Source organism: Polypterus senegalus, chromosome 9 (assembly GCF_016835505.1).
Source record: "Polypterus senegalus isolate Bchr_013 chromosome 9, ASM1683550v1, whole genome shotgun sequence".
Classification (NCBI taxonomy): Eukaryota; Metazoa; Chordata; class Cladistia; order Polypteriformes; family Polypteridae; genus Polypterus; species Polypterus senegalus.
The window spans coordinates 48,851,339-49,139,696 of NC_053162.1; the positions used below are offsets into that span (position 1 = coordinate 48,851,339).

The 288,358-nt window shown below is 37.5% G+C and overlaps 2 protein-coding genes across 8 annotated transcripts; both read right to left on the reverse strand.

Annotated features, from left to right (window-relative positions):
- Positions 1 to 17,405: 17,405 nt before the first annotated feature.
- On the reverse strand, positions 17,406 to 145,941 carry bean1 (brain expressed, associated with NEDD4, 1). 7 transcript variants are annotated; one of them, XM_039763106.1, is made up of 8 exons: positions 145,274 to 145,941; positions 127,826 to 127,900; positions 122,923 to 123,057; positions 61,594 to 61,803; positions 55,139 to 55,280; positions 23,419 to 24,114; positions 21,425 to 21,588; positions 17,406 to 19,517 (listed from the first exon to the last, which is right to left on the reverse strand). In XM_039763106.1, exons 1-6 carry the CDS (start codon positions 145,299 to 145,301, stop codon positions 23,778 to 23,780), a joined length of 927 nt encoding a protein of 308 aa, XP_039619040.1. In that variant the 5' UTR covers positions 145,302 to 145,941; the 3' UTR covers positions 17,406 to 19,517; positions 21,425 to 21,588; positions 23,419 to 23,777. The 7 variants fall into 7 exon arrangements, with proteins under 7 accessions (XP_039619040.1, XP_039619042.1, XP_039619041.1 ...); XM_039763108.1 differs by having other exon boundaries at positions 17,406 to 21,588; positions 61,594 to 61,800; XM_039763107.1 differs by lacking the exon at positions 21,425 to 21,588.
- Positions 145,942 to 194,417: 48,476 nt separating this feature from the next.
- On the reverse strand, positions 194,418 to 246,966 carry cdh5 (cadherin 5). Its single transcript, XM_039763111.1, has 12 exons — positions 246,725 to 246,966; positions 226,570 to 226,777; positions 223,968 to 224,265; positions 219,570 to 219,686; positions 216,932 to 217,099; positions 212,990 to 213,171; positions 212,252 to 212,499; positions 209,875 to 210,014; positions 204,093 to 204,214; positions 199,072 to 199,180; positions 198,267 to 198,500; positions 194,418 to 195,878 (listed from the first exon to the last, which is right to left on the reverse strand). Exons 2-12 carry the CDS (start codon positions 226,747 to 226,749, stop codon positions 195,382 to 195,384), a joined length of 2,295 nt encoding a protein of 764 aa, XP_039619045.1. The 5' UTR covers positions 226,750 to 226,777; positions 246,725 to 246,966; the 3' UTR covers positions 194,418 to 195,381.
- Positions 246,967 to 288,358: the final 41,392 nt, after the last annotated feature.

Sequence of the window (288,358 nt, forward strand, 5' to 3'; positions counted from 1 at the left end):
GAATCATCCACAGAGCAGTTAGTTCTGTGGCCGCAGGTCAGTTGTGCACAACGATCCTCAAACAGAAACATTGTAATTTTTTTTCTTTCTTTGAACTTTCCTTGTACTGTTTTTTTTTTGCTGTTTTTGTTTTTTGTGGTTTTCAGTGATACCTTTTGTTTATTGCTCGTCAAAATCTGAAAAACATCCACTAGAATTTAACTCATTGTCACCCTCCTGTAGAAACGACAGACGTGAAAAAACAATAACATTTCATATTAGAAACGAAAAAAACTTTTAATTTTTGCAGCTCTCAATTGCGGCAAAAAGAAAAAAGAAATTGCCAGTGAATTCGGAATTTTGCCATCGACACTGTCAAGTTTCTTGAAAGACTGAGCAGCAAAAGAAGAAAAATCTCGAGTTGCAAACAAATGTGAACTGCTGCATTTGAAGACGTCGAAAAAGCTGTTTTTATGTGGTTCAGTGATGCTCATTCAAGAAACATTCCTATTAATGTGGCACTCATTCAAGAAAATGTGAGGTTTCTAAACTCTCTTGGGACCTCCCTCACCTGGACAACATGCTGAAGAGCATCCTGAAGTGCGATCACTGCGTCTGTGGGAGACAGTTTATCCATTGCCAGAGCAACAGCAGGCTCGCAGCTCTGCTGCGGCTCTTCACCAAAGCATACAGAAAAGTTTTTGATGGGTGATGCAAGGAACATTGTAAATGCAGGTAACAGTATTACTGGGCCACTAACCTAGCCACAACCCTGCCTGACTGCTGTGTCTGTGTATAGGAGGGTGGAAGATCACACTACAATAAATAACCCTGCTGTTCCTGTTTCAAGCTGAATAAAGTTGGTTTTGCTAAAGTACTGAAACTCAGCCTCGTGTTTTGGGGTGTAAGACAGGGACATATAGCGGAGCCCCGATCTTTTAGGATTTGCTTCTGTGGCGCTTCACAGACATGGCAATCACACTTTGGGACGCACTTCAGTGTGTCGTTCCCGTTGGGTGGGGGGGATCCCAAAAGAGTTCAGAAACCTCACAATATGAAGAAGAAGAAAAGGATGATTCAGCTTCTGATTGATAACTGTGCTGCCCACCACATGCTTCCACATTTAGATAATTGAATTCCTCCCACACAATTGCACAGAAGTGCTTCAACCACTGGGTTTGGGCATCATTTGCACCCTGAAAGTGTATTACCGCAAGGAAATGCTGAGAAAAATTCTCATCAGCATAACTTGTAGGCAGGAGGAGATTAAAATTAATGTGAAAGAAGCTAAAACGCCTGGACGCAAGTTAAAGAAATCACTGCAGTGACAAATACAGAATCTAATTACTACAAAATTTTCATTACAACAGAATATTGTTTTGGGCCCTGGCAGTTCGTTGTAATGGAATTTTATCTGTATTTCACACAACATGTTTAAAAAGTAAAGCAAGGTCAGATTTGAATGTTAGATGCTTAATAATCGCCATTCTTTTATTTATTTATTTAATATTGTTTAGTTAGAATTATAGTTGAACCAGTAGGTGTTTCAGAGGTAGATGTTTTACTTCTTTCTTTGTTCTCCTTAAAGAGTTCATAAGAAAAGTTAGTAATGAAAGATTTTGTCATGAATTAACTATTTTGGCTTTGGTGATAACTGTGATTATTTTCCATAAGAACAAAAATCTCAACTATTCAGTGCAAAATAAGGCCAGTGAAATGCAGCTTTATGTTCTGTGAAGTATTCTCATCAAGCATATGAATTTCCAGCACTGTTTCAATCCTGCAGGTTCGTTATTCACCAGGAGAGGGCATGGAGGTCAAAGCAGATCCAGTAGTGTATTATCAACACACAAACAGAAAATGAAGGCATTTCTGTGAAACAAATGTGTATATACTGCCACCCTTCAGTCTTTCATTACAAGTACAAAAATATTACAAATGAAGTTATAGGCTGAAGCAAAAGACATTTTGACTTTCAAATGGCTGGTATACAGCTACTTTATCATTCACAAATTTGCTTTGAATAAGGCAAATATGGAGGCATCTCTGGATTTGTCCATTGAAGTTTGGAAGCAGGTGGTTATCTGCTTCACTTCTTCCATTCTGTGGTGTTGATATAGACTCTGCCAGTGGTCAACAGCCTTAATGGGTTGTGTTGCTCTCTATCCACTTTTCTGTCTCTCCTTTCTGGAGTAAATACATTATGTCTCTCTATTATAATAAAAAAAAATAATACAAGACGTGACTTTCTCAGAGAGATGCTTTCACGTTCCTGTGAGATGACACTTTTTGCCAAGAGATTTAACCATGCCTGGGGACAGAAATAAAAGACAAAGAGTAGATGACAAAGTGGAACGTGTAAAGAATTCAAAAATGTTGCTGCGGTACACATGCAGAGCAGGTTAGAGATAATGGAAGTATGAAAATTCGAAAGTCTCAAAAAATGATAGTAAAGATCGCATTAGCGCAAACAAACAGAACAGTGAAAGGAGATCGAATATATTGTTTGGATTTAAACTTTAAGTCGGAGGATTGTAGATCGTCAAATTCGTGTTGCCATCAGGGAAATGTTGCGTTTTTTCCCAATGAAGAGGCGTATCCATGAGAATTAACAGATTTGTTGTTTGGTGAAATTGAAATCTACATACGCAAGCGGCAGAGACGTGAAGTGGCTGGTGCGTAGTGCAGGCTGGGGGGTTGACGAGTGAAGCGAGCAGGGGGTGAAGCCCTCTAGTTTCCATCTAATTAAACTTTTTCCTCGAGTTACTGTGTGTGCCACTATGGCAACTGTAACATTGCTCTGAGGTGAATATATGTTCACAAATGTTTTAGTCTTTAATTTTTACAAACAAGAACGTCTTATACTGTAGAGATGTTGTAGTTATTTAGGCTTAAATGAATTTTTATATTAGACAGACCACCTTGGAAACATCATAACATAAGAAACGTTTTGATGAGAACAGGCCATTCAGCCAAGACCCTCCCAGTGTTTCTGAAATTTTGAGTGTTTATAATTAAATATCTCCAAAGTGCTCCTTTCAACTAAACTTCTTGCTGGTAATATTACTTAGTTGATAATAATAATAGTTTGGACTTTAAGCCAAAAATGTTTTGGTTTGCTCTCTGGATTTCACATGAATGCTATGTAAATTAAAAGAAGCCATCTGACTTTGGTCTAATTTTGAAAAAATATATAAACAATTGTGCTATGGCTCGATACCTTGGGATAGTTTTCACTTTAGGAAAGGGTACAACATAAAATATGAATGGATTTGAATTATCAATAAATTGCGTGGAATACTGGGGTGCGTACAGCTGTCCTAACCCGACACAGACAGGCAGAGACACAAATTGCCACACAATACACGTTTATTTACAGCTGGGAAGCATTTCCTCTTCGCTCCCCAAAGCACAGTACAGTACATCCAGCACAACAACACAGTCCTTTCATTAGCTGCCAATTCCCAGTCCTTCCGCCTCCACTCTTCCCTTGCAAGCTTCGTCCTTCTTCCTCCCGACTCTGGCTCCCCAAATGGAGTGAGACGGCTCCTTTTGCGATGGCCTTGGGAGTATTCCAGGTGGCTCATTAATCGGACCTGGAATCACTCCCAGGTGTGGTGAGAGCCAAATGTAGGGCTCTGTAGCTCCCCCTGGCGGCCCCCCATGGAACCCAACAGACCTGTGCCAAACTCCAACTCCCAACATGCCCTGCGGGAATCAGTGGTGCCACAGCCATCCAGGAGAGTGGCCCTCTAGTGTATTGGGGAAGGTATTGTGCTGCCAACACTCTCTCCCCTGGTCTTTCCATGCAGTTTGTGTCCCGGCCAGGTAATGGCCATGGCCGCTTGTCATAACTGGTAATCAATCTAGGATGTCTGCTTTGATTACTAAGTGCAAAATAAAATATTTGGAGGCAAGTACCGTCACTCACCTCGGAATGTGTTGCCATTGTCCTGCAGTTAAGGGGTTCTTCAAATGATATTACAGATGTGTAGATCAAGTAGAGCTGATAGAAGATTGCATGTAGTGTGCAATTTAATGCAGAATGTTATGAATATCATAAATAAAATACTTGCATCCTAATGGATACAATATCTGCAAACAAAAGATACTCCACCTCTGACCAGCATCTAGCAGAATGGCCTTTTTTGTGAAATGCATGCTTGCCTATTCAGGAGAGCAGAAGCTGCCAACTCATTCATTCACTGTTGCAGTGCTAATGCTCACTTATACAGCAGCTGAACTGACACCATGTGGGACATTGTCATTGCTCTATTTAAGCTAATTCAGAACTTAAGAGCAGATAATTTTTTTATTTATTTTAGAATAGAGTTCTAAAAAAGTTGGACTTGTCCAAAGGAATAGTTGAAGTGCCAACTGGGTGACCCGAAACAAAAAAATAAATGCATGATTGCACAGCACAAAAGCAGGCACTCAATGGCTGTCTCAAAAACTTAAATCAACTAATGTAAAGGTTGCTCTCTGAGCAGGTCCAATCGGGAGCTCTGTCCTGCAGCAGGCTTGGGTCTAGATTACGATGTCTCCTTCTGGGAATGTCCTTTTTTTACAAATCTCCTACTGGAAGGGGTGGGTGCGTCTTTGAGCACCGTGGGCGGGTCATGTGCCCGCATTGGCCGTGTTCTCGGAGCTGTGGAGGGAAGAGACAAAACATCAACAGTGCCCCGTCTCATCCCAGAGCAGTATTGCATCTCTTAGCTGAGCCATGAAGGTGATCCACAGGTGCCCATGCATGACACAGGCTAAACATGACATCATTAATGCCACCCTGCCTTAGAGATCAGCGCTGCAGATCAAGTTAGTTAGGAGCACAGACGGTAGAAGTAGGACATGCTGAGGGAAAAGCTTGAAATTGACCTTCATCTGAATTTATGGTTTTTTTTTTTAAGATAACAATGCAGATTCTTGTGAGATCAAAATGAACAAGTGTTAAATGTGGAGGAAGATATGGGCAGGGGCAGCCAAGAGCTTAAAACCAGAAGCCCATCCTAGCACTAAGGCCTACTTAGAATTTAAACTAGCTGTGCTAGCGAGAATTTGAGGTTGTTGTTCATCCACTGAGGGATGAAGGAAAAATGAATTTGCAGCCCTATTTATACACCATGTCTGATGACATAAAGCCCTAAACGTTGTGATCACATGATTAAGGGGTACAAGACATTGGCTAAGTAGAACTTTCTCAATATTAACTGTATTCAAAAATAAACAATTGGTACTGATCTCTGATGATTGAAAACTCAAAAAAAACCAAAAAGACTTGTATGACAATGTATACGATGACCATTTTAGCATAATTTTCACATAAACTCAGTAATGGAATCTCAACCACCCCCCCAAATTTGAGACTTTCTGGGGATCTGAAGGGTTAGTTGGGTGGTCTTTTACACAGTGTTTCATCTCTGGGTCAATCCTGAAGCTTTGTTTGCTTTTATGACACTTTCAAGCCCATTAGTTTTACCACAATGTTTAAAAGGGTTCTTCAAACTTCAAACTTATTTGTGAATATTCTTGTTTTTAATTAAGAAAAAAAGTGTCTGTCTTTAGGCAAGGATTACCAAATGGAATTATTTTCTACGCATATTCTGAGGAATTACACTTGTTTGTTGTAAGAATAAAAGGAGTGTCTAAAAATGTAGTTTGTCTGATTGACGATGGGGCGCCATGACTTGTACTGCTTATCCCACAGTTAGCTAAGCTGTCTTTCTGTTTTCCAGTGGTGTGTTTTGTAAGAAGCTGGTTGTGTTGTCGACATGCCCCTGTTTCGGTAAAAGTCTTATGGAGACTCCCTTCTCATTTGCAGGGTGAGGTGTTGTTTCATTGATTAGTTGGCTGCCTATTAATACTGTTACAAATTTCTCATATGCATTGTTGAACATCTTTAGTATAAAAGAAAATTAATTTAGTTTGCAACTTGTTTTATCTAGATTTCTCTGTTAGAAGAAATACCTTTTAACATTCAAGGAAAATGTATTCTTAAATTACTCCCTTTTGTGCCCTGTGTTCTTACTGAAAGACTGATTTTGTAAGTAAGAGCCGATATTCACCTGATCATAATTTTAAACACATTCATTGTGTTGCCTCTTACTTTCTGTTTGTTAAAGATGAACAGGTTCAGCTTCTTCAGTCATTCTTTAAAATTCAACCCTTGTAGTTCTGGAATGAGGTCACTTTTTGGACCTTTTCCCCAGTATTGTTATATCATTTCTGTAATATGGCAGTCACAACTGCACACTTATTAGTGTTTGTATTGTATTAGCCTGAGAACAGCTTCTCTGTAGCCTACTTGCCATTAGCTTCTTAATCAGGTCTGTTCTCAGTTTAGCTGATGATCATGCATTGTCTAAGATTTCACAATTTAAGGTTAACAACCTAGCTATAATCCTCTTAAGGCAAAAATGTATATATATTTGGATATTTGTGTGTTTTACATGCATTAACATTAAATTCCTTTGACAGCCCATAGCTTTTTGGTCTGTTTTGACTTTATATCTTGTGTTACCCTCTGCCAAAGTTAAGAGGATCATATTTGTAGTTGTGATATTAGAATGGTTAAGCTTTAACATTAGTTTGACTGACGTTAGCATCTTGGGATGTTGACATACTGTAAACTGTTTAGAATGCAGAGCCATTCTCAAGAGATTGAACAAATTACCTTGTCATTTTAAGCAGAAAAGCCTCTGGAGCAATTGCTTCCACCAAATAACTGACGTAGTTGATTCCATTGATACTATGTGAAAGAAAATTAGGAGTGCAAGTAAAGTAAAGAAATGTCCACACAAGTCCAAGGAATCAGACTAATTTTAGTAAGTTTTTTGATCTCCTGGGGTATAAATGGTGTGTACGCACAAAAATGTTACGTAAGAACTTTTCCACGTTCGAATCGCAATGTATAAAACCTAAACTTGGCGTAAAGCCACACACATTTTCACGGTAGCTCCAACCCTGGCATATGCAAGTTCTCCGCTCGGTTTTGCAGACTGGTGGCACCCAGCGTCAAAGCAGTGCTACTGTTCCTGTGTGGTTACCCTTTCTTTTTTAGATCCACATCCCTGATGCGGCTTTATAAATACGCTGAAATTAACCGCATATTGTTTATTAGTTTAATGCGTCTGATTGTAATTAACACAGAATGGTCAAACTATTCTAAATACCATAACTGCTTTAGCGTTGTTATTCTCACTGCACCTTCTTCCTCTTCTTCTTTCAGCTGCTCCCTTTAAGGACTGCCACAATGGAACATCTTTTTTTATATTACTCTCACTGCACCACTTGGAGTATTTATATCACTGTATCTGAGTGTAAATCACAGCAGCAGCTGTTCGGAAAGAGAATTATCGGTATACAGCATCAGGCACACGCTACTTCAGCCACGGCAAAACAATTTAAAGCCTTTCTTGTACGGACCTCGCGGTTCAGAAAGAGTTTCATCCCAAGAACTCGAAACGCACTCAATCAGTCCATCAAGTGCTCCTTGTAGAACTGTTTGTACTTATAAGTACAATCACCTCACTGTAAACTTGTGATACAGTTATAATATTGCACAACCTGAGCCATTTTATAAACAGCGTATTTACATATGATGACAATATCATTTTTAAGATGAAATGCAGCAAAATCTGTTTATTACATTAGACAAATAAAACTTTAACTTCATTTAAATAATATATATTGTTAATAATTAAACATGTGAGGACACGGTGCAGCAGCACTAGCCTGGCACACTGGGTCTTCCGTTGTACTGTGCAAAACTAACTGCGATCTTTAATAGTACAGCAGAGATCTAAATTGTGTTGCTGCCATTTTTATTGTCACATTTTTGACAGGATGGATCACTAAGTTAAACTGCAGGTAATACGTATTTTCACGTACATACGAGATAAGGGTTATCCCATCATTTTTTTCTTTGTGTTATGTTAATTGATGGTTTAATATTTTCCCAGTGTGGATGTGAAGATGAGTAGGGCATGTCATAGATTGGCTCCAAATCTAGACTCGGTTCCTGGATTCTACCCAGTGCTGCTGGGATAAGATCTGGCCTTCGACTGACTGAACTGTAATAAGTAAGTCTGAGAATGTTGATATTATGCTTTTTCATTCAGCCACCTGTGGAGAACATTAGGTATGCTACTGTACACAGATACATTTATTTGGCCAACGCCTTTATCCAAAGTGATTTAAAACATTTGAGATACAATTGATTACATTTCCTTTCTTTTTCCAATTGGAGCACAGGCAGTTGAAGTGACTTGCTCAGCGTCACACAGTGTCAGTGACAGGTTTTTGAACCCACAATCTCAGAAGTTTGAAGTCCAAAGCCTTAACCACTGCACCACACTGCCTGCTAACCCTAACCCTGACCTGATCTGATCCACCTCCATCCTTAACAAGCTTGATGACTTAATTGCACTCTCACATGTGTACAGGAACACATTACTATGCAGAAGATCTGCATACTGCACACTCACATAAATGAAACTGGGACCAACTTTTAAAAAATATTGTACAACTTGAATTAGATCCAATATGATGAGCTCCTAATTTTGTTAGACTGACCACACATCAACAACAGAATTTATTTATATAGTCCATTTCCCTAAAGAGTATCCTGAAGTGCTGTGGAAATAGAAAAGAAAAATTACAATTAAACAAATAAATAAAATGTAGAAATGGAAGAATCCCTAACTGAGGTGAGCATAAATAACTTCATGGAATTTGAAGTCTTTGATGATCATAGTAATCATAATGCTGAAAGGTCAGTATCAAATTTGCTAACATATGCAATGATCAGATATGCAGAGGGGAGAAGACGCAAGTAAGCCAGTTGACCTTTTTGTTCTACTGTACTGAGTTTTTACTTATTAGCCAAATAGGATGATCAGTTTGAGAACATTTTATGTACAGAATGATGATACAGAGAAAACAAAGTCAAAAAAGGTTATTAATAGCTAAAATTAAAGAAGAAATCTGTTAATTATTTCTTTAATATGTTTACAACAGATACAATATGAATAACTGATTAAAAGAGCAAATTAAAAACTGTTGTTTTTACAGTTTCTAAAATGTTCAACAGTACTAGCCTGATGTACACTATATAGCCAAACGTTTGTGGACAAGTGGCTTTTTGTGCATCCCATTCCAAAACCAAAGACATTGGTATGGAGTTGACCTCACCGTTGTTGCTATAAGAGGCGCCACTCTTCTGGGAAGGTTTTCTTCGAGATTTTGGAGTGTGTCTGTGAGAACTTGAGCCCATTCAGCCATTTGTGATGTCAGGCACAGATGTTAAATGACAGGACATTGGCTCACCAATAGTGCTTTGTTTCAAACCAAAGGTGTTCAGTCAGGTTGAGGACAGGACCAGGGCTCTGTGCAGGCCACTAGTATTCCTTCACACCAGATTCATCAAATCATGTCTTTATGGACCACAGTCATGCTGGTACCTTTCCCAGACTGTTGCCACAAAGTTGGAAGTGCTCTAAACTGTCTTTGCATGCTACAATATTAACAATACCCTTTAATGGAACCAAGGGGCCTAACCCAAACCCTTATCTCCATTCTCTCTCCTCCACTAAACTTTACAGTAGGTGCTGTAGTCTGGAATGTAGCGTTCTCCTGGCATTTATCCACCAGAGTTCAGTAAAGTGACGTGTGAATTATCACCCCAGATATCGTGTATCCACTGCTTCAGAGTCCTTGCTTTACACCAATCCAGCTAACACATGGCATTGTGCATTATGATCTTAAGCTTGTATGCAGCTGTTCAGCCATGGAAACCCATTTCATGAAGGTCTTGCTGCACAGTTCTTGTGTCGATGTTGATTCCAGAGGCAGTTTGATAGGTGATTTTTTATGCGCTTTGCGTTTCAGCACTTGGTGTCCCACTCTGGGAGTTTGCATGGACTACCACTTTGTGGCTGAGCTGCTGCTGCTCCTGGACGCTTCCACTTCACAATAACAGCACTTACAGCTGATTGGGATCTTCATATACTGACTTGTGGCAAAGGTGGCTTCCTATGACAGTGCCATGTTTGAAGTCACTGAACTCCTCAGTATGACCCATTCCATCCCTGATGTGTGTCAATGGAGACTGCATGGCTATGTGCTTTACTTTATACTCTTATTAACAAAAGGTGCGACTGAAACACCTGAACTCAATAATATAGTGGGCTGTCAATACTTATATATATAGACATATAGATAGATAGATAGATAGATAGATACTTTATTAATCCCAAGAGGAAATTCACAAATATATATATACATATAGTGCATTTTTATAGATCAAATACTCCAGAACATCAGTTCTGTGTGCTTAACGCTCAGAAAACTGAGTAAGCTAGTTTTTGAAGACCTGAAGTAGTGATTAGGAATATAAAGGGACAGAATTCCAAAACACAGAAAGGTGGGAGAGTATTTAGAGAATTACAGGCAATTAAGAGTATTTTATAATCCCTCCTAAAAGACACAGAGTCAATGTAATGGTGCTAATACAGTTAGAGTGGGTTCTGTTTGTCTGTTTTTGGTTAAGATTCTAGCTGCTACATTTTAAACACGCTGCAGTTAGTTCATTTTGTTCTTGGTAGTCCTGATAAGAGTTTATTACAAAAATGTAGGTGTTGAAAAACAAACAAATGTGTTAATTTTTCAGCATCTTGCATTAGAAGACTTAACTTGTGTTATGCATCTGAAATACGGTAACAAACTCCAATCTTACTAGTTTGGTTAAGAAGTGATTTAAAATTTAACTCCAAGAACATATTTACTTCTGGTTCCATTTATAAGGATAGATGATCAAGTTTTTTTCTCACAGTTTTTACAGGAACCAATAACTAGAGTTTCTGATTTTTTGTGTGTGCTTTGTTTAAAGAGATTGCTGCTTATCCATTCTGTAATGGTGGTAAGATACTCAGTCAGGTGCTGAGAGCCATGGCAGTATTAGACAGGTTTAGCTGTGTGTAGTTCACATAGTCTTTAAATGATCTGGCCTAAAGTGAAAATAATAAAGGGCCAAGAATTGATCACTGAGCTACGCCATATTTAATAGCATGTATTTCTGATGTATTGTCCCCAGCACTCACAAAGAACCTTCTCCCCATTATATGCAACTAGCTGTGCTACCCATCTAAGACGAGTTGAAATCTTAATAACCAACACAGACCTCAGCGTTAATGTTTGCGGTGCACCATGCAATACACGCCTCTTTTATATGCCATTTCATGTGGGATTTGTAAAAGCTGTGTTAATGTTTGTGATGCACCATTTATTGGAATGACAAATGCAATGCATTTTATTACTAAAAATATTTGTGATATGCCCTTTTTTAATGACAGAGACCTAGAAACTGCAAGGACACACAGACAGACACTTATCCTTTTATTAAGGTAGGTTTTACAGAATGGTGCCTAGTGGTTTGGACTATTGCTCACTGCTCCTGAACCTGTGTTGAATTTCCTGCCTGCGTTACACTTTCTTCTGTATGTTTGTCCTGATGTGTTTTCTCTGGGTACCCTGGTTTGCTAATGCCTCCCACTAATGTACAATTCATCGCTACAATCCTGTTTTGACTGTGTGTATAAGCAAGTACCATACGCATTCATGATCCTGCAGGCAGAAATGTGACTTTAGAAAATGGGTGAGTGAATACTGTAGATATAAAAAGAGACCGGGAGACAGATATACCTGTACTTAGAGTATATATTTATTATTATTATACAGCCCTATACTGGATTAAGCAGATTCACAAAGTGAATGCATGCATTGAGATAACATGACCTTCTCAAACCCACTTAATCCAATTTCGGGTCACCCAGCAGCTCAAGACCATCCCAGAAACAAAGAATTTGGTACCTTCTAGGAGGCCCCTCTGTGCAGGTTTTAACTTTCGTCGGTCTGACTTTGTCCTCTTTCATGACCCCAGCCTCTTGTTCTTATCCTTTTGACTGTTGACTCAATGTGGCCTCTGTTATGAGGTGTCTTTAACTTCTTTCAAAAGCCACTTCTAGTTAAAATCCCAGAGTCTATTCCAGGGTTAGCGGTCGTCCTTCTTTGGCTGCAAAGATAACAGGTAGCAGTTTTAGGTGTTCTTGCTAACTTGAGCTTTACATGATTTGATCTTTCAGCTTCTGGGTTAGTTGTTTATAAAAGTCAACAATGCCATACATCTTCCACTCTGTTAGTGGCATATTCCTAATTAATTGGTAATTTTTCAACAAATTATTGTGTGTGAATGTTGGTATATTTTATCGTTATGCTGGTGACATCATCTTATCTTCATTTTGGGCCTTATGACATGCCTTGCTAGGTACTTGATGTGCATTTGAATGTCACGATGGCAACTCTAAAGAAAAGAAAATGATGGCAGTGCACAATTTGCAGTGTCTAATATTTAAAGAAAGTAAGGTAATGATGTAACAAGACTCCAGCGCGCATACAAAGAAACCATTTAGCAATTCTGGCTTTGTTTGGATTTTGTTTTTAGCATAGCCCCTTGGACTTGAGTTCTGCTCTTTGCTAATAATCCTAAATATTCTTCTGAAAACCCTGAAAAGCAAGACCTTTTTGATATGTACCACTCAATTCTTGAGAAGGCCTCACAGAACCTGACTTTAGTTCTTCTTGACCATGACTCAGTAACAGACTAACTGGTCAACTCTAATATTCTGGTGCCATTTGTTTGCCCCTGACAACAGAGTTCAGGCCTTCTGCCAAACGTCCATGGCCATTTTTCAGTCTACATATACAGTATACTAGACAAGGCATGTTCAGTACCTACTGGTAGCCTTCCCTCCTGCATTGTTTCAGAACCATTGCGTGTTTCTGTCGAGGCCGTGGCTTGTTCTCTTCTATGGTGGTGTCCTTGCTCTTTGGTATTCTGGAATACCTAGTCCAAGCACAGGGCTTACTGCCACCTTGACACTTTGCCGCTCTGGTATTTGATGTTTCTATTTGTCTTAGGCCCTTATTGGGTCCTTCTCTATAGATGAGTACATGAAGTGTTAGGTTATGGATAATTGAGTGGGGAATCACAAAAACTTGGTAAAATCTTATTAAATGTCGGAATAAGAAATGCCTAAAAATTCTAAGGTACTGGCTTTATAAAAATGTATGAAATGCACGCTGCCAACATGATCTTCATGAGAATGCAAATTATGGTTTTTGAATGAGACATTCATTAAATTTAAGGAGCTCAGAACTTAAACAGCACTAAAATCAGGCCCAAGCGGAATAAGGAAAAGACTGACAAAATAAAGTCTACATTGTATATGTCTTATACTTATCTACCTATCCATAAATCCTGAGTGCATGTAATGGCTTCCAGGCTGCTCTACAAGTACATGAAACAACAAGTGTATGACAACTGGTCACAGTTTTAAGAACGGTTACTTAGTTAAATTGAAGACACTGAATTCATTTTTAGTTATGACCACTGCACCCTTCCTTTACTAAAAGCCAATGCACTGGACGCAATTTGGCTCCCTCCGATACGCTCCACAAGAATTTAGTCAGTGGGCAAGGAGGGCAATTAAAAGAGCTGTCGCAGCGGTAACCATCTGCTCATTCCATTTGATTAACATTTAAAAATGGGAAAGGCGTGGGGTACGGCTGGCTGCCAGTGTGAGTTCACTCTCTGTAACAGTCTTGATTAAAAATGTTCACAAAGCTCCTCACCTTCATGCCCTTGACACAGCTGAGCCCACTCATCTTTTAGTTGGTCTGTTATGTAATCTATTAACTGTGTCGAACCAAAGAACTGTGCCGACTCTCTCACATTTGGTTTAATTATTTTTTTTGCAATTATTGCATCTTGAATGCATCCGAGTTGTGGAGGATTCAAGTCAAATGTTACTTTTGTCATTATTGTCTGAATGGCTCTGGCTGGAAAACAGTGGACAAAGCACCCACCAGGAGGACTAAAAGAAGCATCATGAGAGGAAGAGGACAGCCTGCTGAAACAGACTGTCTGGGAAGAAAGGGACAAGGTAGTCAGCCTTGTCTACGATGCAGTTTCAGACATTTTCCTATTTTGCACTATTACTGTTGTAATGTTTTTAAAGGATTGCTTCTCTAAACAATGTGTTATTGTCCTTTCTCATGTTAGGGTCTGTTTTCAGTCATACTGTTATGTGTGGCTCCAGCCAGCCATGAATTTTATATTACTAGTAAAGCTTTATTAGCATGACAATAAATGTTGTGTTTCTAAAGCAAAAAGGACAGTAAACAGTTCTGTGCACATGTAAGGATAAATTAAATTAAAAAACAAATGAATAATTGCAACATGGAGGCACAGTGATTAGTGTGGTAGCTGTAACAGTTTCAGAGTCCCAACTAAGTTTTCGTCTCCCTGTGGAGTTTGCATGTTCTCTCATGTGTTCCTGGTCTTTCTTCCTTGCATTACTGTTTCTTCCCATTTAGCAAAGGTGCGGGTCATATTGATTGGTATAGTCCAGGGGTGGCGAACTCCAGACCTCGAGTGCCGCAGTAGCTGCAGGTTTTCATTCTTACCATCTTCTTAATTAGTGACCAGTTTTTGCTGCTGATTACTTTTTTTTTTAATTAACGTGACTCAGGCCTCATAGTTTTTTCTTTTTCTTTAATTAGCAGCCAAACAATAATGAGACACAAAACAAGCCACCCCATGACCAGCTCCCCATGCCCATTATATAATATCTGAAATTAAAGAGAGGTGATGGTCTTGGTAAGGTTGATCTCTCAGGTCACCCAAACATTTTGACGGTGCTCTTAGAAAGAACAGAAAAGCAACAGTTTTCGAAAAGTGTGCTGTGGCAGAATGAGAGCAGCAACAAGCCATGAAATTAAATAACGGGTTTAATTAACAGCAAGAATTGGCTTCTCATTAAGAAAGTGATTGGAGTGAAATTGGTTGGAGTTTGGAGCCCCAGTTTAGCTGGTCATCTGTTAGCTCATTTCACATCTCATTTCTGCTTGGCTCTCATTTAATGAAGAAAGGAATCAATTCAGAGGGCTGAACTCTTCTAACAGGGCTATTAAAGTGATGGGGAAAAAGTTAATTAGCAGTGAAAACTGGTCACTGATTAGGAAAAGGGTTAGAATGAAAACCTGTAGCCACTGCGGCACTTCAGGCCTGGAGCTCGCCAACTCTGGTATAGGCTAACTCAGGGGTCCTCAATCACGGTCCTGGAGGGCCACAGGTTTTTATTCCAACCAACTTCCATTTTTCATTGGACTCTTTGCCTATTTAAGTGAGTCGTTATTTCCCAGTTTCAGTGTTTTGTGGTCAATGTAGAAATTACAAACTAAGTTTTGTAGATTTTTATTAAAATGTAATAAGCAGTTGTATGGGGAATATGTAGGCTTTTTTAAGTCGTTAACAGTATTTTCAGCCTAATTTTCATTCTGCTTTTCCAGGTGTTTTGGTTATTTAATTGATTATTTACTAAATAGCAACTCTGACACTGAAATCGTTGCTGCTTTCATCATCCAGGGTGTCTGCTCTGCTTGTTGTTAATTATCACTATTAGGGTTAAATGAAGAGAGCAAACTACACAGGGAAAGGGGAAAATAATAAGAAAACCAACAAAAGAGAGTTATGCATGTATAACTTTAGAAAAAAACAGAAATATTTCTAAATATCTTATAAATGCAAAAACCATACTGTTTTGTTTTTCTGAATGCAGAATAAGAGAAGAGTAAAAAAGACCAGCCAATTAAATGAGATCAGCTGTTATCGATTATTATCACCGACTGTGAGTCTGGTTGGAACAAATACCTGCAGCCACAGGGGGTCTCCAGGACCAAATTTGGGAACCACTGGTATAGTCTAACTCGGGGGTCCTCAATCACGGTCTTGGAGGGCCGCAGTGGCTGCAGGTTTTTGCTCCAACCCAATTGCTTAATAAGAAGCTCTTATTGCTCAAGTAACATTTCTGCTTCACTTTAGTTGTCTCGCTTTAAGATTGAGATTTTGAACCCTTATTGCTTATTTTAGTGTTAAACAGCTGTACTCTTGGTTTTTAATTGCTCCTAATTAGCAATAAGATACAAATGACAAAAGAGACCACCATTTCTCCATTTATCTTGTTTCCATTTACACCTGTATTTTACTTATCATGCACTATTGGGCTTAAAATAAATACTTGGAAGGAAAGTGAAGAGAAAAAAGTGAAGCAGTGAGAATAACACGTCCATTTTAGCCTTGAAATCATTTGGATGATATTGTTAGAAAGGGGATGAAAATCTAGGATATGAGAATGACTTGACATGGCAGAGTTAAAGCACTAACAAGCCATGAAATTAAATAATTGACAAGGATTGGTTTTTAATTAAGCAACCAGGTTAGAACAAAAACATGCAGCCACTGCGGCCCTCCAGGACTGTGATTGAGGACCCCTGGTCTAACTTGTCCATCTTTCATTGTGCGAGTGACTGTGGCCTTTAATACAATGGTCTCTCATCAAGGGGGTTGCTTCTTGCTTTATGCTGGACACATCTGAGATGGGGTCCAGACTCCTGTACCCTTGAACTGGAGAAAGTGCTGTTCAGTAAAAACAGCAAAATAAATGAAATTGAAGCTGCTGCCAGGAGCAGTGCTGTGCCCAGGGTATTTCTCTGTAGGGGTTAGAAGGCATGTGCCCAATGTGCCTCAGTGTATGGAAGGGACATGCATACTGCACAGTCATGTACGTTTGGTCATTTTATTACTTTAATAATAGGGTTTATGTGGGGCATTATAAACATAAAAATGAGTGGCTCTCATATATATATGCTTACGTTCACTTTTTCTGATTTGTAAATTCCAAAAGATTTTTTCCCTGTTTAAAACTTTGAAGTGTCTTTATCCATGAATCCCTCTTAACCCAGGTCTGCACTATCCCACCAGCACTGGGCACAAGACAGGAGCCAGCCTCAGACAGGACACTATTCCATCAAAATGCAAAGTAGTTTAAATGAATGACAAACATAAAGCACAAAACAACAACTTAACAATTTTTATCAAGCTAACAAGCCTCAGATTCCTTCTCACCTGGCTAGCAGTTTCAAACATATATGACTCCAGAGCTGTAAAGTTAGTGCTAAAAGTTTACGAGAGACACACCGGCATCGCAAAGAAAAACAAGAATAAATCTTGAGCTTAAGAACTTCACTTGGTGCTTTGGCAGCCCACCTCTCTCTTGTAGAACAATGCAATGTGAAAACTTCCAAGGGGGTGAATCCTTTTTAAAAGGCACCGTATTTAAGTGCTTGACTAAATGCAACTGCCTAATAACCTGATATAAGGAACTTTTAAAATTAAACTATTTGTAACACGTTATCACAAAATGTACCTTTCAGAATTGTTTTGTTCTTTTCACATATTGAATAAGCACTAGGCCATGTATTTTGTTATCTAATTTTTCTGCTACAAATGATAAAGAAAGATGTTCCAGAGATTCACGTTCTTATTTTTTTATTTTTTTAGAGTATAAGAAAGGAAATAAATTTCTAATACAAACATGAAAATACATATACGTTTTTGTTACAGTAATTGAGCAATAAAGACAGTAACTGACAACAGAAGCGGATATAGAATTTGGAGAGCAAGTGTCATGCCCTTAAGTCATTGATGTTCTCAAAAGTGTTTCAAAGTCAAAGTGTAAAAACTGCTTCTGAACTGCTTGCTTAATTGTAATCAGAGAGCTGTTTTGGATCATTTTTGGTGGAAATCTCTGTCGTCATTATTTTTGGAATTAAAGACTGAACCAAACAGGCTTCATACCAACACTGAGTCTGATTGCAGTGCACAACAATATCATTTACAGTTCAATTTACTGCTGAAGGACTTCATTTATCTAAGATCAGCCACACAACATTTCCCTTCTTTATTACAAATATCTCAACAATTAGTCTCCATAAAAAAAATATTTCAAGCAGACAAAAAGATTTGAAATTACTCCAATGAACAGGATAATTAGAAAAAGACAGACCTTTGAACGATAACAAAATATTTATTTTAAAACTGAGATTCATACCTAAAGTAATGACCACACTGGAATTACCAAATAGAGCGTGACAGTACTGAAATGTGCAGCATTGTCAATGGGAGTTCCACGTGACTCACATCTCATACCAGAATGAAAACTGACACAATCTTCCTCACTTATGTGCACATTGCTCCGTGTGAAAAAATGGCTCACAAGAACACTTTATTTTGTCAGGTGCCTGAATTTCTCATGGAAAATCTTTGCAGCTGATTCATGCATGACTTCAACATGCATGGTGAGAAATGCGAGTGATGGGTTAAGCACTTTAAATACAGGAACACAGATACAATACAATACAATACAATTCTCACCGATTAGCCCTGTAGTGGTCAACCACAAACTGCCTCTGCTTAAGCAGCAATGAAAGACATCAGGTTATCAAAGAGAATCAAAAATGGCAATCATGGAAATGGCAGCAAGGACAGGATATTAACAACAACAAGGGGATCTTCAAACATTAAAATTGGGAAGTGGAAGTGGATTTTATAGAGATGTAAACACAAATACGCACAGTAGATTTGATTCACAGCCAGACACTTCCAATTTATACTTTTATTGAACAATAAAAATTATTATGTTCATTACTTTTGGCATGACTTTTATAAATAAGAATTCTTGGTAAAAGGATGCATGATTTGCAGTACTGTATGTATATAACAGATAACATATGTCTTTAAAATATTGTGTAGTATACTAGTGATGATGCTGGATTACAATAAATTGCTATGATCTTGACAGTTCTGAAATACAGTGTTAGTTATACTGTAGATTTCTTTTCTACAGTTTGTGTAATTCTCACTTAATCACAAATTCTTTTTAATGTAAACAGAGCTATGAATTTTCAAATTCAGGGTAACGTTTCCATTACATTAACCACCATAATTGTAAAGGCACTGCATCATTGCCTTATTGCATATTAATAAAGATATACTTTAATAACTGATGTAATAATAACTACACACTAGCTAAGCTTACATTGTGTAAACTCTCTGTGTGTAATAACGTCTGTCCACCTCTTTTTCATTACAGCGTCTATTCTGGTAGCTTGTTAAGAAACACCCTGGGTCAGGATGCAGGTCCACTGTAGGGCAGGATGATGTCTGCACCCATAATCACTCATGCTGGGATGTTCACATAACATAACACACAAGCTTTTCAGACATCAGCCATGTTAAAACTTTGATTGAACAGAATATTTTAAATTTGCATGAATGAAAAATCTATCAATATTCTGTTGGAACTGTTTACGAGTAAACAAAACTTATAGTTTAAAAATGTTTTTTTATCAAGCAGCTCACCAGAGATCAGTGCTTACAAAATTAGCCTTCTTGGAATTTGGTTTGGTGGTTACAAGCAATTTTAAGTTACAGAGAGAAAGAAAAATATTGTAAAACATGAAAAATGTGAAGGCAAAAAAAAAAAAAACCTTTACATGTTCAGTTTTCGGTTGATTTCATACTTCGTTCTCAGTGTATCAACGTTGGATTAGCTGGTAAAGTCTTCATCCTGTTACGTTGTGTCCTACAAATGTTAATTGAGGTTTGCATTAACATACATTTCACTTCATTGCTGCAAATGTTATTATTTATTGCAGAATTGCTGAAACCATGGCAAACGTATTTAAGAAATGGTAAGTGCCGGCTGGCTCTTCATGAACATAAAATAATTTGCCATATTGTCAGACAGTAAACTTTTTTTCTCATTGTAATCTTAAACACATTTATTTATTGTACTGTTTGACTTTCTAAAATGTCACTATTTAATGAGATTCATTAGTTTTAGTTTACATACTCCTAATAAGAAACAATTCTGTGTGGCTCTGAAACCATACTGAGGAAAGCATTTTTTAGGGCAGTGCTAAGTGAATGTTTGCTATAAAATCAAAGGGGGTTAATCAAATTCCTTCTGTAACTTTTAAAATTTGTATTTAGCTTTTCATATATTGAGCTAGTATCAATGTAAACTACTTGCTATTTTATTATTTCTATTTTATTTTTATCAAAACAAATTCTGCCTAGCTCCATTAATACAAACAATTATTTGTGTAACCTTTGGTGCTTGAAATAACACAATATATATAAATGCTCTACTACCAGATAGAATCAACAGCTGCAAATACACAGTAACAGACAGACGGTGGCATAACAACATTAAACAGTGTCATTAGAGCTGCTGCTTTTAAGAGAACACCAAATCGGCTCTTCTGCTTGTTTACAGCATTTTAACATTTCTTTTAAGCAGTTTTCTGTGGTGTCCAAAGACATGTTTTAATGCCTGCTTTATGCTAACTAAGCAAGCTGTAACCTACAATACTGGTTTTATTGCGTGCGGGTGGATACCATTTAATTCTCTTCTACACAAATACTCAATAAAAAGTATATTATCAATGAAATAGAAAGTATTTTTCAGTGGTTGCACATTTACTTAACTACTGACATTAGTGCATTGTCTACTGTACGTGACAACCAGTAAATAACGCACAATGTTTAGAAAGCAGGCCTCTTAATATGTAACCAACAGTTCTTTAGCCTGGTCATTTATTTCATTTAAATCTGAAATGCATTCACACAATTTTTCTAAAAGCACATGACATGATAATATATATATAAAATGGGATTTCAGACAAAACTGATATATAAATCCCACAGAACTGCTTCCTCTGGCTCGGAGAGTTTACTAAATTCTTAAATTGCAACCGAACTGCCACAAATCATGGTAATTCTCTCCCAACAAGAAGAATTTCTGATTCTTCCGTTAGTATGTGTTTCATCAGTAAAGACAATTGTTAATAATGCACAGTACATTTGTGGGATGATAACTTACATTATTAGGAAAACCAATGCAGGGTGAAACTCTAAATGTTAATATTGATTCATTTTGTTCTAAAGAAAAAAGCAAAAAACTAAACTGTTTGACTGCTTGATTGTATAGATATTTTAATCTGTGAAAATGAAATCTCATTCTTTTTAATCATTTTAATCAATAAAGCTGTTTAAATTTATGTCAGCCAATCAGATGTTGATAAAGAAAATACTAGTCAGTCAAATACTGATTTTTTACAGGAAATTAATGCATTTTAGAAATAATCAAAAAAGAAAATGATTTCTTTACTAATGTTTGAAAGCTTATTAGCACAAGCATTGTATAAATATATCACAAGTAATCAATTTAGTGTTATGTTGTATTCTTGACACAAAATGCTTGATTAGATTTACTTAACATAAAAGTAACGTTATCTTATACACAAAAACAAAGCTGATTTAAAAAAAAAAAAAGCTGAAGATTTGGCTGCCCTGTTAATTTCTTGTTTAAACCTGTTATTTTTACAAATAAAACTAGGCATTCTCCATCTTCTATAACGCTACTCCTTATTGTCACTAATCCACAACAAAACTGATAGATGAAGAATGAATGAAATAGCTACATACCCGAATGTGCTGCCAGCACAACAGAAGTGTGCATCAAAGTGCACCATGATACACATGACTGAGAATCTCCGAGCTTTGTCTTTCTTTTGTGGTTGTGGACTATTCTGAATTGAGAGGCACAAATCCCCACCAACAATGTAAGAATCTAGGAAGTCACAGGCCTGCTGAATAAAAGCAGTCATTTATATATAAAAATATTACTTTTCAATCTGTATGATACAGAAACTTTGCTAGCTACAGAGGATTGTTATGATTAAAACCGTCTCCCATAAGCTTACCATGACAGACTCTACCGTTTGCTTTTGGCCCCAAAGTCTTCTGCATATTAGCAGAAATGGTTGCTTGGTGATGAAGAAACAGGGTGTGAGAAATGAATACAACATTTACCAAAACAATAAAGAAGGCTTACATTTCTTAAAATCCTGCACTGTACAGTACAACCTACAAACGTGTAACCAATAATCAATATGTGGAATAAAGTGAAAAGACTGAGCATAGCTTAATCTTTCTTTGCTGAAAACAGCTTTGAATAAAATTCTGTTCTAACTGCATATTCTATGTTACTGCACTACTATTGTACTGTGTTGGACAGTGATGCCTGAAGATTGCATACCTACATTAAATGTAATATGTACAGCTATCCAATTAATATGTATAGTGTTTAAAAGCTGGGGTGAAATAGGGTGGTTTCAAAATGATAACAATGACACTTTTGCTTAATGATCTCACACAGACATCCTTCAATTATTTATTAAACAAGGGAATTACCTATCTTAATGTAATACTACTGGTGTGTGGCTGATATATTCATACAAAGAAATCCCTACCTGGCTATGTGATGCTGTGCACAACAATTATTAGTAGTTCAATTAAATTAAAATATATGTTAATACTGTATATTACGTGTTCACAGAGACATAAATCTCTTGACAGCGACATTCACGTCTGTGGTCACTCTTTCTATGAAGTCAGTAGACAGATTGGGGGGGTCATAAGGTTGCTGGAAAGGGGTGTGTGACGCTCCCGATGTCTTTGCAAGAGAACAAAGTGCTTCCTGTTTTGCTATATGGCTGCAAGACATGGATGATATCCAGTGACCTGAGATGAAGACTGGACTCCTTCAGCACTGTGTCTCTTTGGAGAATCCTTCGGTACTGCAGATATTCATTGTGTTGAATGACAGGTTGCTCACATAGTCCCAAAAGAGGCAAATTACCTGCATTGTGAGGGAGCATCAGTTATGGCACTATGGCCATGTGCAGCGATTCCCTGAGGGTGATCCGGCTCGCAGGATCCTCATTGTTGAGGACCTGAGCGGCTGGACCAGGCCAAAGGGATGCCCACCTAACACCTGGCTGCAGCAGATAGATGGTCATTTCCAGAGGGTGGGACTGGACCATATATCTGCCTGGGGGATTGCCAACCAGGATCCCGAGCTGTTTTGCCGCGTGGTGGCTGCGTCAACATGCTGTACCAGTGCAATTTCCCCAATGTGACCCTGATACTGGTGTTCACAGAGAATAATCTGTACAAAACTAAGTGACTCAGTTTAGTGACATGACTCCTCCACCAATATTTTTATGTGCTTTCAGATTTGAAAACTTATCAAAGAAAACTGCACAGATGCTACGTTTACTAAATAATTATAGGGATTCCAAAGAACATGGGATAAATGTTTTAAAAAAAATACTTGAATTGAACTACAGTTGGAATTACTGTGAGACTTGTAAAATATTGATCTGATAAAAACCCATAAAGCAAAGGTCACATAATGCACAGCTGGAACCATTTATGGGTTATTTAGTTCCCATTTGTTAACAGTCATAGATCCTCATGCATTTTCTATTTTAAATTTGTCAGTTTCAATTCTTTGCCTTATAACAAGAATTGTAGCTCAGCCCTTCCCCAACTAGCCTACACAATGATCATTTCAATGTATAAATGTCCATTATCAATGAAGTTCAATGTTTTATTGGCAGTGACCAACCACTTACTAAGAACTGGGCATCTAGCTTGTAACTCCAAAACTGAACCAATTTTTCCAGATATGTTCTTGATGATAAACTGTCATAAAAAGTCAGTATACTCCTTCATTTCACTGTGTTTTTCCAGTGAGAGACAAACATCTGATGAATAATTTTGCAAGTACAGTCTACTGAAATTTAATGGAAGCAGGGTTTCACAGGTGAAAGGATCCATTGCTTGAGTTATAGGGTTTAATGTTATTCACTTATCTCTTCTCTTAACCTTCTGTAAGTAAAACAGAGAAAATACTCCTACAATAGCAGTAATAAAAAACAAAGTGAATAACCTTGCCTTGGAACACTGAAAAAGGTCCTGATGCCGATAGTGCTTATAAAAGTCTATGAAAAATAGGTTGTGGCTGATGGCAATCTGTGTCTGTGTGCTTTAGTAAGTCCAGTGGGATAAGGGGAATGGGAAGATTCTGTTCACAGACAACAGCCTCGTATGGGGGTGCATTCTCCAAGGGATGTGCTGAAAATGAAATAGAAGAGATGGCCTGCTGTCCGTTCTCCCGCATCCTGATTGGATTTCTGGAAGTACTTCCCACAACCCAGGAAGCTTCAGCCATCAGATCCTCTTGACACGGGTCAGTTACTGAATAGGGGGGAGGATCATCTGTTGGGATGTATATTTGTGTTGCACCAGGCCCCACACATTCTTCATAGCTGAAAGTAGAAAGACAAAAATTTATTTAAATATATTATTATTACTGTATTTTAATATTACATACTTAAAGCTAAATAATAAGCATTTGCCTAGTAATGAACCTTATGCAGTAAGAGTAATATTAAGTAGTGAACAGTATGTCAAAAAATGTAATTTGACAAATTTGTGTAAATAGAAAATAAATCAGTTAAGAAAATATTCTGACATACATCAACTAAATGATAAACTCATGCATGTTGAAACAATTATTTAGGTTAAATTTTGGATTCAGCCTGGAAAACACATTAATGATGTCAGCAGCAGCAGTAGTAATTAAAGCAGTTAATAAATAACAAACAGCGCTCTGGCAATGGCAACAATCACACTGAGTCAGCAACAGCTGGGTAAGAATGTTCAGGCAAAAAGGCACAAATATAAAATGTGTTAGGTGTAAATTGAGCAACACAAAACTGAAATTATTCCACAGATGTATTCTGAGACAGTGGGAAAACCTGCACTTACTGTATATCTGACTATTTTAAAAAGCTTTTTGAAAAGTTGTATATCACATTGGACTTTTAATTACTGTTCCAAGAAAAGATGTGAAAATAATGCAAATGTGATCTTATTTTCACTCCAAATAATGCTATGACAGTTGGTTCTAGCAGGTTTGCTTATCCAGTCGACACTCAAGAACGTTTTATGAAAACGACTCCGGACACCAGAGTTAATAAGTGGCCAAGTACACCAACTTAAAAGTAATGGTTTTCACATTTACCCTGAGCAGAGCCGGAATTTACTGGAACACACACTGAACAAGTTATCCAATCTATGGTGCAGGGATGTTAGCCCGTGTTAACATTGCTTGTATGAAAAGCTCCACAGAATAAGATGGCAGCCTTGCACTGTACTGCACTGTACATAACACTAAAGTTGCATGCATCAAACCATAGATGACTGAAAAAAATGCAAACCACTAGCCAAATTCTAAAACTTCACATGAAAACTACTCAGACATATTATGGGCAGATTCACTGTCTGCTCTGCTGTCAGTTCCATGTTTTTTGAGTGTTATGCCTCATTAAAAGTGATTCTTCACTAGCATGTAATTTGACTTTAATAGCCAACTGATCCATCAGATCAGGCAGTTTTAATTACATTACAGGGACAGGTGATTAAATGTAGTGTACATATATACAGCTCACAAGGTGATGTATGCAAAAACATTTGTGCAATGTCTACACAACGTAATGCAGCGAGAAATAAACAGTCTCTAAAATATGAGACAAGTATGAATTTTGAAAAGTAAATTCAGATGCCTAATTTGGAGCTCATCCATCTTATCACAGAAATGCTCAGTTGCAGTAAGCTCTTGTGACTGCGGAGATGACTGCATTAAGATCCACTCACTGTCACAATCTGGGAACAATTCCAGAACTGTCCTAGCCTTGTGGCATGGAGCAGTTCCCCACTAAAAAAGTCAATTTATCGATTTGCACAATGCTGGAAAAAATTTAATTGACTGGCAATGATACTGAGTCATCATATTGCATGCATAATCGATTTGCCCAACTTAAACTAAACCAGTTCCGCTTCATGTATAAGATGAGGTGGACAGTACATTTACTCAGTTTCCAAAATATACTATCACAAGCTCGGCAACCTCCAAACTTTCTCTTGTACTCTCTCTTCTCTGGTAACACTATTTCCCTTTTGATTAAGCCTAATCAACAAGTCTTTTGATTGAGGTAAACTTTACACCCCAGATTTAGATTACTACCAAGGAAATCCACAGAATCATCTTTGACATCAGAAACATTCTCTGGACGGTCTGGAGCTATCTCCTCAAAGTACTCTCCCCAGTATCTATGTATTCCTGTCCTATTTAAAGGGCCAGGTACTCTTAAATGCTTCCACTGCTTGATGCCCTATATAATATGAAGCAGAGAGTGTCAAATTTTATACATTAGAACCGTCTTCTGACATCTGCTACTTTGTAGTAGTTCTCCAAGCTGTTCACCAGTCCCCCATGAGCTTTATATTTCAAAGCACATGTGATCATTATTTCTGGGGCATCACTGGTATAGCATTTAGCCCTATGGTGACTGGGTACTTACAAATGGAACTTGGAGAGACTCTCCAGTTATCACTAGCGACCCCCTGTTGTGTTTTCCTACACTCAAAGTCTTTCTGAATGTATACTGAATTTTAATAAGTTTGACTAGCTAGTGTATTTTTGTTCTGAGTACCTATTGACCATTTTACGTGCCATTAAATATTGTGGGATTTTTCTGTGTAGGATGGACTGCTGTTTCGTTCTTTCAGCTCCCCATCCCGATGCAATAATATGTCTGTGGATTAATACAAACTGAAAGACAGTTTATAAACAGAAGGGGTACTCAAAGGTTGGTCCTGAACCCAGAACAATGCCCCTGAAGGCAAAATTAACAAAAATATTTTTTATTAAGGAAATCAATAATACAAAAGAAGATGAAAACATAAAGAGGTAATAAAGTATAAAAATAGGGATACACTTACAAACACCTAACTTCCCTTTAGGCCTTACTAAGCAATTAAGTGTTTTCTAACTAAGTAAATGCACATACCCAGTGATATACTCTGAAGGAATACATTCCATTTTTACCTTCCTCACCTCTTAGCTCTGGTCTCACTCCCTTCTTACTTCCAGCTGAATGTTTGCCTTTCCCTTCTTCTCAGCTTTATACTTAACAGTGTAAAAGGGTAAGGAGAGGAAACGAGTGGGTGTGTCCTGGGAATCACTCCTATGGTCAGAACTATAGAAATTCTGGTTCCGGAGTGCTAGAACTCCCCCTAGCGGCCCCAGATGTACCTGCAGCTCCAGTCCTGTTATATAGGGCCAGTTGGACTACTTCTCCCTACCATGAATCAATTTTGTGAAGCTGCAATTATGACCTTGACCAGACCTCCTTCTACAACAGGTAATAATGAGTTGTAAATCTTAATCAGAAAGATGCCATGTTCCACTGAAGCATTTACATACATCATCATATCACTGCTTTCTTTTTTAAAATATTTTAAGGAGCCATGCTTGAACCTTAAACATGTGCTTAAGTGTCAGTGTTGTGATAAAGGTAACTGCATCATATTTTTGTTGAAGCCTGTGAGCAGAAGTGCTTATAATTCGTTTTCTAAATTTGTTAACTTCACATGAAATTGCTTTGATTGGCGTCTATCCAGGAAGTATGTATGCCACTAGTGAAATGCAGACTGTTCATCTTTATAGCTGATTAAACCTGAAATGAAGGGCTTAATTGTTAATAAATTGAGACATGTTTGTCTGTGGATGAGCTATTTTTGTCTTTATTAGAAAATTCTAAAGAAGATTTACTTTGTTCACCATATACAGTGCAAAGTAGCATTTATTCTACTCATGTAAAAAATATTGAGAAGTGACATTTTCTTCAATGAAATTATGCTTCTTGAATTTCTCACATGCACATCAGTTTTATATTAAAAAACAAATTGCTCTTACTACCATTATAGCTTTTTGAAAAATGCATTTGTCCCTAAACAAGATACCAAAAAAGTCAAAACTCACAAAAAAAAAAAAAAAAAAAGACGTCCCCCACTAACAAAAATACCACCCACAGAGGTAAAGTTAAAATCTTACATCATTTCTGAGACTACATCAGAGGGGCAAATGAACTTGGAGAAAGGACCCTTCAGATCTGCAGTTAAATTATTTTTCACATGCTGAGCTTCACATCTATATCAACATCACAGCTGGAGGAATTATAGGTTGGAGAATATAAATTAATATAAATATGGAACAGGTGGCCAGCTGTGCTTTCTGCATGAAAATGAACAGAACCAGGCAAGTTATATGATTTTAAAGCTGACTATCTGATGCAAGCATTCACATTCAAAGTAACTCAACTTTGATCAAATTTGGCCTTTTTTAATGCCAACACAATAGCAGTACTCAGGTTGGCTGGAGTAAGGTAAAAATAATAATATTGATTTAATTAGTCATCTACAAGTAATCACCTGGGCAAGTACCAAGCCTATTTTAAAACTAAAGGGAAAAATCCTACATTCTGCTGCTTTGTTAGCTGAGCTGTTGTTTAAGACACATAATACATACAACCTAAAAGTAATAGCCATTAGTCAGATATTCATGGCCACCTTCAAGTATTTGCTACACTCCTTTTGCTCTCAGTTAGTGTATTTTTCTTATTTCTAATTGCTTCAAAATAACCAGGAATTTATATTTAGGAGGTTAAACAGATGTCTTTTTATTGTGCAGGAGAGATAAAGATGTTGTTTAAATGGTTTATACAGACATAAGCAAGGACAGGTTGATCCAGCTGTTGTTTTGACCAGGTAACAGGTATGCAAACAATAAAAGAAAACACACCTTCGCTTTATTGAAGAATAAAAAAAAGTTGTGCCACAATTTTCATGGGAAAAAAAAGGTGGAAAAGTACAAGGAACTAGTTTCTCCCTTCCTACATAGTACTTGGGAGCAACATGTCTTTAAAAATCTATTCCCTACGCTCTCATTTGGGAACCATACCCCCCAAAAACCCAGAGAACATGGCAGTGGTCTCTGATGAACTTGTGAAGAGGTTCCACCAGGACATCGCTCAAATGGAGAAACGTTATAAAGGAAAGCAGAGTGACTTTGTGTCAAGCCAATGTCAAATTATGCAATTGTTAGGCTTTGGGTTTGCCAGACTTGCTGACTGTAGTTGCTAATTTTGTTGTCAGACTATGTCAATTAACAACTGTAAATTGATGGGCATGTCAAATTTACCGACTAAACACTGACCTCTCAGCAACTGCGAGCTGCCAGATGAAGCCCACGGTGTACAAAAGGTTAACAGATATGCAAATTCAGCTGTAATTTCTATGCTTTTTTTCCAATTTGTAGTGGCACGTAAACCACAAGACATCAGACAGACAAGCCACTCTTCTGTTTGTGAGGTCCAAAACACCTGCGTTCCTCTTTCCTCGTCACTGCTTTCAGATGAGCATTCATTGGTTGTCAGCTCACAGGCACACAGAGCTTGCCCCTATGACTAAAGACAAAATCAAACGATTTTGTGGGAACGAGTTGTGGACTAATTGGAGTGAGTTGCTGGGCATGTCACATTACGTGAATGGCTTCACTGGAGACCACTCTGACTTGCTACAATTATGTAAATGAAGACTACGACTGGAAATCTCTGGGAATGTGGCCTTTAGTAGACAGCTGTTGGTTATTCCACTGTGAAACACCATCAAAGGATTATAGGATGCAAAAGACTTCCAAATGACTGCTTTTTGTAATAAAATAATTATTTGTGTAATTTATATTTTTTAAATCTAAATAATTTATTTTAAAAATGTTTTTCTCTAAAATGGTGTTTATTTCATTTTTAATCTTCATCTCTCAAAAAACGAAATGAAATGAAAAATGAAATAGAGCAATTCGTTGACAGAGATGGATTCAACAGCTTCAAATCGATGAAGAACTCCTTAAAGAGTTTGACGGGAGAAAAAAAGTAAAACATACCAATGTAATCATATATTCTAGTTAGTCTTAACATTGTGCAGCCAGTGACTTGCTCAGGAAAGTATCATGCTCAGTGGTGTATACTTACTGTACATGCGTCATCATATCAGTCTAACATGTCAGAAATAATGTTGATATTAGTGGTGGCCTGGTACTAAAATGTTGACTTTGGCATCAATACCAGCTTTTTCAGTACCGGTAGCAAAACGGCTCAGAAGCGAATAACAGATACCTTCAAAACCTCTGTCTTACTCCAGCCATTGCAATCCACCACACACCACTTTCTTCTTAGTAGCTGTGAGATCCAGATTGTGTCAAAGCAATGGGGGGTTTTGTTGATTTCCTAGTGAAGTCCTGAATGCGTCAAAGCAAAAGTGGTGTTTTTTTGGTGGTGGGGTCTCCCAATTACGTCAAAGCCTGTAGTTTCCTGCATATCTGTACCTTTTTAAAATTTGTGTTTTACTGTACTGTACAGTACAACCTTAGTTAATATTAGACAAAATATCAACACATTTTATTTCACTGGCCAGGGTCAATGCCTGATTTATTAAGCATTTTTAATATTTACCTAATATGTAATTATGCAAGATCTAATAGTGTAAGTCAAGGTCAAGAAAATGTATTTTGAATAGGAAGTATAATCATGTTTGTAAAACTGTTGTTTAGTTATATAAAATTAATGAATTTTAATGAATTAATGAATGAATAATGAATGAAGGTCTTAATGACCTAAAATTGTAAGCAATATTAGTTTTATCAATAATTATAATAAACTATACTGAAATCATAAAAAATGTTGCAACCATTTAAAAATGGGAAAATGAAAGTTGGATTTTGTAACGTTACTGACCCTTTTGATTTACTTTATTCTGTTTGCACACATTTGTGTGTGTCTGTTACAAAAGCTAAATAGCTCTGTATGATTTTGGCAGGTCTTATTGGAATGAATAATAAGGTTCTTTTGTTGTCGTGGCAACGTCTGGGTCTAGTTTGGCTTGCTGTCATTCATAAATTATTGCCTTTGCTTCATATAGAGCAATATGCATACGTCTACATTCCCTTGTGTAGAGGGCTGGGTAGCAGATGCTGCTGTACAATATTCTCTGACTGGTAGCATTGCATTTGGGTAGAATGAGCAACAGTTTACATATGCATTTTCTTCCATTAAGTATTTCTGTCCCTAATTAGATTCCTATCTTTTTTAATAAAATATGAAGAAAAGATAAAACAAAATTAATTCTCTTTAAAAGAAAACCAACATTACTGAGCATCCAGCAAATGGATAAGAATGAAAACAAGTAAACCAAAGATCCAATAAATGATTTTTACAAATGTTTTTCTTTTTTTATCAAATCTTTATTGCAATGCAAGAATCAATATTTTGAACATAAACACATGCAATTTTTAAATATATTAAAATAATAACCCCATGCCGAGTGACAGTTACCCTTAACACAACCCAAACCTGCTGCATTTAAAACTGAAAACCGCAACAAAGAAAAGAACGAAGCCTGTGTGGAGTGACAAGTGAAAAATGTTAATCAAGATGTTCCTTTTGCATGTATTGCAAATATAAATGGGCTTTACAATTACCAAATAATTAGTTGGTTTCCCAATTTACCTTGAAACAGCCTGAATTAAAAGTGTAATTAACTCATCATATTGTCAAAAGTGCTCCTGGATGTCCCACAGTTGTTTCTTTTCAGTTAGTGATGGTGCTCTGCTGCTCAACAGCCTTGTCTAACAGATGTTGGAATTCGTGATGGCTTTTGAATTATGTTAGATTCACTATCCTGTTTTAGGAACTATTCTAAGTAGGCCGACCAGATTTATATAGTTCCAAAACAGGACACAACTCATTAATCCAGCAAGTGTAGTTAATTCATTCTTTAAATATATATATGAACTCAGATGTATATTTCATCGAAGAGCAGTGTGGGTATTCCTTGGAGTTTTATGCATGTTGTAAAAATGTGTATTAAAACGCCATCCTTATTCTACTCCTTTTGTAGTATGTACAGACAAGAACAAAAGAAATCTGAAAAATAAGATGAGACCATGTGTAATACTACATTTTTTTTTATGTCACTATATCTGGACAATACTGTTTTAATCACATGTGCATGTTAAATTTGGCACACAGGGGCTCAGCAGTTAGAATTGCTAGCCAAGCATTGCATTAAATAGCCAAAGACAACTGGAGGCTTGTATAGTCAGCTTAAACACAGGTTAGGGTATTTCTGTCCTCTATCAGCACAAATCTTCTTTCCTTATTGGGAGAATGAGAATCGGCATGTAAGCATTATGATATTTCTGTATTTTGTGGAGGAGGAATTCAGCACTTGTTTGGAGACAGAGAAGACCAGCAAATGAAGCAAGACATTATAAAGGCTTGGACAACAGCCAGACCCTTAGAGGCGGAATCGACAAAGCTCGAAGAAAAACCTCCCAGCGTGGTGACGTGAAAATGGCTGACTGTGTTGATCCAGATTTCCCACCTGGATTAAGTCTGTCCATGCGCCTCTCCGTCTGTAACCGCGTTAACTGTCAGTAAATGTAAGCTAAAAGATATTGTTTCTCATGTGATTCTTGTACCGCCGTAATCACGATAGTATATTATGATATTGTTTAATTATTTAATATGCCAAACACCATGCAGTTCATCAAGCCCATTTGTTTAGCTAATAGCTACGCTCTCCAAATATTTTCATCTAGATACTGTTTAAAGGTTGTCAAGGTTTCCGCTTCAACTACATGTCTCAGGTGTCTGTTCCAGTCCCAGGTCAGTTTTAAATACACTTCCCCTTAGTTTCCATTGATGCCCTCAAGTATATGATCCACCCTTAAGCCAAAAGAATGTTGCTGGATCCATTTTGTCAGTGACTTTGAGGATTTTAAAGACCTGGTTTAGATCCCCTGCAGTCTTCTCTGCTCGAGACTAAATAGGTTTAATTCAATGAGTCTGTCAGAGTAGAACATGTCCTAAAGTTCTGGGATGCATCTGGATGCCGTCCTCTGCACAGCTTCAAGTGTTTCTATGTCTTTCTTGAACCGTGGAGACCAGTTACACCTCTGCCATGATGAGCTACAACTGATTAGCAGTGATAGATACAATAAAATATTCAAGTTTGCTCTTCTTTTATGACGTTACCCAGTGTGTGGCATAAAAAAAATATCACCATTTCAGTACCACCAAATGCATACATTCTTGACCCTCAGACAGACAGGTATTTGTAACCAAATGATATTTAGTATATCCTAGTTCTTCTTTCAGTATGAATCATCGGGATCCTGGATCTGCAGTCTTACAGTGTATAGTGATTGTGCTACCAACTGGACTGAAAATGCACTTTATCTTTTACTGGCAGAATTGCCGTTCTGTTGGGGTATGAGCAGCAATTTCAATTCATGACATTTTGATGTATTCCTTTTGACACCACTGTTATACTTTGCTTTAATTTGGTGACTGTAACTTATCTGTTAATTCCATTAAATCTGTTAGTTTTGTAAATTATGTCATTTTTACCATTTACCAGGTATGCCTGCCTGGAAACCCCAGCATCATTATCAGGACTTCTAAGTCTCACTGCCCACATTCACCCTCTGATCTACAATACCTGTATTTCATTGTACTATGCACACATGACATAAACTTTACTGTCACTGGCAAAAAGCCACTTGGGGCCCTGCCGCTGTACACTTCATGTCCTTCCACAAGGGGGCTGTTTGTGAACCTAATGCTTACAAGTCTTTAAGCAGCAGCTTATGTAGCTGAGCTACTGGAAAATCCCTCCATTGAAGTGACAAAGCAAGCTTCAGGCATCTGCTATCACTGCAAGGGTGTCATACAACATAGCAGCAAATTCTCAGTTTCTCTCCCTTTCTCTCATTTTCCAACCTTGTTGCTCCTTCACTACACTCAACCCTGAGCGATTTCAGATAAACCCCCTCCACAATGTTACTGATGAGAAATCGCTAAGGGTTCTGTCTCTTTCTGTTTCATGTTCTCACATGGTGAGGCTGGCAATGAATGTAAATGGTAAATGGCCTGTATTTGATATAGCGCCTACTAGAGTTCAAGAACCCCCCTAGGCGCTTCACAACACAACAGTCATTCACCCATTCACACACACATTCACACGCTGGTGATGATAAGCTACTTTGTAGCCACAGCTGCCCTGGGGCGCATTGACAGAGGCGAGGCTGCCGAACACTGGCGCCACCAATCCTTCCGACCACCACCAGCAGGCAAGGTAGGGTAAGTGTCTTGCCCAAGGACACAACAGCTGCATTCTCATGCCGGGAGCCAGGATCGAACCTGCGACCCTCCGATTGCTGGACAACCCGCTCTACCAACTGAACTGAAACCAAGGCCATTTGAGTCATACCTTATTCAGCTGATATTTGGCTTATTCAGGAAACTTTCTACGCCTAAGTAAAGAAATGGGACTATGACTTCTACTGAAACTTTGAGGATATCATATAATACAGCATCAGGCTCTCCTTCTCCCTCTCTCGTCAGCCTTGCTACCCCCTTCACTATACTCTCACACCCCAAAGATAGCATACATGTATTAGGTTAATGAAATTGGCCCTCTGTGTGTGTGTGTATGTGCATGTGATTTTGCCCTGCAGTCGACTAGTGTTGAACCCAGGGCTTCTTCCTGCCCTACACCCAGTATTGTCAGTGTAGGTTCCTGGCACTGCAGCGTTTTGCCTGGATTGAGAGGGTTTGAAAATGAATATATGGATAAATGTGAAAGACTGAGTTGTTTGTTCTTATATCTGTTGGTTAGGAAGGCTACTCTGTGCTAATTTCAGTTTATTCAAATATCTCTGCACAACTCTAAGAATTGAAAGAAATATTAATTCATAATTGAGACATATGCAGATGTGACTGGTACTTTAAACTCCTTAACTGACATATATGCACTACTAGAGCGTTGTTTAGATTCCTAAATATACTTTACTCACATTTTCACATATATGGTATTAGAACACTTTGCTCATGAAAGAAAACATACAGTATGTTAATTGAAGGCGGATACTATATTAATCAAGAAACATGATTTAAAATTATACTGCAAGGGAAGGAAAAGGTGAGGACACAGGCAATGCTGGAAGTGAACAACAAGAAACCAAAAGCAGAAGATCTAAACTACATGTTTTCACCCATTATAAGAGAAAAAGGGCAAACATGTGTCTTGTGTATTTGTATTTCAGCAGAATTATAAAAATATATTTTTTTATAAAACAGCCACCATAACCTGGAACCTAGCATCTGTCAACTCTGCTGTCTTGTCACTCATTCACAATGAATGTGATTTAACATTCATTGAATATTTTCAGAACAAACCTGGAGACAGCTGGGAGAACCATTGAACTACGTGTGGAAGGGAGAAGTATCTGTGCTCTGGCTTCTTTGAGTGATGTACTGTATATGGGAAGTTACACAAGCCTTAAAAATCAAGCTAACTGCAGTCTTCTTTCTTCAGTCCTTGAGTATTTTTCTATTACCATGGGGCTGGTGGATGGAAGATTGTATTTTTTATATACAGTAAACAATTTCTAATTGAACATGTATCTCTGTACAGCTGCAAATATATGAACATACAGTCAATTCAGGAAGTATTCAGACCTCTTCACTATCTGCATACTTTACTGTATTGTAGATTTAACTTCAAAAGGATATATTTGCCATTTGTGCCCATCAATCTACTGTACACTCAACAACCCATGATTACAAAATTAAAACATGTTTTCATAAAGGTTTGCAGATTTATTAAAAATAAAAAAACTGAAATCTCTCATTTCTATAATTATTCAGATTCTTTGTTGTGGCTTTTCAAATTATTATCTGGTGCATCCTGTTTTCTTCAATTATCCTTGAGATGTGTCTAAAACTTGATTGGAGTCGACCTGTGGCAAGCTAAGATGATTTCACATAAATTAGAAAGACATACACCTGTGTATATGATTCACACTGCATGCCAGGCCAAAAACCAAACCATGGAGTCCAAGGAAAACTTTTTAGACCTCTGGATTAAAATTCTAGTGAGGCATAGATTAGGGCAAGGATATAAAACATTTTTAAAGCTTAGAGTGTTCCTAGTGGCCTTAATAAATATGAAATGAAAGACGTGTGGAACCATCAGGACACTTCCACTCTTCTTAGAGTTAGTGTAAATTGATATGTATTGATTCACTGTAATTGTCGTGTATATGCAATCCAAGCTTGTTTTACAACTACAATGTCCTGGGAGACACCATTGGAACACATACAGTGTCAAAACAAATATAGCCAAAGGTTTGCATTGACTTGATGATCATTATACTGTAATAAAGAAGACCTTGAAGCTAATCACATTTTATTTATGCACATCTTGTATCGGGTGGCATGGTGGCTCAGTGGTAGCGCTGCTGCCTCAAATTTAGGAGTCTTGAGTTCGCTTCCCGGGTCCTCCCTGCATGGAGTTTGCATGTTCTCCCCGTGTTTGCTTGAGTTTCCTCCCACAGTCCAAAGACATGCATGTTAAGTGTATTGCCAATTCTATATTGTGCTTGGTGTGTGGGTGTGTGTGCCCTGCTCTGGCGCTCTGCCCGGGGTTTGTTTCCTGCCTTGCGCCCTGTGTTGGCTGGGATTGGCTCCAGCAGACCCTGTGACCCTGTAGTTAGGATATAGTGGGTTGGATAATGGATGGATGGACAACTTGTATCTGAAAATCAAATCCGTATTCATTTTTCCCATCTGATATTGTGGCTGCACTTGTTTCACAGACCTTTGCATATTGTGAATGAGCCACAGTCTACCCAGCAATGTATTAGGTAAAGTTTACGTCATAGTGAGTCATATTCTAGAACCACCTATCCCTTTCATTAAAATTAATCTGAAAATGGAGTGCCTCATAAACATAACCTTACATATCTGATTAGAAAAATCTTTTTTAATGCAGCTTCCATTCCCTTATATTTCATAATCATCCCAATGTCCTTGGCATCAGTCATTGTAATTATTAATGCCTTTACTTATAATTGTATATTTCCATTATTTAATATTTCTGACAAAAAGTGTGTTTATTGTGTGGGACTTATGTTCTTCACTCAGTCTTAATTAACTTTTTTTCAATACAAAAAATAATGGGATAATATTGTAAAATCCTATCCATACAAATTTACTGCTTTAATCAACGCAAAAGATGCTTCTTCCAAGTATTAGTTAAAGGGTGTGCATGCTTCTGTAAGCAAGGAACAAAACAGTTTTAAGTATTTTTTATAAAAATTAACAATTTGTATTTAATTTATATATTGTTGATTAGAAAATCATATTAAAAGTGAGATTTTATTAAAAATTTTACTTGATTTTAGTCTTTAACAAATAATATTTCATAGCGGCATGTACACTTTTGACATCCACTACTGTCAGTGACAATAGGATAACCATAACCATTGCCGAAATGCAATACTTAAAAACAGAAGGGGACAGTTCCATAAAAAAATGGTTTCAAATGGTGTCGTTCAGCACGACAGGACAAGATGCGCATCTTTTATTATGCATGTCATTGTAGTGATGCGGGTTTGCTCCACACTCCCACTTGCTTTAGGTAGCCTCTTGAACCCACTAATGCCTATAACATACCTGAGGGATGAGCGTGGCAAATGAGGACACTCAGTCAAAGCAGGGCGTGGGTGCAAAAGTGAACAAAAGTGATGGCTTTTACTAAAACCATCAAAAACAGTGTCCAAATAGTGCAGTGCTCAAAATGTTCAATGAATAAATAATCCTTTAAAATAGTGAAAGCTCATAATGTTAAAATCCAGAATAAAACTAACCACACAAAGTGATGTTCCCTCTGGCAAGACAACTCCCACTTCATCTCCTGAGCTCTCCCAATGCTTGCTCAGCTGGCAGAGACTCAAGGGCCATGGTCCTCACCACCTGGCCCCCATCTTAGCTGCCTCCAAGTGGCGCCAGCCAAACTGCTCAGGGTCGGTTATCCTCCCGCTTCCCTTCTCGCACCCCTGGTGCACTTCAGCTCCCTGGCAAGGACTCCACTATGCTTGCACCCACTTTTTTACAAATGTTCAGTGCGGCAAGATGCCCCTTGATCGCCGATCCTTCTTGGGAGCAACAACCGTGCTCTCTTTCCACACTAGCTGGCTGGCTTGTCCTGCCAATCCACCTAGTGCTGATCTCATAACTTTCTTTCTGTTCTTTCATTCTTTTTTTTGATCCCCTTCTGTCCCATGTAGGTTGCTTTATCCTATGCTGCCTAAATGGGTATGAGTGTGAGAAGCTGCTCCCTCTACGGCAGTCAGCCAGTTCCTGCTTTAACTGTAGTGAGAAACACACTCACGCAGACCGTGCGCCCGATTGGAGCTTGCAACTTCTCGAGGCTCAATTATTTATTTAAAATTGGCCACTACTTTCTAAGCCGCGGACCCGCTACACCACGGTCACTGTTTTGGTCTTCCTACTGTCTAATCCACTGACTCTTTATCCCAATCGAATGGCCCTGATTTGTAGATTAACTGTCTAGAAATCAAGGTCTCCCAGGAGTTATGAAAGGAAGAGCACTCAAAATCAAAATGCATGCTTTGTTATAAAGTGGTCACTATAATCTCCCCTGTAAAGACACAACAATATATCGAAGAAAGTTTATCTAGTTTATCAGAAACACATTTATACTAAAATATGTATAATATATATACTTTATATATCTGTCATATATAGTAAATGTGAAACTATTATGTAAGCCTAAAATCTGGTATTACTGTACAAAAATGAAAAGAATTGTAACTACTGTTAAAGTCCAAACATAAACAACAGTTAATTGAATTAAGTTAACGTATGTCACTGACCCAGAGACACAAACAAATTACTAGTAGAAAATAACACCAGCAAGCTTTTAGCTGGAAAAACAGATACTACTGATTGTTTTTGGCATTTCCTGAGGAAACACACCACTGACAAAACTAATTACTTCTCTGATTATTAAATTAAGACAGGAAATGGAGTCAGCTAACAAGCAAATTATGAAAAAGATGTTGAAACCTGTTTATGTCTTACATCTAGATCTCACTTACATTTGACATAATTAGGACAGTTTCAAACTAAGTGAAATTACATTTCAGGAGCCATAACCAGCAAATAAGAAACCTGTAACAAAGCAAAACTAACAAGGGCATAATTTAAAAGGAAAAAACTTGAAGGTCTAAGGATGAAAAGTGTGTGGAAAATAGGCAAATAGGATAGCAAACATTATTTGGTAAAATAAGCACGTACATTATTTTGAAGTTTATTTGAGGCTTATTTTGATTACATTCATGAACAACACCTTACCCTTTCTGAAGGCACTATCTTTGAAAACAAGGTGGCTAGAAACTGAAAACACAGTTTTCCTGTTAGTCTGTTTATTCTCTAATTATGAGCTCTGTAATACAGATTGGACCCACATAGCAACTGACAATTTGCTAGATGAATTGTAAGATAACTTCAGCTTCCCTTATCTTACATTGCCATTTTCCATCTTTCAGGCATGAGACACTCTGCTTCAGATCAGTGGACAAGGTAATTCCTGCAGGCCTAACGCATTTCACATGGAAGTATGAAGTGGGTGTTTTTGAATGCCAATGTTTGATGTTACAGTGTGCACTGTACCCTGCAGGAACACATAAACATGAAGGAAACTATTGCAGCATCTTTACGTAGGATAATCTATACTTCTGAGCAAAGTACAATAATTATTCTGCAGATTTCAAAATCTGTAAGTGAAGTATAGCATCCCAGTGGCCTCGCCAAGGAATAACTAATTTATGTGTGATGATAAGCACCACACTTTTTCAGCCACATTCCAGCACAATTTCCACTATGTTTAGGGCCATTATACTTTTTTATTCACATCAAATAATGCAAAAGACTGCTGATATGTTGTGGAGTGGAGTGTTATGTTATAAAATGTTTATTAAATTATATGTATGTCTTTATTTGTAGAACTAGCATTTTCTTATCATTTGTAAAGAGGAAGGAAAATGGACAAACCTGTTTTTTTCTCTCTCCTCCAAAAATTTAGGAATTCTGGTTTTTATGACTGAATTGCTGGTCATCTGTGACAGAGGGGGCTAGTTTTATTACTTAATGACTTGCATTTCTTTTCATGGTGGTTTGTTTGAAGGATGTTGATAGAAATCTAAATTATGAGGTGGGGGGCTGTGCCTGAGCTATTCCATTGGTGAATGGCACAGAAAGGTGTGTATTATTCAGGAGCTACACAGGAAAAAATAAAGAGGGAGGCTTATAAAGATATGCTGTCTCTGTCATGTTGCATAGTCATGAAAGAAGAACAGATGTAACCTGAAGAAAGCAGGCTGCCTGAGCCTGTGCAGATGATGATCTGACCAGGAAGAATTGAATGAAACTATAAATTATTGCGCCATCTGAAACCACACATCTAGTATTATCAAGTTGTAAGGTCTTGGTTTACAAAGCCACATGCTATTTGCTTGTACAGTATGGCACTAGTTATAATAAAATGTATTGCCTATAATACATACCGTATATACTCACATATAAGTTGGGTCTTGAAACCCGAAAAATCTATTTTTTTTTTTTTATATCTTCTTGCCTCCTCCAATCTCACATCAGTTTCTCAGACGCACTGAATTTTGTTGCAGCAGCGAAGTCCCTAATTTCTTTCGCTAGTTAAAACCAGCTTCATATTTTCTTCTGATCAAACGCTCTATTGTAGATAATGGATGCTCTTACGATGAAGGTGTATGAGGGTGTTAGATAAAAAAACACAAATCAGTGCAAACGTTGCTTTGGAATAGTTTGGGTATTACTGTGTGGTCATGTAGGTGCAATAGAGAGAGAGACAGAGGTGTTAGGAGCACGCGCTGGTACAGGGCATTGGCACACCCACATAGAAATAAAAAATACTGTGTGCTCCGTGGTTACTCTCTCAGGTGGGTGTTAGCATATCATAATCCCTTGTACCAATAGAGTGAGTTTTCCACATTCGACTTATATGATCGACATTATAAAATACCAGAAATTATACGGTTAAATCAAGTCCCGACTTATCTGTGGGAGAACTTATCCATGACAAGTAGTTAAAAGTGTAGCTCTTTCTCCTGCCTGTCCTTTCATTCTGTCTAATTGCATAAGGTTACAGATAAAGAAGGGTGGAAGTGTTTAACTGAAGTAGTGTATCTGACCAGAGAATGGTAACTGTATGGAATTTAATGCATTTTGGTTAAGTCTACACAATAAAGAATATAAAGGGGAAAATAGGGTCACAATAGGATTCTATACGACAAAACTTGTATTTAGCAAAGTGTTCTCTTTTAACTTAATATACTATAAACTTACACATCTTTTCTCGATGTTGGTTTTCAATTATCCATCAATAATGTGAATGTTACCCAAGCATAGGATTACCAGATCATGTACACATCAACAATCATTCAAATAAGGAATGCTAATTAACCCAAAATACATGTTTGGGTTTGTTAGAAAAAAAAAACACAATACCCTGGAAAAAAACGCTAACACAATGAGAATGTGCAGATTCCAAGTAGCCATTGATTAGGCTAGTATTTGAACCCAGTTCTTTGAAGTTGTGAGGCAGCAGCACTATTCTCTTTGGCTACTGAAGATTTTAGAAATAATCTCCGTACTTAGGAGTATTCTCACAGTTTTCTTAACAGGCCCAAGCAATTCATAGCTCTGAAGACAACTAATCCAAAACTACGATACAAAAGACGATTACTGGCACTGGATACAAAAGAAAACAAAAAAAGACATGATTGCTGTAGGTAGGAGATACATAAAAACATTCTTATGCAGTCTTCTCAGGCCAATTGTTGGTCACTCTCTATCTCTCTCAATGATAGCACAGCAATGTGGTTTAGACAGATGGGTCAGCATTATATTTCACATTTCATACTTAGCGTAGAGGGCTACTAAAACCATATTTAGAGTTTCCAGTATTTGAATCTCTGAATATTTACTCTGATGCTTAGTTAAAGTGTCTAATATGAAGTATAATGTATGATACATGTGATCTTCAGTGAAAGGATTATTTATTCATGGCAACAGAGCTCTCAACTTTAAACTTTTCATTTCACAGTAAATCCAAAGAGATAAATTAATATAAAAGCTCTGTGTTCTTCTTGCATAAATGGCTTCAGAGTATTCATAATTGATCTTTTACATCTGGCAAGCCATCACAGTTAAACAATCTTTTATATACACTCTGCTCTGCTTTAGAAAATCGCATAGCTGGTAGCAAAATCACCAATCAAAAAAGCCTTTCCCAGTCACTAACTAGTCTGCAGAACTTGAAATGCAGAAAAATATTTTTCATAATTTATCAGTTTTAGATATGTGGCTGGTGTGTCATGGAAAGTAATTTCAACCTCCTTAGAATCTCCACTTAAATCTGTGGAATATGCTCAGACATCATAATGAAACTGTCACAAGAATGAAAATAATACCGTGACACTGTGAAACAAGCCATGAAGGGTGAGTGTGTGCTGTTATCTCCCATTTCAGGTCATACTTGTCAATATTTTGTGGCCCTTGTGTAAAATCAAAGTGACAGATGCTGGAGCAGATGTCAACTTCATTACACTGCCATTAAATCTTCTGGAGGGCCATTGCGTGGAAGCAAATGCTGCACATTTAAGTCAACTTCGGGACAAGTTGACCTAATTTTCAGAGCAAACCACTGAGCTTGTCATAAAGCCTGGACGAATAATTTGTCTCAAAGTTATGTAACCAGGGAACTGCATGAATTACACAAAGACAAAGAAACATCTGTCTCAACATGCTGAATCTAGCGTGTTCCGTTTTCCTTAAATATAATTGTGCAATGAATAAAACAAATATAACACAGCAGAGTATGCTGTCATTTAACTCTAAGGCACTTTTGGCTGAAATGTTCACAAGGCAAGCAACATGGTGGGTGGCACAGAAGTTGGTGCTGCTGCCTCACTCTTCTAATATATGCTAACTGACAGGAAAGACGAGCCCTGGCAGCAACATGAGCACCCTCAACTCGATGCCATTTCAGTATCCAACGTGGATAAGTTAAGTCCCTCTAATCAACATGAGATCTGAGCTAGCAACACTGATGATGCTCCTCCACTGGACTATTCAGTGCTGGTAAATCTACAGCCAAATGTATTTGTAAAATGAATAAATGTAACTTTTATTTATATATATAAATATTGGCATATTTTGTCATAAGGCTGTTTTCATAAATTAAACAGATGAACTATTCTAAGAAAAAGATAACACATATTTTGCTTTAGATCACATTCTCTAGTAAACAAAGGTAGCTTTCAGAATAATTTTGTCTCGTGTAGGTAAAAAAGCAAAGTACATAATGACTCAAACTAAAAGATATTTAGGACCACCTGCATTTGATGTGCAATTTGCTGGTTTGGAAAGCTTTATTTGTTCTAAGCATAAGTCTCTTACTTAACTTAAGATTACATTTCATTGTGCTCCACATAAATTCACAGTGAATATGTTTAACTTTTTATTCGGAATGAAAAATCGACCTTTGGTTAGACTTCATCGTCATTTATCACTTTTTAATCTGACAATGGGGCAACACAGAGACTCTATGGCTAGTGCTGCTATCTCATAGATTTAGTGTCCTGGATTTAAATCCTAGACATACACGCATTGTTTATGTGGAATTTGCAAGTTCTAAATAAGTTTGTGTGGGTTTTAGAATGGGTACCCCAGTTTTCTTCTCATATTCCTAAAGTTGTGTGTGCTAGCAAAGTTAACAGATGATTCTGAATTGGCCTTGTGTGTGTGTGTGTGTGTGTGTGTGTGTGTGTGTGTGTGTGTGTGTGTGAGTGCGGGTTGAGCTTTCAAAAAAGTGGTACCTATCGAGGGCTGGTTTCTATCTTGTATTCAATACTGTTGAGATTCACTATGGACCACACAACAATGGATTAAGTATGCTTCAAACTGTTATTATACTTTTGGTGAAACTATATCTATCCTCTCCACTAATTAATTCTTGTCGAAATATAAACACTAGTCAGAAAGATGACTAAAATTAAATTTCCTCCCATTAAGCAACAATTAATTTTATAATTTGAATGTTTAAACTGGGGCATCCTCAAGGTGACAACAGTAAGGGTTGCTACCTCACAACTCGTGACTTTTTAACCAGTTGCCAGTCTGGCCGCTGTCTCTCAGGGATTGGCATATTCTCGTCATGTCTGTGTGAGTCTTCACTGGGTTGTCCTGTTGATCTAAGACTGATGTATACCAAACAGTTACGCAGCTAAATGATCACTTGAATAAACATGCTATTCTTGATGAGTTTCATTTGGGTTTTAGAACAAATCACAGTACAGAAACTGCACTGGTTAAAGTAGTAAATGACTTGTGTGTTAATGCAGACAGAGGTACTTTATCTGTTCTCATCATCTTTGATCTGAGTGCAGCATTTGATACCATTGATCAGAATATTCTTATAAATCGCCTTAGTCAGTGGGAGGGCCTCTCTGGCAGTGACTTAAATCAGAGGCCATTACACATGATATTCTATAATGATCTATTCTGAGTCCGTTGCTCTTTTCTATCTGCATGCTTCCATTAGGTCAGATTATACAAGGCATTATGTGAGCTACCACAGCTATGCCGATGACACAAAACTGTATTTATCAATAGCACCTGATGACCCCAAATCTCTTGGTTCATTGACACAATATCTTACTTGTGTTTCTGAGTGGATGAGTAGTAATTTTCTCAAACTAAATAAGGATAAAACAGAAATCTGGATATATTGAGGGTATTAGAAATAAACTTGATCCATTAGGCTTAGAAGTCAAGACAGAGGTAAAGAATTTAGGGGTAATTATTGACTTGGACCTACATTTTAAATCACATATTAATCAAATTACTAGGACATTTTTTCACTTAAGAAATATAGCAAAAGTTAGATCTGAAGCTGAAAAATTAGTTCACACTTTTGTCTTTAGTTGACTAGATTACTGTAATGCACTCCTCTCAGGACTACCCAAAAAAAACATCAATCGATTGCAACTCGTGCAGAATGTAGCTGCCAGAATCTTAACCTAGGGAAAAGAAAATCTGAGCACATCTCTTCCAGTTTTAATGTCACTACACTGGTTACCCGTGCCATTTAGAATTGACTTTAAAATACTGCTTATGGTTTACAAAGACTTAAATAATCTCGCTCCATCATATTATTTCAGAATGCCTTTCACCTTACATTCCAAATCGTAACTTTAGATCTTCAAATGAGAGTATGCACTGTGACAAATCGGGGGCGCTATCGCTCCCTTGAACCCTTGTCCAAGACGCCAGACACCAGAATAAAGTCCAAAAGTTGACTTTATTTATCTTCCACAGTGCACAAAGCACCCTCTCTTCCACTATACTCATTAAATTACAAATCACAAATACAATAATCAATCCTCCACAGTCCTTTTATACTTTCTGACCCAGAAGTGTTCCCAATCCCCAGTCCATGTGATTCTTTATCACTTCCGGGTCAGGTACAAGTCCTTTTCTTCACCCCGGAAGTATGTCACTGCTGTTGTCGCTCCTCCTATGACACACTTCCGGGTTATAGGGCACATATGACTCTTTTGTCCTCCCTGCAGCTCCCTCTTGCGGCCCCTGTGGTATCCAGCTGGGCTGTGTATAAAAACTACATTGTCCATGATTCCCTGCTGGTCTTCGGGGCACTTCTATACTGCAGGGAGGGCTCCATCTGGAGGCCTGGGGGTACTGGCCAAGATGACAAGCCGGCAATATACCACAGCACCTAAAATCTGGAATAGCTTTCCAATAGAAATTCGTCAGGCTAATACAGTCGGCGCACTTTTAAAATCTTCTAAAAATCCATTACTTTAACATACATGTCTTTCTCATAGTGTGACGGTGCGGGTCCTGCTCCATGCTTCCTCTTTCAATTTTGGGAACCTCTTGAGCCCAACACTGTTGGACAAATCACACATGGAGCAAGGGGAAAGTGTAAAGTGTGCAAGTGCTCTCTCTTGTTCCTTCACTTTCTTTTCCCTTCTCTCTCTTTTTTTTTTCTCCTCCACCCTCGCAATTCTCCTTTTCATAATGGGGACGTGGCACAGGTCTAGTGATTAGAAGCTCCCTGTATCAATTATGGCCACAGACGACCGCACACCTGTGCACCTAAGTGCGGAAATGCCCGCACTGCATCACGCCCGGGAACCGCTCCTGCCATGCTAACATGCCCTCCCTCTCCTTAAGCTAAGAGTGCGCCAATTATTTATTAAAAAACTGGCCATCCGTTTTGAGCCGTAGACCCACTATATTACACATAGCTATATTTTAGTGAAACCCTGATATACTGTATATGCATTGAATTATCATTTTTATCATGGCCCCACAATCCATACTAAGCCCTACTTTTTCTGCTGTTCTTTTTCCTGTTTTCTGTGGTGGCAGATCAAGGCACCATGCAGTCCCTACATTGATGGATTAATGGGAAAGATGTCCACATAACCATTATCATCTAATTCCTCCACGTGAGGCCTGAAAATCATGAGGACTGATTTACATAATTTATGTTAGGCAGAATGCCCAGTGGGGGCTGGACGGTCTTGTGGCCTCCGAACCCCTGCAGTCTTTGTTTTTTTATTTTCTCTAGCCCTCTGGGTTTTTTTTTTTCTGTCCTGCTGGCCATCGGACCTTATTTAGTATTGCCTAATCTTATTTTTATTATTATAAACTTTTCTTTCTTCATCTTGTAAAGCACTTTGAGCTACAACATTTGCATGAAAATGTGCTATATTAAATACCACATTGTACCACAAACTTATTTGAGGCTTGCAGTTAAATAAGTCATGTAATAAGCATTTAATACTGAAACCTCTACTATGGCAGCTACATGCTAGCTTCACACACAGGTCTGTAGGAATATACTGGAGAATAAATGGGCAATTGTAAGAAAATATTCAATTACAGAGCACATTTTGCTATAACTAAAGTAACTTGCATATGTTAGTTTTTGCATAGTGATAGATTGTTTATAACCTAAAAAAATCTTCAAAACTAAAAAAACAAAAAAAAGCAAAAAAAGCTAAACAAAAACAAACAAAAGATGATTTATCTACAAATTATGTATTTCATCTTTATATTTTAAAGAATATAAACTGTGCTTTTTTTTAGTAAAACTACACTATTTTTTTCATAATATTATTGTCCATGTACTCTCTGAGAAAATCAGAAAACATTTTGAACTCATCCTGCAGTATTCATGAAAATTTAGTTTTTCACTGTTGGGCTGGATCAATAGTGATGAGCCAAAAATATAAGAAGATACAAGACATTAACATATCTTTTGTTAATCTGACGTTTTCTGCTCAACTTAAAATTTATGTAAATCAATTTAAATTCTAGGATTACAGCCTTGGCCTGGTGCACGTGCTTACATATTTGCAAACTGCTGTTGCCACTAGGATAGTCTCATTTGTCCAACTCTGTGTGTTGCTACCCTGAGCAACACCTGACAAACGGATGTAATAATAATAATAATAATAATAATAATAATAATAATAATAATAATAATAATAATACATTTTACTAGAGTAAAGTTAAGATAAATTATATACTAAATAGTGTTATGTATACCTTGCTACTGAATATTTTTTATAATTCCCTATTTATCATTGAACAGTGGATAACTGATCTTTCTGACTTGCAACCAAAATAGTTTTTGCATAATGAAAGATTGTTTACTGCCTAATACAAAGGCAATACTAAAAACATGAAAAAACAAAACAAAGAAACAAACAAACACATGATGATTTATCTAGGAATGATGAATTTCATTTTTATATTATAAATTAAACAAACTATCCTTTTTTGTATAGTAAAAGTACACTCTAGTTTTCCTTTCATAATTATTGGTCCATGTAATATCTGTGAAAACCACCTAGAAATGATAAGGCAGTTAATTTTAACATAGCATTTTTGGAAAAGCAATGGCTTGAGTGATTTTAGTAAATCGCTTTTAATCCAATGATGCCCTTGCACAAATGCAGCTGCTCCTTAAGATGGCATTGGCAAATTGAAGGCATTAATCAGTATTAATTGCTTCCTAAAAAATGGCATGCATGAGTCTAAAGATAAACACTTCTAATCAAATAATTCCTTTTAGTCTATGCCCTCCAGAACAAAAGCTGTGCTACAGTTATCTAATTAGTGGTCTGCCAGAGAACTGTGCACCTCTTCCAACACTCATAAGAAAAAGATATCAGAGAAACTGAACAGTGTATGGATAGGCTAATTGAAAGCACTGACTTGAAAAGATGTTTGTGTTTTGAAAATCGTTTCCATTTCTCTCTTAATATAACGAGAGGGACTGAACCAGATTCCTCAGCATCAATTTGGATCAAAAAGACAAGGTTAAGCTGAGCTTTCAACTTTGTAAATTGTATGAAAAAAACATGGATAAGCTTGGCCAGACAGAACCTTTTTGTCTTTTAATAGCATTTCAACTGTTCAGAAAGCGCAGGTTCAGAATCTTTTTTTTTCTTATCCACACTTTAACAGCTGAATAAACCTGCTTTTCTCTTTGCAGCCTGCATTTAACATCCTCCTTGACCTCCTTTTGAGGCATGGCAGTGCAATTTAGTGATGATTATCTAAGGTGCTATGTCTTGATTAAGGTCAGATGTGTAGCGGCAGAGTAATCTTTTTGTAGCTTTACATGGCACCTGTATCTTACAGAAGCATCTATGATTTTCAGCATTATAAATTACAGTCTTCTTGTAAATATGTGGATCATAAACAGGAGTCTTAGCACATTGATCTTCTTTGTGTGTTTCTGGAGAAAAGGTGACAAAAGACATCTTGTAAAAAGCACTCAGATCTAACTCTCTGCATAACATTTTTTTTTACACTGCACAATTGTCCTTTTTACAGTTAGTCAAATATGTACCTTTTTATTTTCAGAGGTCTGAAAAATTAAAAAGCCCTAATAATAAATTTGATTAATTTTGTAATTGAAATCATTCTTGTGAATCTGTATAAGTGAGAAAGCAAATATCCCTTTACTAAGCTCATACAGTTCTATTTTAGGGAGCAGGGCAGCATCAAAGGCAAGGTAGAATTGAACTCAAGAGTGGATGGCAGTCCACTGCAAACCACACTAACTCATAGTGGGCTAATTTGAGCCTGAAATTAAACAACCTCAAATATTTTTAGAATGCGGAAGGAATATTGGGAGTAACATTTGGAAAAAAAACACACAGACTTGGACAGAATATGCAAACTCTGCATCCATTCAGCAATCCCATGCATTAATACATTTTATGTATTATTATTATTATAATTAATTTTTTACCAAGGTTAAAACAAGTCATTTATCTTTAACTATTGATTCCTTGGCAAAATAAAGCAGAATGACTTACCAAAGGCATGATGTGCACCAACCATTGTTCTGGTGAGAAGTCATCTGCTGCAGCTGACTAACCAATGGTAAATTCTTAATCACCATAAAGACATGGAAGTTGGGGTCAATAAAAGAACTTTATAAACTGTGCTTAAATAGGGCAGTAGGCCACCATACAGAGGCAGAGCAGCCTTAGTGTGCTTTGACGTAGATTTCACAAATGTCTGTTACTGTGCTGTGGAGTTGCCACTCTGTAACTCCATTATAAATTTAGTTACTTAGTGTTACTTGCTGGGGGCATTACTGTCAGGATGAATATAATCATACAGGATTGCTTTATGTTTATTCTAGCCCGGGGAATCAGTGGGCCTTAATGTAGCCCACACTAAAACGGAGCCACCAGAAACCTTAGTGAGAAGTAAACATTTTATTATTAAGTGAAATATACAAAAATGCTATATTAATCAATTACTCAGTGACCCTACTCTGTTGGGCTCTAGAGCAAGGCCCTTAACTTGCAATTGCTCCATCCTGTGTATGACATTACTCTGCACCTAGTCCTGAAGGTAGGCCCTCCAATCTGCAGGGAAAACATGGGGGTTGGTGGCAAAACTGGCACTCCAGCCACCATAAACAAACCTTACACTGTTCCATTACATGGCTGCACTTGGGTATTAACCTGGGATCCTGAGGTAGTTTGTCATGTGGTGTGTGTGGCAACACACTGTATCAGTGCATGCTTCTAACCTCCTCCTCCTCTTATCTCATAATCTGTGTTTCATTACACAAAGCTGCTTGCCACATTCTAATGTTGTTTTTTTTTTTTTTGATTACGTTGCCAAGTATAATATGATGGGCAACTACAGCTTTTGTTTTATTTCTTTATTTTCTCTTTTTTGAGGGGCTAAATTCATAAACTCATGGTTTCTGCTAGAAAGTGAAGAGATACAGTGTGATTGTAGGCAAATATAGGCCATACAATAATTTGGTAAAGTTCAAGGTCATATGTCACATGGTTTCAGTTTTTAGTACAGCATACAAAGGTCTGAAATGTGGTAAGACTGTGAAGGATAATGTAAAAACCACCTTAACAGCATTTCCTTAGGATCATTTTATTCAGCTGATCTGAAACTTTGCAGGCATAGAGAAGAGGCGACACAACCAAACTACTGTATAAAACCTGGTAAAGGTGTACATTTATTTTGAGTTTTAATAGCCTTTTATTTATTATACCCAATAATCTTCTGATTTAATAAAATGCTCATCTACTTCCTTCTCTATTATCATACCATTTACAATTGTGCATTCAAGAAAATAGCATCACAGTGTGCTCAGTTTGTGGAGGACTGGTGCCCTCTCCAGGAGCCTCATGTATAACGCCGTGCGTAGAACTCACACTATAACATGGCATAAGCACAAAAGCGGGAATGTGCGTACGCAGAGAAAAATCTAGATGCATAAATATGTGCGTTCACCAATTTCCATGTTCTTCCGCTACACAAATCCTGATCAGTGTGAAAAGTAACGCACGTGCACGCGGCTGCTGCCCCACCCCAACTCCTCCCAGAATTATGCCTCTTTGAATATGCAAATCAATATAAATAGCCCTTAAGCTCAGTGTTCTGTGAAAAGGCAATGGCAAAAGCACGAAGGTGTGGTGTAGCGGGTCCACAGCTCCTGTCAAAGGGCCACTTTTAAAATAAATAATCACCGCGCTCGCGGCTTGGTGGTGGGGGAGTGTGGTGGTTGTGTGTCTGAAGAAGTTCTCGGGTGAGAAATCGTCCACATCCGTGATTGTTCCTGGGGCTGCTGATTTGCCACAGCTGCCATGCCCTCTAGTTAAATAGAAGCGCGACTCGGTTAGAGGGGAGAAAGAAAAAGAGAAAAGAATGTAAAGGAAAGAAAAGAACGGAGGTTCCAGGAGAAAGGAGAAAGCAGGAGGCTGTGGATAGAGAGAGAGAGAGCCGGTGCAGGAGTGCGAGCGAGTGCAGGCTCGCGTTGCAGCTGAACAGTGAGCCTGGGTGTTGGGCCGACACCTGGGGAATAGTAGTAGTGGTCACTCCCGCTGAGTAATCATGGAGCGGGATTGACCAGAAGGCGGAAGACTCTCCGCGTAAGGCCGTGGAAGGCAGTGGGAGTCAGGACTTGGGGAGTGTATTCCCCAGCGTGGGCACCCTGGTCGCTGTGGATTCCAATTCGCTGTCAGGAGGAGCCTACCAGAGCCAGGGATCGGATAGGCGACCTGAACAGCTGAAGTAGGCAGAGTGAAGGTCAGCTGCAAGTAGGGCGACTCCCCTGTTGAAAAGCCCAGACGGGGAAGGCAGAGGAGCCACCAGGTAAAAAGTCACTGGGCTTGTTTTTGTTTTTAAAAGACTGCTTCCTATAGTATTTTAACCTTGTTGTTTTTAAAGGATTGTTTTTCACTGCCCTTTATTTATTTTGAACACTTTGTTTTTGTTGTTGTTTTAAATAAAAGCACTTGACACTTTTGCACCATCCCCTTGTTATGTTGTTGCCTCACTGCTTAGCTCATCGGTAACATTACCGACGGTGTAGGGTTGAAGTGCTCCCAGACAGAAGATGGGAGCATACATCAAACCTGCATCGTCACAAAGGGAAAACATAATTTCAGTGAATACCAAGTGGAGCCAAGGAAAAACGTACTATTTGTTGGTTTAATCAGTGGTATAAACAACAAAAGGAAGTTGATCGAGTGACACAGCGTGTCAGAGAAACTCGAAAGCTCAAGTTCACAAAGTCACACAGTGCCCGAAATAAAAAAGAAGTTGTCAGATATCAAAGTCGCCATGAAAAGGCGAGTCATAGCCCACCGTCTCAGTGTCATATGAAAGATTATTAGCGTACAGAGAAAAAAAAGGCACACAGTGGGGAAAAAAGCACGAAATGTCAACTTTAATCTCTAAATTTCCACTTTAATCACACAGTTTATTTTGTCATCAAAGTAGAACATCATAAACTTCATCTTAAAATTGTTTAATTTACTAGTTTCTCAAATTCCATCGTAACTAAAGTAGCATGTTAAATGCTTTGTTTTGTATTTGATCTTCTATGTGCTCTATGTGCGTGAATCACTATGTGCTTCTGGGCTTTCTCTTCCTCCGACAGGACATAGAATCCATGTTTACAGTGAGGTGATTGTACTTATAAGTACAAACAGTTCTACAAGGAGCACTTGATGGACTGATTGAGTGCGCCTATAGTTCTTGGGATGAAACTGTTTCTGAACCGCAAGGAAAGGCTCTGAAGCGTTTGACGTATGAGTGCAGTTCAATAGACAGCATGGCTGAGGCAGCGTGTGCTTGATGCTGTATCCCGATAATTCTTTTTCCGATCAGCTGCTGTACAGCTGTGATTCACTCTCAGATACAGTGATATAAATACTCCCGAGTGGTGCAGTGAGAGTAATATGGAAAAAGATGATCCGCTGTGGCAACCCCTAACAGGAGCAGCTGAAAGAAGAAGAAGGTGCAGTGAGAGTAACAATGCTAAAGCAGCTATGGTATTTGGAATAGTTTGACCATTCTGTGGACCAATATATTTTTACAGGTTAATTACAATCAGATGCAGTCAACTAATAAACAATATGCGGTTAATTTCAGTGTATTTATAAATCCGTGTCAGGGATGTGGATCTGAAAAAGAAAGGGTAACCACACAGGAAGAGTAGCACTGCTTTGACGCTGGGTGCCGCCAGTCTGCAATACCGAGTGCAGAACTTGCGTACGACAGGGTATGAGCTACCGTGGAAATGTGTGTGGCTTTACGCGAAGTTTAAGTTTTATACATCGCAATTCAAATGTGGAAACATTCTTACGCAACATTTTTCTGCGTACGCACCCTTTATACATGAGGCTCCAGGACTGTTTCCTGCCTTGCCCCCAGTGCTGTCAGAATAGGCTCCATACCTCCCACAACTTTGAATTGGATTAAGCCGGTTTGAGAATATTATGTTGTGTGTAGAGTGTTTCTAATTAATATCATGTAGTTTGTAATAAACTGTTTCTGTTGTAAATGAAAAGACAAAGCTGCTCATTGATGCTGATAACCCACAGATACTTTAACTCCTTTAGAACTTTCCTAAACATCAGGCCTACACTTCTTATTCTATTAGTGGTAAATCTGTATGGGGTAGGCATTAAATAATACAATAGAATGCCACATTGCACTTGAATGCAATGCTTGCATCGAGAAACTTATTTCATTTGTTTTATTAACATACATAACAGGCAGTTTAATGGCACTGCTCAACAACTAAAAACAATAAACTATAAAATGTAAACTGGATAAATTATCTTGAGAAAACAAAAGTCATTTATTACTACAATATAGCATATCAGAGTATAAGGTGCACAAAACAAAAAGAAAGTTTGTCATCTTTTATGGGCTTGCACTAGTGTCCACCTACATATGAGTTGTGTCATAGTCCTCTCTTCAGTTTTGAATCTAAAGAATATTCCATGTACTAATTCAGTGATGATTCTGGATTATTTGATAACTGTGAACTAATTTAGTGCAGAACAATCGCCAACTTTTCATCTCACCATAAAAATTCCACTTCAATTTTCAAGAATATCGGTCTAAATTTTACCCACAATGTAGAAACAAGTTAATGGGTCAACATTAAAGTGTTCTGATGAGTGTATTATGTATGTGTGTGTGCCAGTACAATCAGCAACACACTGTTACTACTAGTTTGGCTTGGGTAACCTGTGACCCTGAACAAGACAATGGTATGGAAATGGATGCTTGAATAGTTTAGTACAATTAAAAATAATCTACATTGACAGTGACTAATATTAAATTGAAATGTTCCCAGCAAAATATATTTTTTTATTCTGACATTAACTGCACTTTTAAATATCTTCCAGACTATCTTCCAGCTCTTTTTTGTTTATGATAATCCATAAATGTTACAACTGTACCTGTAAACTACACTTGAAACAAATAAAAACAGATTTTGCTGTTTAGTTGTTTGCCTTTATTTATTTTAGATATTGAAAATGTATGCAGGAATTAACTAAATTGATGTGTATCAACTAAACCATGTAATAGCTTTCCTAATCCTAGATTATTTTTTTCCTGGTGAATGGAGTTATTCTGATATACGTGTATATATTTTTAAATTTCATAATTAATTAAAGCATTTCTATAAATTCCTGGACCACCAGTCAAAAAACATATATATCTTTGCAAGTTTTTCCCCTCTCCACATTAACATTTGACTGATTCAATTTTTCAACAAAGCACTTGCATGTCTTCAAATGTAGTACATTTGACAGCATTGTATCTTAGTGCAAACTGTGATCCCTGTAAGTGCTATGGTGAGCACTTGCCCGGCTGGGAACAATAATGGAAGGACAGTATGAGAAGAGGCATAACCCGGCCGGGATGAGTCTGGATTGCTAAACTAGTCAAGGGGAAAGAATAATGAATGGATGGACTGGTGGAGGTTGTTTATCAACAATGGTTCCTCCCCCAGTACAACAGCAATGGCAGTGCTCCACTGGAGAGGACCCATTGGAATCCCACAAGGATCCATGGGATTCTTAGTCCTGAGGGACAACCCTGTAGTGTCCTTGAGTGCTGTCAGAAGGTAGGGAGACCTGGAAGTGCTTCCACTGGGGTATGCCCTGGCACCGGAAGTACACCCGAGTCCAGCATAAAAGGAAGCTGCCCAGCCTCCTTAAGGCAAAGCTCAGCTGGAGAATGAAAAGGAGTATTGTTAATTGGAGATTGTTGTGTGGACTATAAAAAAGTATTTGTGGAATAAGAAAACATTTATTTTGCACCCAGGACTGCTTTGGTGTAGTTGTGTCTGGGGTTTGGGGCTTAGTGGGGCCCTGTCTTTCACACCCCTTATTTAAAGGGTCACAGTGTAGTGCAGCATTTATTGTAAAACAACAACACTTGGAGAATTGTCACTTTGAGTAAAATTGTTTAAAGTAATAAGACAAAAGCATTTGTATGAAATAAGATAGCATTTACCTAATAAAGAATATTCACTGTTGTTTCCTAGTAACATTTTAAGCACTATGGAAATCTACAATTTACTCACTGTGGTGGAGAGTCGGGGTAGATCACATTGACTTGAGACAGTGTCTCCATGTATGAGTCAAAGTCAAATGCTGGTGGAAATTCATCAATGCAACTTGACCTCAGATCCCTAATGGAGCCTCCATAGGAAAAGCCATCTGGAGCTGTTGAAAATTCAAATATATTAATTAGAGAATGCAACTGGATAGAGCGCTGTACAGTAAAGTAGCCATTTTCACAACAGCGGTTTAGAATAAATCACTATCACTATGGCATTGTAGCCACAAGTAGCCATGATACAAACAGTTATTAAGCGCTATAGATCACCAAGAGGGGACTCTTGAATTTCAAAAAAGACATAATCATAAGGGATTTTTATTCTCGATCACTCTTCATTTGACAAATTTTTCTGAAAACTGGAGTTATGGGGCAAAAACAGCAAAACCATTCTTCACTGCTAATTGTCACATGACAAAATGACAGCAGAACATAAATAACTGAAAAACACACCGAGTGAAATACAGAGAAATATTTAGGGTCTCTGTCAGCAAAAACAAAAAAAATTATTTAATTGAAATTGAAATCAGTAAAACAGAAGTCAAAAATCAATAGAATTCTCAGAGTTCATGATTGCAACTCATCTGCAGTGTAGATCTGCTCATAAATTATGTACACCAAAATCAGACAGAAACACAGGGACACGCATTCACACGTAAAACTGTGTTAAGGGAGGTCAAAGCCTTTAAAATCCATCACAAACTCCAAGTTGAAATTTAGCACCCTTAATAATATGTGTTCCCTATACTACTCAAACAAGTCAACACAGGTGTACTGTATGTTTACTAAATTCCCTAGGATCAGTTAACTTGCATATTAGGCAAACAAATAAAAACCATCAGAATCAGAGAGGTGCATAACATAAATAAAACCTTGAGAAAACAAGGCACATTTTAAGCATATCTTTCTCTACCAATTATTAACAGTTGTCCATTTCTCATTTGTACTTCTCGTTTATTTTGCATGCTTTAAATATTGTTTGTAACAAGAGTGAATTCAATCTCAAACGTAAAATCTTATGACTTTGAATCTTTTCCTTATACAAACCTTATGTAAAAATGATGCAGGCCTTTTTAACGCTCCCTGACCCATATCTGGTCTTTGAGAAGTGTAGGTGGTGCAGTTCAGGTTTATTGTCGTGTATGGAGTACAATGAAATCCTTACTTGTATGTCTCCTCAGATCATCTTACTACACTATAACACCAACATAAGACACACACACAAAAACTCTTATATTAAACAAGTTTTCCAATTTAATCACAAATGTAAAGGGGAAGAAAAGTAGATATAATATTGCATAGTTACATAAAAAATATGTACACATATGAGTAACCTTTTAAGAGAAAATATCAAACTCGGCGAAAAAACATTTTTGGTTTTGAATTTAAATAATTGTGTAAATGCCCCCAAGTAGAGCACCCTATTACATTTAATTGTGTGTCCTTTTTTCTTTCTTTTCCTATTATGTTCAGACACAGAAATGAGATAAACCCAGTGACATGGTTATTAAAGCCATAGAAATCATCTTGGTCAGTTTTCTTGTTTCTCCCTCTATACTTACAACAGTACCAGAAACTCTGTCTGGATTACACAAATTATGCTCCCTTAGTGTTTTATTAGTTTTTGATAAAACAGATTCTCAAGGAATCTATACTTTTAACTTTTTTAATTAAAATCTTCTGGCTATGAATGAAGATTTTGTTGATAACTTCTAGTTTAGCAGTCTTCCTGTAACTTAGATGACTCTTTTTTGGTGTTACCAACTTTGGCTATGTGCAGGGCCGAATTAAGGTGGGTGTTATTGATGCTGCAGCATTAGGCCCATTCCTGAAATAGGCCAAGATGAAAACAGGTGAGAATTTTCTGGAAGCTGAACAGTTTTCCTTTGCTAAATTAAACTCAAAATAATTCTTAGAATGAAATTTGGAGTGACTTTCGGAGTTACTTATTATACAATTACTATTGTTCTTTGCGCTGTGACGTAACTATACCATCGTTGTGTTTATTGTTAACTGAAGATTTCAAGTTAATGCTATCAATTTTACGTTAAACAGTTTACTTAGTAATTTAGCTGTGTTTTTTGCAATATCTTGGGGATTCTTGCCACTTTATTATTGTTCGGTAAGTGCCATGTATCAAATTTTTCACCTTGAAAGTTAGTTGTACAGTAAAAATCGGTGACTATTTAAATGGTTATCTGTAAAGGTAAAACTAAAAGCCGGCCTGCAGGCCCGGCATGGATGTTTAGAATTTTTTAAATCCTCAACAGGATTCTGGTCTATTATGAAATTTAAATCGTGGACACATTTTTACCCTCAAGAGCCTGAACTGAGTCACATTGACCCAAAGTCTATGCAAATTCATTTTTTCTTAAGAGAATTGTGAAATTTTGTGTATTTCATTGTTAGGTTTTCTGCATTAAGTGCACTTTTCAGACAATTGGTATTGATTGTTGATGTTACATAGTTTGATGTTAATCTCGAGTTGTTACGATACTACGTCATTATTATTATTCATGTTCAATAAAGGCTGGCTGGTTGCGTCGCAAGCAATTAAGGCTCCTTGGTCGGTCTGAGTGTGCATGTACAGTAAGTGTCGAATGCACATGCACCAATGCTGAGAAAAAAATAGGACTTTTTTCGCTGCAGCATCAGGCTCAATTTCGTCTTAATCTGGCCCTGGCTATGTGTGATTTTTCGTTCGTAAACGTCTTAAAAGAAAACTCTGTCAATTGATCAATGCATTTGGTCTGTCATAACTTTTATTAAGGATGCTGGCAGTCTTAAAGCACTCCACATTTACCGTGCATTTTTATCATATACCAAAAAATGGTGCTGTGGAGAACGCTACACTGATTCATGCTTGTATACAGTATATATTGCACATTTTCAATGTTCTTTATCTGCAGTAACAATATATATAGGAAAATGTAAACGGATGCACTGTTTTTGTAAACTATAAGGCAAAACTTACAAAGAAAAATACTACATTTAACCATAAAACGAGCAATGATTAAATGTAATGGAGACATGTGATTGTTAGCCACTGATGCTTATAAAAAATGGGTTCTGGGCTCAACTTGTGTGGGGAGCATTTGACTATATTTCCTGTTAATACTAGTTTTAAAACTGTCATACAATGGAGGGGTGCCGTGGAAATAAACCTTCATTCTGGGTTCTTGTTAACTCAACTGCTCTGTTTTTGAATATAGAGGTTTTTGCCCTTTGATTACCTGTCTATTATTTGGATTTTCCCTTTTGTTTAATGGCTACAAAAGGTATACATTCTGATCAGTGTGAACCAGACATCAGCCACCAACAAGCTTGCTAGGTAGAACTACTGGATAATCAGAAGACCTTTCAAATATTTAGATGAATGACAACATTTTGAAGAAAAAAAAAGGCTGTTAATCTTGTGAATTGAAAATGCACAAAGAAATTTGGGAAGCTGTCTACAAAGAAACTGTTTATAGTTTAATCCAGTTATATATTTTAAAGCAGCCTTCAGAGTCAGTGTACATTTCCTACATTTTTATTTTGGTTCACTGTGATAAAAATTAAACATTATTTATTTTCATTTATTAGTACTCAATGTGTATGGCTTAACTCATATGACCTACTGTATGTCATGTAAAGTATGTTACGCAAAGCAGGAAACAAGTTCAGAGAGATCATCTTCTCCACCCCATTCTCATGAAGCCTCCCTGACATCCTGCTTTCCTGTCCAACAGCCCCTAACACAGAGCTTTCCATTAACACAGTACATAACTTGATTTAATATTATAAATAAATACAGTATGTTCACTTTCTTTGGGGCAAGGGTAGCTTAAATATAAATAGCAATATACTGTACAGATAGGAGAAGACATGATGCAGCAGAATGTGGAAAAGATTAGCAGAAGAAATGAAGCTCCAAAACACAGCAACTTGAAGCCATATTACAACAGGGGCTTTCAAATGTGCAAGCAGGTAATGGCAGGAGTTTTAACAGGCTAAGTCAGGGTAGGTCCTCTAAGGTGAAAGAACTAAAGTGAAAGCTGCTTGTGTATATTTTACTATTTACTATTTTCTAGATGAGTAAGTCACACTTTTAACAGGACAGTTCTGGCAAATGGCAGTGTTATTAAGCAGCTGGCAGGGCAGCTTAGGTATAATGTGTGGGCATTAGGTATAATGAGTCCCAAGGGAATGTCTGGATAAACAAACTTGGTACTTTTAAAGGACATTTCTGACCTAGGAAGTGATTCCTGGGACTGCACCAGAAACTTGATAATAGGGTTTTAATGTAGCTCCTAAACAATGAGCAGGAGACCAACAAACTTTTATATGTATGTAGTATTTAGACATTTGTTATTATCTGCCTTTTTTACAGCTAACTATAGTAAGTCTGTTTTTATAAAAATAAAATGATTATTTAAAAATGCAACTGATAATAAGTCATATTTAGAAATTGCACAGGTAATTACAATTTAAATAAATGAAACAAAAAACCTTCTAGATACAGTCATTTCACATTAGATGCCTGGATATTGTATGGTAAAACCTTTAAACATGTATTGCACAAAAAATGGCAAATTACTTTATCACTATCATATATCTTTATGACTGCCATATATCTTTTATTTGTTTGACTATTTATGGATCTAAAATCACAACTTTTAAGAACCTTTTCAGTATTTTTGATGATATTTGTATTGCTATTCATTTTAACTGCATCATCCGACATGCAGTTCCACATTAATTTAGGAATAGCTTCTGGCATGACAAGAGCATTTTATGCTGCCTGTGTCCTCATCCTAAGTTATTGGCTCTTTTGGAACATATTACACTACCTAAAGGAGCTGGGTGTACCTTATATAGGATGATGTAGGCCACCTCTATTATATTTATGTAAAAAAAGAAATAGAAAGAAAAAAGAAGCATCTTGAAAATCTTCCACTTTTATTTCTTAACCAGCTGTTCCTGCTCACAGCAATAAAACCAGGCACCATGCCACAAAGAATTAAGTTGGGTCTAGTGGTTCCCACATGATTGGCACTGGAATTTAGGCCTCTACTTGCAACAACACCATCTCCTAGTGAACAACAGCTGGCAGGCGATTCACAATGATGTCTTGTCATGTGCAAGAGGGATTCAAACAAACAGCCTATGTGCTGACTTTAAAATACAAAGGCTTAAAGCCAAACTTTAAAAGATAATCTTAAATGGAAGAGTTTCCACTTTGCAAAAAAATTCACAATAAATTATATGCATGAATAAATAATAGTTGGGCATACAGTAAATTGCTATGGCATTTTTTAAATAATTATATCGTACAGCATTTGACTCAGTTTACTGACCTGCCCTGTGGGACGTCCTGAGACTTTGCAGGTTCCCCTCAAAGTTGCTGGATATCATAGCCGGCCTGTACACTGGTACTGTGAATGCTATACAGAGTGGAGGCAGAACCTGTGTGTTTTTCCTCAATTGATTCTAGGGTTCTTCAGGGGTGTGTTCTTGCTCCTACTCTGTTCAGTGCTTGCATACACTGGGTGTTGGGTAGGGTCATGGGGTCCAGAGGCTCTGATTGGGGCTCTCGAGATACTGAGTGTCTGGGATTGCAAGTGTCCTAGATAAAAGCCAAGATCCAGCCCTTTAATGACCTCTTGGCCATCAGCAGTGTGTCTGTCTGCACAGAGAGTGTCAACCTTGTTGAGAGGTTTACTTACCTCGGTAGCAACATTCATGTCTCTGGTGATTCTTCAAATGAAGTCAGTAGATGGATTGGGAGAGCATGGGGGGGTCATGAGGTCGCTAGAATGGGGTGTGTGAATGCTTTTGATATCTCTGCAAAAGGACAAACGTCCAAATGTTTAGAGTCCTGTTGCTTCCTGTTTGTCTATATGGTTGCAAGACATGGACGCCATCCAGTGACCTGAGACAAAAACTGGACTTGTTTGGTACTGTGTCTCAACAGAGAATCCTTGGGTACCGTTGGTTTGACTTTGTGTCACATGAGCGATTGTTCGCAGAGTCCTGAATGAGGTTCATTACCTGCATTGTGAGGGAGCATCATTGATGGCATTATGGCCATGTAGTAGGATTCTGCAAGGGTGATCCAGCTCACAGGATCCTCATTGTTAAGGACCTGAGCAACTGATCCAGGCCAAACGGACACCCATGTGACACCTTGCTGCGGCTGATAGACGGTCATTTTCTGAGGGTGAGACTAGACCACGTGTCTGCCTGGGGTTTGCCAACTGAGATCCCGAGCTGTTTTGTCCTATAGTGGATGCGGCAACTCGCTGTACCAGTGCATGATCCCCAACATGACCTGACCTGATATTACATCATATTGACGGTGAACAGGCAACTGATTGATTTTAATACCCGCCATTCAAAAGACTTTCCATGAAAGATGCACTACTGTAATGGACTCACCATAGCTGGCTTCGGTACGCAGATGTGGATTGCGAAGGCGGCCATCCTTCCTCAAACTGCCCACAATAATGGTAACACAAGACAGGAAGAGTACCAGGCCGATGACGATACCTGCCACCACCAAAGGCGATACCAGCAGGCTAGCCTCGTTGCCACCTTCTCTGAAGTCTGTGTACTCATTGACAGGGTTGGTGTGGTTTGAGCTCACTTCTTATTAGAGAGAAAGAAAGTGAAAAGAAAATCAACCATTAAGTATTGGAAGACATATATATATATATATATACTTTAGAATATAGTACAGCAGCTGCTCACTTGTATACTTATAATTAAAAACTTTTTTTATAAAAATTTTTTTAACAGTTTATATTTATTCAATAATTAATTACCTAACCCAGCCAAATCCCATCAAAACTGGAAACAACGCATGGGTCAATGCTGGATGGGATTCTATTCCTTCAAAAACACACTCATTCAAGCTTCCACACTCACTCAATGCAGGCAGATTTACAGCCACAAATCAATCTAATCTGTACAACTTTTCATCAATTTTATAGGCAAATGAAAATTACAAACTAAATGTAATATGCTATAGCAGAAACCTCATTTAAACTTAATTGTTATCATATATTAATATGTTATAATTTTGGTCATCTATTGTACTAGCCAATCTGAATGTTTGTTATAGAGTATAACTAATCTAGAAAATTGGTATAGATTTTGTTGCACGAAAACTAATTCTCCGATTTGTTATATTTGAAATGTTAAGTTAAATTATTTTACACCTTCTTGCAGGAGCAATATGCTGATACATTATGATGTTTTGCAGAAACTGGTTATTTCAAAATAGTTACTGCCTGCATTGCCTACTTTATTTACTGTCATGGGAATAAGCCAGGTTGAGGGGGAACCTACACAACTGCTAACGGAAGAGAATTTCTTCTGGTTGCAGATGAATGGTTTGCAATGTGCAATATATTGTGAGCAAGAGGTGGCAGAAGTATGTCAGTAAAGGATAGGAAGGCATAAGGTAGAACTTTTTCTTAATTTATTTTATTTTAACTTTAACTTCCAGTATTAGTAGACATACATTTACCAAAACAATATACTCTGCTTTATATTGTTGGAAAAATATGAGATTAACTAAATTATGTATTTTAATAATAATTACAAAATAAAATAAGAAAAAACAAGTCTCTCGTTAAAGTGTTTTGCCCACCCTGATATCATTATAGATACTTATTTTACTAAGGTTGTTTAAACTGTTGTGTATGTTGTTCTGTTCTTACAAGTTAATGTTAAATTCAGTTTATCTTTGTGTAGCACTGTATCAAGTTCATAAGTAAAACACAGTTACAACTGGTAAATGCAAACTGCTTTCAAAAACAAGCAAAACAGAGATTAAATAGAATTATAAAAACACCTGTAGTAAACTGGCACCTTCTTTCAGAATTCTCCCCAAGATAATCAATTTTATCGCTTATTTATCATGGTTGTTGGGAAGCTAGTGCCAATCACAGCAGTAACAGCTATGAACAGATGCCGACTTCTCAGCGGATGCTCGAAACACACACAGATACAGACAGAGACATACACACACAAGGTAAATGAAGTATTGACTGCATATTTATAAACTGTAAGACAGAACCACACCATACCCAAAAGATACATTAACTCTGATTCAAACTTTGGATTCAAGTGCTGTGAAAAAACAAAAATAATAACCCCTTCTGGAAGGGGTACACACAGCAGTGCATTAATTATTACTAGCCATGCACTCTAAGTCTCAAATGCCAACTGTATAGGTTTATACATTAAGAAACCTTTTCCCTTTAAAGCACTTTTGTCCTTAAATGCCTATCTAGTGATGAATATTGAATGTAGCCCTTTGTAAATATTTTATGACAAGAAGGAATATTTCTTTCATCTTTTTCAAATCAAAACTGAAATTAAATTAACCTTTTCAATATTTCTTATAAAGTCTGAAACATTCTGCCAAATATGGATGAAGCCAAAAACATAATGAACATGTAAATGATATTAAGGCCTACTTCAGCTCAAAATGAATTTCCATAATGAAGCTAATAAGTATTCCTGTTGTTCTTAATTGCAGTTAATCTTTTAATCCTAAGTGACTGTTTTGTAGCCCTCCAGGGTAAGCCTATAATGTTAACTCCAGGGATAAACTGGCATTATGTACTTTCATGTCATTAGCCAGAGTAAACATTTTTATTGCAGGAATATCTCTAAAACATGTTTTTCTCTTGAAATGCTGAAGGTTTTAAAAAGCTTTCTAAATCTAAGGTTCATGTTTTTAGTTTCATTGTAATTGAGGGAAAAGCTCCCATTTCTAATGTTATATCACTTTTAGTGAAGAACTGTATTATGCTGATTTTGTTCCTTTTGACACTAACAACATTGCATTTATCTTTATTTTTTATAATGGTTAAAATGGTATACTTTTACACAATAACAATAAATAACTGAAATCATGAAACATCTCTCTCTCTTACAATCTATGAAATTTATGGATTAAATTCTAAATAATGTTGCAGTTTTTAGACTTAAAGTTTGCAAAAATTTAAGTCTCAAATAAAAGCAGGGAGCCTCACAAACATATTACAACAAAATAGCCAAGAAGGTGAGAATTATGAAAGTAATTAAAAATATAGTCTGACTAGATTAGAAATATGCATGTTGGTTCATGCTCGGCCCAGGTTTTCAGCTTTAGCTTTAATTCATCTCAAATACTGATCATTCTGTTCTGGAAGACCTCAAAAAGACTTTGGTTTAGGGTGCAATAAATATACAACATTTGAGGACAGTTGATAGAACTGTACTTGAAAAATAAACAGTAAGCTTGTTTATGATGAAGACATGTCAGCATTGTAAACACAAGAGAATGATATGAAGTTGTGTAGCAAGACTTTATTTTAGTGTTTCACAATTTATGAATGCACGGCTCTCCAGACTCCATGCATTGATTAATGATAGATTACAACTTTATCAACTAACTCCAACTTAGCCGTAACCACTTTTAATCAATAATCATGAAACCAAAGGATAACTTAAGATGACTTTCTTGGGTTCGTATCACTTGCAAACACCTACCACATTTCAAGTGCCTCACTGGCTGATATATTTTTATCCTCAGACATAGGCTCTAAAATTACTAAATTACTGAAGCTTTTAAAAATCACAATTAGATAGAAGACAGTCACAACAGGGTGACATTGAAAACTAAATCAATTTTGAGACAGAATTGTTTGTGAATGTGAAGACCTTAGTGAGCATTAAGGCTATTAAGCCAAAAGGGTAAAAAACAAATTTAAAAGGATAGGTGATTACATTAGATTAGATTAGATTAAATAAACTTCATTAATCCCATGGGGAAATTAAAATGCATAGCAGCAGACACATATACAACAATAAAAAATGCATCCAATCAATCAATTGATAAATAAAAATAAACTTAACAAGTATTTCAGGTGGAAGAATTAAATTGTCTGATAGCAGTGGTGTTATAAGCCTAAGCCTGTGACTGAAAGTTCTCCAACAGAGTGCCCCCTAGAGAGGATGGAGGGAATTTTTCAAGATGGCATTCAATTTTGCCACCATCCTCTTTTGCACAACAGCTTCCGGTGTGTCTAGGATTGGGACTGTGATGGAGCAGGCTTTCCTGATAAGTTTATTCAGGCATTGTGTGTCTTTTGTGCTCAAATTGATTCCCCAGGTGACAGCAGTGTGGAACACCACACTGACTTCTAATGACTTGACTATGGATTATCAGTGTCACCAAAATAGATACAATGGCAAACAGAAAAAGAACAAAAACAAGGTAGACATTATCTGCAAAAGTGGAGTAGGAAATCTGATGCAAAGGTCAAAAAGGCTAAAGAATCAAGTAAAGCTAACATGTGTATGAAGGACTCAATTCAAGTATTTTTAGTTTTATCAGTTTTATTATGTTACACACATAATGCATATCAGTGTTGACAAACCAAACTGTGGAAGGTCCATTTTCAAAATTTAAATTATGTCAGGCGGCACGGTGGCACAGTAGTAGTGCTGCTGCCTCACAGTTAGGAGACCTGGGTAATAAATATTCACTTTCCACTTTTGGACAATTTGAACTTTGTTGTGTCTCTCACTCGCCATTGATTCTCCCTCAGTTACAAACTATTAGAAGGTGTCACTCTTTTACTGTTCTGAAAAACAACGTGATGGTCCATCCTTTGCTGATGCCATGCAGTGTAACTTCAAGGCCGTCGGTCGATGTCTTGTGAGGAGGACGTTCGCACGTGTTGTCAAAAATCATGCAGAAGAAGAAGTACCTCCGGTTTCAGACAACGAAAATGCGTCTGTTTTGTTGTTTTTGAGCTATTACACTTTCATTATTTGAATCACAAATAAATCCAGAAAAGTGTGTGTAATTTTAACTTTATGACTGCTATTTGTTATCACAGAATTACAAAATACCTTATTTTCTCTCATTTTATTCTTTAATCAAAAATCAAAATCTGAAAATTCCATTCATTTTCGTTTTTTCGTTTTTGCTTCTAAAATGAAATTTCAAATACCAAAAAGTACACGGACCATCCGTACTCTCTATTGTAAATTTGGCAATGTAAACCCACAGGCAAATCTGTTAATAACTGACATTAAGGTGACACAATTTGTTTATTTTCCATTCACTGACTACAAAATCATGCACAATATGGCAGTTATTTATTTTAAAGTAAACTTGGCTTGTAAAAAATCACTAACAAAACTCAGAACTTGATGATCAAATATTTTAATACATAACTCTGATTTGAAGAAGAACGCCCTGAATTCTGATCTGAGTTTGAGCACATGAATCAGAGAAGAGCCCCATAGACAGCAGTTTTGGATGAATTAGGTCAATCATCAAGTTAAAAAAAATGATAACCATTAGAATATTCTGAAAAATCACCGTTTTTATTTGCATTGATAAGTGAAATGTAGTTGGTTTCAAGATGGCATAGGTGGAAAAGCTGCTTTCTGTAAAATGTGCAAACACATACACTGGCTTGCAATATGTGTTAAATAACATGAATTACGGAGCTCACTAGATAATGATATAGAAATCAATTCACTTTTTAACACAAAGCCTCCTCATCAGAAACATTTTCCTGCTCTTGCTGTCTGTTGTTAGCTTTTTTTAAGGTGAATAAGCACTTCTGATCAGTGATTCAACATTTTCTTGTATTATTTTTGTCCTTTTAACTTTTTCGCGTCTGGTTTTGATTTCTGCCTTGTACCTGATACTGTCAGATTAGGATTATGAATGAATAGAAGAATGGACAATATTATTTGTTAAAAAGAAATATATTTATAGCCAGTAGTCATTTTTGCAAAAGAATTTGTCTCTGCATTCAGAGTCTAATGCAAATACAGAGTTGTGGTTTGAGGCCATTTTAAATTAAGTTTGAATGATTTTTAATAACCTAATTGTATATAACATGCCATTATAAAGGTGTTTTATTTAAGTTGCTCAAACGTTAGCATCACGAGCTTTAATATATCTGTTTCATGATGAATGATGAAATTGTTTGTACCCAGTTTAAATATGCTACATTATTAAATGCAGTGTGTCTTATAATGCATACAAATTTTAGATTATTATATACAAACAGTCTATTATATGGCAAATAGTACTGCTCACAGGGTGATGTAACTTAAAATGTTTGTGCACACTTTACAGGGAACACTGCTGCGGACTGTGCTTTCTTATTCACTAAATGTAGGCAGGCAGTGTGGCACAGTGGTTTAGACTTGGGACTTTAATCCCTAAGGTTATGGGTTCACATCCTACTACTACCACCTTAGGACCATGAGCAAGTCACTTCACCCGCCTTTGTTCTAATTGGAAACACAAAAGAAATCTCAAAATGTTGCAAGTTGCCTTTGATAAAGATATCAGATAAATAATAACAGTAAATGGCTATGTAGCCTAATGAGTATAATGTTTGTCTGCTGCTTAGATAAGGCATAATTTTGAACATGGCCAAATAATTGGTTATAAATGGAAAGGTCCTGCCTGGGAGTGCTATGAGTATTACAGTGACAGTAACAAGGAATGTAACTAATGACATGGTGGTCTGGTTTGCAGAACAAAAAAGAGAAGATCCTTATGAATTTAAGAGCACTCATAAACAGCTTTTATAAAGATATTTATAGAGATGGTCAGGACCATGAAACACTGACAAAACACAAATCCACCAAAGAATTTAAAATTAAGTAACCTTAGTCAATAAAGTTCAACTTTGCCTCTGTAGAAAGCTACTGTCTGATCACCTCGGTTAATCAAATACAAAAAGAGAGAAAGTGTGCTGCTATAACTACTTATTAAATGTCTAGGAGTTTGTATGCATTACCTGCCTTCAAAAGGTGAAGTACTTAATCCATAGTTTAAAATACCCAGTGCTGCCAAAGTGCCTGCTCTTTGAACACACTCTACTGCAATGAGAGTGAGACACATTTAAAAAAAATGTTCAGAAGACACAGTAATTCTCTGTATAAATGGCCTGAGCAAAAAGGGCCACACTGACCTTTTTATGGACATATTTCTACAAATATTCCTAGCACCAAGGGAGACACAGCATGCATTTTGTGATTTTAATCATATGCCATTTTTTTCAGGCAAAACATAAACTTAACTCAAATGAGTCTCTGGAAATAGAAACTAACTAAGGTAAGACACCAAAAATATAAGCTAAAATAGAAATGATGAAAGCCTAATAAAACCAAGCTAAAACTAAACTGAAATTGAAATGACATGTTAAAATAGTGAAGAAATAAAAAATAATTTTAAAAAATTGATCTAAAATAATCTTGATTCTGACAATGACATTTAGGGTTTTTTTCTGTTGTAGTGTGGTTGTCATCATTTGTGTTATCGTTGCACATCCATGGTATGTTGTTTACTGTTGCAATGACTGTTGCCAGTTTCATTACATGAAAGTCAAATTTAATCATTCAATACAAAACAGATATACTGAAGCTTGTGATGCTAAAGTTTGAGCAATTTAAAGAAAACACCTTTATAATGGCATGTTATATATAATTAGGTTATTAAAAATGATTCAGAATGAATTTAAAATGGCCTCAAATCACAACTCTGTATTTGCATTAGAGTCTGAATGCAGAGACAAATTCTTTTACAAAAATGACTACTGGCTATTAATGTATTTCTTTTTAACAAATAATATCCCCCATTCTTCCATTCATTCATAATCCTAATCCTAATCCTAATATGCTCTGCCTATTTAAAATAGCTGCTTGCAGCTTTGGGTATCTAATCTTTTGGACTCATTACAAATAGAAAATAGTTAGGGGCAATTAATAGAAGTTAGTAGACTTTATTACCTTTGTGTTCTGGTTTTGTTTCTCTTCCCCCTACCTGTTTATGGGCTAAGATTTTGATAGCTGCTTATGGCTACTTTTATTCCTATTCATTTTCAGTTTAAGTTTCCCTCTAAACATCTCTGTCACAGAGCACCCTTAAGACCAGGCATACACGTTGTGATATTTAAAAACTGTGGTTAAGCAAGCACTCACGCTGCCAGACTGTCACTAATCCTATATAGTATGTGCTCAAACTATACACACATGCTCGGTTTGATTGACAAGATATGACATGGGTGCACAGACTATGCATGAATTTGGCTCCAACAGACAGTTTTACCCATTAACATTTTGTAGTAAAGGTTTATCTATGGCCACAGGCTTATCAAAATGTCAACAAAGAAAAGAGCTGCTTACTTACAATTGCTATACTTTGGCTTGAAACTATAAGGAAAATACTTTTCTAACTGGACACATTGATAGTTGGGACGGGACAAACAATATAGTCTGTCTATTTTATGGAGAGTGTTGGAAGCACATCTATTTTATTTTACTTATTGTTGTCTGTGTTTATTTTAGGTTATTCCAGTAAATGTTTCCCAAAATTTAGTTACATGTGTATTGCTATATGACAGTTAGTGTTTTGAAATCAGTAAAGTGAAAATGAGCTTTTCAATGGCAATACCCAACATACAATATCTGGCTACTATACTGGGACATACATGAGATACAATACCAATCATTTGTTTTTAATGTTGCATACATACACTCACAGCCTTTGTTGCACAATGAATTTTTTGAAATCTGATGGTGACTTCAGACTGCTCACACTACAAGACTGTTGACTGATATTTCTGACATGACAGAAATTCTTCCAATCGTACAGCAGCCCAAATGTAAAATTCAGTTGGGCGTTGCAACCCCTTTCATACTGCACACAAAATGATGGCAGATGAAGCTAAATTTCATGTTGAACCAGAAAAATAGGTCAGCAACCGCAAATAGGGTCTAAAATCATGCTAAAATTGCAAACTGTATACCCATCTTAACAGAACATAAAAAGAGAGATCATTGTGACTGTGATCATGGGATAATCTACAAAATTCTTAATAACTTACTTGACCTTATTAACTCGATACTGCTCCTTGAAATGATCTGCTAGCTGTCTTTTTAAAAAGAGATGTTCTACACTTTCTAGAAATGAACTGAATAATAATTTTGTACTTACAAGGGCCACCAGAGAGACCACATAGTTTTATTGTTGGTGACATTTTTAAGAATAGTACCGCAGCTCCTGTTCAAGAGATAGTTCCCTGCAAAGAATATGGCTCTGTGTTGTAATATGTTGCCATCACCATGCTTCACCATAGGGATGGTATTAGATAAGTGATAAACATAGCCTGGTCTTCACTAGTGTAACGGATGGCCGGGGTCCATGCCTGGCCGGAATGTCCCTTCACCACATCTGCCAAGGAGACAAGGGTGGGAAGCCCAGTATCTACCCCTGGACGCTAGATGGCAGCCTCTCTGGGCTGCAGTGGTGCCTCGAACTCCCCCAGGGCTGCATGGGGGTTGGAGTTCTGTGCAGGTCTGTGGGGTTCTGCAGGCGCTGCCAGGGGGTGCTGCAGCAGGAGCTGCTGGCCCCTTTTGGGCAATGGTTTCACCTTACCCGGAAGTGCAGGTGGATGTCGCCAATAAAGCACCTGGAACACTTCCAGGTACTCAATAAAAGGGAGCCAGAGACCACTACTCAGCTGCCAGAGTCAGGTGGAAGGAGGACAAAGCTTGCTGAGTAGGAGTGGTGGTGGTTTTGAAAGAGAGAAGAAGAGAGTGCTTTTGTGTTGTTACTGTGCTTGGGACTGTGTTGTATCTGTGGGTACGAAGAAGGCATAGCCTACAGACGAAGAAAAATAAAAGTTTATTTATTTTACACGTGCCTCCGTGTCCAGTCTGTGTCCGGTCGGGCGTTATATAGCGTCCTTCTTACACAAAAAATAGTTCTTAGAGTTCTGCCCAAACAGTTAAATTTCTGTCTCCTCAAACCAGAGTCCTTTAAATGCCATTTGGGAAAGTATAGGGCTATCATATGCCTTCTAGTCAAGAGTGGTTTCCGTCTAATCACTTTACTATAACACCTGATTGATGGAGTGCTGCCAAAATGTTCATCAATCTAACAGAGGTCTTCTGAAGCTTTGTTAGAGTGATAATTACTCTTCTTGCCCAGTTGTTCAGGCTGGCTGGATGGGCAAATCTAAGATGAGTTCTGGTAGTTCCAAAATTCTTCCATTTCACAATTACTCCTGGGAACACTGAAAGCTTTAGAAATGGTTTCATATGATTGTCCTGATCTATGCCTCACCACAATTTGATCTTAGTTTTTAACAGCGAGGTCCTAGGACTTCTTGGCATGGTTTTTGTCCTAAACATGTAGTGTGAATTGTGGGACCATATATACCAGGTGTGTGACTTATCATTTCGAAAGTCACACACCTGTGTATATATTGTCCCACAAATCAGTTTGCCACTGGTCAAGTCCAGTCAAGTTCTACACACATATCTCAAGGATAAGTAAAGCAAACTTAATGCACCTTACCACAATTTGATGTCCTGAGTTCTGAATACTCAAACAAATAAGACATTTCAAATTCTGATTTTTAATAAATTTGCACGCCTTTCTGAAAACATGCTTTCACTTGATCATTATGGGTTATTCAGTGTAGACTGATGGGCAAAATGGCAAATTTATCCACTGAAAATTAAATCTACAACACAATAAAGTATGCAAAAAGTGAAAGGCTTTGAATACTTTCTGAATCCACTGCATGTGTGTGAACCTGGTATTGTTAACAGAGTTTTTCTTGATGTATTTGATAAAATATTTTCAAGTTCATTTACTCTCTCTTTAGTTTAGCACAGAAGAATCTAGAATACATAAAGAAATCAAGAATTGACAAGGAGATAAGAACACGTCAGAATTCAAACACAGGACCCTGGAGCAGTAAGGCTGCAATGCTTACTCGTGTCTCATCTGAGTTATGTTCTATGTGGAAAGTGCATTTTCTCTCTATGATCTTGTGTATTTTTCTGTGAGCTCTGGATTTTTTTCATGTTATGAACTCATACATATAGGCTAATTAGACGCTTCTTTGGTAAGGATCAGTGGGCTAATATGTAAGATTGCACCCATTAGCATCCTTCAAGGTGCCTTGTATTTTCTGTTGCAGGATGGACTCACTGCAATGACCTGACTAAAGCAAGAAAGAAAATGGACATAATAGCATATATGCATTAAGCATTGTACTGTTATGGAAGTAATATTGCTGACATTAATTAAATAATATTTTGTATACTTTTAAAATACACCTAAAACTGTATAGAAGTAAGAGGTGTATAATGCAAATGAATTGTTACCAGGTATTTAAAAAATGAAAGGTTACTCAGCACAAAAATGAAAGTTATATTCTAAGTACAGTCACAGTAAAACTAGAAAATAATGACAATAGATAAACACAATATTGGCAGTTGACTAGCTAGCTATGAAGAAAAATTGAAGCCAAAGGCTACTCCAAAAATATTGCTAGCGTGTTCTTTTTTTCAATAAACCTCCAATGAAAAATAAAAACTGCGGACAACGTTTTCCCTTGCCCGGACGCGGGTCACCGGGGCCCCCCTCTGGAGCCAGGCCTGGAGGTGGGGCTCGATGGCGGCGCCTGGTGGCGGGCCTGCACCCATGGGGCTCGGCGGGCACAGCCGAAGAGGTAACGTGGGTCCTCCTCCCCATGGGCTCACCACCTATGGGAGGGGCCAAGGAGGTTGGGTGCAATGTGAGTTGGGTGGTGGCGGCGGGACCTTGGCGGTCTGATCCTCGGCTACAGAAACTGGCTCTTGGGACGTGGAATGTCACCTCTCTGAAGGGGAAGGAGCCTGAGCTAGTGCGCGAGGTGAGAGGTTCCGGCTAGATATAGTCGGACTCACCTCGACGCACAGCTTGGACTCTGGAACCAATCTCCTTGAGAGGGGCTGGACTCTCTACCACTCTGGAGTTGCCCCGGTGAGGCGCCGAGCAGGTGTGGGCATACTTATTGCCCCGACTGGAGCCTGTGCATTGGGGTTTACCCGGTGGGCGAGAGGGTGGCCTCCCTCCGCCGGGTGGGGAAGGGTCCTGACTGTTGTTTGTGCGTATCGCCCGAACAGCAGTTTGGAGTATCCACCCTTTTGGAGTCTCTGGAGGGTTGCTAGAGGGCATACCTTCTGGGGATTCCCTCGTTTTGCTGGGAGACTTCAATGCTCCGTGGGCAATGACAGTGAGACCTGGAAGGGCGTGATTGGGAGGAATGGCCCCGATCTGAACCCGGCGGTGTTTTGTTATTGGACTTCTGTGCTCGTCACGGATTGTCCATAACGAACACCATGTTCAAGCATAAGGGTGTTCATATGTGCACTTGGCACCAGGACACCCTAGGCCTCAGGTCGATGATCGACTTTGTGGTCGTGTCGTGGACTTGCGCCATATGTCTTGGACACTTTCGGGTGAAGAGAGGCGGAGCTGTCAACTGATCACCACCTGGTGGTGAGTTGGCCGATGGTGGGGAAGATGCGGTCAGACCTGGTAGGCCCAAGCGTGTTGTGAGGGTCTGCTGGGAGCGGCTGGCAGAGTCCCCTGTCAGAAGTAGCTTCAACTCCCACCTCCGGCAGAACTTCAACCCGTCCCGAGGGAGGTGGGGACATTGAGTCGAATGGGCCATGTTCCGTGCCTCTATTGTTGAGGCGGCTGACGAGCTGTGGCGCAAGGTGGTGGTGCCTGTCGTGGCGGCAATCCCGAACCCGTTGGTGGACACGGCGGTGAGGGATGCCGTCAAGCTGAAGAAGGAGTCCTATAGGACTTTTTGTCCTGTGGGTCTCTGGAGGCAGCTGATAGGTACCGGCAGGCCAAGCGAGCAGCGGCCGGTTGTTGCTGAGGCAAAACTTCGGGCATGGGAGGAGTTTGAGAGGCCATGGAGAGCGACTTTGGACGGCCGAGGAGATTCTGGTCCACCGTCCGGCGTCTCAGGAGGGAAGCAGTGCAGTGTCAACACCGTATATGGTGGGGATGGTGCGCTGCTGACCTCGACTTCGGGCGTTGTGGGTGGTGGGAGGAGTACTTGAAGACCTCCTCAATCCCACTAACATGCCTTCCAATGAGGAAGCAGAGCCTGGGGACTCTGAGGTGGGCTCTCCCATCTCTGGGACTGAAGTCACCGAGGTGGTCAAAAAACTCCTTGGTGGCAGGGCCCGGGGTGGATGAGATCGCCGGAGTTCCTTAAGGCTCTGGATGTTGTAGGACTGTCTTGGTTGACACGTCTCTGCAACATCGCATGGACATCGGGACAGTGCCTCTGGATTGGCAGACCGGGGTGGTGGTCCCCTCTTTAAAAGGGGACGGAGGGTGTGTTCCAACTATAGAGGGATCACACTCCTCAGCCTCCCTGGAAAAGTCTATTCGGGGTTCTGGAGAGGAGGGTCCGTCGGATAGTGAACCTCGGATTCAGGAGGAACAGTGTGGTTTTAGTCCTGGTCCTCGGAACAGTGGACCAGCTCTTCACCCTTAGCAGAGTCCTGGAGGGTGCATGGGAGTTTGCCCGACCGGTCTACATGTGTTTTGTGGACTTGGAAAGGCATTCGACCGTGTCCCTCGGGAATCCTGTGGGGGTGCTCGGGAGTATGGGGTACGGACCCCTGATAAGAGCTGTTGGTCTCTGTACAACCGGTGTCAGAGCTTGGTCCGCATTGCGGCAGTAAGTCGAGCCCGTTTCCAGTGAGAGTTGGACTCCGCCAGGGCTGCCCTTTGTCACCGATTCTGTTCATAACTTTTATGGACAGAATTTCTAAGCGCAACCAGGGTGTTGAAGGGGTCGGTTTGGTGGACTCAGGATTGGGTCACTGCTTTTGCAGATGATGTTGTCCTGTTTGCTTCATCAGGCCGTGATCTTCAGCTCTCTCTGGATCGGTTCGCAGCTGAGTGTGAAGCGGCTGGGATGAGAATCAGCACCTCCAAATCCGAGAGCATGGTCCTCAGCCGGAAAAGGGTGGAGTGCCCTCTCAGGGTTGGGGGAGAGATCCTGCCCCAAGTGGAGGAGTTCAAGTATCTCGGGGTCTTGTTCACGAGTGAGGGAAGAATGGAGCGTGAGATCGACAGGCGGATCGGTGCGGCATCCGCAGTGATGCGGGCTCTGCATCGGTCTGTCGTGGTGAAAAAGGAGCTGAGCCGTAAGGCAAAGCTCTCAATTTACCAGTCGATCTACCTTCCTACCCTCACCTATGGTCATGAGCTATGGGTAGTGACGAAAGAGCGAGATCGCGAATACAAGCGGCTGAAATGAGTTTCCTCCGCAGGGTGTCTGGGCTTTCCCTTAAAGATAGGGCGAGAAGCTCAGTCATCCGGGAGGGGCTCAGAGTAGAGCTGCTGCTCCTCCGCATCGAGAGGAGTCAGATGAGGTGGCTCGGGCATCTGATCAGGATGCCTCCTGGACGCCTCCCTGGTGAGGTGTTCCAGGCACGTCCAACGGGAGGAGGCCCGGGGAAGACCCAGGACACGCTGGAGGGACTATGTCTCCGGCTGGCCTGGGAGCATGGGATTCTCCGGAAGAGCTGGAAGAAGTGGCCGGGGAGAGGGAAGTCTGGGCCTCTCTGCTTAAGCTGCTGCCCCCGTGACCCGACCTCGGATAAGCGGAAGAGAATGGATGGATGGATGGATGGTTCTTTTTTTCCACAGCACCAAATATTATTTGTTTCAGATCGTTTTACTTGTTGACCATACTCTATGGACACTACAGCATATATAATATTAATTGATGAAGTGATGGTAAAAATGTTGCAATGTAAAAAACAAATAACATTGTATACTGAATTTTAGTCAATAGTTTACAAATATTATAAGTTGGTTTATCATAAAATAACAGCATTTTAATTCAACACTGTAGACCAAACTGATTATCTGTAGTTCACTAAAATGCATGCAGATATAGTATATTGTTGTGAATTTTATTGTTTACACCATCTTCTTCTTCTTTCGGCTGCTCCAACATGCAGTGGTAATATGTCATGTGTTTAGAGGAATGTCTGTCAATGAGCAAAGAAATAGGAAGCAACTAATTAGACAGGTATATAGCAGCATTTCCTGCTATAATTCATTTTAACTTTGAACATAAGGGTGCTGTGTTTTTTTTAGATGAAAAAGATGCCAGCTAGGTTTAGGCCACCTGCTTCTTTGCTCACAACACAACTGACAACTCTCTACTTGCTTTAATTATTATTAGACAGCCATTAAAAGAATATTATTTACTTCTGTGTACTAGGTTAATGTGTGACTTTAAACTGACCTCTGTGAGTGTGTCTTGTGATAGGATGGTGCCCTGCCCAGAGCTGGTCTCCATCCTTCAGCCAGTACTACTGGAATAAACTCAAGCTCCCAGCAATTCTGAAATGGTTAAGTAGGTTAAAAGATGGTAAGTCTTGCTGTTGCCAGACTTATAATATATACATGTGGAGACAACCATAAGTGAATTGTGCTTAAAAGTGGGTAGGAACAATTAGACGGCTCACTGAGTGTCACATTTCTAAACCAATCCAATGCCTCATGAGGTCAGCACTCAAATTAAGGGTGGTGATTTTTAACTACAAAGTTCAGTGGTGCTCTTGTTCACCTGGTTCGACAGAGAGCAAGCTTCTGTTTAAGATAAACTACATTTGAAAAATCTCGTAAAAAACCCTATCAGACATATAAATATGTGTCACATGTGCAGAGAGCACATTTAAAAATAAACATAACCTGATTTAAGGGAAAACCCTTTCTGTAGCATCAGATTATACTTTGCTATTCAATGACATCAATGGACGATTCGTAAGTGTCAATGATATGTTGTTGTAGATGCTGTGTGTTGTTCAGCATCATGACGATAATGTAGGAGTCAATATAAGCTTGAAAGAATTGGCAGCTACATTCGTGAAAATCTGAAGTAAATGGTATATCACACTCTGTCAAAAGGCTGCTGTTAAAAGAACAGATAATGAACAGCCCCAGCCGAATCAACAAATATGACTAACAACACACAGATGAAGCTGTACAACATCCCTTCTGACTGCACGTCAAACAATAACTAAAGGAAGTTAACATCACCGGCAAACTGGAAGTGCAAACATGCCATGACAAAATAGCTGCAGTGTTTTAACACATTGTATATCCCTTGACAACAATGCTTACCTAAACTCTATTTGCTGTTGTTACATCATATAGTGGTGCAACAGTTACAGTTACAAATTAATTATTAAGCTTCAGTTACCTTGTTCAACAAACTTCCTGAATGGATTACAGCTATTTCAGCTTTTTATTTTCTCTCAGCTTCAAGTATTTTGTTCAGTATCTTTTGCTCTCTCCCTGAAAGCCTGGCAGCAGTTTAAAATGCACAGACTGGAGAAACTAAGGACGAGTGTTTTGAGAAGAAGCCTCTGTAGGTATAGCCTTTGCAGCGCAAGATTTTGCTGCTATTCACTACACACTTTTTAACGGGTTGTCCCCAGACACGTATTCTCATTTGAAAATCACATCAGGTCCCATGAGAGCACAAGTCAGTTAGATATTAGCATGCTAAACCTGCTTATGTATTAATTACATTGCCTTTGAGTTTGACCCAAAAAGAAAACAGTGCAAAGGTTCCAAAAATTACTTATACACAGATAAGGATTTAGCTTCTTTCTGAAATATAAGAACAAATAACTTTTTTTTTCCTATTTTGCACAAATTTAGGAATTTCCAATCCAAAGTTCTTAATCAATTTTAATCCTGAAGAGAAATTTTTATTTTGGTTTTCTCTTAAAAATATACATTTGAGTTTTGTAACTTTGAAAAAGATTTGGTATAGGAATTTGAATTTTTGCTTAGTTTTTTTAATGTACTCCTAACAGTAGTTTGCTATCTTAAGCTATCTGTATTAATGCTACCAATTTGTAGAATTATAACACATATGTTCCTACTCTAAAAAGGCCAAATAAACTTAAAAAACTAAATATTTTTTCATATAAATTTTTACAGATCATTTTTTATTATCATGGTATCTTAAAACTTACAGTGCTCAAATTTACTTTTATGTTATTTGGTTTTATTGCCTTCAACTCAAGTTAGGCTGTTTATTTACATTTTTCTTTCCAATTCAGGAGTTGAATGTTTTGATAGATACTCTCCACATGAACATACTGTTCCATGCTAAGTCACATAATATAAAAACAGCATGCATACGTTCTCTCTCCCAGTTTAATGGCCATTTTATACATTTAAGTGGCAAAAATAAAAATTAACAATCCTGGTATGAGTTTTTCACAGCACGCTCTTGACAGGATTAAAATTAAAAGTTGATTTGATACGGTTCTTTCACCAGTGGGAATTAAAATTAATTGCCATTTTTTTTTATATCAAAGAGCACCTTACAGATAATGACATTAATACTAATACTTATTCATTAATCATTACACACCTCCACTTCTGACAGGAGAATATACATATACATTTATATGTAAATGTATCCAAAAATAACTGTAATGACGCTTCACTCCTGTTTGGTTCTGTTTTACAGCCAAGTACAACATGTAACTTTTACAGTGCAAAATAATAGTGTTTGTTGGATACAACTTGAACTGATTAGTTAAGCTTAAAATTAGATCAAACCAGAATATCTTGAAGAGAACAATTGCCAAAAAGATAATACATAGGTTTTGTGCTTTTTTGTCCACTTAGGTGGAGACAGCATGCTAACATGAACAGGAAACATCAAATTGACAGAGTGTTCAGTGTAAAATAAATATTTTTATTTCATTGAAAAAGGCTGAAGTATTCATGAATTGACACTATCTATAGTCACAGGCACCCTTTTTTATATCTATTATTGTTTTAAATGACATAAACATGTCTACCGCTGGGCAAATCTATGCATGAAGTGACTCCCTGATTCCCTTTAGACGCCCTGTATCTGCCATATGTTCTGTCCTTTCTAAGCGTAGATGATCTGATTGAACTCTACATCTACCTAATTAAAGGCTGTGGCATGATACATATTTCAAACCAAGGTGGACAAACTGTTCACACCTGTATGGTCTTCATCATCAAAGCACAGATTTACTTTCTTAGACTGTCTTTTTTCTTGGTGCAGAAAGAACTGTTTGTAACTTCACATCAGCAAAACAAAAGAACTGGCTATTGACTTTTGCCACATTAAAAAGCCTCCACACCTGGTCATGTTCAGGATGTGGATATGGAGGTGATGCACTACCACAAGTACTTGAACGTCCACATCAATGACAGGGTGGACTGGTCTCGCAACACAGAGGAACTAGAAGATGATTTAATTCATTTGCAGACAGGGTTGAAGCAGTTGGGTTTTTGCATCCCAAAGTAGTAGTGGGTTGCAAAGTTTCCTGCTTCACTCACAATCTTGCCACAACATGCTGCTGCTCTCCATGATTCAATATTAGAAAAGTTAGTTCAGAAAATGAAATAATGAAAGAATTAATAGAATTAACACTTCTGGACAACATGGGCAATGCTCCATCTAAGGTGTGCACAAAGGAAAGAGTCAAGAAATCAACACATCTGTTACATCTGTCAAAGAGTTACAAAAATCAGATGACACAACAGCTCACAGGGAAATCATTTAAAAATGAACATTTAAGAAAACCAGTTAGTTTTATGCCTGCTCCTTGTGAATGTTAGTAGTGCACAATGTGTGGAAACAGGAAGAGCATCAGATCTTACAAATTGAGAATTGTAGTGGAATGTTTTTGTGCACAACTCTGTGATTTTTCTGTTTTTTTTTTTAATTCTTTTTTTTGTAGATTTTCAGACTTGATTTGTAGATTGGACTTTGTTGATTGGGTTGCCTTTTACGCAAACCCTGCTGTTTTGTCTTCTATTTTGCTCTTGTTTTCCTTTTTGGAAATAAATCTTCTTATTTTCAAAGACCCAGTGTTTTTATGCTTTTCTGTTTCTATAGTATTTAGTGTTTGTATGTATTATACTATACACAGACCACAGCATGCTCAGATGAGATCAGGCCTTTTCTTTGATTTCATACTCCCTTCAGTTCAGCACTGGATTCTTATTTTGAATAAATACATATCTGCTGGGTTTTTCTCTAGTTGCTTGTGTGTTCCTTTGGGATACTGATAACTACAAATTGTCTCTGAACAGCAGATTATGAGTTTGAGTTTGTACATTAGTGTGCTTTGTGAGTGACTGGTGTTAATCCAGGGTTGGTTTCCACTTGATGCAAAGTGCTGCCCTAACAGTTATTGACTCCTGTCGCAAGGCAAGCCCTCAACTGCAGTCACTGATTTCAGAAACTATTAGTACTAGATCTTGATTGTTTTTCAAATGAAAGAGTATAAACATTTAGGCAACAAGCTTTACAGGCTGTAAGTTGGGTCACTCAAGTGACCCTGCTCAAAAGGAATATGGTAATCCTCATAATAAAGTATAAACATGTAGATAATTGTATTATATATATGTTTGAATTGTATCTTATGGTTTTGCCATGACTGTCTGAAGGAGAGACCATGTTAGTCTTATAATCATCAAACCAGTAAAATATACTTAAATTCTTGAATCTCATCTTTTTAATTAGGAGGCTACATACTGAAAGGTCAAGATGACACACAGAGATGGACTGTGTTCAGGACTAACAGGACAATTCTCTTTCTGTACGCTGTACTGATCAGTCACAAAGTATGTTTCAGAATAAGAGAGAGAAAGGAAAAAGAGAGAAAAAGAGGCCTTGTTGTGATTGGATGAGAGGATCACAACCTGAAGGACTAAAATCTACAGGATGGACCAGGAAATTAAGTTACCAAAGGGGGCAAAAACAATGAATAGTCATCTAACAAGCCAATATCAAAGTCAGATCTCAGAGAAATGATCGTCAAAACCCAAAACATTAAAATAAAAATTGAAAGTGAAAAATCAAAGCCAACATACTCCTTACTCCCTGCTATCCAAAACCTTGTTACGAGCATTACTGCAACAGCATCTTAAATATTTTCTGCAATTATGTCAAACACAGCATCAATATTTATTACGTACAAGGCAGCTAGCACTATTACTAATAACAAAAGCTCACAGAAAGGATATGGCCCAGGAAAATACTAAAAAATAACACCCATATGAATAAAAAAAAAAATTGGCAAAACTATTCTTGATAAAAAAAATACTAATTACCGGCTGCAGTGCACCTTTATGATCACCTGATCCAGCTAAATCCTGGGGCTTCCCCCACTAACCTAACCTAACTATCTAACTGAAACAAACCAGAGTGAAGTACAAGATACAGATGGGGACAGAGATGGAGAAAATGTATTAAAATAAAAAAGGAGACAGGTGGGGCTGAAACAAGAGGGAAAAAATGGAATCCAATAAAGGGCAGCAACATGTAAGAAAATTTGTGATTTAAATGGCCTTTATTACAGCAAGGGACTGCAGCAGGATCATAGTGTAGGAGCGGCCAGTGTTACAATGAGTAACTGTAATTGTATGCAAGCCAAGAACACATAAAACAATATTTTGTTAATTACCGTAGTACGTACAATGGTGAAGGCTAAGTTGAAAGTTTAGGAACATGGTCTCACGTTAAAGAAGACAGTGTCATAGTTAAAAGATTTCTCTTTCATTGTATTTCCTCTAGTTTAATGATCTTAACTGTCCATCAATTCATGTTCTAAACCCACTTTATCCTGAGCAGGATCTCAGGGAAGTTGGACCCTACCTCAGCAAGCACAGGACTCAAGGCAGTAATCCTCATAATAAAGAATAAACATGTACAGTAGATGCTTTTATTATCTATCTGTCTGAATTGAATTTGATGGTTTTGCATTCGCTGTCAGAAGAAAAGACCATGTTAGTCTTATAATTATCAATCCTGTAAAATATACTTTTTGAATCACTTTCTTAAAAACAAATAACATTCCAAACAAATAAGTTAGGGCAGCATGGTACTGCAGTGGTAGCGCTGCTGCCTCGCAGTAAGGAGACCTGTGTTCGCTTCCTAAGTCCTCCCTGCGTGGAGTTTGCATGCTCCCCCCTTGTCGGCGTGGGTATCCTTCAAGGGCTACGGTTTCCTCCCACAGTCCAAAGACATGCAGGTTAGATGTATTGGGGCTTCTAAATTGTCCCTAGTGTGTGTGTGCCCTGCGGTGGGCTGGCGCCCTGCCTGGGGATTTGTTCCTGTCTTGTGCCCTGTGCTGGCTGGGATTGGCTACAGCAGATCCCTGCAACCCTGTGTTAGGATATAGCAGGTTGGATAATGACTGACTGACAAATAAGTCAACTTTTACAAGACTTGGTTAAAAAAAATCAACCCCACCCATGAGAAAGAGACCTAGGCCAGCAGAGTAAAAGTTTAAGTTAGTAAAAATAAGTAAATAGATAAATTAATAAAAATAGAGTAAAAAAAGAAAGAGGGGAGAGAATCTACTTCCTCAATTAAAATGCTTATTCTAAAATGTTATTAATTAGTTCCTGCCAGGTTTTGTACAGATCCTCTGAGTGAGAATTTTATTTTTTCCAATTTTAAATAGTATATAACATCAGTTACCCACGACTTAAAATAGGAGAGTTAGGACTCTTCCAGTTGAACAAGATAAGTCTACGTGCCAATAGTGTAGGCGATCACAGTTTGTTTGTCCTTCTCCACTTTAAGCCCATCTGGAAGAACACCAAACACAGCTGTTAATGGGTTAGGAGGGATTGTGATACTAAGGCTGTCTGAAAGGCATTTAAAGATTTTGGTCCAGAATGATGTTAATTTGCTGCAGGCCCAAAACATGTGGCTCAGTGAGGTTGGAACTTGACTGCAATGTTTACAGGTTGGATTTTGCCCTGGAAACATTTTGGACAATTTTAAATGAGACAGATGTGCCCGATATATAAGTTGAATAATTCTATGCTTTGCACATATGGAGCTTCAGTGAATTATGTGCATTGCTATCTTCCACTCTGAGATGTTGAGTGAAAGATCCTTTTCCCACTGTACTCTTGGATCTTTGAAAGGGAAGGACTATAAAATGGTTTTGTATATTACAGAGATGCTTTCTGAGTCATCAAGATTGATCAATATTTTTTCTGGCATAGAGGTAGGTGGGAGGTGAGGAAAACTGGTCAGGTTTTGTTTAATAAAGTTTCTAAATTGGAGGTAGTAAAAGAAATGTGTTGCTGGAAAGTAAAATTTGGAGTGTAATTGTTCATAGGATGCAAAGATGTTGTCTGTATATAGATTTCTAAGTCATTTAATCCTAAATGTTTTCCAGACATTAAAAACTGTGTACGTTTGAGAGGGTGGAAAAAGGTGGTTCTCGTGCAGAGGTGCCACAGATAAAAGCTTCTCTAACTTAAAATACTTCATACATTGGTTCCATATTCTGAGTGAGTAAAGCACAATTGGGTTGTTAGTATACTGACGATGACTTATACTTATTGGGGTACAAAGCAAGGAATATAAAGAAGTACTGCAGGATTTAATTTCTGTTGTGGATCAAGCCTGTGTATGTTCATCTGTTTGTATCCATGTCCAGGTTTCTGTAGCTTGTATATCTGCTGTCCTGTATAAAATTGAAAATTAGGTAGAGCCATGCCACCTTCCACATTAGGTTTTTGTAGGGTAGGCCTTTGGATACATGGATGTTTTGAATTCCAAATAAATGAGATTATGGTTGAATCTAATTTCTTAAAAAATGATTAATTAATATACTGTATATTGGAATGTTTTAAAATAAAAAAGAAGCTTAGGAAGGATATTCATCTTAACAAAGTTAATTCTTCCAGCTAAAGCGAGAAGGGTAGGGTAGACCCATCTATGTAAGTCTTGCTTAATTTGTTCCATACAGAAGGCAAAATTATGTTGATAAAGAGCTTTATGTTTACTTGTGATGTTTACCTCTAGGTATTTAAACTGATCTGCAATGATAAAAGGGAAGGTATCCATTCTAATATTGTGTGCTTGAAAATTCATTGGAAAGAACACACTTTAATTCAAAATAATTCTGAGACCAGAAATCTTTTGAAATTCTGTTAGTGCTGTTAGGACTGCAGGCTCGGTATTATGTGGATCTGATACTGTATATACAGTACCATATTATCTGCATATAGAGAAATTACCTTTTCAAGCTCTTCTCTGATAATCCCCTTTATCACATAAGCATTCCGACAGTGAAATGCCAGTGGCTCAATGGCGATTGCAAAAAGCAGTGATGACAAGGGACATCCTTGTCTGGTACCACATAATAAATCCAGTTTGGTCTTGTGATATTATTGAAGGAGAATTCCTTTCTTTAATTATAAGTCAAGCTGCATACTGAAAGGTCAGGCTGACACACAGAGATGGACTGTGTACAGGACTAACAAAGTTTAAGTCCGAATTAAAGAGAGGAGTGTTGCTGGCTCACAGTAAGGAAACCAGGGTTCATATCCTGGGTCCTCCCTGTGTCAGAAGGGGACCTTTTTTCAATTTCCTGGGTTATCCTGTAGCTGATTATTGTGATGGCTGTCTACAGGATATCGGTATTTACTGCGGATGTCTGTATTTACCTGACTTGGCAATTAACATGTTTGACAATATTGGTTTCTAAACAGCAGATCTGTACTCAATGGTTGGTAACAATAAATTTTGTTAACTTGTGTTTTCATTATTTGTTAAACCCAGGAAATTTAGATGTGCCATTGTTTAATCTGATGGTCCAGAACTGATAATTGCAGTGACTGAAGGAGATTTAAACTTTGGCCAGGAAAAGGCAAAAAAAGGGACGGTCCACTGAGAACGCTGCCAAGAACACTCGGACAGAGCACAGAGGCTCGTAGGCAGACAAGTGTACCTGGCTGGCATGACGTGAAGCACAAGGACGGCAACACTTACTTCCAGGGATGAAGAGACAGCTCCACAAGGAGACGCCAGTTGTGGGTCCAGTGAGAGAGGGAAGCCGCATGAAAGGACCGAGCAAAGCTGGCAGACAAGAAATAAGGAGTGCCTAGGTCACAGCAACACAAGGAGCCCAGAGTGGAAAAAAAGAACGACGAATAGATGCTGACAGGGATTCCACGACTTTGACAAAACTTCTGTTGGGAAACGAGTGTCCGGTGAACAGACTGCATCTGTGGACAGTTGAACAATTAAGTGTTGGGTAACACAGAGAACAAACTGGACTCTGCACCACTAAAGGTTGTATCCTCCAATTCTGTTTCTGACAGACTTTTAGAGTGTGGACTGTGTTTTCCTTTTAAAAAAAGGAAATTCGTTCTTGACACTGTTAGATTTTGTTTATGTTCATTTATCTTTTTCATGTACTTATTATTGTCTGGTGTAATAGAAGTTACTGTTGCTTTTTCCTGAAATTACTGTTGTGTTTTTCATTGTGTGTTTACTCACTGCCCAATTTAAAGAACCCTGTGTGCTATTATTGGTAAATTTCAGGAGTTCCCAGTCTCTTAATAAAACTGGGTAGCGTAGTTGGATATTTAAATGGTGTCTAAGTTAGGTTACCTGTAAGTGTGACCAGACACCTGTCACATAATGTCTGCGTAGTTTTCCTCCAGGTGCTCTGTTTTCCCCACAGTGTCCAAAGACATGCAGGTTATGTGAACCGGCAACACTAAATTAACCCTACTGTGTGGCTGGGGCATGTGTGTTCTACGTGCAATAGACTGATACCATGTCCAGGGTTTGTTCCTGCCTTATGTTCTATGCCAGCTTGAACAGGCTCCACCACCCCCCACAATCCTGGTTTGGATTAACTGGATTTGAAAATGACATGACAATAAGTAGAAATTTAATTAGGACTAAAAGCTAACTCTTTTATGCGTCAGACCCGGACATATTCTTAATTTTTTGTCAGGCTTCAGCCAAGTGCACCATCTGCAAAGCTACATAGCAGAGTTGGTGAGATGCAGAAGGACAAATCGACTGTGGGACAGAGACAGTTGGGGAGCAACCTGTGCTTTATGTCTGGATGTATACTATACGACTTTAGTTTCAAATCAATAAGGAATGTTATTTTACATGCAGTGAATGGAATGGAAGGATGATTGGTGCCCAGCCAATCAAAATGGGTCATTCTGCAAAGAAATTCAGTACCAATGATGGATCCCAGCCCATCCTTGTTGATATACAGTATCTGCCCTTAACTGATGATGGTTGTATTTTTGATTCTTTGAGTTTTCAACTAAAATCTGTTATATAAATAAACACAGACGCTGCTTGATAGTTTGAATTGCACCATTGCAATGTGATGGAATACTTGCTTGCTATCAAGTAAAAAAAAAACATGGCAAAAAGCCAAACGTTTTGGGAAATGTAATTATTTCATGGTGGAAGGAGAGAAATTGTTGTAGTAGCTAATTCATTCCATGAAAAGTGCATATTAAGATACTTCAAGAAATTATTTCAGTATATTGCACACACACATGATATCTGGAGCACAAGGTATAGTATGCACAAGTCAAGTCAAGTCAAGTTGGGGAGTGTGCACTGGTACAGTGTGTTGCCGCACCCACTACACAACGAAACAACTCAGGATCCCAGTTGGCAACCCCTCAGGCAGACAATGCAGTCCAGTCCCACCCTCAGGAAATTACCCTCTATCTGCCGCAGCCAGGTGTTACGTGGGCGACCCCTTGGCCTGGTCCAGCCACTTGGGTCCCCAACAATGAGGATCTTACGTGCCGGATTGCCCTCTGGGAAAAGCGCTACATGGCCATAGTGCCATAACTGAGGTTCCCTCACAATGCAAGTAATGTGCCTCATTCGGGATTCCATGAGCAACCGCTCATTCGACACAAAGTCAAACCAACGGATTTTCCAGAGAGGCACAGTACCAAAGGAGTCCAGTCTTTGTCTCAGGTCACTGGATAGTGTCCATGTCTCGCAACCATATAGCAAGACAGAAAGCACCAGGACACTAAAGACTTGGACCTTCGTCCTTTTGCATAGATATCGACAGTGCCACACACCCCTTTGCAGCGACCTCATGACCCCCCGTGCTCTCCCAATACGTCTACTGACTTCATAGGAAGAGTCACCAGAGACATGAATGTCACTACCAACGTAAGCAAACCTCTCTACAAGGTCGACATTCTCTACGCAGACAGACACACTGCTGATGGCTGTGCCCAAGAGGTCATTAAAGGCCTGGATCATGGTTTTTATCCAGGACACTCGCAAGCCCAGACACTCAGACTCCCTGCTCAGTCTCTCGGGCCCCCCGATCAGAGCCTCCATTTACTCAGCGAAGATCACAGCATCGTCAGCAAAGTCAAGATCCATGAATCTTTCTTCACCAACAGATGCCCCACAGCCGCTGGACCCCACGACTTTGCCCAACACCCATTCCATACAAACAATGAACAGAGTAGGAGCAAGAACACACCCCTGATGAACCCCAGAATCAACTGGGAAAAACATAGAGGTTCTGCCTCCACTTTGCACAGCACTCACAGTACCTGCGTATAGGCCGGCCATGATATCCAGCAACCTCGAGGGGATCCCACGAACCCTCAGGATGTCCCACAGGGCAGCTCGATCAACTGAGTTGAACACTTTACAAAAATCGACAAAGGCTGCAAAGAAACTCTAGCAATATTCGCATTTGCACTCCATGAGAACCCTTAGTACCAGGATGGTAGACCTCTTAGGCGTAAAACCAGACTGTTCCAGTCGCTGGTAGGTGAGCAAGTGATCATGGATCCTATTGAGGATGACCCTAGCAAGGACCTTACCCGGCACCCAGAGCAGTATTATGCCCCTGTAGTTGCCACAATCCAGGCAATCATCCTTCCCTTTCCAGATAGGGATGACAAGTCCCATTTTCTAGTCAGTTGGGATGATGCCAGTCTCCCAAATGGAAGCAAATATTGCTTGCAATGCCAGGGGTACAGTCTTACCACCAGCCTGGAGAAGTTCACCCCGGATACCACAGATCCCTTCAGTCTTTCCTTCCCTCAGCTGGTTCACCACCTGTGCAATCTCATTGAGATTGGGTGGTCCACAAATAATTGGAGGATCGGCCTCAAGAACCGTGGACCCAGAGATATCCAACGTCCTAGCCGGAGGATCAGCTTTGAACAACTGCTCAAAGTAGCCAGCCCAGCGGGTCACAACTGCAGTGTCTTCTGTAAGGACCGGTCCATCAGCCGCCCTGACTGCGACTATCCGAGGAACAGATTCAGATGTGCATAATGCTTTGATTCCTCTGTAAGCAGGATGTGGGTCACTAGACCACAGATGGTGTGTCACTTGCTCACAGATTCCTCTAACAAACACCTCTTTATCTGCCCTCATAGCCGTCGCAGCCGTCCTTCTTAGTTCCTGGTACAGACCAGGGTTACCATTGAGCCGTGCGCTGCGACTCCTCTCGATGATATCATGAGTATATAGTGTGCACACAGCTTTAAATTCTGCTATTTATCACTTTCAGCTGTTTAAGATAAGATTCCTTTGTTATCATTGCATAACACATACAATGAGATTTCAGTACACTACCTGAAACAATGCTCAAAACTATTAAAACCTTTTAAAAACCACACATCTAATATTTCACCCATAACTCAATTGTCAGCATATGCAAAAAATAGTTTTTTTAAACATTGCACAAGTTAAGAAAATAAATAAATAATAATGATGAATATGATATTTCACAATTTTGTCTATAAGATATGTGTTTTCAGTATATAATTTAGTGTAGTAATCACTTGGGAGTAGAAACTGTTCATCAGTCTTGTGGTCCGCACTCTAATTGACCTATATCTCTTCCCTGTGGGGAGAAGTTGAAAGAGTTCATGTGCTGGGTGATACAAGTACTTTGTGATGCTGGATGTCTTCCGCAGACACCAAGAGGTGTAGCTGTCTTCCAAGGTAGGCAAAGTTGTGTTGGTAATTTTCTCTGCTGTTTTTATGATTCTTCATGGAGCCTTTTTGTCAACTGCTCAGCTGTTGACATACCACATGAGTATCCCATGAGTCAAGACGCTCTCAATGGAAAAAAGATAGAAAGACACCAGAGGCTTTTGTGACAGGTCAACCTTTCTGAGATTTCTCAGGAAGTAATGTCGCTTTTTGAAAGCAGTGAGTTTTTATTGTCCATGTCCATGAACTTAAAACTAGAGACACTCTCCACTCTGTCACTGTTTATATACAGTGGCCAATGGTCACCCTGCTTTTTCTTGAAATCAATAATCAGTTTTTTTGGTGTTAAGCATCAGATTTATCCTCTTTGCACCAGTCTGTCTGTCTCTGTACCTCTTCCAGTAGGCAGACTCGTCTCTATCAGTGATCAGCCCTTCTATTGTTGTACTGTATAGTGTTGTGGGCTGGTACGCAGTCATATGTATACAAAGAGTAAAACAAAGGGTTCAACACACAGTCTTGCGGTGATCCTATGCTAAGACCTGTAAGACCTTTAACATTTGAAAGAGAGATAGCTGCCAGAGATATCAGTGACACTAGAGTATAAAGACAGCCATTTCTATGTCTAGTAATAGGATGGCACTGATTAAACTGTTAGCAGCCTGGCATTGTTTATCTATATATAATAACCTATTGGAATTTTAAGGGACATGATTGGTGCTGTAGGCCACGTCATTGTGAGCTGTACCAGGGCACAAGATAAGGGCTAATACAAGGCCGTCTTTTTTCTAGTATTTTTTGTATTATTGTTTGACTTTTCTCTTCCTAGTGAGGAGGTGGATTCAGCTTGCATTTACATATGCACAAATAATTATTTTAATTTGTACTGAAAATATAAGACATTATGAGACAGTGGAAACAATCAAGAATGATTTAAGCACATTTATGTTAGGTATAATGCCCATTTGGCCTTGGAACTCTTTGATATCATTCCTGTTGTAGAATGTCTGCTCACAAGAATAAGTGGACCCAAAAATAATCAAAATTCCAAACACTACTATTTTGAGTTGGCAATAATAGTGTGGAATGCTGTTCCAAGTTTCAAAAATGATTTCATCGTCCTTTCGACAGACCACAAATCATTGCTTTTCAAGTCTGTTAGTTGTAGGTTAAACTGAGCTCTGTCAACTCTTGGAAACTGTGAAAAATGTATTCAATTGACATTTGCCACAAATGGTTTTGTCAAAGAGAAAAAAGTGGACTTCTCATCTCTGAAATCTTTGAAGCAACCAATAAATGAATCATGCATTTTTGTAATTGTTGACAGAAAGAACTTGCTATCAATGACACTTCCACTAGTTTCCATATAGTTTTGAAATGGAACAGATTTCTCTTTTCAAGTCTTCTGAAAACAAAAGTAGTTCTGTTTGAAGAAAGTAACAAAGTCTTAATTTTTACCTGTCATTACCGGGGGCTCCATCTATAGTGATAAATACCATTTTATTGATGTCAATTTCTGCAACAGTTGAAAATTCCAAAATTGCTGCAGAGATATCTTGCCTTAAGTTTGTTCTTTAAGAGATATCAAAGCCAGGAATTCTTCATGGAGACATTTATTGGAAACATACCATCCCAGAAGGCTAATCTGTACGATTTCTTTCATGTAATGACTCGTCCCATGCCAAAGAAAATATAGATGGTGATTTTATATCATTAATCTGTTGATCGGTCTCATTCTTTCCTATCTTAACAATTCTGTCGTTAACAGTTTTTGCAGATAATGGAGTATCTTTACATTTTTTCCATAATATCTTCTTTATTTTTGAAGTCAGAGTAGAGATGTTTGGCCAAATTTGAAAAGCACTTTTTTACATATTCTCCATCTGTAAAAGGATTTCTGTGGTTTGCAATCTAATGAGAAACAACAAAACTTGCTGATTGTTGTATATATTGCTTTAATTCTGTCCCGCTTTATTCTTTCTTTTACAAATGAATATTTTTTTGCAAATGCATCGTGCTTTGTTGAAAAGTGACATTTGAAATTTTATTTTTTTTTGTTATTGGATAACTTTTCATTGCAAATTAGACATGTTAGTCTAATTTGAGTCTATTGAGTTTTGGGTCTCAGTTTTAAAACACTTGGACATGTAACAGTGCAAAGGTGACTAATATTACAACATTGTTCAGTTCCGTAGTTATAGTCTTCACCCTAAACCTTTTCTTGAGGAATAGTTCGTTGGCCTCTGCAGTCATCTGCCCTTCACTCTCCACTTCACCATTTTAATTGTGCTGACTGAGCAGTGCAAAATGTACTAACCACTACAAACTCAGCTGGCTATAATATGTATATAGGAGAAAACATAATAATGTTTATGAAGACCTGGGAAGGTAGGGTGATGATTAACCACAAAAAGAATCCCAATAAAGGTTGAAGCATATATTCAATCTCGGGTACTGAAGAAAATTCTGGACGTAATCACGTCAAACAGAATGCCTTGGAGGAAAATGCAGATGATGCAGTTAAGAGGTTAAATGCAAAAGAGAAGCGCAATGGACTGCCTGATTCACATATAGTTAAAGAAATATCTAAATGAAAAATAATAATTATAACCCATAAATAAATTATTTATCTTTATGAAAGTATTATCAATAATATGTTGAGACATGAAAATGTGAATGTGTCTATAGTTCTGGGAAGAGCCGCAGCCATATAGTCAAAGAGCCACATGTGGTTCGCAAACAGCATGTTGCCAACCCCTGGGCTAGGACAAGAACCAATGCTTCAGGGAGAATGCACTCCTGCAGAATACAGCACCTCATAAATCGACATGTTTATCGGATGAGCAAGAATTTAAACAGCCATGCTTATTTCAGGAATGATGAATAGTTGCTTGGTGAAACATCAAGATCTAAGTAAATGAAAGATAAACAGGTTAATAGTTTTCAGTTTGTTACATAGCACCTGAGCACCTAAGCAGAGAAATGTTCTAAATGGTAGGGGTGGGATGGGATTGAAGGTCTTACAGATAGCTAGTGTTTAAGTTTCTGTGATCGAGATTATGTTGGGAAATCCAACTGGCATATAAATCAAGAGCAAACATCTAGAATGATCTGTTCTCTACATCGGAAAGTACAAGCCTGACACAACACAAGCATGGTAATATTCTATTTTTACTTTTTTGTTCTATATTATTTACTTAATTTATTTTTTTAGCCTTCTTTATTTCAATATATAGTTGGGGTAGGGCACATCCTATTTCTAAAGTACATAAAAAACAAGACTGGGGTCATCTTTGTATGGGATACAGTTCACTGTTTGATTTCTTATTAATTTGGAAACTAATGGGTAATAATTACAGACATCAAAAATCTACTGAGGCATGAATTAAGAAAATCATAATGCAAAATAAATTTCTTGTCCTTGCACAAATTTGGAAACAAAAGACGAGATCACCAAAACAAAAGTAAACCCTTCTGCTCCTACTGTTATATAACCCAGATCTTCATATTCTCTAGTGTTGTTCCCTTTCGGCACTTTATAAAAATAGTATTTAAAAGTGCCCTCACCAGTTGGCTCTTGACAGTTTTGAACACAAATAACCAATTCCTTCTATACAAAAGGAAATATTTCAGCTAACTAGTACTGATTCTGAAGCAAACCATATGCTACCAGCCTTACTATATAAACAATTTACTGATCAACTATACTTTAAAGCAAGTGATGTTTTACAATGTGAGTGTGCTTTGGTTCAATGATTTGTTAGGGCAGTTTAGAATAAAATGCATTAAGTTTTCAGTAACCCACTGGAGGATCACTGGAAACCAAAACCTCTTCAGTTGGCATCTGGTGTAATGTTGGGACTTTATGTCACAGGAGGACACATTCATTTATACAAGGTCATCTTAGAGTAGCCATATCAGCTCAACAGCATGTATTTTAGATATTGAAGGGGATACAGGGATGAGAGAGTAAGCCAGATTACACCTGAGTGTGGCACACATCCAAGTTGGAGGCACAGAGAAGTCAGTTTTATTTAATAAATAAGTAAAAGGTTATTTTATTATTCCTATCTGTAATATTACAAAATAAATTAAATAAAATAAGAATAGCAATCTGCGGTGGGCTGGCGCCCTGCCCGGGGTTTGTTTCCTACCTTGTGCCCTGTGTTGGCTGGAATTGGCTCCAGCAGACCCCCGTGACCCTGTAGTTAGGATATAGTGGGTTGGATAATGAATGGATGGATGGAAGAATAGCAATGTACAGCAAAGGCAAATGTATCTTAAATATTAGAGAGAAGCAGATTAAAAAAAAAAAAAAAACACCAGACTTTGCAATATTTAAAAAAATATAGAGAGGCAGACCAGAGGCTTTCATTAAGGCAGAATGCACAATGTTGGAGAAAAATGCCTCTGTCTAGCTCCTTCTTTTATTTGTCTCATGATCTGATCAATTCACTACCCTTTGAAAGGAGGTTCCTAAGGTAATTTACAGGCAAAACAGTGGAGTGGTCAGAGTCCTGGTCAGCACCTACAGGTGTACTTGAAGAAAATCCATGTAAAGAGCAGAAAATGTGCAAACTCCAGACAGATAATGAATAGGCCATGATTAAAGTCAAGATCATACCTAAATGTAATCGAAGGTGAGCAATGATGGTCATGGAGAGTCCCAATTACAGTGTTTTCGTGTTCCTTTTCCAAATCAGCTGCAAACAAAGCTCTTATTATTTAAGTAACAACCACTTGCACACCATTTTCATTTTTTAGGCTTGCCATATGTTCTGACTTGCACAGTGGTTAAATGATGCATAAAACAATTTGACAGCCATTAAATCAGCTCATTCACATATGTGTTTTAAAATTTAACAAATCAATTCGCAACCTGTCATTTCATGTGACAACATTTTTGCTAGGTATGTATGTGGTAAACTACAATTTAAGTACATATGGTAAACTATATGTTACTTTTACCTTCATGTGACTGTAATCACTGCTATCTTAATGCTGCTTTTCAAAAACAAGTAATGGACAGTGAGATTTTGGGATACCTAAATTAACACTCCAATCAGCACACCAATGCAGGTCTTTGTGTCATTCTGTGCATTTTTGGGGTGTCTTGTGCATTCTTATCTATCTCACTTCTCTGGTGTAACTGGTTTACTTGTTACTCAGAAACGATATAATTTGAGAATGGCTTCTTAAAATGTTGCAGGTCCATAGTAATTTTGCAAAAATATACAGCTAAATATCCTTTCCAATCAATTTAACATTCGGATGACTCAGTATCTCAAGGTCAGTCCTGAAGCACCAGCTGATGTGGCCTGCAAGTGCTCTATCCAAACAGGCAGCTGACTGAGTATCTAAACACATCAGATGACCTTTTCTAAATTTATCTTATACCCTTAAATCAATAAGTACAAGTGTGGCTCACTGCAATGACAAGATAGCTGACTTTCAGATAAGACGTTTAAAATCAAGCTGCAGACAAAAATATTTTTTCATCTATAGCATTCACAAAGGGGGATTATACTGTACTGTATTTGCATAATAAAAATTAAAAAGAACGATTTTTTAATACTGGAACAATGTGAGGTATTTTTTTGTGATCAACAAGTAATAATGACTCTTGAGAAGCAAAAATCTCTTATGTTTACAGAAAGTACTCTTCATTTGCGTTTTTTATTTGGGCTATGCACAAACACAACAAAGCACTTCTGTCATATATTGGTCCTTCTGAAAGGGTGGGACTGTAGTCATAAAACAGTCAGTAGAAGAAATAATTCCCTTTTGGCCACTGGAGCATACCATTTTAGGTGCTATATGCCATTTCAGGAAAAGAGGTAGTCTACCGGTAAGCTACTTGAGCAGCTGAAAAAGAGGGCTATTTTCAGTTTGTAGCTGAACTGTATACTCTGAATGAAGAGCAGAGAAAACCCTTTAGGAGTTCTCAATGGTGCAGTCTCACAAGAGGACTTTAACAAGTAAAGCAGCACACAAAACTCTAGCAGTACCCAAGAGAAATCCATTAATATGAGTCAAGGCATATCACTGCCATTTAATAATAATAATAATAATAACTCTTCACATTTATATACAGTAGTACTTTTCTCACTACTCGAAGTGTAGGGACGATCTGGGAAGTGAACCCACAATCTCCTTACTGCAAATCAGCAGCGCTACCACTGCACCACCTGCATTTGGCAGGGTATGCAGAGTATGCGTTGTTCTTAACTGAGCATGGCTGCTTGCTGCTACCTTTTCAATTCAAATGGTAACACCATGCACAGAGCAGCTACAAGCATAAGTCATTAAGCATTCAGTGACAAATTAAACTGGGTTGGAGAGGACCAAATGTGAATTTACTGATGATGGGTCATCACTGTATGAGACAGTGAGACAGATCACAACTGTTTTCTTTTAAAAAGGTGCAAAATCACTTTAAGCCAAAATCCTAGGGGTAATTCTTCACATAATTTTTTGTGCCCAGAACAAAATACTAGGTCAGGCACTTGAAGCTAAAACCTTAAAAACTTTTAAAAAGGTTTCTGGATATGATATTGAGACAATTTAACTATTATCTCACCAAGTGAGCCTCACAAGCTGAATGATTTCCACTTGTCTGTCAAATGTCTTATGTATAGTACACATTAAGGAGGCAGAGCCATTCTCTGTAAAGACACATTACTAGAAGAAACAGTAAAGAGGGTAGGCAAGGGGACATTGGTCAGCAATCTTCAGTGATTATGTTGGTGGACAATCATGGAATACACAAAGTTCAAATCACTATTTGCCTCAATGTTATCAAATTTATAGACAATTCATTTCAATTGACTTTCATTTAATTTATTCTTACAAACCTCACATCCTCATATAAATTCAATGCAGTATAAACCATTATAAATAAACCATTGCTCAATTAAATTGTAAAATTAAAAAAATCACAAAACATAAGTTGAACACAAAAACATCAAAAAATATGTTGTGTGTGTACAAAAATGAAATTATACTTACTGCAATTCTTTTACACTAGTAAATTTATTGATGAACACTATGAAATAAAAATGATGAAAAATATTAAATTCGAAGGTCATCAATTGATAATAGGAAGTATTAAAACACACTATGTCTGTAATGCCACAGTGGAGAACCTCTGATTGAAGTTGAGTCTCATATTCAAAGGGGACAATGTGGATTCTTGTTGAAGGTGCTGCAAGAGTATGGAATTCCAGGACTGCTGTTGTATGTCATTCAGTCGCTGTAATTGTGGAGCAAGAGTTGTGTTTGCATCTTGGTATTAGATCAGGAACATTCAATGTAGGAACTGGACTCTGCCAAGTGTATGCCTTGTTTCCTATCCTGTTCAGGATTATCAAGGATGGGATATCAAGGAGCTACTTTGGCTTGGACAGTATCCAGTTTGAGAATGTAAGACTTTCACCCCTTTAGTTTGCATTCCTTATTAGTCTGTTATTGCTGACACATTGAAATTGCACCTGATTGTGACATTGAGATAAAAATTACCATCTCCAAGTCTGAGCTCTTTGTTCTATCCTGGAAAGAATTGGCATGTTTCCTGTAGGTAAGGGTTGAGTAGCTACCTTACGTGGGCTGTTATTCACAAGTAAGGACTAAGGTGATCACTTAATTTAACTGTGGATCACCGCAGTGGCATGAGTTTTACTAAAATTCTACTGGTCTGTTATGGTGAAGCAGGAGTTACTGTAAGTTCACAAACAAAACAGCCAATTTACAAATCAGTCTACATTCCTTTCTAATTTATGGTCATGACCTCTGTTAGTGACTGAAAGAATGAGACCCCAAGCACAAGCAGCCAGAATGAGGACTTATCATGCAAGGTTGTTGGGCTTGAAGGACAAAATCTGCTGCTCCATATTGAGAAGAACCAGCTGACATATTCTCGGCATAGTTAGGATATCCTCATGTCAAATCTCACAGGAGGTGTAGAAAACACTGCCCACTGGAGTAAAACTTTGGCAGACTCTAAACATACAAGAGGGAGTATATCTATCAACTAGCCTTTGAGTGGGTGGGTATTTCCCAAGAAATAATAGAGGAAGATGCTGGGGAAGCAGAGGCCTGGCCAGACCAGCTCAGCATGTTGTGACTGTGCCTTTCAGCAGAAAACTGGAATGATAATGATTATGATGAAAAACCAGTTACATTTTTATAGTTCCTTGCACAATGAACACAACCCCATATTGGTTTAAATATGAAGTATAATTATTTACAAATGTTTGTAGAGTAAACAGGTGAAGAGGCTTTCATTTGTTTCATCCATTTTTAAAAGGCATTCATGTAAATATACACTGTGGAAGACCAGAGCAAATCTTGGCACCAAAAGGATTAAACCACACTTCCATGATGTGAGTCCAATGTAGGGCACACATAGTTACATTCACACTCACTCACACTGGGCCAATTTAGACTGCCATCCAACTTAACCTGTATGAGTTTGGGATGTGGGAGAAAAACCTGAACACACCCAGAAAAATCCAATGCAAAAACAGGGAAGACTTCATGCAGAACATATTTTGATAAATGATAATTATGTCAAAGTGAAATGATGAAGGGCCAATGAACAGTTAAATGTGGTGGTTCCAGAAATAGGGTGTTGTAATTCTGCTCCTTGCTACTTTGTAATGCACAGAGATAAACTGATGTATTATTTTGTATTTCCACCAACAGTCAAATGACATGCACAATGCGGATTTGATTGATGAGTCTAAAAATTTATCCTGTAGCAGTGTATGAATGTAAGTACCTGAGCGTACCCACAGACTTGTTTTCTGTCTAGTGTTGGTAATTGCCTTTAGTCCACCTAGACATAAGCTTTTGGACTGTTTGACCCTACCATTTCAATTAAGTGAGTTCAGAAGTATATGGAGAAAAGGAGTCACTTTCATGCTCAGTGGTGTTACATGATAATCACAGAAAACACTGCACACAAAAATGGACCTTTACTAAATTTTCAAAGTGCATACATAGAATACAAGTTTATAAAGTACAAGTTCCTGGACTGATAAATGAAGACCTAATAAATCATTAAATACTAAAATATTTTCTACATAGGAACACATTATATGCTTAAAAATATGAATTAATGATCACGTTTAATTGAAATGCAGGTATATTAGCATAGCTCACCTACATTCCAAATATCTAAAGTCAAGGTTATACATGCTTAATAAAATATAATTTTAAAATCCATTTATCTCTCCAACCCACTCAATTTCAAGCAGCACCGAGCACAAGAAAGGCACTCTCTCTAGATGGGATGCTACTCCATCATAAAGCGCATTTAAACAGACATCCACGCTCACATTCTCAGCCAATTTAGAGTTTTGCATTTGGGCAAACACTCATGTCTTTAGCATATGGGAGGAACCCACAATAAGGGGAGAACATCCATATGGACATGAACAGAAAAACTGTTTGTGTAGAGTAAATAGTCAAACCTGGGTTCCTGAACTTGTGAGGTAAAAGTGCTAAACAGTAAGTCTCCATGTTGCCCATTGGTAGAATGTTTGCACTTGAAATGTACACTCAAATTATTTTCAACATTTATAAGTATCACTGTATGTAAAACCGATACAGAATTATACATTGCTACTTATAAATTTAAAAAGTTCAGCAACTTTTTACATGAGGACTGCAAGTGGCACTCCAAATATCACCTGAGTGAGTACACTGTACTGTAGCAAAGAATCTTCAGTAGGATATTTGCAAAATGTCCCCTTATCTTTCAATCACTGCCTTATGCAGTTGGCATGAATCTTCTACTGTAGAGGAGCTAATGCTCCTACTTACACCAATGTAGAGAAGTGATTTTTCTATGAAGGGTCCTCATCCTGAAGCTCAACTGACTCAAAATACTGCAGCTTGGCAACACCAATTTACAGATTTCTAGATGAAAATAAACTGGCCTCTATAGTAAACCCAGAAAACATGCACATTCTCCTAAGCACTAAAGAGGTTTAGGTGCATTGAAAAGAGATTATGCTACATGTTAAAATCATCAGAATCCACTGTGACACTTAAAGAAGGTCTTAATAATAAAGCTCAGTAGCAAAGGGAAACCCTGAAGCAATGATATGAATAATTCATATATAATAACAACAGACAGAATTACAGTAGTTAAAGCCATGCAGGGCACACCAATGGCACTACTGTAGATTTTTCCTTTAATAGGTTTTAAAGGATTTATAAGAGAAGACTTGTCTAGAATTAAATTCTACTTGGAAATGCCAACACAAATATGAGTTTATCCTGTCAGCCTAAAATTCTTGATGAGTATATAAAAAAGATACATTTCTTAGCATGTCCTTCAAAGACAGGGTTAAGGACGGACTATAATTATATCTTTTAAAACTAGCACATCTCTTTTTATAAACAGACCTTGTATAGAATCAGCATGCATTATAGGGCATTGGTGAGAAATGCAAAAAAGCAAGAAAATAAATTATGGTATTTTGTCTAATATTTAAAACATGTTCACTAACAACTTATGACAGAATTTATTAAATGACTAATTAAGAATAGATTATTAATCTATAATAATTCATATTTTAGGTGAAAGATAATCAAAAGCCCTGGGGGAAATAAGGCATTGGAAGATCTTCAATATAGAAAAACATAAAGAACTAACACAAGAGGTAGAAATTACAAAGCCACTTTTGGGACTTAGGGGCAATCATGATTGAAAAAAAAGCACAGCAAACTAATGTATAAGAAAAGCTTAGATACCTAAGCTTTGTTCAGTCTTAGAGTTTACAAGTCTGTGTATTAATTAAGCTTCATGACTAGTAAAGAGTCGTAAAGTTTCTTGGGTTGTCAAATCCTTTCTTTGGCCAAGAAAAAAATTCTGATTTACTGAACATTTACATATATCAAGAGCAAACGTTCTTAAGAATTCAATACATCTTCATTTATTAGTCCCAACTCTATTTTCCTTGAGGAATTCTGCAAAACCCCAAAAAATAAGTTAAAGCCTGTATTCCAATGTGATGCAGTATACTAATAAAATAAAAAAGAGTAGCTTTGTACACATAAGTGTTTTCACTACATTTATTTAAGTCTAATTTGCTATTACATTCCAAATTTTTGTAAAGAATAATCACATTATTTAGATTGCTCTTTAAATGACAAAGTGGCATAGCAATGGATGTTACTGTCAAACAATTATGTTTTTATAGCATTTTTAAAAATACAGTAATTTGACACTGTATTAAAAAAAATCCTGCACCAGATATGAAATGGTGATACTGATGCAAATATAACATCGCCGCAAGCATCAAAACATGGGTAAGCTTCCTTTTAGAATAAATAGAATTATATTTTATTTGTATGGAGGTAAAGCTGCAAAAAGTATAACAGGTCAAAATTTGACCTCAAAACTTTGCTATTACTCATTTTCCAATCATACCTCTGTGATGCCAAAAGAGAATATTACATTAAGCTCTCTAACATCTGATCACTATAACCACAAAAAGTAAACACTTTTTTTAAAAATAACAATTTCAATCATTTATTAGAAATCAATAGTTTCAAAGCATACAGTATGGTTGGTTGAAGTATTTAGAAACTAATGTTGATCATATCAATCCAACCTGTTTGTTATTAATAACAGATTGTGCCTGACCAGTGAGTGCTTACCAATAGTACTACTTGGTTTAGAAGGTTTAAATATGGGGATTTCATATGTGGGACATCCTGAGACTTCACGGGATCCCTACAAGGTTGCTGGATATCACGGCTAGCCTGTACACTGGTACTATAAGTGCTGTGCAGAGTGGTGGCAGAACCTCTGAGTTTTTCCCAGTTGAAAAAAGTGGGTTCGTCAGGGATGTGTTTTTGCTTCTACTCTGTTCAGTGCTGGCATGGACTGGGTGTTGGGCAAGGTTGTACGGTCCAGAGGCTGTGGGGCATCTGTTGGTGAAGAAAGATTCACTGATCTTGACTTTGCTGATGATGCTGTGATCTTCGCAGAGTCAATGGAGGCTCTGATTGGGGCTCTCGAGAGACAGAGCTAGGAGCCTGACAGTTTGCGAGTGTCCTAGATAAAAAACAAGATCCAGGTCTTTAATAACCTCATAGGTACAGCCCATCAGCAGTGTGTCTGTCTGCGGAGAGAGTATTGACCTTGTCAAGAGGTTTACTTACCTCGGCAGTGACATTTATGTCTCTGGTGACTCTTCCTATGAAGTCAGTAGACGAATTGGGAGAACATTGTACGTCATGAGGTCGCTGGAAAGGGGTGTGTGGCACTCCCGATATCTATGCAAAAGGACGAAGGTCCAAGTCTTTAGAGCCCTGATGCTTCCTGTCTTGCTATATGGTTGCGAGACATGGACGTTATCCAGTGACCTAAGACGAAGACTGGACTACTTTGGTACCATGTCTCTTCGGAGAATCCTTGGGTACCGCTGGTTTGACATTGTGTCAAATGAGCGGTTGCTCATGGAGTCCCGAATGAGGCACATTACGTGCATTGTGAGGTAGCGTCAGTTACAGCACTATGTTCATTTGGCACGATTCCCCAAGGGTGATTGGCTTGCAGGATCCTCATTGTTGAAGACCTGAGTGGCTGGACCATGCCAAGGGGATGCCCATGTAACACTTGGCTGCAGCAGATAGAGGGTCATTTCCAGAGGGAGCAGTTTTGTTGTGTGGTGGGTGTGGCAACACACTGTACCAATGAATGCTCCCCAACCTGACCCAATTTCATGAGTGATAAAAACATTTGTACATATTATGATTAAGTAAGCACTGAAAGATGTACACATAATGGATATTAAATGGTGATTATGCTATTTGACAGTTGACTAATTTACTGTATAATTGATTTGGATAATGTGGTTTACTGCTATGTGTTACACAAATTTACAAAGTGTATCTAATCTCATCTAAAAACATGAATAAAAGTTTTATTTCTCTTATTATCAACTGCCTGCTAAAATTTATGTTGTATGATATACTATAATTTTTTTGTTGAGTGCTTGAGGAGCCAACATACCGAACTGCAGCTCCTGCGCCCAGACAATTGCTAGACACTTCTGGGCCAATCAAGGAATAAAATCCATTATATATGCCCTGGGTCTGCCTCAAGACATCTCACTGGATCGTTCGGTGCATTCCATGTTGGAGATGCTTGAGGGTGTCGTAATATCTTAACCAGCTGGTCTTAAATCAGATAAGTAGTAGTGCTGTGCTCTTCAAAGATGAGAATGCCCAGAAACCATGACTAGGAAACTCATTTTAGACACATGCGATTTCAAGCCCATTCTTTTAGCTGCAACAGCATATATTATTAAGAAATATGTATTTTATGTGATATTTATATATTATTACACGTTACTAGCAGCAGCACCCAGTGTTGTCCAGGTAAACAATTTAAAGATTTGGTTCTTTCTGTCTACTAGTGGCTTTTATCTGTTCTGGTGTTTTATTTGCTCTGTACCTCAGGAACACAGGTTTGCCACCAGGTGGCACTGTCCTTAAAACTCACTGTAGTAGAAAGCAAGAACATTTTAGTAAAATACCATAATTATAACATTTTGACAGGTTAAACAACAGCTGGCTTTAAATAATTATAGCAACATCAATACAACTTAAAAGTTAACTGTATACAGTACTATACAGTCAGGCAGTCATTATCCAACCCACTTAGTACCAAATATGGTTTCAAGGGGTGCTGGAGCCTATTCCAGCTAGCATAGGCAGTAATGCAGGAAAAAAAAACCTGGACAGGGTGCCAGTCCATTGCAGGGCACAATACTATGCAGTATATCCATAATTCTCTTGAAAGACAAAGTTCCTCTCCTGGGTTATGGCTTTATTGTATACCCACAGCTGCTTTCCACAGCAATTAGCAGATTCTATTAGAAAGACACAGCTACTAATTACAAAGAAAATAGCTTTCCTTCCAAAAGGCACTGAGAGAATTCGCATGACATCTGCCATTTCAGTACCACCACCTGCAACGTCTTTAATTGTTTTCAGTAACATGGGAATCTGAGATAAACTAACACTAATGTCTGCATTCCAATATAACAGAAATTCCAGTAAGGACACACTTTTACTCGTAGAATACATTTTATTATTTATATCTGAATTTAATTGTACAACTGTAACTTCCTACCATGTCTTGCCAAAGATGAATATGAAGCCACTGCTGAGGTTCAAGTTTAATATTGTTGTCAGTATGTATATGGTCGGTGCTCTGTAGCTTATACAGTAGATTCAGAAATATTCAGACCACTTCACATTTTTCTATGTTGCAGCCTTATGCTAAAATAATTTATATTAATTTTTCAAGTTTTTCCAAATTATTAAAAATAAAAAACTGAAATTTCACATTGACACAAGTATTGAAACCATTTGTTATGACACTTGAAATTTGGCTCAGAATCATCCCAATGGCAATGTGTATTAGTGCAAAATGAAGCCATAAGGCCAAGGAAATTGCCTGTAGAACTGAGAGACAGGACTGTCTCAAGGCACAGATCTATGGAAGCTGACAAAAGATTTCCTCTAACACTGAAGGTTCCCAATAGCACAGTTCCTCACTAATTCTTAAAGTTCTCAAAGTTATTTCTTCACAGACATGGTGTATATGCATTTTCCCCACAAAACTGTGTTTAAACGTGAAGTGCTTTACATAACCTTAAAATATCTTGCCTGCACCATGCTTTTACATTGGAAGATATGGGGAACACAGGATTAACTTCAAAACTTACCAAATACATCCATTTTTCAAGACAAGACAGAGTTTAGTATTGATCTGCATCTTGTGATTACATACGCATTGTCAAATAGTTTATAAATGTCATTGTTTAAAAAAAAAACACCAATATTATAACATACAGCCATTTTAAAAGAAGATTAAGCCATTTGTATTAGCTTAGTACTTAGTACTTGTGGGGTGGTCTCCACATGAAAGATCAAATCACAGTGTAGAAAATGTATTCTTACCATGGAAAAAATAGTACCGGGTATATGCAAAATTTCCAGATCCCTTTTGTTGTCATAAACATGCATCAGAAACACAGAAGGCACAGAACAAAAATTGATGTATTTCATGAGTTTTTAAGCTTTTACTCCATGCCCCATACCCTACATCTGCTGGACCTGCTCTGATTTAGTCATTCCAAGACAATTGGATCTTGAATGGTTATTTGTCCTGTTGGTCTGCTGAAGCCTTCCCTGCAGTTGTACTCATAACACAGTGGAGTAACTTAATCCATAATGTCTGGCAGCATGATACATGACTTGTCTGCCCATTCCATTTGAAGACTTATTCATTGAACAGAAAACTGAACAGGTTTGACCTTTGTCTTGCTCTGATCTTAGCTATAAATTAACATTAGACAAGGCATTGTTCCATGGGCACCTTGCTGGGTAAAAACGCACCAAATGAGCTTTTGTGTGTTTGGAAAGTTGTAGGTCTTTATTGCACAAGGAAGTAAGGACATATTTGTTGTGCCTACTGCAGGGTGCCAGGGAAAGTGAATTTTGAAAAAAAATGTAAAGTTACTGATCATTTTCATCACCTCCACTCCAATGTAGATGGCAATGTGTGAATTGGCTCTTGCTTCTTGAAGTTTTTTTTACCAGATTCTTATTTTATTGTCATTATAGGAGAGATTTTGACCCTGGTATCTCTGTAAACCATCTCATCATTGCTGGGGATCACTCCTATGATATTAATGTCAACAGCAAATTTACTGATGAAGTCAGAGCTGTGTTTGAACACATAATTATACATTCATATACTTGATTCACTTGAGTTGCAGTATTATTAGCTGATGTTGGTCTATTGCAAAAACATGTGTTACAGTAAAACCTTTTCCAATAAAAGTATGACAAAATCCCTCTGAGTAAGAATACCTGATACAGTTAACTGTTTGACTGTTTTTAGAAGTTGTAAATATACAGATCTATCAGCAGCGGGAGACACTTGCACCTTTCTTTGAAGAATCCCTTCTTAACACTAGAATTACCAAAGCCTACGAAAAAACTCTGTCAGTGTCTTTTGTCTTGTAAATGTGTCAATAAGCAGCAAGCAGCCTGCTATCACATTCCCCCACTGCCGCACAGTTTTCTCAGCTCAAGTCTGTTTACCTGCATGTCAGTTGCTTAGAGTTGTATAGATTGAGAAGTCAAGCAAAATGACACCTTTTATTAATAACTAGCAAAATACCCGCACTTCGCAGCGGCAAAGTACTGCCTTAAAAATTTTTATTATGAAGAAAAGTAAACCTTTTTAAACTGAGGTAAAATATACTAATAATTATTTGTTAAGGATCTCTTTGTATACCACGTTGTCACATCGTTAAAACAGAAATGTTTTTCATGTTTTAGTAATAATTGATAAAATGTACCTCCACCTTATCGTGGTGGAGGGGTTTGCGTGTCCCAATGATCCTAGGAGCTCTGTTGTCCGGGGCTTTATGCCCCTAGTAAGGCCACCCAAGGCGAACTGGTCTTAGGTGAGGGATGAGACAAAGAGCGGTTCAACTAAACTTCCTATGAAGAATAAAAAATTTGGACGGCGTTTTCCCTCGCCCGGACGCAGGTCACCGGGGACCCCCTCTGGATCCACACCTGGAGGTGGGGCTCAATGGCGAGCACCAGGGGCCTCATGCATAAATGGTGCATATGCACAGAAATGTTGCGTAAGAATATTTCCATGTTCAAATCACGATGTAAAAAACCTACAGTTGGCGTAAAGCCACGCACTTTTCCATGGTACCTCATACCATGTCGTACGAAAGTTCTCCGCTCGGTTTTGCAGACTGGCGGCACCCAGCATCAAAGCAGTGCTACTGTTCCTGTGTGGTTATCCTTTATTTTCCTGACACGGCTTTATAAATACACTGAAATTAGTCACATATTGTTTATTAGTATAATGCATCTGATTGTAAGTAACAATATAATGGTCCAGGGAATAGCCATAGTATTCCAAATGCCATAACTGCTTTAGTGTTCTTACACTCACCTCACCTTTTTTTTTTTTTCAGCTGCTTCCGTTAAGGGTTGCTACAGCGGATCATTTTTTTCCATATTACTCTCACTGCACCACTCAGAGTATTTATATCACTGTATCTGAGTGGGGAATCACAGCAGCAGCTGATCGCAAAGAGAAATATCGGTATACAGCATCAAGCCCACCCTACCTCAGCCATGGCAAAACGTTTCAAAGCCTTTCCTGTACGGACCTCACGTTTCAGAAACAGTTTCATTCCAAGAACTTTGAACAGTCAATCAGTCCATCAAGTGCTCCTTGTAGAACTGTTTGTACTTATAAGTACCATTACCCCACTGTAAACTTGCACTACAGTTATAATATTGCACAACCTGCGCCACTTTATAAAGCGTGTATTTACATATGATGACAATATCATTTTTAAGATGAAATGCAACAAAATATTTTGATTATATTATATAGATAAAACTTTAACTTCATTTAAATAATCTGTATTATTAATAATTAAAACACGTGAGGACACGGTTCTGCAGTGCTAGCTAGTTCACGGATTGATACTACCTTGTGCTGTATTCTTTCTGGGGCTGACGTGACACTGGAAGGATAGATGGATAAAATAATTAAATTTGTACTACAAAGATATTTTAATGTTCCTTAAACGTTTTCAAGAATCGTCGTTGTAAGCTTACAGATGGCTTTACAGAGCTGATTGTGTGGCGATTGGGTATGTGGAGAAAGAAAAGTAAGGACAGGAATTGGAGATTAGTACATTTGAAAGAGACAGTACTGCTACTATAATTTCATTGAAGGTCACGCACAATCACGCACCGTATTCCCCTGTTTAATAACATGCTTTAACTCCAGTCATCATGAAAAAGATATCACGTATAGATCTCAGTATTTTAATTATTCAGAGAGCTGTAATATCACGAATGTAATGAATTCTGTGTCCTGTCGGAGAAAGAGAAAGCGGAAGCACGTAGTGATTCACACACATAGAGCACATGAAAGATCAAATACAAAACAAAGCATTTAACATGCTACTTTAGTTACGATGTGATTTGAGAAACTGGTTAATTATTTTAAGATGAAGTTTATGATGTTCTGCTTTAATGACAAAATAAACTACGTAATTAAAGTGGAAATTTCGAGATTGAAGTTGACATTTCATGCTTTTTTCCTACTGTGTGCCTTTTTTTTCTCTGTACCCTAATAAGCTTTCATATGACACTCAGACGATTTTGATATGAGACAGCTTCTTCTTTATTTTGGGCACTGGGTTTATACCACTGTTTAAACCAACAAATAGTACGTTTTTCCTTGCCTCCACTTGGTATTTGCTGAAATTCTTCCATTTTCCCTCTTGCTTTTTCCATTGTCTTTTCACAGAAGGCTGAGCTTAAGGGGCGATTTATATTGATTTGCAAATTCATACAGGTGTAATTCTGGGAAGAGTTGGGGCGGGGCAGAAGGCGCGTGCACAAGCGTTACTTTTCACGCTGACTGGGATTTATGGAACGGAAGAACGTGGAAGTTGGGAGTACGCACAGATTCCTGCATCTAGATTTTTCTGTGCGTAAGCACATTTCGGGTTTTGTGCTTACATCATGTTATAGTGTGAATTCTATGCACGGCATTATGCATGAGGCCCCTGGGGCCAGGCCTGCACCCATGGGGCTTCGATGGTGGGGGAGGATGCTGGTCAGGCCTGGTAGGCCCAAATGTGTTGTGAGGGTTTGCTGGGAATGTCTAGCAGAGTCTCCTGTCAGAAGTAGCTTCAACTCCCACCTCCGGCAGAACTTCGACCACGTCCCGAGGGAGGTGGGGGACACTGAGTCCAAATGAGCCACGTTCTGTGCCTCTATTGTTGAGGCGGCTTACCGGAGCAGTGGCCGTAAGCTGGTCGGTGCCTGTTGTGGCGGCAATCCCCAAACCTGTTGGTGAACACCAGCGGTGAGGGACAGTACCGCTGCTCCCTATACGCAGAGTACGCAGTCTGCGTAGGGCACCAACTCCCAGGGGGGCACCATCCCAGCTGCTCAAAAAAATCATTTTTATATATTATAATACATTAATATTAATAATATACATATACAAATAAACAAAAATATAAACGTATATATTGCATTTTAAGGTGAACGCAGAGTAGGCTAAGCACACGTGATGACGCGCGCGCCCTCATGTATTTACTTTTATTTGAATAAAGTTCTATTTTGGCCCCTATAGTAGTTGTTTTTTTTTATTATTTTATTTTTACTTCCGTAATATTTGGGGGAGGGGGCACAAAAGTAAATTTCTGCTTAGGGCACCCATTTGGCCAGCAGCGGCCCTGGTGAGGGATGCTGTCAAGCTGAAGAAGAAGTCCTACCGGACCCTTTTGTCCTGTGGGACTCTGGAGGCAGCTAATAGGTACCAGCAGGCCAAGCGGAATGCGGCTTCGGTGGTTGCTGAGGGAAAAACTTGGGCATCGGAGGAGTTTGGGGAGGCCATGGAGAACGACTTTTGGATGGCTTTGAGGAGATTCTGGTCCACCGTCCAGCGTCTCAGGAGGGGGAAGCAGTACAGTGTCAACATTATATATGGTGGGGATGGTGCGCTGTTGACCTCGATTCGGGATGTTGTGGGTCGGTGGGGGGAGTACGAAGACCTCCTCAATTCCACTAACATGTCTTCCAATGAGGAAGCAGAGCATGGGGATTGGGAGGTGGGCACCCCCATCTCTGGAACTGAGGTCACCGAGGTGGTCAAAAAACTCCTTGGTGGCAGTGCCCCGGGGGTGGATGAGATATGCCCGGAGTTCCTCAAGGCTCTGGATGTTGTAGGACTGTCTTGGTTGACACGTCTCTGCAACATTGCATCGGGGACAGTGACCCTGGATTGGCAGACAGGGGTGGTGGTCCCCCCCGGAGGGTGTGTTCCAAAGACAGAGGGATCACACTCCTCAGCCTCCCTGGAAAAGTCTATTCGGGGGTTCTGAAGAGAAGGGTCCGTCGGATAGTCAAACCTCGGATTCAGGAGGAACAGTGTGGTTTTCATCCTGGTTGTGGAACAGTGGACCAGCTCTACATCCTTAGCAGGGTCCTTGAGGGTGCATGGGAGTTTGCCCAACCAGTCTACATGTGTTTTGTGGACTTGGAAAAGGCGTTCAACCATGTCCCTTGGGGAATCCTGTGGGGGGTGCTCCGGGAGTATGGGGTACCGGACCCCATGATAAGGGCTGTTCGGTTCCTGTACAACCGGTGTCAGAACTTGGTCTGCATGATTGGCAGTAAGTCAAACCCGTTTCCAGTGAGAGATGGACTCGGCCAGGGCTGCCCTTTGTCACCGATTCTGTTCATAACTTTTATGGACACAATTTCTAGGTGCAGCCAGGGTGTTGAGAGGGTCCGGTTTGGTGGACTCAGGATTGGGTCACTGCTTTTTGCAGATGATGTTGTCCTGTTTGCTTCATCATGCCGTAATCTTCAGCTGTCTCTGAATCGGTTCGCAGCTGAGTGTGAAGCGGCTGGGATAGGAATCAGCACCTCCAAATCTGAGACCATGATCCTCAGCCAGAAAAGGATGGAGTGCCCTCTCAGGGTTGGGAGCGAGATCCTGGCCCAAGTGGAGGAATTCAAGTATCTCGGGGTCTTGTTCACAAGTGAGGGAAGAATGGAGCGTGAGATCGACAGGCGGATCGGTGTGCCGTCCACAATGATTCGGGCTCTGCATCGGTCTGTCTGGGTGAAAAAGGAGCTGAGCCGTAAGGCAAATCTTTTAATTTACCAGTCGATCTACGTTCCTACCCTCACCTATGGTCATGAGCTATGGGTAGTGACCGAAAGAACGAGATTGCGAATACAAGTGGCTGAAATGAGTTTCCTCCACAGGGTGTCTGGGCTTTTCCTTAAAGATAGGGTGAGAAGCTCAGTCATCCCGGAAGTGGTCAGAGTAGAGCCGCTGCTCCTCTGCATCGTGAGGAGTCAGATTAGGTGGCTCGGGCATCTAATCAGGATGCCTCCTGGACACCTCCCTGGTGAGGTGTTCTGGGCACGTCCAACCGGGATGAGACCCCTGGGAAGTCCCAGGACACGCTGGAGGGACTATGTCTCCCGGCTGGCCTGGGAACACCTCGGGATTCCCCCGGAAGAGCTAGAAGAATTGGCCGGGGAAAAGGAAGCCTGGGCATCTCTGCTCAAGCTGCTGCCCCCACGACCCGACCTCGGATAAGCGGAAGAGGATGGATGGATGGATGGACAAAATGTAGACATGAAGTGTATAATGTGTGAAGTCCAAATATCAAATACACACTTTCACAAAAACATACAAATATAACAGAACAAGTGCGCTTCTATTCAAGAACATAACTTCAGAAAAAGAACCCGCTTCAGGATGTGACATTGTTAACAACTGTTAACTTTTAATTAAAATGGGTTTGAGCCCGGATGACTCTGTTTTGAGAAGTATGCTGCTCTTATTCTTAATATTTTAGAATAAAAACATACATTTGATTTGAGTCTGTAACAGCCAATGTAAATTTATGATACTTATAAAGGTTAGCTTTCTTTTTTTATTCAGTTTTTCTCTCTCAGTCACGTTTACACTTCCCCTAATCTGACACTGCTATTTTTCACATAAAGACATCCGATAACAGAGGTGAACTCAGATGAGGATGAGCGTTCTACATCAGAGAAAGAATGCACGTTGCACTTTTGCTGTCACTGTACTTTGTATATGTACATGGGAAGCTATGCAGTCTACTTGTGACTTTACACTGTAGGTAGATAAATAAATAAATCAAGGTAAATATGTAAATAGCATTTGATCTGGTATTTATATACAAAGTACAGCGATGGCAGCTCCCACCTGCAGCAATAGACTCTTTAGTACGCGAGCGACTCTACACTCTAGTGGTTAGATGTGGACAGTGTATGTGCCCTATAAAGAAGTCTGACTGCATTCTCTTACCATTGCTTACGAACTGAAGTGTCAGCGTGCACTTTTCGTGGCATTACACATGTATTTTTTCAGCATGCCCGTGTCGATCAAACACAGGAAGCTCTACAGTCTACTTGTGACTTTACGCTGTGGGAAGTAAATACATAAATCAAGGTAAATAGGTGAATAACATTCGATCTAATTAGCTGCATCACAGAAACACAAAATGTTATTTGTTTCCCATTGACAATACTGAGGAGCACATCTGAAATGTATTTGAAAACCTAAATTCTGTACCTTGCGTATTCATTTTATGACATACTTTTATGTTCAGTGATGCAAATTCCGTATTGCTAATGTACTGAACTATTCTATTTTTATTTTTTGAATGAGTTCAAATATATTAGCATAATTCATACAGTGGCGGTTTTCATTAAAGATCATTTAATAAATTAATAAAATGTAATTTTAAAGATCAGTTCTGTACATTTTCTTTTCATATGTTTTTAATATATTTGTCTTTCTTTGTCAATTTTTGAGGATCTTGACTAGTTATGTAGACATAATAAATTGGCAAATATATTATTTTTTGCTTCATGCAGTATTATTTTTCCATAGCTACAAGAAAGCTCAGATGAAAAAAGAAAAAAATTGACATTGCACTGGGTAATCACACCCAAAAACCTATTATTAAACAAAAATACAACCAATCATGAAAGTTATGCCCATCATTAATAGTAATTTATTTGAGAAGCTGACTCCTTTCTTGTTACCTTGTGGCACAAGGTTGGAAATAATCTTGGATGAGTCACCAGTCTATCACAGGGTACATTTACTCATACTGGGCCAATTCAGAGTCCACAGTTCAACTATTATGCCTGTTTTGTGGAATTCAAAGTGAAATCAGAGCTCCTAGAGAAAATCCACATGTAAATGTGCAAAACCTGCAAAATGCCACATAGGTAGTACATGAGTAAGTGTTTAATCCCAGTACTCAGAACGTACAAAGAGTATGTATGCACTGGAGAAAGAGAAGTAATGCTGGCCCGTTTCCATTGTTTGTAGGTGTTAAGTTGGTTTTACAATAGTGAGATGTGACACTTAAGTTTCAGGGTGACACACAGAACGACAAGATAGAAATAGAAATATAAACACTTATTTATATTCAAACAATATTTTAAATGTGAAAAGATACTAAATTTAATTATTGATTGACAACCCTATATAAGGGCTAATATGAACTGCTCAAAAAAATTAAAGGTACACTTTGAAAACACATCAGACCTCAATGGGAGAAAAATCATGCTGGATATCCATACTGATATAGACTGGGTAATGTGTTAGGAACAAAAGGATGCCACATCGTTTGATGGAAATGAAAATTATTAACCTACAGAGGGCTGAATTCAAAGACACCCGGAAAATCAAAGTAAAAAAATGAATTGGAAGGCTAGTTCATTTTGCCAAAATTTCATTGCAAGAACTGAAAATGGTACTCAGTAGTTTGTATGACCCCCTAGTGCTTGTATGCAAGCCTGGCAATATCGAGCCATGCTCCTAATGAGACGACAGATGGTGTCCTGGGAGCATCACTGAACCTCCTGGACAGTCTGAGGTGCAACCTGGCCGCGTCAGATGGACTGAAACATAATGTCCTAGAGGTGTTCTATTGGATGTAGGTCAGGCGAGCGTGGGGGCCAGTCAATGGTATCAATTCCTTCATTCTCTAGGAACTGCCTGCGTACTCTCGCAACATGATGCCTGGCATTGTCGTGCACCAGGAGGAACCCAGGACCCATTGCACCAGCATGTGGTCTGACAATGGGTCCAAGCATTTCACCCCAATACCTAATGGCAGTCAATGTGCTGTTGCCTAGCCTGTAGAGGTCTTTGCGTCCCTCCATGGATATGCCTCCCCATCACCATCACTGACCCAGCCCCAAACCAGTCATGCTGAACAATGTTACAGGCAGCATAACGTCCTCCATGACTTCTCCAGACCCTTTCATGTCTGTCACATGTGCGCAGAGTGAACCTGCTCTCATCTGTGAAAAGCACAGGGCACCAGTGGTATTCTGGTATTCTATGGCAATTGCCAATCAAGTTCCATGGTGCCGGACAGTGAGCACAGGGCCCACTAAAGGATGTCTGGCACTTAGGCCACCCTCATGAAGTCTGTTTCTGATTGTTTGGTCAGAGACGTTCACATCAGTGGCCTGCTAAAGGTCACTTTTTAGGAGTCTGGCAGTGCTCATCTTGTTCCTCCTTGCCCAAAGGAGCAGACACCGGTCCTGCTGATGGGTTAAGGACCTTCTACGGCCCTGTCCAGCTCTCCTAGTGTAACTGCCTGTCTCCTGGAATTTCCTCTGTGCCCTTGAGACTGTGCTGGGAGACACAGCAACATTTTCTGGCAATGGCACATATTGATGTGCCATCCAGGAGAAGTTGAACTACCTGTGCAACCGCTGTAGGGTCCAAGTATCACCTCCAGTAGTGACATTGACTGTAGCTAAATGCAAAACTATTGAAAAAACAGTCAGAAAAGCTGAAGAGGGAAAAATGTCAGTGGCCTCCACTTGTTAAACCATTACTGTTTTGGGGGTCGTCTCACTGTTGCCCCTCTAGTGCACCTGCTGTTAATTTCATTAACACCAAAGCAGCTGAAACTGATTTACAACCCCCTCTGCTACTTAACTGACCAGATCAATATCCCAGAAGTTTCACTGACTTAATGCTATACTCTGATTAAAAAGCATTCCTTCAATTTTTTGAGCAGTATATAAGGGCTTATCTCACAAGTGTTGCGAAATTGTACTTAGGAACTGGAGTAATAGTCTCAGCAAAATAATTGTGTAGGAGCATGTCAGAAATGTCAGCTCATTAAGAACAATGAAGGACAGATGAAGGAATGCAGTAATAGAGTATGTTTAATATGTGGGAAATTTAGGCTCAGTGAATCCACCCTGATCTGACTTATTTTCAGGTTATTGTGGAATGGTTTTGCCCAACATTTCCATATGAGTTTCCCCAGAGCTCTATTCAAATCTTTGAACATTAATAATCTTAGCTTTATCGTTACCTATTTTCCTATAGTATCACTGTTATACTGAAGAACCTTACTTAAGTGTATCCTATTTTTCTTTTCTGAAATTTAGGATTCCAACTTGACTATTGAATTATTACTGCACCAGCATGCACTAAAATTCCTAAATACTTTGAACACTTCTTGGGAGCATATTCACAAAAAAAGATCAATTTTAAGTCTCATTTTCCAACACATACATCAGGTCACATTGTCACAACTACCTGCTAAAGTAATTTTGATGCAGCTAAACAAGATGAATAATAAAAAAACTTGTCAGTTTCACCTATCTAGCCTCCATGGCTTCTTCCAACTAACTTTGAAAACCATAAAGGGTCTAAAGAACTGTAGGCATAATGATGACTGGAAACATGTCAGAAACATAAATTATGGTGTTTAAAGAAAAGAAAACAATAAAACACAAGAACTACTATGAAAGCAAGTTGAAATATTTTTCTTTCTGGAGGCTATCTACTGCAAACCATGGCCCTGGAAGTTGGATCAAAGAGAACAGAGGAAAGTATGACAAAAACAGAGCATACAGATCCTTCATACTTACTGCAATATGTCTTTATAATACCTCATTATGACTTCTCCTTTAGCTAAGTTAGAATGTTTTCTTCTTAGTAATCCTTGCGTGTATTTGAGGCAGGTTGCTATTGTTTCTTATATTTCCATGTTTCTTGATCTCTGTAAAAGCTAAATTTCCCCTTGAGACAAAATACTGTCTATCTATTTTTTAACCAACTTATCCAATTTAAGGGTTCACGAGGTGCATATCCTGACAGTAATGGGGACAAGGAGAGAACCAATCCTAGATAGAGCTTCATTTCATTACAGGACAAAGTCAAACACACCCACTTACTCATACCATTCAAATTTAGATTTGCTATGCACTTTCTGTCTGTGCTCTTTAAGTTAGGATGATTGTAGCAAAATGAGTCTAGAAAAAAGACAGAAGTTCTGCAATTGACAGCTGCTGTGGTCTACAATATGGTATCATTCCAGCTATACTTTTGTAATGAAAAAATGACAAGATGGTCTTCAAACATTTTTCTCTGGATACTGTTTTCATGTTATAATATATAGTGTATTGCACAGTTACCTATATTTTTTGAGCTTATATAAAATCATCGAGCATTTTTTGCAGTTTTCACTGATATCTGTAAGATCAGTTTTAAATACTAGTTCATAGTTTGCCATATCAGGACCAATGAACATATCAGAATATTTCTTTATGAGCACATTGGAATATTTCTTTACAAGTTCTTTAACAGAAATTCAGGTGTTCATCATAGCAATTGCCCATTGCAATGGATTCAAGTAAGAGAGAAAGTCTGGACAAAGCAACACCCATTGTTCCTGCCACCAGGCAGAATATGCTATGCAGTAGAGCAAACTGTTACTCACACTGGCAATGAGGCTGTTAGCATAGTCCCACTGTCAGTCTATATGAAGATAACTCAAAACAGTATATATACATCCTATTTGAATCTAACCATCACTGGTGGCTGCCAAGCAGCTTTCACAGGAGCAGCTCTTTAATTTAGTAGTGGCACTGATTAAACTCCCTTCGTTTTAGCAGTGCTATCTTGAAATCTGAACAATACAATTTCTACTTGGAAAATGTATCCATCCAGCTACTCATTTATGGTTCCTTTTAATTAAACAATGCCTGATTTTTATGCTTGTACTACATATAAGACTATAGACTTGTATTGATTTTAGTTACAAAAAGAATCTTTATATTATACTGAAGTGTACATGAGTGAAGTGTATTCTGGGAAAATTGAAAGGTAAATGCAGGGCCTTAGAATGTTTTGTATAGCCAGAAAGTTTGCAGATTATTTTAGCTTGTAATTCCCATAGGAATCAACCCTAGTATGTGTGAAAACATTCCTATGTTTTGAGAAACTGTAAAAGTGTTAGTTGCTCTGTTAGCAGATGTGTATGTTTAATTTGGGCGAGAGGGGAGAGAGATGGTGAATGCCTTTTTTTCCGAAAAGTTCAGTTTTTCAGTTCAGTGTTCAGTTGTGCATTTGTTGCCTTTCTAATAGTTTTGAGAGAAGCTATGGACATTTAAGTATAATTCACTATATGCTTAGCTACTAGGCACCTGCACCAGAACCAGTTGTTTTCAATTTTTGATTAAGAGTATATAATCAATAACTAAAGGACTGGACGATCAGGGAACCGTCATTTGGGACTGAATAAAGACTGCACCAACCCACCCAGGTTCCGTAATTCTTTGTATTGCTTATATTTGCTGCAATCGATTATTATACAAACAAATATAATTTTTAAGTAAAAGGTTAAACTCTATGTCTATGTTGGATTATTAATTACTTGCATACAGTAGCTGAGTGCTGAATGATCATTCCTTGTCTAGCTAGATTACAACATCAGAGAATTGTATGACTGACTGTTGAAATGTGGATAAAAATGTCCTGTGAGGGACTGGATTCCTGTCCGGAATTTGTTCCATCTAGAAAAAAAATGCATTCAGAAAATATATGGATAGATGGATGGATTTAATGGATGAATGTATGAATGCTAAATAACTCAAATAAATTGGCTATAGTGTAGTTCCATTTTAAATTGTACAATGCAAGTTTCCAAGAAAAATATTGGTTCTCAATAAATTATAATGGAATGTTTGCAATGGATTCTCGTGTATGCAATTGATGGCACAAGTGCAAGAGTGGATTTTCTTCCCCCACATTTAATTCAATTTTTTGTATGCAGGATGGGCACGATTTTCTGCAGTGATTGTCATATTTCCACTGTTCAGATTTGGAAATCATATGTCCATTAGTCTACTTGATAAGAATATGTTTTACATTTAATTTCAGGTACAACTGTACTTATTGCACAAGTGGTAGCACTTTACATCCTGCCTACTTTTTAAGGTTTCTACAGTGGCAGTCATAGATGAACTAGTGCCCTAGGTAAGTCATGAAATGCTGCTCTACATCACACTGCAATCTTAGACCATTAAAGACAGTTGGGCAAGAGTGATTACATTTAGATTTCTTTTAAAGAAACACTGCTACTTGTTATAAATGTATTTAAGACATTACCTTCTTTTAAACATTAAATAATGAGTTAAATACAGCAATATTCACATAGTAAGGTAGGAAGAGCTATGCTCCATACCTACCTAATACTGAACAGTTTTTTTTTTATTAAATCCAGACGGCCATTTATTTTCTGAGTAGGGTTTAATATTTCAAAGCATGAAGTGTAATTCTTCAAGTTGTAGCTGCTATCTAAATGGATAATTTACACTACCTTTAAAAATGTTCAGCACACTTCATAATCTATGACTCTACAATTTGTATTTATCCCTGTACTTTATACCAAAAATACCTTGAATGGAGCCAAAAAGAAAATCGGTTGATATCCTGTATAATTAATGTCCATGATGTTTACGTTACTTAGGGGCATTTTTCTCTTTATGATTGTAGCAATACAGAGACTAGAACAAGGCAGGCTTACAGTATAATGTTGTGTTGCTCCAACTATACTTTTGCAGTAAAAAATACAAGGTGGTCTTCAAACAATGTGGACTGTAAACAAGCATTCAGGTACTTGAAGCTTCTAAAATGTTACCTGAGGCTCTTAGTGACATTTACATAAAGTTGTATATCTTGTGAATTATAGATTGGAGTGAAGGCAAATATTTCAATAAAAAAGTTTGAAATTTCTCTATAAAGAACTGATTAATAGCCAATACAATCAAAGCTTACACTTCACAATTGTACCAGTAAGTAACCAGTAAGTTTCTTTAATTCAATTTTATATTCATTAAATATTTGTCAGATTTTACTCAGTTCACCAGCTAGTCTGTACTTAGCATATTCCACACTGAAATAATTTCACTTAAAATGTTTTATGAAAACTATTATTTCCATTACAAGAATCACGCAAAGTATAGTAAGAAAAGATGCAAAAATAATAAACCAAAAGATGTTTATTGATGTATTGTGGCCAATAAAAATAATCTTTATTCTGCTGCTCATATTGTAACTTTGTAACCGCTGTATTACTGAGAACAAATCTTAATAAAAGGTATTAAAAAAGAAATTTGGCATCACTTTAGGATCACGTGAAATTATATAACAGTTTTTCATGTTCTTTGCTATGTTGACGCTGAACCAGCTGTATTTGTTTGAATTAGTGAAATAAGATAAAAATATACAAACATCATAGTACAGTTTACTTTATTTTAAACATTAAACAGTACTCTAGAAAAAATGCTGATGACAACATTTGATAATATAATGCTAAGTGAAAGGCAAAGTAGTGCATAATAAAACAGGGTTTTCCTGGATGAGAACAAAAAAGACTACTGAATATAAAACTCACCCATCTATGTAGTTTTCCATCTAAATAATTTATTTTTATTATACTAGACAGTAACATGCAGTATTGTAGGGCATTTAACTTCCTACAAGTGAATATATAAATATATATGATAATAATCCATAGACGAATACAAATATGCACAAGTGCAAAAACAGTTGACTTCAATGGCTATTATCTGAATTTACTATCTGACTCTAATAATTACCCTTTATTCAGTTTTAATGATTTAGACATCATAATGTTACCCATTTTTTTGCACACTGTTCTTATATCATTCTTCATCGGTCTGCTCTTTTTTTTGATCTCCTCTACCGCCATCACTCAATTATTGTCCACTTTTCTGTCTGCTGGCATGAACCATCTCTGACTGTTTTCTTTCATCACATGTACTATTACCTACACACTGCTTAATTCTCTCACTACTGCCTTTTGTCTTTCACTGTTTTGATGAAACTGCTGAAATATTATCTGTTTTTTTTTATTATGTGGTGTAGACTAAGACTCTTCAAAGAAAAATCACAAAACTGCAATCTGACAGTTTATATTTGATACAACAGGGATTTCACATTTCTTACTAGACTATTTGAAATTACTGTAAAAGTCCCAAAAGCAAAATGATCAATACTGCATGGCACATTAACATGTAGCCCCATGAATGGTAAGGAAGTATGTTCTTGCTTTAGCAGAAGCAATTTAGTCAAATAAAGCCAGTGGGAAGTACCAATGCACAATTTGTTTTGCTAGTTCACTTATTTGCGTGTGTGATGGAGAGAAGATATGTTGTATTCATCGGATTAACATATTTTTGTAGATACATGGTCAGACAGACTCCTTCAAGTTGACACACTAGGGATTTAAGCAAAAATATCTAATTTTCAAGTAATTCCGTGAGCAAAGCAAGAAAGCCTAGAAACCCTTCTGTATGTAACCAAGAGAGTGATGCTGACAAATGTAAAAAAAATAAAAAGTTGATGCAGTGATTATTACAACAGACAGGTGTGTCATGAAGCTCAAATCAGTTTTGCCAGCCACATCTCAAACATATGCATTTCAGGGTGGCTAGCCACTCTGTATTGGTCCTGTATGAGAGTTACAGTAAAATGTAATGTTAAGAGTCAGGCTTTGCCTCTCCACAACTCTGAACTGAATTAAACAGGTTAAAGAAATACATGGATGGATTCGACCAAGCATCAGCCACAGTGAAAGTACTTCATTTTAGACTTCAGTCTATAAGAAACCATGAAGTTGCCAGTTATAAGGTCACCTGCTTTTTTTTTTAAGTTAGTCATTTCCAGTTTTGTTTCATGGTGCTCATGCTCAGTACTATACTGTATACAATTCAGCTCCCCTCACATCAGTACTTTTATGGCATTTAGTAACTAGTATATTCAGTGAAATATCAGTATTTCTTTGTTTATTTGTGTTGCATTTGCTGAAGAATATACAGCAATATATCCTGTTAAAAGTCTTAAGATCGTTCTCCTTGAAACATGAAGTAATTTTGTAGTTTTTGTGACAAATGCACTTGCAGTTTGTTTAAGAACTCACATATCAAAGTGTTAATTGTCAGACCTATTTTATAGTTAACACATGATGCTAATCAGCACTGAATCTAGTATGAATCACATTTGTAATTATGATTTAGTTACTTCAAAGTTACAATCCATTTTTATGCAGTGTTTCCAACTATTATGTACAGCTCCCATATGGTATACAGTAATGCTAAAAACTATGTTGTAGTTTGAGAGTTAATCCCTCTAAGCAATCTAAATGCCCTCCATATTTAGAAAGTATTTTTTGCTTATAGCAAAGAAAGTGTTAATAACACAAGCTGCAACTGCAACAACACACATCACCCATTCCATATTTTAGCAAGAAGTAGAGGGACTTAAATGTATTTTAGCTTGCTGATTATGACTTTTTTTCCCTTACTCCTCCAATGCCAGTTGCTGTCAGTGAAGACTTCAAGGACATGGTCTTATGACTCATTTCTCCTCTATCTTACATTGAATGAGGACTTTTAAAGCTACTGCTGCACATAAAAAAGTGAGACTTGCTCACTATTGTGTACATCTCACGTTAGCAGGTGCTAGCTGTACTGTTATGCTATTGTATAAGGCTCAAAAGTAAAAGCATAATCTTTAAAATATCAAAAGAATGCAGGAAAATTATATAAATCCCACCAGCATCAAGCAAAACACAGAAACAAGATACATGCACATACACATCCACACACTCTCTTTACTTCATATGTTTTTAAAATACTAACATTCACAAGTAATGGCTCAAACCACTCTTCATCTGCTCATTTATCATTTCAAAATTTGTTGTAATGTGATGTATCATGACCATGTAATCACCCATATGAAACGTGTGAATGGACCTCAAGTCCACAAGCACTGATTACCCAGTAGATGTCAACAAACACATTCAGCTGCCTTCAGCATTTCCAGCACCATCACCATTCCAGTTGGGTACATTTACATCTCCTTCTACAACATATTTACTACCTGTTTGTCCAAGATATTACAGTGAGTTTTTTATGATTTTCATATGCATATATATGTTATCATTATTATTATTATCATTACCTTGTTATCATTATGCAATTTATTCTACCTATTAAACAACAAAGCATCTGGGGAACAATCTGAACTACAAACCGGATTCCAAAAAAGTTGGGACACTAAACAAATTGTGAATAAAAACTAAATGCAATGATGTGGAGATGGCAAATGTCAATATTTTATTTGTAATAGAACGTAGATGACAGATCAAATGTTTAATCCGAGTAAATGTATCATTTTAAAGGAAAAATATGTTGATTCAAAGTTTCACGGTGCCAACAAATCCCAAAAAGTTGGGACAAGTAGCAATAAGAGGCTGGAAAAAGTAAATTTGAGCATAACGAAGAGCTGGAAGACCAATAAACACTAATTAGGTCAATTGGCAACATGATTGGGTATAAAAAGAGCTTCTCAGAGTGGCAGTGTCTCTCAGAAGCCAAGATGGGTAGAGGATCGCCAATTCCCACAATGTTGCGCAGAAAGATAGTGGAGCAATATCAGAAAGGTGTTACCCAGCGAAAAATTGCAAAGACTTTGCATCTATCATCATCAACTGTGCATAACATCATCCGAAGATTCAGAGAATCTGGAACAATCTCTGTGCGTAAGGGTCAAGGCCGTAAAACCATACTGGATGCCCGTGATCTCCGGCCCTTAAACGACACTGCACCACAAACAGGAATGCTACTGTATAGGAAATCACAGAATTGGCTCAGGAATACTTCCAGAAACCATTGTCAGTGAACACAATCCAGCGTGCCATCCGCCGTTGCCAGCTGAAACTCTACAGTGCAAAGAAGAAGCCATTTCTAAGCAAGATCCACAAGCTCAGGTGTTGTCACTGGGCCAGGGATCATTTAAAATGGAGTGTGGCAAAATGGAAGACTGTTCTGTGGTCAGACGAGTCACGATTCAAAGTTCTTTTGGAAATCTGGGACGCCATGTCATCCGGACCAAAGAGGACAAGGACAACCCAAGTTGTTATCAACGCTCAGTTCAGAAGCCTGCATCTCTGATGGTATGGGGTTGCATGAGTGCGTGTGGCATGGGCAGCTTGCATGTCTGGAAAGGCACCATCAATGCAGAAAAATATATTCAGGTTCTAGAACAACATATGCTCCCATCCAGATGTCATCTCTTTCAGGGAAGACCCTGCATTTTTCAACAAGATAATGCCAGACCACATTCTGCATCAATCACAACATCATGGCTGCGTAGGAGAAGGATCCAGGTACTGAAATGGCCAGTCTGCAGTCCAGATCTTTCACCTATTGAGAACATTTGGCGCATCATGAAGAGGAAGGTGCGACAAAGAAGGCCCAAGACGATTGAACAGTTAGAGGCCTGTATTAGACAAGAATGGGAGAGCATTCCTATTTCTAAACTTGAGAAACTGGTCTCCTCGGTCCCCAGACGTCTGTTGAGTGTTGTAAGAAGAAGGGGAGATGCCACACAGTGGTGAAAATGGCCTTGTCCCAACTTTTTGGGATTTGTTGAAACCATGAAATTCTGAATCAACATATTTTTCCCTTAAAATGATACATTTTCTCAGTTTAAACTTTTGTTCCGTGATTTATGTTCTATTCTGAATAAAATATTAGAAGTTGGCACCTCCACATCATTGCATTCAGTTTTTATTCACGATTTGTATAGTGTCCCAACTTTTTTGTAATCCGGTTTGTACCTATGCAACCAAAAATGTGTTAAATTTGATATGAACAGTGGTTGGCCATATACAGTAACTGGTCTTGAAAACTCATATTATCAGACATCACAAATCAGAAGTCTGCTACTTTCACAAGACTTTAAAAAGTTAATACACAGACACAGAGAGTTTCAAGCCATGTGGGAAAATTTATTAAGGTTGTAAACCTGTATGAACTTAGGAAAAGCATGCCTGTTTTTTTCAAAGATAGTCAATAAATTCCACTGACTGCAAAAGTTTGTGAATACTAACCTGTTTATAATTTTGTACAATTGACTCACAGCAGAACTTTTTTTTTTTCAGATTTCAGCAAATATGAACATACATCTGTCAACACTTTTTGTTCTAACAAAAACAGTCTATTATGATAAACATATTTTACACATTAAACATTAATAGAAATAATAAAATTCTCTTACCTGAACAGATCAATTGGATCGACATGTAATCTCTACCACAATCCTTCTTATAATGACATCTTAGCCAGTTAAAGAGGCAAAGGCCATTACCACACTGAAGCTCTTCTTTCCTGCATGGAAGGATGTTCTTTTCATCTAAATGCAAAAAGGAGTAAAGTAGCAACAACATGGAATTCATGATTACATATTACCATAAATAAATATCAGTGGTGTTTTGCAAGCCATTTGTTATGCAAAGGACAACTATCTCAACTATGTCTAAATATTGACATCTAATATTTAAAGCTGAAATTCAGACTTTTTGATTGACCAACTGAGCAGTTCTTCAAATGAACAAACAGCTTTCCATGAGTAGAGACGAAAGCCTTATCTATAGTGGTAGCATATGTTATGCCAGGAAATGCTGCTTCTTAGTTGATAAGTTATTTCTAATGCATGGAGATGAAAGGTTTAGCTATTTCATAACTGTTTCATTTATATTAAAAAAATAACATCATAAATGCTAAAAATTGTGGACCTCACAGTTATGTTGCTTCCATGTGGAGTTATATGAGCAATCTGCTGTTTGTGTATAGTATGGTACCAAAAATAAATAAACTTCACTGAAATACCTACTGGGAAATTTAATGATTAAGCTGTATAAATAACAAAAATGGCCCTTGTATGTATAACAACACAACACTATTATAATACTGAAATACACATTTGATGTGAAATGTAAAATTTTCAAATTAAAAATCTACAAATTAATCCTTTTACTGAACATGTTTCATCTAAATGTTTTAACGCAAACTGAAGTCCTGATAGCACCAACACATGACATATGCAATATTTTATATGTTTTTAGTCCAGGTCAACTTCAATAATTTGTGAATTATGCATTTTCAAAAAAATACAACAATTAAAACTCTGCATTTTATGCATTTACTTCACTGGTTTCAAAATGCTAATAACTAAATAATAAATTTGATATTTCTGCTCTGTTTAACTAACATAGTTTATGTTAATTAATTAATCTGGGAAATGGAAGAAAATCCAATGCAGGCAATGGGACAAAACTGGAAATGCCAATCAGATAATAACTAGATGCATGATTCAAAATGATGATACTGTATATTGAGCTAACCACTTTCTCACTCAGTCAAGTTAACAGTCATTGAGTACCATCAACCATCCCACCACCATCACTCATAAAAGGGCCAATTTAGAGTCTCCAATCAACAACCTGCAAATATTTCCAAATGCAGTATAAAAAGCAAGTGTACTTACAGAAAAATCAATGCAGATCCAAGAAACTCTATACAGGCTAAGCTAAGATTTGAGCCCAGTTTCTTGGAGTTTCAAGCAACAGTGCAAACCACCACACTGGCCCTATTAAATCCTATCAGCTAATTATTTATGGTGCTGTCATATAAAATTAAAAATCATCAAGTTTTAGTTTTAAAATGTGTGTTTGCCACCTAAAATGCTAAATATGTTAATTTGTCCCCTGGCAAAATTTCTGGTGTGATTAAACCAAAAACAATAAAGCAAGAAGTTAATTGTATTATTTGATAAATATACACACAAATATACCACAATATTGTAGTTTGACAACATAACTCAAGCAAATAAAATTAAATCTGATTCAGAAAAAAACACATCCATGCATTATCTCCATAGATTTAAAATAGTTGGTTGTTACTGGAAAATGATTTTCTATATACTGCACTAAATCACACTTCCCATACACTTTACTTCAGTTGTACTCTGCCCATGCACTAGAGTCACTCTTTTTACTATATCTAAAGCACTCAAGTGACCATTCTTATGTACTTAGACCAAATATAAATATGCTTTTTTTTTCTCCCTGGATTTTAAAATACAGATTTTTGCCAGTAAAATTTACATCTGTGACACACATGTAAAATGAATCTATCTATAATCTATCTATCTATGATATCTTTTTGATTGATATACAACGTTGTGCTGTTCTACTTAACAAAGAAAATAATACCTATAAAAAGAATATTTAGGTAGTGCTAATTCAATTGTACAGATATAACCTTAATTTATTTATTCATTTTTGTAATCTGCATTTTTCAATAGAGTGTCATAGCGCAGCAGACACCAACTGCAGTTCATGTGAGGATACAGTTACTGTACATGCACATCAACAAGTCTCAATTTAGTGCCATCAATCACCCTCATCTGCACATTTTGTTAAGGAAAGTATACAAATTTCACACTCTGCAGTGAGTCAATGAAGAGCCATAGAGGTTTGTACTGTTAACCACTACACCACAACAGTGCACATTAATGATAAATATGTTAAAAAAATACAGTCACTCTTACCAGTGGAAAACTGAAAGATAGTGCCTACTGGTATGTTTTCAAAATGTTTTACCTATCATAAATTTAACAGTAAAAAAGCAGACCAATCTGAAGAAGTGATAGTTCTTTTTCAGTATAATTAAATCTGCCTGAAATTGAAATCATAAACATGATTACTTCACATCATAATCATAAAACCTTACACATAATTTCAGTCAATGAATTATTCAGCAGAAGTGTGTCAATAAACACTACAAGGGCTCTTTTATACAAATAGCAATAATATCTCGCTATGACTGTGACTTACAAGTTTTCTTTTCTTTTCTTTTCTTATAGCCATTCTAATGCATGTTCAGACCAAAGTTTGTGTGTATATTTAATTATTTACTTACTTATCTACCTATTTATGTATTTATTTATTTAAAGAGCTTCTGTACAGAAGTCAAATTTCTCCCTTGGGACAAATAAAATATCTGTCTATCTATCTATCTATGTAAACTGGCAGAAATATACCTACTTTAATCATTTAATAAATGGTACACAAGTTTAAAATCAACCAAATGCTTTATTAGTGCATACCTTGCCATACTGAAGCAAAGAAGATACAAAAGATATGAAAATCTTATAAACAATTACTTTTCACAATGTACAGTATTAATGTTTTCATTTAAAAATATATATTCAGTCTCATGGTATACTAAAAGCGTATTACAAATACAGGGATATTACCTGTACATCAAATCAGCTACCCTGTTACTTTAAGTGTGGCCACTATTGCCATAACTCATCTGAAAGATGACTTGAAAAATAGCAAATAAATAAATATCTTTAAAGGACATCAACGTGCAATGCATAAACAATTCAATTACTTATCTTATTGTAAGATTTGCTGTAACCGACACTGCTATACTGAAAATATTTCAGTGTCACATAATTGAACTATTCCTTTTTGGGTCTGTATGTATTTACAGTAACTATTGCGAAAATGTGTCATAATGCGGAGGGAAGCTCTTTGAGGAATTCTGAGTGAAAAAGCTAGAGTGAGGCTTGCACTGGCAATGAGAGAAAAAACAATGCACGTCAATATGGAAGGACAGGGAGGGTTAAAGTGTGATGGATCCTGTTAAGTGTGGTACACTAGAAGGGAAATTTTTCAGGTATAGTGGTGCGAGTGAACTTTTAATGTGCCATGTAAAATAGAGGGCTTCTGACATAATGGCTTTTGACAGGCTGAATGTTTTAACTCTATATACCCTACCAGTCAATAGTTTTAGAACACACCCAATTTTACATTTTTATTTAAGTTTTAGTAGTTCAGAATAGCTTAAAATGGTTTGAAGGCAAGTGATAAACTATTAGAGATTAAACCAAAAAGTTTAGGTTACCAGAACCTGAAAAATAATATAATTTTTAGAGTTAGTCAAAAAGGCCATTTTCAGGCAACAAGTAATGGGTTAACAACTTACAGCTTTTCTTTGACACTGGAAGTTAACTATGCTTTGAATGTTGATGAAAACAAATCCTAGAAGTGTCCCAGCTTTTTCTGATACACTCTTGAGCATTATTTGGACATTATTTGCAAGGTATAGTGCTTTCATGATCACAAACAAAAAGATAGAGCATCTCCCATGGAACAGTGTCAGAAAAGTAAAAAGGCCTTGACATACAGAATATGGTTATGATTGGGGTTTAATTATTTTTAATGCCTTCCTTACTAGAGGTTTGTTTTGTAAAGTGATTTCTGATTTTAATTTTTTATTCTTATTTTGACTAAGGAAAAATGTTCATGTTTTTTATTTTCATGGGTACCACATTTTTTTGGAATTTAGTATTCTGTTTCTAACTGCGTTGCTACAATAACCGGACGTGTGTGACATTTCACATCATTATCATGAAGGTATAAAGGCTGGCATTCTGTACTTCCAGGCTGTGGAAGATCACAGATAATCAAGAACAACTTTGTGCAGCTAAAATCATCTAATTTTTGACAGTGATTTTTACAGTATGTAGTGTTTCAAGTTTGCCTCTTTGATATTAGATTTCCTGATTGTGGTCATTGGCCTTTTGACTTGTGTTTTCATCTTCTGGTCCCTTACTGCACTGTCCTGATGACCTGACAAAATTTAAACTTCCGGCAGAACAAACACAAAATAGTAAACCATAAGGAAAGTTGTATAAATGAAAAACTCTTCCCTGTGTGGAAAGCCGTATGTCTATTAAACAAAGTCCAGTATACACTCTATATATTGTATGTTTTAGTGTACTGGCATCAATCAGGAAACGTTTTGGCATATTTTATTGATAAATTTTTGTGAACAATAATTATAGTATTCCTAAAACTTTCCATTGACTAAGTAGTGGTATCATATTTAAGAAGGCACTATTTATTTATCTAATGGAAATATTTAAATGTACTTACAGAAATGCACAGCCATTAATGTTTACCAGGCAAATGACACATGCATATTTGGGGAAGATAAAGACAAATATTGAGAATCTTCACTGCATGAATTAGAATACCACACATATTTTCATCTGCAACCTGTATAAGAAACACGTAGTTATTATGAAATGTGTTAAGATTACTTACAGGCACTGGTGAAGTTTCTGCCAACTCCAATATGAATAGAGGTGCCAGTGACCACTGAGGTATGAAGAAGGAAAGCTGCAAAGGAGTTTATTAAAGCCCATTACAGATTTTGTTATTTGCTAAAATTTATATGTTGTAAATACATCTCTCCATCTTTTCACTGATAAGGCACTATATAGTGACTACATGCAACAGAACTATACATTAGCTAAGATATGCACTGTATAACAATATGCTGAAGTAATTTTCATTGATACATACCGATTAGTATGCATAACATTTAATTAGCTACAATAATGACACATGCTATGCCAATATGCAATACATTTAACATTATAATCACTGTTACAGTATAAGATTACAACCTGATTACTGGCTTACATGGTATTAATACAACATTCGATACATATAGAATATATTATGAGTAAAATGAAAGCAATGAAGGTACATTTCCTGTGAGGACATAATCTTCACTTTTTTAAAAACATACACATTACATTAATAATCCAAATATGACAGAACATATGACTGTAATGTTAGAATCTGGATGAAAGAACGAGCTATGTAAAAGCATAAGCCAATATAATAGTGGAATTGCTAAAACATATTTATAACTGTTATAGCACATACACATATTCATTTTTACCTACTGACCCATGACTCCCAAAAATGTAATTTTAGACAAACCCATATTTCTCAGATCTATGCATAGATTAGAACCTTAATTTGGGCATTTCAGAAAAAATAATGATCCACAACACTGAAATGTGAAACAAGAAATGTGAACAAGATGCCCACTGTACATCCCTGCATTATGATCACTGGTATGCTAAATTCTGCTCACAACACCCTATTCATCCAAATATAAACTGAAAATGCCTACAAATCTGACATCTATGCACTAATGAAGTGTGAATTTCCCCTTGGGATTAATAAAGTATCTATCTATCTATCTATCTAATAATAATATTTTCAATGTTCTTGTTTGAATCAGCTAACAGATTCAAGATGACTACACAGCATACAAATGTAATGTCCTGTTTGAGTCAATTTATTTTGAAATTTTATGTTTTCTGCTGACATGTTCTGTGAACTATATCTTTGATGTTAAATCTTATTTTGTCAGGAAAAAATGACATCAAAAATTAAACCATGTTAACATTTTATGTGTTGTTTTGTGAAAAATGTCTGCCATTTTAAATGCAATTTGAAATCAGTTTTTTGTATTTAACACCAAGTAATCTTAAATTAACTAGTTTAAATTATTTCACTACAATATAACAACTTAATGGCCACTGTCTTGCTAATGAGTTTGCATACTGTTACTGATGCAAAACCTGAGTGTAATAGATGGTATTTTAGCTGAATGAGCCTTCTGACACATATAATTCAATGTATCATATCAATAGTTAGTGACCTGCCCATTTAATCTGATTTCCTGCTATTATTCTTTTAATTTAAGAAATTATGTTTTCTTAAATGCCTATTTTGGTATTTTTCCTTTCTTTCCTTTGATTTGATATTTTGGTTACACACTAATGACATCTTTGGATGGGCCACAAAATATTGCTTGCTATGCTGCAGGCATCATGTCTGTGTCCACACTAACATGTGATGTCACTGCATCATTTTATAGGTTTTGAGGGTCTTCATTGCCATGTGTATAGAGTCCAGTGTGTTATTTGCATACCTTAATCAATGTGCAAAATATTGCCACTCTCCAGCACTATGATTAGCGAGTATTACTACCTTACCTCGTCAGATAAAGCACACGGCAAAAAGATACTGCTTATCTGTATGGCAAGCTAAATTAACAAAGTGATCTCTCAAAATTAATTTGACATTTTAAAAAGCAATACAGCTTTTCTGGTATCCTAAATCAAATGCAAGATGTTCCAAAATAACTTGTTCACATGTTAAGGTCTCTGGAATACATTTCGATTTAACTGAAATGCATTTCAAGATATCTCAAACACATTCTTAAATATCTCAAATTGATGTTCTGAAATTCATTTTGAGATATTTAAGAAATCCATTTCTGTAAAATTTTCTATTCTTTCAATAGGGATTCATATTTATTTTAAGATGTCTTGAAATGTACTGGAAGTTACTTTGCAATATCTGAAAATTAATTTCTGATAAATTAAAAATGAACAAGATGCTATTTTGATATGTTTGAAAACACAGGTTAACCACTTAATTTTAAGTATCTGAAAATTACTTTTTTATGATCAAATGTTTATTGGAAACTGGTCATCATGTCCCAAATGTTGATTGCATGGAGTGTGCATGTTCTTCCCCGTTATGTGTTGGTTTGCTCTGGTTTCCTCCTGCAGTCCATAGACATACAGGATAAGCGAAATGGCGTGCTAAATAATATCAGGATATCCTGAAGTACATCTGAAAACATTTCAAACGATACAGCATCCAATTTAAGATATCACAACGTGAATTTAGCATATCAAAAAATCATTTTAGATATCTGAAACATCTGTCAATGTGGAAGATACCATATCTTGAAATAACATCCAGATCATTTTCGGATATCTTCAGTTGCATTTCAGATAACTCAAAAATGCCCAGTTAATTTAAATATCTTGAAATGAACCTGAAATGAAGTTGAGATACCTGAAAAATATTTGATATTTCTTAAAACATATTATTAGATAACTCTTATTCCTTTTAATCTCTCTTAAAATGCATTTCAAAAATATCCTAAAATGAATATTAAATGCAAAGTGAGCCTGTCAATCCTCTAAGCAATTTATTTTAAAACAAAGAAAGATTTTTGAATGAGCGGGAAATTCGTTGAGGGTGTTTGTGTGTTTTTGTAAATGGCTAAAGAACTTACTCACATTGATGTCACTCCAAGAAAATACTTTTTTAGTGGAAAAGACAGCTATGGGAAATGCTAGTGTTTGAGATAAAGGCCCATACAGAGCCTGCAGTTGACAGAAATGTTACCTAATTAGTCACTTACTGTAGGTTAGTGCAGTCTCTCTCTCTAAGACAGTGCTTTTTATATAACAGGGAAGCTACATTAGCTGACCAAGCTGGCTTCCTGAAATGTAAAGTATGAAGAATGCACATTTTTGAAGGTCACTGAATTTCATTTGCTTTATAAGGAATTAATATGCTCAACCCTTCAAGATGAAGGAGTGAAAACTCTGAAGTGAGTTATGGTAAATATTTTTCTACGGTGTGGTATTTATTTTAAAATTTTAAACTAATGGCAAAACGTTACAAAAATGATTGCTGGCTTATGTACATTGATTCTGATGATAAACTTTAATGACACTGGGACCACATCTTATTATCTATTCTATTATCAGTTTACAATTAATTCATGCTAAAGCATTTTTTATTAATTCTGATACATAACATGTTCACCATGATTATCAAGCAAATCCTGGTTTGTACTGGTACTGCATTTAAAGTCATTTTCTACATTTTTTTATTTTGGTTAAAGCTGAAAACGTAAGACATGGACTCTTCTCCAAAGCCAAAAATATGATCATTCTCAAATTGCATTTCAAGTATTGGTAGGAAGAAGTAAAATCCACACAGTCAAAACATTGCATTTATGACTTTGATATGTACAAAAGAGTGTTTGTTGACATAGATATTGCATTTATAGTTAAGCAAGTGAACTGAAAGAATAGTATGAAATATTAAACGATACTGGTAGAACAGAAAAACAGCTGCAGTTCCTAGGACAGGAGCTGAATTAAATGACTCAGGCATTACATCTGCTAACCTATTTTCTTTTAATTTCACTCAGTTTCAAAGATGCACTACTTCTTTTATCCATTTTGTTATTAATGGACAGTTTTCCCACAAATGCAGAGTATGATGAATAACACTTATTTCCTTGCACATTTTCTGAACAAATGTGACATTTCTAGGATTTCAAACAGAGAAAAATCAATTTAACCATACGTGCTGATGTGTCATCCAGCTCTACATGAAGGCTGTCACAATTAGAGTATCACCAAATGTAAGTGAAATTTCTTGAATGTCTGTCAAGTTGTTTATTCTAAGATGCTAGGAGACGGGAAATCAGCTGCAGACAAACTGATGAGCTTTGTAGCATGAATTGCTGGACTTTCTGTCACATTTTGCTTCACACTACACACAATGATCATTTATTCATGTCATTGAGTCAGCACCTCTGTTACTGGACACTGGTCAGTTAGCTACTGGGTAGTATTTTTAAACATTAAATGGAAATATATAAGCAGACAGATAAATAATTGAGCTGATAAAGATTAAGGAAACTAGGGGTGAAATCTTGGTGCTCTGACTTATAACATTCACATAATGAAACACCATGTGAATGTGAATGTTCTTTTGTCCATGCAATAGAATTTCTACTATTTTATTTTGTACATTAAGTCACCTGGCACAATATTAAAAATACTATCTTCTGGTGCACAAGTCCTACCACTGAGGTGTATTCCTGAAATCAGTGACAAGAAAACTACATATGTTGCACAAACCTCAATAGACTAGTATTTAGCCTATGGTCAAAATGTTTGCTTCATTCATCTAGCCCTACATAGTTAAACATAATAACCTGACTACAAGACACCAGCTCCTAATAAGTACAAATAAAACCCACAGTCTTAAAAATACAGGTAACAAAACAAAAGATGCCTAAAGAAGTGACAGTGGGAAATGCTAAAGTTCAATGTGCAAAAGCACAAACAAAAGAAGCAGACTGATATAAAAAGCAAACTGACAAAATTATAGAGGATGACATCTTATCATGCTTTAAAATAAACTTTAAATGGAAGAAAATAAAAACCATGATTTCATAGACAGACTAACATGGTATAACCATGGCTCTGTGATGCTGCAATGCTATAGCCATCTTGAAACTTTGATAAGAATGGCAGATTGTCAGTCAGAGAACACAACATGAAAAACAAAGCAACATTTTAAAAAAATAGCCTTATCCTTACTTTTGTTCAGTTATGCTGAGACAAATGTTATCTTCTCATAACTATCAAGTATAAAGTGGTGCAACAATTAGGTGAATACATAAAAGCATTCAACTTTAATATTTTAATGTGTAGATCTATGTCTAAAGAAAGACAGAGTGAAATGTTTAATAGTATCAAACGTATTGTATCATCTGGCTTAAAAAGATACTGTGTTGAATTTAGATAAGAGTTTTGATATTAATATTTTAATTAGCAAATTTCTGGTAAATGATTATGCCACATTTTCATTTTTACTGTTCATAATCCGTTTTACACAAATTATACACTATTATTTTAATTTTTTATATATTATAAAAGTAATATAAAAAATCTGCAAAACTGAATAAAAAAGGCAGTCTTTTCCCACAGAGTTGATAATGCATTAATTGATTGCAAAATATGAAGTGTTAGCTTTAAACAAGGTGCCACCTCTGATTGTTAATGTAGCACTTGACATATTCAAAAAGTAGTAATTTTTTTTGACAGTGCATAATCACTTGATAATATCTTTATTGAATTTATACAGCTGTATAACAAATGTGTTTCAAATCATGTCCAGGAGTCTACATTTACAATGCTGTTATTAATGTTCTATAGTTCCATGCATATGTTGTACTCACATGTGAGAGAAGAGTTGGGATATCTATGTTTTATGTGACTGTTGTAAACAAATATTGAGCAAGAAATGAAAGACAAGGTAAGACAACAGCTACTGAGTTAAATGACCTTGGCAAAGATATGTGGGGTGACACAAAATAGTATGCCACTCTAAATGTCAGGAGCTGCTCAAATGTCAGAGACACACTTGGAAAAAAGATCTGTCTCTTATCACTAAGCAGAAAAAGGTCATGCTATCTGCTTTGTGTTTTCTAACAAGCTTTTATACCAGTAAATAAACCAGTAATCATTACATCTTTTAGTAGTACAACACACAATCCCCAATCAAGACAGTTTAACATGAGCAGCTATGCTTTCTAAAACATTTTCATTATAAACTGTAATTTAAAAAAATAACTTTTCAAAAGTAACACACAAATGATTATGAAATATTTACACCACTAGCAGTGTCAATCTTTCTTACAAAGTATTGACTAGCAGATAGAAGCACTTTTAAAGAGAAACATTAATCAGGAACCTCACCTCCAAAAAGACATACAGTACAGTGTTTACCTACAAAACAGATTATCAGCTAATTTGTTTTGCTCTTTATAGTAAAAAACATCCTTATACTTAGAAAATTAAATTGTGAAGTGGCATGATGTGTGACTAAAATTTAAACTCAATCCAATGATATTTCATAAATATACTAAAATTATTTTACATAACTTTCCTTGCTAACTTTTCTTTAGGAGCTTTAGAAAAAATTATGTGTGTTTTCGAATCTGTTACATTTTGTCAGCTTTTTTTAGGCATAATGAATGAGTGTATAATCTATAAGCCACCACATATTACTGAACATGTACATACGTCTCCAAAGGAATTTATGTACTAGATGCTAGTAAACCTTCTCTGGAGATACGGGAATTGTGTTTGCTTTCGGAAATGAACAAAGATGTAGGAAGCCTCAGCAGAGAGCGCTTGAATGAACTGCTGTCTGTAGAGACATTAAAAGTTAAAGAGAGGAGCACTGTAAGTTAAGAACGTTCCTTTCAAGGCATTCCTTGGTTCAGACTATGTCCTTAATATCTTGTGGAATAACTGGCAAAAGTAATTCTTTAAAATAGTCTTCCATATGTAGGGAAATATGGGTAGTTTATTCTTTGTTGGGGCAAAGTGGCAAGTACTGCTGCCTCATTGAACAAGTATCCTGGATTTGAATCTCACACTCATGCACCATCTTTGTAGAGTCTGTATGTTTCTGCTGTGTCTTTGTTATAAGGATTACCCAAATAATGTTCAATTTTTTGTTTTGCTTATTTGTGTATAGTATATTTTTCAGTTTCTTTAGTCAAAAATACTGCCATTTTTTCACAGCCCCTGATATTTTACGGAGTTTGGTCGCCATGATGCTGCGCATTGCTAAGCAAGTGACACATTATATCATTCTTCTTTTTGTTCTTATTATGAAATATGAGCCTGCAGTTTTAAATGCATCTCAACACTTTTTGAAAAATAAAAGAAATACAGGTATCCCGTAAAAAAATATCCTGACCCTTGTTCTGGATAGATTATTTTGATGAGTCTAGTTTTGTTGAAAACTTTAAGTTTAGCAGTCTACTTAAAAATATAACAAGCAATTTTTAGTATTACCTTTAGTATTACCATGCCCCAACTTTGTCTATATATGACTTCTATTCTATAATGGCCTTTAAAGCTTTGCCACTGGACTATTTATTGAAAGATCCTTGCAGTTACAACATGTGTCAGTTTTTCTGAGTATGCTGTTTTCCTCCCGCAACCTAAAGGTGTTTGTTTAGGTTAACTGGACTTTATAAATTGCAAACTGTAAATTAGGTTATGCAAATCTGAAAATTCTATAACTGCACAAAGATAGTATAGTTCAAACTTCAGGCATTAGATTTATGAGCAGCACAACAGAACTACCAACTGTCCCACCATGATGCATCCATACACTCAGAGGAGCACTGAGGCCAAGATTTAAATTTAGATGTAATGATCATCCATTGTGTAGAAAAAACATAAAAATGACTGACTGATATTTTGTTTAAATATTAGGTCTCACCATGGAACCAGCTTAATAACAAAAAATAAAAATGCAATTCTTTCTGAGTTTGTAAAATTGTTAGTATCCACTTTTTTAAGTGATTCCATTTGTACATTTGCATCTGATTTCACAACATCAAACAGAATATTTTTTCCACTTCCTGTTCAAAAAAAGATAAATCATTGATCCAGTATGCTTAACACCCATTTCCCCATAAATATCTGAAAATCAACATCCATAGAAAAAAAATGCCAGAAAGTGAGAGATTTGAACAATGTATTCCCAGTACATTAGCAGAAAAGGGAACACTCATAGATCAGGTACAACAAACAAAAAATAAATTATATTTAAACATACATTGTTTCTATGTAATATAGATACAATATAATGAAGAAATGTACTCATAGATGCATAATAACTAAACAACACAGGATTAACAAAAAATACAGTGCATCCAGAAAGTATTCACAGTGCATCACTTTTTCCACATTTTGTTATGTTACAGCCTTATTCCAAAATGGATTAAATGTATTTTTTTTCCTCAGAATTCTACACACAACACCCCATAATGACAACGTGAAAAAAGTTTACTTCAGGTTTTTGCAAATTTATTAAAAATTAAAAAACTGAGAAATTACATGTACATAAATATTCACAGCCTTTGCTCAATACTTTGTCGATGCACCTTTGGCAGCAATTACAGCCTCAAGTCTTTTTGAATATGAAGCCACAAGCTTGGCACACCTATCCTTGGCCAGTTTCGCCCATTCCTCTTTGCAGCACCTCTCAAGCTCCATTAGGTTGAATGGGAAGCATCGGTGAACAGCCATTTTAAGATCTCTCCAGAGATGTTCAAACGGATTCAAGTCTGGGTTCTGGCTGGGCCACTCAAGGACATTCACAGAGTTGTCCTGAAGCCACTCCTTTGATATCTTGGCTGTGTGCTTAGGGTCGTTGTCCTACTGAAAGATGAACTGTCGCCCCAGTCTGAGGTCAAGAGAGCTCTGGAGCAGGTTTTCATCCAGGATGTCTCTGTACATTGCTGCAGTCATCTTTCCCTTTATCCTGACTAGTCTCCCAGTTCCTGCTGCTGAAAAACATCCCCACAGCATGATGCTGCCACCATGCTTCACTGTAGGGATGGTATTGGCCTGGTGATAAGCGGTGCCTGGTTTCCTCCAAACGCGACGTCTGGCATTCACACCAAAGAGTTCAATCTTTGTCTCACCAGACCAGAGAATTTTGTTTCTGATGGTCTGAGAGTCCTTCAGGTGCCTTTGGCTGCCATGTGCCTTTTACTAAGGAGTGACTTCCGTCTGGCCACTCTACCATACAGGCCTGATTGGTGGATTGCTGCAGAGATGGTTGTCCTTCTGGAAGGTTCTCCTCTCTCCTCTGACAGAGTGACCATCGGGTTCTTGGTCACCTCCCTGACTAAGGCCCTTTTCCCCCGATCGCTCAGTTTAGATGGCCGGCCAGCTCTAGGAAGAGTCCTGGTGGTTTCAAACTTCTTCCACTTAAGGATGATGGAGGCCACTATGCTCATTGGGACCTTCAAAGCAGCAGAAATTTTTCTGTAACCTTCCCCAGATTTGTGCCTCGAGACAATTCCTTTGACTTCATGCTTGGTTTGTGCTCTGACATGAACTGTCAACTGTGGGACCTTATACAGACAGGTGTGTGCCTTTCCAAATCATGTCCAATCAACTGAATTTACCACAGGTAAGCTGCAGAAACATCTCAAGGATGATCAGGGTAAACAGGATGCACCTGAGCTCAATTTTGAGCTTCATGGCAAAGGCTGTGAATACTTATGTACATGTGCTTTCTCAATTTTTTTATTTTTAATAAATTTGCAAAAATCTCAAGTAAACTTTTTTCACATTGTAATTATGGGGTGTTGTGTGTAGAATTCTGAGGAAAAAAATGAATTTAATCCATTTTGGAATAAGGCTGTAACATAACAAAATGTGGAAAAAGTGATGCACTGTGAATACGTTCCGGATGCACTGTAAATGCTAACATGATGTGCATTTAGTTACAAGCAAGCAAACATTATAAAACATAAATCCTACCTGCCTTTTAAGACAAAGACCCAAACCTGATTAGGATGCCAATTCATCTCAGGAAACAAATTCTCAATCAAGTAAACAGGTCCAAATAACAGATGCCTATCAACATAACACATATCTTATATGACAGGAAACTGGAGTAATCATGGGAAATCATGAAGAATATGCAAACCCCATACAGAAAACGGCCACAATTTGACCTGTCTACATGTCTGCATAGTGTTGAGGCAAAAGTACTAGCTACTATGCCACACAGCAGCACATGAAAAAGAAAATAATGAGTACAAATTAATTTTTGTTATTATATTTTTTGTTGTGCTCTTATACAAGTACAATAACACAATCAAAACTGAATTTTTACTCCAGAGAGCAATATCAGTTCTTCTACATTTTCTCAACTTTTTTATTTCTCATTTATTAGAGGTGAGAATGGAGACAATTACTAGGTATTAAGAATAAATAAATCAAAAATATTGCATAAAACACTTAATTGCAATCTATTATTTTATTCAATCATTTCCAAAAATATCACAGATTATAAAAAAATACTTGAATGTGTTATGCATTTTTGTCTATTTTATATTTGAAATTGCATTTATTTTATGGAAATTAAGAGTTCTTAATATATTCAGCTGCATATCACCTGTAATGCTTACATTATTCTAGTTTACGTAAGATTTTCACTATTCTAATCTAATACGCATTTTTTGTTTCAAGTAGTTTTATTCCTGGCGAGTTTGGAACAACTTAATTTGGAGATACAGAACTCCTTTCACTTACATTTAATATATAGCTCTCCCCACCTAATGAAGTTTTCCCCACCAACACTTGCAATAGTAAAAGCCACAGTGTGGCCATACATATTTGATTCCTTCATTGATAAAACTGATCAAATGAAGCCAAAGAAGTTGATTAATTTCAGCATGTGTGTGTTTATATGAACTTTTTTCATTTTAGTGTTTCAATAACTTTTGATAATGATTTTTAACACTTTTCTCAAATGATTTCCAAAAATCACATTGTGTTAAAGTCACAAAATTACATAATTGTGTAGGCTGTATACGCATTTTACAGTATAAGAGGCTCTTGCTAAGTTACATGCCAAATATGATGTAGTTATAGATATTCACAGGCATATTCATATTCAAACAATTACATAATGCAGAAAGCACACTAGCTGTATATAATACATCGATTTGGTAAATTAAATTGTACAATAAATGTACTTATTATTGTTTTACAGGTTATATAGGATCAAATAACTAAGCATTAGTGAGTCAGCCACTAAAGTGACAAACAAAGAGGTAAATTAATGCTATTCTTAACAAATGCATTTAACTATATGGTCAAGACCATAATAAAATCTGATTAAAGGTCAAACAATTCCCATTGGTAGAAACCTGCTGATGCCTATTCAGGCTGATTTCACTTCCATTCTTGAAACTTACACCTAGTTTTCTTTGTCTTGTTATTCACTTCAGTGGCTGAGAATTGTGCTATTGATTTCATTATTTCATGGGTTTTCAGTTGACTATTCTTTAATTTCATCAATCACTGCTGTTTTGTGTTTTTGCAAGTTCATACTATGTTTCAATTCTATACTCTTGGCACATAAAAGTGTAAAGAGAAGTATGAATTTCAGCAGTTGTGTATTCAGTTAACCAATCATTCCAAGAGGTAATCGAACATAAAAACTTGGTCAGCTTGGACATTTTTTCTGAGAAAATGGGAGCGTCTATTGAAAATTGCTAGACGTGCTACATTAGAATACCTTGCCAATATCTGGGTCACACAGTACAATAACATTATGGTTTTTTTTTTTTGTATTTGAAATATTTTAAGCATTGTGATTCAGTTGGGCAAAATATTGCAATATATTATTTTTTTTTCATATGACCAAAGATAGCATTGAAATTATGTCTAAAAGCAGAGATGTGTCAGTCTATTACAACTAATAAGAAATGCAATTTACTCAGTCCATCCTACTTAAATCTTTTTCAATTGTGCAAATGGATTTCAGGTATCTCAGCCGTCTTTACTGTAAGACTGAAAATACTTAGTTAAGGTACAGCATATAATAAACATATTAGTATATCATCTAACTTTATATCTGAGAGATTCCTTGTGAGATGAGCCCTTCTAAATGTAGTAGTACATTCAACCAATCAGAGATCAGAGTATTTCTTATTAAAATATATTAATTGAAAATACATAACTATGTGTTTAAAATTATGAAGGCTACAAATACAGTATTTATGTTGATAACAGCCAGCTGTTTTCACAGTAAATTACTTACTAAACTATCATACATAAGCACATTATATTGAACATTTTGTTTCTCAAACACTGCTAAAGGTTAGATGTTAATTAACCGTGTTGTAAATTGCATCCTTGTGATACACTACATTGCTCTTTTATTTTTGTTTTATTTATCTTGCAGAGATTTGCTGCAACACATATCAGATTTACATGGAGATGAAATTTAGCCAATAATAACATGGCAAACAAAGCGCCTGCAAGACATGTACGAATACAGGGGGCAGATCTGACAAGTCATTTCAGTTGTTTCTTCTGCAGAAGTGCTAACTGATGCAAGTACCAATTAAATGCATTGTTTCTTAAAAATATTCCAGTAAATGTCTTCAGTATATTGGTAATTTATAATTACAAAAATAGCAGTACTATACTTTATCGATTTACCTCGCCACCTCGTAGAAATGCCTTTTTGAAGCGAGTGCTTTTGCAGTCTTAGAAAAAATATTATCTTAGAAGAGAAATTAGGGAAGTGCTTTTGTGAACCATAGTTTGCCTTTACTGTTTTGTTTCTCAACAGACAGCTGTGCTTGTGTAGACATCTGCACACTGTGTTGAGATGTGGTTTCAAATTATTCAAACTGATATACAGTGGTGTGAAAAACTATTTGCCCCTTCCTGATTTCTTATTCTTTTGCATGTTTGTCACACAAAATGTTTCTGATCATCAAACACATTTAACCATTAGTCAAATATAACACAAGTAAACACAAAATGCAGTTTTTAAATGATGGTTTTTATTATTTAGGGAGAAAAAAAATCCAAACCTACATGGCCCTGTGTGAAAAAGTAATTGCCCCCTGAACCTAATAACTGGTTGGGCCACCCTTAGCAGTAATAACTGCAATCAAGCGTTTGCGATACCTTGCAATGAGTCTTTTACAGAGCTCTGGAGGAATTTTGGCCCACTCATCTTTGCAGAATTGCTGTAATTCAGCTTTATTTGAGGGTTTTCTAGCATGAACCGCCTTTTTAAGGTCGTGCCATAGCATCTCAATTGGATTCAGGTCAGGACTTTGACTAGGCCACTCCAAAGTCTTCATTTTGGTTTTCTTCAGCCATTCAGAGGTGGATTTGCTGGTGTGTTTTGGGTCATTGCCCTGTTTCAGCGTCCAAGATCGCTTCAGCTTGAGTTGACGAACAGATGGCCGGACATTCTCCTTCAGGATTTTTGGTAGACAGTACAATTCATGGTTCCATCTATCACAGCAAGCCCTCCAGGTCCTGAAGCAGCAAAACAACCCCAGACTATCACACTACCACCACCATATTTTACTGTTGGTATGATGTTCTTTTTCTGAAATGCTGTGTTCCTTTAACGCCAGATGTAACAGGACATTTGCCTTCCAAAAAGTTCAACTTTTGTCTCATCAGTCCACAAGGTATTTTCCCAAAAGTCTTGGCAATCATTGAGATGTTTCTTAGCAAAATTGAGATGAGCCCTAATGTTCTTTTGCTTAACAGTGGTTTGCGTCTTGGAAATCTGCCATGCAGGCCGTTTTTGCCCAGTCTCTTTCTTATGGTGGAGTCGTGAACACTGACCTTAATTGAGGCAAGTGAGGCCTGCAGTTCTTTAGACGTTGTCCTGGGGTCTTTTGTGACCTCTCGGATGAGTCGTCTCTGCGCTCTTATGGTAATTTTGGTCGGCCGGCCACTCCTGGGAAGGTTCACCACTGTTCCATGTTTTTGCCATTTGTGGATAATGGCTCTCACTGTGGTTCGCTGGAGTCCCAAAGCTTTAGAAATGGCTTTATAACCTTTACCAGACTGATAGATCTCAATTACTTCTGTTCTCATTTGTTCCTGAATTTCTTTGGATCTTGATCATGATGTCTAGCTTTTGAGGTGCTTTTGGTCTACTTCTCTGTGTCAGGCAGCTCCTATTTAAGTGATTTCTTGATTGAAACAGTTGTGGCAGTAATCAGGCCTGGGGGTGGCTACGGAAATTGAACTCAGGTGTGATACACCACAGTTAGGTTATTTTTAACAAGGGGCAATTACTTTTCACACAGGGTCATGTAGGTTTGGATTTTTTTTCTCCCTAAATAATAAAAACCATCATTTAAAAACTGTATTTTGTGTTTACTTGTGTTATATTTGACTAATGGTTAAATGTGTTTGATGATCAGAAACATTTTGTGTGACAAACATGCAAAAGAATAAGAAATCAGGAAGGGGGCAAATAGTTTTTCACACCACTGTAACGTTATTTTCAAGCAAGGAATACAAAGACTATACAGTATCCCTATTTAAGAAATAATAAAACTGTGTGATTCAAAAAAACAAATGGACAACATTTTGCCACTAATGGAGCCTCATTTATAGTGGTTACCTACCAGTATTTACTTATGTTATTACCCTAATTACTAATTATCCATCCATTTTAGAAACCACATAATCTAGATTAGGATTACAAGCAGGAGCCAAACCCTGCATGAACTGGAGCAAGGCACGAACCAACCCTGAATAAGACACCACTCCATCGCCAGGCACTGTCACGTACACATGCACCCACATTCATAAGGGGCCATTATAATGATGCCAAACAACCTAAAAAATACAAGGTACAGTATGGCTTATATTTATATAACCACAAATAATAGGATATAGCTTGAGTGAAATTGTGATCACATTTATTTAGATATTTCATCTAGACAGGATTCTACTGGAGAGATGATAAAATAGTATGAGCCAAGGCAATCAAAATTGCACATACTAAAGTACACTAAAAATCAAAAAACTACAGAAATGTTTGTGGGTTGCAAACGAAGAAATACGGTTACAAACCTAAGATTTATTAAACATTATACATAATTAGAGTGCCAAATGTTGCCACAGGTGGCCTGCCACCAAGCTTTCTAGTAATGCTTAACTGCTCTAATATAAGATTGTAGGTATACTATCACCTGGCTGAGCAACTATAAAAATGGATGGACATAACTGTATGTAAAAGAGATTATCTGTTGATTACTCATATAGGTCCTTTAGTTTAAATAATTTGCCTTAATGTGATTCATCTTTTTTCTCCAGACTCAGCATTGGTTACAAAGAGGAACCAAGTCCTGGTCAGCAGTTGCCAATCATTGAAATATCACACTCACACAATACACCCACACTCATTTGTATCAGCCTGTTAGAGTTGCCAATCGAACAGTCAGTCTTTGGGAAATGATGACAATACCCACAGAAAATTTGGAATAACCTATTTGCTGTAAATTAGCTGTGAGAACTAATATGGAAGTAATTGCTCTGTTTGCATGAATCTTTTAATAAAAGCATTAAGCAAAAATAAAAAGGAATTGGTTATGTCATAATGTTTAGAAAATTTGATTGCATGTTAAAAGATGAAATAAAATGAAATATGCCATGTAGAAAATAACCCAGCCTCCATTTTGGAGCCAGTTCCACACCCAGATGTGAGCTGGCATCAGGAAAAGCATCCAGCCGTAAATATCACGTAGAAACCTATAAAACATCAACTTCACAAAGAAGTGGGAAAAGATGAAAAGGAAGAAGTAGAAGAAGATGCCATATAGCAAATAAGAATGGGTACTAATCAGTCTTGCTGCACTTTACAAAAATTTTGCCTTTGATCATTTATCCACTAGATTGTACAGAGGCTAGTGTTTACAACCCAAAGCTAATAAGACTACTTACAAGATACTTCTGTCTTCCAAAATATTAGAGGCAGTGAACTGTATTTATGATGAAAGGAAGAAAAAAGAAATACAAAAGAGTTCTATCCAGCACTGACTGCTAGGGGGACAGCTACTGGTCCACCAAAACACTGAATCGGATCAATGAAGGAATGAATGGATGAATTAATTAATTAATTACTTAATTGATTAATTAAATTTCTTGTTCTTCATGCAAATGAGAAATGTTAACATTTTTTTTTAATCTGTAACTTTACAAAATATATTAAACTCATTACTACTGGGCAGGAAATTAAATACATAAAAGACATTATATATTGTTCTGAATAATATTTTGTAAGTAGCAATTGAAAGTGCACACAATTGCCACTTATCTATTTTGTCACTGAAACGCTGTCAAGCAGTATTCATGTTTATTGCTGGATAAGACTGTGAACACCAAAAATGTACATTTGTACCAAATAACTACTTATGTGTAATATCAAAATTTGACATTTTATGACAATGTAACACACATGGCTTTATTTATTGAAAAGAGTACATAGGAAGGCTACAGTGTACTTTTAAGAAGCAAATTAGGTAGCTTACAATTTGATGCCTTTGTTTAGAAAAGTTACTTTTTATTGAATACTCAATTGCTGTATAAATTGCTCCTTCAGACAAATTTACACATCACCTGTTTCTTCACCAGTTTCGCCTAGGTAAGCCTTTTACTTTTTAAAATCCCTGGATACCTAATATCAGTAAGATACTGTAAAGTTTTTTCTTCAAACTGAACAAATGAGTTTTGAGCAAATCTTAATTAGGGCAAGCCATTAAAATCTGATGGGTTAAAATACATGCGCTATTGCTAATTATTCGGTTTCTGGAATATTAAAAAAAGGAAGGCTCTAATAAGAAATGAAAAAAGCATTCTTTGGAGATCACTGCATGTTACTAGTAACTGAGTTCGATAAAGCACAAATATAGGTCAGATTATAAGAGTGATGAAGAGGCTTTCTTGGATCTGGTCCCGATTATTATACTTGTCTAACAAAACTGGACCATATGCAAAAGATTTTGGTAAAGGGAAGCTGAGTATAAAAATCGAGGCCAATCAGGCTGTTAAATACAACAGCAAATTAGATCGGCTGGGTCACTATTCTGGGGTGTTGCCAGAGAAAAATTAGACAACGCTTTGGGAGCGTGCAACAGAGTGCGCAATGGAAACGGTCCTTATGGGCAGGGCACGATAAAAACTTGTTTCACTTCTCATCGGACAGCTCATGACAGCAAGGATCTGCGATTTGCTGCAATGTCGTTTTAACCAAGCATACGTTCGGTAATGTGGTATTAAGAATTGATTAACACCTATCCCTGTTTTCTTCCTAGTCTCTCTTCATTTCACTGCAAATGGCCTGAAACTCTAATTTCACAATAGGTTATATATATCGTACTTCGTATGCGCAACCAGTTGTTAAATTCAGCGGCACGCTGCATTCACTGTACCTTGCATTCACAGTACAGGGGCGGCGTTCCCTCAACTTGCGCTCGCACCGATGAACTTCATCGTCCTGTCTTCACGGGACACAACATCCTGTAGTCCTATAGTGAGTGGGTGGTTGCACGAACAACTGCTAAGCGAGGGATGATCAAGTATGTTTTCTGGCATCCTCGTTATTATTACCCCTAACGCACGTTGATTTCCCTCAGCACTCCAGTGCATGTTGTATTACTGGCACCTGATATTCATCACAAGCGCACGATTTTGAACTTACCTGAGGAAAGGTACAATAGTATCTCCATACGCTTTGGGATGCACAATTTGAAACGGCGACATTCACTGATGGTCTTTAAATCTGTTTCCTACTGTGGTTGTTGAGATGCCCAATTCCTTGGTTAGCAAGTACACGGCCGCATCATAAAAGAAGCCCCTTCGCTGAAGTGCACGCTTTGCTGTTGCATGATTGCATTGCTGTCGTGCATGTTGTGTGAACAGATCTTAGCCCTCATCTGGATGGCTAGAGGCGAAAAAGAACGGGGAGCCACGAATAAAAAAAGCCCTTGATTAATCTGGGCAATGTTATCGTCTCCTTTCCATGAAGATAGCACAGCTGTTCAGGTTATTCATTCAGTGCTCTGGTATTTAGCTCCATCACGAAGAGGATGTTGCATCCTCCCGCATGAATTGTCGGAAGAAAGAAATTCGATGGGTGGAAAGCATCGAGAGGGCAAGGCGAACGTTTTTTTTTTCCTTCTGCAGCCTATCTTTTAATTCCCATCTTCAGGTCTCGAAACGCTGAATAAATGAGCGACGTGTCTTCGCTCCCGCCCCATCAGCTTTTCACAATCTGAAACAATGAACGAAAAAAACGGCTTTACCGTGGTCCTCTTGCTGCCATCGCTGAGCAGGTGTACAGAGCGCTTGAGCGCGCCTCCTCCTTCTTGCTGCACGCGCGCGATGCCGGCCGGCCCCGTCCGTCCATTTTGCTCACCCGCCGCTCAGTGCGCAGTCGAAGGTACCGTTTTTATTGCATAGTGCTGATGTTGGTGGACTGTGAATGGTTAGGGTTAGACACGAGCTTTGTAAGACACAAAGTTAACAACGAATACGTGGTTAATTAAAATATATACTGTATAGTATATGGGAAATGGATTAGCGACCTAGATGTCAGCAAAGCATTTTGTTCGCCGAAAACAGCATTCCAGTCCATTGGGTAAGACTAATGAAAGTGTTGGCTAAAGCGACCATAACAGATGCATACAGCATTCTGTGTAACGGCTTTATTACGTCGACACGAAGTATACTCAGGGTTTCTTAAAAATATGGGAACAAGTCTGATCAGCAATAACCCTCTTGAGTCACAAGCCAGTTTTACGTTGGTCAGCACAACTGAGAAAATCAAATACAGCCACAGTACACTTAATAAAAGGTCAAGTACTCAGATTTGTACAGTAATTCAGAACAGTTAGTCGGTCCCATAATACACTGCGGCCGCATATGCAAATTCAATAATCGAAGCACTAGCAGCCAATTCATCATATTACTAATGTACAGCAAAAATAGAACAGCCGGTGTGGTCCACTGTGGCTGCTCCATGTGCTTCGTAATTTATCTCAACATTTTTTTTTTTGTGACGTAAGTATCCTTTGAAACAAACCTGAAATAAAGTGAAGAATTATTTCATTTTCAAATCATCTTAAACATTGAATTTAATTTTATCTCACATTTCCAAAATTTTTTATTAAATCATTTTTAAAAACAAAACCAGTGTTAAGGCCTTAATGCCTCTGTTGACCTAAATTCTCACATTTGTCTTTTTACTTCCTAAAGACATTCAAATATTTACTTATTTTAAAATTAATACTGGTATCTTTTTTTTTTTTTAGTTTGTTAATTTATGTGTGAAATCTACTAGTATTAAAATTGTTACATTCTATTCTTGCTTGTTTTATTGTGTTCATAAGAATTACTTGTGAACACCTTGAAATCACTTGGTTTTTTTTCTCGATACCCTCCTTAACTAACCTATATGAAAAAATACCCACAAGTGATATACTATTACTGTACATTCATTTTGCTCTCTAGTTGTTCACAATTTTTTGACTTATTGGCCCAAAAAAAACACTCAAAACACTAATCTGTAGGCTATTTTGGGCTATATCTTGTACGGAAAATGACACCCTTATGATATGGAGTAAACCAATAGGCTTCTTAAAAGCAAAGGTGATCAGAAGGACTTGAAGTTGTCCATGTCACATCAGCTGACCTCAGGAGTTAATCCTTTAATGGGGTATGAGGGGTCAAAATTATTCCTTTACACAAAACTTGGAAAAAATGTGGATCAGTAATATAGGTATGGGGAGTGTTGTTTTAAGCTACTTCAAGGTTGCTGATTATGAATATGATAATTTTTTTGATATTTGATTCTTCAGTAGTTGAGCCCTCTAAGAGTCACTCTCAGATGGTGAAAAATGACAAATTTCAAACAGAAGCATATGCCAAATATTTGGTGCAGCTATTCTTGTTTACTGTGTACTTCTACCACATTAATTAAATCATTACATTCTTATGAAAAACCCAAATTAGGGCAGTTTATGCTAATTCAGACTTTTTGTTCATTTATTTAGGTGTTCCTGCTTTGCACTCAGTGCTACAGCATTAGCTCCCCCTATACCCGTGAGTGGGACTGGAAAAATGAATAATAGATTTATTTACTTTATATTTGGTATTTTATTTATTTGCATTGCATTCATTATTTGCTTAATTTATATTAATCTTCACTTACGCTTATATATGTTTTTCCTGCATTGAATATGTGACACAATGCAAGACAATTCATTTGTACTATTTTGATATACATATTCGATTACACAGGGTGAAGACTCAAAAGCAATAACACTGTATTTCTGATATTTTGTAATATTTGAAAAGGGATGCTGAGAGCCAAAGCATTTTTCATCATTTAGTGGACATTAGGAGGAAAACAATCACTAAGCTCACACCTACAAATCACAGCAAGTGACATTATTCTATATGAAACAAAGTGGCTTGGACTAATGGAGCAAACTGTAGACCTGTGAGGTACTAAATGGAAGATGAAGAGAACAAATAGGTATTGCAGAGATGGCTCTTGAATTGGAAATTGAACCAGAGTCAAAGGTCTGTGATATCACACCACAAGCAGCTGCGCTACTGTTTGGGGGGCTGGCACCTCACCTTTGCAGATAAAGCAAACTAAAATGCTATGATTATATGTATTTAGCTTGTTTTAAATTGATGGTTTAAACTTTTCAACAAGAGGTGAAAGATGACGATTAAGAAATAGTAGTCCTCAGCCAATTCAGAAATACAAAAAGGAGTAGAATAGTTTTTGTTGTGAGGTAGTTGCCATGTTTTCTTTCCAACGTCTCCCATGGCATTCCTACTGTTGTTTATTTTCTAAAGTCTGTTATAAATAATTTGAATGAGGTTACATGCACTCTTTCTATTGGTAAATGTGTCCTTTCTGCAGTCTTTTTCTATCTTTCCTTTTGGTTATTGTGTTCTACAAGCTAGGTAAAATTAGTATAAAATGTGTATAAAATAATAATCGTTATTCTTGTACTTCATATCCGTGCATGTCATATTAATCATTTAAGTTTCAGAGGTGAAGAAAATATGGTATAAGGGCAGCATGGTGGCGCAGTGGTAGTGCAGCTGCCTCGCAGTAAGGAGACCTGGGTTCGCTTCCCGTGTCCTCCCTGCGTGAAGTTTGCATGTTCTCCCTGTGTCTGCGTGGGTTTCCTCCGGGCGCTCCGGTTTCCTCCTAAAGACATGCAAATTAGGTGGATTGGCGATTCTAGATTGGCCCTAGTGTGTGCTTGGTGTGTTTGTGTGTGTCCTGTGATGGGTTGGCACCCTGCCCGGGATTGGTTCCTGCCCTGTGTTGGCTGGGACTGGCTCCAGCAGACCCCTGTGACCCTGTGGTCGAATTCAGCGGGTTGGATAATGGATGGAAAATATGGTATAAATGCCACAAAGTCTATTGTTTCTGTCTCTGCAATGTTTAAAAAAGAAACAAGTGTTTTCAAAATAGAAACATGCTAAAATTCATTTATACGTACTGTGTATAATGTTTTCGTGTTTATCACTGTATACCTCACATACAGTAAGAAGACTCCTGGCATAACCTTTTCATAACAGATGTTTTATACAGTAAAATGAAAGAAAAGTGAAAAGATAATGGGTACCCTAGAATTGAGTTTTAAAGTTATTTAGATCTTTAGGATTGGTTAATAAAATGACATTGTTAGATGCTGTGAAGGGTAGTTAGTTAAAGAATGCAAAAAAGAGAAAATAAATACCTCATCCATGTGCTGTATATCTCATGTGTCTCCTGGCCTAAGTCACTGGACATTGCCTCTCAGTGAACTGAAGAAATGTCATTCCCACTGTTTGATCCAAATATTCAGACTTATTATCAATGAGACCCCCTTACTTCATAATACAGATTGTGCATACAGATAGAGACAGTAATAAAAAGATAAGATCAAAGTATATTCTTTTTACAATCAGGTCCATGCTGTATTTGCTTATTTTTTAGAATGATAATTGGTTAACTAATAAATTGATATTAAAAGACAATAGTTAATCATATTTATTAATTAGGAATAGGGATAAACACACCCCAAAATAACTTGCTGTACTATAGATCTTGTTTATTTTCACAAAAATAAACTTTATTTTGTATATGACTTTTCACAGTGAACACCACATTAAAGCACCTCACATTTGTAGTACAGTTTTTCATATTTGCTGAACTAGCTTACTAAGGATCACTCTGATGATTTGTAATGGTGACTGACCCAGTTTTTAATTTTTTACAGTCAACTATCTGGCTGCTGGTTTACTATGCCTACATTTTTTTATTTCTATACTATAACATGTTTCTGCCAAAAGGGGCATTCTTAATTGGACCATAAATCCAAAATAAGGCAGGCTAGGGGCGGGTGCAAAGTAAATTAAATTAAAAGCATATACTTTTCGGATACTGCGATGGGCTGGCGCCCTGCCCGGGGATTGTTCCTGCCTTGTGCCCTGTGCTGGCTGGGATTGGCTCCAGCAGACCCCTGTGACCCTGTGTTAGTATATAGCGGGTTGGATAATGACTGACTGACTGACTGAATAATGAAATACAGTATAAGTAATAAAAAATAAATAAACCAGTAATCTGTCTGACACACTTTATACAGGGTTTTATGCAGTCTAACATCATGGAGTGCCTATAGTTTACTTAACTACAGATCTCTACCTTTGGGAGTCTCCTTCTGCTCACATGTTCAAACCTTTCTCTTTGCTATTTGTCATCTCTTCCTCTTGCCAGTTGTACTTCTGGAAACCCTAAACTACCCCAATCCAAGTACATCTTCCATGTTGCTGGAAGGGACTTTTAGGTCTAGGTCAATAAATAATAACTTCTAATAGATGATAATAATAAATATTATTATTATTATAGATAATAACTTCTGGGGCTGGCCTACAGATTTCTTTCAACTCATAAATGCCTAAATTGGTAGTTAACCAATTCAGCATAAATTCTGCTGAGATACATTGCAATTTAGAGATACTGCATCTTAAAACCATTTGAATTTACTGAGTTTATGACGATTTCTAAATTAATATGTGGATATGTCATCTGCTTTTAATGACACCTCCAAATGATTTAGGGACATTTAAATATACCAAGACACAGTCATATTAATTATTGGTAATGTACATCACTCAGTATTTATTAACTGACTGAGCTGTTCATTTTGTTAATGCACACAGTATAACCCTGGGTTACAGGGAACTGCAGCAGAGCCTGATAGTAAAGGGTGTAAGACAGGAAGCAAACCTAGACAGGACACAAGTCAATTTCAGCAATTTTTATGGTAAGTTTAATGTGTGATTTGGCTCATTTTTGAAGCTGCTATCTTTCAGGCAGCTAATAAATATTAAAGGTATTGAGTGCCCCTCTTGACACCACACAGTGTTCTTCTGTTTTTGAAGAGTTAAATCTATGCCAGAATAAGAATGTTTTGCTTCTTTTTATTGAAATGTGAATCTTATGATTAGCGAGAGATGACCGAGCTGGGTTTATCTAGTTTCACACTGGCTGTGGAAAATGTACATGTACTCACCATATATACGTGGGTTTTTCTCTACCTAGGTTTTCCTACCACAGCCTAAAAATATTCATGTTAGGTTAACTGGTGATATTAGATTCACAATTACAAATTATTATGGTTGTGTGTGGGCATGCTTAACAAGCACTGACTCTTCATCTGATGTTGGTTGATAGCTTACATCTAGTGATGTTGTGAATGGCTCCATATTCCAGGAATGGATGGATAGATATCTAGACTGGACCATTAAAATTTAAAGGTAAACTGTTATTTAAATACTTTCTTGAAACCCTTAACTATTCAAGTACCACTTAAGTATGTATATTTTTGGAGAACTGAATATATTACAGAGCTGTATAGCTAATATTTGTAGATTCAGAATGGCATACATAAATCTTGTATTGTCACTTCTCAGACTACAGATTCTGATGTATTTATCCTCAAATGCAGCTGTGCATCAGGACCATCCTCCTCTTTTTCCCTTCCTGGTTAGATCCAGTTTCCCCTCTTCTTTCAAAATAGTAATAGACACCTTTGTATGAAATCTTTAGTTTCTTGGCAGTCTTTTGAATGGAATATCCTTCATTCTACAAAAAACAACTAAAAAAAACTCTTGACATGTTTCTTGAGAATACTGCTTAATTTTAATACAGCATTGTTCTGTATCTTTGTTTTGCTGACAAAGAATTTCCCAATATATACGATTTTGTGCAACGATTTTATGTCACTTTTTTGTCACGCTTTAAATTGGGCTTATTTTAAAACCTACATATACAGTGGTGTGAAAAACTATTTGCCCCCTTCCTGATTTCTTATTCTTTTGCATGTTTGTCACACAAAATGTTTCTGATCATCAAACACATTTAACCATTAGTCAAATATAACACAAGTAAACACAAAATACAGTTTTTAAATGATGGTTTTTATTATTTAGGGAGAAAAAAAATCCAAACCTACATGACCCTGTGTGAAAAAGTAATTGCCCCTTGTTAAAAATAACCTAACTGTGGTGTATCACACCTGAGTTCAATTTCCGTAGCCACCCCCAGGCCTGATTACTGCCACAACTGTTTCAATCAAGAAATCACTTAAATAGGAGCTGCCTGACACAGAGAAGTAGACCAAAAGCACCTCAAAAGCTAGACATCATGATCAAGATCCAAAGAAATTCAGGAACAAATGAGAACAGAAGTAATTGAGATCTATCAGTCTGGTAAAGGTTATAAAGCCATTTCTAAAGCTTTGGGACTCCAGCGAACCACAGTGAGAGCCATTATCCACAAATGGCAAAAACATGGAACAGTGGTGAACCTTCCCAGGAGTGGCCGGCCGACCAAAATTACCATAAGAGCAGAGACGACTCATCCGAGAGGTCACAAAGACCCCAGGACAACGTCTAAAGAACTGCAGGCCTCACTTGCCTCAATTAAGGTCAGTGTTCACGACTCCACCATAAGAAAGAGACTGGGCAAAAACGGCCTGCATGGCAGATTTCCAAGACGCAAACCACTGTTAAGCAAAAAGAACATTAGGGCTCATCTCAATTTTGCTAAGAAACATCTCAATGATTGCCAAGACTTTTGGGAAAATACCTTGTGGACTGATGAGACAAAAGTTGAACTTTTTGGAAGGCAAATGTCCTGTTACATCTGGCGTTAAAGGAACACAGCATTTCAGAAAAGAACATCATACCAACAGTAAAATATGGTGGTGGTAGTGTGATAGTCTGGGGTTGTTTTGCTGCTTCAGGACCTGGAGGGCTTGCTGTGATAGATGGAACCATGAATTCTACTGTCTACCAAAAAATCCTGAAGGAGAATGTCCGGCCATCTGTTCGTCAACTCAAGCTGAAGCGATCTTGGACGCTGAAACAGGGCAATGACCCAAAACACACCAGCAAATCCACCTCTGAATGGCTGAAGAAAACCAAAATGAAGACTTTGGAGTGGCCTAGTCAAAGTCCTGACCTGAATCCAATTGAGATGCTATGGCACGACCTTAAAAAGGCGGTTCATGCTAGAAAACCCTCAAATAAAGCTGAATTACAGCAATTCTGCAAAGATGAGTGGGCCAAAATTCCTCCAGAGCTCTGTAAAAGACTCATTGCAAGGTATCGCAAACGCTTGATTGCAGTTATTACTGCTAAGGGTGGCCCAACCAGTTATTAGGTTCAGGGGGCAATTACTTTTTCACACAGGGCCATGTAGGTTTGGATTTTTTCTCCCTAAATAATAAAAACCATCATTTAAAAACTGCATTTTGTGTTTACTTGTGTTATATTTGACTAATGGTTAAATGTGTTTGATGATCAGAAACATTTTGTGTGACAAACATGCAAAAGAATAAGAAATCAGGAAGGGGGCAAATAGTTTTTCACACCACTGTATATGTTTGGTATCATTCTTTTCAGAATTTATCAAACTTTAATGTGATGATTTTAGATTTTCAGATTCTTATTCCATTTTTAAATTATAAACTAAAATATCAAGAACTCACGTCCCACGATATGAGACTTTGTGCCAAGAGATTTAACCATACCCTGGGCCGGAAATAAGAGACAAAGAGTAGATGACAAAGACATCTGCTGTACAGGCTCTTAAATGTTCAAAGTGCTGCGCGAGATGCAGATCACGTAGCACGGCAGCAGCAGCAATCTAGCAGCTGATTGAGCAAAGAGGCGGTAAAAAAAGAATGGTATTTGTTTCCCATTGTATCACCATTTAAGAGGGGGTTTCAGAGGAGCATTCAACCCCCCTTTTCACAACACGAGTGGGAGAAGTGCGAAGTGGTTGGCGCATGGCGCAGGCCAGGGGGGATGGTGAGCCTAAAGAATTACATTCACATTCAGTGCCATATTTATATACCAACTTCAATAATTTTATGAAATTAAATTTTCATTTAAAGGTTTAATATTTAGTATGCAGTTCACAACGATACACCACATGTCAATAAATAGCACTGGTGTTCATTTTGTTGATTTATACATACTGACATAGGTGCATCGGAGTGCGAGGAAAGGGGGTGAGGGAGGGGGAGTTTATGGCAGTTGTGGTGTAAGAAAAGTTGCGAAGGTAAAGATTACACTTTGTTTTTTGTTTCATGTTTCTTTAAGAAGATCAAATGAAAGTCATATCACATAATTGCTAAATAAGTTATTTTTGAGTGGCACTAAAACCAAAATAAGTCTCTAGTACCTCTGTATTTAACTTGCTGGTCTGCCAGGTAGTTTACAGTACTGTCTGTCCTAATATAATGATGAAATTCTATGAAATAGAAGTGTAATGATTACCCATACCCATGTTCAAGTTTGCAGTATCTTCGCTAATTTATGCAAAGAATGCAACATAACCATCCAAGTAATGCATAGTGTCAATTTTTAAGCAAGATAGCAACTAAGTAGATATTATTAATGTTTCAGGAGCAATAATGTAGGTAGAAAAATATTTTCCAACTGCTTTTTTGTGGTGGCACAGTTTTTGTAACCTCAAAAAATCCCAAGACATGATTCTACCAACCACAAAAGCATTAAATCAGGGGGCAGGCAATAAAAGCAGACAGAACACATAGTGAGCACTTTGGATGCATTTCCCACCCGCTTTGTCTCTTTGCCCTCTTATACAGGCAGTCCTCTCTCTGCCTTCACCCTACTGACCCAGGGTCAGAGGCAGCTTGTATGCCCACAGTCCCTTGGCTCTGCAAGAGTCGCTGTCGAACACGCACCCAGGCAGATAGACCACTGACATGTTTCCTGGCTTCTAAAGTGATCCCTAAGTGCCGTGTCTGTAAAATGGTGGTCACAGAGCTGCTTTTATGTCGGTTTCACCAGGTATTCCAGTCCTCCTTGGACATGTCTCGACCACCTGAGGAGTGTGTATTTTTCTGGTCTGGACCCTGGGGTACTGCACTGTTATTTCTATGGCACACCAGTTGAAAAACAATTGCGTAGACTATGATTATCAAGTCATTGATGGTAATGAACAATTGAGGATTGTATTTGCGGAGTTTTAACACAGGTTTTAATATATTCATTTTTTAATCCCTTTGTGTTAATTCTACATTAAATTTGCGATTCAGTTATATTTACTTCATGATTTATGGGTGCGACTGTTGTTAAATGTAGGGCCTATGGTGTATTAAGTGCAGCAGCATGCACAGTGCAATGTCTGCATAAATTACCTCTAATAATTAGTTACATCAAAACAAGGGGCCATTAATAAGTGGGTCTTGCAGTGTAACTCACACATGTGTGAGCTCATAGCATTGTTCTGTATCATTGTTTTGCTGACAGTGAATTTCCCCATATTTTTTCCACAGAAAGAGCTGAGAAATGTTAATATTTGTGGACAACTTAACAGAAATAATTCTTGCGGAAGGTAACACATCCTTTTCAGTTTTATTCTAGATGACCATAAGTAGAATGCTGGTGACATTTTCTAAAACTAAGCATATCTTTCTGTGGCTCAAAGCTGTGTATTGTGTGTGGATATATAATACACATTTGCTCAACTCGGGGAAATGTCTCAGAAGACCAGTGTTGAAAAAGATTAGAACGGTCCTTAGGAACACTCTTATTCTGTCATCCGAGCTTGTGAAAAGACTGACATGCACAGATAGCTTCTTAGAAATGGATATTTACTTGCTTTTTTAACTGTCTTCTTCATGCCGTTAGCAACAGTGCTTTTGTTTGCGAGGGTCATGTGACAAATTGTGTGATATGGCTGGTTACATTTATTTGTGTTGAGGGTGGCTGGGGTAGAGCTGGCTATTATCAGCACCAGTTTTTGAAACACCCAAAGCAAAAACATCCTACCTTATAACCTTTTACAGAGCTGGGACAGTACAAATGAAAATATTGTGCCTAATGAAGAACTTAAAACCTAACACAATTAGAACTGCTGGGATAAATTTCTTTTCCTTAACTGGTTGCAGTTGATGCCTGATGATGAAACCTAAATTGAAAAATATAAAATATGTATCCAGAATGAAAAATAGCAGCAAGCCAAGCAATCCTCATGGTGGTTAAATATTCTGTGTTAACTGCAAATGGAAAAGTAGTTAGGCGTCACTAGTTTTTCTATAGTGCAAGAGAGTGCAAGGCTGGTTTCAGACAGTATGTGTGTGGTAATCATGCTGTTCTGGCTAATATATACTCCTGGTTGCTTTTTGTTCAAAGTAAGAAAAGTGTGTCAGATCTACATCTGTTGTATTATGCACATTTCCAGTATAGGGATGTTGGGAGTATGCATTGATACAGAGAGTTGCCACACCCACCGAACAACAAACCACTTATAGCAAGACTATAATTACACTTGTGGACTTAATTGTTTGGTGTATGATATTACAGAAAATGTGAAAATGCAAGGTCAGCAAAATTCTGATTATGCTTGTTCTAGAGGGCTTTGGACACAGTTTTTTTTGTCTTAGAATGCTGATAAAATAATTAATAAATATCTATTAAAACCTGGGTCTTCTTATAATTTACTCCTGCAATGGGGTTGGCACTCTGTGCTAATAATGCCTTCTCTCATTTTCCCTCTGTAGAATGGAAGATGATGACCGTTCCACTTCTGACAGCACTTCTGTTTTCCACCATTTTCAAACTGCCCCTTCCTGCCTGGAACCCATATGACCAGCAGTTTAACCATCTTTGAATCAGTTCTACATTGGTCTCCCATCTGAAAAGACATTTACACTTTCTCTGTAACAAGATAACTCCTTTTTTTTGCATTTTTATTGTATGGGGTTACGGATGTGCCCCAAACCTTGTTGCTTGTCTGCTTCTTACTTTATATACCACAAGTAGCAAAACCTACCAGCATTGTCAGAGTCTGAGCCAGTTACTTTGAGGTGCAGCATTTTTCAAACTAAACTTACAATGTAACACCTACTGTATATAAACCAGCAGAGGAAGACCCAGCCACAAATGTTTGAACTGGGGCATATCTTTGCTAATAGCCTTGATAATTGGAGGAAAGCATATTTGCTTTTTGTTTTGCCAAAGACAGCCTGAGTATGCTGAATCTTTTAACATTTAACCTGAAACTCCAAAGATCCCAAGAGGCAATATAAGAGAAAAGTCAAACAACAGGCTGAAAAAGAGAAATAATAAAGCAAGGCACGTTCATGTTGCCAAAATTCCTTCTTAATTGCAGTCAAGACACCAACTTTCACTCACAAGACCCCCATGTATAAATCCACCAAAATAAAAGCTTTATCTGATAATGCCAAGGGGTGATGAACTTTCTTTACAAAACAGAAGTCTTTGGTATCATACTTCCTGGCAGGAGATAAAATCATAGGAATTTGTAAAATAAGATAGTATTAAATAAAGTAATTTTGTGTGTTTGGAAAGTAATATATGAAAACATATGGAAAAAACAAATAACTAGAGACACCACCAAGAAGGGTCCTGTGCTTCTGTAACATGGAATTAGTTCAGTCACTTTTATGTTCTAGGTTAAACCTATTGCCAGTGTTTATATACAAAGATGACACAGTTCTGTTTTAATTCTACTGTTAATTTATTAATATTTTTATCTGGTTCTTCCTTTTTTGGGAAAACAAAGTTTAAATTACTTTTTTTACTGGTAAGATACAAATATTGTATTTTTATGGTGTTAATTGTACAAATTCTGGGTAGTGTGACAATTCGGGATAGTTGCAGTGTCCCTAGAGACTTGATCCAGGATATGTTGATAATGAAACTGAGGACGAGTCTGGAAAATGGGGACACACACAGTCACCAAGAGGAATGCGAAAAGTTCTTTTGTTTAATCACAAACCAAACCATAAAGTGTCCACAGTGCAGTGATTCTTCCAATAAATAAACAAACAATCCATAAAACCAGTGTTTGTCCATGAGTTAAAACCTAAGAATTAATCAAATCATAAAACCAGAATAAAACCATGCAGGCATTGAGTACTTACTGTTCTCTATTTTTCCTACAGAGCCCAGCTTGCCTTCTTCCATTGTCTCCCCCACTCAATGAAACAGTCCTGTATCCAGTGAATATGTCAGTAGCTGCGGTCCCTACTTCCATATCTGTCCTAATTGCCTCTGTTGGTGTCTGCAAAATGAGTATTTGGGATTCCTAGGAGGGCATTACTACAAATTGTACCCCACTCTGCTATAATTATTCAGCGTATGATGATCCACCCTTGGAGCACCAAACGCTTGTTCCTCTGCAGGACTACAAACTGCTGTGCCTCTTTTCCCACATACTGGCTCAGGCATGATACTGCCTTCTTTCTCTTTTCCTGCTCAGGCTTCTTTATGCCCTTTTAAAGAATGCAGGTGTGCTGGTGCTGATTACCATCTCTGAACACCTAATGAAGAAATCACCTGAATTATGTGCGCCTGCACATGAATGCATTCTCAGAAGATCACCTCAATTCACACCCCAGATTTGCTCCACCACACTACCACACATATCTACAACTCAAGCCTGAAATCATATTTATTTATTTAAAATGACACAATCGCCATGGACCCTGCTGTAACAGAGAAGAACAGCTGCTCCATTATCCAGGACACCATAGGCTTATCCACCTTTATATCTCCGAACTTACCCCTTAACAGGGATGGTTGGATGTTAATGAAGGTGCTAGGGACATCAAAAAATATAATCCTCATTGCTGCCAGAAGAGGACTCATATAGTCCAGAACCATCCTCTCAAAGGTCTTCATGAGATTAGACTTGTCACTAGTTTGTAGTCACTAGGTGAAGAGGCGCTTTGGAACAGGAACAATGCAGGATGTTTTCTACAGCAGTGGCACTTTCTGGAGCCTCAAGAAAAGACTGAGTAGGTGACAGATGATACCACAAAGTTGGTCACCACAGGCCTTAAGTATTCAAGGACTGGCTCTGTCTGGTTCCATGGCTTTTCCAGAGTGCAGCTTCCTCAGTTGTCACTGCACTCGGTTTTTAATTATGGATACCCAATACTGTTATCAGAGATGGACTTGTCACTTGCCATTTCAAGAATGAGGATGCCTTTTTATTGTCACTATACACATGCACAATGAGATTAAAAGCAGCTCCTTCAGTGTAGACATATATGTAGAACACAACAAGTAAAGAAACAAATGGTGCAAAAAAGTTCTGTGACGCTATATACATATACATATGGAAAGAATAATAACTACTGCACTATTGGGTTGTTGCACATTATTTAAATAACTGGAAAGAATAAATAACTATTGCACTATTGGGTTATTGCACATTATTTAAGTATTTCACAATAATGATGATCATGTGCAGTGAGTAGTGGATGTTGGACCTTGAGAGTAACGGTATTGTACAGTATACAGATATTGCACAGTTATCACTACCATTTAGAATGTTGGATTTTGCACAGTTGTTGGATAGACGATACTCCAGGATATTGGGGGTTAGACTGTGTAGTCAATGCATGTGTGAGTTTAGAATGGTTATGGCTTTTGGGAAAAAAATGTTCTTGAGTCTGTTTGTCCTTGTTGTGATGCACCTGTAGCATCTCCCTGAGGGCAACAGGTCAAACAGATCAGAGCCAGAGTGGGAGCTGTCCTTGATGATGTTGTTTGCTCTGCTGAGGCAGCGGGAGGTGTAAATGTCCATCAGGGAGGGGAGAGGGCAGCCAGTGATAATCTGTGCTGCCTTTACTACTCTCTGAAGCCTCTCCTTGCCTGCCATGGTGCAGCTGTCATACCATACTGTGATACAATACGTCAGCAGGCTCTCGATGGATGAGCGGTAGAAGGCCAGTAGCAGGTTGGAGTCCAGGTTGTTCTTTCTGAGGACCCTCAGGAAGTGTAACCGCTGCTGAGCCTTCTTGATGACTGCTGTGATGTTGTCTGTCCAGGAGCTGTTAGCGGAGATAAGTACGCAGAAAAAACAGAAGGTATGGACCCTCTCCACACACTCGCCATTGTTGTGCTTCCTGAAGTCGACAATGATCTCCTTGGTTTTCCTGGTGTTCAGAGCCAGGTTGTTCTTTGAACATCTGGCTGCCAACATCAGAACCTCCTCTCTGTAAGCTGCCTCATCTTCCTTTGAGAAGTTTCTGACCACTGTGGTATCGTCAGCAAACTTGACGATGAGGTTGTTGTTGTGGGTTTGGGCTGCAGTCGTAGGTGTAGAGACAGTACAGGAGGGGGCTCAGCACACAGCCTTGTGGGGTACCGGTGTTCAGTGTTTAAATGGAGGAGAGGTGGGGGCCGAGTCTCACAGTCTGGAGGCGGTTGGTAAGAAAGTCTTTTATCCAAACACATGTGAGGGGTGGATGCCAAGAGTGATCAGTTTTGGTGATGAGAATGTCAGGAATGATTGTATTAAAAGCTGAGCTGTAATCCACAAAGAGCATCCGGACGTAGCTCTGCTGCTGCTCCAGATGGCTCAGCACAGAGTGGAGAGCTACGGCAATGGCGTCTTCTGTGGATCTGTTCGCGCAATATGTGAATTGGTAGGGATCGAAGTTTTGGGGGAGATAGTCCTTGATGTGCAGGAGAACCAGTCTCCTAAAGCACTTCATGATTACCGGAGTGAGGGCCACAGGGTGATAATCATTTAGGCTGGTGATGGGAGACTTCTTCAGCACTGGTATGATTGTGGCTGATTTTAGGCAGGATGGAATGACTGCCTGGGGTAGGGAGAGGTTGAAGATTTTGGTGAAGATAAGGGTGAGCTGGTGGGCACACGCTCTGGGCACCCTACCAGGCACTCCATCTGGGCCGGCAGCCTTCTTGGGGTTCACTGCCAGCAGCACCCCTCTGACATCGTGCCCCTTTACAGTGAATGGTGTGGTGCAGGAACCCGGTGAGAGTGGGTGCAGGGCTGGAGCAGGTGAGTACTGCTGTTGTGATGATTCAAAGCGAGCAAATAAGCAATTTAGCTCCTCTGCTAGCTGCACACTCAGATCTCTTTTTGTTGCATCACAGCCTCTGTAGTTTGTAATGTTTTGTATTCCCTGCCAGACCTCCCGTGTATTATGGCTGGGCAGGTGGGACTCTATGCTCCTCTTATGGTCCATCTTGGCTTTTTTAATTCCACTTTTCAGAGCGGCTCAGGCAGCCCTATCACCTGACCTGAAGGCAGTGTCATGGGCTTTTGAGGAGTGTATGGACCTGGCTGGTCATATCGGGTTTCTGGTTTGGGAAAACTTGAATGTTTTTGTCCACAATCACATTTCCGATGCAGAATCTGATATAGTCCAGTACCGTTCCTGTGAATGTTTCCAGCTTTTGGTGTTCAAATAAGTCCCAGTCTGTCTGTTCAAAGCAGTCCTGTAGTTGGGAGAGTGTATTTTCAGGCCAGGTTGTAACAGTCTTTATGGTGGGCCTGGCACTGCTTCTTCGGGGGTGTAACCTGGGGAGAGCAGGAGAGAAAGATGGTTGAATGAAATAGTAGCAATTTTTGATGTAATAGGGATGGTGTGTGGGGAATGGTAATTTGAAGAAGGTGGCATTAGGAGGGAAAATCTATTAAAAAAAAACTGGTTCAGGGTGTTAGCTTTGTCCACATTCTCTTCTAGGACTTCTACCTAATCATCCATTCCAGACATCTTCCATGTTATTCTGGATAAGATTGTTTTCTGTTTTAGCTTTGTAAGCTTCCTTTCCTTCACTCAACTTTTTCTACAGCTATTGCTGTGTGTCCTTCAGAGACTCCTTGTCACCTTATTTGAATGCTTTGTTTTTCTCACTCTGGAGAGTTTTTAGCTCCTTAGTAATCCAGGGCTTGTTGTTTAAAAAGCAATGCACTCTCTCCAGATGTGCCAGAAGTTTACATTTAAAGGCATCTTTAACATTTGACTAGAGTAGGTCCAGCTTATTTCCTCAAGTGGAACCTGACGCACACTCATGAAAGTTTGTCATTATTCCTTCCAAAATCACATGGTTGAAGTAAACACATATTACAACTACATGGTCAGGATGAGTCGTCATTAAAGTGTTGTTAAATGTAAACATTAATAATGATGATGTAAGTTATCTCCTGAGCAAATACTGTGCAGAAACTGGACAGACAGAGTTTCAATGTCTGAATTACAAACTGTGGTTTTAATTGTAATTTGCTCCCTTTTACACCATTCATCATTCACATAGATGACCAGCTTCTGTAAAAAGAATCTGCTGCTTGCATAGCACTTGGAAGTGTTTTTTTTCCCTGTTTGGAGCCATTTAAAGCAAGATAGTGAAAGGACATTTGTTTTGTTTTGCTTTTTTTTTACTTTTTATTTTGGTATTGCTTAGTGTTTTGGTTTTTGATTTTTCAATTCTCTTTTTGACTCCTAGCAATACTAAGTTCCTGTCTGTTGTGGAAGCCAGTCAGGACACAGACAGGTGGACACTGTAGGTTTAACACCCAACACACGTTTATTCATATTATTTACAGTGAAACAGCACACACCCCACTTTCACCTCCAAAGTCCAGGGGTCTCATTTATCAAGCGTGCGTATGCACGGTTTTATGTGTAAATCATGCGTACGCACAATTCCACTAATAGAATGCGATTCATTAATTTGTACGTGTGCGTGAAAATGTGCGCGCATTTAGAAGAACTCCTGACTGTGCGTAAGCAGAATCCCCTAGTGGTAGAGAACTGTAATCACATATAAACCCAGTGCCCTTATACTTCACCACTTAAATGTCAGTGTTAATTCTAAGTTATCTGGAACTGTAAATAATATAAAATCCACAACTGAAGAACTGTTTTTGGAAATGCATTGACTACAATGGCAGACCTTGCCCTTCTTGAAGATTTGCAACAAGCACTTTTGCGCAGAGATCGCGTTTTCAGTGACCGCACAGACTTACTCGCTGAGAGTGATGAGTGGCTCATTAGTCATTTTTGTTTGCCAAGGGCAATTTTGCTTGATTTGTGTCAGCAGTTCTCACAACTTTTGGAGAGGCCGGCAAAGCGCACCAGTGCAGTCCCCGTGCACACTCAGGTTCTTTCTACTATTGGCTTTTTAGCCAGAGGCACATTTTAAAGGGAAATTGGTGACAGGTCTGGTATTTCTCAACCCACCGTGAGCCGAATTATGCCACACGTTTTACATGCAATTATATCACTTACATCACAGTACATTACGTTTCCAAATACCGCAGCGGAAAGGACAAAAATTATGACCGATTTCTATAACATCGCAGGATTACCAAGTGTAATAGGGGCAGTTGACTGCACACATGTTGCCCTGAATGCTCCTACTGTTGATGAATTTGCATTTGTAAATAGATGTGATGCACACTTGAACCTGCTAAATGTCGTTGTGAACAGCCCGGGAGGGACACACGATTCCTTCATTGTGCAGAACAGCATCGTGGGACTTCATCTTCAGCAAAGCGCTGCTGGAGAAGGCTGGCTTATTGGTAAGTGTGTAATGATTAGATTACTTCTCAACACCATCTAGTGTACTGTATTTTATGTTAATCTACATCATTGCAGGGGACCGAGGATATGCCCTTAAATCCTGGCTGATGACCCCAGTGGCAAACCCTGTATCCCAAAAGGAGCTGAATTACAACCGAGCACATGAGCACACAAGAAGCACAGTAGAACGTGCAATAGGCTTGCTGAAGGCTCGATGGCTGTGTCTGTCAGGCAGAGGAGGCATATTGCAATACAAACCCGACAAGGTTTTGAATGTTTAAATATTTAAATTAAGTTTTAATTATATTTTATAACAACAATATTTATCAATTTGCTTTAGGTGTGCTATATAGTTAAAGCATGCCGTGTGCTGCATAATATTGCCATTAAAAATGGTATACCACTGGATGAGATGCCGATACAAGAAGATCGCCACATGGCAGAAGGTTTTGACCCCATGCCAAATGCTGTGGCTGTGCAACTAAGAGCAGGGATAATCGAACGGTTCTAAATCTGTTTCACAATAAGGAGTAATTGTGAGATCAATTGGAGCTTTTATTGAACTTGCATGATGCATTTAGTGAATCACTAATGTTCCTCAAGTTCACATTGATTTGGTGCAGTTCCTCTTTTATGCTTGCAATGCCTCTCACTAATTCCTCCTGTGTTGTCAGAACCGCATCAGTCAGGACTTGTGCCTCGAAACGCATCGGACGTGCTGAAGTGGCAGGCGGAGCAGGACCTGGCAAAACTGGCAGATCTATAAAATAAATGTTAAATGAACAATCCAAATCATTTGCAATGTGAGTGTTATTTATCTATGAATAATATATCGCAACACAAACATTTGAAAACCTTCTAACCATTTTCAGATGGCTCGGCCTCTCCTGCAGTTGATTACTCCACTCATTGACATTTCACCAATAATTGCCGCTATCTTGTCATCCAATGGTGACACTGAAATAAGACTCTGGCCTCCTCCCATGGCACCGAGGTTTCTTTTGTGGGCTGCAATTCTTTTTTTAGAGGACACTTTCAAATCAAACCACTTTTTCTTGATTTCTGCAGTAGTTCTACATACAGGTGAGATGGCATTTACCGCATTAGTAACCTGTCCCCACGCCAAGTCTTTTTTTTCTTTGACATTTCGCCTGAAAAAGCAGCAAACAAAACTGTCTTATTATGTTGTACCTCATTTAAAAGCACTTCCACTTTGTTGTCTGTGAAGTTTTTTTTCTTTCCTCTCTTCACGGGATCCATGATAACGGTTCTATAGTGTCCTGGCGGCATTGGATTTTTATTAGGAAGGTTGTTTGACAAATAAGGTAATTTGAGGGCATTTCTGTATGCAAATTTAAAGTACTATGCACATGCACACAATTTAGAAGGAGTGCGATTCATCATCAGTCATTTCGTACAGCTGTGCGTACTCATGTTTGATAACTCCCAACTTTCTTGTGCTTACGGCTGTTGGTATACACACTAGTTTAGAGATTGTTTTACGCACGTTTGATAAATGAGACCTCAGGACTCTCAATAATGCCATTCTCTCTAGGTCCGTCTCCACTCCTCTCCTCCTGAACCTTGTCCTTCTTCCTCCCGACTCCAGCCATCGAATGGAGGGAAGCGGCCCCTTTTATATCTACCTGGACGTTCTCCAGGTGCCTTCCAATGAGCTCCTGCTGGCACTCCCTGGTATGGCGGAAGTGCTGGCTGTGCACCCAGGAGCACTCCGGATGTCCCTGGTCTTTATCCCCCCAGCACTTCCATGTGTGGCGGAAGTGCTGATGGCCAGGGCTCCTCAGGAATATGGGCGCACCCTGGCGGTGACCATGGGCCCCTATAGGATTGAGCTTCCATGCTCCTTTCCTGTGTTCCCCAAAGCCACCAAGGTGGTTGCACCCTCGTGATCTGGAGGTGGTGTAATCCATCCTCTGGTCCTTCTGGGCGTCCTGGCAGGGTACCACCCCCAGCTGCTTGCTACGCTGTCTTAGACCTAGCCACTCCTCTGCCCTGCCTCCAAGGCATGTTCCTTTTCTTCAGAACAGAGGAAGCTGAAAAGCACTTTCAAGAAGACTTTATTTTACAAACTACTTCCCTGCCTTTCTATTGTGTGTTCTGTTTTCCGTTCAGATTTAAGATTGTCTAGAGTATCCTCACCCCTGTGCTCTTTTATTCCTGCTAGGTCCATTTCTGTTTTTGTCTGTTGAGCCTGTGCTTTATTTCCTGATATCATCCTCTTGATTGATCATCCTTTGTCATATCAAGCGTTGTAAAGCAGTTCAAACAAATATGGCAAAGTGCAAAGAACAGGGCAGAGTCTGTAGTTTAACAGCTTTTCATTTTATGTGCATGAATTTATTAATTTACCCCAAAATGGGTGATAATAGATTTGTACTATAGAATTGGCAGTTATCTTTTTTGGTGCTTGAATAATATTTACTATATAATAAATTTAAGGTCTGAGAGTGTGTCTGGTTCCTCCAAGCAATCTAATTGGTCAGTATGGCCACTTCCTCAAAAGAGGGTGTATGAGTGTGAAATACATGATGAGGTATAAAGGTGTAGGAGGCATTCTGAGAGTCACCTTCAAAGATCACAAGTATAAAACCAGAGAAGAGGCAAGCAAGGGGACTCAAAATGGCAGATTTTGAGAAGCAGACTTTACAAGAATGCGTTCAACAGAAGGTAACAGAGATACAGATGCATGAGGACACCAATCTAAGTCACTGAAAGTATGCTTAGGAAAATGGGTATCAAGTACTTTTAAACTTATTCTATTACCTTTTGAAAGGTAATGTGGCTAATCCACCTTAATAAAAGGATAAGTATCTGCGTGTCTGTCCAGTTGCTATGTCTCTGTCATTTCAGCACATTCACTATAAACATTAACACTGTTTTTACAAATCTCATACCAAATGGCATATAACCAAGACATAGGCGTTGCATTTGCCATTCCAACAGATGGTACCTCACAAACATTTGTAGTAATGCATCTTATTACTACAAATGTTTATGATATGCCATCTGTTGGAAGGACAGGTCCCTTGCATTTTGTTACTACATGCATTCTAAAATACATTCCTATAGATGCTGCACTGCAAACGTTAACATTGAGGTATATATTAATTACTTAGATTTAAACCCCTCTTAGACTAGTAAGTACATAATCCTCTAATGGGGCCCTCGAAAGCCAATGCTTACATTAAATTGAACATTCTTCATTGGCCACTGGAAAGCTTTGATTAACATCTCTAATCAATTATCATCATAACGATAAATATTATTTATTATTTTTTTATTTCCTTTACTGAATAAACAGATAACCAATTCTGCAGTTGATCTGGGTGTTTAAGTTTATATCATAGTAAAATATAAGCTAAATTACATATTTTCCTAGAGTTTTTAACTTTTCTTTTACCCTGGTTAACAGTTTACCTTTCAAAGCATTTACTTGAAAAGTATTTTTCATCCATCCATCTTCTTTCCATGATATTTAAATATCCTAAACATTGATTAATATAAATCTTTTGTTTCTAATTACATTCATATTTTGAATAATTGTTGTGCGGTGCTGCTGTTTTCATTAGTCTGATGTCATTTTTAGTCATTTGCCCTGTATGTTACGTCATGTCCTTCCGATGAGCTTTGGCCGAAAGTCATTTTTTCCATTAGATGAAGCAGTGGCAGATAATTTTCAGTTATGCAGGCCAGAAATAGCTCACATTTCCTTTTTAATCATTCATTAATATTATAAGGTGATCTAAAGAGGCAATGAGCGACTGCACAGTTGAGCTTAAGGAAAAGCTTTACTATTACTTATTAATGCTGTCAATCTGCTGCAGTGAAATATTATAAAGCAAATCTGGGTCAACCTGCATACTTTTAAATATTCTTAAATATCTTATTAATTAATATTTATTAAATGAAACTGAAACTGAATAGATGTGAATTATTGGTGGGAAAAAACACATTCATGGCTGCAGAGCAACTGGGTTTGTACTAAATGATTAGTGTGCAACTTTCTGTGTGGAGTTTGCAAATCCAAGGAGTAGTGGTTCTGTTTTGGGGCCCCAGACACAGTCAGGTTTGGTTAATTAGTGGATCCAAACTTAGTATGTGACTGTGTCGAACATGTGAATGTAAGAGTATAGCTGGTGTCCAATCCAAGGTGGTTTCTGGTTTTCGCTCAGTGTTAACAGGGCCTGCAATTCCTTATTGAGAGCATATAATGGAAAACTTCAGACCATTAAATTATTAGATGGATAGACAAATTACCAACATGGCTAATATTGATATTTTTCCAATATATAAAATTACACTGTCCCTAAAATGATTTGTTCACTATTGTGCAAGAAAAATACAGTATGGTAAGTAAATAGATATTTGTTTGTTGTGCTATTTTAACTGTGCAAATTTTTATCCTTTATTTGAAGTTGTCTTTTCATACCATTTTCTGTGCCTTTGACTATTTTTATCCTACTTCCTACACAACTTCTGTCTTGAGCTACAGATTATGCCATATGAAATGTGGACAAAATTCAGATATTATCTAAGGTGTTTTCACTGCACATAATTGAAATTTTATATGTATTTTTACTTACTGGTGTTTGTATTGTTTAAAATGAAACAGAGCTGTGTTTTTATTTTATTTATAATATATCCATTGTATTTACTGTATTTCTGATCCTTTATGTAACATAACAGTTATGACAATAGAGGCTGGCAAAACAAAAATTGTACAGGAGAGTACTTACACTCACTGTTTAGAACAAGAATGCAGAAGTGATCATGTATTTTGTTTATTTGAGTTTTATACCATTTTAAATACCAAAGTTTAGGATTCAGTAGTTGAAAAAATCTTTTATTATTTCATAAGAGTCATGACTAATTGATTCTTTTTCATTTCAGTAATAATAATCCTACCCATTAGCAAGCGCATTCTGTCAATATAAAGATTCTTAAGACTGTTTTATTTTGTATATAATATTGATTTTTTTTACAAGCTTAATGAACAAATCTCAGCAGATTTTCTAGTCTGAACAAAGTGGCATCTACATTAGAAGTGCGGTGTTGCATGAAAAATATTGCATCTTTGTAGCCAAGTACAAAATGAATACAGTTCAAGTCTAGCATACTTGTTGTTATTTAACCTTTTGATGGATTTTCAAAAAGTTTCTCCTTGTGTTGTTTATGTTGACTAAAAACATAGTCCTAAATTGACTTTTGAATTACATATTTTGAGTTCCACCTAAAATAGATAACAGGATTTTGTATTTTTTCCTTTAGGTGGGATTTTGTTTAGTCATGTGTTTCCATGAAAATGTGTTTGTAGCCGTTTATATCCTGGATGTCTGATTTACAGGCACATCCTCTTGACATGTTTTTATTGTTTTTGATATACCTGCAGTTCAAAAGTCATGACTCGGCATGCCAACATGATTTGTTTTCATTGTAAAAGCCCACAGAACTTTTAGGTTCAGCTTTTACTCTTGTAGATGGAAATCTCTGCATTTGTTAAAATTATAAAAAAATAACATTTTACCAAAACAGCAAAAGCACACATTTATTAGTGATAAACCCATCTCTATAATAAATGATAATGAGGATGATTAATAATCAAAGAAAAACCCATTGGTTAAAGAAAATAGGGTTCCTCTAGAAACCCTGCCTGTTCCTGGCATGTTATTTACTGCCAAATTATAAACTGTTGCTTTTAAATCTTAGAGCTAGTGGGGTCCTTTATTGAGTTTATTTAAAAATGTAAGACATTTGAAATTTAGAAACTCACAGATCTGCTTACGAACATTAGTTAACAGAAAACAATATTGGCAATACCACAGCAGTTTTCCGGTCAGTGTATTTTTAAGGGTTCCCCAACTACACCCTGAAGTGTTTAATGTGGAAAATGGGTTGGTTTCAGATTCCAACATACTGGTGTGAACCAAGACATTACAATCCTCATTGGTGCGATTCAGATTTAGTCTGGCCTGATTGAACTACAGTATTCTTATTATGTAAAGTTACTAACCTAGGGCCCAGTCTGTTTAAAAGGCAAAATGCAAGGAAGATTACCAGGTGGCAACAAAGAACGCACAAATGGTAACACTAGGGCTATGGTTTGCATGGAAAAAGGCACGGAGCCCAGGTGCAGCCTTTATATTTGTGCTCAAGGGTACAAGGAAATAAGTGGATTGTTAGAGTGTGTTACAGTGGTGGCATCCTAAAGTTGATGGGAAATCTCCAACCCTGGAAAAGCATCCCAGAAGTAAAAATCGAAGATGAGTTGTAATCTGTCCACCGTACTAGTGCATATTGACACTGGAGGTGGGGGATGAGTTGGGATGAAGGGTCAGTGGCAGTTAGGATGCTGCAGTTAGGGATAAGAGAAGCAGACATCTGGGAGACTGAGGAAGTGTTTAGTGTTTCCACAGATCAATGAGTTTTGCCACTAAGGTTGAAAGGAAGTCAAAAGCATGTTGTCTTTGTTGCTCTTTTGATTGTTTTACTTAAAGAATTTTTTTCATCCCTCCCTAGTTCATTTTCTGAATAAGCATGCTTATTACTGACATTCGAACCTCGTTTTGTAAAACCTGACTTGCTTGTATGGAATGCTATTTGATTTTAATAAATTCAATAAAATGTTAAAAAAGAAAAAAGAAAAAGAAAAAAATTTAGCTAAAATAAATGTGTCTGTTGAATGGCCAAAGACGACGCCATGAAGTACATGAGATTAAATTTGACATACTTGAATTTGTGAACTTATTGCCTTGCTGACAGATCATCAGATGGGGAATTTGGAAATTGAGTCAAATCATGGACACGTTCCAGTGAGAAAACAGGACACACTTGATTTAAAATGTTTAAAAACAAGGGGTAATTATTTAAGCCAAATAAGACCAAATGGAGGAGGAAGGGCTGAGAGAGAATGAGAGAGAAAGAGAGAGTGTTAACTGGAAGATACAATTCTAGTTGTAATCTTGACTGTACCTTGGCTCCTTCCAGGTTTGGTCCCTACCATATCCTGCTTGATCAGGCTTTATATTTGTGATCTTTTATTGAATTAATCAGGTTTGGTGATGGATGTTTCACTCGTTTCTGAGCTATAACTCGTATACTAGTTAACCCTAATTGGGACAGCTTGCTCTCTCTAACCCACATTTATTATTTCAGGATAACAGCTGATACAATTTAGAAAATACAGCATTCTTTTCTTTCAAGTAGAACTATAGATAACATAAAATTTATTGAACAACATACCAAGTAATTCAAAGACCTACTCAACAATATCATCATATTCTCGTGGAATAACTAGAGATATGAAGGCTAGAACCTATAACAACATCAGGCCTAGTTATTTGTTTGAGTTATAGCCCATATACTAGCCAAACATTGATCCATTTATCCACTAGTATTTTAAAATATTGATTAAAATTTAAGGTCTCATCTATGCAACATACCCAATCAAATGCATACTTACAAAAAGACAATATAGTATCTACATACTGTACTAAATGATACATAAAGCTACACAATACTTTTTTTTATAAAGTAACTTATTTTCTTTACAGTTTTTCCTTTAGACAAGTCTTGTCTCACTACAAAGACATTAAGAAAATATATTAGTAAGTATTAAAATGTTAAACAAGACGCTATCAGGTCAGTTCAGGTATCCATCTGACATTACATAATTAAATTATTCACAGATCTAAAGCAGAGAGGATTATGGCGCTGCCTAATTTTCAGCTTTACTGCTGCTTTGTGGATTTGCATACTGTGAGGCTAGGGAGGAATCAGAAAGAAATGAAATGGTTCATGTTGTATATGTTGTGATGAGAAATGTACATAATTGGGAAAGAAAATGAAGAACAGACCAAGAAATAAAAAGTGAAAGAAGCCGGCTATCTAAACATTCAAACCTACAAAGATTTGTTAACAGTAAAGAAACTAACTATTGAAGAAACCTAAACATTGAGCAAAAGGTGAAATATCAGAGCTAACAAACACATGTCCTCAACCAAAAATAAATGCAAAGCACCTAAAATTGTTTGAGTATTAATTATTTAAAAGCTTGTGGGCCTAAAGCTGAGTGCAGCCATCCTAAATAGGTAGGGATCAATGGCGTAACAACCATCTTTGCTAGCCATGAAGAGGAAAAATATATTGGAAAAAATATCAATATAAGCCAAGTTTACAATTTGTCTATCCATCTAATAATTTAATGATTTTAACATCTCTCTGTAAGCTTGATTTGTGCACTAGTCACTACTACAGTAATTTCTGTCAACTAAGCAGAAGCAGAAATCCTAGGTTCAACACTTACTCAGAATATGTCAATAATACATGAGATATTTTAAGCCTAGGATGTCACTAATGATGTCACCATCACAACATAATCAAATATTCCTACAGTCATTAGAAATTTACCCAGTTTCAAACTGTGTCTCTGTGTTCTTCATGAACTCATTCTAAAGTAACCCCTCTGCTAATTCCCTTCATCGTTTTGAACATTTTAATCATGTCACCTCTTAATCTTCTTTTGCTTAAACTCAAAAGTCTCAGCTTTTTAATTTTTCTTCATAATTCATCCCCTGTAGCCCTGGAATCAGCCTGGTCATTTTTCTGTGTACTTTTTCTAGCACTGCTATGTCCTTTTCATAGCCCGGAGGCCAAAACTGTATATGGTACTCCAGATGAGGCCTCACCAGTGTGTTATAAAACTTAAGCATAACCTCCTTGGACTTGTACTCTACACATAAGGGTGCTATATAAACCAACATTAAGATTAGTCTTCTTAATGGCTTCTGAACACCGTCTGGAAGTTAATAGTGTGGAGTCCACTATGACTCCTAAATCCTTCACATAAGGTGTACTTTTGATTTTCAGAGCTCCCATTGTGTATTCAAACCTAACATTTTTACTTCCTACGTGTAATACCTTACATTTACTGACATTAAATTTCATCTGCCACAAATCTGCCAAGGCCTGTATGCTGTCCATGTCTCCTTGTATTGATTCATTGGATTCCAGATTATCTGCCAATCCTATTTTATAATCAACTGCAAACATAACTAACTTGTTACTTATATTCCTATCCAAATCATTTTTATATATTAAAAATAGCAGCGGCCCTAGCACTAACCCCTGTGGAACACCACTCTTAACATCGGCCAGTTCTGATGAGGTTCCTCGCACATAACCCTCTGCTTTCTGTGTCACTCATCTACACCCTGAACTCCCACTTCTTTTAGTTTGTTGCTGAACCTTTTATGTGGCACCTTATCAAATGCTTTCTGAAAGTCAAGATAAATAATATCATATGCTCCACTTTGATTGTATCCTTTTGTTGCTTCCTCATACCAGCGTATTAGTAAAACATAACCTCCCTCTTCTGAACCCATACTGACTGTTCAGTAAAACTCCTGTTCTTGCCATGTGCTGCTCAATCTTATCCTTAATAATTCCTTCCATTCATTTTCCTGTAGTGCATGTTAAGCTTGCTTACCTATAGTTGCTTGCATCTGCCCGATCACCCTTTTTATATAATGGTATAATATTTGAAATTTTCCAGTCCGTCAGAATTCCTAAAAATATGCGTCAAGGGTTTATATATGTACTCACTAACCTCCTTCAGAACTCAAGTATAAATATTATTTAGTCCTAGTGATTTGTTTCATTTCAGCCTATTTAATCTAAGCAGTACTTCTCCCTCTACAATTTCTAAATTACTCCTTAGTAGTCCCTTTTACCGCTGGGTGGTTATCTGCTTCATCATTAAACTAAACAAAATATAACACATGGAAAACACTTGGTATTGGGATCTTTAGAGATTTTTATATTCAGAGTACATTTTAATCTGTTACAAAACTGTGGCCCAAATTGAACATTTCATACACAAATTTGTCGAGATGTTTTAAGTAATATCTGGTCAATTTCCTAACAGTCATTTAGCATTAAGTATTGTAGAAATGATAAAGCCTTCTTTGAAGACATAGCCATAGACAGTATCTTCAAAATTTACCAACTTTTTCAAAATAGTGCAAGCTTCGATAATCTGAGGCAGTGTTGGGAATAGGACATTTCAGTCAGAATTTCAGATAATAAGCTGAAGTCAGCTATCAATAAAACATGCTACTTAACAATTTGTGCAAATAATGGTCTAAATAAGCTTAAAAGTGTACATCACACACAACTTTATATCCAAAATGCACCCAGATCAAGAACGTAAGCACCCTCTGTGGGTGTTTTGGAATTATCACAGGCTTAGATCTTATTGGAATTAAATTATCAGTCACATTGAGATCACAATAATCCTAAACCATATAACAGCTCTGGTGTGCATTTCCCCAAAGTATTGTAGGGCTAAGAACATCATAAACTCCATTTTATAACTGCTTCTCAAAACCCATCAAAGCACATTAAATCCTTTGTAGTCTGTGTTCTCCCTGGCCTACTTGTTAAGCTCTAAGTGTTTTTAAACTGATAAACATTTGTGGTTTAAATTCACATCATATATACCCCTGCCTAATGATAAAGAGGAAAAAGGAATGGAATTTGAAAATGTCAAAATGTCAAAATTCATGATCTTAAAGCAATAGGTGTATATCAGAAAAGACAGACCATCATCACTACAGTTTCATTATTTATTTGTACTTAAGTGTTTTAAAATATTCCATATATTGTATATCATATTTGAGAAATACACACTTTTAATATGCATTGGAATTTATTTTTTCATTTTAATTTAGGATTTAGGGAAACTAACAGAATATCTAAATTACATATTTACATAAACAGTTTACAAATTGTCTCCAGGTTATCCAGGTAGTGCCCATATGTATGAAAGAGAACAAAGTTGTGATGTGCTGGCACATTCTCATCCCACTCATGCTTCTTCTTACTGATGAAAAGACTGCCATGTCTCTTAGTAAACAATAATACTCTGTCATCATCTAAAAGAAGAACAAACTGTTCTTTAGAAATGTATGGTAGGTTAGGTATGAATTTTCCTGTATAATTATTCATTCTCATAAACATCTGAACATCTTTTTTACATTGTAGTTATTGCATATTTTCAATAGCTGACACATTCATTGGATCAGGATGGACACCCTTACAGATGACTGTATCACCTAGAAATGTCAGTTCAGACGCCCATATTTTACATTTGCTTTTATTCAGCTTTAAATTGGCGTTACATGTAGCTTCAGATACCTTTCTGAGTCTCTTATTATGTTCTTTGGTAACTCTCCATATAATTATATTGTCCATGGAAGTATCTGCGCCTTCAGTGTGCTCAGATGTCATGTGTATAGTTTTATGTTATGCATCTGGCGCAGAACCAATCCCAAAAGAAAGTCTTAAAACTGGTATCTGGAAAAAGGGGTCTTAACAGTACACAGATTTGCAATGGCATCATCCAATTTTAGCTGCAAATATCCTGAGGATGCATCCAGTATACTAAAATACTAGGCATCTGCAAATTGAGACATAATTTCTTCACATGTAGGGAGTTTAAAATGTTCTCTATTAATTTCTCTATTCATATGTCTAAGATTTCCATTTTTCATTTCAACAATTATAATAAAAGTTAACATGTGCAATGTACCCTTATCACCTTTGCCACACATTTTCCTTTTACAGGGATATCAGTGCCTGCATAGTCTGTCACATTTACATGTGCATTATGCAGTTTTGGTCTTGGCCTCAAAGCATAAAATACATTCTCTGAAATAACATTTACTTGTGCTCCAGTGTCAAGTTTAAACAAAACAGTTGTAACATTTACCTGCAAAGAAATAACCCAATCTTTTCCATTTTGTCCTTTCTCAGACAGCGCATTTACAAAGAATTCTTCTATAGCAGTTTCTGTCACAACATTCACTTTACTTTGCTGTTCTTGTTTTGTACAGCATCATCCCAAATGGTTATGCTTGCCGCATTTATTGCAGGTCTTACCACAGGCCGGGCACTTTTTTGGTGTGTGCAGCATTCCACAGTGATTACACTATGAGTGATATTTTCTGTCTGTCTCATTTCTGGAACTTTTTGGTTGCAACAATTTTTTCTCTTCAGATGCATTTTTCTTATCACACTCTTTAGATCATCTACCATGCAGTTTTCACTTATCAGTCCTCTGGCTTTTTACTTTACCATTTCAGCAGCCCTGCATAGCACTAAAACTGTGTTTAAATCCAGGACTTGTTTTCTAAGCAGTGTCTCTCTTAATGCATTATCAGGTGTTCCACATACTATTCTATCTTTGACCAAAGAGTCTGGAACCTCACCAAATACTCACATATTGCTGCTGATTCTCAGCTCTGTTACATATTGATCGATTGTTTCTCCTGCTTTCTGTGTGTATGTAAAAAATCAGTCTTTCGTAGGTCAAATTTCTTTTAGGTGTGCAGTATGCCTCCAACTTGTCCATAAATGGTTTCAGTTTTAATTTGTTCACTTCTTCCAAGACAAAATTGTAATAAAGTTCAAGAGTTTCATCCTTGACAACATGTAAAAATAATGATGCTTTCATATTTTCCACTTTACAATCCATGCCAATTGCTGATAAACAGAGATCAAAAAGCTGTTTGAATCTCCTCTAGTTTTCAACTACATTACTAGTTAACTGAAGCTTTTGGGGCAGCTGTAGACCTTCCATTTTTTTTCTGTTTCTTCACTTGAACTGTTGTTTCAAGCCAATATTCCTGACACCATGTAGTACTTTTATTGTTAGTTCAAATAACTTAACAACTCATTGTTTGGAAAAGAGTAACTCTTTATTGTAGACACGCCATGTTCAATAACTCCTGCAAACACTCTAACTCGTACTACCACTTCCTGTGTGTAAAATAATGCAGACATCATTAATACAGTACCTCCCAGGTTCACAGATCAACATCATCTATCATTAAAATTAGTAAACAATCTATTGTCTTTTATTTTACTTTTATATAAACTTATAAAATGGCTGATTAGGAGGAATTTTGGGGAAAAAGTAGCTTGTGTGTTATGCATGTGTAACATAATGTTGCTTTTTAATCTCTTAGATTTATCATTTTTGGGAAGGGTACATCTGTTTAGTATAGCACTTAGGAAGACTTTACTGCTTAAAGAACAATATATTGTTGTAAACCTCACCATTTTGATAGAGCACCACCACATATTATTCAACTGTCGGACTTATCTCCCATCATACAATGGGAATAGGAAGCCCTATTTTACTTAAAATTAGGAAATTTACATCACAAACAATTTTCCAAAATATATTTGGAAATTTCCAGATATTTATTTTTATTATTATTCCATGAATCATGCCAAACCTCTACCAGATCTAGTGGCTTCTTGATCTCTAGATGCGTAGCAGGAGTTCAACTTGTATTTGAAGTTAATAAAATATAGCACTCTAGGTTTGACCAATTTTTAATGTATTTATTGTAATGCAATTTATAGAGGTAATAGAAACTAAATATTAAAATTTCTTGACAAACACAGCATACATGAATTTGCTCCCCAAAATTGTGCCCTAAAGTTATACTTTCTTAGAAGGCTGGCATCCTTTAACATCTGCAATAAGATGCTGTAGATGTTCTATCAGACAGTTGTGGTGAAAACCCTTTTCTACGTGGTGGTGTGCTGGGAAGGCAGCATAAAGAAGAGGGACGCCTCACGCCTGGACAAACTGGTGAGGAAGGCAGGCTCTATTGTAGGCATGGAGCTGGACAGTTTGACATCTGTGGTAGAGCGACGGGCGCTGAGCAGGCTCCTGTCAATCATGGAGAATCTACTGCATCCACTGAACAGTATCATCTCCAGACAGAGGAGCAGTTTCAGTGACAGACTGCTGTCACAGTCCTGCTCCACTGACAGACTGAGGAGATTGTTCATCCCCCACACTATGCGACTCTTCAATTCCATTTTTTTTTTCTAAAAATTAAAAAAACTGCATAGCCATTCCTTGCATCTTATATAGAATCTTACGGGGCACAAAGCGCCACCAGATAAAAAAAAGCTTAAAAACTTACTGATTAAGGGCAAAAATGTCGATATAAGGAAATGTGTCTTATGTGTTTCTCACCTAAAATGGAAGTAAGTCAATATAATACCAAGCATGTAACATGAACAGTTTACAGTGATTTTGTCTTTGGAGAGGATACCTTGATCAAGGGGATGAAAGATTGCGGAAGATATATCTGATCTTTTAAAATGGCTGAATCTCATAATATTGCCTTTTCTGTTAAAAAGTGACATGTATAAACTATTTTACAATGCGTATGTAACTGCAAGAAGCAGATTCATACTTAAAAACTGTTTAGGCTTGGAAAACTGACTTATTCAGTTAGTTGTTGTTTTTGTGTCCTACAAGGTTCTACTATAAAATGCTAGGACCGGCTATGTATTTTTTAAATTTATAGAAAATATTTAACTTTAAAACCTAATTTTGCATGGCAAATGTGTACACACCATGTTTGAAAAAAGTGACTTTGACTTGACTTTGACTTATCCTTGTGGTGTGAAGTTAAGCAAACTGACACCTTTTATTGGCTAACTAGAAAGATTACAATATGCAAGCTTTTGAGGCAACTCAGGTCCCTTTTTCAGACAAGATACCCTAGACACAATACCTAAACTCCCTATTGAGCTTAGTGGGTCCATACAAAGCCCTCCTGCAAACCTGCTGATTATTACATTTCTTTGGACAATATCTAAATATACCAGTGCTATACTGCCACTGACCAAACCCAGTTAACACAACACCTCTAAACTGCCTCAGCTTCACTGGCTTACAGTGTAATATCATATTATCTTCGGTTCGGTTATGACTTACAAAGCTAATGATTCCAGCATCTCTGATGATTCACTATTTTTACTTGCCTCATGCCAAACTGCTGGACACTGGAGGTCATCTGACACTAACCTTTAACTATTTTGAATGCTGAGTGAAAATTTATATAATGATGTACAGTGTATGCCATAGCTGGTGAGCTCATACATGCTCAACTGTTATTTGAACAGGATTAAAAGATAAAAATGGTGCTTGGTATTTGCTTTTTTTTTGCTTTAGGCCTTATTGTCTTCATTCATCAGTAAATTAAATAAATGAGACAGCAATCTGTGGTGTTGTTGTTAGCTATATTACACTTTTACGCCTGAATTTAACAAATGCTTTCATATTTTAATAAACATACTTGGCCAGAGTAACGTCTTAACATATAGTATATGCTGCAAGAATTTTCTAATCTCCTGCTAATCTTACAATATCAAAATTAAGCATGAATACAACATTAAACCAAACGACGACAAGAGGAAATCCCTAAAGGGTATTTACCAGAAGCTCTGTGAAGCGTTTCAGTGCAATGCAATGCTGGAGCTCTCTAACAGTTCCACTGGGCTGATGAGAGCTCATTATCAGTGCCATCTGTTGTGCTTTGGCCTTGCTTATCAGACACTTAATTTAGAGAGGCAGGAATATTCTTAATTTGGCTTTGAAGGATTGAAACTGTTTTATGTTTGTATCTGCGTTTTCTATCACTGAATTTGTAATTATCAGCGACATTTGTCATTTTGTCTTCTCATTGGGCTCAATAAATTACTTTGCCACAACTTGTATAATTTCCAGCATACTTAAGACTGTAGTTAAGTTTTAAAATGCATTTGTTTAAAAACACTCCTTCTTGCAGTTTATTAAATATGTACTGTTTGTTGTTTAAGGCAGAATACTGTCTGTGTTGAAAGTGTGAAGTAAACAAGCATAACTATATCCTCACTATACAAATCATTATGGTTTGTGCAAAACCGGACTCACAGAACACAGAATAATTGTCAAGCAATGTCACTTTAATCCCGCTGTGTCGGGGAAATGGCAAAAGGAGAAATGAGGCCTCCAAAACTAGACCAGGATCTTGACTGGCCTGCATAGAAGACGCCCACTCCAACATGGTCTGATCAAAACCTTTAATCAGCAGGCCTTGGCACACAGAGACCTAAAAATAGGGAGATGGCTTTAGATGTTCAATATGCACTAAAGTCCAAACTCAACGAAAATGCTGTACAAGGGAAAGAAACCATAGAAAACTCTGGCAATCCAAGCTATAATCTTTATAAATAAAGAGTGTATTACAAAAAATAGGAAAATGAAAAAATAATGAACAATGGCAACAAAGGAGAGAGCAGGCAAAAAATGAAATTAATATCAACCAAATCTCAAAATACAACCGACAAGCAAAATCCAATGACAGAAGTGACAAAGTTCATTAACCAGAAATCAGAAGTGAGACAATACTGATATAAAGACTCCTAACAAACTCACCACACCAGTCCTCAATCCTCCTGTCTAGTTGATTTATAAAGCTTGAGGGAGGACCAAGCCCTAGTGACATCAGGGTGGCCTTACCTCCTGGTGTTCCACCCACAAAATGGCAATTTTAAAATTATAGTACACCAAATCATACAGGAAAATAACAAAAGTTACATAAAAACATTAAAAATATTAATACAAAATAAAAAAAACCCAACATCAGCAAAATACTTGGCTGTAACACAACACACTGATGGCCTCATTTCATTGCGTCTTTTGTCATCACATCTACCTCCACTTTGAAAGTGGCATCTTTTAGTCGTTTGCAGGTACAAAAAGGACTCTGCAATGCGTGAAATGTGAACGACAGATTCAGTTTAACAATCCTAAAAAAAGAATTGGGATCAGCAAGTAGACCAGAAAAAATGATTCTACATATGTAAGCGACAACTTCAAAAAATTAGAAAGAAGCCCTATGTTCTGTTTTGACAGTCTGAAGAATTAGCAAATTGGAAAGGAAGTTAATTTTTTTTAATGATAATGAAGAAGAAAAATGTCTTTTAGAGTTAGTCTGAGCCCATTTCAGCATTTCGCCTAGAGTGTCATTTGAGAGTGGTATTGTCAATAGGTTTTTTGCAGCAGCCTCTCCAATTATTTCCCAGCTGCTGGCAGCACCAATTCTTTGACGATAGTGAAAGCTTTCTTACTATGTGCAACATGCCTAGCTACTAGATTGCTCACCTTCAAAGCACAAACAGAATATGCTGTTAAAGAAACAATCGCCTATTTCTGAAGATGTGGTCCTTCATTTTGAACATTTTTTTTTGTAAAAAGTCTGAGTTGCTTCATTTTGAGATGTCACTTTAGTTTTGAGTGTTTTAGCACTGTGTTAAAGAGTGTCAGTCCACGTTCAACACACTGGGCTTTTGGCTCAGTTTCATTACCTCACCTGATAAATCTATCCATCCATCTATTATCCAACCCGCTATATCCTAATTACAGAGTCCCGGGGATCTGCTGGAGCCAATTCCAGCCAACACAGGGTGCAAAGCAGGAAACAAACCCCAGGCAGGGCACCAGCGCAACAAAGGGCACACACACACACACCAAGCACACACTAGGGACAATTTAGAATCACCAATGCACCTAACCTGCATGTCTTTGGACTGTGGGAGAAAACCGGAACACCCAGAGGAAACCTATCCAGACACGGGGAGAACATGTAAACTCCACGCAGGAAGGACCCGGGAAGCAAACCTGGGCCTCCTAACTGCGAGGAAGCATCGCTACCCACTGCACCACCATGCCGCCCCCTGATAAATCTATATTTAATGAATCACAAAATTGTATTTTCGGAAGAATGTAGACTATTTTTAATTTACCACATTTGCCTTATACTTCAGAAACATCTCCATGTCTGGCCAACTTGCACACAAAAGCACAAATATTTCACTAATGTGCTACAAAATATTGTCTCAAATTGATAGTATTTGGCATAGCAATAAAGAAATGTGAAAATGGCAGGTGGATGGGAACAGTACTTTTTTAAAGTCCTTTTTTACCGTATGTACTGCATATCTATCTATTATATAAAACAATTTTGGGTTGAGACGTGATCATTTCGGAGAGACACTTTGAAGCCCCGCAAGACTACTTGCACATCACACCCTACTTACAAACAACTTCTCAGAGGCACTTTACTGTCCCTCGAGACAAGGAAGTGAGACAAAAGGACAGCTGCTGTACAGGTTTTAAATGATCGTTATGCAGTGCGACATGCAGATCACTCAGCACGGCAGCAGCAAGTGCTGGCTTAAAGGACAGTTGCTGTTCAGGCTTTTAGATGATTGCCACGGAGCGCGACATACAGATCATGCAGCACGGCAGCAGCAGCTTCTGTACAGGCTTTTAAATGATCAACGTGAAGCGCGAAATGCAGAACACGCTGCTTGGTAGCAGCAGCTGATCCATCCTTATCTTCTTAGCGTGGGGGTGGGGGATTGGGGAGTGGGTGAGCGAAGCGAGTAAGGGGCAAAGACCCATAATATTTCTTTATAGTTCCTTTAATATATTTATCTTGCATATATTTTTTTCTTGTTTCAAAGAATGCTTTATTTTTCATGGCTGCTGTTGCGGTGTTGTCCCTCATTTTGGAGGATATGCATATAATCTTCATGCATTATCAAGAGCACCTCTTGTTGTGCTGTCATGAAAGTTGTTCCCTCTGTTTCTCAGTCTTGAAACCCATGGTTGATCAGCTGTTCAATACTCGACTCATAAGGGCTTGTAAATTTTGCCACAAATCAAACTGTCTAGGATTGTGTGTGCCAACTGAAATCCTTTGTACTAGGACTGGCTAACCTGCTGGTGCAAAATCACACTATAGCAAGATGGAATTTGCTCTGAGATGCAGGGTAATCTAATCTCACTTTCTGGAATAGACAACTGACAAAAAACTGATTAAATGACATAAACAAGGAACATATTATAGTTATTACAGATGTTTCTGCTAAAAGACAAAACTGACAAGTTTGACTAATTTAAAATTCAGTTTGGAAAAGCAATATTTGCAAAGGGTATCCAGGTAAAAAGAAATCAATGTGATGTCATAAATTATACGGTGTATAGCTAGGATATAATCTATATAATATAGAAATTAGGTTATATTATAAATCTTACACACTATAGTTGCATGCAGTTTAATAGATATAAACTGTATATACTGTATATTGATGTTTGTATTACCCGGAGAGGAAATTACATGAAAAGCATATTTACCTGCTTGACACTTTATTGGTGTCCAAGGGCAACTTAAGGCATTACAGAAGCTTGAACATCCCTGGACCCCAACACATTAGAAATTCTGCACAAAGATACATTAATATTCTGGCTTGGTTCAAGAAAAAAAAAGAAGTCACAGTTAGGTATTATAGAGGCCATATTGCCTTCGGCATGAAGGAGCACCATAGTACATCCTGACTAAAAGTACTCACTGACAGTGTGTCTTAGGGGAAATGGGAAACATTATTTATAATGGCAATTATTTCTTGTCATTCTTTCCTCTGCTACTACCTTTAGCAGATCAAAAGTGCATCCTGTTATTGAATCTGAACTCTTCGGCTCCTTGCTGTTTATAGAGCCCCTCTTGAAGTGCAAACCACAGCATAGAATGTCAGGCTGGCTACCACAGAATTATTGAATATATAAATATATATATAAAGCTTATAAAGGATGTTGCTACCAACAAAAAAAGAAAACAGATCCTAAAAAATAACTCTACTCTACCCTTTCTTACATAGCATATTCGTGTTAGTGGACCAGTGCGAGATATTGTGGATGTTGACCCTGAAGTACTTGTACTTGTACACTACCTTCATATCCTCACTGTGAATAGTGACCGGCCATTAAATTTCCTTGATGTGAAGAAAGTCAACATCCAGTTCATTAGTTTTTCTAATTTTAAATTACAGATAATTCTCCTGCAAACAAGATTCAAAGTTCTCCACTAATTTAGAATCATCTAAAAAATTCTGCAAGTGACATGATGTAATGTTATATTACAGTTTTTCTCGATTGGTTTGGCTCATTTCTTGAAACTGAGATGACATTCTCAAAACAACATGGACAGATCTCCAAACCACCTTGCAAATGTTCACAACAGAATGGCATTTCTCATTGATTTCATCAAATTGCAAATGCCTTAGTACATGTCTCAAGTGTCTCAGTGCATCTTTGCAAATGGTTAAGTACAAGTAGCCTGCAGTTAGCACAATAAGCCCACATTTAGCACATTTTCCAAATAAATAGATCTTGCTGATCTAAACTGATTAGTTGATTCTCAGTCTAATGGTTGTTCTCTCCAAAACATGTCAGCATGATTTCATCGTGTAAGTCATCATATGCACAATAGTCTGTTCAATTGTCAAAATTAGTCAAGAACATAATACCATGAACACCATATATGAATTTCTTGGAACATTTGATAAATTCATGACAGTAATTGACAATCAGGTGAAATTAGAACTTGACCAACGAAGGAGGAGTTTCCCACATCTCAGATGACCAACCAAACAGTTTGTTTAGTTACCTGACAGGTGCTGTCTATTGTTGTGAATGCTGCCAAACGTGTATATATAGAGCTTGGCTAGGGCCAGTACCATTTGAACATGGAGGTACCTCACCAAGTAAATCAAGAAGGGCAACCTCCTGCTCGAGGAGGAGGAGGAGGAGGAGGAGGAGGAAGAGGAAGAAGAAGAAGAAGAGGCGGAGGAGTGAGGATGCGTGGTGGTGGAATAGGGGGAAGAGGCCGAGGAGCACGAAGACACCATGCTGTCCCGGATGAGATTCGGGCCACAATTGTAGACCATGTGGTTAACCATCGCCTGACAATGGCAGAGGCTGGGCGCCGAGTGCAGCCTAATGTGCCTCGCTCTACTGTCTCCTCCATCATCCAAACCTTTCGAGGGAAAACAGGTATGTACTCAGTCAATGATGGAGTCATTACAGTATACAGTACTGTGCATACTGTAAAGCAAGACATGTATAAACTCTTCATTCCGTGTGTGTGTGTGTAGGCCTACAGTACTGTAATATATTACCTCAATGTGATGTTGCAATATGATGTTACAGTACAGTAACTCATTCTGTAACAAATACGGCATACATTACGAATTGTCATACAGTGTTGTCCTTTGACTTCTACGTCTAGGATTGGACGACAACCTCACATGGGTGGCAGAAGAAAACTTCTCAATGAACAACAAGAACAAGAGATCTGTAACATGGTGATTGCAAATAATGCTCTCACTTTGAGACAGATCCGTGATGCAATCCTTCAAGACAATGCCATATTCCAAAATGTCAACTCTATCAGCATCTCCACAATAGACCGGGTATTGAAGAAGCATCAGATGACCATGAAGCAGATTTACAGGGTACCATTTGAGAGGAATTCTGACAGAGTGAAAGAGCTGCGGTACCAGTATGTGCATGTAAGTCAGTTATTGGTTGTCTATTATAGTAACATTACAGTAAGCAGTGGTTCCCAATTTGTTTGGTTTTCAGTATCCTCTTTACCTTTAGAATCCAGCTTTATCTGACTACAGCATTTTGCCTAAAACTGCAACAGTGTTTCTCCCTCTTTGTGTCAAATACTCCCTGCAGTGCCTCTGCATAGGCCTGTACCCCAGGTTTGGAACCACTGGAGTAGTGGCCAGTAGCAGGCTATATTGAACTTGTGGAGGAGAACATAGAACAATCCCATGTAATTTTCTATTTCTGTTGTGTATGACTCCTCTATATGACTGATTTGATTTTTTACTCTATTGTAGAGAATAATGGCATTGGAAGGGAATGAAACATCTCACATCCTTGTATTTGTCGATGAGGCTGGTTTCAACCTGGCCAAGGGCAGAGCGTGGCGTAACATCATTGGTCAGCGGGCCACGGTGGATGTCCCAGGCCAGCGAGGGGGCAATTTAACAATGTGTGCTGCCATATCTGAGAATGGTGTGGCCACACACATCCCCAGTTTAGGCCCATATAACACTCAAAGCTCCTCATTTTCTTGGACCGTCTTTATACACATCTGGTCCCAGAAAATGAGAGAGGTCTCGAAGGGCCTCACCTACCACACTATGTGATCGTGTGGGACAATGTAAATTTCCACCGTGGGCTGCTCATCAGGGCCTGGTTCACCACCCATCCAAGGATGCTCATGGAGCTACTACCACCATACTCTCCTTTCCTTAATCCCATTGAGGAATTTTTTTCCGCTTGGAGGTGGAAAGTCTATGAACATCAGGCTCAAGACCAGAGATCCCTGCTCCATGCAATGGATGCTGCATGTGAGGACATTACAGGGGATCAGTGTAGGGGATGGTTGAGACATTCGCGCCGTTTCTTCCCTCGCTGCATCGCAAGGGAAAATATCCGCTGCGATGTGGATGAGAATCTATGGCAAACAGAGAGCAGCGTGGATGGCCAGGAGGATGAGGATGGTGGCCAGGAGAGGGACGGTGACGACAACAACCAGTGAAAGTTACCTTAGTTGTGAAACTTTATTTACTGTAAGCCCTACTGTAGGCTAGATATAATTTTTCTTGTTTTTTGTTTGTGTTTATATTTCGTACATGTACAGAATACTGTATACATTTTTATGTACTCTAATGTATGGAAGTTACTTTATGTGTGTCAATAAAAATGATTACAATTTCCTTGGAAGTAGGAGTGCAGTGTGTCTGATGTCAAACTTTGGAGGCTGCTCTTACTGTAAAATCCTTTTTTCAGTTTTATACATAATTGTATTCTGTTGGCTAGACCTCTGCCATAGTGACAAAACATCTAGGCATTTTGACTTGCAGTGCTTACACGATGCCAAAGGGACGATGCATTTTGGGGGCACTAACTATTTAAATGGGAAAGGAATTTAGTTTTGACACATGGGTAAACTATTTTGGGAGAGATACGAGCTTTTGCAGGTGATCCATGGTGTTGTGCTAAACCATCCAGGTTATTTTGGAAAAACGCACTAAGTGAATGCAAATGAGCCAACGCAATTGAGAAAGATCTTTGACATTTTGATGGTACTGACTCTTTATATGGGAAAGGAATCTATTTTGAAGCATGTATGAACAGTTTTGGGAAAGATATGACCTTTTGCTAGTGAGCTGTAATGTTGCGCAGAACTGTAAGACTGTTTGGCCAAATGATCTTATAGTTTTAAGAATGTAATTTCTGTTTCAAGAAATGAGCCAAACCAATCGAGAAAAACTGTAATAGTCAAGGTGTACAGGGCGAAGATAAAAGGTGGTAGTGCTTATCCACTTGAATATCTCTGAATGTACCCTGTAACTGGGAGAGCTGGACGCTGTTGATGAAACTAGAGAACTGAAAACATAACCCTCATAGAAAAAATAAACTAGTACTTAAAAAAACTAAATCATAATTCTTTTCACTCAATAGATAGATAGATAGATAGATAGATAGATAGATAGATAGATAGATAGGAAAGGTACTATATAATAGATAGATAGATAGATAGATAGATAGAACTTTATTTTCCTCCAGGAGAAGTTTGGCTTTGTATAGATTTGCAGATGCTCTTTCAATAAATAAATATATAAATAGATAGATAAATAAATTTATTTACACACAAACTACAGTCTGAACACACACCAGGATGACTAAAAAGAGAGAAAATTAAAAAGAAAGAGAACTTCTGATTAGGCAGTTTATAGTCACAGTGAGGCATTATGCAGGTATATTGCTGTTGGTATAAAGGAGCCCCAGTAGAATTTCTTGACACATGTGTGCTGAATAATTCATTGGCTAAAAGTCCTCAGTGTTAGTGTGTCAGAGAGAGGATGTGCAGCATTATTCATAATGGCACTCAGTTTTGTTTTAATTATCTCCTTTGCTACTACCTCTAAGGGGTCCAGAGAGTATTCTATGACTGAACCTGCCCCTTTATTTAGCTCATTGATTCGGTGGGCCTCTCTTGAAGTGATGTCACCAATCCAGCACACCACAGCACAGAAAATCACACTGGCCATCATAGAGTTATAGAAGATGTGAAGGATGTCACTTCCCACATTAAAGGAATGCAGTCTCCTAAGGATAAAGACCCTACTCTACCCTTTCTTATATAGCTTCTCTGTGTTCCACATCCAATCCACCCTGTCATTAAAGTGTACCTAGTGGACCACCTCTACATCCATTCCTTGAATAGTGATCAGATACAGAGGTTCTTTGGTGTGGTGAAAGGAAATAACAAGTTCCTTGGTTTTGCTGATGTTAAGATGCAGAGAATTCTTTCTGCCCCTAGAAACAAAGTTCTGACCTCCACAAGTGTAGAATCATCTTAGAATTTCTTCATGTGACATGACCTGGTGTTATATTTATGGTTGAAGGTGTACAGAGTAAAGGGAAAAGGAGGAAGGACAGCACACTTCTTTACTAGTCAACTATATAATCAGGAATAAGGAATCACTGACAATTCAGAGAATGGAATATTTTGTTCTTAATTTTCACAAACTTTAGTGCCTTGTGATTTTGCTCGCTATATCTATATGCTAACTTTAATGCAGCAATAATAAACTAAGTCTATAAATGATGATAAGGTTATAATTAGAAACTTGCTATGCCAATGGATCTAATGCGTCGCATTCTAGTCCTGCTTCCAAATGACTCCAGCAAATCAGTAAACATACCTCAGTTATAAACAATTGTGTTTTTCCTCATTTCCTATGTCAACTTGAATAAATTAAGATAAAGGAATATATAATAGCTGTAATAATGATTAATTAATGCAGTTCCTTCTAGTAGGATTGACTACAATGATTTATTCCCAGGCTGCTCAAATCGTTCTGTTCTCAGTATATGGATGTGGCACTTGGTGCCACTGCCCTACTGCCAGGCTGCTCTGCTGTATATGGAAAAGTCATCTCAGATAAAGGTACATTGGAATCATCAAAGGAAAGATTCTCTCATTGGATTGGACAACCAGCACAATCTCCACTATGGAAAATCCAGGAGTTTGTAGGCAGCCAGGTGGTGGTGGTCTCCAGGGGCATCATGTATAAACGGTGCGTACGCACAGAAATGTTGCGTACGAACGTTTCCACACTCAAATCACGATGTATAAAACCTAAACTTGGAGTAAAGCCACGCACATTTCCATGGTACCTCATACCTTGGCGTAGGCAAGTTCTGTGCTCTGTTTTGCAGAAACTGGCAGCACCCTGCATCAAAGCAGTGCTACTGTTCCTGTGTGGTTACCCTTTCTTTCTTTCTTAGATCCACATTCCTGACGCAGCTTTATAAATACACTGAAACTAACTGCATATTGTTTATTAGTGTAATACATCTGATTGTAATTAACCTGTAACAATATAATGGTCCAGAGAATAGCCATAGTATTCCAAATACCATAACTGCTTTAGCGTTGTTACTCTCACTGCACCTTCTTCTCCTTCTTTCAGCTGCTCCCGTTAAGGGTTGCCACAGCGGATCATCTTTTTCCATATTATTCTCACTGCACCACTCAGAGTATTTATATCATTGTATCTGAGGTGGTGAATCACAGCAGCAGCTGATTAGAAAGAGAATTATTGGTATACAGCATCAAGCACACGCTGCCTCAGCCACGGCAAAACGCTTCAGGGTCTTTCCTGTACGGACCCCGCGGTTCAGAAACAGTTTCATCCCAAGAACTTTAAACACAGTCAATCAGTCCATCAAGTGCTCCTTGTAGAACTCTCTGTACTTATAAGTACAATCACCTCACTGTAAACTTGCGCTACAGTTATAATATTGCACAACCTGCGCCACTTTATAAAGCGCGTATTTACATATGATGACAATATCATTTTTAAGATGAAATGCAGCAAAATATGTTGATTATATTATACAGATAAAACTTTAATTTCATTTAAATAATCTATATTGTTAATAATTAAACATGTGAGGACACGGTGCCGCAGCGCTATCTAGTTCACGGGTTGATCCTACCTCACGCTGTATTCTTGCTGGGCTGGTGCGACACTGGAAGGATAGATGGATAGAATAATTAAACACGTACTATGAAGATATTTCAATGTTCCTTAAAAGTTTTGAAGAATCGTCACTCTAAGCTTACAGATGGCTTAACGTCTATTACAGAGCTGATTGTGTGGTGATCAGGTATTTGGAGAAAGAAAAGTAAGGACAGGAATTGGAGGTTAGTACGTTTGAAAGAGATAATACTGCTGCAATAAATTATTTCATTGAAGGTCGTGCAAGCATTTTGCGTGAGACATGAACAATCACTGCGCCACCGTGTTCCCATGTTTAATAACATGCTTTCATTCCTATTATCATGAAAAAGATATCACGTATACATCTCAGCATTTTGATTATTCATCCATCCATTTTCCAACCCGCTGAATCCGAACACAGGGTCACAAGGGTCTGCTGGAGCCAATCCCAGATAGCTGTAATATCACGAATGTAATGGATTCTGTGTCCTGTTGGGGAAAGAGAAAGCCCAGAAGCACGTAGCGATTCACACACATAGAGCACATAGAAGATCAAATACAAAACAAAGCATTTAACGTGCTACTTTAGTTGTGATGGGATTTGAGAAACTTGTAAATGAAATGATTTTAAGATGAAGTTTATCATGTTCTACTTTAATGACAAAATAAACTACGTGATTAAAGTGGAAATTTCGAGATTAAAGTTGACATTTCGTGCTTTTTTCCCACTGTGTGCCTATTTTTTGTTCTCTGTACCCTAATAACCTTTCATATGACACTCAGACGGTGGGCTAGGACATCGCCTTTTCATGGCGACTTTGATATGTGACTTCTTTTCATTTTTGGGCACTGTGCGACTTTGTGAACTTGAGCTTTCGAGTTTCTCCGACACTCTGTCACTCAATCATCTTCCTTTTGTTGATTATACCACTGTTTAAACCAACAAATAGTACATTTTTTCTTGCCTCCACCTGGCATTCGCTGGAAAATTCTTATATTTTCCCCCGTGCTTTTCCAATTGTCTTTTCACAGAAGGCTGAGCTTAAGGGCTATTTCTATTGATTTGCATATTCAAAGAGGCATAATTCTGGGAGGAATTGGGGCGGGACAGCAAGTGTGTGCACGTGAGTTACTTTTCACACTGACCGGGATTTATGTAGCAGAAGAATGTGGAAGTTTGCATATGCACAGATTTCTGCATCTGGATTTTTCTGTGCATACACACATTCCCGCTTTTGTGCTTACGCCATGTTATAGTGTGAGTTCTACGAGCGCCGTTATACATGAGGCCCTTGGTCTGTGACTTTTTATAATTTTAATCTCCACCATTGTCAACTGGCCATAGTTCATCAGTTAATTAATGGGGAGATATTGTTGTTTTTGATTTATGTTTAATCAGTTTGTTTCTTGTTCTTTGTGTGTTTTAACAAATCTGATGTGTACCAGTTCTACATTTACTAATCAGTAGGCCTATAATATATATATATATATATATATATATATATATATATATATATATATATATATATATATATAACTTGTATTTTAACTGAAAATTGTTCAGAGTGCTCTGCACCTGCAATTGTTGAAGAGCTCTATACAAAAACATAACTTGTATTGTATTTTATTGTATTGTAATTGACTTCAGTTTAAATGTTTTATGTCTTTATACCTTTAGTCTGATATTCCAGCGTGTCTCAGAACAGCAAGATCTTCTATGTAGCAGTGGCAAGTTTAATGCAAAACCACTCCCAGAATTACAGTATATTATTTGGCTAGAGAAAAAGATAATAGAGTTGCACTTAGAAGTTATCAGGACATTTCTATTTGCTTTGGGGTCATATTCCATTACATTGTCAATGCCACCTCAAAGCCTTTCATTCAATATTCAATTCATTACATTTTTGTATATCACATTTCACTGGGTAAAGGACCAGAGCTTTGTAAAGACTTCACAGGTAAAATGCAAAAACAAATGTCCCTCCTGGCCATTTTACATTATATGTCTGTGCTGGGTTATCTAATATGACACTATAATCTTTTCCATCTGTTTATTCCAAGGCAGCTCAGTATCTCAGATGTTTTTCCATGAGTGGGAAACTGACAGGAAAAGAGCTTGGAAACAGAGTAGCAGCACTAAGAAGACAGAAAATAAAAATAAAAATAAAAATAGAGGATGGTTAGTAACAGATCATAATTATTGTATTACTTACATTTTTAGACAAATAACTAACAAACAGAGATGTAGTCTGCACAGCTAATCAGCAGCTCTAGTCAGTGTATGCCAGGCTACAAGAGTGAGTCTTCAGGCTGGATTTAAAAGTTGAGACTGAATGGGAATCTCTTATAGTAGCAGGCAGATGATTCCATGGCTTTGGGGCCCTGTAACTAAAAGCTCGACATCCCACTGTTATTTTGTTAGTCCTTGGAATCATAAGCAGGCTGGCATCTTGAGATTTTAATGTGCACTCTGGTTTGTAAGTGATGATAAATTTAGATAAGATTTTGAAATAATCCCTAAACTTAACTGGACACCAGTTTAAAGACTTGAGAACTGGAGTTATGTGATTGTATTTTCTAGATGTTGTAATAATTTTTGCAGGAACATTATGAATTAATGAATGGGTGACTTTTTTTCAGTATCCTCTATTTTTAGAAGCAGAGTGCCATTTCTTTGAATTATTTTTTTTCTGCTATATGCCATTTGGTAAGGTTTTCATAAAAGTAGTGTTCATATTTGTGATGCACCATCTGTTGGAATGATAGATGTAGTGCATTGTATTACTACATGCATTACAAAATATATTCCAATAGATGGTGCACTGCAAGCATTAATGCTGAATAAGGTGAGGTCTACATTGATTACTTACATTTCTACCCTTCTTACACAGGTAGCACAGCAAGTTTATGATATATTTAAATTATAATTTATAGGTTTCATTTAGTTTTTGTCATCATGGATTCATAGGATGTCTTTGAGAAATATACTTTGGGTAAAAGTATATACTTGATAAATATAGTACACATTAATATATTGTATACATGTAATTCACTGTCCAGACACCATATTATGAACCTGCTTAATCCAGTCTAAGGATTGCAAGGGTCATGTCTGTCTTGTAAGCATTGGGTGCAACACAGAAACCCTTTGTCGCCTATAGTCATGCATACATTGACTTTAAATGAAAGGTTTGCATTGAAAGCAAAAGATATAAATGAATTTGTTGACCATTTTCACTGATACACAGGTTGTGACTAGATTACAGGTGTAGGGAATATATCATACTTGGTAACGACTAGTACTGCAAGAAATGAAACTTTTGTTGAATCTCATGTTACATGACATAAGGATATCTGGAGGCCATTGCCAATGTAAGATAAGGATAGGCAAATAGGATGAACACAAGGGAGTGGTACATCTTTCAAAGATTTTCCACAATCGTTTAAGAGCAGATCTTAAGATGTAGTCCATATTACATTTAACAGACCTTCACTTTTTATAGACAAAGGTTATACTCGCTCCTTTCAACTGAATCAAGATGTACAGGAAATGTATCTTCAAGTAAGTATTAGGACAATTTAGCCTTTAACCATGTGCCATATTATAGACATGTTAGTAGGTTCTTCACAAATATGTTAAAAGGTTGAAATTATAAAAGCCAGAGTGCAATTTTTGTTTCAAGCCAGATGGACGAATACTCATAAGATATAGCCAGTTTTTTCCAAATATGACTAACTGCATGGCATGAACTGGAAGCTTATTAGTAATATTTAGATGATGATATGCTCGTAGAGTTAAATAATTCTAAGATAATCATAGATCTGCATGCTTATGTTATAAGGCAAACCACATTCTGTGACAAAGAACAATGTTAACATTGGTTAAAGTATTTTTTAAATATGGTATAAAACATAATGAACATAATGAAAGCTAAAATCTTTTAATTGTTAATAATATTGAATATAAAAAGGCTTACCAATATCAACGTACAGTGACTTTAAATACATGGCGTATACCTGCATTTCAAACAGTTGTGTGCACCCGGGTATATTGTACAGTACACTTTACTGCCCAAATGGCAGCTCAATAGTGACATCTGCTGAAGCTATTATGGTTATCCAGCTAATAATTATGGAAATGTATCTAAACACATCACTCCATCCATTTTTTAACCAACTTACTTCAGAAAGAATAAATTGACCTTAGGTTTAATTATATATCTAATTTTATTAAAAAAAAGAAAAAACACCATATGCATTAAATTGACATGAAAAGAAAAAAATTAAATTAATCAGTGCTTACAATCTTATTGTTAGTAGAAAAATAGTACAGTTATTTTATATGAAATTTCATCAAACACATAAGACACTAAAATTCCATTCAAATTTAACTTCACTCACTCTACATTTTAAAAGTCCTCACTTAACATACAGTTCATGTCTTCACTAAAATACAAAATTAAAAAAAAAAACTCCCAGATTTCATATCAGTCTATTTTTATTATGATACATTGATCATATTGCTCAAGTAATTGATCAATTTTTGTGTAAGACCACTAGAGAGGCTAATAAAATAAAAACGTCATGCTTCCTGAGCTGTAAAAAAGTCTCACATACACACCCATGCACACACACATTGAGTAGGCTGCCATTAAAATAAAATAAAACAACACTTAAGCAGTTTCAGGATTGGCTTCATTTATGAATGGATTTGTGTAATTTGTTTATTGCATTATTTTGTTAGGCACTGATTCAAAGGCTACTGTTGGAATTAATCTTTGTTTTAGTTTCTGTTAAAATGAGTTGTTCAGCTGACAGACATACTTAACAATGTGCTATAGAAAAATGAACATATTTGTTCATTTCAGGGGCAGTACAGGAATTACTTCCTCAAAAACAAAGGAATGCAGGATACTAATACTAAGGGTCCTTGCATAGATTAAGTACTGAATCCTGGAGTTCTAAAGAGACAAGGGGGAAAAGTTAAACAATAGGTCTCCCCAGTCAGCAATCAGAAACTGCTAAGTACTTTTCCAGATACCTCTGCTCTAAGAGGATGAAGGGCAGTGTGTTTCTAGCGTATTTTAATCTGCAAAATCCCAGATATCATGGCCATTTAAAGAAAGGATCTGTGCTTAAACCTGAAAGCTTAAAAAATCTGTAAAACAAAAGAACGTCTGTCAGGAGAGCAGAACTTGAATGCTGACAAACTGGTCTAAAGGTTAAACTTGTACAGCATGATTTCCTCTGTAAATCTGTTAAATGCTTCCGGAATTCTTTGAAAATCATTTTGTTATGACTGAATGTTGAAGCTCTGGGAGTGCAGGACTTTCTTTCACTACAACTGCCCCTCAACAGATTTGGCACTGTTAAGCTGTCAAGCCAACCAGAATTATTGTCAAAGGCCTGCAGAAGCTGCTGACAAATATTTCCTGCCATATAATGTGACTCATTGTTTCGTTTTTTTTTTGGGGGGAGGTTGGGGGAGTAATGCTGATTTATTTGTATATCCCAGCATGTCATATTTTAAAACATAAGTAAAGAACTGTGAAAACAAGCTAAAGAGCATGCACATCCTGTTTATATACTCTGACAGCGGACCACATGACTACACCAAGTGAAGGATATTTTCTGTGCTTATCAGCAAAATCAAACTTAGACACTGACAGTTTAAACGTGAAATCATATGTATCATGTTTTGATTTTTTTCTAGAAATAAATACTTCTTTCTTTAATGAATAGCATTGTTGGGCAGTCTAAATTTTACAAAAGTGTTGGAAAATATATACAGTATTTCATCTAAAATGCATCTTAATTCATTCTGAAAAGATTTCTGCACAGAAAACCCAATCTTTTGCTTATTAAAGTTAGTAACTAAATGGTGCCCAGCACTTTTACTATCTGCAACAAAATACTGAAAAATAAAATCAGTTTACTTATAAAAGTAAAAAAAAATCTCTTGATTTGGCCATGATTACATAAAAAACATGTTATCATGATAAAAACCCTGACATTAGCACCGTCTACTATAAAGTAAAAAGCTATACATAATACAGTTGATTGTCAGTGTACTGGAGACTTAATACATGTAGGCGGCATCATGTTCATCGACTCCATACAGTTCAGCTAAAGTTTTAAAGCGTGGTCCCCAATCATTTATAAAATCATAATCAAGGTCGGAGTCACATGAAGATGAATTTATGGAACTAAGACTCCCTGCCAGGGAATCCTGTCCCTCATAGCCATAAATGTGAAGAGTGTCATAAGGTATTCCATCCTTATCATGATCGGCTTCGTCCTTCTTCACCTCAATCATAATCTCCATATTCTGCTTTATTGCTGGTTTTTGAACGGTGGCATACAAACATGGTCCAGTTTGGGACTCTGGTCTAGGCCTTATTCCATTTTGCCAAGCCGAACTAAGCACGGAGACATCATAGCCATTGGTATCCATCTCACCTCCACCTTCTTCATCATAGGACACAAGCTGCTCATGAATTTCTCCTACACCTTTTCCTAAAGATCCCAGTGGTTCTTTTTTTAGCTTTCTTCTCAGGAGAAACAATAGAGTGATAACTGAAATCAATTAAAATAATAGAATTTTTGTCAGTGAAACAGTACAAAGAAATAAAACACAAAATAAGATAGGTTTGCAAGCAGACCAAAGGAGTTTAAGGAAAAGATTAAAATGCTGATAAAAAACATGCTTGTATACTTTCACTCAATATATTTATAGAATCTTCTTCATTTACATTTTGGGTAACAGCTATTCTAAGCCTATCCCAGCAGTGTTCACTCCGGTGGTCATGGGTATCCTGGCATTCCTTGTACTCCTATTTCTAATGAGTAGGCCACACACACTTAGTGTTTCCCAGGCTGCCTGCCCTCTGTAATATGCAACGAAGAACACCTTGATGGCTCCTTTGAGTTTTCGGGACTCTGTGTCTCCTGTCATTCTCCATGACCTTTCTTTAACTTTGGGGTCCACGGAGTAATTATAATCAGAATGACAGGTAATCATATAGGGGCTTACCAGCTCCTGCCTGTTATTGCTTACCTACACATTTGGAGGAGCTCTCCGCTTACCAGTGGGGGCATTTCATTTAGACTATGGACCCAGCTGAGCTCTTCTCCTATTATGTAGCAGTCCTCATTCTGCTTCTGGAAAGCCAGGTACAGTTTATATGCACTGGGTCAGATTAAATCAATCCAGATCAAAACTCTGTTATTGATAATAATGTGGAGATGGCATGGTTCTGTCAGTGAGAAAACTTGATCATCTGGCCTAATCTACTAATGCAAATCTTACCACTACGGGACAAATTAACTCAACAGCTACAGTCTGTATTTTACATTATTCTTTTGTATATAGGAAACTTGTCTGACTTGCCAATAGCACAAAAACTGGAGGAATAGAAAATACCGTGGATGTACAAAAAAACAATTAAAAAGGAGGGTGACAATTGGAAAACAGTTAAATTCTGGAGAAATGCAAAGTGCGACTTGCAGGCCAAAGTAATATTAATTATAAATATAAGATGGCAGATGATGTCCTACATATACAAATTAACTTCTAAAAAGGAGTTAAGGGTTTACGTTGACAGGAGATGATTTTTGACAATGATCAAAGGTACAGTATTCATAAACCTGACCCACAGGGATTCTACTTGAGAACACTAATGGTTAAGGGGGTTATTGTTAATCTGAAAGAAATGATAGGACAATGTAGCTGACAAATTTAAAACTTGAGAATCATATCCTGGTGACATTTCAGGATAACCTAAAGTAGATTTTACCCAACTGACTGAAGGTTGATGACCTGAATGGCCTCTAATGTTCACATTTTTTGTAACTGATATGCAGAACAGAATAAGGAACTATTGCTTCATTAATGTGTCATATAGGCTGCCAAAAACTGGCCTAATTTTCACAACAGTATGTCGGTAATTTAGCCTTTTGTTTGCAAGTAAAAAATAAACTGGAATTTAATTTGTTGAGTGATGGATACTCAGGTGCTCTCTGTGTATAAAACTGTAAGAAGCATAACTGAAACAGCAAACACAGAGTATGAAAGCAGAAGGCAGTAAAGCCACCTTCTAGGGTGATGACTTTATGTCATGATGGTTATCAATTAAGTGTACTATTAAAACTAGGAGTTAGCTATGAGTGGCTGAAAAATACAGTTTAAACAAATTCAATTTATTATGAGTGCATCCTACATAAAAAAAAAACTGCCAAAGAACAGCAGTGGGACTTTAATAGTTCATTTTTAAATTCAGTCTCATGTGACTTTTTTCAATCAATGATCTCTTTCACGTACTATGAATGGATTTTTACTTGTTCATTTAAATTTCCCTTTATTTTCCTAAATATTTTTTTTTTTTGGCAAGTCATTTCAACAAGTAGAATCAGAGTGTAGTTCTTAAATATTAAGATTGTAAAGTAATTCTAAAGATCAAGAATTAAATCAATGCATTCTAAGAGGATTTTACTGTTAACACTGTCTTTGATATACAGTATGGTAAATCTGGAGGTTTAATTGCTTTGAGATTTCCAAAGTTTATCTCCTTGCCATAATTTTGTTAAAATATGCAGCTATCTACCAATTTTTATAACCAGCGTATTTTGCTTAAAAGTATGGGGAGGTAGAGCCTCTTTAGGCAGCAGCAATGCTGCAAGTACTACATACATCAGACAGCCACCCTTGCGCAACTAAAGGGCCCATGAAGATGAGACACATTTTAAATCTTAGGCAGAAGCCACCATTCCTTGACGAAATATACTGTACATAAATAATGAAAGAATGTGCATACTCCACAATGAAGTGAATTGGAAAGCAAACTTTGGGTGATGGGGCATATTGCATCTTCCAAAACTGCCTACATCTTTCTTTTAGAGCTGCCTGTACTGTATATACACAGAGCATTTTTCAGTCACAATGAGAAGAAGCAGTATATGACTCACTTAAAATTGTAAGAATGCAAAATAGTATTGCCAAAAGAGCTTGAACACTGACTCCCATTTGTGCAGAGGCTACTTCACACATCCGATCCCCATCAATACAAGGGCAGACATGAATGGTCAAAGTTGTAGTACTGCTCTTTGGAGGACTGCCATTGTCTGAAATAATGAGGGTCAGGATGTCGTCTTCATTTACTCTGAAGCCACCATATTTTGCTATAATGTTAGCCGTATTGTCTGGAAGAGAACACAGATACACTTTATATAAAACATGACAATGTGTCATTTAGATTACTTGTAGAAACAATTCTGCAGTCTATTTAAAGGAATATCAATATTACTGAAACGTCCTGAATTTTCACTGTGTGGTAAGCTGTAAAATTATATCTACTTATAAAATTTCCATATTTTTTTACCCGGCTTCCAAAACCATTAAATCATTTTGCGCAGGTTATCTTGACTGCTCTAATAATGCAGTCCCTTAGAAAGTGATTGGGAATTACTATAGTCCAACACTATTTTTTACAGTAAAATCTTGGGTCAAAAATATATTTTTCCATGGAATATATGTTAATTTTGAATGTAATTTCTTTATTCATCACTTTCTCCTTTTTTATGACATAAATGCTTCAAAAATAAATCAAACGGTTATTTTCTAAAATGGATATGATATAGTAATAGTCTGTTTTCTTCCATATAATTCATCAGGGTAACTTAAAGCTACCAAAATGCTTTTGAAACTCTTCTTCTCTCCATTTTCTCTGTTAGGAATATTTTTTAATAATTTCTTTAACAGAAAAAGTCATACCTAAATTTGGGACTAAAGTAAAGTTGGTATTTTCTTCTTTTAAGTGGAAAGTGAACCTCGTATCCAAAGTCATTTCATCCTTGTCAGTTACAGAGAGTGTTGCTACAACCTATATTGAAAAAACATGACAATTATTATCAATGCACTGGGTGCCTTACATATATTTAAACACGCACATATCTACGTTATATACCACTGAAATGACACAGTTGTTACAACAGAATATCGGTGACAAACACTTAGGTGCATTTCTGTGTTTGCCTGGCATTTGAATGGTTGAAATCTTGTGTGAAAACTGCACAGCATGGTAACTTGCATAAGAAATTCTCAGTTTTGCATCAGAACATCAACAGTGTTGTGAATAGTTTTCAGACAGAATTTGTTGCACCTTTCTTTTTATAAAGTCTCCATTGTAAGGGGACAATGTGGTATAGCAGGTCCATGGCTCTGAAAGAATGGCTGTTTTATTAAATAGTCCACTGGACATGTCAGTCTTCATGGGTGCACTCAAGCAGCTGCGGCGAGTTGGTGAAGTAATTGGGGAGAGACACACCTGCATGTGAGGGTGCATTAAGTCGGAGAGAAAGAACGAGCCAGGTGGCTAGAGAAAGAGGAAAGGCATCGTGGTCAGTAGTCTCGCAATGGAGTGAAGGATCAGTGCTCTAGGGACGGATCGTCCCCACTGATTGTGCTGCAGAGTGGGAGCAATCAAGGTGGTGTCCTCTTGAGGGATTCAAGGGACGACTGCGTGAGTGTGAAGGAGGTCGAAAGGACAATTTTGAGTTACCTGGCGGATGCAGATGGAGTCAGCCAAGACAGGGGCCAGGATGGAGAGGGCCGTGACTGCTGAAATCCCCGCCAGCTGAGCGAGCAGTGGGTGAGCTGGGGAGACTAGGAAGGAGTTGTGCTCGGCTCATTTGGCCCAGTGACTGTTGGTTTTTATTCTTGTTTTTAGCCTTGTTTTAAGGATTATTTATTTATTGGAAGCACTGCACTTTTGGACACGTACTGCGTTGATTTTTTATTGTTCAATGAAAGTACTTGAACACTTTTCACCATCCCATTGCTTGGAGTGTTTTGTCCTCGTCTGCCATGCTCATCCGCTTACGTTTTCGACAGTGTCGGGTTCAAGAGGGTACCAGGTATGGAAGATGGAGCTTGGAGCCGGACCTGCACTTTCACAGACAATCATTTCACTCATCACCTTTAAGAGACTCCTTTCCTTCTCTGAATTGCCTTTAGGCAGTGAACAAAACAATGCTGTAGTGTTTTATCACCAAGGGCCTCATGTATAATGCGGTGCGTTATTCACACTAATACATTGTGTACGAACAAAACTGGAAATGTGCGTACGCACAAAATCCAGATGCATAAAACTGTGCATAAGTTAAGTTCTATGTACTTTCCCTTTAAAAATCCTAATCAACATGAATTTGAATGTACATGGACATGCCTGGAGCCCCACCTGACTCTTCCCTGAAATCTGCATGTTTGAATACGCAAACCCTCATTTCAGTGTTTTGTTTAAAGACAATGTCAAAAGCACATGGAAAAGAGAATTTCAGCGAATGTGAAGTGGAGTCAAGGAAAAACATACTATTTGTTGGCTTAAGCAGTGTTATAAGCAACAAAAGGAAACTGATGAAGTGTTACAGTGTGGCAGAGACACTCGAAAGTTCCAGTTCACAAAGTTGCACAATGCCCAAAATAAAAAATAACTGGTCAGATATCAAAGTCAACGTGAAAAGGTGAGTCACAGACCATTGTCTGTTTATTCTGTTTCAGACAATATTATAAAAACTGACCCCAGTGCCAAGTACATGACTACAGATGGTGATGGTGCTGCTGTGCCCAGCATATCTTTGGGCACTATCTGCGCACACACCTCTGCCTCAGAATCCACTGAGCAGCCATCTGGTTGTGCACTGATAGATGCTGTTCTGCAGTCACAAAATGCAATAGTGGATGCAGTAAGAGATGTGGCCAATGAACTAAGGAATTTAAGGACTGTACTATGTGATATTCACCTGAAATTAAATGAATTAGTTAAAAAATAAATGCTGCATCTGATTGCCTGTTTATACATTCAGCTAATTACATTCAAACAAAGTTGTAACGCTGTCCAATTTGGCTGATCATTTGGTGGGTCAGGGTCAGATCCTTCATACTGCATCTGTTCAGGTACGGGCAAGCCACGATTGTGTGCCACATCATGCAGCAGGCTACATGCTTGCACAATGCTACACACTTTCTGTGGACTACAGAGCAGCACATTAATATTTTCATTCTCTGAAGGTGCCTTTATAGTGTAGCATCAGTGCTGAGCACCACAATGGATCGATTCTCTGCTCTTTACATGACTTGCTGAAGTGATTCGCTATCTTTAAAAGGACTTCTTGCCTCTTGCCACACTAGTTGGGAAAAACACTTGTGACTATGCAGAGTTGCTGTTTTTATAGGCTTTCCTGCTATAGATAATGTAATGCCAGCTCATTCTTTTGGTGATTCATCCCTGGCTGATGTAACTTGTCCAGCGCCATTGCAATAGCAATGTGTGTGTAGTTGACTGCTCCAATTAAATTAGGAAAACCAGACGTTGCAGTGAATTGTGATTTAACGTTTGCCAGTTCAACCACAGTGTAAGGAAATCTTATATATCTGGATGACAAGTGGATTATACCATCCCTTATAGCTGGAATGGTGCAATGATGGTGAAATACCCAATCAGTCAGCAAGTTCAAGTTGAAAAGCTCCTGAGGCTAAAAACTCAAGTGTGGACAGGACTTGTAAAGGAGCAGGCAAAGCACAATTCTAATAAAGCAAAAAATCTGCCTTTGTAAAATCAGTGCCAGTTCAGTACACAACTCCAAGAGCATTCTTCTTGGAAACCAAACTCGACTTAGAAGCTAGTCATCATCATCTATAAATACGTGCTCTCTTCTGATTCTTCAAATGTGTCATGTCTTCTAACAATGCTAAAGCAGCTATGGTAGATGGAATAGTTTGGCTATTCTGTGCATCATTATATTGTTAGAGAATGATTACAATCAAGTGAATTCAATTTGTAAATCATATGCAATTAATTTTGGTGTATTTGATAGATACGGCGCCATGGATGTGAATCTAAAAGAGAAAGGGACACCAAACAGAAACAGTAACATTGCTTTGACCACCGGTTTGCAAAACTGAGTAGAAACTTATGTATGTGCTGTGTGAGGTTGCCATTATAAAGTGCTTAGCTTTATGTCAACTTTAGTTTTTATACATATCGAAGTGAGTGTGAAAAACATGCATACGCACTGTTTATACATGAGGTCTCAAGTCTTTCAGGTGTTAATTTCCAAGAAGCTGGTAAAATTTGATATTTGCCTGTTGCTATGGACACTTTTCTTTCAATGTCACCAATCAACTTCTGACCATATGTGAGCACCCAGATGCTTGGGACCATAAATCTACTTGTTATAAGTTTAAATTTAACCACACCACCGTCAATTGTCAATGTGTTTGAATTGCTATATCTTGCAAATACATCTTTTCAATTTGAGCATATAGTCATTAAGTAACTCCGAGTCACACACTTTTTGTACATTGAAGGTAGGATTGATCTTGTAACCTTGTGGTTTAATATAAAGTTAGAATTAGATAGATCTGGCGCCATGGATATGACTCTAAAAGAGAAAGAGACACCATGCAGAAACAGTAGCATTGCTTTGACCACCGGTTTGCAAAACCAAGCAGAAACTTGCGTATGTGCAGTGTGAGGCTTCCACGAAAATGTGCTTGGGTTTACGCTATCTTTAGTTTTTATACATTTCGAAGTGAGTGGGAACCCGGGCGTACACAACACTTTTGTGCATATGCACCATTCATAAATGAGACCTTAAGTCTTTCAGGTGTCGATTACCAAGAAGTTGGTAAAATTTGATATTTGCTTGTTGCTATGGACACCTTTCTTTCAATGTCACCAATCAACTTCTGACCATATGTGAGCACCCAGATGTTTGGGACCAAAGATCTTCTTGTTATAAGTTTAAACTTAACCACACCAGTGGCAATTGTTAACCAGTGCTTGAATGTCTATACAGTATCTTGCAAATACATATTTTCAATTGGAGCATATACTCATTAAGTAACTCTGAGTCACACACTTTTGTACATTGGAGGTAGGATTGATCTGGCAACCTTGTGATTTAATATCCAGCTCCCTAGCCACTTCACTGCATACATTAACTTGATCTACAAATGCCCAGGATAATAATTTTTGAATAAAAGGGCATATCCAAAATTGATTAACACATTCTAATCTTTTTGCATAACTTTCCTGAAGCCTAAAACACCCCCCAACTTGTCATAATCAATGACTTCTATTGGGAAAGGATTTAAATAAACAGGTTTTGTATTTTTCTAGGTTCTATGAGTTAAAAATAAGTAACTAGTCTTTTAACTCCATCCTCTCAAACAGCTACCTTTTACACCTTCTCTGACTTCTTCCTCTTTGCATCTTTTGTTTCCTGTAAGCACAACCTTTATATCAGCTCTGCCTACCTTTCTATTTTTTATTTTGGTTAATTTTGTATTTAAGTGTAGAGTTAGCTTTAACATAAGTTTTTTCTGTTATATAAAGTTATTCATTGGTTCAGCTTTCTGGAGGCAATATTGTATGGAAGAAGTGCAACTAACAGTGTGGCCTATTGATTAATGAGTTGCCATTAAATTCATAAAGCTGCTGGCTCATATGCCAAATCTGTCTCTCTGTGGCAAATGGCTTGTATTCATACTGTAGGGATATCCTATTTCTGTCTTTCTCTTAAACCAAAACAATTTCAGCTGCAGTTCAGGATGAAAGACACAATATAAAATTTGACTTATTGGTACTTAAAATTAATTTCTAAAGATGAAGTGTAGAATTTTCCACTGTGCAATTAAGAGTATGCTACAAAGACCAATTTAGATTTAAATGAAAAAACTTTTGGAAATGGAAAAGCATGTTGATAAATTGTATAATATTTAATATTAAATACCGTTTCAGGTTTGGAGTCTTCACAGACCACCAGATATGTGGTACCATTCAACTCAGGTGGATTATCATTTTCGTCAAGAATCTTCAAGTGCACGGAAGCAAATGATTCCTTCCCTTGTGTTCCTATGGTTAGAAAAAAGTATGATTGCTGAACATACAGTAAACATTTATAGTTATTAGTCTCAGTAGTGAAGTGTATAATTTAATATTTCTCATGTTTTACTGTTAAACAAATGGAGATCTCTTTGTTATAATCAGAACACCAATTTAGCATAATTGCACATTGCTCACATTATCCAGGGGCATAAAATATACAAAACTCTCTTGATGACAGATTTGCCTTTGGTTTGTGGTTTGCTTTTGTGTTTCCCAGCGACTAGGCTCATTTGTTTCACAGACCCATAATTAGGCAAACTAAGTTATCACAGGTAATGATGGATGCTGTTTTTGCATTGTCTGACATTTTTATCTTAGAGTTTTATTATTCTCTAGCATTTTATACTGTATAAAAACTCTAATTTATTTTTTAATCTTCTATGGTACAAGCACTATAGAGCACAAGTAGGACCTTAAAGAGGCTGACAAAGAACATCTTTCTCTCCTTCACTGCATTCTCAATAGCTGCAAATGTCACCGAGTAATGAAGACTCTCTGCAATTAGACAATGGCACCTCTGTGGTCTGGCGCCAGCTCTTAATTCACTCCCTTCGTTTTTTTTGCTAGCAATTTGGTTGGATTAATGGGCACATTATACCCTTTAGAAATTAAAGTACTAAGTTTAAATTGTTTTCAGGCTAACAAATCCATTTTTCCTGTTGTTCACACTGAACTTTTATTTGGGTGGGAAGAGCGGAACTGTTCAAATGGGTCAAGAGAAAAGTTGATATTCAGTTAAACAAAATGTGGCATCTTTTCAAATGAAATATAAATGTTGATTTTTAACAACATTGGTATGTTTTCTGGCTGGTTAAGGGTTGTCTATGGGAGAAAAAGATGGTTTGCTTTACAGAGAAAGAGGGGATACAGAGGGAGAACCTTCAGTAGCAATCAGATACCCACTGCAAATGCCCATGTGCGCCCAGGATCAGTGTGCTCTCTACATAAAGGGGGTACACCACAGACAGAGTCCTGAAGCAACTGACAATCAAATAGAAATTCACTAAAACAATCCGTACTGTAAGGTTAAAGGAAATCCAGCTAAGATCCCGTCATTTCCTGTTGACATCAAAGGGCAGACAGTCCAGAAACCACTTTGGCTATCTAGTCCTTTAAGCATAGGAAAGCGTACAATTATAGTTGTTCCTTGACTGATGTGGACTGAATGTCCTGCAGTTTTAGAGGACACTTCTGATTCCAAGGCAAGTTGAGTTTAATGGCATATGTACATAGTACAATTAGATTGTTACTTATTGTGCGTGTCCTTTTAGAGCAGATTATAAAGTGCAGAGGCAACCCTTTAGGAATAGGACTATAGTGGTTGCAATTTTCGTCACAATTTTTTTAATTAGAAGCAATTTATTGCTATTAATGCAACACACTCTTTTAACTTAAATTTATTTTTTAAAACAACCAATAACCATTTTATCTGGTTGTGTTGGTGCAGTACTTATCAAGGCATCTTTGAGAACAAGACAGGTTCCAGTCTTGGACAAGATGACAGTTCTTCACAGGGTACATTCACAAACAACCACTTTCCCTCATACTGAGCCAGTAGAGAGTTACCAGTTAACCAAATAGACATATCTTTGAGATTTAGGAAGATAACAGAATAGTGGAAGAAAAACCCATGTACTGTAGATACAGGGCCCACACAGACAGTGACTGGACTACGATTTGAACCCAGGAGGTAGGACACAAAAGATCTAACCTCTGTGCCTCTGTACTGCCTTAAGATTGAATGGCACAATTCAAAATGTGTTTAAATCATCTTATAAATGAAAGACTCAATTGGAGAGTCTAGTAGAAAAAGCAGAAGCCATAGGAGCAAAGTACTGCAGTATTTGTGATCCCACTTTCCATTAATACTTTATGATATCAATGCCAAGTACTGTGAACTAACAAAATATGATAAAAATTGAGTATCATGTTCATATAATGCAACAACTCCTCCGATGTACTGTATCTAGATTTCTCTTCCTCCTTTGCATCATGAAATATATGTAAGTTAACATTATCTTGCTCTTTCCCTAAGAGACCTTTTAGCTGTCAGGTGACCATGCTACAACCATTCATTATTGCTTATTCTCTGTTATTGTCTTTTAATCTTTGTAATCTACTATATATGACAGATCATCCCTAGAGAAGAGCTGGGAAATCTGGCAGATTGTATGCTGTGTAGTAATATAGCTGTACAGGGTTGCTTTCTCAAATCCCTCATTTAATCAAGCTGTGCATCTCGTAAGCTACAGCCTGAAATGTTTCTAGCCACATATGCTTGACACAACCTCACTTTTAGTAACTGGTTCTGAACTAAACCCTCTCAGTACGTGTAGCGAAATTTCAGTAATTGAACTATTATTATAAGACATTTAAATGTGATCTAAAGAGATGAAGACCTACTCTTAGTGTTTTGCAACATTTCTTTTTTTTGTCATGGCAAATCATTGTGACATCTGACAAATGCTTTGGGAATCCCTGCATGTGCTGTACAGTAAATATAAGAGGAAACATAAACAAGGCAATTCATCATTGGAAATATGATATCTGTATGTTAAATATTCCACGGCATTGCTGATAGCTCCCTGTAAATGAACAATCATGCTTTATTTGTTTCACAGTAGGAAAGTAGAACTGCCATTCCCAGACCAACAAAAGCATATTAAAGTCATTAACTCCTCTATAAAATGCAGGGATAGCCTGTAGTACAGATGCCACGTTACACTTTGTATTCTTACAGTATATCAAATTATGACAAAGAAAATTTCTCCACACTCATTTTCTGAATCTGCATAATCTTAAATGACAGCTTGTATGCTGTACTTTAAAAAGACGGCAAACAGGTTAATAATATTTTAGCAATGTGTGTAATTATATTAGAGGCTTGTAGGTTTACCAACTTTAAAGCAAATATGGGCCTCCAAAAACACAGTTTTAGCATTAGAAATATTTGACAAGAACAGGCCATTCAGCCAAATAAAGCTTGCCAATCCTATTCACCTAGTCTCTTCCAAATAACGTTAGGTTGTGTGAAGAACGATGGAAAAAAGAAAAACACATAGGAGTCTGAACAGATTGTTATCCCAGTCTCTAAAAACGGAAACATTCCTTGAAATGTAACAGTAATTTATTGAATTATTTCATTTACACCCAAAGAATGGGGCAATGTTTTTCCTGACCTCTTAAAAACCATATGTTAAGTTAAATCATTGAACCTTTTGTTAGCCTTTAATCTGTTAAGGATCACTTTACCTTAAGTGAATTATTCTATTTTACTGATTTGATAGTAAACAGTATTTTACATTTTAATTGATTTTTATTTTAATGTATGTTAACTTTTCACTATAGTAATGAATTACAAATGTCAGTATTTTTCAAACCTCCTTATTCAGGTCAGTCACACAGGAGCCCAAAACCCATTCCAACAATAACAAGTATATGTCAGAAAGCAACTTTGGATAGGAGTTTTGTCCAATCAGTATTAATTGTAACAGGCCAATCTGTTATAGTTAAAATTTTAATTTCTAATCGAAACTCTTGACAGACAGGAGAGTTGACAAGCCATATAACCTCATGGCTTTTAGACTTTAAATGCCAAGGCCTCCACCACGGTTACCAGTGACTTGTGCTCGTATTCTATAGGCCTGCTATTGGACATTCTTTAGTACATTGTGTTCATTAGAAAAAGGCATTTCACAAAATAAAACCTGTTTGTTTTTACAACCTCAATTCCAATGAAGTTGGGATGTTGTGTAAAACGTAAATAAAAACAGAATACAATGATTTGCAAATCCTTTTCAACCTATATTCAATTGAATACACTACAAAGACAAGATATCGAATGTTCAAACTGATAAATTTTATTGTTGTTTTGCAAATCTTCACTCATTTTGAATTTGATGCCTGCAACATGTTACAAAAAAGCTGGGACAGGGGCATGTTTACCACTGTGTTATATCACCTTTCCTTTTAACAACACTCAATAAGCATTTGGGAACTGAGGACACTAATTGTTGAAGCTGTGTAGGTGGAATTCTTTCCCATTCTTGCTTGATGTACAACTTCAGTTGCTCAACAGTCTGGGGTCTCCGTTATCGTATTTTGTGCTTCATAATGAGCCACACATTTTCAATGGGAGACAGGTCTGGACTGGCGGCAGGCCAGTCTAGTACCCGCAATCTATTACTACGAAGTCACGCTGTTGTAACACATGCAGAATGTGGCTTTGCATTGTCCTGCTGCAATAAGCAGGGATGTCCCTGAAAAAGATGTTGCTTGAATGGCAGCATATGTTGCTCCAAAACCTGTATGTACCTTTCATCATTAATGGTGCATTCACAGATGTGTAAGTTACCCATGCCATGGGCACTAACACACCCCCATACCATCACAGATGCTGTGTTTTGAACTTTGCGCTAATAACAATCTGGATGGTCCTTTTCCTCTTTGGCCCGGAGGACACAACGTCCATGATTTCCAAAAACAATTTGAAATTTGGACTCGTCAGACCACAGCACACTTTTCCACTTTGTGTCAGTCCATCTCAGATGAGCTCGGGCCCAGAGAAGCTGGCAGCGTTTCTGGATGTTGTTGATATATGGCTTTCGCTTTGCATGGTAGAGTTTTAACTTGCACTTGTAGATGTAGCGACGAACTGTGTTAACTGACAATGGTTTTCTGAAGTATTCCTGAGCCCATATGGTAATATCATTTACAGAATGATGTTGGTTTTTAATGCAGTGCCACCAGAGAGATCGAAGGTCACGGGCATTCAGTGTTGGTATTCGGCCTTGTCGCTTACGTGCAGAGATTTCTCCAGATTCTTTGAATCTTTTGATGATATTAAGGACAGTAGATGACGAAATCCCTAGATTCCTTGTAATTGTACGTTGAGAAACGTTGTTCATAAAACTGCTGGACTATTTGCCCACCCAGTTGTTCACAAAGTGGTGAACCTCGCCCCATCCTTGCTTGTGAATGACTGAGCCTTTTGGGGATGCTTCTTTTATACCCAATCATGACAAACACCTGTTTCCAATTAACCAGTTCACCTGTGGAATGTTCAAAACAGGTGTTTTTTGAACATTCTTCCACTTTCCCAGTTTTTTGCTGCCCCTGTCCCAGCTTTTTTGGAACGTGTTGCAGGCATCAAATTCAAAATGAGTGAAGATTTGCAAAACAATAATAAAGTTTATCAGTTTGAACATTAGATATCTTGTCTTTGTAGTGTATTCAATTGTATATAGGTTGAAGAGGATTTGCAAATCATTGTATTCTGTTTTTATTTGTGTTTTACACAACATCCCAACTTCATTGGAATTGGGTAAATCCTATTATGGAATATGGTAATTACAAGGACATTTTATTTGATCAATGGATCAGGATAGGTTAATGTACTTAACTATCTTAATTGAGTCATGACCAGGTATAATTATAAATTGTAGTACACTAATTATTAGAATAGGACCATAGTGAAAACAATGGTATTGGTATATCTCCTGAGGCTTCTGGCAAAGTAAGTTAATTACAGGCCAAACATTGTTGAAGTTGCAAATTAAGAGCAGTGACCATAGTAACAAATGTCTAATTCACTGTATTCTTGCATTTAAAGGAAATTTTCTCCTCACCATCCTTATTGATTTCTGTAGCTTTTACGGTGAAATTGTGCCAGGCTTTTGTTTCTCTGTCAAGCAATTTCCTGATGAAAATGATTCCTGTATTGCTGTCAATGCCAAGTGAGTCTACTGAGTCTTCTTTAATAGAATACCTGCAACATATATAGATGACAAAACCTCATTCCAAAATAATTTTCTGGGATGTACTATGACTTTGTAATCACTGCACACCAAGAATTACAGCATTATTTTTAAATAATAATGTAAACATTACTTTCCACAATTTTTTGTTTTAGTTATATTTCTGCTTATGTTAGTCTATGCTCAGCTATGCACACTGAAATTTCAACAAAAATGGGTCAATTTTGATACCAATTTCTCTTTTTTCTAATTTCTTCTTTTTGCTGTATCAATACACCGCTTACATTAGTAAACATTCAATGAAGTATTTTTAAGGCCCAAACTCATTCTCCTGTAGTTAAATTTTATGTTGATAGTAGAAACAGAAAAAAGAGTAAATATTCCAAACCTATATTTTTTTTAGTAAATGAGATCATATTAGATATCTTGAAATTTGCCAATGTAGTATAAAGCAGTAAATGTTTTAACATTTCACTTAATGTATGATAATTTACATAATGTTTAAAAAATAAAGTTTTGTATAAAGCAAGTTTTTGAAATTTCCTATTTGTGTAAGTGTATCTGTGTGTATTGTCACGCATGTGTTTCTGAGGCTCACCATCCAAGCTCTTCCCAGGTATGTGATACCACCCCGGGCTGAGAAAGAGTGCTGCCACTAACCATCTTGTTTTTTCTTCCTCCACAGTCTTGAGAAACCTCCCGGTGAGGGCAACTGACTCTGCCGCTTCTGATCCTGGAGTTTTAAAGGTATTACCCCCTAGAAGGAGGTATCATTGATCATGGAGATGATGTTACAAGAGGAGCTCCAAGTCTGAGGACCCATCAGCATAGCCGCAACATTTAGACTCCACTTGGCACTTACTGTACCTTTGCTTGTTGCTTGTTGTTTTTATTTTGGACTTTATTAGTAAACATGGAGGGCCATTTTGGCATCCCAAAATATTCTGGCTTTATTGACCCTTCTTCACTCACTATATAGATATAGTATGTTTAGTTCTTCCAGAAAAAGAGAAACACTGAGATTTGCTGAGGGAAGTAAACTGGAATTAGTGGCAGAAAAATGCAAAGATGGCCTACTTTTTAGCATTTCTATGTCCAGTATCTGGGATAACAGCTGTTCACAATGGAGGCAATTTAACCTTCTCAGCGTGAACACTTAGAACCCTATCCTATTGGCAAAGATGGGACACCCATGAGTACTTGTGGTTGATTGTAGGGATTCCTAGGACAACAAGGTCAATCAGCTCTCCAGATGCCACTAGCTGCAACTTTGACATAGAACCCAGGAAACTGCATTTGGCATTACCCTGGAAAAGAAACTCCATCGGGAGTTTAAAATGAGTGTCAATATCAGAACAAGTCTAGTTTGGAGTGTAAAGGAAGAGAACTCTTGTGCAGAGAGGAGCTGGTAGACAATAGGAGAAGAAAGAGGAGTGAGAGATTTTAAGGAAGGGTGTTTTTGTATCAGTAAAAGTAGGCCTTAGATTTCTTGATTGGCACTTTTTTATCGGTGTGTCTGTTATGTTGCCTCGCAGTTGGGAGACCCGGGTTCGCTTCCCGGGTCCTCCCTGCATGGAGTTTGCATGTTCTCCCTGTGTCTGCATGTGTTTCCTCCGGGTGCTCCGGTTTCCTCTCACAGTCCAAAGGCATGCAGGTTAGGTGCATTGGTGATCCTAAATTGTCCCTAGTGTTTGCACGGTGTATGGGTGTGTGTGTGTTCGCCCTGTAGTGGGCTGGCGCCCTGCCCGCGGTTTGTTCCTGCCTTGCGCCCTGTGTTGGCTGAAATTGGCACCAGCAGACCCCCGTGACCCTGTAGTTAGGATATTGCAGGTTGGATAATGGATGGATGGATGGATGTCTGTTATGTTGCCTTTTTATCTTATCTGGTTGTTCTGACAAAAAACTATGAGACCTCATTTATGTCTGTGTACCTAGGCAAAGTTTGAGGAGCAGGAATGGACCCTTGTTTCTTTATGCTGGAATATGTTCTGGCTTTGCCAAAATCCTAACTTAGATAATGTGTATAATTTCACATTAGGCCATTTTGGAATCCTTTTATTCAGATAGTTTCACAAAAGGACCCTTCTAATGATTCCAATCAAAAAAGTTAAATTAGCTGCCTAGTATATTAACAATAATAATGCATTCTTATGCCTTTGCCATACTCAAGTATATGCCTGATTGAAGCCTTCAGTACACAGTACCATCACCTGCCTCAATGGCCATTAATTTTTGGTGGCACATTTACCTTACTTGGTTCTTAGCAGTATCAGGATCAATTGCATTGACTTTGCCAATACTGCCCTTATCAACATTTTCCATTTTTGCAAAATGATATTCCTTTGGTGAAAACACAGGAGGTTCATCTTCATCCAGGACATTTATAGTAACAGTTGCTGTGGAGAAACCAACTCCATCATCTTTATCAGGGAAAACGATAGTTTCTGTCACTTCAATTTGAAAATGGTAAGTGGCACGAGTTTCATAATCCAGCTCCTAAAGAAAGAAAAAACAAGTTTTATTGTCCTTTTTATCCGGTTGAATCGACTTTCACAAAAACATATTCTGTAGTAATTTTAGGAAGTCTTTTTTTGGATTTCAGGAGCAGAAGCATCTCCAAATAGACTAACTAGGTGAATGCCTAGAACTATAAGCATTATACAGTTCATCATTTTATCCTTTATTGTTTCACCCTTCACCATACACTTTTGTATTTCATTTCACCTGCAAGCTCAACTTCACAGTCAAGCTTAAATGGAAAAAAGTAATGCAAAAAATGTGTAGGCCCAATATGTAAAGAAAAAGAAGTAACATACTGTAGTCTGCAGTTCTAAAACGACACTTCTTTTTTTAAAATTTTTTATACAATTCACCCCCAAAAATAATGTTTTTCTTTTAAACATGTGCGTTCTCGTTACCATAATAAAGACCACAAAATATACTATAATTTAAAGGGAGATTTTAAAAGTGCACAAATTAAATGTACCTTTCGTAAAATGATTTTCCCATTTTTTAAGTCTGCATCCTCCACAATTTCAAACACCCCAGCCAAATTAGTTGGATTGAATTGTGGATTTGTATTCTGAGGTTCATCTTTATCTGTAATCAATAGTGCTCCGATGTTAACTCCTGGAGCTGTAGATTCTGATACGTTAAAAGTATATGTGCCTAAAGAAAGAAAGACCAATGAAATACATATAAAATATGCAATACATGTAGGTACTGCATGTAATGACAAAGGGAGAAATATCCTAATCATCATCAGTTATTCTCTTTGATCAATAAGGCATGAGAGCTCTGCTATTAGACATGGTGATCTACTGGAACAGGAAGATGTGTTTGCATCAATAAAATCCCTTACAGGAATTTAGGGATTCTTCCAGATGGAAGAGCCTTGCCCATTATACAATATGCACTTGAAAATGATTTGCTTTTTTAATTTGATTTTCTCCGGGCACAAAAGCCACACACTTGAAAAGAAACTTGCTTATATTTATATAGCATATGACTGAGGTATTATTAAGAAAGGCATTTCTCAAGAAACTTATCAGTCTGTTGTTGTTTTGTGAAATAAAGGTAACTTTCATGCAACAGATTGCCAAAAAAACTGAAGATTAAAAAAAAAAGGTGTCAACAAATGTCTTCAGAGAAGAGGGGAAAGTGGATCTAACCACAAGAGAAAAAGAAGTGGAAGACCAAGATGCCCAACCGCACAAAGGGATCCAAATCTGTGGTTTGAGAAATAGAAATGTTATAGGTCCTCAGGTTGTTGCTTCCTTACATGGTACACCCAATTTTTTACAGTCCAAGAGTCCTGGGATTTACTTCCAGTCTGACACTGTGTGAGTGGTGTACATTAAATTTCACCTCGTATTGGCTTTGCGTGAGTAAGTCAAGGTATGCTTATAACTGTGCCCTGCAATTGACTGCTGCCCTGTCTGGGGTTTGTGCCAGCCTTATGCTTGGTACTGAAAGGATGGACACCAGGTGTCAGTGACTAGAAGATGAAGAAAAAGACATTGCATTTCTTTGGCGCTTTTTCCAGACACTCCAGGTGCTTTGCGTAGAGATAGCCACATCAACCACCACCAAAGTGCAGCATTCACCTTGATGATGCAATGACAGACATATTGTGGCAGTACACTCACCACACATTAGTTATTAGGTGGTGAAGAGGTGAGAGAGACATACCATTCAGAGAGGATGATCAGGAGGCCAGAATGATCAGGACGTGAAGGGCAATTTAGTTAGGACATCAGGAAACACTATACTCTTTACAAAAGATGCCCAGCAATCTTTTGTGACCACACAGAGTCAGGACCTCGGTTTTATGTTTCATCTGAAGGATGGCACCATTTTTGCAGCACAGTGTACTTATCACTGTGCTAGCGAATTAGGATTCACACTCCCACCAAAGGGTAGGCACCCCCTGCTGGTCTCACCAACACCTCCTCCACCAGTAACCCAGATGAGTCTACTGATGGACTCCCAAAAAGTACTGGCTGGGCCTGAACATGTTTAACTTTATGTGGATAACCTGTTCTGACGTGCAGGTGGTATGGCTACGGAAAATGAGTGGATGGAAGGGTATTGCAATTTGTTTTCTTCTGTGAATTTGATTATTATATTCTGTGTTTGCGTTCCATTTAATATTTATGCTGTAGTTTAATTATTTGTAACTAGTTACGTAAAGTCTTCAGGACAAAAAACAATCCAAAAACTCCATAGTAGTTTTACTATATTGGTGAATTTGCAGAAGTGTCAGGTAAGTGGGCCAGGACAGGTCATATCTTGACTGAGATGGAAGTATTGTTGAGTGCTGCTTTGTTGCAAATTGAGCAGGACAGACTGGAACCTGTCTCAGGCAAACATATAGTAGCTCCTTGTGTGAACATACCGTACATTCTGCATGTACCACAAAGCTGAGTTTGTCTACTTGGACTGAATGAGAAGTGAGGTGCATGCATGCGAACTCTCAGCAAGTGCAAGTCACACTTGTATAAGCTTCTACATTTTCCATACAATTAACACCAATTCCTGTGGCTGTGGTTGTGCATGAGCAGAGTGGACACACACACACACACACACAGGCCTTTAATTTGTATATGTTTTATTAATGTATAACATACTGAGATTATTATTGGGGGTTTCGAAAGACTACACTTGTCATTTGATTGTATATGTGGTGAAAGATTAGCTCTTTTATTTTAAAATATTTTAATTACTAGGGGGCTTTGCCCCCTGCTCTGTTCGCTAGCCAACCCCCAGTCTGTGCTATGCGACAGCCACTTTGCGTCTCTGCTGATCGCTTATGTGGATTTCACTTTCACCAAACAACAAATCTTTTAATTCTCGCGGATACGCCTCTTCATTGGGAAGAAACACTACTTTTCCCTGATGGTAACACAAATTAGACAACCTACAAGTCTCCGACTTAAAACTTAAATCCGAACAATATAATCGATGTCTTTTCGCTGTTCTGTTATTTCTCCGAGTAATAATTTCTGTTTGTTTGCACTAATGCGATCTTTACTATCATTTTTTTGAGACTATCGAATATTAGTACTTTAATTATCTCTAACCTGCTCCGCGTGTGTATCACACCAACGCTTTGGACCCTCTTTACAACGTTCTACTTTGTCATCTACTCTTTGTCATTTATTTCGTGGTTAAATCTCTTGGCACAAAGTCTCATCTTGCGGGACTTGAAAGTATCACTCTCTGAAAAAGTCTCGTCTTGTCCCTTGATTTTTTTTATATAATAGAGAGACAAGTTATTGCATTTGAGGATGCCAAAAACTGTACAGTCAAGTATCTTGCTATCATTGAGTTTCTAACACTAAAGAGCAAGTGCTCCATTGGAGATTCATCCTTGCACAGTCAATGTGTACTGTGACCAGTTCCCTCATATGCTCATATTACACCAGTTGCAAAGGCTACTCTGGGAATTCTCCAGACCTGGCCCTGTGTGCCCTTTATGCATCCAGCCATTGATAAAAATCTCAAGTCAGGTGCAAAACAATATTTTATTTAGAAGGCCTAAAAACTTTGTGAATGTTTTAACAAGTGTTTACAGGAATTATGTTAAAAAATAAAATGTATTTATTTATGCTAGTATTTCTCTTAACATGTCACACTGAAAACATTTTGTTCACCTGCTCATGCTGTTTGTCTATCCTTTGACACCACAGGATCCTATTATGGAAAGGATGGATGAAAGATATTGAAGGTGGTGAGAGCATAACAAACTTGAGAATAGCCTATAACATGATCTGTGTGTTATATATGGTATTCTTAGTTTGTCTTTTTACTTATATTTAAAAATCGAGTCTTGTTAAAATTGTGCGGCTTATTTTCTATAGGCTAACTGCGTACTTTTCATATTCTTTTGTTCTTTTCATCTTTAACTGCTGTCAGTAAGCTGGTTTCTTCCATGTGCTGTCTTTTCTGTAATAACTCCTGTTATCCTCTTTCAACTGGAATAATTGGGGATACAGATCTGTGTCCTTCTTCCTGTACTAGTTGTTGTAATTCTACTTTTGGAAATATTAAATATTATATTACTGTATAAACCCAACATATAAGTTTACTGAGTCTGAGTTCATCCATACTATAGGCAATACAGTATCTGGCTTCTTGAGACTGATATGTGATGGCAGTTTCCTGTGATGGCAGATGACTCTTTCTCTAAACTGGCCCTAGTGAGAGTGTGTGTGTTTGTGTTTGTGTGTGTTTACCCGTTGATGGACTGGCATGCTTGTCCAGGTGTTATTCCTGCCTGGTGGCTGCTGGGATAAAGCTCTAACTGCCCTGGGACACTGCCCTGAATAAGAGGGTTAGGACAATGGATTGATAAATGATTATGAATATATTTCAGCATGAGAATTACATATTTTGTAATGCTAATAAGAAGGTAAAAAATTCTTACTTTGTATAAATTTTGCTTTGTTATCATTTATGTCTTTCAAATTAATAATCACAGTTGCTGTGCTGGTAAAGCCAGTGTTAGAGTGCTTGGGCATGTCTTTGGCTTGAACAATGAATTTATACGTCTGATTTCTTTCTCTGTCCAGAGTACCCAAATATTTAATGTCTCCTAAAAAAGAAATAGAAAAAGTAATTAGAAACCATTTTATTGTTTTCTTCTTTTGACTGTGATTGCAATTAGATTCCCACAATTTATATACATTTACATAAAATACAGTTTACAGTGGCTTGATTTAGACTTCAGGGTGAGACATTCATTTTTGAAAAAACCCAGAAAGGATGATAACCTTGTTTTATCACAGATAAAGAGTCATTTGAATACAACAATTAACTCCATTTAAAAAAGGACACAAAAACATAAAACTGTTGATAATAATATGACATCATGCAAAACACAAATACATGTGAACAAGAGACTTGAAGCTCCCAAGTTACTAATGTCAAATAACCTTCCAAGTATATTTTGTGTTTGTGAATTTCACTGTATAAATAAATATTTTTTAATATTTGAGAAAGATTAAATCATAACTATCTTTAGCTGAAGAATTGATTTTAATGGAACAGCTAGGACAAACCATTCTTAATCCACTTCATATTTGAAAAGTTCAAAAATAATTCCTTATAATTTCCCCTCAAATCTCACACATAGCGGTCCATTCTGGAATAATTCCAATAGGTTTAAACTGGACTTTCTCTAGTGCTGTAATGTCCGTCTCATAATATACAAATTAGCACTGCACACATTAGTCTAGAATCAGTGTTCCAAATATAATATACTGATTAAACATAACAACTCTTGTCTCAAACATCATACAACTCACAGTATAACCCTGAGAGAACAGCATGCCATTCTCATTACTATGAATATATTATTGTTATGGAAGTCAGGGACATGACAAAGGCTACAAGGGTTATTAAGGCTGTAGAAAAACAATGTAAAGATTATTTTGATATATTTGATGCAAATGAGTTTAAGAAGAAGTTTAAAAAAAATTTTATGATGCATGTGCTTGCTCCCACACAGCTTTGAATCCACCGCTGGCAGCAATCCTGTTATATAATACTTTAACAATACACAATACAGTGTAGGCCCGTTACTATGCAATGAAGGCATCTTCACTGCATTAACTCCAAAGTCCACTGGCCAATGTTGAAAAATTCTTTTGTTTTTGTTAAGCAGAGGAATGTTGCTTGTGACGTTACTCTGTGTCAGAGCTGTTTATGTGAGGACAAGGGTTTGATTTCATATGTCAGCAGTCAAAACCATTAAGGGTACATTAAACCCATTCCCTGTTTTAATTTTGTTCACTATGGAAAAATAAATACATTTCTATGGACCCTACTAAGCCATCAATTTTTAGTTTAGCTAGTCTACTAACTGGTCAGCTGTACAAATTTGAGATGTAGTTAAAACATCAGTCTACTCTTTAATTCTTAAAAGTGATGGTTGCCTATAAAGTACCACTCCCAGGTCATTGCTTGAAGACAGTGTAAATGTGTTTGTTCTGGTCCTAAGGACAGAATTCTCACATTTTGAAGCAGATGTGATAGTTGCCATTTGTATCATTACACAAGTAATCAAGTGATTTGTAGTATCATCTTTATATATAATATGCTACCGTGGCTGTTCGTCTGGCTGTCCAGGATTTTAAATCACCTGTAGTTCGCAAACCATTTCACCTATTGACCTGAAATTTGGTATACATATACTACATTAAGTCTACAATCCACTTTTGGGATGATGATTGACATCCAAGGTTACTCCTCTTTTTATTTTTATTTTATTTTATTGTCGAATCAACTCTCGGCAGCGGCCAGCAGGGCGGCCGTGCGATGCATGCCTATGGGCGCCGTTCTCATCCCTACCACCTTCACCGTCACTTCCCCTACCTCTTCATATCTTAAATCATTCTTGAGGCAGATTGAAGACTTAAGTGCCAGCTTAAGTGAAAAATTAAGGAAAAAGTAATTACAACACAAACACTGAATTAATCAGTTTTAACGTGAAAAGATGCCGACGAAAGAAGAGAAGAAGCGAGCCGCTAGGGTGGAGAAAAGAAGAGCATCAACCTCTGAGCAAACGAATGCTAAACTTCAGAGTAAGAGTATGAAAACTATGAATGCTGAAGACAAGTGTATTCACTGCACATTATTGTGCAGTGTGCCATTACTGGTATATTCATAATTTGGAGCAGAGGTTAGCACTACTCACACGCACTTACCAAAGCCTGTGATTCTTTTAAAAGCATGATTACCCGTACGCTTCAAATTAGCTCTTGTAAGTACACTACTAATAACACCCTTTAATGCTTTATGAGATTGTTCCCTATCCTTCTTTTCATATCTCCATTATGTATGATATCTTTGCTTTCCAAATTAAATACAAGATTATTGGCATGGGTCATTACTCTGTTGATTAACAAGTTTTCAAATATTGGTCTGTAACTACATTCCAGTATAGTATAAAAGTATTTTGCAGACAGACTCACCTTAGTGTGCTCACACAAAGTAACAGAGAAATACGAAACAATGATATTCATACTTTTGTCTAATAGTAGCTGATCACAGCCTTTACTTACCCGTAGATTCTACTATATAGAAACCTTTTGGAGCAAAGATTTTGTACTCCACTTCTGCATGACCAAGTACTGTTGGATCATCTGGGTCAGCAGCATGTACAGTTAATACCTTGGCTTCTGTGAAAAGAAACATATTACATTTTAGCAACAAATGAAGTAAATTGAACAAGAACTATTGATACAGTTTTCTTTTAATTATCTAAAACAGTGGTTTCCATACTCGATCCTGGGGACCCACTGTGGCTGCAGGTTTTTGTTCCAACCAACTTCCGTTTTTCATTGGACTCTTTGCCTAATTAAGTGAGTCGCTATTTCCCAGTTTCAGTGTTTTGGAGTCAATGTAGAAATTACAAACTAAGTTTGGTAGATTTTTATTAAAATGTAATAAGCAGTTATATGGGGAACATGTAGGCTTTTTTAAAGTCGTTAACAGTATTTTCAGTCTAATTTTTATTCTGCTTTTGCAGGTGTTTTGCTTATTTAATTGATTATTTACTAAATAGCGACTCTGACACTGAAGTTGTTGCTGCTTTCATTATCCCGGTTGTCTGCTCCGCTTATTGTTAATTTTCACTATTAGGGTTAAATGAAGGGAGCAAACTACACAGAAAAAGAGGACAATAATAAGAAAACCAACAACAGAGAGTTAAGTATTTAAAGCTTTAGAAAAAACAGAAATATTTGTACTGTACATGTTTTATAAATTTAAAAACCATACTGTTGTGTTTTTCTGAAGGCAGAATAAGAGAACAGTTAAAAAGACCACCACTTAAATAAGATCAATTGTTATCAATTATTATCACCGATTGTGAATCTGGTTGTAACAAAAACCTACAGCCACAGGGGGTCCCCAGGACCGAGTTTGGGAACCACTGATCTAAATGAATGCCAAAAAGATCTAGAGTAATTTTTGATATGGACAAGTAATGTCAGATTTAGATAATTATTTGGTTTTATTTGGTAGCTAATTCTTTATCTGAGTATATTCCATACCTGGTTGCTACAATTAAGAATATGCCTTAGAACTGCTATTTCCAAAAATGCCCTTGAGTATGTTACTCATGAAATGAAACAACTTTGCGGAAACAACTTTATTGATCCTTTTGAGAATTTCAAAGGCTTTGATTAAGTCTCCAACTTAATCTTCTTTTTCCTAAATTAAAAAGACATTTCAGAGTGGGACCTGTCAAAAAATCCAGTAATTCACATGGCTGCAGTCCTCAGCATGGTTTTAAGAGTTGCTATGTGTTTTTGTAGAGTGGTAACCAGGCATGTGCATAATACTCCAGGTATGGTCTGACACAGGGGTTATAGAGTTTGATTACATTTCTACATTTATTTTCAGCAATTTAACATATATAATGTAATAGTTTAGTGGCATTTTATTTTCTTATGTGGAATTTAGAAATGGATTTGGAACCATACATTTATTGCAATTCTTTTTCACACTAGTTAAAGCCATCTGGATGTTATTACAATACAGGTTTCCCACAAATTATGAAAAAAACACCTGCAAAAATTTTGAGCATAGCAATGTTGACATGAACTCTGTTTCATTATTATTATTTTATGAACATTATCAATTATACATTATTAAAATGTGTAACTTAAGGCATGCCTGTCCTTTTATTCTATCTAATTGCCTGAGGTTATAGATGTAGAAGGGAAGGTCAGGAAGTCTATGGGGTTTGAGACACTCTGATAAAGTCTACACAATAAAGAGTACACAAGGGCAAAGCAGAGTCATATAGGACTCTTCCAAGATAAAATACCAAGTGTGTAAGTATAAATGGTGATAGGCTGAACTTCATTTCAGAGTTTTTCCTGCTGTGTTAATGATACTGCTGGGAAAAGCTAAAGCTCCCATGAACTAGACATTTAGTCAGCAAAATTAGAAAACTGATGCTCTCATATATGATCTCTTTAATCTATTCAGTAGTATGTTTATGGAGGTCACTTAGTATTCAGTCCTTCAGAAAATTCAATCTGACTTCACTAATTTTATATCATTATCTATCATTGAAGCAACATACAGGGTGTCCCTAAAGTCTGGATACATAGGAAATAGCACCATTTATAACTAACTATACATTTTTTACCCCATAGATTAAATATGAGTTTGTCAAAAAAGAAAGAATTGACCTTAACCCCCTTGACTTCTTTTTTTGGGGTGTGTTAAAGGAGAGGGTATACTCAATGAAAATGAAAGAAACGAGACATCTGAGGGAATGCATCATAAATGAATGTGATCAAATTGACAAAAACATTTGTCAGGTTCATGTAACTTTTGCAAAGCATATCAGATTTTGCATCACAAATGGTTGAAATCACATTGAAGAAGTTATTAATTAATATTTCAATTAAATAAAATGTTCATATTTTTTTATTGAAAATATGCATTTTGCCTATGTGTCCAGACTTTTGGGACATCCTGTATGTTAGTTTTGATTAAGATGCAGTCAATATTTTTAGAGTATACAGACAAAAGTTTAAATACTGTTCCCTTAGGTCATCTCAGGGAAAGCTGGCAAAGGAATATTCCATTAGCATTTCAATAAAATTCGCCTAAAATGGCAAAATATGCACATATATCATATTTAAAATAGGCTATAATGTAACCAAAACAAGATTTAAATTGTGAACCACATTCAGGTGCTCATCTCATTAGGTCATATATCCTGGAAATTACAACATTACAACAATCTGGATGAGAACGGGTCATTCAGCCCAATAAAGTGTGCCAGTCCTATCCACTTAATTCTTCCAAAATAACATCAAGTCAAGTTTTAGAGATCCCTAAAGTCTTGTTTCATGTGTCTGTGGCTCTCTCTGTAAAGAAAGACCTCCTAATGTTTGTGCAAAATTTACCCTTAACAAGTTTCCAGCTGTGTCCCTGTGTTCTTGATGAACTCTTTTTAAAATAACAGTCTTGATCCACTGCACTAATTTCCTTCATAATTTTAAACACTTCAATCAGTCACCTCTTAATCTTCTTTTTCTTAAACTGAAATGGCTCAGCGCATTTAATCTTTCCTCATAATTCATCCCCTGTAGCCCTGGAGTCAGCTTAGTTGCTCTTCTCTGGACCTTTTCTAACACTGCTATGTCCTTTTTTAGTCTCAAGACAAAAACTGCACACAGCAATCCAGGTGAGATCTAACCAGTACATTATAAAGCTTGAGCATAACCTCCTTGGACTTGTACTCCACACATCGTGCCATATAACCTAACATTCTGTTAGACTTCTTAATTGCTTCCAAACACTGTCTCTCTGGACTCCTTTCCTTCTCATAAAGTGTACTTTCTATACTCATACCATTTTTAGGCTAGAATAGTTGAAAAATCTAAATTCTCTCCCAATCCTCTAACATTAACATAACATACATTACCAGCTAGTGCTAAGATTTAACCAAATTTAGCCTCAGAAATATCTGAGAAGATTTTAAAAATCAAATGAGAAATCATATTAAAAATGTTTATATATTTTTCCATTTTAAAGTGGAAATCTATAGGACTTTTAATTCTTTAACGCACATTTTTCAGTTTTGTATGTTTGTTTTGCTTTTCAAAACATGATTATAATTCAAGTAAAGTCCCAAGGCCATTCTTATTGATTAAACTACTGATTTAAAACTATAATTAATGTAGGAGTTAAGACCAGCAGGAAGAGGAAATCAGAGACTGCAGTGGCACAAGTCATGAATTTGGACTTAGGAACTGGTGAGAAAAGTGACCAGAGAAAGATTGGGACAAGAAAACCTTTATAACCTTTATAACTCCCCGTTATGACAAGTCACTGGGAAATGAGCAACGGCAACTGGTCCAGGAGGACATAAGAACAATGGTCAAGGAGGAATGATCCAACAAAGCAGTAGGGATGAGGCATCAAGGTGCTTGGACTAGATGAAGAGAGAAAAATCTCCTGAACTGACCTTCCATGGACAGGACCATGCCACATCAAGTTCTTGTTCCAGATAGTGTATGTTGTCATGACAAGCCCATCTAATCTGCACTGCTGGGGTGGGGTGGAGAAATCAGATTGTCCTCTTTACCATGGAAATGCTAGAGATTATCATGATATTATGGGAGGAATGTTTGGAGGAGGTCTTTGAGTGGAAGAAGAACAAATATGAAGGTCTAGTCAGCAACTGCCACAGACAAGTCTGGAGGGCGAAGCACAAATGTTTTACAGGGCCAACTCTACTATAGGGCGCATTCTGCTCTCTACATCATAGGAGATAAAAAGAGGAGAGCCATCTAAATGAGCGCAGATGGCTCTGGATCAAGCCTTTGGGTCACTCTAGGATATTACCACTAGGGTTTAAGCTGAGGCTTGATCAACTAACCAATTGTCTTAGCTTAGCATTAGTAGATGTATCACCAAAAACAAAAGCTTACCTGTATATGGACCCTCATAAAAAGACACATTGTATTCATTTAGATCAAATTTGGGCTCATTGTCATTGATGTCCATCACTTTAACTTGAAACGATGTTTCAGGCTCCAGCAAATTCCTAGTCATTTCATCCATGGCTAAAACATTGAGATTATATATAGCCTTTTTTTCACGGTCCAGGGTCTTGTGGACAAACACATCGCCAAGTTTGTTAACAGTGAAAATTCCTTTTTCACCTTGGTCTACTCCTTCACCTCTGAGTATAAATAAAGCTGTTCTGTTGAATTTTGAGGAAGAAAGCTAAAACAAAATGTAATATTAGTTAGTATCACAATCACACATATGCTAAATACTGCCATCCATTTCCAGGACATTCTAAAACAATTTAGAGAGTTGCTTTGGGCTAGAAACCATCCTGGCAACAGTGAGTGCAAAGTAAATGCCAGTCCTTGGCATCCTCATAAACTCATTCATACTGGGCCAGTGTACAACCAGAATTTGAGCCCAGTGTACTTCAAATGTCAGGCAGTAGCATTGGTTATATTCAATTACCGATATTTAGGTACAGTTACCTACATTTATTTCTCATATTGCCATACCAATGAGAACAGAGGGGGCATAGTAGTTAATGTTGCTGCCTCCTAGCTCCAGAGACCTGAGTCTGAACAAAGACATAGCCACTCTCTGTGGAGAAAGGCATGTGGTCTCTGTGACTGTAGTCTGCATTGGTTTATCTTTTGGTACTCTGACTTATTTTAGCTATACCCATTAGGATATCAGGACTGATATTTGTAAAGGCCCATATTTTGTGTATTAAAATAGTAATAATGGTATAGTAATAGTTATAATGTTGCAAGTTTATAATGATAAAACTTGAATGTGTGTGTTCATAAATGGCTCATGTTGCATCCTAATTTGGTTTGTGCCCTGTACCTGATGCTACTGGGTGGGACTGAGGGCTCCCCCACAATCCAGTAACAGAAAAGTAACTCAGAAATAGGAAGGATGGAATAACTTGGTTGCCATATGTTTGTACCTTGTTCATTGTAATTAAGCTACAGCCGAATATCAGACATATGGAAGTAACATTAAGAGGATTGTCCAATATATGTATGTGTTGTGAATCACCAGAAAAGAGGAAGTGGAGATGAAGCTGAAAGAATGGAGAGGGGCTTTGGAAGAGGATTGAAGATGAATAGGGAATGGATTGAATATATGTGGCTTAATGATGATCAGAATTCAGAAGGTAGAGTTTCTGAAAAAACGGGATACATTTAAATATCTAGGATCAGTGGTAGCCTAAGACAGAAAATTAGATGCAGAGAAAACTCAAAGAATGTAGTGTGGATGGAACAATTAGAAGAAGGTAACAAGATTATTTATGATCAAAGAATTAAGGTGAAGGTTAAATGTCAAGATTTTAAGACAGTGGTAAGACCAGCAATGATTTATGGAGCTGAGACTTGGACAGTAAAGGAAGTGCAGGAGAAGACGTTGTATGTGGCTGAAATGAGACTATTGAGATGGATATGTAAAGTTACAAAAAAGGACAGAATAAGAAATGAGATAATCAGAGGTGCAACGAGAGATGGAGATGAGAAAAAGAGTGACTGAATGGAAGTGAAGGGGAAGAGAAAATGAGAGAGGCAAAAGTAGAGGTGGAGGGATAATGTAAAAGATTTGAAGAACATGGGTTTGACTGGGAAGGAGGTTCAGGACCGAGCTGAATGGAGAAGTTTTTATCATACACATGGACCCCATATAGAAGTGGGAAAAGATAAATGGAAGAAGGTGTTATAATGTTAAGAGTCTATCTTTTAATTAAATGTTGCTTTCTGTCATGTAGTCAGCACAGGTGCTTTTCACTGAAACATTTACACTGCGTGCACAACTATTAGGTACAACTAGCTCATCCTGGTACCTGATTCAAACTGGTGCCCTGTGCCCATTTGTCAGCCCAGCTATCTGGTCCATCAGAAGTCATTATATTTTTATCTGTCTATAAAACCTTCCAAAAATCAGTCTTCAGATATTTTTTGGCCCAATCTTGACACTTCAACGTCTGAATCTTATTCAGTGGTGGTCATGTTTCAACCTTCCTTATTTTAGCCATGTCTCTGAGCACTTTACACCTTATACTTCTGGGCTCTCCTGGCAGGTAGCAACATTATATCCAAAAGATATTCAGGTTTAAATGGTGTAGAGTTGGAAAATGTGCATTGAAAAAATGATAAGGACAGAATACTGACTTGCATAATGATTGTCCACGCAGTATATATTAGAAATGAAGATGTTCTGTGTCATTAATTTACTTTGACTGTTCATTGTCAGGACAATCATCAGTGTTGGTTAAAGAAGAATTGCTTGTGCAAGAAGCTGTTGAATTTTAAGTGCTTGAACTGTGGCAGCGGGAATAGAAGTGACATTTTTGGAAACTTAAACTAATGAGACAGGAGACTTTGTAAAATTTTAATTTCTGAGCAATAAAAGAGTGATTGTAAAATGTACTTGTTATTCCAATTTATTTATAAAATTCACATAAACATAATATCTAAATTTGATAGTGGAAATATCAATTATTTACACAAGCAAAATAAAACATACCTTTCCAATAGAAATAGGTGATTTTGACGACATGTTTTCAAAAACATACATCATATTCCATTTAAATTCTCTTTTGTGTCGGTGTAGAACAGATTGAATGTTGGGTGATTTTACAACAAGCCCATTTATTGGAATAAAATGGACCATAATGCAAAAGACCACCCAGATGCAAGCACCCATCCTTTATGAGAAATGAGTACTTGAAAACCTACATGAAAAAGGAAAATGAAAAAAAACTTCAAACCTAATAATGCAGCTAATGCATATAAATACTAGATGGTAAATAAAAAGTAATTGGTACAGACTATAGAATTATGTCTGCCTTGGATAGAAAAAGGCAGAGTAGTAACAATAATTCATCAGTCTTGTCATTATCACATTTGTCAGTTCACTTAAAATAATCTAGCAATTGTCTAACTTACATTTCTAATTTACACTTTCAGTATTGCAATATTGGCAATGCATCTGTAAATTATTTCTAAGAGCATTTTATTGACTTCTTTTCTCACCATTACCTCAAATACTATATTTTATACATATGTGGCTCTAATGCTAAAGTATGATTGTGTTTCCCATAAACTGATATTGTCTGCTTTGCTTGTCTTTTTACCTTTAAATAAGTAATTTTGTACTTATTTTCAATTTTTTACATGGTGGATATTTTTTACTTTTACCACAAAATCACTTCTTCTTTTAGGTGTCATTTTAGCTAAAACATGGATTTTGTTTTTATCATGAAAAGAATATTTTTCAGAATATACAAATACAGATACACCTGCATAATAAAAGATAATAATACTGTTGCTCGTAGTCAAGTATTTACATTTGTCACAAAATACCTTCACTGGATTCAGTATATTCTCCCTGAAACACTGTTAAAAGTCAGACAGCACAGCTCATGGCAGGCTCCAGTCTGTGTGGACCCTCCATGAAAAGACACATAGTACTCGTTTGGGTGAAATCTGGGTTCACTTTCATCGATGTCCAACACTTTGACTTGACATGTGGGGAACGAACATGTAACTCCCCACGTTCATCTTCATTTGTGTGCCTCTCACAGAAGAATGAAGCCCTCCAATAATAATAACAATAATAATAATAATAATAATAATACATGATTTATGGGACTCAGAATTCTCTCCTTAGCCCCAAACCAGAATGTGTCTTTGCCTTTGATATTCTGAGAATACAACAGTAGTCCACATACATCCTATTGTGTTGAATAATAGTTGCAGTTCTATATAGGATTAATTCCATTTTTGTGTATTTCATATTCTTATTTCAACAGGTTTATTAATTGTGTGTGTTTGGTGTGTGTATATGTTCACCCTGTGGTGGACTGGCGCCCTATCCAGGTATTGCTCCTGCCTTGCACCCTATGCTTGCTGGGTTAGACTCCAATTGCCAGACATGCTATTTAGTGTTCCTCTTTTTGTACAGTCATTGCAATTTAGTGACAATTGTTACATGATTATGGTCAAGTGGTTTGCAGCTCCTATGCCTGTCACCAGTCAAGTGATGCGAAGATCATGTCACATAATCATGCTCTGCCTTTTAAAAATGGCAACAGGTATAGTTTGCTATCCAAGCATTTGATGTTCTCAGAAATAATCTACAAACGTTTTTCCTGGTTAAGGAAGAGCAAAAAGTTTGTGTGAGGACTTTTTTGTAACAAACATTTGACTGATATGATTTTGTTTTTCATATTTCATGTACAGTAATAATATTTCATATTACCAACATTTCTTCATTGGTTACCTTTCCTTATTTTGATAATCATAAAATCTTTACCTTATCCCATAAAATCAAGATAAAGAATCTTTTTTTTTGTGAAGTTAGTTTACAGCCCTTTCATTTTTGTAAGAAATGTGATTTTTTTAAATATATTTTCATATATTCACATGGTTTGTAGTTGGTTGTGAGCCATTCAATTTTTTGATTATTTCCTTTAGGTTTAACATACATCCCACATCAGTGTTGTACTTAAAGCTTAAAATTCCTACTAAAGTAATATGGCAGAATGAAGGACAGATCAAACCTACTTAATCTTAAATGACAAAAGAGTGCTGTGGGCATTTTTTTCAAAATCTGACTCAGCTCATTCACTGCGTCTTTGCAACATGAGTTAAATAATTGATTTGTTATGAAAAATAAAGGCATGCTAGAAAAATCAAGAAAATCATGATAGACCAACGTTCCAGAAAGATACAAATCAAGTGCAGCTCCTGAGAAATTCAAAAGTATGAATTGTCTGCTAATGACTGCCAAATTTCTTAAAATCTCTTACTTTAGATGAGAATGCCTGTCCAACGACATTATCTACAGTGACAAATTCAGTTTAAACATATAATGAGAACAAAGCTGTAGACAAATGCATTTTCTACTCAGATCAGTCTGCTTCCTTGTGGTAAATAGACCGATGTTTATATCCAGGGTTCTTCTTGCATGGACTTTGCATGTTCTCAAGGTGTCTGTATGGGTTTCTTCCGGGTGCTCTAGTTTACTCCCACAGTCAAGAGACATGCAGGTTAGGTGGATTGGTGATACTTATTTGGTCCTAGTGTGTGTGTGTTCACCCTGTGATGGGCTGGCACCATGTCCGGGTATTGCTCCTGCCTTGCACCCCATGCTTGCTGGGTTAGATTCCTGCTGCCAGTAACCCTGCTCAGAATTAAGTAAGCTTAGAAAATGGCATTGAATGGTATGGAAAGGTATCAGTTTAAGAACAAAAAGAAGAGGACTTAAGAATGACAGAAAGAACTAAAATCCAAGCAAATCTGAATATAAGGAATGTTACGGTATAAACGACTACCAAAAAGTATCAAAAACCCATTTGGATACTGTACAAAAATATTTAAACAGCCACAGTATACCGAATACAAAGGAAACCTAAAATTCAAAGTTAGAAAAGTGGTAAGATGTCAAAATCCTAAATCTAAACTGGTAGCCTTTTCCATACTAGTGCTAGTTCTTTGTTTGTTTTTATGCCTTCAGACTAAGTGTGCCTCGCTCTTTTATCATAGCAGGAAAATGATATACACATCATGTAATCTGAGTCACATGGTAGCAACAACCTTGGCAAACATGATGTGGTTCAGCAGAATACCATAATTTCTTGGGTCAAGCAATATGATGTTATGCTTCAATCATCCATCCCTACCCTTCATTTCTTTCTTTTTATATGCTGTTATTTTTTTGTAATTCATTGTGTTTTGTGTTGTTGAATATATTTTGGTTTTCTTTTTTTGGTTTTGTATAATTCTTTAATGAATATTCTTTTGATTATTAATTGTTTTATATTTATTGTAATTTTGTTAATTATTGTATAAGTGATGTTCTTTGTTTTAAAATGCTGAGCTCAGGGGGTTTGGGGGCTCTGATGTTAAACCTGTGAGGGTCTGCCCTTAGACTACTCAGCACCTGAAGGGGCCTCAGTTCAATACAAAGACGTTTGCTTACATGCTTGTGTATACAGTAATCCCTCCTCGATCACGGGGGTTGCGTTCCAGAACCCCCCGTGATAGATGAAAATCCGCAATGTAGAAACCATATGTTTGTATGGTTATTTTTAGATATTTTAAGCCCTTATAAACTTTCCCACACTGTTTATAAATATTCCCCACACAGTTAAACAGCATAAACCCTTTGTATTCTCTTAGATATTAGATAAGATTCATTGAAATTATGTATGTAAACACACTGTTTAAAATAATATTTAGGTTTTACTGTATATAAAGATATCGAGCGTCTCCAATATCACATATGTTACAGCCATTACGTTAGACAGGCCACTAGCAATAAGTACGTACAATGCAAGTAAAATAGTATACAGTAAATGTGTGTACAGTGACACTAAACGTACGCACATGTACTAATTACTCTACGTAGAAAATTAATTATGGTTATTCACCAACAATGACACGATGACTTGTCCGATAATGATGAGTTTAGTTTTACTGCACAACAAAGGAAAGTGTTACAGCTCTTCTAAAGGAGCCTCTTTAGGCGACTGTGTAGCACCGCCGTTGCTCTTCTTCCGGCAGCCTTCAATCCAAATCCCTAAAGCAGATTCCATCCGGACTACTGCCTTATTACGTCCACTTAAACTCATTTTGTGCCCTGGTTAAAAGGACACTGTGGCCGTAGATCTTATATTCTTTTCCTACTTTTTAAATAAAAAGAATCGTGGACTCATTTATGCCGTAATGGCATCCTACAGTGGTGTAGCTTTTCCCTTCCATCAACATATCCAAAACTTTCACCTTTTCGGCAATTGTTAGCATCTTCCGTTGGCGCTTGGGCATGGCCCCTGAAGCAGTAGCAGGAGCAGATCGTTTTGGAGCCATAATGAAGGGCTTGACTACGCACAAAGATAAACACAAAAGAGCACAAAAGTTAACTCTTTACACAGTGAAACACGCTGATGCTGACTGAGTGAGATGAGACTTCCTGGTTAATGCTGCAGAATCAAATTCGGTGCTCCATCGCTGAGCCAATCAGCACACAGGAACTTAACTGCGTGCTCTGATTGGTTAGCTTCTCAGCCATCCACCAATAGCATCCCTTGCATGAAATCAACTGGGCAAACCAACTGAGTAAAAAGGAAGTAAAAAGGCCCATTGTCCGCAGAAACCCGCGAAGCAGCGAAAAATCTGCGTTATATATTTAGATATGCTTACATATAAAATCCGCGATAGAGTGAAGCTGCGAAAGTCGAAGCGCGATATAGCGAGGGATTACTGTATATGGCTCATCTTATTTTGAGCTTTCCTCATTTTTTGTTTGATTTTCTAGCTTCAGATTCTCTACTTTCACATAAAGTTCTGGACCTTCCTTTTTGGATTTGGATATTTTTTTGAGTGGCCTGGTTTGAGACAAATTTCTGTATTTTGACCATTTTGTTTTTCTTGTGAATAATCTTTAATGGTTTATCAAGTTTTGTAATTTGGGCCATGGATTTTCATGGTTCCCTTCTCCCCATATAAGCTCTGGCCCCCTTTAATGTGTATGCCACAAGCCAGGCTGATTTTGTGTTTTGGATGAGTGTATTTTGTTTCAATGTTTAACCAGAGTTTTGAGGCCTAGTTTTTGGTTTGAAACTTGTTTTGAGTCAGCATCTCATAACACATGGATCCAATTGAGCAAGTAAAGAACAACAAAGAATGTGATATTACATCCCTCTCAAACAAAACAACCATTTCTGTGAAACTGTGACAGCTGGGGTACCAAACAGTTGGTACTGTTTGGATAAGAATCAGATATAAAAATTTCTCAATTAAATATATTGTTGCAGGACAAACTGTTCACAGTATTGTTGTTTATATAAACAATTATGATAAAAAATGTTTGTTGCTTTACATACTTTTGCATGTAAATAATAATGAGAAGAAGGATGGAGATAATGCCACTCTGACATAGAGATGTACTCTATAATAACTAAGTCAGGATATTATGCTGAAAAATGTGAAAAACTGTATTAATCTTGAATAAATGAGATAATGCTGCTTGCTGTCTGTTTCAGTTTTGCTCTCTCTAGGCTGGAGTTAAGTTCTTCAAAATTGTTTTTGTTTGACCATTATAACATTTATAGTTTTCAGTCCAGCCACCCACATATTTCACAAAAGCATGGAAGTTGCCTAATGAGATTCCACAGCCCTTTAAAGCATGGCTCAGTAACCTACAGCCCCAAAACACACTGCAGAGTCTTTCAATATAGCCGTTCTGTTAATACTCAGATCACGCTCCATCCCAGGCTCTCCTTTTCCTTGAAATCTGAACTGGACCATTCATATTGGTGTCTGCTGCTATGCAGTATTAATCAGGTGGCAGTCATAACATATAAACTATGGAACGTGTTCTTTGCTCTTTCATTGTACATCCTAGCTATTTGAAATTGTTTTGGCTAGTGTTTCCTGAATTACTTCTAGTGTTTGTGGTCAGTTGTGCCCAAGGGTGTTTTTAATGGATTAGTTTATTAGTAATTTCAATTGTTTCTTAGCATAACCCCTAGGCTTAACCATCTCAGACAAGCAGTTTGCGATGCACACATCGGGTTAATTACGGAGGACAGATGTGGCATAATTGACTAGTGTCAGGTGGGGTAGCCATGAAATAAAAAGGTGGGATAGTGTTGTAGAGGTGGAGAACAAGAAGAGAACGCTAAAGAAGAAAGAGTGATTGTTCAATGGAAGATTGCTTTGGCAAGAGATATTCGATGGTGAGAACACAGGACAGGCAGCAACGACTCTGCTGAGCTAGAAGGGGAGCCAGACCAATGGCTGGAGGGAAGATTCTCGAAAATGGCTGTGTTTGAGTCTGTTAACTATCTGAAGAGAGGCCTCTGAAACTATACACAGACAGGCCAATCCAGAGAATAGCGGCATTACTTTGAGAGCAAGGCACCATGTTGAGCTGTGGTGACCGATTGAGGTGGCCGCCCAGGACCTGTGGTGACAGACTGAGGTGACGGTTCATCTGTGCAGCGTGGTTATTGGGTTAGCAGTTCAGGTCTACAGTGGGCTATAAAAAATATCAATGATTCTAATGAAGGGAATATCTCATGAAGGATTGCTTTAGATTTTAAATGTATTTATTTATGGAGCACCAAATGGCACTTTTCTTTTTTAGAGGTTTTAAAGAAGAATTGAGTTAATTGATATACTGTTGGTCTTTTAATTCTCTGTTGTAAATAAATCTCTTCTGCAGTTTTTGAAAAGAAAGTCTTGTCTGTCTTTTCACTTGCCCTGGTCCATCTTAGTTCATTACTGTCAGATGTCAAAATAGAGGGTGATGCCCATAGTTGTAAGCACAGAGGCATCACAGTGTACAGTACTTTTTTTTCACTAAGCTTGTCCATTTGGTATATTTTCTTTATTTAAGTACTAGGATTACCTGGCAATAAAACAAGTCCAAAAAGACAAGAGGAATTCAGTGTTTTATTTTGGAAATATTCATTATTATTATTGTATTTTGGAGACATTTACTGTATGTCTCTGGTGACACTTTCTATGAAGTCAGTAGACAGTTTGTGAGAGTATGCGGGTCATGAGGTCACTGGAAAGAGATTTGTGGCTCCCAAAATCTCTGCAGAAGGACTAGTCTTTATAGTCCTGGTGATGGTCATTTCTGGAGAGTGTGACTGGATCGTGTGTCTGCCTGAAGTGCCAATAGAAACCACAAGCTGTTTTGTTGTGTGGTGGGTGCGGCAATGTGCTGTACCAGTGTATGCTCCCTGATCTGACCTGACCTGAAATGATGGGCTTTTAGAATGGCAAACCAAGAGAACATGTTTATGGCAGGCAGAGATCATAGTATGTGTAAATAGTAATGTCAAATACCAAAACCTGAGCAAAACTAAAACTCACAGTCATCAAACACTCATAAGTTAAAATCCTTAATGTAACTGGATTGTGTTTTTCTCCCTATTGCTAGGTCTTTGTTTGTTTTTTGTCATTGACTTAATGTGTAAATATCAGACAAGAAGTGTCATGTGTAGGGTTGCAGTGTGGGAGCAACCACTTCCATTGTGATAAAGCTATCCAAAAAAAAAACACAGTTATAATGTAGGATGAAACCTGGACACATAGATGAGAACTCATCATGGTGGTATCTACATAATCTCACTAATTTATCTTAGTAGCAAAAAGTTATGAGGCCATGGCCATTAGTCCAGGGGATGTGTGGTGTCAGGGATAAAAAGCTAAATTGAGCTTCTGTGTAGGGTGAAGGGTGAGGGTCTGGTGCAATGCCAGGCACAAGCACCAGCTACTAACTTGTCTGGATCATTATGATTGTCTAATTGTAAATAGTCAAATTTTGAGGTACTTTTTAAACAGATTTGTAAATTTTTAGAACATTTGCCAAAAATTGTTTAAATTCAGGTAAGCCGTTTCACTGTAATGAACTGACAGACCACTTGATTAGTTTTGTGTGAATTAATAACTTATTATCCTTAATGTATTTATTAATGTGGCAGAACAAATATTGTGTTCTGCTTGAAATGCATCTTTCGATAAAATGGTATACTATATATACTTGTGGATAAGTTCTCCCATGGATAAGTCAGGAGTTGAATTTAATGTATAATTTCTGGTATTTTATAATGTTGGTCGTATAAGTCGAATGCGGAAAACTGACGCTATTAGTCCAAGAGATTATGATATGCTAACGCGCGCTTGAGAGAGTAAGCACGGAGCACACTGCCTTTTTTTTATGTATTGTGTTTATGTGACCTTGCGATAATACTCAAACTATTCCAAGGTGACGTTTGCACCGATTCGTGTTTTTTGTATCTCACAACCTCATACACCTTTATTGTAAGAACATCCTTTATCTATGATGGAGCATTCGATCAGGAGAAATTATGAAGCTGGTTTTAAATTAAACGTGGTTGAAGTAGCAAAAGAAATTAGTAACTGCGCTGCTGCAACAAAATTCGATGCATCTGAGAAACTGGTACGAGATCGAAGGAGGCAAGAAAATGTAAAAAAAAATAAATTTAAGTGTCGCATTTTTGAATGGGCCTATAAGTCAGGGTCTGATTTTATGATCGATTTTTCAGGTTTCAAGACCCGACTTATACGTGAGTATATACAGTATTTTTAAAAAGTACATATGTTATTCGACAATCTACTAAATTATTTTCAGTATATTATATTAGTTTTCACCTGTGACTTATTATTTGTATTTACATAGACTTCACAAAGAAGAGAAATCTGTAACTTTGTGGCTTCCTCCCTTCCTGAGCACCATTACCACCAAGTGTTACCTACCAACCATCCATTTTGTGAATCTATTTTTTTCTGTTACAACATTATGTTCAGCAATATTCTGCACAAAGTAAGAACCAATTTATGATGGAATGCTAATTTATTGCAGGACACAAATGACAAAAAAATATTGCATAATAAAAAATGGAAAATAAAAACATATGCAACAAGCCCCAGAAAACAAGCTCAGTTTTGTCCAACATGTGTAGAAATGTCATTAATTTATTTAGATGTAAGATTCACTGGGATCTTACCTTAGCTAATCTTTACCATTAAACAGATTAATGTACTCAAATTGCAGATTACCATGATTTAATCAGTGCCACACATTCCACTATCGTTTGTCTGAATTTGTTTAGTTATTGGAAACAGTGACACATAACTTAATGATTAATCCATCCACCCATCCATCCATTTACTACACCTGCCAATTGAAGGTCATGGAGCCTTACCTGGGCATTTCTGAGGCACAGGGCAGGATTTAACACTGGGCAAGATGCCAGTTCACTGCAAGGCAAGTAGTTTGACTAATTTAAAATTATGATACTACCAAAACCGCTTTGAGTATGTTATCTTTCACTAGTGCTTTGTAATTACTATATTGATGCATAGAATGAAATTGTAAGTTAAAAAAAAAAACACAAAAAACATTTTATAGTTCAGACTGGCTAAATAAGACAACAAGCTTCAAAAATGTTTGAAATGATTTCATAATAATAGTAGAGCTGTAGTCAAATCTGCCTTTGTCAAGTCCAAGACCACAACTGGCTGAGATCAAATCAAGACCGAGTCTAAATAAAAACAAGACCGAGATGATTCCTAATCCAAGCATTAACTAGAATTTAATTGCTTCCAGCCCAAATTTGCTAATTCTCTGATGGTGCCAATGAGACTCAACTCTACAGATTAACTTTAGTCAATAAATTAAAGGATAGAAAAGGACCTCACCAGTTGCTGAGTAGGAGTGTACACAACAGGACCCTGAAATGTGATAGTGGGCATGCAGCTCTAACCTCAAATAAAAATTTGATCGTTTGTCAAATTATAGAAACTGACAAATACAAACATTCTTACCATTGTGATCTTAATGTGTTTGTGCATATCAGTCCTAAAATATTAATTCCTGTTCATATCCTTTACAATACTATAGACATCCATGCTTGCACTTGACAAACAGGAGGACGGGTCTTCATTCATTTAAATTTTTGACACATTATTGAAAACCAGAAAAACATGCAGAGGTTAAGCTCTAAAAACATCATGTGGTTTTATGCTGATTTCGGGAGAATGAGGAAACCTTGGAGTTTTTGGTTTTTTTTTACATTTCCTAAACAGATTAATCTTGCATCAAGGTATTCGAGAATTGCTAAGTATAGCTTCATTGTTTGCACAGGCTGCTCAGGATGCTTCTTCATTATTTTTCTTAAATATAATCTACCTTTAAGGTCATGCTGTAATGAAACAACAGGAAGAGCCTTTATATATGGTCACTTTTTAGAGCAGGTGTTTGGTGACCTTCTCCATCATTTTATTGTAACATAATATGACATTTGTGCTGAGTTGTATTATTTTGGCTTTAAAGTTAAAAAAAAAGAAAAGAAATAGGTCAATCCATTCTTTCAAGCTTTCTGCATTTCTGATTGTGAGTTTTCTGGTACGAGAGGCAAGTGGCTAAACAGATACAGGTTAGATGAGGTCATTTGGAAGTACAGTACATATACAGAGAAGATTTAAACCAGCTTTCTTAGTATCGACTTTTGGCTTTGTGCGAAAATTGCAGAACAATCTGCTTTAGGAGTTAACATTAAACACCCATCTATTCTTTAGTACTCACAGTGCTGTCCTATCCAAAGTCTACTCAGGATAAAGAAAATATACATCATTCATTTAAATCAAATTGACTAATGTCAAAAAAACACAGCTTACAGCCTATGAGTAATTCAAAATGCTGCGATAAAGACCTAAGTAGGTACTGTATGACTATGTAACTCCAGTCTTCTTGCTTTGACACTGGCTATCAGTTAAGTTTAGCTCTGGGTGTGGACTTGACAATCGGTTTGCATCCTATAGAGTGTACTGGAGGCCATTGCAGGCTGTGTTTGAGCATCTCTGAAACATAACAAAGTGCTTTAAGCTCACAGAGCGCCTGCTACAATCTCAGCAGTTGGTTTCCATTTTGTAAGCTTCCTGTGATTACTACCCAGAGGATGTTATTATCATTGGATATGAGTGGACTGTGTCTTAATGGGGATCATGATCAGGCTCCTTTTTAATTGCCCCCCAAGCATCCAACAGCCAAACTCACAATAACATGATTGCAGGGTTAACTTATTTTTAAAAAATGTTTAGTTTTATTTGCCTGCCACTCTAAAAAGATGGCATAATGCATCTTTGGTTTTAAAAATGTGGTTTATTACCATCCTATAATGCACCATTTTCAAACATACTTGGAGACAGATGGAGTTCTGATTTAATTGTAATATTTTGGTGAGGCATATGCTCATCTTTACTGCTCTTCTCTCTATTGTGGAGTGGTTGACCTTGTGTTTTCCTGCACAATCCTTGCCAGTGACTGTACTTTACCCAAATCATTCAGAATGAAAAGGCTAAGCAGAACTAAGCATGGACAACACAATTCCAAATTCATCATTGTCTATTCATATTAAGAATAAAGTGTTCTGCCAAAATAATTTAGAGGCGTATTATAGACTCTTTTCTAAGGAATGTCATCCGTATTTAAACTGTGAAGCAGCAACATTTAGTAGAGCTTTGTTTTCAGTACCAGAACTGGGAAGACTGTGACAAGTGTAGAGCAACAAAGCAGATTCTGCACAGCTTTGCCTATGCGCTTGTCAAACAAAGGGGAAAATGTCACACAGACCAAATCCATGTCACCGCTGAAATTGAACACAATGCAAAAGGTTTGATTTCACACAGTAGTTATCACTGTAATTGGTTAAAGTCTCTTTGTGCTTGATGTTTAGCAGAATGAATGAGCACTTAATTTAATCCAGCAACCGATAATAAAGCTGGCGAGTGCCAGACATGTAATAGAAATGAATCACCCAGTAGGTTTTCAATGTTATCCAAAAGACAAACTCCTTGCCGACCAAATGAGTGCTGCTGTTATAACTTAGTAAGACATGCATAATCTAAAATATGACCTCTATCTTGCCGTCAGCCTTTTGTCACTGGGCTTACGCCTTTCCTGCCAACTCACCCTGTTGCACCTATTTGATGGCACCTAAAGAAAAGCCCATGTATCCTTCTTTCTTCTTGTGGAAAGTATGTTTTCTTTCTTATGTGCTTCAGTCAGGGAATGATTCCTCACCTCTAAAACGCATGGTACTCTTTGAAAAGGAGCACATTACTTTAATTTCTTTTCAGACTGCAGCTTCAAGATGAGCATGCACATAGTTTGATGTTATAAACATGTTTTTAGCATGAGAAAGTTATGAGTTTCTACCACAGTTAAGGCTGAGCCCTAGATGATTGTAATGTATAAATGTGAAAATGGATTTGGTTTTATAATTTATCTATACCTTGAGATGGTTCTGAACCCATATGCCCCACTAGGGTGGCTTATGCCACTGACTGCTGTATCATGTCATGTGCAAACGTGTAAGCTGCCTACACAACACACTTTTTCTCCTTCCAAGCCTCCAGCCACAATGATGTATCGTTAATACCTGTCTTGACTCCTTTATGGCCTTGCCCTTATACTGTAAAAGTTCCAGACTAATTCTTTAGCCCGGAAGGCTTGATATTTACAGAGGCTAAGTAAAATGGTGTAAGGGGCAGAATGTGACTGTTTGTTTATCTGATGCCCTGGAGCCACTGCCATGGCATTTTCCTTTTTTGTTACATTGATAGTTATGTACGGAGGACAGAAAGGACAAGTTGGCAGACTAGTGGAGACTTTAAATATCAGAAGAATAGCAGTCTTTATTTTAAAATGGAGAATCACAATTGCAAAATAGTGCATAAACAGTGTGGTCAAATAAATAAGTTTATAAATATTTCAATAAATAATCCATTGCAACCGTGTGATATTATCCATCAGTGACTAAGCAAACAAATAATCCAATAAATAATATTCCAAAAAGTTCAAATCCTAAATAGTGGAGAGGTAAACCCATTTCATCCTTTCCTGTTCTCTCTCTGTCCACATCAGGACAGCGGGAGACTACAATCTCACAGCCCATTGCATCCCTGATCCACCATGTAGATCTGAACTGCACCGCTAACAGCTTCCTCAGATCCCTAAAGGCCTTGCCCTTCATTGGATGCCACTGCATGTGGCATCTCCTTTGATACAGCTGGCTTCATCCTTGATGTCCATCACACAGATCCAAACTGCTACCACTAACAGTTGCTACAATTCCCAGGGCATCATGCCCTTTACATTGATGTCACCATGTCTTGAGCGTCCCTCCTCTGCCTAGCTCTCTCTCACTCTTTCTTGCCAGCTCCACAGAGTTTCAATGCAGCACTTGGTCAAGCTCTGTCATTGTTGGACAGCCTGCCATTCCCTTCTTTCGCTCCTTTTGTGACCAGCAATCACACTCAAAAAAAAAAAGGCTACCTTTTCTTGTGCTAACCTATTCCTCTTAATACCACTCCACTCCCAGACAGTGCTTACTTATTACCATGTCATAGTTCAACCATTAATTATCTAATTAAACTGGTGCATGCATTCAGGGGCAGACCTTGCACCAGCACGAATGTTACCAGCATGTTGCTCCAACTCTCACTAAAACTATTAAATAAACTAGACAATTAAAACAACTCCATATCCATCTTTTGATGGATATCCAATTTGAGGCTCACTGACGAGTCATTTCAGTATTATAATGACACTCAGCAATATTATTAATTAGTGAATTAAACTTTACAACAAAAAGGAAATTCTTTTTTTTATTTGTTTCATGTCAATTTATTTTAGACATTAGACAGCTCAAGATACGAGTAAATATGATTTTTGCCATGAAAATAGCCAATGCTGCAACATGAATAAAGTAACAGATTTTAAGGAGCAATATTGTCAATGATTTGGTGCTGGCTGCTACCAAGGCAAGATTTGGCTATCACTACACTTTCATGAAATTAGTTATACTTTGGCTAAAATCTTCTAACATGGCTTTCTGTATTCCCACATTACAATTGCAATCTACACTGAAACTACTTTCAGCAAGTGACATTTTTTTTAATGAGTTACAAACAAAACCCTTTTTAATTTTATATATACATACATATATATACAGTATATAAACTGCTCAAAAAATGTAAAGAACACTTTGAAAACACATCAGATCTCAATGGAAAAGGCAATCCTGCAGGATATCTATACTGATATGGACTGGGTAATGTGTTAGGAATGAAAGGACGCCACAACGTTTGATGGATATAAAAATCAGAATACAGAGGGCTGAATTCAAAGACACCCTGAAAATCAAAGTGAAAAAATGATGCGGCAGGTTAGTCCATTTTATACCTAATGGCAGTCAAGGTGCCATTGTCTAGCTTGTGCGTCCCTCCATGGATATGTCTCCCCAGACCATCACTGACCCACCACCGAATCGGTCATGCTGAGTGATGTTACAGGCAGCATAACATTCTCCACGGCTTCTCCAGACCCTTTCACGTCTGTCACATGTGCTCGGGGTGAACCTGCTCTCATCTGTAAAAAGCACAGGGTGCCAGTGGAGGACTTGCCAATTCTGGTATTCCATGGCAAATGCTAATCCATGGTGTTGGGCAGTGAGCACACGGCCCACTAGAGGACATCAGGCCCTCAGGCCACCCTCATGAAGTCTGTTTCTGATTGTTTGGTCAGAGACATGTGGCCTGCTGGAAGTCATAGCCAAATGCAAAACTAGTGAAAAAATAGTCAGAAAAGATGAGGAACAAAAAATGTCAGTGGCCTCCACCTGTTAAACCGTTCCTGTTTTAGGGGTCGTCTCATTGTTGGCCCTCTTAATGCACCTGTTGTTAATTTCATTAACAACAAAACAGCTGAGACTGATTAACAACCCTCTCTGCTACTTAACTGACCAGATCAATAGCCCAGAAGTTTCATTGACTTGATGCAATACTCTGATTAAAAAGTGTTCCTTTAATTTTTTTAAGCAGTATATATTTATATTTATATATATGGTGTGATAGCCAGGTGGCTGATATATTGAGGGCCAGAGTGCTAGATGGCAGTCCCCCTGGCTTGCAGTGGAACCTTGGATTCCATGAGAATTTGCTGCATCCCTTTTGGGTTCTGTGGATGCCGTCAGGGGGAGCTGTGCATTTTGAGAGCTATGCTACATTGAGCTTTCACCACACCTGGGAGTGATTCCAGATCCGACTAACGAGCCACCTGGAGCATTCCCAGGAGCAGCATGAAAGGATCCGCCACACTTCACTTGGGCAGCCAGAGCTGGGAGGAAGAGGATGAAGATTGCCCAAAGAGGAATGAAGGCAGAAGGAGAGAAGAAGAGAGAGCCAAGGAAGAAGAGAAAAGAAAGTTCTGTGTGCTATATGTATATATTCCATCTGCTGGCCACTTGATTAAAAAAAAAAATATATTTATATAGCACCTTTCCTATGCTAACATACTTATTAACAAGTCAAGAAGCAAAGGATAGGCATTCTACATAAACCCTCTAGGATTTGAATTGTTTTTCCTGGAGCTATGAGGAAGAACCGTAAACTACTGCAACATCCAATCTAGATGGACAGAAAATTGAGAGAGTGCATTAAGAGATCATCCCTAAATGTCAATGTGGAAAGACGAGGGCCATAAGAGAGAGAGAGAGAAAGAGTGAGAGAGAGACCAAAGAAATGAAGGGCTGTGAAGAGGCAAAAAGAACTCAATACTGTTAAGGGGTAGCTAGATGAAACTTTTTGGTTTCTACATGGACTTCCGGAATCATCAAGCAAGCAGACGGTTTTCCTCTGCCCCAACCCACTCTTATCATGTGATTACAACATGATCAATGTAGTCAAATAATGGATATCAGTAATAAGGGTCAAAGGCAAATGGCAGAAAAAAGGAGGGCTTTTACAAGACAGCACACGGTCTGAGATTGGATCAGAAAGAACTATGAGATTTAATTACAGCTGAAGATTATTTCAGGGCGTTTCAGTCTGACTTCCTTGTAGTCATAGGTGACTGCTCATGACCTCAAACTGGTTCTGGAGTTTAATCAAATAAGGATCTATACTTTTAAAAGCCAGTACTTACTTGGGTTTGTCAAGTCTAGAATCAGAATTACTGGCAAGAGGAAGAAAGCTGATTATCGACAGGGATACAGAAGTTGAGAAGACAGAATGGCTTTAATGGTACATAGATGAGGCACATGGGCAAGAACCTGCACCTAACAGAAAGACATACAGAATCCTGAATAGCTAAGCTAACAGTTGCAGCTGTTTGTGTTTTGCCATTTCCTTTCTTTGCTTTCCTTTTCGCAACACATATACACTTGAATTTAATTTCTAGAAGTGTAAAACCAATGTGAAAATTACACTACATGTCATTACTCAGGTTTTTTAGCTGTACTGTATATATTTTTAAATTAAACTAAAGTACCTTGTACCTTTATATTTAGTATTCTCTTATGTGTCTGTCTTGTTTTTCCTGGGCCAGCTTAGTAAATTTTATTCAGGAAAAAAAATGAAAAAATTGAGTTCTATTTGCCCTTGTCAACCAGGTTGACCAGAAAAAAATCTATTACATCCATTAAGAGTATAATAGGAAGATAACGGAAAAAAATAAGAACATCAGGCTAGAGACACACAGTCAGAGAGCTGCTGTTTCATCTTTCAGGTCATTTGCAATGAATTTTGGCCTCTGTAGAGGAGTTACTTCTCTAGAGATGAGAGATGCAGTTCCTAGACCTAAATTAATGTTTCAAAATCACAATTATCTAAAAGCTACGTAAAAATGAACATCTAATGTTTATAGCAAGCATCCATAGTCCTGTTCCCAAAAGTTATTAATAATGGGTCCTGTTAGTCAGTTAAGCTGAAATGGTTTAGTAAATATTAACCCGTATTGATGAATTAATAACAACATTCTCTCATGAAATATGTATTGATTGTTTGTTGCTACAACACGCATCGGCCCATCATAAGAAAATGTCTCAAGCTGTGCAGTTATTATAATTCTCATTTTATCAACAGTTATTCAGGAATTAAAAAAGATAGCTAGGCATTTTATCTGACATGTTGTCATTGGTGTAATTTGTTCATAATCAACTGAAATTTCAATTTCAAATTAGATTCTTACCAGTTTAAAACTAAATAAAAGAATCTAATTTCACACACAAATTCAATGCAAGAAGTTGGCTTTTGAACAGGGTTATCATGAACAAAGAGACTAAGTAGTGAATAAATATAAAAAGCCAGTGAGAAGATTGGTTTGGTATAACTAATCCGATTCTGAAATTAAAAAAAGTATTCATACTGAAATCATTTCTACTGTTTTAAATTCTCTTAACAACATAAAGAAAAATGGCGGTGCCATAAAATTCAACTGAATGCAAAACGAATGCAACTTATTCGTCATTGACTTCGGTGTCCTTTTTTAAGACCACTAAGCAGAGGAGCAAGTCTTTATATCTTTACAGAATTTCAGACCTAATTCCCCATGTATGTGATTTGTATATTTTTAATGTAATTATAACAAACCAATTTAGCAGCGTTTTAGTCTGGGTGGGTTCACCACTGCTCATTCCAACAATTCTTCCAGTGAGCACACCCATCCTGTTATTCAGTTCCCTTTGGAATTCTTATCAATACATCTGCTTATGAAGTGCTTATAGAATTCACAATCAGAGGCTAAATTTATAACTGCTAAACTATACATAATATATAGGGACAAAAACGTTATTATTATTAAGCTCTTGTGGTAGTATCTGAAATCCATATGAGATTATATGTATATGTGTGTATATATATATATACTATATATATATATATATATACTATATATACACATATATATATACATATACACACACAAAGATATATATATGTGTACAGTATATATATATATATATATATATATATATATATATATACACACACACACACATATTGTATATACTGATATAGTGTAAAGCAACACTTCATATGCCACTTTGTTACTGCGTGTCAAGTGTTTTCACAATTTAACTTTCCTATGCACTTTTTAAAAACTTACTTGAAACCTTTTTGATTTAATTCAAGCACTATTGGAAGTCGAAATATAATAACAGCATTAACCAAGTAAAACACACAAAAAAATTATAAAAACAATCAGTTGATAAATAAATAAATAAATAGTTTTCATTTTCTCATAAATTAACAGTATTCTTAGTTACATTTCAATTGCACAATAGTTTCTGTTATAAATAAAGAGGAAACTATTCCTCACTTTATTCTAAATATACAAATAAAATATGTGATATATACAGTAATTTAATCAATTATTAAAGTTAATATTATTGTTATTATAACATACACTTTGTCTGCATTACTGTCAAACTTACAGAGACATTGATTGTGATCAGTGGTTTGTGGTTTGTGGTTTTTCTTGAATTGCTCATTATTAGACTCATTAAGTTATTAAGTGGAGTTAGAGAACAAAATAATGCCTGACACAAGACTAATACTTATTATATAACTCAAATATTCTCATAATGGATTGTAAAAAAAAAACTGAACCACTGAGCTTACGTGTGACATGATACATTTAAAATTGTATAGGTAAAATGTTAAAATAAACTAATAAGTAAGAACATTTTTCAAATTATGTTTTCAATTATTAGTAATGTCATAGTGATTACAGCTGTGCCTCACAACTCCATTAGATGGGCTAAAGTCCGCTCCTTCCCACTGTTTAAGTGGAGCTTGAATGCTTTTGCCATTCCTCTGTGTGTGAATGCACCCTAACCTGACTCTGTCCATGTCTGATTCCTGCCTTGTGGTTAACATCGTTGGGAATGGCTGTAGCACCCCAAGATACTGAATCAGATTAAACAAGATTGAGAAGGTTATGTTGATATATTTTGACAAATGTGTTTTTTCTGTCCTCCCTGGCTATCTGACCTTACTTTTATTCTATGTTAATTAGTGTTCCCTAATTCTATTTCTTATTTATTTTCTCTTTTTCCTCTTTCTTCATTCATGTAAAACACTTTGAGCTACATCATTTGTATGAAGATGTGCTATATAAATAAATGTTGTTGTTGTAATGTGACATTAGAGGAACTTGTTTAAAGATATTTTAAACCTAATCTGGTTATGAACAGGATAGAGGATTATTACATATCTTCACATGCTTTTATTTTCCATTGCAAAATATTGAAAATACACGACACCTAAAAGTCAACTATTGTATTTCTGACTGTGAGAATAAAAGCATGGCACTAGGCAAAGAAGAGCTGTGTGATTTAAGATTAAAACTTGTTGTTCTAAGCAGATTGCTTGGAACGCTTCCCTCTATGTGTTGTTAAAGCGGCTTTGGTGAAGCTCACAGTTACTTTATTCCTGACCAACAGAAGATCCACTTAAGGCTGTCTTGTGTTGATTATAAATGTTTCTACATGATTTACAAAATTATTAACCTTTAAAAGTAGTAGATCGAGCTGTGTTTCAGTTTTATATATCTGTATAGTACAAATATGTTGTATCTAATAGAGAAGTGTATTTTTGACATTTTATTGTATGGTATTATCTATCAAGAAGAGAAATTGAATGATAGTGGAAAGAGAGAGAAGGAAAAAAAGCAAGAAAAAGACAGATGGGAGAGGTAGCTTTATGACCCTTTGCAATTGGTCATAAATAAAAGATCTCAATTTAGCAGTTCTATGGGAGAAAACAATATCCATCTGGGAAAAGTAAGATCATACATGTTAAATCATGCTTTACTTTACACGGCTCTCTTGCTGCGCATTTGTGCATCGGTACTCCTCGGGCGCGTGTCAAACCACCTGCTATAGCTATATATAATTCACAAGCAGCTGCATGAAACGCACCTTGCTTTTATTCCTTTTTTCTTAATGCAAAGGCCTTACATTAACCCTTCTAGACAATTTATTCATTTATTTAAATCAGGTTAAAGTTCTTGTCATAGATTGTTTGGAAATGGAGCTCTTTGAAACAGAATTTATTTCATTTTGTAGTCTGCTAAAAACGAAGAGCATATTGCTTTCAGCTAAAAATGAATAAGGAATATAATAAAATACAATTTATTATTTGCATAATGATCCTAGATAATGAGAAACAAGACTACAGTACACAGAACACCGTCATTACATTCTGCACCAGTATAGAATTTCAGAAGAGGAAATCCCAAAATCTCTTTTCTAGTATATTCTTCATGAGTTTAACCGGATAAATTAAATAGTCCTTACCTGATGTCCAGAAACAATCCTTAATATTTTTAAAACCCTTGCTACTCAATGCAGTCCAAAATGGGAAGGCAGTTGCACCGTATGAATGTTCTCAATTGATAACAGTCTTTCAGGACTTCCCAGTGCATCTGAAGCTTGTTCTGGTAAAGTGTAGACTTGTTTCCCACCAGTAGGCTTCCTGTTATTGTTCAACTCTTATACGGAGTCAGAAACTGCTAAAGAGAGTGCAGGAAGCCAGATAAATTCAGCCTGATTACTATTGAACCAACTACTTCACCAGGGAGTGGATCGAGGAAACTGGATGATTGTGCTGATAAAAAATGAACAGCTGAAGGACCACGTTGGAAGGTTTGGCAAGTGGCATCCAGACACCGGAAAATCATTTTGCTTTTGCAGGAATGTGGACTCAGGCAGCATCATTAGACTTCATCCAAGTTCCACAGTGGAAAAAAAAGAAAGGCAGAGATTCATTATTAATACCTAAGAGATAAAGATTATGATAAACATGTTACTGAAGTTAATCCCATGACATTTTCCAATAGAGGTATTAAAAATTTTCAGGAAACTGTTGACTATCTGATAAAGGAATCTCATATAAGCCGGAGAGATGAGCACATTTTCTGTTTCTCCCACTGCCTGGTCCTGAGTAAAGAATGTAATTTGGAGAATTGGTCGTCTTGATCTAACTGTACAATATCAAGCACTTCCCTGAGCTCAGCATACTTATCTAAAGTCAGTTAGACGGATTAGTGCTTTAGGCAAGCAAGCGCATTTGGCAAAAAAAACAGGAATGTTGCAGCAAAGCTTCACAATTTGAAGAGGTATATTTAGTTTGACTTAAATTTATATCTTTTAATCTGTAATTTTATTTTAGCCATGTTCACTTTTTGTTAGATAAAATAACTATGATATATAAGTCATGGTTGTCTTTTTATATCCAAGAATACTGTATAGCTTCATACTTTTCAGCATGCCTTCTAGTAACACTCCCACAGGCCATGGGTTCATTTGTAAAAGTGAAACGACAAAAATGTACCTTACAAAGCAAAAAATAAGAATTGCAAAACTAAAACATTTTAATAATGCATTTAACCATTTTTAGCCAGTTCCAGTTCATCACTGCTGACTCTTTGTGTCTTGACTTTAATAGCCAGAGATAAATCATTCAAGCTGGAGATCTGAAGTTAATAATTCCTGTAAACTGGTAACATCCCACGCTAGACCTTTACCCTCTTGAGTCTCACCACACTCTCTGTTCAGGCTTAATGGGAAAAGGCACAAATCAGGATTTAGAGACGAAAGGCGTTAAGTTGGATATTTGTGATCTGCTCTTAATAAACGATGGTATATTTCGTAAATTGATTTGTTTATCACGTGCTTAATTCTTGTGTGAGTACAGAAAAATGTATGAAAATATTCCCTTTGTCCTTGTCCATGTTTCCAGGTTGAGTGGCAACTCAAAGCTGCCCTGGTGTGAATGAGTTTGAGTGTGGGCCTGGTGGCACCTTATCCAGAACTGGCTCCTCTATTATGCTTAAAGCTGATGGGATGGACACTGGCCACTGGGAATCTGGGATCAGAACAAATGAATTTCATAAATGAATGAATGAATTACACGAATGAATGAATTACAAAGCCTGCCTTCAATATAACTAAATATTTGGCTTTATAAAAAAGATTTATAATATAAAAAGAAGATACATATTTGAGTATTGAAAGTTCTACATAGAAGAATATAGTCTGTGTGATCATTAGGGGATATTCTTGAGAGATCCCCCAAACTCACAATTATCTTAAGTGAAACCAAAAGTTATTAAGGAAATATGAAGGATCTCACTGGAACTGTTGCTTAATGGTGTAATATGACATAGCCTTTAGAATGCAAAACTGGAGCCATTCCTTCAGGCAGTCAAGTTCTTGCTGTAGCTATCTTCTCAGTTCTATACTTAAAAGATTCCAGATCTGAGGCAGGTTTATTTACCCTCCCAGGGGTCACTTTCTATCCTGCCTAGAATGACTTCCAAGACAGAAAACTCTTACATTTGCACCAGGGATATCACGCTAGATCTTGGTTGCCTGTTAAGACACTAAACCAATGTAAGATTCTCCTCCTAGTATTCAAATGTCTTGCTGCTGCTGTACACACATATGTTTGGGGACTATGTACTCCATTTTCTCCACTTCTGCTGTCTCTCTCTGGCCTGCATACTCTAATTCTCTGATTCTCCCACAGACATACCTGTCTACATTGGGGAATAAAGCTGTCTGCTTCATTGGTCCATGTCTACAGAACAAAACGCCATTGCCTGAATGGGCCTCAACATCATTGACTGTTTTAAGCAGAAATTGCAAACTTATTTCTTTGAATGTGCACTTAGTCATTCATAATGGTTATTTAATTATTCTATCTTTTGCATTATAATGTACAATTTTTCACTTATTTATTGATTTGTTTGTTTCATTGTTTATTTAAATGTAAATCACCTAGAGATGGCATTGCTTATATTGTGTACCATATAAATTATTATTATTATTGTAGCCGCCGAGGTGTAAGGCATTGTCAAGCACGGGTAAAACGCATGTCGAAAGAAATCTCACAGTCCAAAGGTTCGTTTTAAAATATTTAGTGAAACTTAAAAGCAAATAATCCACACAAGAATAAAAGAAAAAATAGTCACAAACATAGAATAAAAGGCAAAAAAAAGGGAAAAATGTATCTTCTCTAAACTTAGCTATTCTTGAGAAACTTTAGAGTATTTCTGTATTTAAAAGCTCTTTACTTCTTAGCTTTTCTTGAGGAACTTTAGTTATTTCTGTACTTAAAAGTTCTGTACGTCTTCTCCTTTACTTAAAGATTCTTAACTTCTCATATACTTAAGGATTCTTAGCTTCTTCTTCTGTACACTGTAAACGTACAGCATACCACATAAATTAAGTGCTGTTTTCATATATTTACATCACACACTCAAAAGGCCCATAGGCCGGTTGGCACGGTTTAAAACCTTATGCCTTCCACACCTTACTCATGGCAAGGCTGTCACTAACTGAAGAATATTGTTTACTAAAAAGCTGTTGGAAATAGCAAGAATATACCAATGCAATTCTATTTACGGGGGTTATAGGAACCTTTCCATAGATTATGCAGCATCATCTAGTTAAATATTCATGAATCTTTTAGAACTAGGAAAATGGCTCTTACAATTATTATAGATCTTCACCTTGATATTTCTGGTTTCCCTGCACTGCCGGATATTCAGTTGGCAATTTGAGGACTAGAATTCCACAACAGCTCCTTGGCTGCTTTTCTTATTAAATACGTCATGGACTGTGAGTCCCCTTGAAACCAGGAGGTACTACCACTTTTGGCTTTTCCTATCTTTTCTCCTTCTTTCTTTATCTGTTCTTGTGCCCAAGTCTAGTAGAATCCCAGGGCATCCTATAACTTGTCCTCTCCCTGGTAGTGCCTTAGTTCTGGCACCAGCATAACAGCCTCTCATCTTCTTTGTCTTGTCAAGGCCTTGAATGGCTTTGTCCCTTTCAAGTAATGCATCATTTTGCCTGCTTCTCAGCATATCTCTAACCTCAGAACACATTATAGCGTCTTACTTTTAAAGCCATTTTTATAATTTTTTTGCTACTTGTTAATATGAACATCTGGAAGTGACTGAGTGTGTTTCTTTGCTGTGGCCTTTGGAATTTCACCCTATGATTTGCCGTGGATGTATTTCTCTTTTATTGTTATGTATTTGTTCTGAAACTATAAATACTGCAATAAAATAAAAAAATTATCTAATTCAGCTTCTTACTAACTATTAATAATCACTAACATATTGAATAATCAGAGGCTTAATGTACTATTAACTAATTATTCAATTAATTAATTATAACATATAAACACCTGTTATAAACACGCATACAAAATGTATAATTTTAAAATTTTTATACAAGAAAAAAAACAATATATCCACTGAGTACAGATATTTTAACATCTTACACAAATAATATATCTGTATAAGTAATTAAGCAACTAATTACCATATCATACATAACAACAGACCTGTAACACCTAATACAGAAAAATGATATAATGCTTACATAAACCAGGGAACATGATGCAAATTACATACCAGTTAACAAAAAACATGTACAAAATCAAGAGATATTAAACAAAATAGACGTGACCAAAAAGATCACCATACAAGTAACATAAGATAATGTGAGCCTCACATATATCTAATAATTCTATAACATAAAGGATGTATAGATTTGGCTGATGCATTCTGAGGATTCACTTCCACTTCAGGGCCCAGCAACCAAGTAAGAAACTTGAAAACAGTGATATATAATCAACCATTAATTATATAGCAAATCCATTATATACCTCCATCCATGTAAATTAAAAGGATAACTACCTATTTGTATACGAACAGATGCTCCCTGAAGTACACCCACAGTAACTTAATTCCCTAGAAATGACAGCTGTATAAAAATAAAATTAAACAAAAACGGCAATCAAAAACTCTACCAAAATATAGATACTAAAAAAACAACTAAATAGGAGGTTCCTCTTAACTCATCCATGTTCACAATGTGCATTGAAACATTCCTGCCCAAAAACCTTATACTGTAAATAGCAAAAATAAAACTAAAGAAAGCGGTATACACACCATCACATATAAATGAACCATAGCAAGTATAAACTTAAACTAAGCACTAAAAAACTGAAAAACAGTTTACTTCAACCATTCATGTGAAACAGTATATGATTTTACTATATTAGGTGTTACAAGTCTGTTGTTGTTATATGATATGGTAAACAGTCAACCCTCGTTTATCGCGGTTAATCCGTTCCAGACTCTGCCGCGATAAATGAATTTCCACGAAGTAGGATTCTTTATTTATAAATCAAATATTTTCGCAGTTAGAGCATAGAAAACCTGTTTACGACTTTCTAATTATATTTTCTAACGTTATTAGAGCCCTCTAGACATGAAATAACACCCTTTAGTCAAATGTTTAAACTGTGCTCCATGACAAGACAGAGATGACAGTTCCGTCTCACAATTAAAAGAATGCAAACATATCTTCCTCTTCAAAAGAGTGCGCGTCAGGAGCAGAGAATGTCAGAGAGAGAGAGAGCGAGAAAAGCAAACAATCAAAAATCAATAGGGCTGTTTGGGCTTTTAAGAAAGGTAGGCACCGCCGGACAAAGCAGCTGCAAGGAAGGCAGCAATGTGAAGGTAGTCAGCATTTTTTAGAAGAGTGTCTGTATCCTCTAGGCAAACAGCCTCTGTGTAAACAGCCCCTCTGCTCACACCCCCTCCCTCAGGAGCAGAGAATGTCAGAGAGAGAGAGAGAGACAGAGACTAGCAAACAATCAAAAATCAATACGTGCTGTTTGGGCTTTCAAGTATGCAAAGCACCGCACGAGAAGCATATCGTATATCATTGATGAGTTTTATTTAATATGTAATACGTGGTCTGATTGGGTAGCTTCTCAGCCATCTTGCAATAGCGTCCCTTGTATGAAATCAACTGGGCAAAGCAACTGAGGAAGCATGTACCATAAATTAAAAGACCCATTGTCCGCAGAAATCTGCGAACCAGCAAAAAATCTGTGATATATATTTAGATATGCTTACATTTAAAATCCGGGATAGAGTGAAGCCGCGAAAGTCGAAGCGCGATATAGCGAGGGATCACTGTATTTATAACTGGTGGTATTGTGATGTGTGATTTTTCATATAAATTGATAAATATTTTCTATATCTTTTTTGTAATTTAGGCAAAGCAATGTTACACTAGTGAGAAGCATTCATGACTACAAACAACAACCACCAGGAATGGGTCTCTTTGAATTTTAAAACCAGTTTGGCAAGTGTTTCTCTGCTGTTTCACAGTCAGCCCCCCAGCAGGAAAGCCAGGCTGCCTAACTGCCAAGTTTTACCTTAACATATGGTTTTGAGGGTGGCAGGTGTTAAGATGTTTTCTGTTCCGCCATTGGTCTGAAGTATGGCTGTTTGAACTGGCTCGTATCAGAAGCCTTTAAGTACCATGACGTCCTATTGGCTCTAGGGATTGGATAGAACATCTATAAATCTGCTTGCTTAACCTCACTCTCTCTCTTACTAACATCTGATGAAGGAGCATCTCTCTCTCTTACCAAACTAATGCATGAACTGACAAGAACAACACAATGAAGAGCACAGTTCGGCAGCCATATTAAGACAGGCATGCGGCCTGTTCTGAAGAAAGCTGACTATAAATGATGCCTTAACTAGAGACATTTTTTAGTAACTAACAAGTCTGTGGGCTGCCTGAAACTACACATCAACATTTATCAGGTTGTATGGTTGCCAATATTCAAATGTACTTTGCATATTGTTATTATTTATGAATATTATCAATAATACATTGTTTAAATTGTAACTTAACTCCTGCTTGTCTTTTACTACACCTAATTGCCTGAGGTTATAGATGTAGGAGGGAAGGTAGAGAGAGAAATTATATACTATAATACCTTATAAACAGAGGTAAGTATGTGATATCTGAGGCATTCTGACAAAGGCTACATATTAATAATACAATCGTGAGAGAGTAGAGCAAAATATTACTCTACCAAGACAAAACAGGTTGTTTAATTACTTATATAGATATATGGTTTGTGTAAGATGTTAAAATATCTGTACTCAGTGTACCTTTATTTATTTTTTTCGTGTATAAATATTTTAAAAAACTATACATTTTGTAGGTATATTTATAACAGGTGTTTATATGATATAATAAATAAATTGAATATTTAGTACATTGCATATCAAGTGTCTGCTAACTCAATGTATTTGTGATATTTGTTCTAATACTTAAAGATTTGGGTATTGAGGAGATGGCCATGCTAAAGTATAGAATTGTCAATAAAAAATACATTTTTAACAAGAAAATAAAGTTTAAATTGCCATTTATTTTTAGAAAATCCAAAAGCTTGAATGCTGAGACGTGTGCTGCCATGTTTCACACTGGTGGAGTTTTGCTGTCAGAACAACACATGATACAAATCATATCAGTGGTAACTCAGCATAACATCAGTAAATGACGTAGCTGCTCTATAGGAACATCACTGGGTATCGTTTCCGGGTGAGACATAGAACTATAAACAGATGTGTTTCAATGAAGGTATAATGAAATCAGCCTTCACTTTTTCTATTTGTATTTCAAATATAGCAATAGACATTTTGAATAAAGAGCCCAGCCATGCTTACTGCAGAAAACAAAATAATGCAGTGTATTCATAACATAAGGATTACAGAGGGGACATGTATGCAGATTACAGACACAGGACAATAAATGAACAACACAAAACACTCTGCAATTCTAAATTAGCTTATATGCCCTTTCAAATAAAGGAAGGCACAAAGCTATGAATAATATTCTTTTCCTTAATTCTTGCCGGATGAATTAACCAAAGAAGCATTATTCATTCAGGACTGGCTTTTAACTGTTTCTCTTGGCAAGTTGTCTACTTGTAAGCTTGTCAGCTTCCATCGGCCTTGATAGCAGTGTCGGTTTTCTTCACAATTCGCCTCTATTCAAACCTTTTTGAAACTGCTGAAGGGCTCATGCTGCACAGAATTAATGGACGGTTATTTTAGTTTTCCTATTGACTTGAGAAATACAAATATAGGGAAAGAAAATGTTATAATTTGCATAGGTTATTATTTTCAGTTAGAGTAATTCCAATAACAAGAAATACACATATTATACTTTTGCTCGCTGTACCCTAACTGTGAAGTTACAAACAATTCAGTCTAGGAATCAAAAATGTAAGCAGTGTACTTATTCTTTGTATGATATCTGTCATTTTAAAGGATGGGTGGGGGGTGCTTTGTCCCAATTCCTTCATGTAGAGAGCTTTTTTCTAGTACATGAGGAAGGATGTTGAGCACATTTTGTTTTTCTTTGACCAGATGCTTTTCTACTTCTTGGCTTTAGTTGCATATTACAATTGTGGTGTTATAAGCACACTTGGGGGTACTGTACTGAAGAGTTTTATTTTTGTTATTTTGATCAAGGACCACGAAATGAACCTCAGGGAGCAGACAAAAGGTATAGTAAAAGACAATTTGACGTCAAATATCAAAAGATGAGGAAAAAACAAGATATCAAGGCTAAAGCATTATAAAAACAAAGTTTGAAATCAAAGTAAAGGTGTGAAGAACAAAAACTGAAGGAAATAAAGTTCCCCTTAAAAAGTAAATGTGGGAGACAGGCAAAAAAGTTTTCTTGGTTTATCCAAAAGTTTTATTAACCATGACTGTGTGCTGCCAGGTAAGGAAAGATGACACACAACATGTGACTGGCAATGGGCATAGCAACCACAAGCAGCAGCTACGTTATTCTACCAAAGCAGAATGATTTTTATTTTAGGACCAGACGATGAGAACAAAACAGAGTATGTGCTGGGGTCAAAACTAAAGAGACAAACCAATCTTTCACCATGTCAAAATTGTGAGACAAAAATCAAAATCGTAAACTGGAAATTATGTCAGAAAACCAACAACAAAAATACTGAGAAGTGCACATTAATGAATACATAAAAAAAAACTTTTCAAAGTTTTGTATAAATTATGTCACATGAGCATGCTCCCTGGGACTCCTGGGAGTTTTCCTTGGCAATGGTCAACATTTAAAACAGTGCCTCAATAAAATGCTAAAAAAAATGGCAATTTAGTCAGGAACCATGACAGGACTAAATAAATGCATTGATCAAATACGTAAACCTAAGAAACCCCAGAATAGTCACCAAGGAGTCACATAAACAGACAGGAAACAATAGAGTATTGCTTGCTTAATGATAAAAATAATACAGAATAAGTAAAACAGAATATTATCATGAAAAAAGTAAAAAAACAATGAGAATCATAAATCATGAGCTCCCCCTCCTAAGATGCAGACTCCGAATGTAACTATTCAATTTTGTTGGAAAAAATCTATGAAACTGATGGAACAAGTATGAACATCAGAAGCAGTGACCCATACTCTATCAACAGGACCATAAACCTTCCAGTGAACACAGTATTGAACTCCTGAACCTCACTTTCTGGAATCCGTTACTTTTTGTATTTCAAATTCTTGGGTCCCATCCACCATTACAGGAGTTGTTGGTTGAGTGGGTGTAGACAAACGATAAGAGAACACAGAGACCAACCTGGAGATGTGAAATGTTGGATAACCCCTAAAATGGGCAAGAATAGCCAACCAATAAAAAACTGCTCCATAGGTAGTAGTGTATCTGGTGTCACAAAACGAGACAAAGACAGATAAAGGTTTGGGGCAGCCACCCATATAATTTGGTATCCTGGCTGCAAAAGTCGTTTTCAAAGCAACTAGCACTGAAGTGCATACAATGGAGTTCAAAACCAGACTGCGGGAGAAGGGAAAAGGGTAGGCTTTTAAAGGGGAAGACAGGAAGTGAGGTCATAAGGATCGGGCACGTGTTCATTATTCATTGGATCAGGCCCGGATGTGACATCAGGGGGGCCGGAGCTGGTAAGATCTGTTTCCATTGGTTCGTTCCCAGAATTGATGTCAAGAGAGCCAGGTGGAGCCTCCCGGGTTTGGTCTACAGGGAAGTGAGAAAGAGAGTTAATGCACTCTGCCACATCCCGGCATGCCTCAGAACTGCCTTCACTCGAGCCCTTTAGCTGCCTCCCATGCGCGCGTGCGTGACACTGGTTATAAGTTTCTGAGTTGTAACTTGCAGATGGATATCTCCTACAGTGAGCCATACCCTCTGCCCAACTCTACAGTCAGGTGGTACTTTTCTTCTTTTCTCAGAGAATATTTATTCAGAGGTACCACTTTTGGTAACTGCATTTTGGCATGTTTTTAGCATAGATTTTCAGCACTATGAATGTCTAATTAAAGGTGATGCAAATAAAATAATATTGATAATATCTTTTTTGAAAGCCATAGGCCATTTCAAAAGCAGACTACCCAGTACAAGTGGTCAGTAATACATTTTGTTTAAACTCAGCCCAGGGGACAAATTCCATCTAATTATCCTTCCCATCACTAACGAACCACCAAAGATACTTTCTAATGTTTCTTTCACCTTCTCAATTTGCCAATTACATCTTAGAGGGTGCTAATGTTCTTACAAAAAACTTCTTTAATATTGAGAAATTGAGAATTTTGATAAAAGACAATGCTTTTAGAAATCCAGGTAATCTAAAGTGTTCTTGAATGAATACATCCACTAATTCATTAGAAGATAGAACAAAATTGAACGCCTTAGTAAATGTACAATAGCTAGATTTGTAGGATAACTTCTTAAAGGGGAAAATTTGTAATGAGATAAAGAAATATTTAATCCCAAGGTGTTTCAGGAAGAGGTAACAGTTGCAAGAAGGCCAGAAGGACCTCCAGGAACATTATTTGCTCTGTTACAGATCTCTTGTGCCATCCCATAATCTTTTATATCTTTCCTCGTCAATGGCCACCAAAAATACCTCATCTAATTTAAAAACTCAAAGGCACTCAGCAATAAGAAAACTATGCCACAATAGGAGGACTCTTGATCTATTTCAGTTCAACGGGAACATATTTAAGACCTTCTGGAGTTTACTGTGGAATGAGTTGGGTACTTGGATAATTCCTAATTTTATCCTTTTAATTTACTTGTATTGGAAAGGGTTATAGCAGCCAGAAACTTTGCCACAGGTACAGTATATATTGTCAAGTTCAACTGGATATTCTTCATCATCAAATTTACATGAAAGTGCATTTGCTTTCCAATTTTTTAACCCCAGATTGGTATGAAATAACAAAATTAAATCTGCTAAAGACTAGCGACAAATAAACCAGTCTAGCATTGAATCTTTTTGCTGTTTTTATGTAAGAATCTTATGATGTACAGTTTAAAGATGACAAAAGGCATTTCCATTCCGTCAAGCCAATGTCACCATTTGCCTAAATCCAATTTGATGGCTAGTAACTCTTTGTGACCTACATCATAATTATGTTCAGGTGATGTCAGTCGTTTTGACAAAAATGCACAAAGTTGCCGTCTGCATGCATTTTTAAAAAAGGATCGCCTCCACTCAGGTACTGGAAAAGTTCACCTTCAGTTCAAAAGTTAGGTCGGGATATCTCAAAATGGAGCCAATATACATTAAATAGTCATTATTATAACTGAATGCCTTCTGGAGACTTTAAAGAACATTCAAAGTTACTCATTTTTTTTTGTAAAATCAGCAATTGACCATACTGTTGACGTAAACTATTTAATAAATCTTTGGTAATAGATTGTGAAGGTCACAGACATAATAAACATAACTACCAATCTTGTCTGAAGTCTTTTCTTATTCTTATTCTGTTGCCTTTTAATTTTCCTTTTTCAGTATTTTTAAAATAAATCTAATCTAATATTTTTATAAACTCAAATAGCAAAAATATGGTTTTTCCATCAAATGACAAGTGGATACAAGACCGGCATTTGAAGGTGACAAGTGGGGTGACCTCTCCAGGTCCCGTGCCTAAGGGGGCCCCGCTTTTGACGTCCGCGTGTCCCATTCAAGCAGATTTGTCAAGTAATATTCTCCAGTTATATTTTGATAAAGTCCACGTGTTATCTTGCAAAAACTTAGCTGAATACTGTAATGAGAAAATCCGGTGTAAGTTAGCATTATTTTTTTTTAGATTCGCGTGCAAGTTTATGCAGTTCACACATACCAGTAACGGTGTTTCATGTAACTGGCACCAAGTGGGATTGGTCAGCCCTAGGCCCCGCACACCCCTTAGGCCACCTCTTAGAGGATATAAGCAGTAAAATAAATATATTGGCTTTTTTGATCAAGAACTAGGCAACAAACTGACATTCAATAGAGGGAAGTTATAAATACAAGTAGTTTAACTATATGGTAGGAAGGATCTCAGCGGCTGCATTCTTTTGTTGCAGTTAGTTTATCAGTTTTGTGCCAATTCTTATTATTATTTGATTTTTGTCTTTAATTATCTTTGTCTGCAGTTTCAGAAGTGAACCATAGTGTAGCTTTTACATTTCTTTAAAATTCAGAAAGATTCACTGCAATAGTTATTATTGCACATAAGGCCAACTCCTTTTAAATATTTTCTCCGTTATAATTTACTTGCTTCTTAAGGATGTTCAGTTCCATAATTGCTTATTTTTCCTCCACCAGCCACCAATTAACAATGAAGCACAAATTGCCAGATAGCCAACAGACATCCCACTAACTTGGCACCACTCTCACTTGTGTGTCTTTATTTTAAAATAGCTCTTCTAATGTAATGCTAAGAAAAACAAACTAGGAGAGGAAGAACTTAATGGTTTCAGATCCACTTAAACCAACAGAGCATTGTGTCTGCCTGAAAACTATAAGATACACAGATAGGAGATTTAGGTGTAGCAGAATAATATCAAAGTGTTACATCTCTGATAGAATGAATTATTCTATGAATCACAAGACTGGGCTTGTAATTAAGAAATTGCTTGGTTCCTACCTTGTGCTTGATGCCACAGTGATTGAAAAAGTGGTTTGACAACAGATGGACAGAAGTAGACTCTCAATAGCTCTTAATACAGTATTTCAAAATTGTTATGGCAGTTTTTAATTTCTCTTCTTGTACCGAATGAGGCACATTACCTTCATTGTGAGTTATCAGTTATGGCACTACAACAGGATCCTCATTGCTGAAAACCTAAGTGGTTGGGCAGGCAAAGGGGACACCCAGGTAATACCTGGCTACAGCAAACAGATGGCCATTTTTGGAAGGTGGAACTGGATCGTGTGTCTGCCTGCGAAGTTGCCAAGCAGGATGCCAACCTGTTTCATTGTGTGGTGGATGTGGCAACACGCTGTACCAGTGCATGCCCCCTAAACTCACCTGACCTGACCTTCTTGTACAGCTGGAATACTGTCTTCCCATCTTGCAATCAATTGCTTAATCTACTCATTTTTCTTTTTAAATGTAAACATAAATGGATGGCAGTCTAATGAGCCATATCCATGAAGGCACACTGGTCCATGGTTAAATGCTGAGTATGTATATGTTTTGTCTAAAGGAGCCTGGAATTAATTGCAGAGAATGAAGACAGGTAAGCCAGAAAGATGTAAAATATAAAGTGAAGTGTCATTGAAGTTAAAATACTGGTAAATATATATACATTTAAATTATATATATATATATATACCAGTAACGTGCAGTGAATACACTTGACTTGAGCATTCCTAGTTCTCATCCTCTTTCTCTGTACGGTTAGCATTTGTTTGCTCAGAGGTTGATGCGCTTGCTGCTTCCTGAGCAGCTCATCTTTTCTCCACCCTAGCGGGCCGCTTCTTCTCTTCTTTCGTCTGCATCTTTTTGCGTTAAATTGATTAAGTCAGTGTTTGTGTTGCAAATACTTAGTATGTTTTCTTTAATTTTTCACTTAAGTTGGCACTTAAGTCTTCAATCTGCCTCAAGAATGATTTAAGATATGAAGAGGTAGGGGAAGTGACGGATAAGGTGCAGCGCACGACCGCCCTGCTGGCCACTGCCGAGAGTTGATTCTACAATAAAATAAAATAAAAATAAAAAGAGGAATAACATTGGAGGTCAATCATCACCCTGAAAGTGGATAGTAGACATCACATAGTATATGTATACTAAATGTCAGGTCAATAGTTCAAATGATTTGTGAGCTACAGGTGGTTTAAAATCTTGGAAAGACAAACAAACAGCCACAGTAGCGTATTATATATAAAGATATATATATATACTATATATATATATATATATATATATATATATATATATATATATATATATATATAGTGAGAATTTATTTACATATAAATCCACACCATGCTGAAAATAATCAGAAAGATGTCAGTGCACCCATCATCAATTCAACTGCAATGACATGCCACATATTACAAAGTTCTTTTTGTCCTTCATCTTTGATTAAGGAAGTGGCAGCACTTCCAACATGTAGGATATGCATTGTTAAAAAATATAAAATTGTGAGTCTATTGGATAATGCAAATTAGCTCATCTGATGCTAGAAGTCCTCATTTTGAGACATATAAAATTCTGGAGCTGATAAGATCCAGAAGGCATTCCAGTTAGTCATAAAGTACAGTCATAAATAGTCACAGCTTAATTCACAGCTTAGACTGGCTCATTTTGGCTCAGACAGTTCCTTTCATAGCACCTGTGGCATTGTGTGCCTTTTTTCACGTATTAAGGAAAGACCCAGAGGGGAAAGCATTAAATTAATTGCTGACACAAGAATTACAAGGAACAAGGACCATAGTATTCCAGTTACCAAGTCTTTAATGTGCTAGATGTTTTCATAATTTGTCCTCTGGGAGAAGATGAGACAAATTTATGTATTTGTTTATTACTGTTTATGTAATGGATGCATGAAAGTCTATGTGGCTTTGTGCTTTTTTGCTATTAGTTTTTATTTGCATATGAGCATGGGAAAAGTGCTTTATAAATTACAGGTATTATTATTATTATTATTATTATGCAATTTCTTTGAATATTCATTAAATACCATATATAGAAACTAACTAAATTGCATTGAGTTGACTTCTAGTAACAGGTTTAGAACAAAAAGAAATAAAGGGTTGACATAGTATCCTGCTATGACACTTACCCTACACACACAAGATTCTACATGCATTTGATACAAAACAGACATACAATTACTTAAGTGTGCTATTCAAAAATAAATTATACAAAATAAATATTTCTCCTTCCAGCAATCTTCTTCATCAAATGTGATTTTATTTTTGTGTGATTATGGTCATTTCTACACTTTTGTCAAAAGATTAGTTTTACTGTCCTTCTGTCTCTTGATGAATTAAAGTCAATAACCAAGGTGAATGTACAGTACCTTGTTAGAGTAGCAATGGCTGCTGCACCGTATTAGTCCAAGTCATGTTCTGAATCATGCTCTACTTTAAGATTGTTGCCTTCTTAGAATTTGAGGGCGATCATATAATGGTCTTATAATTGACAGTCATGTTATCTGCCTCCTAATAAAAGGACAAGTGTCTCTGTGTGCGTGTGTGTGTATCTGTGTGTCTGTCTGGTTACTGTTTCTGTCATTCCAACAGATGGCACATTATAAATATTTGTAATAAATAAATACAATAAATACAATAGAATACATGTGTTGCAATGGGCTTTAACAGGCCCTGCCTTGTGACAGCCCCCCAGCCTTGACTCTCTAAGAAGACAAGGAAAAACTCCCAAAAAACCCTAGTAGGAAAAAAATGGAAGAAACCTTGGGAAAAGCAGTTCAAAAAGAGACCCCTTTCCAGGTATGTTGGGTGTGCAGTGGGTGTCAAAAAGAAGGGGGTCAATACAATACAATACACAGAACAGAACAGAAGTATCATTCCAATGGAGGATGCATCACACACATTAACACTGCTTTTTACTAATCCCATACGAAATGGCATATAACCGAGACATACACATTGCATTTGTCATTTCAACTGATGGTGTATCAGAAACATTTGTAGTATGCATTTTATTATTATAAATGCTTCTACTGCGCCATCTGTTGGAATGACAAATGCGTAATTTATTACTACATGCATTTCAAAATACATTCCAAAATATGGTGCACTGCAAATGGTCTATGTTGAGGTCTAAATCGATTACTTAGATTTCAGCTCCATTTAGATGGGTACCACAGCTAGTATTCTTTATTTTTACTAGTAATTTTAGTGTTTGTTCTTCAATAAAATGCATATTCAAGCAAATCACATTTGTACCATAAAAGAAAGATGAAAGGCTGAAAGTTCTTGATATAATGAAGCTTGAATAGCTGGGATTTGCAACTGTTAAATCACATCAAAAATGTTACAGGACTGAAAGCCTGCTGTCTCATGAATTGTGTATCATTAATGTAAAAAGTAGCTGCACACTCACAGACAACTAATCTGCAGTAAATCACGAGGGGGCTGTGGAACAAACAGGACAATTCAGCCCTGGCAACTGTTGAATCAGCTTCACATTGACACAGTTTACTCGATTCAATAATTGTTAGCCTTTTTAAGATTTTTGCATTACTGAAAACATAACAAAAACATGATTGCTTGAATATCCAGATATAATAAGCACTGATGTTCCCTTAAACATTTTGTTTCTGTTGTGATTAATAGTCACAAACATGGTGGCGGTGTGAAGCCTCCTAAAAGGACCATAAAGATAGAACAACAACCTAACAGACCTGCCAGAGGACACTCACGCCAAATCCAGCTCGTCCCACAACAGCTAATTACAGGCTTCCAGCGTAACAGGCCTCAAGCATTAGGAGCTGGCAAAATAACAAGAAATGCCCCAAAAATATATCAAAGGTCCCACAAGAGAGAAGATGACTGTAAACCCCCAGATTGTTCATAAAATGGCAAACAAGGGATCTTTATAATATCTTCAGGATTTATTCAAAAAATAGGAAATGATATGAAAATTAAGAAATAGGGAAAAACTATATAAAAGAAGTTGCCTAAAAGGCAATCCAAAGCAAACATTACCCAATAAGCAACACAGAAATTATAATCTTAAAGCAAAAAATCAGCAAAACCAGAAGATTTGAAGAAAATAGCAATACTCAGAAAAGCTTAAAATGCAAACTGAATGATCTCCTACTCCTGAGCCTTCTCTGATCTGGCTTAAATAGCACCAGGAAGGGCTCAGAAGTAGTGATATCAGGATGGTTCCACCTCCTGGGCCTCCACCCCAAGAGGCAAACTTAAACAATTAAACAATTCTAAACAAAATCAACAGAATCTTTATGTATAATACGCTACCGAGGCTGTTTGTCTGTCTAGGATTTTAAATATTGAACTTTGAAATTTGGTACACATATACTATGTGACCATTTTTGACTACGCTTTCGGGGGGATGATTGACTTCCAAGGTTATTCCTCCTTTTATTTTTATTTTATCATAGAATCAACTCTCGGCAGCAGGCAGCAGGGCAACCGTGTGGTGCATGCGTATGGGTGCCGTTCTCATTCCTACCACCTTCGCCATCACTTCCCCTACCTAATTCATTTCTTAAATCATTCTTGAGGCAGATTGAAGACTTAAGTGCCAGCTTAAGTGAAAAACGTACTAAGTAATTGCAACAGAAACACTGACTTAATCAGTTTTAACATGAAAAAATGCCAATGGAAGAAGTGGGCCGCTAGGGTGGAGAAAAGAAGAGCTGCTCAGGAAGCAGCAAGCGAATCAACCTCAGAGCAAATGAATGCTAAACGTACAGAGAAAGAGAATGAAAACTTTGAATGCCCAAGTCCAGTGTATTCACTGCATGTTATTGTACTGGTAAAAAATAATAACTAAAAACTGACAACATAAAATACATAAATAAAGACTATTACAAAACATTTTTATTATTTTTTTTTTAGTTTTATTCATCATACTTTAATTAGTATGTTGTCTTCTCTAGAGGAATTCTTGAAATTGTTGCTGGTCATAGTATCTTTTTTTAATTAAAGCACAGCATCTAAATTAGTATTTTTTATATTTATTCTTAAAGAAAATTAAATTGTACAATTTTCTTCAAAAGTGGAACATATCTCCTTTTGTTAAATTATCTCTTATATCTGTGAACTATCCATTGAAAGTGTATGCAAATTAACACTGTTTTCATATATACATTGCAGTGAAAAAGTATTGGCCCCTCAGTGGCCTCCTCTTCTAGTACACATTTTTGACTCGGAATGTTTTCAGGTGTTCCAGTAACACATTTTGCTTATACTTATGTCATTTGTTGAAGTCAAAAAAAGCAGAACTTTTTTTGAGAATAAACTGCCTTTCACTAGACCAGGCCAAAGCTGTAGTTTTACTTCTTTTCAGCAGCTCTGAGATGGATTTTCTTTTGTAATATGGTTCAGTGATCTCTGCATGCGCCTGCTATGCTTAAGCTTCAGCTGACAATGGACGATTAGACAGTCTACCTAAGAATTGTTAGTTCCATCAGTTATTGCAACTTTTCCAGGTCCTGAGGCAGCAAAGCATTCCCACAGCATTCCACTACTAACACCACCATCATATTTGACAACCCCCATGTTTGGTATTTTATACTTACTGTAGGATGAAATGTTTGCTTTATGTAAGATATGACAGACCCCAAATGGTGCAAAAAGTCCCATTTTTGACTTCTTTCCATAAAACAATCTCCCTAATGGCTTGGGTTCATCTAAGTGCTTTTTGGTAAATGAGAGATGAATATTTATCTTTTTCTTGGTTAGTACTAGTTCTACTTTGTTACTCCCCAATAATGCCCTAATTTTGCTCTTTGTTTTTCTTATTACAGATCCATGAGCAATAACGTTTGCTGATGCAGTATCAGCCTATACAGCCTATACAACTTCCTTAATCATTTTGCAAACATTCTGATTATAGTAGTCGTGGCTTACTAGATGTTCCTGAGAAGATTCACTCCTGTTCTAAATGTTTTCCATTTGGATATTAAGTCACTCACTTTAATTTGCTGGAGTTCAAGAGACTTAGGAATGGCTTTCCAGACTGACAGGATTATAAACAACTATAATTCTAATTTCTTCAGAAACTTCATTTGATGGTGCCATTAAGTGCTTGTTGAATCTTTGTGCTGGGAGCTTGACTCTACTATTTACGGTTAAAATAAGAACAGTTTATTTTGAGCAGGTCTGGATGTAATAAAGCCTGGCTGTATTCAAATTGCCTGATTGTAATTATCTCTTTATTGAGTTTATTTAACTTTCGGGCAATTGCATTTTCACACAATGCCATTTGGTGTTGGGCACCTTTCTTCATTACTTAAATGATTTAGGTGAAAAAGGTGTAGTGTTATTTAAAAAATGGCCTTTTTCAATGTTAAATTTCTGTTGAAGACCTGAAAACATTTCAGATGTATAATAACAGAAGAAATCACAATGTGGCAAATACTTTTTCACAACATTCTACTACACCAGCTCTCGAACCAGTGATTTTGTTGTGTGTATAATTCTGTAACAAACTTATAAAGACTGTGACAACGTAAGTTTTACTTTGTAGATCTACATGCACTATGCCATTTTGAGAACCTACAAGGTTCGGAGTTAAACCAACATTTTATACGGTTGTATGCAGGGCTTGCTTAAAAAAGGCATCAAAATAGAGTCCCTCCTTCACATGGTCGGAACTGAAATCAATGATTCCCCTTGAAAATTGGTGCTCTCGTAATTGTATATGAAAAGAGGTTTTGGCACTCTTTTTGGGCATAGCGTCCATAGGCCGGTGCCCACTTGGCCTATGCCTTGAGCCGGCCCTGGTTGTATGTTACTGCTACTTAGTGATGCCAGCTTTTGAGGAATCCCAAGTCCCCGAATTCTTACATCCTGCCTATGGGACACTTTACCAGTTACAGAAGCTAGCATCTGATTCCTCTAACAGGAAGTGTTTCATGGCCTGTAACATTTGTACCATGCCAGACCACACAGCTTTGTCTAACATCTCCTGTTTAATTAGATTGCCTCTTCCTGCTTAGTCTCCTAAGAAAATCAGCAAAATATTTTGTATGCCAAAGCACATTTTAATAACCCTTTAGTCCCATACTGTTTGATTACTCTATTCTTTCAGAATGAATTATTCAAGCAGCTAATTTGTGATAAATAAAAATAGCTATGTAGATGGTAGAGGGTACCACATTCAATGCTCTCTCGCTGCATAAGATGGATGGATGATTGGTTGTCCTAAAACTTATACCTGACATTTAATGTGCACAATGTGAAGAAAAACTAATGACAGTGTGTATGTATAAGATATTGGGGTCTGATAAAATATAATTCAGTGCATGCAAATTAGCAGTGGCAGCTGGTGAAAAAATTTGGGTGGGGGCACAGTTTTGGGGGGACAAACTAAAGCAGCACTTATATATTATATAGTGTCTTTCACATCTATCTATCTATTATATAGTGCCTTTCACATCTATCTATCTATCTATCTATCTATCTATCTATCTATCTATCTATCCAGTCATTCCACATGCTCTTGTGGTCCTCATCATAGTGTCAATGCACATCTTGGCCTGTTCAGTACCAAACCCATAGAACAAATCCAGGGCAAAATGTATTATATCTTTTCCACCCTGCTGCCCAATCTGATGCCAGCTTTCCCATTTCTGCTGTGCTCCAAAACTTCAGTGATGTCCGCAGTCCCCTTATTCTTCCCATAACTTGCCCTATAAATGTGGAAAGGTACAGGTAAACCTCCCAGCCATATTTTATACTACACCTGTCTCTAAATTGCGAGTCCTATGCCAACTTAACTAGCTCAACATTCTGCCAAATCCCTCGCAATAATGTTTGCACCCCCAGCTCCATAATCTTCCAATAACTTGGACTTCCATCTGTCCTATAACACATCCATAGCATAAGCCCACTCCAAATCTTATCCTGCCACTGTTAATACATTGCTCATTCCCTGCCATTTCCATTGTATTCCATAAACTCACATCATGCAATCACAAGTCCTCTGAATTTCCTGAAGTCTTGCATCCCAAATTATTATTTACCACATCCACAGAGTCATTCCCACCCTAAATATATTCTACACTTGCTGCTGTCTGCCCAGTCCCATGCAAGTTTCCCAGGCTTACCTCAACCTTGGCACAAATTGACATGGTAAGATCCACAGACCCTCTTTAAACACATCTTGCCCCCCAAACTGTCTTGTACTACACCCACAGGACAAGTCCATCCTAAATCTTATTCTGCCTTTATTCCCAATAAATGTGGGAGTGTCTGAGAGCTGCATCCCCAGAAAAGTCTGAAAACAACCAATTAAAAAGATCACAGACTTACATACACTCACATTTGGCCAGCGCCACTCAGGTAATATTAGTATTTACACAGAAATTATATTATTGTGCACCAGGAGGAACCCAGGACCCATTGCACCAGCATAGGGTCTGACAATGGGTCCAAGGATTTCATTCCAATACCTAATGGAATTCAAGGTGCCATTGTCTAGCCTGTAGAGGTCTGTGCGTACCTCCATGGATATGCCTCCCCAGACCATCACTGACCCATCACTAAACCGGTTATGCTGAACGATATTACAGGCAGCATAACAGTCTCCACGGCTTCTACAGACATGTTCACGTCTGTCACATGAGCTCAGGGTGAACCTGCTCTCTTCTGTGAAAAGCACAGGGTGCAAGTGCTGGACCTGCCAATTCTGGTATTCTAAGGAAAAATACCAATCGAGCTCCATGGTGCCAGGCACAGAGCACAGGCCCCCTAAAAGACATCAGGCTTTCAGGCCACCCTCATGAAGTCTGTTTCTGATTGCTTGGTCAGAGAAATTCACACCAGTGGCCTGCCTGCTGAAGGTCATTTTGTAGAGCTCTGGTAGTATACATCCTGTTCCTCCTTGCCCAAAGGAGCAGATATCGGTCCTGCTGATGGGTTAAAGACCTTCTGCAGCCCATTTCCAGCTCTTCTAGAGTAACTGCCTGTCTCCAGGAATCTCCTCCATGCGCTTGAGACTGTGCTGGGAGACACAGTAAACCTTCTGGCAATGGCACGAATTGATGTGCCATCCTGGAGAAGTTGGATAACCTGTACAACCTCTGTAGGGTCCAGGTATCGCCTCATGCTACCAGTAGTGACACTGACTGTAGCCAAATGCAAAACTAGTGAAAAAAACAGTCAGAAAAGATCAGCAGGGAAAAATGTCAGTGGCCTCCACCTGTTAAACCATTCCTGTTTTGGGGGTCGTCCCATTGTTGCCCCTCTCGTGCACCTGTTGTTAATTTCATTAACACCAAAGCAGCTGAAAGTGATTAACAACCCCCTCTGCTACTTAACTGACTTGATGCTATACTCTGATTAAAAAGTGTTTCATTAATTTTTTGAGCAGTATACATGTTAGACAAAAAAATTAAACCACCATATACATCAATCCATCCATTATCCAAGCTGCTATATCCTATCTACAGGGTCACGGGGGTCTGCTGGAGCTGACCCCATCCAACACAGGGCACAAGGCAGGAAACAAACCCCAGGCAGGGTGCCAGCCCACCGCAGGGCGCGCACACACACACACAGCAAGCACACACTAGGGACAATTTAGAATCGCCAGTCCACCTAACCTGCATGTCTTTGGGAAACTTTGATTTATTGAAATTGATTTTATTTAGAAGATTAATTGTGAAATAGTATTTGAACCGGTTGCTTTTTATCCTTGGAACCTTGAACCTGTGACCTGATGGCAACAACTGAAATTTCTATAATACTTGCTTGTTAAGCAGGTCTGTGAGATTTGACTGCTGAAACAGTTATTTTAATGCTCCATTTTATAATTTGATTTTTCTGTTTTAAGTTACTGACATTAAGAATCCCAAACCAGGCCAGAAAAATATACTGTAAGTAAAGACAGACTAACTGCTGTTATGGTTCTTATAATTTCACTCTAATACAAAGAGTGGACGTCAACATTAAATAAAATACATTGTTTCTCAATTAGTGCTAGACATAGGATAGGTGAATCAAAAATTTTTTGGGCATATTCCCTACTGGACTAGTATTTTCATTACCATAAATCCTCCATTCTTATCTGGCATTTTTGAATTTACTACTGGAAGGAACACCTTTATATAAAGTATGATTAAATGTGATAATTTTGCTTGGACTTTTACATCTCCATCTTTTCTTTCTCAGTAGAAAGACACCACCGTTCAATGTGTACCACAATGGGAGTGAGACAAGTTGTGTTACATGGAAGTTGAAAAATAAAATTTTCCAATCTAGGAAAACTTGCCAGCACCCCTTAAAGTAACAGGTTTTAATCTCTGATCACCAATTTATTTTACTTTTTTACCTTTCTTGCTTTACATTTGTTTGTGGAAGAGGGATTTGATTAGGATGGTATGTTAATGTGATGTGTGAATTAATATTTCTAAAGGATGTAAACAACTTTATTTAATAGGTTCGTTGTTAAGGTCTTGTAAAATATTGTACAGACTCTTGCAACTATAATGAGGAGATAAAAATAAATCAGTTAGTGCAATAAAGTGAGCAAGCTCTATGATAGGCTAGCCTTTTATGAATTGGGTGGAATTTGTAATGTTTGTTTTGGAACTCTGTCTCCTGAGAGAAATTGGTTTTGATGGGTAAAGCAGATTGTCTATCACTCAGTTTGATGTGCTTGTTTACTGTATTATTGTTTGCAAAAAATGTTATTTTCTTCACAAGGGAAATGAAATAACAAAATAAACAAAAGCGGTTATTCACATTCAACAAAAACTGCCTCCAAGGAATGTGAATGTTCACAATAGGCTGGGAGTCAAATTTCTAGGATGTCCATCTATGGCAACAAAATGACCTTACAGTCGATGAGCATCAAAAGCATCAGAACAAAAGACCAGTAAGCTCAACTAGGAAGTCAGTCATTTCCTAGGTCAACATTTAAACTCTTGTGACTACAGGGTAGAGTAGCTTACAGTAAATATAAATCTAAATTTTCTGTCTGAAACATAGAAAAAATCATGTAAGAGCACTGAAAAGAACTACAATAAAGTCCTTTTGTTAGGAGAAGTGAATAAGAAGTGAACCAAATAAGCACAAAACTACCTCAGAAATTGAAACAAAGTAGGAAACCATAACCCAGCGTCCTACTGGGCCTATCTAAGTAGGCCTCTCACTAACATCATTTCAATGGGCCTGCCTTAACTCCTCTTATCATCACAGTTCTGCCAATTCCTTTTTCTGCTAACAAAGCTTTTGCTTCAATTTGCATCCCTACTCAAGTTCCATTGACGCTATACTTCAGAAAGTGCCAAAATTCAGAGGAATAGACATAATTGCAATCATTAAGGTATAACCTGCCTATAAGTAATGTTGTGAATTTCTCATCAGAATTCTTTTTAGACAAAATACATTTCATACAATGTAGATGTTATGTTTGAGTCAAAATTTCCCCCCAGCTGTAGTTCAGATCTCTTTTGTCTGTTTTATTATTTTTTTATGTTAACACTCTTGATCATTTAGTTTCTTTATGTCTAAGCAAAAAAAGTGTTTTGTGTGTTTGGTCCCATAAGATTCAGGACCACCAACCCATTGCTATCAAAGGACTGTCCACAGCAAAATAAACATTGAGAAAAATGCACAGTCCGCTGCGGTTCATTGGATGCACTGGCGTTGATGAGTTTCTATGGTGATTATTAAATGCTTTTTGACCATACTTGGGATTTGTGTATTGGGACTTACTGTATTTACCTTGGACTGCCTTTGCCTTTTCAGGTAACACCTGCCATGCCTTTTGTGGTCTTCATAGTTTCACTGTTTACAGTGCATTTTTGTATAATAAATCTTTTTATTTATAAAGATTCTATGTTTCTCCTCCAATTACTCACCTCTAGTAGGCATGGCATTTTGAGTCAGTTTTTGGGACTAATTTTACCCCCAGTTCATAACATAATTAACTGATATAAAATAAAACAAATGTCCCCTTGTCAGCAGCTTAGTTAAAATGGATAAGCTTTTCAGGGCTTTAGCTTTCCTGGGAGAGTTTATTGATGTGAGGGAGGGCAATATATTTTTTTGATTTAAAAAGACTGGAAGATATGGAACAAGATGATTCACTGTGGCAACCCCTAACGGGAGCAGCCGAAAGAAGAAGAAGGACATGTCAAGCAAATTTATAGGACTCGTTAGAGCGTTCTGAGATGGACTGGTGCACTCCCCCGGGTTTGTTCCTGCCTTGTGCCCTATGCTAGCTGGAATAGGCTCCATCAGACACCCACAACCTTGTTCAGGAAAAAGAGGGTTAGACAATGATTCACTGTTAAAGTGATATGCACTCCGAACTGTTGAAAAAGTCAAGCCTTGTACTGCTGCTGCAAAACCAGGAATTGGCACCAGCACCACAATTTCTAGTATGTGCCTCCACTTCAACCCTTTCACCTATGCCAATCTTCACCACCACTACCATTACACCATACATCCTTAGGTAAGCATTCTCCTTTATTCAGCCTTTTTTTGCAGCGATCCATGCAAAGGATTTCTTAAGCTCTATTAGAATGACCATTGGTTTCTCAGTCACTTCCCTGAGCTGAGCCTTTTTTCCCCAGTTATTCAGTTTAGGCAGATGGTCAACTCTATGAATGCTCCAAGTAGTTTGGAACTTCTTCCATTTCAGAATTATTGAGGGCCAAGTACCCCTGGTAACACTCAAACCTTTAACAATGAATTTAGATCCTCGCCCTGAACTATGCCTTACCAGAATTTTATTGCACAGATCTACTAAGCATTACATGGACTCCTTGGCTCGGTTTCGGTCCTGACAGGCAGCATGAATTTTTTGACCTTGTACACACAGATGTGTGCCTTTCTAAATGATATCCAATCAATTCAGTTTGCCACAAACAAGTTCTAAACACATCTCAAGGATAATTGAACCATACAGGATGATCTTGACCACAATTTGGAGACCATTGCTGTTTTGTCTTGGTAGAGTAATATTTTACACTACTTTCCCTTTTTGTATTATTAATATGTAGCCTTTGTCAGAATTTCTCAAATCACAGACTTACCACTGTTTATAAGATACTGTACCAAATGACCTCCCCACCTTCCCTTCTACATGTATAACCTCAGGCAATTAGGTATAGTAAAAGACAAGCAGGAGTTAAGTTACAATTTAAATAATGTAGTATTGATAATATTTATAAATAATAACAACATGCAAAGTACATTTGAAAATTGGCAACCATACAACCTGATAAATGTGATGTGTAGTTTCAGGCGGCACACAGACTTGTTAGTTACTTAAAATGTCCCTAGTTAAGTTCTCATTTGTGGTCAGCTTTCTTCAGAACAGGTCGCATTCCTGTCTCAATATGGCTGTGCTCTTCATTGTGTTGACCTTTTCAGTTCATGGTGTGTGGTGGTCTTTCATCAGTCTGGTAATCGAGAGAGAGCAAGCAAATTTATAGGCTTTCTGTCCAACCCCTAGAGCCAACAGGATATCATGGTGCTTAAAGGCTTCTGATACAAGCCAGTTCCAAACAGCCATACTTCAGACCAATGGAGGAATAGAACATCTTCACACCTGCCCCCAAAACCATATGTCAAGGTAAAGTTTGGCAGTTAGGCAGCCTGGCTTTCCTGTGGGGGTTGACTGAGAAATAGCAGAGAAACACTTACCAAACTTGTTTTAGTCACCTCCCCCAACCCTGTCGTAAAATTACAAAGAGACTCATTCCTAAAAGGGGGGGTAAACATGAATGCTCCTCACAAATGTAACACTAATATTACATTGCTATGTCGAAGTTACAAATAAAGATATACGAAATATTTATCAACTTGTATGCAAAATTTCACATCACAACAGCTGCAAAGGGCCTAAATACTAAGGAATGAGGAATTTAATCCTTTTGATTTTTAATACATTTGTAAACTTTTCTGAAAACATGTTTTCTCTGCATGATTATAGGCTATTAAGTGTAGAATGATGGGCAGAAATGGCAAACTTACCCATTTAAAATTAAATCTGCAACAGAGTAAAGTGTGCAGAATGTGTAGGGTGAATTTAGCATCATTTACACTTTGTTATTTTACTATACATTTATCATAAAATAAATTAAACGTCTATAACGGGGTCCCCAGCTCTGGACCTGAAGGGCTGCAGTTTCATTCTAACCCTTTTTTTAATTAGTGATCTGTTTTAGCTGCTAATGAACTTACTTTGAATTAATTAATTAATACGTTTTGTTCCCCTGAATTTCTTCATCATTCCTCTGAATTGCTTCATTTCTTTCTATACATGGCATCCAAACAGAAATGAAATATGAAGTGAGTGAGCCAACCTTTCAGCTCTTTTTTCACCACGACAGACCAATGCAGAGCCCACATCACTGCGGATGCCGCACCGATCCGCCTGTCAATCTCCCGGTCCATTCTTCCCTCACTCGTGAACAAGACCCCGAGATACTTGAACTCCTCCACTTGGGGCAGGATCTCTCCCCCAACCCTAAGAGGGCACTCCACCCTTTTCGGCTGAGGACCATGCTCTTGGATTTGGAGGGCTGATTCTCATCCCAGCCGCTTCACACTCAGCTGCGAACCGTTCCAGAGGGAGCTGAAGATCACGGCCTGATGAAGCAAACAGGACAACATCATCTGCAAAAAGCAGTGACCCAATCCTGAGTCCACCAAACCGGACCCCTTCAACACCCTGGCTGCACCTAGAAATTCTGTCCATAAAAGTTATGAACAGAATCGGTGACAAAGGGCAGCCCTGGCAGAGTCCAACTCTCACTGGAAACGGGCTCGGCTTACTGCCAGCAATGCAGACCAAGCTATGACACCGGTTGTACAGGGACCGAACAGCTCTTATCAGGGGGTCCGGTACCCCATACTCCCGAGCACCCCCACAGGATTCCCGAGGGACACGGTCGAATGCCTTTTCCAAGTCCACAAAACACATGTAGACTGGTTGGGCAAACTCCCATGCACCCTCCAGGACTCTGCTAAGGGTGAAGAGCTGGTCCACTGTTCCCGACCAGGACGAAAACCACACTGTTCCTCCTGAATCCGAGGTTCGACTATCCGAAGGACCCTCCTCTCCAGAACCCCTGAATAGACTTTTCCAGGGAGGCTGAGGTGTGTGATCCCTCTATAGTTGGAACACACCCTCCGGTTCCCCTTTTAAAGAGGGGACCACCACCCCGTCTGCCAATCCAGAGGCACTGTCCCGATGTCCATGCGATGTTGCAGAGGCGTGTCAACCAAGACAGTCCTACAACATCCAGAGCCTTAAGGAACTCGGCGTATCTCATCCACCCGGGGCCCTGCCACCAAGGAGTTTTTTGACCACCTCGGTGACTTCAGTCCCAGAGATGGGAGAGCCCACCTCAGAGTCCCCAGGCTCTGCTTCCTCATTGGAAGGCATGTTAGTGGGATTGAGGAGGTCTTCGAAGTACTCCCCCACCGACCCACAACGTCCGAGTGAGGTCAGCACCATCCCCACCATATATGGTGTTGACACTGCACTGCTTCCCCTCCTGAGACGCCGGACGGTGGACCAGAATCTCCTCAAGCCGTCGAAAGTCGTTCTCCATGGCCTCTCCAAACTCCTCCCATGCCCGAGTTTTGCCTCAGCAACAACGAAGCCGCATTCCGCTTGGCCTGCGGTACCTATCAGCTGCCTCCAGAGACCCACAGGACAAAAAGTCCTATAGGACTCCTTCTTCAGCTTGACGGCATCCCTCACGCCGTGTCCACCAACGGGTTCGGGATTGCCGCCACGACAGGCACCGACCACCTTGCGGCCACAGCTCCGGTCAGCCCTCAACAATAGAGGCACGGAACATGGCCCATTCGACTCAATGTCCCCACCTCCCTCGGGACGTGGTTGAAGTTCTGCGAGGTGGGAGTTGAAGCTACTTCTGACAGGGGACTCTGCCAGCCGTTCCCAGCAGACCCTCACAACACGTTTGGGCCTACCAGGTCTGACCGGCATCTTCCCCCACCATCGAAGCCAACTCACCACCAGGTGGTGATCAGTTGACAGCTCTGCCCCTCTCTTCACCCGAGTGTCCAAGACATATGGCTGCAAGTCCGACGACACGACCACAAAGTCGATCATCGACCTGAGGCCTAGGGTGTCCTGGTGCCAAGTGCACATATGAACACCCTTATGCTTGAACATGGTGTTCGTTATGGACAATCCGTGATAAGCACAGAAGTCCAATAACAAAACACGCTCGGGTTCAGATCGGGGCCATTCCTCCCAATCACGCCCTTCCAGGTCTCACTGTCATTGCCCACGTGAGCATTGAAGTCTCCCAGCAAAACGAGGGAATCCCAGAAGGTATGCCCTCTAGCACCCCTCCAGAGACTCCAAAAGGGTGGATACTCCAAACTGCTGTTGGCATACGCACAAACAACAGTCAGGACCCTTCCCCACCCGGCGGAGGGAGGCCACCCTCTCGTCTACCGGGGTAAACCCCAACGCACAGGCTCCAAGTCGGTGGGAAATAAGTATGCCCACACCTGCTCGGCCTCTCACGGGGCAACTCCAGAGTGGTAGAGAGTCCAGCCCCTCTCAAGGAGATTGGTTCCAGAGTCCAAGCTGTGCGTCGAAGTGAGTCCGACTATATCTAGCCGGAACCTCTCGACCTCGCACACTAGCTCAGGCTTCTTCCCCTTCAGAGGGGTGACATTCCACGTCCCAAGAGCCAGTTTCTGTAGCCGAGGATCAGACCGCCAAGGTCCCCGCCTTCGGCCACCACCCAACTCACACTGCACCCAACCTCCTTGGCCCCTCCCATAGGTGGTGAGCCCATTAGAAGGAGGAACCACGTTACCTCTTGGGCTGTGCCCGCCGAGCCCCATGGGTGCAGGCCCGCCACCAGGCGCTGCCATCAGCCCCACCTCCAGGCCTGGCTCCAGAGGGGGGCCCCAGTGACCTGCGTCCGGGCAAGGGAAAACGTTGTCCAAAGTTTTTGCTCTTCATTGGAGGTTTGTTGAACCACTCTTTGTCTCATCCCTCACCTAGGACCAGTTTGCCTTGGGTGACCCTACCAGGGGCATAAAGCCCCGGACAACATAGCTCCTAGGATCATTGGGACACGCAAACCCCTCCACCACGATAATGGTGGTGATGTAGGTGATTATTTTTATTTGTTTTCTAGGAAAAAACAGGAGTTTCAGTATTCTGTTATGGACTTGATTCTCTAGTCTCACTGGGTTCCTGTGGGAAGTGCCCTCCTGCTTTGTACTAGTAATAAAAGACATGGTGTTGTATTCTGGTTGGCTGCCAGTGTAAAGAGGACACTATTAATTGTTGCTTTTTTCTCTTAAAAAAAATAAAAATGTAGAAAAAAGGAACTCCCCTCCCTACACATACACAAAAAATAGGCAGTGAACTTTTGTAACTCCAATGAGTGGCTTTTAATGGCACCTTACTCTCACCATTCCTAAGCTCAGATAGCACTTTGTTGTTTTCCCTCAGCCTTACCTGTCTGGTTAAGATTAAATTCCCAGACCCCCTAAATTGGATAATCATGCCACATGACGAAGGGGGTGGATGGAAATTGCATTGTAGTCTACAAAAAGTATTAGATTTAGTCAAGAGTTAATACATTCTTCGTCTTCTTCACCAGTAACTGTTCTGTGTGGGTTGAACAACTAGAAATGCACTGTTTATAAGCTGCCTTCTATTTTGAGTGGAATATTAAAAATATGCAAGTTTCAACATGTCAAAATTCTTTTAAAAACGCTAATTTCACTTGGCAGTTATATGGCTTCAACCCACATCACAGCCAGGCAGCAAAGAGTTCAAAGGATAAAACAGTTGCACAAGTGAATAATTTTGGTAAACCGTCTGTCTTGTTGATCAAGACATGAGGCATCCACAAGCAAAAAAATGTAATGTGTGGGTTGCAGCTGGAGGAAATGGCAAGGCCCTTAAGTGAAGTAAGGCTTAGAAAAGATTTGAACAATAAGTCGAAATCAAAGTCACACTGAACAAAACACTTTATCAGCCTAAATAGGAAGGAAGCACCCATTTGACTCCAAAGTGATCTCTTGAATTGTTTTTAATTTGTTTTTTAAATCAGTGTTCATTCTGGTCACACACCACTAAATTGGGAAGGTGTAAGTGTGGGGTGTGACCTGGGATGACTAGGAGCTCCATCCACGTTTGCATTCTCCTTTGTGCCCAGTGTAGCCAGTATAGGCCTTGGACCTTGGTGACCCTGAATTGGACAAAGTGAGCTTGAAAACTGAGAGCTAAATGGATTTTCAGGCCATATTTAGGTTAGGCTTAGGGTTTGAAGGTTCAACTTATTATCATTATAATTGTATTATAACTACAAACAAATTGTGTAAATTTGTTAGAAAACACAATAATCCAACCCTTCCTTGGATTCGATTACAAATCTTCAGGAAGATAAAGGCAAAGGAAGTCTTATGAAATTTTCAGGAAGAATCATTAAGAAGTGCCAACCGTTCAATAGAAACATCTTCAAAGGATAAAATGAAAGCCACATGGCCTGGAAAGTTATCGTACACTCAACTGCCTGTTTACTGTGAACACCTTTAGAAATTGTGCTGGTGTTTCTATTGTTATCATTACCTTTAGGTTACAAAGGCTGACGTTGTTTCACTCTCTGATTCATTATTTGTCACTTCCTGACCCAGAAGCTGCCTGACTCTGACCTTCTCAGACATATCCAGGGTGATTAGACTTTTATCTAATACATCCAGCTGTATTTGTGATTTCCGCCAGGTCCACTCTTCCTTCCTGTGCACGAATAGTAATTGCGGCAGTAGCAACTTATCTGCTGGCCGCTTCCTGTGTTTGGTGCCTAAGCAATGGAGGAAACACAATTGGTGCAACAATGAAAATTCCAGCTACTGTTTTGAATTAACCCTTATTCAGCTTTGTAACATTAAGGTTTTGACTAAGAAAAGCTTTGAGAGAAGCAAGTTGACTCTGCCACTATATGTTACATCTGGAATGTATGTACCATAAATGTACTGTACAATGTAACTGAGGAAATAAAAAAAATGAAAAGCTGGCAAGAACCAATTTGTCGTATTGTACCCATCAGATGTCCTGCACAAAGTGTGAACGAGCCAAGGAAATAAGGAACTCCAAGCTAACAGTCGTCTTCTTACTGATGTCACTGGTTCAACTCCCATTTTTGTTTATCTCCTGCACTGACTGATGAGAAATTATTCTCAGATTGTTACATTTCTGACAAGAGTTGAAACACACAGTATTAGAAACACATGACACAGGAGAATGACAGCAGCTTATGAAAAGATGAAATGGGGAAATGAGCAAGTAGTTCCACTGATGGCGTCAAGGTGTCTCCATGTTAAAATGCAGACTTGCAGAGAAAGTATCCATCTGGGAGTCACATTTGACCTCTTTGGTATAAAGAAGAATTCAGTTACAGTCTTTTTAGTATAATTTCAAATGGCAAAAATAAAGTGAAATAATGAAGGGGGGACACAGCTAAATGATCACTAGAATAAACATTCTGTATTTGATAAGTTTCAGTCGGGTTATAGAACAAATCACAGTACAGAAGCTGCACTGGTTAAAGTAGTAAATGACTTGTGTGTTAATGCAGACAGAGGTTGTTTATCTGTTCTCATCGTCTTAGATCTGAGTGCTGCAGTTGATATCATTGATCAGAATGTTCTTATAAATCCCCTTATTCAATTGGTGGGCCTCTCTGGCAGTGTCTTAAATTGGTTTGAGGCTTACTTGGCAGGTAGAAAATTCTCTGTTAGTTGTGATAATTATACTTCAAACACATATGATATTCTACATGATGTTCCACAAGGCTCTATCCTGGGTCCGCTGCTCTTTTCGATCTACATACTTCCATTAGGTCAGATTATCTCAAGGCATAACATGAGCTACCACAGCTATGCTGATAACACACAACTGTATTTATCAATAGCGCCTGATGACTCTGACTCTCTTGATTCACTGACACAACGTCTCACTTGTGTTTCTGTTTTTGAGTAGAAATTTTCTCAAACTAACTAAGGAAAAAACAGAAATCTTAGCTGTTGGCAAAAATGTATATATTAAGGGTATTAGACATAAACTTGATCCATTAGGCTTAAAAGTCAAGATAGAGGTAAAGAATTTAGGGGTAATTATTGACTCTGACCTAAATATTAAATCACATATTAATCAAATTACCAGGACAGCATTTTTTCACTTAAGGAGTATAGGAAAATTTAGGTCTCTTATAACTTTACAAGATGCTGAAAAATTACTTCACACTTTTGTTTTCAGTCAACTAGATTGCTGTAACGCACTCCTCTCACAACGCAGCTGCCAGAATTTTAACTAGCAAAAGAAAATCCAAGAACATCTCTCCAGTTTTGACGTCACTGCATTGGTTACCTGTGCCATTTAGAATTGACTTTAAAATACTGCTTATTGGTTACAAAGCCTTAAATAATCTCGCTCCATCCTATATTTTGGAATGCCTTTCAGCTTACACTCCAAATAGTAACGTTAAATCTTCAATGAGGGTCTGCTTATAATTCCAAGAGCTCTTAAAAAAGTGGTGAGGCGGCCTTCTGCTGTTATACACCTAAAATCTGGAATAACTTACCGATAGAAATTCACCAGGCTAATACGATAGAGCCCTATAAAAAACTGCTAAAAATCCATTATTTTAATATGGATTTCTCATAGCTACATTTTAGTGTAACCCTGATATTCTGTATATGCATTGAATTATCATTTTTATCACGGCTCCACAAACCATACTAACCCCTACTTTATCTGCTGTTCTTTTTCCAGTTTTCTGTGGTGGCGATCTGCACCACCATCACCTGATCAAGGCCCCATGCAGTCACTACATTGATAGACTGAAGGCCAGAGGTCCACATGACCATCATCACCTACTTCTTCCACGTGAAGCCTGAAAATCACAAGGACTGATTTAGATCATTTATGTTACAGTAGGCAGAATGCCCAGTAGAGGCTGAGTGGTCTCGTTGCCTCTAAACCCCTGCAGATTTTGTTTTTTTTCCTCCAGCCCTTTGGAGTTCTTTTTATGTTTTTTCTGTCCTCCTGGCCATTGGACCTTACTTTATTATTTGTTATTTCGTATTGCCTAATCTTACTTTTATATTGTTATTTTATATAAACTTTTCTTTATCCATCTTGTAAAAGCACTTTGAGCTGCATCATTTGTATGAAAATGTGCTATATACAGTATATATATATATATATATACAGTATATATATAAATGCTGTTGTTGTTGTTTAAATAAGAAGTTAAAAGAAGCACTTCAGAGAGAGAAGGAAATGCTTTTTAAGGGTTTATTCACTCATCCACCCATTTTCTGAACTTGTTTTATCCATTTTAGAATTGCAGGGACATCTGGTGCAAGGCAGGGACATACTCTGCAAGGCATGCCAATCCATTGTATAGTACACTCCTATGGGCGCTCACACATGTTCTTGCTGGGCATTTCAGAGTTCCCAATTAAACTATGTAAAGGATAGCATATAGGACCACACACTGTAGGCCCAAGTGGGCACAAAATGGCAGGGGCAGGCCCTAGCAAGCACTGACAATACTAAAAATAGGACCATTGTTACATTCATTTATGAAAAGTACCCACAAAAGATTACTCTGGGGAAGTGGGGATTATTTAAAAGATATCATATGTCATCTTCAGTTGGACGATGAGCCCCATCTTAATGGGGACATGTGGCTTTGCCTGGAAAGCATTAGGGAAAGAGCCCTGTCATATGAATGAGTCAGAGACGTCAAAAAAGTTTGGGGCAGCCACCCGTATATTATGCCCTGGCTGCAAATGGGTAAAAAGAGTTAAACAAATAAATGGTCGTGTTTCTCAATAGGATCAGTGGGAAAGTCTAATTTGGTATATGATCTTCAGGTAAGAAAAAATGCTGTCTGCATGGTATTGCATTGTATAATTTACATCTTGAGGATTAAAAATGAAAACGAATTGCTGATTTGTATGTCAGAACGTTTATTCAAATCAAACTAGTAAATAAACTAACTACACTGGCTAGTGTTGACATAAGCACTGCTTGCCCACTGCCACCGCTAACAATCCCACCCTAAGCCTCCTTCATGCAACCTACAGTCTTCTGCAAAGAAAAGGCAGTAGATGATCAGAATAAGGATAAGTCAAGTGTGATCATTGCATTTTAACATGCCCTAACATTTGCAGTAGCAAAAGCTTTTATTTTTTGAAAAATGTCATCAACAGATATAAAAATCAGGAAAAGAAACCTCAGCTGGTACAACGGCATTTGCAAGTGACTTGAGTTAAATGTTTCCGTACAAATAGAAAGAAGCAATGAGGAGATTGAACACAAAACAATATCGTCACTATCACCTCTATTGACCGGTGAGTTCTAATCTTACAGTTGTGTACAATAGCTGCTATTTTTGCAGTTGGGGTTGGCTCCATCTGAAACATACAAGTCAAAGGGGTGGGGGGGGGACTTGTTCTCAGTCTTACTTTTTGTAAAAATTGATTGATTTGTATGGAATTATTACAATAAAATTAATAAAAAAAAGAAAAATACGAGTCAATAACTGGATGTCCTATAACTCTGGACTCCTAGTGAAAAGTACAAAATGGTAGCTACTCTCTCAAGACAATCTGAATACAGTCTTGTAAATTCTGAGGTGATCTTTCTGGCAAAAATTATCTGGACTATTTCTTCTTTACTTGAAGACATCTTGGCACTGCAAAGATAAAAAATGCGTTATTTATCTGCTATATATGATTCCAGACTTATGGGACCTCCTTAGTAGCATACTTTGTAAATCTTAGGATGGGTTGTCTCAAACACTCACCCAATAAAAGGAGAATACATGTTCATAAGAGGAAAATATTTGCAAGCTATTACAACCACTTTAACACATCACTCATTTTTGTTTCTTTTTGTAAATATTCAATTAAGGCTTTGGAATTGGATCAGTCTACTTTATAACAACTTTTTCCATATCTAACACTTCTTATCTTATCTTGTCAGTATTCATACAGCCATCTGTTCAAGGCATTTTGTAAATGTGCGGCACTTCTGGAGTCATCTTCAATAGAAGCTCTCTTTAATTTGATCTCTGATGAATACATTTTTTTTCTTTTAAGATTCATTCATATTTGTTAACTTTCTGCTAATTTATTAATTGCATTTTTATGGAATGTCAGTGACTGAAATGTGTATTCTTATAAGCTGGCATTCATTCAGAATGAGTTGGATTTGAGAAGAAAATGTTTTAAACCACAGAGTGTAGTGTAGTGCAATGCAGGGGTGTCATACTCAGATCCTGGAAGGCTGCTGTGCCATTGGCTGGGCCAGCCACTTTCTTATTTAGTAATAAATTACTGCTACTAATAGAGCAAACTTTGAATTTCTTTATTTTAATTTACTTGTTTTTTAAGATTAAGAAAACGTTTTTGCTTATTTTCTTGTTAACCAGTAGCCAAAAGATGATGGGATGCAATGTGAGTCAACAGATGACCATCTAATTCAGGGGTCTTGAATTCTGATGCCATTTTCACACCAACCAGTAATTTTTTTTGTTTTAATTAGAAGCCAATTGACAAACATTTATTAATTTTATGGACTGTTTGAGTTCTCATTCTGCAGTACTGGACACTTGCAAAACTGTTTATCTTTTTTTCCCCTAGAGCATCATCCTAACGTTTTATGTACCAGAAGTGATCGTTTTTTCTCACTTCAGACCATCACCTTCTTTTCTTTTCAGTTATTTTACTGAAACAGATAACATATGATAGAGACATGAGTGCAAATGGGATCAAGTTAGTTGGTTAGTTAGCTATCTTTAAATCTCATTATTGTATGGCTGCTGCTACTGAAAAAAGAAGCAATCAAGTATTCTGACTCTTTAAAAGCAAGACAATTTAAGACAGGTTCCATTAGTAACTGGTTGGTAATTAAGAAAATGGCTGGTCACTACAGCCCTTCTGAAATCTGAGTTTGAACTGCCTGTACTCCATTTAAAAAAACTGTACACAAACATTTGGACCACATTTGAAAGGCAGTAAGATACTTTGAGATGGTGTTCAGTTCAGTAAAGCAAGGACTGTTTGCTCCTTTGTTTAAGGATAATAACTAAAAGAGGTGTTTCTATTTTTCAAAGGTTACCAAGATGGCTTTGTCTTTTAAGATCGAAATATTCTTATGCTATTCCTAGGAGGGCAAGCCCCCTTGGTGCCTTTGGCGACCAACCCCCAGTTGCGGTCAGTCTGCCGCTCACATTGTGAAGAGGGAGGCTGAACGCACCCCAAGGAGACGCGGTCGCTCCTCTGAAACCTCCTCTTAAACGGTGATACAATGGGAAACAAATAGTTTTTGCTCGATCAGGTCCTGCTGCTCCTGCCTGCTGCTGCTATGCTAAACAGCGCTTCGAACATTTAAAAGCCTGTACAGCAGCTGTCCTACTCTTTGTCTTTTATTTCCGGCCCCGGGCATGGTTAAATCTCTTGGCACTCTTGGTTAAGTCTCATTTCACGGGACACGAGTTCTTCATATTTTTTAGTTTATGATTTAAAAATGGAATAAGAATCTGAAAATCTAACAACATCACACTAAAGTTTCATTAATTCTGAAAAGAATGATACCAAACATATATACAGTATGTAGGCTTTAAAATAAGCTTGATTTAAAGCGTGATATAAAAAGTCACGTAAAATCATTGCACAAAATCGTTGCACTTTGAGGCTTAGGATTTTATATATATAGAGTAGATATAGAACAGAGTAATAGAATGACTATGACACCCTAAAGCCAATGAAAACCTTGGCAGTTTTGACATGTCAATGTTACTCTAAAGCTGACTTGGCAATCTGGTAAATATCCAAGGCCAGTAAATAAGTGTTTCTTAGCATTAAGCCATCAAGGACTAAATATATTAGTGGGTATGAGATGCAGCAGCAAAATCAGAAATCCTAATTAAGGCACTACACATGTGTATAACGAAATTTTATTTTCATCCAAAGACACCATAGGATTTAAAGATCTGTAACTTCTGCAAAACATTCCAAACCAATTTAATCAGCTTCTTTTCTGCAGTCTTCAGTCATGTGATGCTTGCCAGCTGTGCTGCCATCCAAGGGATTTCCACCTAAGAAAACACACTAAAGGTCACAATGAATACAGCTGCTGTTGATTTACTTATACAAAGGTGTATAAATAAGCCATCGACAATTACTTAAAAACAAAAATAAGGTCACATGCAGTTGTGAAAAAAATATTTTACAGAATTTCCTACAGCTACTTTTATATTTTTAAATTTTAGCTGAGTGACTGAGATGATGATTTTTTTATTAAACATATATTCTGCTTGCTATTATGGTGCTATTATGGTGTAAGCATAGTGTGCAGCAGTTGATATCTATACTGTATGCTATCCCAAAATAAACTGCTCAAAAACAATAAAGGAACAATTTTTAAACAGAGTATAGCATCAAGTCAGTGAAATTTCTGGGATATTGATCCGGTTAGTTACATAGCAGAGAGGGTTGTTAATCAGTTTCAGCTGCTTTGGTGGTAATGAAATTAACAAGAGGTGCCCTAGAGGGGCAACAATGAGATGACCCCCAAAACAGGAATGGTTTAACAGGTGGAGGCCAATGACATGATTCCCTGCTCATTGCCAGAAGGTTTGCTGTGTGTCCCAGCACAGTCTCAAGGGTACGGAGGAGATTCCAGGAGACATGCAGTTACTCTAGGAGAGCTGGACAGGGCCGTAGAAGGTCCTTAACCCATCAGCAGGACTGCTATGTGTTCCTTGGGGCAAGGAGGAGCAGGATGAGCACTGCCAGAGCCCTACAAAATGACCTCCAGCAGGCCACTGGTAAGAATTTCTCTGACTAAACAATCATAAACAGATTTTATGAGGGTGGCCTGAGGGCCTAACATCTTCTATTGGGCCGTGTGCTCACTGCCCGGCACCATGGAGCTCGATTGGCATTTGCCATAGAATACCAGAATTGGCAGGTCCACCACTGGTGCCCTGTGCTTTTCACAGATGAGAGCAGGTTCATCCTGAGCACATGTGACAGACGTGAAAGGGTCTGGAGAAGCCATGGAGAACGGTATGCTGCCTATAACATATTTCAGCATGACCGGTTTGATGGTGGGTCAGTGATGGTCTGGGGAGGCATATCCATGGAGGGGCGCACAGACCTCTACAGGCTAGACAGCGCCACCTTGACTGCCATTATGTATTGGGATGAAATCCTTGGACCCATTGTAAGATCCAATACTGGTGCAGTGGGTCCTGGGTTCCTCCTGGTGCATGACAATGCCCGGCCACATGTGGCGAGAGTATGCAGGCAGTTCCTGGAGGATGAAGGAATTGATACCACTGACTGGCCCCCATGCTCGCCCGACCTAAATCCAATAGAACACCTCTGGGACATTATGTTTCAGTCCATCCAAAGCCACCAGGTTGCACCTCAGACTGTCCAGGAGCTCAGTGATGCCCTGGTCCAGATCTGTGAGTAGATCCCCCAGGACACCATCCATGGTCTCATTAGGAGCATGCTCCAACATTATCAGGCATTTATACAAGCACGTGGGGGGTCATACAAACTACTGTGTACTATTCTGAGTTACTGCAATGAAATTTTGGCAAAATGGACTAGCCTGCCACATCATTTTTTTCACTTTGATTTTCAGGGGTGTCTCCGAATTCAGCCCTCAGTAGGTTGATAATTTTCATTTCCATCGAACAATACTTTCGTTCCTAACACATTACCCAGTCCATGTCAGTATAGATATCCAGCAGGATTTTTTTTTCCCGTTGAGATCTGATGTATTTTCAAAGTGTTCCTTTAAATTTTTTGAGCAGTTTATAATACTGTAGAATAGAAAATTTGTTTTAGAGCAATACACAAGTGGTGGAAAAACAAGGAGAACATGCAAGCTCCACATAAACATTCACCAGGGCGGTGAGGAAGCATGTCTAACCACTGTGCTACCCACAATTTACTAGAGGCAGGCCTGTGCAGAAAGTGCAACCAACCAAGTGAACAATGGGCAGATCCCTCTGACAGTTGACTTTCTCCATTTCAGCCTTGCTACATTCACTATTATATTACATTATAAGTTAAGGTAGTGTATTAGTGTAAAGAGGAAATCCAAATGAAGTTTCCTAAAGTTATTCCAATATGCTTTCCTTTCAATGATATATCTAATTATTGCTCTCTCAAAAAGAGACATGTTCATACTTGTATGTTTCAATTAGTATTCTATTACAGAGGGGCCAAATTATCAAATGACTACTCCATGACCACACCAATCAGGGTAGATAAAGTATAACTAGATGTTGCCAAGTAAAGCACAGAGCAAATAGATAAAAAAGCTGAAAGATGCAAAACAACATTTTAATAACATTCTCTTTACCCCCTTGCTCCATTTTAATAATAATAATAATTCTTTGCATTTATAAAGCGCTTTTCTCACTACTCAAAGCGCTCAGCAATTGCAGGTTAAGGGCCTTGCTTAAGGGCCCAACAGAGCAGAGTCACTTTTGGCATTTACGGGATTCGAAAGGACAACCTTTCAATTGCCAGTGCAGAACCCTAGCCTCAGAGCCACAACACCGCCAGGGTATCTCCTGGGGACAGCAATTCAGAAGCTTTGGGCACAGGGCAGGAACCAACCCTGGATGGAACAATGGTTCAGCACAGGGAATATTCAATCACATACCCACACAGAGACACTGGTTAACCTCAACATGAAGTCTTTGTGGTACTGGTGAGAAACTGAAGTACACCCATCCAGGCATGGGGAGAACTTGCTAACTCCACCCAGATAGTTAGCAGGTAAGTGATTCAAACAGGATGCTGAATCCATGAGGCAGCAGTGCTACCAAATGTACCATCCAAGATGTAATAGAGACATACTAATGTATGACAGGTTTTCTGTATTAAACTAAATGACAAATTGAAATTTCATATTGAAAGATAGTAAGGTTTTTTTTAGCTTAATGGTAATACTGTTCTTATGATCTATAAAATGCCTGCATACACCAAAGACTCAAAAATACTGTTCATTCTGCTTAATTTCTTGTCATTTTTTTATTATCAGTATTATGTATTTTGTAAAAGTAATCCAAATGATTTCACACTGTTCTGAAAAACAGAATTTTCCCAGAGGTCCTTAAGAATTGTTTTATTGTCCTCTGATGATCTCCTCTCAAATTCACCTCATGCTTTCTTTTATGAACTCCATAATAGGATGCTATGTTAAAAATTACTCACAGCAGGGCAAAGCTCTCATGCTGGCCAACGTGATGAACAAACCATTCATAGCATTTTCAGGATCAGGGTTTATAAGGTGATACAAGTTCCTTTATGCATGTGTGTGTGTGCCCTCTTCATCTGCATTATGTAGGTCTGCAATGAATGTGCTTTGATTTGAATAAAATTGTCAACATGTCCCAGAATTTGCAGCAAATCAATGTACAAGTGCATGCAGAGCTGCAGTCTGCAATTTGGCATTAGCTTTAACAGATTTAGAGTGTGATGATCCCAATTACTGTCGCTTTAGACAAGCAGACCTGACTAGGAACACCTCCCTAGGTCTAACAGTCACAGAAGAGGTTATGAGCCATCATATTATGCGTGGATTTCCAACTACTAACAATAATTATAATAATGAAAATGAACTGAATCAAATATTCCAATTTAACTTCTAACTGCTCACTAGAATTAAAAAAGGCAAAATTGAAGCAGCACAATATTTGGATTTTTTCAGTCATTCCATATCACTAAATTGAATATTGTGAACAGAATTTATTTTTCTTAAATTAATAACAGTGACACAGTAAGTGCTACTGCCTCATAAGTATACTGTAAGTGTCGATCAGAAGTGTTTTTTCCAGGTACTCTAATTTTCCTCCCATATGTCAAAAATGTGTATGTGTTAATAGAATATTCTAAGTTAACCCTATGCAGGAGAATTGAAAGTGGGCTTCACTATGGTAGCCATTCTTGTCTTGGGTTGATTCTGATTTACACCTGACGCTTCTGGCCCACTGTGGCTCAGAGTTTGGTTTAACATGTGTAAAGAGGACAT

Coding starts and splice junctions, on each gene's coding strand:
- bean1 (XM_039763107.1), bottom strand. CDS start 145,301: ATGGAGATACTATTGTACCTTTCCTCAG. Junction 127,901..145,273: donor ACTATTGTACCTTTCCTCAG/GTAAGTTCAAAA, acceptor ACTCCTTTGCAG/CTTTCCTTCTTCATACCTCA. Junction 55,281..61,593: donor GCGTACCGAAGCCAGCTATG/GTGAGTCCATTA, acceptor AATTTTCAACAG/CTCCAGATGGCTTTTCCTAT.
- cdh5 (XM_039763111.1), bottom strand. CDS start 226,749: ATGGGTGCTTGCATCTGGGTGGTCTTTTGCATTATGGTCCATTTTATT. Junction 210,015..212,251: donor ACTGCTAAGAACCAAGTAAG/GTAAATGTGCCA, acceptor TATATGTTGCAG/GTATTCTATTAAAGAAGACT. Junction 199,181..204,092: donor AAGACTCCAAACCTGAAACG/GTATTTAATATT, acceptor TTTTCAATATAG/GTTGTAGCAACACTCTCTGT.